This window comes from Eptatretus burgeri, chromosome 5 (genome assembly GCF_056783735.1).
Source record: "Eptatretus burgeri isolate ZD-2024b chromosome 5, Ebu_testis_v1, whole genome shotgun sequence".
Lineage (NCBI taxonomy): Eukaryota > Metazoa > Chordata > Myxini > Myxiniformes > Myxinidae > Eptatretus > Eptatretus burgeri.
The window spans coordinates 90935886-91173385 of NC_140965.1; the positions used below are offsets into that span (position 1 = coordinate 90935886).

The 237500-nt window shown below is 44.0% G+C and overlaps 3 protein-coding genes and 1 long non-coding RNA gene across 7 annotated transcripts; 2 read left to right on the forward strand and 2 right to left on the reverse strand.

Moving 5' to 3' along the window:
- The first annotated feature begins 31716 nt into the window (after window positions 1-31716).
- LOC147026935 (uncharacterized) lies at window positions 31717-51271 on the forward strand. The gene is made up of 3 exons (XR_015057945.1): window positions 31717-31802; window positions 38348-38424; window positions 50861-51271. It is a non-coding gene; the product is annotated as an uncharacterized LOC147026935 (long non-coding RNA).
- A 55883-nt stretch (window positions 51272-107154) lies between these two features.
- On the reverse strand, window positions 107155-134994 carry LOC147026936 (uncharacterized). The gene is made up of 2 exons (XM_085882837.1): window positions 134914-134994; window positions 107155-109828 (listed from the first exon to the last, which is right to left on the reverse strand). Exon 2 carries the CDS (start codon window positions 107917-107919, stop codon window positions 107155-107157), a length of 765 nt encoding a protein of 254 aa, XP_085738963.1. The 5' UTR covers window positions 107920-109828; window positions 134914-134994.
- Window positions 134995-135487: 493 nt separating this feature from the next.
- PUDP (pseudouridine 5'-phosphatase) lies at window positions 135488-151766 on the forward strand. 4 transcript variants are annotated; one of them, XM_085882841.1, is made up of 6 exons: window positions 135488-135698; window positions 145090-145204; window positions 146621-146839; window positions 149788-150017; window positions 150453-150512; window positions 150679-151766. In XM_085882841.1, the coding sequence occupies exons 2-6, from the start codon at window positions 145174-145176 to the stop codon at window positions 150790-150792; spliced, it is 654 nt and encodes a 217-aa protein (XP_085738967.1). In that variant the 5' UTR covers window positions 135488-135698; window positions 145090-145173; the 3' UTR covers window positions 150793-151766. The 4 variants fall into 4 exon arrangements, with proteins under 4 accessions (XP_085738967.1, XP_085738966.1, XP_085738964.1 ...); XM_085882840.1 differs by lacking the exon at window positions 145090-145204; XM_085882838.1 differs by lacking the exons at window positions 135488-135698; window positions 145090-145204 and adding an exon at window positions 135705-135827.
- Window positions 151767-157897: 6131 nt separating this feature from the next.
- On the reverse strand, window positions 157898-228931 carry TM9SF2 (transmembrane 9 superfamily member 2). Its single transcript, XM_085882843.1, has 17 exons — window positions 228643-228931; window positions 221873-221940; window positions 191122-191215; window positions 190072-190205; window positions 189505-189634; window positions 189272-189399; window positions 187908-188019; window positions 184154-184233; window positions 183569-183677; window positions 183134-183266; window positions 177336-177455; window positions 171355-171412; window positions 167089-167248; window positions 162993-163144; window positions 161690-161801; window positions 160250-160421; window positions 157898-160057 (listed from the first exon to the last, which is right to left on the reverse strand). Exons 1-17 carry the CDS (start codon window positions 228766-228768, stop codon window positions 159990-159992), a joined length of 1956 nt encoding a protein of 651 aa, XP_085738969.1. The 5' UTR covers window positions 228769-228931; the 3' UTR covers window positions 157898-159989.
- Window positions 228932-237500: the final 8569 nt, after the last annotated feature.

The following is a 237500-nucleotide window of genomic DNA, read 5'->3' on the forward strand; positions in this document are numbered from 1 at the left end:
CCACATGTCCATACAGCCGCAACTGACGCTCACGGACTATGCAGGTAACAAATCTCATCCGAGTCTCTCTCAGCAACCGCTCGTTGGACACAAAATCCGACCAGCGATAGCCAAGGATTCTCCGAAGACACCTGGTACCAAAGGAATTAAGTCTCCGTCTCAGATCCTTGGTCAGAGTCCAAGTCTCGCACCCATAGAGCAAGACTGGAAGTACCAAGGACCTGAAGACTCGGACTTTCGTCCTCCCTCACAGGTACCGGCAGCGCCACACCCCATGATCCAGTGAATCCATGACTCCCCAGGCCCGACCCAGACGTCTATTGACCTCTGACTCGCAGCCAGCAGAGACATGAATATCACTGCCAAGGTAAGTGAATCTCTCCATGACCTCAACATCCTCACCACAAACAGACACAGACAGGACAGCAGCATCCAAGATGTCACCGAAAGCCTGGATCTTAGTTTTGACCCAAGAAACCCGTAATCCCAGCGGCCCCGACTCCTCATTCAGCACTTCGAGGGCCCCCAAAAGGATGTCTGCATCATCTGCAAAATCAAGGTCCGAGATCTTGACATTCCCAAACGATGCACCGCAACTTGATCTCTCCGACATCCTCCCTAAAATCCAGTCCATACAAGTACTGAAAAGTGTGGGGGCAAGTACACATCCCTGACGAACTCCAGTAACAACTGTAAATAAGTCAGAGGTGGTACCACCACACTTCACAGCACTCTCAGAACCAGAGTAGAGTTCAGACATCAGATCGATCAGTTTTGGTGGCACCCCACGAAGACCAAGAAACCACCAGAGGACTTCCCGATTCACTGAATCGAACGCTTTACAGAGATCAACATAGGCTGCAAGCAGCCCCTGCCGAAACTCTCGTCTGCGTTCGGTGAGGACACGAAGGGCAAGGATACGGTCAATCGTTGACCTCTTTGGTGTAAAGCCTGACTGCTCTGGACGCTGGTGCTCAAGCAGATGGTGGCGAACAGTATCAAGAATTATCCGAGCAAAGACCTTGCCCGGCACTGAGAGCAGCGTCACCCCTCGGTAGTTGTTGCAGTCTTGGCGATCACCCTTCCCTTTCCAGAGAGGGACAACAAGGCCCCTCTTCCAGTCAGTTGGGATGATGCCTGTGTTCCAGGCAGAGCACAAAACTGCATGCAACGACACGAGTGCAGCATTTCCACCAGCCTTGAGAAGTTCGGCATGGATGCCACAAATCCCTGGAGCTTTGCCCCATTTCAACTGGTTCACCGCAGCCCGTGTTTCCACAAGCGAAGGTGGACCACAGTTGATTCGTGGGTCAGCAACAGGGATTATAACACCCTTGACGTCCAACTCGACAGCTGGGGGATCAGCCTGGTACAACCGCTCAAAGTAACCGGCCCAGCGGGCATTCACTTCAGACACCTCGGTCAAGAGCCTACCACTCTCTGCTCGAACTGCAGTGCTCCGAGGGATGGGCTTGGATGAACGTAATGCGCGAATTCCCCTGTAAGCGGGACGAGAATCACCTGTCCACAGGTGATGCTCTACCCCCTCACAGATTCCTCGCACATCGGCCTCCTTGTCCACCCTCAGTGCACGTACAGTTTTACGCCTCAGCTCTCTGAACAGCTCAGCTCTGCCATTCAGCCTGGCCCTGCGACTCTGGTCAATGGTATCCAGTGTCCCTTGAGAGACAAAATTCTTCTTTGCCCTGCGGTGAGTTCCAAGACATCCACCGGCAACATCAAGGACGGTGGTCTTGAAGGCGCTCCACAACTCTTCAGGAACCCCCAAAGCACCCAGACCCCCAAGTGTCCACTCAGCCCGTTCGCAAACTCCTCAGCTACTCTCTCATCCCTGAGCTTGGCAACATCCAGCCTAGGCTGGGATGGTACCATTCTCCAGGATTTAAGGTGCAGCTTTAGAGTTGCTACAACAAGCCTGTGGTCAGTATTGAGGAACTGAGCACTCCGGTAGACCCTGCAGTTCTGGATCATCCTCCAACGACCGTCAATGAGGACATGGTCAATCTCCTTTGCCACACCGCCAACGTTGGAATACCAAGTCCAGCGATGAGCTTGTGGGCGCTGAAACCATGAACCAGCACCCTAAGTCCATGACTTCTTGCAAAGTCAAGGAACTTAGTGCTATTCTGGTTCATAGTTCCTGACCCATGGGGACCAACACACACCTCATAACCATCCCTATCAGTTCCAGTCGATGCATTGAAATCCCTCAAGACTAGAAGTGTATCTCGTCTGGGGCACTGATCAACCACAGACTCGAGTGTAGCGTAGAATGCATCCTTCACGGTGAGATCACTCGCCTCAGTCGGAGCATAAACAGAGACCAGGGAAATAACACCTAAGGAGGGACGAATCATTAATCCTCATAATACGCTCGTTGACCGGTGTTACCTCAATTATCATTGGGGTCAGCTTATTGGACACAGCTACAGCAACTCCTTGGGTATGGTAACCATCAAAGTGACCAGACCAATAGTAGGTGTAACCATCCACCATTATCTCGCCGCAATCCGGTCTCCGAACCTCAGAGAGAGCTGCAATCCCGATGTCCAAACGCTTGAGCTCAGATGATAACAGAGACAGGTGATCATCCTCTCTTAGGGATAGGACATTCCAGGCACCCACCCAAAGGGACCGCCTCAGGTTAACCCAAGGAGACCGCCGTCTGGTGGACGACACCTCAGCACCACTCCGACACACTCTCCCGCAATCTGACCCAGGGATGTTACCCCGTGGTTTCCCTCCTATCAAAGATTGGGGGTCCCGAAGGCTTTGCCCCAATCCCGTCATCCGGTGAGCTGCCCTGCGAAGGGAAGCTGCACAGGAGTTACTCCCACGGAGTGGGTTTTCAGATTTTTTTGCGTTTTTGCGTTTTGCGGAATGAAGGGTTTTACGGTGGCCGGAGTGCAAATCCTGCCACCAACCTCCTAATAAGAAGTAACCCAACTGCAGGAGGACGTCTGCAGACACAGTTGGGCACTAGATATGGATGGCCGTTGGCTCACAAGGAGCTCTTCCACCCTTTGACAGGTTTTGTTTTTAATCCTGCTGGGTGTCCATATCCAAACACCCCCCTCACCAGAAAACCTGGTGGGGGAGATGGTTTAGTCGCCAACAACCCGACCATGGAACAGGTTAGTACAGGTTTACATGGTACCTGACCTGACAAAAGGTGCTCTCCCAAAGGTGGGTGTTTCATTATCTGGAGCTCACTAGATTTTGTTATGGAAGATCATTCAAGATAATGGATGAAGCAAGCATGCCTGCAATGACAGCAGACTTAAATATGTACTGTAAATGAGCATTGTCTCCAGCTAAAGTAATGAACACAATTGGCTTGCATCATATTTTCTTCATAAATTGTTATTAACACGTCTTCCATCAGCGTTTAGGATTCATCAAAATATAAGCACAAAATTGCCGAGCAAAATACAGAACAGTTGACTTGGATATTTGTGGGGGTACTGTGTGCCTTGCTCTCTCTTCTTTAGCGGTTAAAACCACTTCTGACACAATGTGCTATGAAATGCACGACATAATTTTTGTGATTTTTGAAAGAAATTTTATTGATCACAGCATATCATACTCCTTATCATAATTTTGAGAAGCTTCCATTGTATGATGAAGCTAAAGGAATATGATTTGAAATACAAGCTACCACAATAGGTGGCACTATTTCCACTACTGTATATCGACAAGGAAGAGTCCCCAGTGACAGGAAAAGCAAGCAAAAGTATCCGTCCCCAATGACAGGAAAAAGTTCAATTTAATCTGTCAATATTAATTATTTCATGGTCTTTGAAAAGGTTAATTGTATTGCACTCTTGGTTTCCTTCAGAGTAAAAGCTCTAAGCTATTTATACTGCCCACTGCAAAATGGTGGTGCAACATCAGGTGGCCGAGGTTCAATTTGTATAAAAAGAGTGCAAAAGATCCTGCTTGCGAAATAAAATTCGGCATCAACAATATTCAGGCCTATTCTCCCGTCATTTCAAAACTGAATGTTGAGCTTTGCAAAAGCAGCACATGCATAAATGGGAAGTGGTCACAATATATAATATACTAGATGACCCGTGAACCCGTTGGGTTCCCTTTGTGACAGCGGTTGATAAAAAATCATTTCCAAGAAAAAAAAAAAAAACATAGCTCCAGCGAACTATACTGCTGAGGTTGTTTGCATTGATCAAATAATCCCGAAGAGTACTTGACTGAATCGGGATTTTATTTTTAAATAATTTTTTTGTTTCCCGATTTTAACGAAACTTGATACTGCACACCGCAGGAGAATGGTGAGTAAGGTGGCACTAAACATTTTGCACTGTCGTGTACCGTTTTGGGTGTATTTTGGGAACATACATACATACATACATACATACATACATACATACAAGATGAGAGTTTTAGTAATATACGAGCAGGGATACCCGTGCTCCGCACAGAAATCCCGTGGATGACGGCGGGTCTGAAGGAGTATATGTCACAGTTAATTGTAAAATTGTAGAGGTTGTCACACATACACTGACACACACACACACACACACACACACACACACACACACACACACACACACACACACACACACACACACACACACACACACACACACACATGGATACGCACGCACGCACACACACACACACACATACACACACACACACACACACACACTGATGCACACACAAACACACACACACACACACACTTTTAATAGTGTGGATACAATATTCACAACATAGAAATTGAACCCAATCGTGTTTATACACCGCACAGCGTTTATTAATATTCGCAAGATAGAAAAACCCGATCGTGTTTATACACTGCACAGCGTTTAATATTCACAACATAGAAATCAAACCCGATCGTGTTTATACACCGCTCAGCGATAAATATTCGCAACATAGAAATCAAACCCGATCGTGTTTATACACCGCACAGTATTTAATAGCGAATGTAGTGAGCTTCATACTCAACGCGTGTACATGAGAGAATAGTAAACAACACAACACAATACACTGGCAATTTGGAATCCGTGTCGTCGGCTATGACCCTTTTGCTTCCGGTTTTTGTCATGGGGAATTATGCGTCCCTGGAGATAAAGGCATCGTCGGAGACATGAAACACCCAAATATCAGACATGGTGTATATTTCCTCTACTGATTTTAATCAAGATAACTCCCGCATCATCAAAAAATAATTTTTAATCGTGATTTACATTATTTGATCGCTGATCCCGAATCCAGGCCGAAGTGATGTAAAAACGTTATACAGTAACAATAAAAATGGTTTTTATAACCATGGTTATAACAATAATGAACAAAGAAAATGTTAATAAAATATGACTTGCAGATGATTATTATATCATTATATGGTATAATATACATACGGTCATTTTTGCAAGTGTGTTGAATGCATAAGTCATAATTCGGAAACCGGGAAGTCAGAAGTCATTGTCTTCAATTGACTGTAGTATTAATTTCTCATTCTCTAGCAAATTCCGTTGGTCCCATGTCAATCGGCTGAACTTGAAAAATTAACGTTATGCAATCAGGTGATGACGTCATAATTCGGAAACCGGGAAGTCGGAAGTCATTGTCTTCAATTGACTGTAGCATTATTTTTTCATTCTATTGCAAATGGCGTTGGCCCCATGTCAATCGGCTGAACTTGGAAAATTATCTTTACGCAATCAGCTGATGACGTCATAATTCAGAAACCGGGAAGTCGGAAGTCATTGTCTTTAATTGACTGTAGCATTATTTTTTCATTCTATTGCAAATGGTGTTGGCCCCATGTCAATCGGCTGAACTTGAAAAATTAATGTTACGAAATCAGGTGATGACATCATAATTCGGAAACCGCAAGTTGGAAGTACAATTCTTTTACATCGGGACACTCCCGGGTACATGTTCTGTCAGCATGTGAAGTTTGGTGAGGATCAGTCCAGTACTTTTCGCATGCATAGGTCACAGAGAAACACACACACAGACACACAGACAGACACACTTTCAACTTTATATATATATATATATATATATATATATATATATATATATATATATATATATATATATATATATATATATATATATATATATATATATATATATATATATATATATATATATATGTATATATATATATATATATATATATATATATATATATACATATATATATATACACATATATATATACATATATATATATATATACATATATATATATACATATAAGCCTGTTGTTGGCGCAGTGGTTAGGGCAGTGGCTTGGGATCCAAGAGGTCCTGAGTTCAAGCCCCGTTGGGCCACTGAATTAATACACCAGGGGGTTGACTCAGCCTGTCATCCTTCCGAGGTCGGCGAAGTGAGTACCAGTATACTGGGCCGGTGTATACCCCGGTTAAAATAGGTGTACCATATCCCTGTGTCGTAAGAGGCGACCAGGGTTGCGTCAGGAAGGGCATCCGGCGTAAAACATGTGCCAAATCACTATGCGGATCATACGGATGATCCGCTGTGGCGACCCCTAACGGGAGCAGCCGAAAGAGGAAGAAGAAGATATATATATATATATATATATATATATATATAGATAGATGACTTCCTTTCCAAGGAACTTCAACACAGAAATAGTCAATTTGACCCATCAAGCCTCCACAATGGTTGCCAACCTATGAATGGTTTTGGACAGTCAAGGCTCAATGAAGAGACTCCTTCAAATTCACCCTTAGTGTTTGGGTTCTTGAGCAACGGTGGCTGATTCTTTTCAGGGTCTCTGCCGACTTTCTCAAAGATAAGTTTTACAGTCTTTTTTGTCACGTTTTTACTGTTATTTTGTTATCTTCGTGTTTACTGTGTGTTTCTAGTTCGGTTTTGTGTTAAAACTTGTGCTAATTGGTGAGTATACGTCGATATTTTCATATCGGGTTCCCTTGAGGCCTACCCTTCTTCCCTTCTGTATTCACGATCTTGTTTGTTGTATTTTCTCCTTATCACCTACAGTTTTTATTTTCTCCACTATGCCTCCACTTCTTAAATTTTCTCCCAACTATTCCCTCTGCTTCATGTCTTAAATTATAAAATAAATAAATAAATAAAAAGATAAGAATCTTTTCCCTTCTCACATTTCCCTCCTGAAACCACGTGACTTCCTCCACGGACTCTTCCTCTTCCTTATTCGTCTTCCCTTTCCACATTTCAAATTCCACTTTGTGAAGGTATTCAGCAGCTCACCTTCATGACTTTTTTTTCTTCAAACTCTTCCTTTACTCCACCCCCTCTTCCCTAAGCTCAAATAAATAAACGGTCTCTTAAAAAAAAATCACTCTCACTCTCACTCTCACTCTCACTCTCACTCTCACTCTCACTCTCACTCTCACTCTCTCTTTCTTTCTCTCTTTCTCTCTTTCTCTCTTTCTCTCTTTCTCTCTTTCTCTCTTTCTCTCTTTTCTTTCTCTCTAAACTATCTCTCTTTCTCTCTAAACTATCTCTCTCTCTCTAAACTATGTCTCTCTCTCTCTCTAAACTATCTCTCTCTCTCTCTCTAAACTATCTCTCTCTCTCTAAACTATCTCTCTCTCTCTCTCTAAACTATCTCTCTCTCTCTCTAAACTATCTCTATCTCTCTCTCTCTAAACTATCTCTATCTCTCTCTCTCTAAACTATCTCTATCTCTCTCTCTCTAAACTATCTCTATCTCTCTCTCTCTAAACTATCTCTATCTCTCTCTCTCTAAACTATCTCTATCTCTCTCTCTCTCTAAACTATCTCTATCTCTCTCTCTCTCTCTAAACTATCTCTATCTCTCTCTCTCTCTCTCTCTCTCTCTCTCTCTCTCTCTCTCTCTCTCTCTCTCTCTCTCTCTCTCTCTTTCTCTCTCTCTCTCTCTCTCTTTCTCTCTCTCTCCTTCAAAATATTGTATTCAATTCGACCTTCTTTTCATCCCATGTCAAAAACTTCCATCTGTTACAACGCTTCCTTCCTCCATTCTCTAAATTCTTCTGCAGTCCATCAATCTTCCAATGTATTTAACTCTAACATGCTTTCGCTTTCCTCTCATCACATCTCCCCCTCTTCCCACACCCTCAAATCTTATTCCTCCTCCCACCGCGACCACACCACTACCCAGTCTTATCCTTCCCCTCTCCCCACCCCTCCCTTCTCCCTCCTCACCCATGTCCATGCTTGCTCTCATCGTCTCCCCTCCCACTCAAAGCTTCCCTCTCACCCCTCCCTCTCAATTAAACTGCCTCCTCCCTCTTCAAAGCAAACTTCACTCTCTTCTCTCCTCCCCTCCCCCAAGCTTCTGGATAATCTTTCTCAAAAGCTCCCCTAACACCTTTCTCCCTCAATTCTTCCCCCTCACCCTTCTCTCTCAATTCTCCCCCTTGCCCCTCCCTTTCAAATCTCCCCCTCACTCCCCCTTCTCAAAGCTGTCCCCCCTTCACATCCACATATCTGCCTCGTTCACCCACCCACTCTCTCTTCCATCTCATTCCTCCACCTCCTCCAATCTCCCACTTTTCTTTTATCCTCACTTATTACACCCCACTGCTCCTCATCCCTTCAACACCTAGCCTTTTGTCCTCCTCCCAATATGACCCTCTCCCCGAGCTGTTCTGCAATCTCCTACACATTGTCTGCAACTCTCACTACCTCCACCTCTCCTCCCTTGCCCTTCCTTCCCCCTCCCCTCCCCTCTCCTGCACCCAAAGCCTCCTACCCTCCCCCACCCTCTCTGACTGATCTCCTACCCTGACTGATCTCTCCATACAGGTTGCCACTCTCAAACCAGACATAATCTGCTTAACAAAAACTTTCCTCCTTCAAGACGTCTCTGACTCCTTAGTTTCTCTCCCTGGTTACTCACTCCTATGGTATGATGGACCTGATCCTCGTCCTGGCAGCGGAGTTTCTCTCTTCATCAAAGACTATTCCTCACTCTCCATGCACTGCACTCACTCCTCAACACCCCCAAGAATACCTCTGGCTATGGCTTCCCCTCTGCTCCCACCGGTCATTTATGTGTGTGTTCTACCATCCACCAAACAGTGATGACTCAACTTACATCTTGCTCTCCGAAAACACGGACCAACTTCCATCCACTCATCCAAACTCTCTCTTCCTCATATGTGGTGACTTGAGTTGTCATCATGCCAGTTGGCTGGGTGTGGGTACCTCTCTCACCTGCCATGGCACTTCAGCAAAAGACTTATTTGACTCATTGGGACTGACTCAATCTGTCAACTTCCCGACCCGGATCTCAACGAACGGAACTCCATCTCTTCTCGATCTGATTTTGACCAATTTCCCAGAAATATCACCTGTTCTGAACACATGCTTGTTAAAGTAAACATCTCTCTGGCCGTTATTAAAGAACCACCTCAGCACCGTCGAGTTTGGCATTTCACTCAGGTCGATTGGCAGGGTCTTCAAGCAGCCATCAAACTTCAAGACTGGTTTGACGGATCACTGCAATAGAAGTTTCTCAGTCAGAATTAATTGTTATATCAGAAATGTGTTTTTTGCCATATTGCTAATTTTCATCTTAATATGGACACCTGGGACAGTTTATAATCAACCAGATTATTAATACGAGGCCTAATTTTCGATAGAGCACATCAAAGGTCATCGTCAAGTTGCAGTCTTACTCAAAGTTAAGATTTCATCATGAAGAGGGTTACAAATCCGGTCTCACGTCCCCTTCTCGATGTAAACACCATCAGGGCAGAAACAGTCAATATTAAACCACATGATATGGATTCAGCATTTCACACCAAAAGTCTGACAAACTTTTCTGTTGAAAGATATCCCAAGCTGGGGAATCATCCTGGAGATCAATGAGAGATTACTGGGCAGGATCAAGTAGCTCCATCAGGTCATCAAATCGAAAAGGGGTTTCGAACTAGCTTTGCGTTGAATTCCAGAATGTCGGGGAAGTACGACGCAGACTCTTCGGTCAATGAAGTGAGATGTTTTTGAATGAGGATTTTCAAGAACTCTGGAAATTCCTCAGCACCTACACATTCACTAATAACATCAGGCAGACTTTGAACCATTTTTAAATCCTCACGTGCAATCTTCTTGTTCCAGAGGAATTGCCAAGGTGACCACATTGAGCCACATTGAGCTCAATCACAAATCCATAAGAGACTCCATGGAAATATCCTGAATTGTTTTGTTTGTCATGCACCACCGGTTAGGAACTTTTGCCCGATGTAAAGCTGAGCGTTGCTCCGACGTGGCATGGAAGTTATTTTATGTGCTCAGTTTAATATACCAAAAATATTCTGCAATAAAATGTCATGCGTTTTGTAAAACAAAAATGATGAATGATGTGAAAAACAAATCACGATTCGGGTATCGGATTGTGTTTGGATTCTTTGGAGTTTCTCTCCTTTGGATTCCAAAATCTTTATCTTATATTCATTGATCTCGTTACTTATCACACATTTCCAATTTGACATACTTTGGGCTGCATTGAAGCAGCAAAAGTTTCAACTTGCATCCATGGCCTAAGGCCTTGTTTGTTGACAGATGACATGAGGCAAAAAGACTGTTTCTCAAAAACAATGTCGGAATACAAAAGAACAATAGGTGACAGAGCCAGAACCAAAGGATAATTTCATTTATTTTCTGTAAAAAAAATTCTACCTATCTACTAATTACTTGTGTCATGTGGTGGCATGTTGGTGAAGGTAGCAGTATTAAGGATTTGGATTCTAAGCTTCAGAAAGTTGCGTTCATTTCAAAATAACTCCCACCACACAATTGGAATGTTGTTTTAAAATAAAATCCAGCAGGCTCATTCAGGGTGAAATAATCTGCTTGACCCCACCTCATTTGATCTTACATGTTCTGCTCATCGATTGTGGGTGACATTCCCTTGTTACAGGTCATTCGGAATGATTTTTGGTTTGATGCTTCTCCTGTGCATACAACGTCTGACAAAAATTTGCGTAAGCAACTATGGTTGAACTTTTGACAAACTATTCCGCCAACATCATCCACCCCCTTTCCTCCCCCAGTATCCCCCAACCAAAACCCATTGGCTAACCAACCCAAACCGCTCCCCATCCCCTGTGCATTCCTATATTTTCCCAAATATTTATCCCTCCTCTGCCCAATCCTCGAGCACTCTAACACAATCCTTTCTATCTCCCGTCATTCTCTCTTATTTTTTCTTTTCTGAATTTTAATCTTCCGAATTTACCTGTTTATCTCACCTCTGCTACTCATGCACATGTATTAAATACATGACCACTTTGCATTTCTCATTGTCTTGTCCAAGAAAATTTAGACTGCAGGCAATATAGCTACAAAATAATTTAATCAGATGTATTTGATACATACACAACTAGAAGGGCACTTGGTGGAGCACATTACCTATGCCCCGTAATGCCTGATCCACGAGAACATATCCGGACCAATACATTTTTGAAATATCATGCTATTGTTGCGGATCCGGGGTGGCGGGATTCTCACCCGACTCTTGGCGCCACCTTCACCACCGCCGTCTCTGGGGTTTATAACGCCGGCCGGCTCGGCACAGGCCTCGGGTCACGCGTCTTCAATCACGATACCAACATAATCCTTGTACCTTACCAGTTGGGGAAATAGAACCCCGGTTACAGACTAGTTGTGTCAGATGCCGAGCGTTTTCTGCCAGTCTGTAACCATTTTGGTTTTATATGCCAATCGAACGGATCATTCCTCAACGCGACAAAAATTAATCCATAGCGGCAACTTCATACGAACCAACCAGATTTATTGGGGAACATCTGGGAACACGACACAAGCAAAACATTCACGACAATGTTTTTGTTAACAATCTTTAACCCATTCTTAAAGAAGGAACTACGGACTACAGGTTTTGAGGGGGTCCCTACCGAGATATGCCTTAAACAACATGCAAACAAGACAGACAGACAGACAGCATGCATGCAAGACAGGCACTTGGTGATGTCTCATGGACGAGAGGACAGTGTCAAAAGCACGAATGTCGCTCGCAACAAGCGGATGTCCATGGATTCGAGCCCCCAGCTCCAACGCGCCGCGTGGCAAGATGGCGGCGCCATACTCTTTCTTTTCCGCACTGCACGCAGTCTCCGCGCGCTCCGACCCCACGCAAGGCCGATGGTACAAGACTGCCAGATCAACGATGGGCCTCAGCCGATCTCTCCCAAGGTCCAGCACACAAATCCAGGCCTAGCCTGTTCACCAGACAAGGCCCAAATCGATGTGCCGGGCTCCTCTCAATGCACCATAAGGACCGGCAACCTACCAGGATACGGTATTACTCCACATATGACACGTTTCCATCATCGTCCTTCAATGGACTTAACTAGTCTGAATGTCTCAGAAATAAGAGACAAGCGGATCGGCAAACGTGTTGAGCCGTGAGGTGAGCAAGGACCGTAAGAGGCCCCGTCGTTTCCTCTCTTGCCTTCCTGCCTCGAGGCCCGACTTCTCAACTCCGTCCTCTCAGTTTCTTTCTCTGCAGAATCACCTTTTCTTTCCTTCTCTACGCTCGCCTCTCAAAGCCGGCTGCCGTTTTTCTCACTGCAGAATCACCTCCTCATAAGAGTCGATCGCCGACTTGACGTGTAGGCCACCTCTCCCACTGCCCAAAAAGGCAGACTCAACGTGCAGGCAGCCTCTCTTACTGATAAAAGTGCAGAATCGGTGCACTCAGGTTCAGCGTCTCTCCCGGCAGATCCAACACTGTGCCTCCTTCATTCGCTCGTGCCGAAAAAACACGAGCACGCCTCTCTCAGCGAAGCCGACAAACTCCTCCCCTTAGTTTCACTTCCTCTTTTTGGCCACACCTTCTCAGCCGACTGGGCGGAGCCTATCGTCCAGAGAGGGGAGGAAGAAGAGGGAGCCCTTGGCACACCACCACTGTACGAACAATAAAAAACATGCATCCTACACCTCCCGACGCACATGTAACGTCCATTTTACCACACAACCTAGCTAAACATGCATTTAATGGGGGATCTGAGCTGATCCCATATTTAGTAGTCCAATAAGGGCCATTTCCGTGACAATATACAGAACTATATCATTTTTGGCCCAATCTCTCAATCGTGAAGAATCACTTTGAAAATTAAATAACTCTCGTATCCAGATCCCGATTCCGATCTTATCCAAAATCGAATCAATTCGTCCGTTCCATGAACGGTCCGTGAACGTTTCATGGTTACGGACCGTCGTTCCGCGTCGGCGTATGACGTCATCACTCACGGCCCGTGAACGTTTCATGGCTATGGACCTACGTTCCGCGTCGGCGTGTGACGTCATCACTCACGGCCCGTGAACGTTTCATGGTTATGGACCGTCGTTCCGCGTCGGCGTGTGACGTCATCACTCAGGCCCGTGAACGTTTCATGGTTCCGGACCGTCGTTCCGCGTCGGCGTGTGACGTCATCACTCACGGCCCGTGAACGTTTCATGGTTATGGACCGTCGTTCCGCGTCGGCGTGTGACGTCATCACTCACGGCCCGTGAACGTTTCATGGTTATGGACCGTCGTTCCGCGTCGGCGTGTGACGTCATCACTCACGGCCCGTGAACGTTTCATGCTTATGGACCGTCGTTCCGCGTCGGCGTGTGACGTCATCACTCACGGCCCGTGAACGTTTCGAGGTTATGGACCGTCGTTCCGGTCGGCGTGTGACGTCATCACTCAAGGCCCGTGAACGTTTCATGGTTCCGGACCGTCGTTCCGCGTCGGCGTGTGACGTCATCACTCACGGCCCGTGAACGTTTCATGGTTACGGACCGTCGTTCCGCGTCGGCGTGTGACGTCATCACTCACGGCCCGTGAACGTTTCATGGTTACGGACCGTCGTTCCGCGTCGGCGTGTGACGTCATCACTCACGGCCCGTGAACGTTTCATGGTTATGGACCGTCGTTCCGCGTCGGCGTGTGACGTCATCACTCACGGCCCGTGAACGTTTCATGGTTACGGACCGTCGTTCCGCGTCGGCGTGTGACGTCATCACTCACGGCCCGTGAACGTTTCATGGTTACGGACCGTCGTTCCGCGTCGGCGTGTGACGTCATCACTCACGGCCCGTGAACGTTTCATGGTTACGGACCGTCGTTCCGCGTCGGCGTGTGACGTCATCACTCACGGCCCGTGAACGTTTCATGGTTACGGACCGTCGTTCCGCGTCGGCGTGTGACGTCATCACTCTCGGCCCGTGAATGTTTCATGGTTACGGACCGTCGTTCAGCGTCGGCGTGTGACGTCATCACTCACGTGACGCTCCCAACCTGTCCACAATGTTTTGTCCGAATCCGCCCACAACTTTTTGAGATATCCTGTACACAAATGGACAAACAAACAGACAGAAAGGGGTGAAAACATAACCTCCTCCACGTTCGGTGGCGGAGGTAACTAGAGAGTTCGTAGAACACGATACCCTTGTGTGACACAAGGAAACTAGACGGAGGAAGCCATTTGGCCCATCATACCTGCGCCACATCCACACCAGATCGATTTTTTTTTGTAAAAACGACACAATTTCATTGGGAGAACGAGGGGAGGAATTGTGGAGGAGACAATATGGCCAACCTAGGGATATTCAAAGGGTGTCAAAATAAAAATGGGGAAATATATTTATTTTAATCATTTGAATAAAAAAAAATTTAAAATACATTTTTTGTAGATTTTTTTTCGGGAGGGGGGTGAAGGTGGTTCTTGCATGAGAAACACATATCAACCACACACCACCACAGACCTAAAACTACGAGATCCCCACAGACATGACGACACTCCGCACAGATGCACACAATCAGCCATCCAAACTCGAGCCACCTAAAAGTCCTGCCAATATCCCAAAACCCTTCACTCTACGATGCTTCTCGGTATCTATCAAATTCCAATTTAAACTTATCTACTTTTTCTGCTGCCACTACCTTTCCAGAGAGACACTACCTCTCCAGGGATTCCATGCATTAACTACTCTTTGAGTAAAAGACCCCTGCCTTGCTACCATCTTAACTCTCCTTTACTCTCAGGCTCTGGGCTCTCCTGCGCTGAATAATTCATCTGCCCTTATTTTATCTTCAACATATCTGTCGTATCTCCTTGTAACAACCTCCTTTTTAGTGTATAAAGCCCTGTGTCCTTCAGCCGCTTCTCATAGCTGAGTCCAGCTGGTAGCCCTGCACTGAACCCTCTCTATGGCATCTATGTCCTTCCTGAGTTGTGGTGACCAAGACTGCACACAGTATTCTAGATGTGGCCTCACTAAGTATTCAAGTATATACTTCAATTGTAATAAAATAATGACATTAAAAATCATTTGAAAAAAATCTGGAAGTTTAGAGCTACTGAAGCGGTCTAACACATCACCCATATACACTGTCATCAGACCACATTGAGTCACAGTTTCGAAGATGGAGGCTTCATTGATCACCATAGAATGCAGTGTCGATAAGCATCGTACGTAGCAATATTGGCATTCTTCTTCACCCAATACTGTCTTTCTCACATGCCACACCCTCTCATGCTCTACTGTATATCAATATATTGCATCATTCTTGAAAGTATTATGAAGGTGACTTGTTATACAGTGTTCAAGTATATAATTCGATTAAAGTGAAGATTTAAAGAGGTTTAAACGCGTATAATTAAATTAATTCTGAGTTTTACCGCCATTTTCCCGAGTGCCTATTATATCAGCCCATCTAACACGTTACATTAGATCTCCGTTCCTGTTGTTTGTGCCTTTTATGACGTCCTTAAAACAGTAAAGTTTCCTGTTTGGAATAATTTTCAATTTTGTTTGACTGCCAGGTAGGCAGGCAGGCAGGCAGAGTAAAAATGCTATCTCATTCCTTTCTGCGCATGTGCAATCGGGATGAATTCAGAGCCAATATGCGGTAAAACGGCAGAGTCAATAAAAGGGTTGTATTGGGGATCTTTAATAGCAGAGTTGCTATTTATGTTCCACGTCATATTCAAAATATAACTTTCCATTCAAACACGTTGTTCCTTGATCACAAACCGACGATCATAAACTGATATGATGGATGGAGATGAACCAATTGCTTCACCCCACTTTTTGCTTTGCGTGCATATATATATATATATATATATATATATATATATATATATATATATATATATATATATATATATATATATATATATATATATATATATATATATGCATATATATATATATATATGTATATATATATATATATATATATGTATATATATATATGTATATATATATATATATATATATATATATATATATATATATATATATATATATATATATATATCTGTGTGTGTGTGTGTGTGTGTGTGTGTACAAATTGTGACAAAAGTTGATAAAGGAGGCATATATTGCCAGTACTTGTTGGGCATTAGCTCGGAAGGAGGTTTTTATTCTGATCCTTTCAATAACAACAGCTTTAGGACATGTACCATTAACTCAGATTCTTAACCCTGTGGTATTGAAAAGAATAATTAAGATCAGACCTTCAGACTTTCATTCCAAACCTGAATATAAACTGTCAACATTACACATCGTATGCATATGGCACTGCATCAATGACTGTGTGTGGTACGTAAAGAGATATTAACCTGGGGAACCCTTCTGTCAGCAAAAATCCAACATGGTATCTTTTGTAAATAGTAGGCATTTGTCGCGGGCACCCTTACTAAATTCAAATCGTTGCCCCAACAGGCCGTGGGACTCTTGCCAGTCGCCATTGAGTGGTAGCCCTCGAAGCATTCTCAATGCACCATAAGGACCGGCAACGTACCAGGATACGGTATTACTCCACATGACACGTTTCCATCATCGTCCTTCAATGGACTTAACTAGTCTGAATGTCTCAGAAATAAGAGACAAATACAAACAAACACAGACACATGCTAAGATCTGAATACATCTTTACAAAAATCGTATTATAACATCTGATGAGAATCTAATTAGAATTATTTAATTTTATTATTCCTGAAACATGAAACACCCTGAAACCCATGCCTAGAGAAAACAGAATTTTTGGAATGCCAGCCACATTTTCCATCCAATCATGATATAACTTTGTTTTTTTTAATCTACATCGTCGTCCTGCAGCGTCCTGTCCTGCAGGACCTGCAACGTCCTGCAGCAGTCCTGCAGCGGAGTCTGATATTTCACATCAATTGTTCAAATTTGCATAAAAGCACCAAAATTGGTACACATGTAGAATAATGTATTCCGAACAATTCTAGATATGGAGCCACCCGAGATTGTGCCTTGGTCAGCTTCGGCGACCATTTTCCAAAATGGCCGCCATTCTACTTTAGCGAAATTGGCTATATGCTCTAATTTTCTTATTGTATTGGTGGTAGATATAAGGAAAGTGTAAAATTCAGTAAATCTACCATGAAAAGGCATATTCAAATATTATAAGCAAGTATTTTCGGTAAAAAAGCCATTATTTGATTTGTAAATTTCTGCTCTCCTGAAACTTTTAGCTGAAAAGTACCCATTATTGCCTGGAGAATAAGAGTCAAATGATATTCATCACATTCAATGGGTTTGGAATCAAAAAAATTGCATTACAGATTACATACTTTACTCTATTTTGAAAAGGGAACTGATAATCGTGATAATGACAAACTCAGAAAATGTAGTCAAATTATTGCACACTTCACTTTGAAATGGCTACGGTTTACTGTCTACTACCATGCTACCAGGACACATGGTACACACATACATCAGTCCAGTACAATATGAGTTTCTGAGCTCAAGTGTACTGGCTCTGGATCAAGAAGTCAACACTTTTACAAGCAATGCGACTTTGCATTTGCACATTCTAAGTCAGGCCGATATCTAAGTCTGTGTCGACTGCGTCTGTCGACTGGCATTCTCCTTCACAAGCACACAGTCCAGTGCATTGCAGATTCGCCTTCTTGCATTTGCAGCGGTTTCTACAGCCTTTTTTGCAGCTGTATGACACCAGCTCGAAGCAACTTTTTGAAGCCTCAGGGAGTGTGGTCCAGAGTGGTTCGTAGGACCCATCCTCTGTTTGCCACCAGCCCCAGCTTGTTGGTGATGGAAGCAGGGTTGAGGGACCAAGACCTGCCCCCAGACATCGCCACCCTGGAAGACTGATCTCTTCACATGCTGTTCCAAAGCATCGTAGGTAGGTGGGATGCGCTGGACGGAGTTCCTCTTGGTGAAGAGTTTCTTTCTGGCCTCGTTGAAGTCCGTATATGGACTGGTGCGGTCATAGAGGAGCACCACAAACCTTTCAATGCAGTGCATTGTGTCATCCTGGATGTTGACTGGCATGGTGGTTAGGGTCACAAGAGAATCTGTCAGTTCTGGAAACGAGTCCCATGTGGCCCAGGCAGATTTCTTCCCATGCCCCACGAATACTGATACCTTGTCACATCCGGTCATGGCGTGGAAGACATGGAGGGCACGTGCCTTCTGTGGACCGAGGGAGGCAGCTATTTCATGGACAGGCATGTAGCGGTAGTTCTTGCCCGTCCCAAAGGCAATCCAGAGTTCATGCATGCATGGTCGTGCCTGGGCTACCATCACCGCCAAGAAGACGACGTCGGTGTCTACGGTTCGAACTTGAATCCGACGGTGGTCATGTTCTGCAGCATGGGCCACATGTAGCCAATATTACCAATTACAACACCACTTCCACCATTACCACCCCACAACAAAATACTTCTGAACCTATCACTGATGCTGTGTGCGAAAATGGATTTTCCCATAAAAATGACCATTTTTCCCCAATACAATGGTTGGAAATATAATAAATCAACACAAATGACATTTGTATTGTTTTCCTTTATAAATGCACATCACATGGAGTATTTATCACCTCTGAGAAACCTACAAAGAGAATAACAATGACAGATATCCCATGTTGTTAAAGTAGAATGGCAGCCATTTTGGAAAATGGTCGCCGAAGCTGACCAAGGCAAAATCTCGAGTGGCTGCATATCCAGAATTGTTCAGAATACATTAAACATATGTACCAATTTTGGTGCTTTTATGAAAAGTCGAACAATTGCTTTGCTATGCTGCAGTACTATCGGTAGGCACTCCTTTGTTGAAAGTTGTGTTAATTGCTCAAGTGGTTGCGGAGAAAACGAATTTAAAAATTACCCCCAGTTGGGGGTGCTGGTCATCTCTGAAGTTCTGTAGATGTGGATCTCTGATTGGCTTAAAATGACTTTGATGTCGTCTTGTCTTTTGGTTCAACGTACAGACGAAAGCCCGGGAGTAAATAGGATAGAGAACCTCAGAAATCAAACTACATTTCTGAGTTATCTGGGGATAGATTTTGCAAATGGTTGATTTGGAACATTTATGATCAATGTGTCTTCAAAAGGTCGGGCGAAATTTTTTTGACCGTATCACATCGACGATTTTCCAACTTTGAAGACACGTGACTTGATAACCAGGACGAATTAAAAAAAAAAACCGGTATGACCAAATTTAGATATTGTTCCATATTATCAGAATCCGAAGGAATTTCGAAGATCGGATGATAAACAGCGGAGGAAATAGATTTTGAAAATGGACGATTTCGCAACTTTGGAGTGACCTTGACGTTGACCTTGACCTTCAATCAGGTTAAAGGTCACACTGTCGTGCATCCCTCATCGACATCTACTCACATACCAAATATCAAGAAAACCGGAAGAAAAAAATGGGGAAGTACGTACGTACGGACATCGAGACTGGTTTTATTAGGTCATCTCTAACGAGATGACCTAAAAAGTGAATAAAGGTAAAAAGAAAGTGAGGGCCTCAGCCGACGTTCTACAACACGGTCAAGGATGGTTGCGGACATCTCTGACTAATACATAAATTCTGATGAGAAATCGCAAGAGATCATGTTGCATGAACATTTCTGTGAAAAACAAATCATGTTTTTAAATAAAATATAAATCGGCCAAAGAGTGGTTCGAGAAGATTCAGAATTGGACTTTTTCAGGAGGTGCATTTGTGGCATGGTCTCTCCTTTGATTATCTTGATTAACCAAAATAAATGTCAGAAAATATTTTTTTGTAATTCTATATGAATCATTATAATTGTATAAAATGGTGAAGATTATGCCCAAAAAAAGGAGACACTTTTGTTTGATTGATTATTTATTTTTTTGGGATACAAAATCGAGGCTCATGGAAGAGCAAAGTGACACATGGGAAAAAGGGCAACAAACTGACAGTGTAGCCACAAGTGAATACACAAGGAAAGGAAGGAAATAAATGAACAAGAAAAGAGAAGAGAGAGAAGAGAGGAAACACTAACCAAAGGGTTGTTTTCGGGATGGTTCATGTGGCAAGAAAAAAAAACGATGGCAGGAATAGAGGATGACATGAGATGGTGCAGGACGACATGCGACGGTGATGTACCGCAAACCTGAAGCCCTGGAGGGAAGGTTGGGATTAAACGGACTTGGGAATGGTGTTCCACAAAGGAAATGTGGAAATTGGTTAAGGTCAGAGGGCTGTGAAAGCATTGGAAGCAAGATCCCTTTGGGAAGCAATGGCCATCCAGTCCAGAGATGGTGTCTCCTAAAAAAACATCCAAATGGGGGTTGGAAAATTTATTTTTTCTCCTGGCCTAGTTACCCCCTCCTGCATAGTGCTCCTGTGAAGAGGTTTCCATATTTCAGGACAAGGTGAAGGTTTTGACAGTTTTTCCTCTTCATCTTTTTCTCTGTAGCCGCTCACATGTAGTGGCTCTCAGCCTTGTTTAGGGTGAATTAAAATTAAAAAAAAATTTTTTAAGATATAAGTAGAAGCGGTAAAGATAGAGGCCACCGAACTGTCTGCAATGTGACACCAACAGGCCTTGGACTTCTGTTTCATCTTGTGAAATGACAATAATGTTGAAGGCTCTAAATTCCATATAATCCAGGAGAGAACAATGTAATGCAAGGGCACCAACCCATAGAGGAGAGCAGTACTTCATGGAGCTGTGCACGACGGCCTGTTAGGCTGGTTGTGAGTAGTTATGATTTTTTTTTTCAAATAATTACTTTTAATGACAGAAGATGCCCTGTCTGCAGCTGCCTTTGGAAGCCAGTTTTGATATATATATATATATATATATATATATATATATATATATATATATATATATATATATATATATATATTAATTCCAGGAGAGGTCTTGGCTAATGGTGAAGCTGAGAAGTTCAAGTGACTGAACCACTTCCAGTGGCTGACCATAGAAATCGATCAGTGGATTCATTTGTCGATCGTTCCAGAGTCACAATATAAAACTCTGAAGTTTACCAGGTTTGAAAGACTTGCTCTATTTGTCAGATCTGGATCTGATCCATTCCATATCAGCAGAGAGTGATGCAACTGTTGCCTGTCTGTTGATGGGATGGGGGTACTGGACAGCATAATTTGGATTCATCTGGAAACGGGAAGATGGTTTTCCAGGCATCAACAGGTCATTTCTGCATGAAGAATAAGACTGACACAGCCTTAGGCCTCTCCAGTCTCCACTGGGAGAAGAGAGGAAAAAATTCTGTGTAGCAACATGTTGACTGCGTGAGTCAGAAATCCAGGAATGAAGGTAGCCTTGTATGCCACAGGCAGCAAGCTTGGCAAGCGGAGCAATATTTTGTTCATCCATGAGCCTTGATCTCTGTAGAAATAAATTAATAAATATCCTTATCTATTGGAGCCTGAGCTTGGCATGACACAAGAATAAGAAACCATAAAATATTAGGGATTTCAATAATCTTATACCTTATTGGATATCATAAGTAAAGAAGAATGATAGAATATGAAGCCAATCCCTGTTTTAATAGAAAACATTATGCAACTTAGCAAATCTCGTAATATATTATGCACCGTCTCCATATTACATCTGAGAAAATGCAGAGAAAGGGGAAAGGGTTGATGCCAAAAATGCCTCCATTTTGCATACACAATACGTAGAGGATTCCTTACTCGGGCGAGCAAAGACAGATTTGCCTTTCGTAGATTTATGCAAACAAATCCATTTGATTGACAAAACTTTGGTGACGTGACCATTCATTTGGGCTGTGTTGTGCTGTTTAAGAATCACAACCAGGCCTACAACTGTTCTCACTGTCAAAACAATTCCGTTGTTGGACAAGAGCAAACGAAAGACAAACATACCCACTGTCAATGTGAAAATATTGCCGCAAGCCTTCGCTCACATTACAATTCCTAGCCACGATTGAAAGCTGCCTCTGCTGACAGCTCCGTCCAAAACTTTAAGAGGCAATTAATCTTTCCGGCCATCATACATCTCTGCATTTTATCATCAAATTCCTATGGTTAAATGGCACTATTTTTAATACCTTCACACCAGCACAATAATTATGCATATTTAGATTCATCCTAAATAATTACAATATTGTTTTTAACTCAAATAATACATTCCAAGAGGATGCTCAGCAATCCATTTTGTTCAATGGAACTTGATTGTGCTGGTGTAAGCTGGGGGATACATATCTCAATAAAGCCCAATCCAACACCAAGCCCTAAGCTGTCTCATCTTCAGTGGAATGCAATAGCATGTCAGCACGGGGCTTAAGGCATCCAATCGGGATTTATTAAAGCCCTCCATCCTGGTGCCATGGCCGACCTGATACCGCAGCCATGCAACTGTCCTATGCACAAGAATAGCCGGCCTTCCAAGCCATTGCCCTCATGGACAATATTCCGCAAAACATAAAACACACTGTAGCGGAGTACAGGAAAGCAGCAAGTAAAGGGGTTAAGGGTTTGTCTTGGGGGAGGCAACAATGGTTCTCCCGTTTCTCAATGACATATGCCATATGCCATCTGTGGCCTTCAAATTGCCAGTCTATGGCAATCATTTTAAGGAAGACAAGGGGGAAAAAAGGCATCAAAGAGCCACCCAGAGGAACTGAAGGTGGCATTTTTGTCAAAACTAGCAGGGGGATTTGCGGGACAATTTGGATGGTGTCACTGTCGGTGATGATGTCAAGAAGCATGGCTGGAGATGGCTCAGGAAAAAAAAGTATAATTTTCGAAAGAACATAATTTCAACAGCAAAAGCATGATCCGACTGTCAGAGGTAGTGATGCGAACAAACGCTGGTGGATTTTTGGATATGAAACCATCTTCCTTTCTGCCGTGCTAGGTATTGATTTTGTATGACACGAGGCTATGTTGACAGGAAACTAACAGGAAAGACTCAACGAACCCACACCTCATATCCTCACCATCAAATAAATATAGCAAAAGATATTATTACCTATTTAAGACCTCATCATGACAGTTCTGATTAAAGTGACCGATTAACAAACTTCTTTGGTTGTAACATCTTGTGTTTTCGTAATTTTTACGTGCAAGCAACAACATTCATCACCACCTAAACGCCGTCTCTCAATCCGGTGCAGTACCCACATTTTGTGTTTTTCCATTCTCGTTAACCCTCCTACATAGTGCATACACACTTTGACCCTTCAGATCCTGATTGAACCCACAGGCTCCTGATTGGTGGCTTCTTAAGAGAAAACATGCTGCAGCAGTGAGTGTCATGCAAGAGTTCTTCTGTAACACTGACAAGGAAGAATTTTAAAATGAAACTGGAGAGGCAGAATGCAAATATCAAAATAAACACGTTATAAACAAGAATTATATCAAAGAAAGAAAAGGGAAAAGGAAAGAGGAAGATTTTTTTTTTAATCTCACTGCAATTAGAAAAAAAAGCATAAATTATAAAAACTTCCAAATCCAGGAATTTGTGTCTGCACAAAGGACAGAGAAGATTGTCCAAAAGGAAGTAAATAACCAACAGAGAGAGGGAGTGGTACAAGGGGCCGATCAGACGAATGCACAGCATGGCCTGTCTATCAATGTGCCATTTCCTACACTAGAACCGCTCCATAGACAATCCCCAGATACATTGCTTTTAGCAGAGGACAACGTATATCCCAGGTGAAGCAAGAAACACACGGGCTGGCTCACAGTGAGTTGCACTACCACCTGTAGAGTGATGATAATTTTTGATTTGAATTAAAATTCTGCAACTGAAGCACAACCCTTAATCCCACACGAAAAGACAACATGGCAACCATGATCTGACAATGATGGAGCCAACGTGGATGTCACTGAAACTCAAAAATTGACACGTGGAAATAGCACCACCTTCTGTGGTAGCTGGTATTACAAATCAATTTCCGCTGTTTTATGATATGGAATATGATATGTCATGATTCATAAAATTTATTTCTAAAATGACAAAAATTATAAAGTGCTTTTCCAAGACTGCTGCAGCACATTGCCCACAGAAGGTATGCCGGGGAGGGTACTTTGTCCCCAGAGGGCGGGAGTGCCCACGAGTAGAATCAACAGAGCATTGTGTGCTACCCATCAAAAGAAGCAAAGGATTTTTTTTACCTCCGCCACTGAAGGTAGAAGGAGGTTATGTTTTCACCTCCGTCTGTTTGTATGTTTGTGTGCAGGCTATCTCATAACGTTGTCGACGGATTCAGATGAAATTTGGTGGAGAGGTTGGGAACGTGACAAGGACGAACTGATTAGATTTTGGTGAAGATCTGTATCCGGCTACTATAATTTTTTAAGTGATTCTTCACCAATGAGGGATAGGGCCAAAAACGAGAAATAGCACAATATCTCAAAACGTAGACGGATACAGACGAAACTTGGTGGACCGGTTGGGAGTGTGACAAGGAATAATTGATTCAATTTTGGTGATGATCTGAATCAGGATCCGAAATTTTTTGGAAGTGATTCTTCACCATTGATAAATGGAGCTGAACTGAAATGGAGCACGATATCTCAAAAAGTTGTGGACAAATACGGAGGAAACTTAGGGAGCAGATTGGGTGTGTGACAAGGACATGCACACATCCATTGTGACCATACTCTGTACAGAGTCTGTACATACATACTCTCCTTCTCCCCCTCTCCATCTCTCTCTCTCTCCCTCTCTCCCCCCACACATCGTGACCAAATTTTGAAGGCAAAATTAACAATGTCTTAAAAGTCTCCTTACATATTCTAAAAGTACTGTGCTTCAAACCTAAAATCACAGGATTGCTGTATTTCCTGTTCTCTCCATTTTATCTGTTAATCACAGGGTTGTTGTTGTTGTAGTAGTGGTGGTTCTAAGGCCCTCCAATCCTACAAAATGCCATTTCAACCTATGACCGATCCTTGATGGGTGTGTGTGTGTGTGTCTGTGTCTGTGTCTGTGTCTGTGTGTTGTAACAGCGCACGATCTATAACCACCAACACAACAGCCAGGTGGGGAGGGATCGAAAGGATTCCCTGTCCACCCGTAATTTGCACTAAGTCAGTGGTTTAAGAACCAAGTGACGCTGGTGAATCTGCCGACAATGAATAGCCAAGCAGAGCTCTGCCAATGACTCATCTTTCCAATGGCACCTTAAACTTACATGGTAAGTGACCCATATTTAGTGGCTTCGACCCATTTTCTTTCTTTAAACCCATCAACCCGTTTTAGTATGGTTAAAACCCATATTGGATGGAAAGTATGCACAATTTCAAAAATGCAATGTTCAGCTTCCACTCCACTCGCATGGATTCACACAGAGTGATAGATCTGTAGCATTCTCGATCCCATATACAAGGTACCACTCCAGTCTGACTTTATTGGCTGGGTAACATCATAAGCTTTACCCAACCAACCAATTCTTTCAATCCTCATCTGTAGCATCGTCACTTCCTCTCGTCTAGCATTTGTAGTCACCCCCAAATCAATCAGTTGGCCTATTTGCTTTCCCATTCACTCCTCGACTTCTTACTTTGATATGTACCGGTATTTTCGAGTATTTTTAATGGGACGATTCGATTTGGATTGTTTTCATCCGTATTCAGGATGTCCACAAATTACCATTCCAAATGCAGACCGTAATAACAAAATGAATGAAATGCGATACCATGATGCAGTTTGATGCTCGTGAATGAACAAATATTTCTCAAAGTTGTACTGTCAAGATCATCACATTCATCACCATTTATCATCACGTGGTCTCTATAAACCAAGCAACACTGCTCTTTATTGTCGACGCTATTGGCAGTAAATGCGACATCACGTGTCACAGGGGCCAACTGGAAATGAAAAAGTAAATAAAACTTTGAGAAATGCTATATTTGTATGTATGTATGTATGCTAAAATAAAGTATTCAGTGACAGTGAATATTGTAGAGTGCTCGCCAAGTGGCTTATGCACTTAAGGAAGCACTCTAACGAAACAGTTGATGAGGAATGGCTGGCTTGGCAAGCAATGATCCGCCATATTAAACACTTCCCGAAAACGCCCAAGCAATGTCCGAGTTGGACAAATGAACACTTTTTTTAGCAGCTGGAACTACTGCTAAGTTCTATTCTGGTGCTTAAATTTTGTAATTCGGCATAGTTTAAGAGATTATGGAGGTATGGCATGTGCGGAAATTGAAATAAAGCCACGAACGCTATTGTCTCCGGGCGTTTATAAGCAATGGAAGGTATTGAGCGATTCGTCACTATGATGATGAGGAATTCGATAATATGAGTGAGGTAAGTGAAGGAAAAAAAACTTAATTGTTAAAAAATCGTTGAGGCCTGTTTCAAGTCAAGGCATGGTTGAGCAGGCCAAAAAATATGGTGGCTTCAGATCCCAGCGAGGTAACCCAGGATACACCTCAAGCTCCCGGAGAGTGAGGTGGCCGAGGATGCGTCTGATAAAGGACATAATTAAATAAGGCCGTTAATTATCTTCAAAAGGGGTGTTTTAATTAACCCAAACACCAAATTTTCAGTCATGCACTTCCTTGGAGTTTTCAGAGTATGCATACAAAGTTTCATGCTGCTCGGTTTTATAGTTTTGGAGTTCTGGAGTCAGCGTCGTGTCATAGAGTCAGTGTACTTCTTTTGTTGAATTTAATATTCCTGGCTGCAAATGTCCTGAATGGTCAGAGACAACGCGCTCGCATGGCAGGCGACACTTGTTGCTGGCAGGTCGTGCAGCAAGCACTGTGATGGGACTCATTTGGTGCCCTGCCGCCCCGTCAAGTTTGGGGGTTCGATTCAGTTATATTAATGAGCCTAATATGGTCATGAAAAAACAATGACAGTATGTTGTCCTGATGAGCCCACAATCAGGGTGAAATCTAAATCGACATCTCTGCTTTTGTCCATTGGTGACTACAGGCTTTAATCTCAGTCTACAAAAGCTTGAGGACCACACAGATGCCTTCTAAGTTGGAGGTGATGTGTTGGTATAGAAGTATGTGGAAAACTGCTCATCCAACATCTCATTCCAAAATCATGGGCATTAATATGGAGTTGGTTCCCCCCCCCCCTTTTTCCTGCCACAACAGCCTCCACTCTTCTGGGAAGGCTTCCACTAGATATTGGAACATTGCTATGGGGATTTGCTTCCATTCAGCAACAACAGCATTAGTGAGGTCAAGCACTGATGTTCAGCAATTAGGTCTGGCTCACAGTCGGCATTCCAATTCATCCTAAAGGTGTTCGATGGGGTTGAGGTCAAGGCTATGTTCAGGCAGTCAAGTTCTTCCACACTGATCTCGAAAAAACCATCGCTTTGTGCCCGGGGGCATTGTCATGCTGAAACAGAAAGGGCCTTCCCTAAACTGTTGCCACAAAGTTGGAAGCGCAGAATTGTCTCGAATACCATTGTATGCTACAGTGTTAAGATTTCCCTTCACTGCAACGAAGGGGCCCAGCCCGAACCATGAAAAACAGCCCCAGACCATTATTTCTCCTCCACCAAACTTTACAGATAGCACTATGCATTCAGACAGGTAGTGTTCTCCTGGCATCCGCCAAACTCAGATTTGTCTGTCGGACTGCCAGATGGTGAAGCGTGATTCATCACTCCAGACAATGCGTTTCCACTGCTCCAGAGTCCAATGGCGGTGAACTTTACACCACTCCAGCCGATGATTGGCATTGTGCATGGTGACCTTAGGCTTGTGTGCAGCTGCTCGGCCATGGAAACCCATTTCATGAAACTCTCGACAAACAGTGCTTGTACTGACGTTGCTTCCAGAGTCAGTTTGGAATGCGGTAGTGAGTGTTGCAACCGATGACCGATTATTTTTCCATGCTACGCGCTTCAGCACTCGGTGGTCCCGTTCTGTGAGCTTCTGTGGCCTACCACTTTGCGGCTGAGCTGTTGTTGCTCCTAGACGTTTCCAATTCACAATAACAGCAATTACAGTTGACCGGTACAGCTCTAGCAGGGCAGAAATTTGATGAGCTGACTTGTTGGAAAGGTGGCATCCATCCTATGATGGTGCCACGTTGAAAATCACTGAGCTCTTCAGTACGGCCCATTCTACTGCCAATGTTTGTCTATGGAGATTGTATGGCTATGTGCTTGATTTTATACACCTGTTCGCAATGGGTGTGGCTGAAATCGCCAAATCCATTAATTAGAAGGTGTGTCCACATACTTTCAGCCATGTAGTGTATATATGAACTGGAATGGTAACAATGAATCACTGTGCCACACCAGAACTTGTCGCAGGAGTTCTGACCAACAGACATTGCCCGTCTCACAGCGACCCAGTTTAGGTACCAATTACCAGTTAATAAGAACTTCGAGTTGCAGTCGTGAAAATAAACATCAACATCAAATGCGCAAAATGGCTCAGTTTCAGTCTGTGAAAAGCAAGTACCATAACTAATTTTTGGCAAGATTGTCAGCTCACACCCTGGAGAAAGGAAATGATCCATTGATGCATTTCTGACTCCCTGGCCATCATCAGCATGAAGTCGATTCCCCCCAGAAAGTGAACTGGTATGTATACGAGTTCCTGGTCACCATTCTACTTAAGAGTTACTAGAAGTACAGTATATACTCTCTCACGGGACAGCGTGTCAGTTTACTTCCTGGGGGGGGGGGGAAATCGACTCCATGCTGACAAATGTACATTTCACAATGTGGGTAATTGATGGAAATAGCACCTATTGTTGTTGCACCCTCCCTTTCTCCCAAGAGGAGTTAATTGTGATTCTAATCATAATTTTTTTTGCTGGATTGTTGTTTAAACTGTTGTTACATGAAAATTTTACTTTGTAGAAGACATTATCATGCGCAATAAAGCTCAATGCATAAGAGCATAATATCAAGATGAGAGTCATTTGCACTTGTGACAATATACTGTCACGGTCTTCATCCGCCGATCGACAAAAACAATCAGTGGTCTCCGCAGCTGAACAAGAGCTCTTTTGTCGTCTCGAAGCAAACATGCAGAAGAGGGCAAAATTGGCATTAGACCATTGCACAGGAGGAGATGTGAAATGATGGGGAGGGAGATTGGGCTTTCAAGTGGCCAGCTCCACGCCTGGCTGCCTCAGCCCATTACACTAGGACATTGAAAAAGCAGAGGTTTACTGATAATCGTGCTCGGCAATTTAGGAGGAGGCAGCTTTGAAGGCAAAGCCTCATTAAACTTCCCTTTGCCCAGAACGAGGCAAGGAATGGCCATTATCATGAGCCAGTTGTTTCTTTTGGCCCAGCAGCAATGCCACGGCCATATTGTCGAGTCGGCGGCCCATACGTTTGAGCATTAGGATCAACCAACCAGGCGGGAAACAATAATAATATGATACGTGTAACCGGCTTGCAAGGAAAGATGGAGAGAGCTTGTTCATCCAACAACCCAGCTCGGCGAACGATTTCAAACCTGCATTTCAATGAGTTTATTCGGAGTTGAACTACAAAGCTGACCTCGAGCTCGGTTAGACGCAAATAAATTAATAGGACAATCTCTCTTTCATGCCTGTGGGTGCAGAGCATGGAGGGAAGGAGAGGAAACCAGCTACGCGTTAATTAGCGACAGGCCTGACAGCAGGTTTGCACTCCCCAGCGTCTAAGCGACGTTTCCATCTCATTACAGGCTACAGCGATGCACGGTGAGTGAGACCTGCTACAGATTAATCAATAAGCAAAGGCGATGAGATCCCGGATTACCAGGGGTCTGGGTAAAGCTCTCGGTAAAGCCACTCGCTTTGCTCCCTTTGGAAAGTGGGGCAACAGAAGTGGAATCACCTGTTGGTGTTGAATGACACTGAGTGATGAGTCGTTTGGATATCCTGAGGTCTGAGCTCATCTCAAAATTCCCATGATTTACAATTTCTGGCTATTCCATGTGATCAAGGAACGTGGCTCACTGCAACGGACAATGAGGAATTCAAATGGTAAACTCTCCACCTGTCGTGCATCGTTTGATGGATTCATTTGTCTCTTTTAAACTGTTTAACTTATTGCCAAGTGTCAAAATAAACTCAAAAGTATCGCTAAAACTCACGATAACTAAAGTACTACGAGGGAGAGATTTCGTGCCACAAACTTTAACGTATTACGAAATGGTTATCACAACATTTGGACTCATGACTTCCCCAGTTGTGTGCAATTAGAGTGATACCACAGCACGTTCGTGGTCTCTGTCGTTAAAGGTAATGAATAATACGAGCTTCGACATCTTTATTACATCACAATCCCTGGTGGTCAAATCTCTCAGTCTTCTTCCTGGTCTTGCACCCTCTGCTCTTTCCGTGCCTTGCCACCCCCAGGATTTCTGCAGGAAGCAGATAGCTCAACACCTTTATGGTGAAACTACCTAAATCCAAGAACAATGCTCATCTACACTACACTCATTTGTTCCTCTGTTTTTTCCCACCTGCGGAACCAACTTCCACATCCTCTTCAATCTCATTCTTACATCCCAGTCTTCAAGAGATCTGTTCACCACCATCTCAAATCGTCCCCAATCCAAAACCATGATATTTTCTGCCCTCGTTAACCCTCAAACTCTCCTCCTTCCAATTTTTCATTTTTCCCTCCTTGGAGTTTCCTTCTGTATCCATCTTGTCCACCCCATGCATCCTTATTTGTTTGTTTGCACACATTTGATTGACAGCCTCTGAGCGTGCCCCATCTATATGGTGCCCCCCCCCCCCATTCCTTGTGTCATCAGGGAATTGTTATGAAGGAAATGGTTTCAATGATTCTGAGAAAGAAGATATGCGGATGCAGATTGGACTGCAATTCAATTCTGAATTCATTGCGCTGGTTACATCATTACTGAGACACAGCTAAGACACTGATGCAGTCACCCCCCCCCCTCCCTTTGCAATTCATGCAGGAATTTTATTATTTGTTCAGGGTGCTGGCGATACAACTCACCTCCTCTTTGCAAAAGACGCTGTGAGATCATTAATGCCCACCGAGTAATACCAGCTGATAGGATGTCTGCCAACGAAGTCCCTTTGAAGGATGGTACACATGTCGATGTCTCGTCATGGATCGGAAACACCAGGGTGACATTTTATAGCCCAGGCTCGACCTACCTCTGGCCAGCTACAGCATAAAATTGCAAGATTTGTTTCATATTATTACAAACTTAATGGTTTCAAGCAATAGCAATTCTCAGCAGGCAAGGGAAATAATGCACAGATACAAACTCTCCCCCTCCCCCTCCCCCTTTACCAGACTACTGAGTATTCGTGTGCGGCCTCTGAGCCATCTGCTCTTGGCACCATATAGATGGGACACGCTCAGAGTCTGTCAATCAAATATGTGCATAGGGTCACGTGCCTGCGTGCAAACAAACAAAAAAATAAATATAACCAGCAATACGTTTTTCAAACAAACAGAAGAGAGTTGTCGCTCATTATGACGAAACAATGCTCTTGGTGTTTATGCAGAATGGATAACAAGTGCAGTGAGAGGATCACCTGGACCGTTGTTATGATTCCATCCCCAAAGGTAAAACAATGGGATTTGACGCATTTCCTATGAAGGTAAACCGGTTCGTATCCTGGGGGTATCGGGGTTGGTCTTTCGGTGGGCAGACGTACCTTGGAATACCCTGACACTACTCTGCACCACTGGCCACAATTTTCTGCCAAGAAGCCGAATAATTAATCAAACGGTCAGAATTTTTGCACAAGCTCCCCGTCTCCGACCTGTTTACGACTGCCACTGTCGGAGACGGTCAGGGTCTACTACAAACATCTCGGATCTACGACTGTGGCACCACATTTCGTGTTACAGTAGATAGTGCTGCATCTTGAAGGACACCGCCCCTCAAAGGGAGCTTCAAAGTAACCATTCCATCTACAATTCAGGAGAGGTTAACGATCCCACGGTTAAAGGGGTGGTGACATCGCTTCCCCTTGCATCCCCTCCACTCCCCTCAAACACCTTTTGGGAAAATTGTGACATTAGCCCCACTCGCTCTTTAAAAGGCAAAAATACATGGAACTATTTATTTATTTATTATTTTTGCAGCAGCACTCAAAGCCAAACTGTTTGAAGATTTAAAGAAAATGAAGACATCTCTCTCCAGCAAATGCATGTAAGCATTCCCAAGGCAGTCATTTCGCCAATTTGCACAAAAATGCAGGAAACGACATATTTAAACTAGAAGGGCACTCGGTGGAGTGCAAACCTCTACCAATGTGATGTCTGATCCACGAGAACATATCTGGCCCAATATATTTTTGAGATATCGTGCTATATATCGTTTTTGAGCCCTATCTCTCAATGGTGAAGAATCACTTTTAAAAAATTCTAGTAGTCGGATCTGGATCTTCACCAAAATCGAATGGATTCGTCCTTGTCACACACACACAACATGTGCACCAAGTTTCTGCCGAATCCGTCCACGACTTTTTGAGATATCCAGTATACAAACAGAGAGACAGAAAGGAGTGAAAACATAACCTCGTTCACCTTTGGTGGTGGAGGTAACAACAGTGAGGTGCACACATCCATGTTGTGGCACAAAGAAGACATGACAAGCACGAATGACGACTCTGGAATTATCTGAAATGAATTGACAAAGTCGTCTGAATTGAAATGACAATCGTTTGATTTGAATCCACAGTCATTAGAGGTCTTGACAATGTGACACTTTCAAAATGACGCGTGGCCCCCAGCCGAGAATGCTCGATGCGGATACAGAAACTCCAGGAAATGTCATCGTTCGGTCTCATAAAATAGATGGTGTGTTGCAGATAAGTATTGGTCTTTAAAAGGGTTCACAGAGATTCTCAAATCAGCTGAAAATACTTGGTGAATTACCTGAGATAAATGGAGGTGTCTCTGTGTAATGAAAGACTTGGATAACTTTCTCAACTCGACGAATGTGAAACTGCTCGTAATGAAAACTCCGACCATGTGGCCCGGCGCGCGCACAGTGCCATCACTGCTCCATTCACTGTAATCCACATTTATGTCTTCAGGAGGTGGAACAGAGTTTTCTAGTGCTCGAGCGATCCACCTTCATTCTTCGATCCACCTCCATTCTTCGATCCACCTTCATTCTTCGATTCACCTCCATTCTTCGATCCACCTCCATTCTTCGATCCACCTCCATTCTTCAATCCACCTCCATTCTTCGATCCACCTCCATTGTTCAATCCACCTTCAACCCCGACGGATTGCTACCTGTGAATGGATTGCTCATCTGGATTAATTATTTCTGACCGCTGATGGGAAGGACAAATCAGGAGGTTTTGAATGTGCAGGGAAAGATTTAAACTGATGATTTTTACTATTAATCATGTTTGTGTGTGTGTGTGTGTGTGTGTGTGTGTGTGTTTTTTTTTATATATACATTATATTATTTATTTTCACTGCGGCCGCCAATTGTATTAACAGGAAATCAACACCTCTCAATCTCGTCCACGGATAATTCTCATATTCCTACATTTCCGTGAGTCGGATTTTTATTCAGGAACAGAACAGTTATGGTTAACCATTTTGAAATTTCCACTCTTTCGTCTAAGTGCTGAAAATCAGGTTGAAAAGACGATTTGAATCACAGATTTCGCGCGAGTCACAGCTCGGTGAAAAGTCCTCGGCGAGCAGCATCATCACTGTGAACAAGCACACACTTCGCATGCGCAAATGGCCTGGCTTAACATTCACGGTTCATTCAGAAAGTCGTGCATTGCATGCAAGTGATGCAACAACAGCCATGTAACCCACCTTGGATCTGGAAAAATGGTCCTACAAGAATGAAGGTGGATCGCTCGAGCACTGGAAAACTCTGTTCCACCTCCTGAAGACATAAATGTGGATTACAGTCAATGGAGCAGTGATGGTACTGTGCATACGGGAGGGATCACAAGTGACCATACAGTTAGTTACATGTCATTGCACCAAGTGAAATAATTTCCAGGGATCTGTAAATTCTCGATTCCACATTTGAAGAGCATTTCAATGCGGAATGGAGAATTTACAAGAGAGAGCACTTGCCCAAGAAGAGAGTATGGAATGGAACATGAGCTTCCTTGCTCAAAAATAAATTGTCTATAGCTCTAAATTTATGGATCGCTGGTTACAGGCTCGGTTACCTTTCACCTGGAACTCGTTTATTTTGCGGACAACTGGCTTAATCAGCACAAACTTGGATTATAAGCCGCATTCTGGGATGGGTGCCTCAGTCTTGTGGGTAAACACCTCCACAAGTGTTGTGAAATGTAAGAAATACTGGAAAACTGATAAAATTACAAAGCCAAACGACACTTTTATGCAATGCAATCACTTCCTCCATTAGGTTTTTTTTTTTTAATGCATTACTAGCAGTGTACTCGCTCATCTTCGCCTCTAAGTTGTCTAGCGTGGGTTCGAATCCCGACCCAGCTCTAAACTGTCACCCTGGTGTTTCACAGGCAGGGTGATTTATCAATGTGTGTGCCATTCCTCCGATGGACGTTAAATGATGGTGTCCCATCTGCCAGCATTAGTTGATGGATATTAAAGACCCCATGGTGTCCTTCATGAATTGGAGGTGAGCTATCACCGGCACCATGAACAAATTCCAAATTTCTGCCAGAACTACTGCTGAGAAGGCAATGGCATACCACCCAGCATAACCCAATGGTTGTGGGCTCTCAATCTCAAACAAGAGATTAGAACCGTCTCCCTGAATATATCTTGGATATGCGATACAGTTTTGGAATCTGTTTTGCTTGTCAAGCTTTCTGCCTTTGGCATAGAAGGCCACCTCCATTCCTTAATTTCTGACTTCCTCCACTCAGGCAATCAACATGTTGCCATCAATGGAAGCCTCTCCCAACCTCTCCCAGTTGAGGACGAGTTCCCCAAAACAGTGTTTTGGGTCCTGTCTTGTTCCTCATCCACACTTCAGAAAAAACAAAAATTAAATGAAAAAAAATATGTCGGGATGAAATTCCAAAAAAAGCAAACAAACAAGAAGAGGTCGCGCAGAGCATGATACTTGAAATACTATTAAAACAAATTTGACCTCAAAAATAATTGGTGCTTGAATTCAATAACCAAATATGCAACTTGTCTTTAAATCTCAAGTCAATGGGATGAAAATTGAGGATTTTAGAAATACCACCTTCGTTGTTGACCTTGGGCCTATGTTGACCTTTTGGTCAATGTTGACCTCAAAAACAATAGTCGAGTTGAATTCAATGACCTGAAATATAAATCCTCTTCAAATTTCAAGTCAATCAGATAAAAATTAAGGATTTTATAAATCTCACATAGGTTGTTGACCTTTGGCCTATGTTGACCTTTTGACCTTTTGACCTCAAAAACAATGGGCTTCTTCCATATGACAACCTTTACCATGTGGTGAAGTTTCCTGAAGATTGGTTTGAAATTGTGACCTGCAGGCGATAAATCAGACAAACAGACAGAAGACAAATAGACAGAATAAACATAATCACAAAATCGACTCAGGCCGAAGACACATTTGCTCTACGGTTAGGATACGGCGGCTGTACCCCCCCCCGAATTGACAGAAACGTGCGGCGGCCGCAGAGTTTGTGAGGTGGCCTCAGGGTGGCCCTACGCCGTTTGGCTATCTTTTACAGGCCGTAGGGGTCGCCGTGGAATTATAGCGCGGAGTTATAACTTTTTTTCATTTCTATGTTGGCCGTAGCAATTCGACAAGCTAAGCTGTGACATAGATGTGTTCCACGTCGACCGTACGTAGGGCGTACGGTGGGCTTGCGTTATTCGTGCGGCTGCCGTAGGCTCTTATCAATGAAAAATGAATTTTGCCAACCCCGAAAAATTACAGCGGCCAGACTGTTTCTACGGTCGCCGTAGGGTAGTCCCAAGGCGTCCCTGTGTTCAACGTACGGTGGCCTTGCGGTCTGTGTGACTACCTGCGGGCAACGCAGGGTCGACACACGGTTCCCCTACGCCCGCCGTGCATCCTACGTACGGCCTCTGTGGCAGTCTGCGTCGACCGTGCGTCCACCGTGCGCTACCGCAAGAGATCAGAGTATAGGTGTTTGCCTATACTCCGAACTGGTATATTCAGTCATATATATATGTATATATATATATATATATATATATATATATATATATATATATATATATATATATATATATATATATATATATATATATATATATATTATAGTTATCGTATATTCAGTTATGTATACTGGTATATTCCGAACTGTTATATTTTATTTTAGTAAAAAAAAGAACTGGTATATATACCCACTCGTTACCTAGCGTCCGGCTGGCCGCAAGTTCGCCTTAGGGCCCCTGCGGACACCTTGAGGCCACCTTGCGTCTGCTTGAAAATTATTTGGCCGCCACAGGATGCCCTAAGGTCACCGTGCGACATCCAATCAAAGACCGTATGGCACCCCCACGTTTTCGGTCTCCACAATTTCTAAATACCCCGTGTGGCTCCCCGAAAAATAAAAACATATGTGACTGCTACATTGTGTGACCGTGGAAATACTGCGGCCGCCTATAATTGCTAGTGGCTGTAGATTTTGTAGACCCTACGGCCGCCGTGGCATATGTGACTTCGGCCTAACCAATAAGTAAAAATCTTCAATTTTCAAGTAACAAGGTAGGAATGACACAACAATGCGACACAACAATCCTTTCACAGATTGCAATCACATCTTTTGATATTTTCCGTCTCAATCCCACAACAAATAAAATACATAATTACAAAATGTACAACTCGCTCTCACATAGACCTATTCATACAATTACATCATCCCACATTACAAAATGTACAACTCACTCTCACATAGACATCTTCATACAATTACATCATTCCACACGACAAAATGTACAACTCACTCTCACATAGACATCTTCATACAATTACATCATCCCACATTACAAAATGTACAACTCACTCTCACATAGACATCCTCATTCAATTACATCATCCCACACTATAAAATGTACAACTCACTCTCACATAGACATCTTCATACAATTACATCATCCCACATGACAAAATGTACAACTCACTCTCACATAGACATCTTCATACAATTACATCATCCCACATTACAAAATGTACAACTCACTCTCACATAGACATCCTCATTCAATTACATCATCCCACACTATAAAATGTACAAATCACTCTCACGTAGACATCTTCATATACTTGTTACTATTGCCACCCAGTCACCTGTGACAACAATGTCAAAATATGTCATTATGGCTCTCCGTAAAAGGATTGTGGTGTCGTGTTGTGCTGTCATTCCTTCAATGTGGGGTTGGGGTTTTTTTGGAATTCCATCCCGACATGCAAGTGTTTTTTCATTTTTTAAAGTTTTTTTTTGTTTGTTTCTGTTAGGGTTTTTTGGTAGGGGAAGACAATTATGAGTGGTTGTGTTTATTGTGTCATGTGGTAAATTGTGATTCAATTGTAAATTGGAAGGCATGTGTTGAAGTACTTCAGTTTGTCCATGTATTATATTCCAATTAAATTGTGCACGAAATAATATCAGAAACACAACTGACACTGCAAGTCAATGTGGATGCATCTAATATTTTGTTGCATCAACACTAAATTATACGAAACATGTCGGGGTGATATATATATATATATATATATATATATATATATATATATATATATATATATATATATATATATATATATATATATATATATATATATATATATATATATATATATATATATATATATATATATATATATATATATATATATATATATATATATATATATATATATATATAGTGGCGTATGCTTACACATTGAGTAAACAATAACGAGCCATGCCTCCCCATTGTCTCAGGTCGCTCACCTTTATTTGATTTTTCATTTATTCGTATTTTAATTTATGGATGCTTTCCAACAGTTCTGTGATGTTTTTTTTTTCCAGTGTGTTGACTCCAATGTCCGTTGACACACAAAATTACCATGCTTCCCCATTGTCTTGGGTCGCTCACCTGCATTTTTTTCAATTTTTTTCCTTAATTTTTTTCATGTATTTATATTTTCATTCCTGGATGTTTTCTGACAGTTCTGCGATTTCTCCTGGTGTATTGGCTTCGAAGTCCATCGGCTTGCAAAATTTCAGCTTCCATCTTCACCCGGAAGGTACCGATCTTTAATACCAGTCAGTGAGTCAGTCTGGGTCAATGGTTAGAAAGAGCTTTATATATTAGATATGAGAAGTATGTTACAATAAAAACAGTGTTAAACCACATATACTCATGTACACACGCGCGCGCGCGCGCACACACACACACACACACACACACACACACACACACACACACACACACACACACACACACACACACACACACACACACACACACACACGATCATAACAAAATAAATTTGAGCTGATGGCTTTTTTTTCTCTCAATATTAGCATTCAAACTAGCACAGGAGGCTGCATGGGAAGTTAGCCCTCTCTCAGAGTCAGGCCTATATTTGGCACACCAAACAGTGTTCTTTCTTCCTTAGTTTTTAAAATGATTGTTTATTCTGAGTCCTTTTCCTTCATAAATTATGCGTTTTGTAGTTCCCTGCAAACAATGTTGCCTTGAAATCCACATGGTTTGGAATCCATAGCAGGCTTTACGGCACTTTTTTTTTGGCAGAGTGAATTTTACGGCAAAGAGTTTTACAACAGAGATTATTGTGGCAGAGATTATTTCAACAGAGATCATTACGGCAAAGAGTTTTTCAACAGAGATTATTACACCAGAGATTAATATGGCAGAGATTATTACGGCAGAGATTATTACGGCAGAGATTATTACACCAGAGATTATTACACCAGAGTTTATTACGGCAGATGTTTAATACGGCAGAGATTATTACGGCAGATGTTTAATACGGCAGAGATTATTACGGCAGAGATTATTACACCAGAGTTTATTACGGCAGATGTTTAATACGGCAGAGATTATTACGGCAGAGATTATTACACCAGAGTTTATTACGGCAGATGTTTAATACGGCAGAGATTATTACACCAGAGTTTATTACGGCAGATGTTTAATACGGCAGAGATTATTACGGCAGAGATTATTACACCAGAGTTTATTACGGCAGATGTTTAATACGGCAGAGATTATTACACCAGAGTTTATTACGGCAGATGTTTAATACGGCAGAGATTATTACACCAGAGTTTATTACGGCAGATGTTTAATATGGCAGAGATTATTACGGCAGAGATTTTTACACCAGAGTTTATTACGGCAGATGTTTAATACGGCAGAGATTATTACGGCAGAGATTATTACACCAGAGTTTATTACGACAGATGTTTAATATGGCAGAGATTATTAAGGCAGAGATTATTACACCAGAGTTTATTACGACAGATGTTTAATATGGCAGAGATTATTACGGCAGAGATTATTACACCAGAGTTTATTACGACAGATGTTTAATATGGCAGAGATTATTACGGCAGAGATTATTACACCAGAGTTTATTACGACAGATGTTTAATATGGCAGAGATTATTAAGGCAGAGATTATTAAGGCAGAGATTATTACGGCAGAGATTTATACGGCAGAGATTAATACGGCAGAGATTATTACGGCAGAGATTATTACGGCAGAGATTAATACGGCAGAGATTATTACGGCAGAGATTATAACGGCAGAGATTATAACGGCAGAGATTATAACGGCAGAGATTATTACGGCAGAGATTATTACGGCAGAGATTAATATGGCAGAGATTATAACGGCATAGATTATAACGGCAGAGTTTATTACGGCAGAAGTTTAATACGGCAGAGATTAATACGGCAGAGATTAATACGGCAGAGATTAATACAGCAGAGATTATTACGGCAGAGATTATTACGGCAGAGATTATGACGGCAGAGATTATGACGGCAGATGTTTAATACGGCAGAGATTAATACGGCAGAGATTATAACGGCAGAGATTATAACGGCAGAGATTTTTACACCAGAGTTTATTACGGCAGAGATTAATACGGCAGAGATCATTATGGCAGAGATTATTACGGCAGAGATTATGACGGCAGAGATTATGACGGCAGAGATTATTATGGCAGATGTTTAATACGGCAGAGATTAATATGGCAGAGATTAATACGGCAGAGATTATAACGGCAGTAATTAATAAGGCAGAGATTATTATGGCAGAGATTATGACGGCAGAGATTATTACGGCAGAGATTAATACGGCAGAGATTAATACGGCAGAGATTAATACGGCAGAGATTATAACGGCAGTAATTAATAAGGCAGAGATTATTATGGCAGAGATTATTACGGCAGAGATTATGACGGCAGAGATTATTACGGCAGAGATTAATACGGCAGAGATTAATACGGCAGAGATTATTACGGCAGAGATTATTAAGGCAGAGATTATTACGGCAGAGATTATCAAGGCAGAGATTATTACAGCAGAGATTATTACAGCAGATATTATTACGGCAGAGATTATTACACCAGAGTTTATTACGACAGATGTTTAATATGGCAGAGATTATTACGGCAGAGATTATTACACCAGAGTTTATTACGGCAGATGTTTAATACGGCAGAGATTATTACGGCAGAGATTATTACACCAGAGTTTATTACGACAGATGTTTAATATGGCAGAGATTATTACGGCAGAGATTATTACACCAGAGTTTATTACGACAGATGTTTAATATGGCAGAGATTATTAAGGCAGAGATTATTAAGGCAGAGATTATTACGGCAGAGATTTATATGGCAGAGATTAATACGGCAGAGATTATTACGGCAGAGATTAATACGGCAGAGATTAATACGGCAGAGATTATTACGGCAGAGATTATAACGGCAGAGATTAATACGGCAGAGATTAATACGGCAGAGATTAATACGGCAGAGATTATTACGGCAGAGATTATAACGGCAGAGATTATAACGGCAGAGATTATAACGGCAGAGATTATTACGGCAGAGATTATTACGGCAGAGATTAATATGGCAGAGATTATAACGGCAGAGATTATAACGGCAGAGATTTTTACACCAGAGTTTATTACGGCAGAGATTAATACGGCAGAGATTAATACGGCAGAGATTATTACGGCAGAGATTATTACGGCAGAGATTATGACGGCAGAGATCATGACGGCAGATGTTTAATACGGCAGAGATTAATACGGCAGAGATTATAACGGCAGAGATTTTTACACCAGAGTTTATTACGGCAGAGATTAATACGGCAGAGATTATTACGGCAGAGATCATTATGGCAGAGATTATTACGGCAGAGATTATGACGGCAGAGATTATGACGGCAGAGATTATGACGGCAGAGATTATTATGGCAGATGTTTAATACGGCAGAGATTAATATGGCAGAGATTAATACGGCAGAGATTATAACGGCAGTAATTAATAAGGCAGAGATTATTATGGCAGAGATTATTACGGCAGAGATTATGACGGCAGAGATTATTACGGCAGAGATTAATACGGCAGAGATTATTACGGCAGAGATTATTACGGCAGAGATTATTAAGGCAGAGATTATTACGGCAGAGATTATCAAGGCAGAGATTATTACAGCAGAGATTATTACAGCAGATATTATTACGGCAGAGATTATTATGGCAGAGATCATTATGTCAAATATTATGACAGCAGAGATTATTACAACAGAGATTATTACGGCAGAGATTAATATGGCAGAGATTAATACCGCAGAGATTATTATGGCAAATATTATTGCAGCAGAGATTTTTACAGCAAATATTATTATGGCAGATATTATTACGGCTGAGATTATTACAGCAGAGATTATTACGGTGGCAAATATTATTGCAGCAGAGATTATTACAACAGAGATTATTACGGCAGAGATTAATATGGCAGAGATTAATACCGCAGAGATTATTACGGCAAATATTATTGCAGCAGAGATTTTTACAGCAGATATTATTATGGCAGATATTATTACGGCAGAGATTATTACAGCAGAGATTATTACGGCGGCAAATATTATTACAGCAGAGATTTCTCCAGCAGATATCATTACGTCAAATATTATTACAGCAGATATTCTTACAGCAGAGATTATTACGGCAAAGATTATTACGTCAAATATTATTACAGCATATATTATTACGGCAAATATTATTACGTTACAGCAGAGATTATTAGGCAGATAATATTATGTCAGAGACTATTGCGGCAGAGATTATTTTGGCAAATATTATTTACAGTCGATATTATTATGGCAGATATTAAAAACAGAGAGGACGCTCTCTTTTTCTTTCCTGTTCGTTTTTCTCTTTTCTGGTTTCCCCTCATTGTTGCCCCACTACCCCATTGTTAATATAACCTTGATTTTCCATGAGCCTTGCTCTTGTAGAAAAAAAAACAACAAATCTGTTCTCCAAAAGCAGTCACCGACTAGACATTCTCTATGGATCCAAGTTTTTTTATTATAAAATCAGAGCTGCTCATAGTCTGCAAGGCCTTTATCCGTTGCTCAATGGAGGACTGTTCTCCCCTATGGGCTGGCATCCCAACATCACAACTGTCTCTCCTGGATTTTATGGAATCTAAGACTGTGAATATGGTTGGTATCTCCTGTGATGAGGCCGAAAATCAAGGTTTGTTGCTTTCACAAAGATGGCAGGTCGGTGGTCTCTTTTGTTTTTTTTACCACCTCTTCTCCAATATTGCTCGCTCTGCTCCCAAAGTCATCTGACCCTCCACAACAACTCCAGGATGAAAGTGTTCTCTCAGTAACCCTCTCCTAGTTAAACTGTAATCCAGGCTGTCTGCACACCTCACCTTTTTTATTCCTCAATTCTCCCATCTATGAAACCACCTCCAAAGGCTGTTCTGTCTCATTCTTCACTGCAGGGCTTCAAGCAAGCGGTGCACCGCCATGTCTTGTCATCCCCAATGCTGTCCCTTGATTATTAGTATCCCGATCAACATTTCCTAACCCAACCATTTTACTTGCTAGTGTCAGTGCTTTTCCGATTTGTTTGCTCTGGCCTTGATGTTTGTCCCACCCTCAGATCAACATTACTTTTCGATGAGCTTTGCGGTTGTAAATAATTTATTTTTACAATATCACATTATTCCTTCATTTCTGAGTCAATCCTCTTATAATTTTGCACGGAGGTACCTTTGTCCAAAACATCCATATTCCCTTCTTGAGGTCTCATTCCAGTTTTAAGAGGTCCAAGGTTCCCATCGTGTGCTGCCTTTTTGGCTGCTGGTTGCATCATTGGTTAGGGGTGCAGCTATGCCTCTGATGCAGTGCCTCTATTACCAGTATACTGGTGCTCATTTCGCCGACCTCGGAAGGATGACAGGCTAAGTCAACCCTCTGGTGTTAATTCAGTGGCCAACGGAACTCAAATTCAGGACCCTAGGATCCCAAGCCACCACCCGAACCATGGGTCCAAGGTAAGACTCTAAAATTCACATTTTTCCTCGCAATTTTCTTGTATTTGAGTCAATAGAGATGAAAGTTGGCACAAAGGTGTCTTCAAACAGCCTCTGTCAAGAAACCTCAAAAATAATTCAGATTAGGGTCATTTTAAAGATTATACAGAGGTCAAAGTTCAAAATTCTATGCAAAACTGAGGTTTTTAGCTTTAAAAATATCAATATTTCAACCATTTCAGACAAAACTGGAACAAAATATAACGTACAAAAATCCCTCTGTGACAAAACTAAGTAGAGATTGGTCTGGTGTCTTATTTTCTATTTCAGAGGGGTCAAAGGTCAAAAATGTATGCAAGATTATGGTTTCTGGCCAATCAAACATTTTGATTTAAACCACGTAAGACAATAATTGGCATACCCTTCAGAAGAAAGCAGGTAAACATTTATCTGGTGTCTTCCTTGTGATGTTATGGGGTCAAAGTGGATGGATGGAGGGGACATATTTCATTTGCTTACGAATATCTGCAATTCTAGTTTCAGTTGTCATTTTGGTGGGTGTGGTCTTCACAAAATTACGACAAATTAAACTTTTGAGATTACTGTGTACAAGAAGTGGACAATAGGCCAAACAAGTCAAGGCAAATCAATAAACAAACACAACATACTCAAAAGCCTTGTTGCAAAAATGATAATGAAGCCACTCTGCAACGTACATTATTTATATAATATATTACATTTTCAATTTTAAGAGAATGGCATTTTTTGTTTGTGAGACTTTTACAGTGGAGTCTCTGCAGTAATTCATGATTTGACCCAGTTTGCCTTGTCTGTCTTTCCGCCACCATGATAAATTGATAACAGTTGACGGAATGAATGGCAGCAGTTCATCTGACCTTCTTGTGTGGTTGGCAGGAGAAAGTTTTTGGGGCCACGTCTTTCACAAACTGGCTGGCCAGGACTAGTGTATGACTGAAGCTGATTTAGGTAAGTCATTTGTTCAGGATGCCTAAAATACCTCACCTACTATCCGGAAAAGACACCGTGGTATCTTTACCATCTATAACCCAATACTAGCGAACTCGACACCCAGCTTACTGTCCATTTAAATGATGGTGCACTTTGTGGTGACAGTATATAGGTTGGACAGAAATCAAACAGAATACCCTCACACCATCCTATCAGACATTAATGCTTGCTCGTGGAAGATTAAAATAAAATAAACAAACTTTCAAACATCTCACCATGAAGACCGAACTAAAATAATTAATATCTCAATTACGGTGCTCTTGTCTGTGAATTCGTCAAAAGATGGAGACCAATTCACTTTCACATATCCTACAAAACCACTTTCAAACTATATAAAAGCTGCAAAGTTAAACATCACAAAGTACTGTTGAGTTAATGTCGAAATAATGCTTCCTCAGAAGAAGATTTTAAAAATTGCACAGATTCAGGTTCACTTGTCCAACAAGATTTCGGTTGATTAAAAGTATTTCAGCATTTCAAAATTTAAAAACAAACAGGAGGGAGTGTCAGTCGTCACCCATGATTGACATTTCAGCTGCTGTTTTTCCACAGCAACTTTGTGGAAGTGGCCTGAGATTGATTTACAGGCTAACATTGGCTACATCATGTCAGTCTCATGAGCTATGTGGGGAATTAAAAAGCTTTTATGGGCAAATGTGGAGAAAACGATCAGCTCAAGAAAAACTCATCACTGTTCATTTAATCTCAGAAGAGGTTGGTGAGGGCTAAGGAAGCTTTTCAACCATCAGCTTGGGCTGCATGTGCTATGCCCGAACAGAAAAACATTTCTGCTTATGCTAATGAACACGGCCAGAAAATTGGCATCTCTGTGCCAGCGATTGGGAATTCTTCTATAAAAAAAAAACCTGCTCTCTTTTATGCACAGATTCATCCCATCTGGTATACAGCTATCGATAGGACACCAAATCCTTCGGTAAGGTAGTTGCCTTGAAACAACTTGCCTCCTCTTCCTGGAAGGCAATCTCAGATTATTTCACAAAGCCTGCGACAGGTGTATGTCCACTCTCAGGAGTTCCAGAAAATAACATGTGGCCAACCTCAAGGCTGAGCCTTCAAACCTCTCTCCTTCCTCAAAGACCTGGTGGCATCTTCTGAAGTCTATCTCTAAGGTAGGTCCCCCCCCCCTCCATCTCTCCCCTCACTTCAAATGGCACACTGCTCATAATAATGAAGAATATCTCAATATTTTTGCATTTGCTTCCAAGTCTTGTGTCCTCAACCCATCGTTCCCTGTACCCACCCGACCAAATCACACTCAAATGTTCTGGGACTCTGTGACATTCACACCTGAGAAGGTGGAGAAATTTCTAGCAACCCTCGACTCTGACTCTGCAACTGGTCTGGACGGTATCAGCACACGTGTCTTTAAAACCTGTTTTGCTGCTCTTGCACTTCCTCTCTCTGCTGTGTTCACCGTATCATTTGTCCTCGGTTATCTTCCATCTGCTTGGAAGTCAGCCAACATCACTGCATTACATAAAAATGGTACAAAAACAGATCCTCCAAACTACAGACCTATTAGATTACTTCCAATCATCAACACATGGTCATCGAGTCCATCATCGTACTTGAAATCAAATCATTCCTTTTCTCTAATGGCCTGATCTCAAACCATCAGTTCAGATTCAGACGACATCACTTGACTCTGAACATGCTGCTTCTGTTCTCCCAACAAAGGGTTGATGCCCCCAATCTCAGACATGAGTTCAGGGTCATCTCTCTGGACATATCTCGAGCATCTCGAGCATGATCCGGTCTCAAACCCCACCGAGCTCTGCAAACTCTCTGCTTACACCATCCATGGTAACCTGCTCTCATGGCTTATTGAGTTCCTCCACTCTTGTAGCAAATGCGTGGCTCTCAATATGATCCTGTCATTTCCTCTCCTTGTCAAGGATGGAGTTACCCAAGACAGTGTCTTGGGTGCAGTGCTGTTCCTAATCTCCATGAAGGATCTTTCTGACTCTCTTGAAAATCCTCTTTATCTCTTTGCTGATTACTCCACCCTCAAGCTTTTGCGACTCAACATCAGCCATGATCTTACTTGGGCCAACCAGCGATGTCTAGGTTGGCTTCCATAACCAGCCGAAAACTGGGCATCCTCCGCTGTGCAGTTTTCCTTGGCATAGCATAACCTTTATCACCTTACATGATCTTCATCCACAGATCGATGGTGTACTGCTCTCCCATTTGGGCTGGCACCCCTGCCTCACACCATGCTCAGCTTGATGCTACAAAAACCAAAGCCTTCCAAATAATTAGTAACTCTTGCGATGAAGCTGAGTCTCTGAGCCTATTACTTTCACATCACAGACAGGTTGGTTGTCTCTTTGTCTTCCACGGGCTCATTTTCTGGTCTTGCACCCTCTGCTCCTTCCATGCTTTGCACATTTTACTTGCTTATGTTTCTACAGGGTGCACACGGTCTGCCAGTATCCCTCCTCTGGTATAATTCTCAAACTGCAGCTTCACTCGACATCTCCACTTATTCATCCCGCTCTTTTTCCCCACCAGTGGAACCAACTTCTTCAGTCTGTTCAATGTCATTATTCCATCCAGGGGTTCAAGACAGCTGTTAACCACCATCTCAGGTCAACCCCATCCTCACCCATGATATTTTCTACCCTCATTGACCCTCTTCCTCTCCAAGCCCTCCTCATTCCAGGTTACCAGGTTTTTTTTCCTGCTCCCTCACCATCCTCATAAAAAAAATTCCAGCTCTGCTTCTTCCACAGTTTTTCCTTCCACATCCGTGATTGGGAGCTCACACCTGTACACCGCTCGTTCGCCCACTCCATCCTCCGCTTGCTCTCATTCCCCCCGATATCCTTTATTCCTCCAAGTTTTCCTCAAGCTATTTTGTCTCTCGACCCTGCTATTGGTGTGTCCCCTCCCCCTCCTTTCCACCGTTTTTTTTTTTTTGTTCTTCCGTTATATCCTGGTCCATGGGAATGTGTTTTACCTCCTCCATGAGCCTCGACTCTGTATACAAAAAAAATGATCACCGGAACACAAGTTAGATCCAATTTTGTGTGGAATCAAATGGAATCGGCACCTCGGTAGCAAAAGTGCTTCCACTAGCTTCGTTCCTCAGCCATTGGAAATCCAACATTTCAAGTGTTTCTTGTTGTCATATTGGGTGGTCGCTGCTAGACTACCCTTATTCTCAGTTTTTCCGTTTGTACGTATGTTGTATGTTGGGTGGTCGCTAGAGTATTGGGTGGTCGCTAGAGTATTGGGTGGTCGCTAGACTACCCTTATTCTCAGGTTTTCCGTTTGTACGTATGTTTGTATGTTGGGTGGTCGCTAGAGTATTGGGTGGTCGCTAGATAACCCTTATTCTCAGGTTTTCCGTATGTCTGTTGGGTGGTCGCGAGAGTATTGGGTGGTCGCTAGAGTATTGGGTGGTCGCTAGAGTATTGGGTGGTCGCTAGAGTACCCTTATTCTCAGTTTTTCCTTATGTCTATTGCGTGGTCGCTAGAGTATTGGGTGGTCGCTAGAGTATTGGGTGGTCGCTAGAGTACTGGGTGGTCGCTAGAGTAACCTTATCCTCAGTTTTTCCGTTTGTACGTATGTTTGTATGTTGGGTGGTCGCTAGAGTATTGGGTGGTCGCTAGAGTATTGGGTGGTCGCTAGAGTACCCTTATTCTCAGGTTTTCCGTTTGTACGTATGTTTGTATGTTGGGTGGTCGCTAGAGTATTGGGTGGTCGCTAGATAACCCTTATTCTCAGGTTTTCCGTATGTCTGTTGGGTGGTCGCGAGAGTATTGGGTGGTCGCTAGAGTATTGGGTGGTCGCTAGAGTATTGGGTGGTCGCTAGAGTACCCTTATTCTCAGTTTTTCCTTATGTCTATTGCGTGGTCGCTAGAGTATTGGGTGGTCGCTAGAGTATTGGGTGGTCGCTAGAGTACTGGGTGGTCGCTAGAGTAACCTTATCCTCAGTTTTTCCGTTTGTACGTATGTTTGTATGTTGGGTGGTCGCTAGAGTATTGGGTGGTCGCTAGAGTATTGGGTGGTCGCTAGAGTACCCTTATTCTCAGTTTTTCCGTATGCCTGTTGGGTGGTCGCTAGAGTACCCTTATTCTCAGTTTTTCCGTATGTCTGTTGGGTGGTCGCGAGAGTATTGGGTGGTCGCTAGAGTATTGGGTGGTCGCTAGAGTACCCTTATTCTCAGTTTTTCCGTATGTCTGTTGGGTGGTCGCGAGAGTATTGGGTGGTCGCTAGAGTATTGGGTGGTCGCTAGAGTACTGGGTGGTCGCTAGAGTACCCTTATCCTCAGTTTTTCCGTTTGTATGTATGTTTGTATGTTGGGTGGTCGCTAGAGTATTGGGTGGTCACTAGAGTATTGGGTGGTCGCTAGAGTACTGAGTGGTCGCTAGAGTACCCTTATTCTCAGTTTTTCCGTATGTCTGTTGGGTGGTCGCTAGAGTATTGGGTGGTCGCTAGAGTATTGGGTGGTCGCTAGAGTACTGGGTGGTCACTAGAGTAACCTTATCCTCAGTTTTTCCGTTTGTACGTATGTTTGTATGTTGGGTGGTCGCTAGAGTATTGGGTGGTCACTAGAGTATTGGGTGGTCGCTAGAGTACTGAGTGGTCGCTAGAGTACCCTTATTTTCAGTTTTTCCATCTGTCTGTATGTTTGTATGTAATGGACAGCTCTGGAGGCCAGAGGAGTCAACCGATTTTGATGAAACTTGACAGGTAGGTTCATACCAGGATCGAGTTGTACGCTTTTGAGCACCGTTGCTATGGACGCTACCGTTGCCGAGCAATGGGACTTTGAAATTTTTGAAAAATCCTAAAAAAGGTTATTTTTTCGAAAATCAAAAATCGGTTTCCAGGCTTTTATGCGCACTATAATCAACCTCTTTGTCAAAAAATTTCAGCCCAATCCGTCAAAAACTGTATGACTAGTATGCAATTATGTAGCGACCACCCATGTCGCCTACCGGCTTGTTATTTTCCTACCTTATTGTGAATCGATATCGTCAAGGGAGAGCTAAAACCAAGCCATGTTGAGCAGAGATTATCAAAGTAAGGATATGTTTTTAAAAACATTAAATCTTTATCCTGAAGTACAACACAAAGGTTTAAATTGGCACCCTATTGCAAAGTCTTCCGTCGTCCAATTTTAATGATTTACTATGGGACCAACGGACCATATACCCTAAAAGAAGCTGAGCCTAGTGGGCCTGACACGAGGTAAAAAAAAACAAAAAAACATTTCACTTATCATTAAAACCACACATGACTGATTTGCCATCCGTGTAAGATCGGTTCAACCTTGCGTGCCATTTCCCAAACACGAGTGCCTTTGGCTGTGAGGCAAATTGGCAGGGCCGAAACAAATCTACCTGGTTCACATAATATAAACCTGAACGGCTTTAAGGTGCAAGTCTGACGAAGAGTAATCCATATATTTCTGCAACTTGTCCGAGACCGAGTGCCCGATGGAAGCCGGTTGGGTAAGTGACCTGAGAATAATGAGATAAACGACCAGTAGAGCTCAATTGACAGAGAACTCTCCAACACAATTTTGCATCTTCCAGCCAAAGCTCAAACCATTAACCTTTTAAACTCGTCTTCACTTGTTGCCATATTTCATTGGCTTCCTGCCCTGTGGTGGCCTGATCTGGGTCACTTTGCCTGGAAGAGATTGCCAGGTGACCGCGTCACAATACAGCGGACACAGTACAGCTGATGCAGTATCCATCGTGAAGACAAACATTTCAGTGTACTCCTGAATTGAACAAATTACAAATGTGGTGCATGATATACGAGTCCAGCTCCTCTACCAAAAATGTAATTACAGCACTTTGGTGCTTGTTTCAAGTATTATTTATATGCTTCTTTCAGAAATCTGTTTATGTGATTTCTCTTTGAAAAAATGGAATTCATTTCATGTAAAAGTGCACTTCCTATTTGCCGAGAAAGGACTGTAGGTAGGACTGTTGTCACAATGCGATTGTGTTCTTGCATAAATTCAAAAGAAACTGCATGTTTATTTAATGGATCGCTTGTCTTTTCATCCAACATCAGCCTTTCGTAATGCACAAAGCTGACAAGTGTAGGCCCGTTTGATTACCAGGCCGAGTCTGGCTGCGGCGTTGGGGAACACAGCGAGATTCCAACCAGAAGCCACGTGTAAATGCCATCCGGACGCGAAACAGCTTACACTGGGCGATAGCATGGAGCGTCAATGGAGCATGGATGCCACTTGCTTGCCGCCTCTCAGAGCCTGATGAAGGTGACACTTCGCATCATTTGCGGAGGGCAGCCAGCCTAATGGGCTTTTGCCAGCAGCTGTGTTTGTGCATTTAACAAGAGTAACACTGATGCATTATTTATTTAATTTGGTGTTGTTACAGGTGCAATATTTACTGTATAATTGCCATGATAGGGGTGAACAGCCCGTTTCTATCTATATGTTTTGCATTTTGACGCATGTACTCAGGGTGTTCATTTCATTGTAAGAAATAAAATTATTTTGTTGGTCGAATTTCTCTGGTTGTAATCACCCGGGCAAAAATATTCCTTTAGTAATTCTCTGCAGACGACTGCAGTAGGACCTGTTACCAACTATAGGAGATGAGAGTGCTACTCTCACATACTACAGTTATAACTGTAGCAATTTTTTTTGCCTGCGAGCAGCTACAATGGTTCCTCACTGAAAAGTTTTGCGTAATGCTGTCGCCATAACCACGGAAATGTTCTTCTTGCAAAATGTGCAGAATATGTTGTAAAATTATCACTTAATTTCCGTTCGAGTGTCGGCTGATTATCTCATGGACATGCAATCGAGCTGATGTCGAAAATTAAAATCCGAGCGCAAGTCGTTCACTATACGTCTTGCGCAGATGCGAAGCATGCAACATTGCTCAAACTCCAAGTAAACATATTTCGTAACAAAGAGCAAACATGCTCTGAATGTGGTTTCGTCAATTTGGCTTTGAGACACGGTGGTGACAAATATTGCGTGCAATGAGTAATAAGAAGTGCTTTGTCATGATTTTGTAACAGCCCTTCATGGAACACTATTGCCACCGAATGTCTCGTTGCAGAACTACAAGCTGCTTCATCATTGAAGTGATACCAGTTTTCTTGAGTGGTGTTGAGAAACAGCAGAACTGTCTCGTTGCGCAATTATTTTCTTGCGAATGGAAAGCAACAGATATCAGAGTTTCAAATGCTATTCTGCAGAAATTACAGCAACCATACATTCATAATGTGCAAGAAAATTAGAACGTAAATAGTTTGAATCAATTTTTAAACTAGAATGCCACTGAGTGGAGCGCATACCTCTGCCAGGTTAAGCAGTTCACGTTTTGTATTCCACTGCGAGGCCAGATCTGAATCCGGACCTGAAACGAAATCGAATCAGCTTGTTGTTGTGACCAAACCAACTCATCCACCAAGTTTTCTCATAATCCGTCCACAACTTTTTGAGACATTGTCCTATACATCATTTTTTTGCCCCTGAAGAATCACTTTTAAAATTCTGGTATCCGATTCCAGATGGAGATCTTCACCAAATTCTCATCAATTAGTCCTTGTCACACACCCAACCTCTTCAACCAAGCTTCGTCTGAATCCGTCCATAACTTTTTGAAATACTTGCTCACAAACAGACAAACAAACAGGGATGAATACATAACACATACGAGCCTCGACAATGTATACAAAATAAATAAATAAGTAAAATCCGTCCACCTTCCTTGGCACAGTTAGAAATCCTCCTGAATATGCAAGGCTTGTTTTGTCACTTTGTGCACCAAATTCAATGCTACACTTATGAACGAATCCATTCAAGACTGACGTGATTAAATATCTTGCAACTCAAATTGTGCTAAATGTATCAGAGCAAGCTGGAAGCAAGCGGTGTTGCATGCCCTTCCCCGCTGGTGTTAATGGCTGCACACAATGATAAAACAGGCACTACGCGGTGAATTGGAACACCCCGTTCCAAGAAGCTCTCCTCTCGCAAGCATCCACCAATAAACAAAAAGAGTTTGTTGGATCAGTGTGAAAAAAAAAAAATCACATTTGCAAGAATATCTAACAGAAGGGCTGCAAGCGAGCAGCATTCACTGCAAAGTCACCTTGCACAAGAGCTCAAGATGGGGCGACGTCAGGTGGAGGGGTGGCAGTGAGACGGGGGTCAGGCTTTGACGGATGGCGTGTGGCCCGGAAAGGGGTCGAACCCACTCTAGAGTGGATTGAAAAGCATTCATCATCCACGACTCTTTAACCCTTTGCCTGCCACGCATGGTCAGCACCTGGGCAGAAAAGGTCTGTAAAAATGCGATTTCGTTGGACTATCCATGTGGCTTGGCGAAATAGGGATTACAAGGGTAAAACATAAAAGTGACTGTAATTCCAGTTACTTCACAAGGGCATGAGAAGCTATTATTGCAGTGAATGACTCAATGAAGGGATTTGACTTTTTTTGAACTTAAAAGCATCACTTTTGTTTCAACCAGTTGGATCAACATAAAATGGAATACAAAAAGATAGCATTTTATCAGATTTGGCAACATAATGTTGGCAGTAGCCATATTGTTAATATTAAGGAGACAAATTGAAATGAAATTCGCCAGCGTGATACATTCTCAAGTGTTTGTTGCACAAGTGTAGTTCAAACACTATGAGGGCCCACTAGGTTATTTACCCATTTTGGTAACAGATCACATCATTAGCAACAGAGGCTATTTAGAAACTTCATGTTAACGTGGATTCCATTTCATCTCAAATAACTGTAGGACTGTTGTCACAATGTAAAAAAAATAATTGTCAAATTATATTGAACTACCCTTTAAAGCAAAGTACATTATTTTGTACAATGAAGAGGATTATCACATATTGTAATACACATCCATCATCAGAAAAACAATTCTACTCCATCATTCCTCATTACACTACACTCCATCATCCTCTCTTCATATATATATATATATATATATATATATATATATATATATATATATATATATATATATATATATATATATATATATATATATATATATATATATAGATATATATATATATATATATATATATATATATATATATATATATATATATATATATATATATATATCTCAAGAGAGAAAGATAAAGGGAGAAGTGAAGAGAGAAAAAAGACATCACATTGCGAAGTGTAGTACGGCATTGTCTTACAACATCGAAGAGAATAAGGTACTAACAAAATGTACGCCACTGCGGAGTCTTTAGTCTGTTATGAGTGTGGCCAATACATCCATATTCAGAACTCTTCTCCCCCCCCCCCCCAAAAAAAAACTAAAATAAATTAAAAAAAAAAAAACTTACCGGATAGGTTGTCCGAGACGCTGCTCAACAACAGGTTTGTCACTGCTGTCAATAATGCAAAGCTACAAGGAGATGATGAGGGCTCTACAGCAACAAAACACAGATGTCAGAAAATAACTCTCTCACCCTATATCAAGACTCCAATCAAATCATGCAGATGACAAATTACAGCTCACAGATCTACGTCTAAGTTGGACAGGCAAGTCACAGCACCATCTCTTATGACTTGTGAAAACTGTTGGACTGTTATCACATTATAAATAAAAACTACGTGGATTGCCCTAAATCCTTTACCAAATTGCCGTAGGTGATGCTCATTACCTCCATCAACGATGGTGGACGGAGGTTATGTTTTCACCACCATCTGGCAGTGTTTTCAGGACAGTGTCCAAGTGTTTTGTGTAGCTGCTCTCTGCCCAAACAGGAGAACAGTATTCCCCTGCAGAGTACACAAGAGCAAGGCTAACAGTATGAAAAGTGCATGCACTTGATTCCTAGCTGGTGCCCACTAGTTTCGGGATGATGTTTACTCTGGTCTTGATCATTTCTGTGACCTGTTTTAGGTGTCAGCGGAACGCGAGGCTGCGATCAAGGGACACTCCAAGGTACTTGGGGAACGGTTCGTTCTTGACAAGTTTGCTGCAAAAGGAAACCTGGAGTTTGCTGTTAGCCAGTCAGTTTCTGAGATGGAAAGCGGTAACTGTAGTCTTAGCTGGGTTTGGGTAGAGGGGCCAGTGGATGAAGTATTGCTCCATTACCGTTAAGTCCTGTGATAGGGTACTGCTGAGATCTTCAAGATTGATTGCTTGGGTAGGATGGGCAAGATCATCTGCATAGGCAAACTTTCTGGAGGCAATACCAAGGCATGCCGCTCCCATATCTGGCAGCACTGATGAGAAAGAAGACAAGGTCTTAGTTGGTCCACCTTCCTTGACTCAGGTAGTCACTGATGGTGGAATCAAAACAAAACCTCTCTCCCTCAGTGTTCACTGGTAGGAGAGGTTTCTAAACCTCCTCTATTTTCAAAGGTGTAGGATAGGCATGCAGTTAGCATTGAAGGTCCCTGTGCTGTGCTGTGCTGTATTCATTGGAGTTCTGCGTATGCTTATAAAATGGAACTTCATGTTCGTTACAATCTTGAGTGCATCATAAAGGTGATGTAATTCCTCTCCCAAGAAAACAAGTAAAAAAAAGACATAACATGTCACAGCCCCCGTTGTTTTCGTAATTTTGCTGTACGGAATTAAAGGGCGAGCCCATATTTATGCACAATTAAAATGGCCACGAGTCGACCAGTTTTCCATCTTTGATCAGATCACAAAATAAAGTGAAGGACAAGTGTATGCCATCATGTACTGTGTTTGAGCAAAGTTTGAACAGAATCGGACCAGGCATGTATGAGAAATGGTTGGGGACACATTTAAGTAACAAAATGGCTGCCAGTCGGCCAACTTGGGTCTAATCTCGAAATAGAATGACATCCTTATGCACGCCATCATTCTTTATCTGTGTGCCAAGTTTGAACAAGATCGGTAAATGTATGTCCGAGAAATGTTGTAAGATGTGTACGTTTGACACCGGTTTTTAACAACTAAAATGGCCGCCAGTTGGCCATCTTTGATCGCATCATGAAACAAAAGGACGTGCATATGTATTCCATCATTTCTTGTCTTTGTGCCAAAGATGAATAAAATTGGTCCGTACATGTCCGAGATATGGTTGTGGGCGCACGCACGGACATGAAAATCGAGACCAAATCCAAAAGCCCCAATTTCGGATGAAGTCCAATGGAAGCTAATAAACTATTTTGCTCAAGGTCGTCTTCCATCTGCTTGAAAATTAGCAAGCATTACCGCTCTGCATAAAAAGGTGCAAATACAGATCCCTGCAACTACAGACCAATCAGCCTTCTAATCAGCCAATCAGCCCAATCATCAGCAAGGTTATGGAATCCATCATCACTTCAGACATGAAATCCTTCCTCTTCTCCAATGGCTTGATTTCTGATCATCAATTTGGTTTCAGACAAGGTCACTATTCCCCGATATATGCTGTTACTACTCTCCCAACAATGGATGGAGGTCCTCAATGCCAGAAATGAAATCAGAGCCATAGCCCGAGACACATAGCATGCTTTTGACATGGCCTGTCACCCTGCCCTGCTCACCAAACTCTCTTCCCATGGTACCCAAGGCCATTTCCACTCATGGATCGCAGACTTCCTCTCCTGTCACAGTCAACGTGTGGCCCGAAATGGAGTTCTTTCATCTCCTCTTCCTGTCCAGGCTGGAGTTCCTCAAGGCAGCATTCTGGGTCCTGTTTTTTTCTGGTTTTCACCAATGATCTCTCTGACTCTTTGGAAAATCCTCTTTATCTCTTTGCTGATGACTCCGCCCTCCGTCGTACCATCTGTCGTCCCTCAAACCGGCAAGCAGCAGCTTCTTCGCTCACTGCAGATCTGGATAAAATCACAAACTGGTCCAAAACATGGAACATGTCTTTCAATCCGGACAAATCTCACACTCTCACTATATCTCTCCAAAAGGACCGTTTGGAAAACACCCCCATCTACTTCCTGAAAAATCCGCTGGAAGAAGTCCTTTAATTCAAGCTTCTGGGTCTCACTATCTGCCATGATCTTTCCTGGGAAAGCCACATTTCCAACCTGGCCTCCAAAGCCAGTTGCCAACTGGGAATCTTCCGTGGTGCAAAGTCCTTCCTCAGCCCACCTGAGCGCCTGACCACTTACAAAGCTTTCGTCTGCAGCCCGACGGAGTACTGCTCTCCCCTCTGGGCTGGTGCTCCTGCCTTTCACGTTTCTTGGCTTCACGTTGTGGAAAACCAAGGCATTGAGGATCATTGGTATCTCCCGCAAGGAGGCTGAGTCTTTGGGCCTCTCACTCTCTCATCACAGGCAGGTCAGTGGTCTTGCTGTCTTCTACTATATCCTCTCTGGTCCCTCTGTGTGCAATATGTCCCCCCCCCATATTTCCGCTGGGTGCTCAAGGACTACCAGCAACCCACTTCTGGTAAAACTACCAAAATAACGAATCACTGCTCACCTTCACTCTTTCATTCCTATTTCCCCCCCCCCCCCCTTTGGAATAACCTCCCTCACTATGTTCAATCCCATTCTTCCCTCCAGGCCTTCAAAACAGCTGTTCACCACCACCTCTTATCATCTCCCATCCAAAACCACAATGTTTTTACCCCCGTTAATCCACCACAAACACACCACCTTCAAATTACCTGCTTTCCTTCCTGAAAGTCCCTGTAGTGTCCATCTTGTTTATCCCATGTTCCTCGCCACATCCCTCTCCCTTCCACAGATCTCCTCATGTCTCTGTTCCCCAATGTTTTTTCCTTCCCTCTCCCACCCCTCTTCTCTCCTGCCCCTCCCCCCTTGTTGTGCGTTGTGTGTGAGCTCCCATACGAGCCTCGACAATGTATACAAACATAAATAAATAAATAAACCAGAATGGCACTCGGAGGAGCACATACCTCTGCCCACCGAAACAGTTTATGTTTTGTATTCCACTGAGAGGCCGGATCTGCATCCGGACCTGAACTAAAATCCAATTGGGGGTTCTTTTCATCTCCCCAAATCATCCATCAAGTTTTCACATAATCCGTCCACAACTTTTTCAAATATCATGATATACATCGCTTTTAGCCCCATCTCTCAATGGTGAAAAATCACTTTGGAAGTGAAAAGAAAATTCTCGTATCCGGAAACAGATCTGGATCTTCACTAAAATCGAAGCAATTCGTCTTTATCACAAACACAACCTGTCCACCAAATTTCATCGAAATCTGTCTACAACTTTTTGACATATCCTGCTCACAGACAGACAGACACCCTTACCGACAGACGGGTGTGAAAGCATAACCTCATCCACCTTTGGTGGTGGAGGTAAAAATGGAATGAACAAGCTCGAATGAGCGAAGATCCTCGTCCTCTTAATGATGACGTCATAAAAACGAATATGACGTCATTGTGATGTATCAGGTTTGCGATAAATTATCTGTGCTAATGCCCGGCTTGATTCCCGCAAACAAAATTCAAACAGCTTCCCTAGTTTCAGAGATAATGGTGTCGGCGATTTCCATTAGCGGCGATATTATGACGTCAACTTTTTTTCGAGGAAGAATTTCCAAAATCGGAGATGGTTACTGCCTGCGCGTCGGCTTTCTGCATATACATGGCAAGTTTCACGAAGATCCGATGAAAACTCTGGGTTGTGAAACAAAAAATGTCAAAAAATAGGAATGACATCATAAAAATTGATATGATGTCATAGTGATGTATCATATGTGCGGTAATTCATCTCTGCTAATGCCCTGTTCGATTCTCGCAAAACGGAATTCAAAAAGCTTGCCTTGTTTCGGAGATAATTTTTTTGGCGATTTCCATTAGCGGAGATATTTTGACGTCATAACTTATTTTCTCGGAGGAATTTTCAAAATCGGAGATGGTTACTGTCTGCGCAGGGTATTTTTACATATACATGCCAAGTTTCAGGAAGTTTCGATGAAAACTGTTGGCTGTGAAACAAAAAAAGTCCACAAGAACAACAACGTGAGTAAGACTTAGAGATCCTCCACGAGGATCTAAAAATTACCTTGTTCAATCAAACAAAGGGCGAGTTGAATTTGAAGATGGTTTGCGATTCACCTTATTCTCTTATCCCACACGATTATAAACCTAGTAGCCTAAATATTAATGGTGGGTACAGTTCTTTGCACAAATCTCAGACTCTGCAGTTAGTTGGCTTAATGAAAAAAAATTATATCCTCCCCAGATGTATACAGACCTCGTTTGCCACCCGAGAGTGCATGGCAGATTGGCAACAGCTGAAGGGCACTTATTGTTTTGTTTTTTTTGTAACAGTTTTTGTAAGCGTTGGTAATTTGTATTGGTGCACGCATGTGTTTCCTCCCGTGGTTTTTAAGAATTTGTTGTTGGATGTCTAGCTTCTGTGAGGTTGGTGTATACACACATTGTTGCATACAGTTATGGTTAAGGGGGACGTCTTTATTGAATCCTTTCATTTTCTGTAACAACTAGCTAGCTTCAGACATGCTGCCAATGGTGATTTTAAGTCCAAATTTTGACATAAATAGTGCAGAACCACATCCAGTCACACACAAGTCTTTCATCCGCAACTTGATGTGGTACTGCTCTCCCCTCTGGGCTGGCTCCCCTGCTTCACATCTTGCTCAGCTTGACATCACGGAAACGAAGATCTTCAAGGTTATTTGATTCTCCAGCGATGAAGCTGAGTCGACGGGCTTATCACCTCGCCATAGCAGACAGGTCAGTGGTCTCTTTGTATTCTACCGCCTCCTTTCTGGTCTTGCACCCTCTGCTCTTTCTGCGTTTTGTTTCAGGGCACAGATGGTCCACCATCAACCCCCTTCTGGGGAAACTCCCGAAATCTAGGATCACTGCTCACCTCCACTCATTTGTTCCTTTTTGGTTCTGCCTGTGGAACCAACTTCCACATCCTCCACAATCTCATTGTTCCCTCCAGGTGTTCAAGACAATTCACCACCATCTCAGATCGTCCCCAAACCAGAACCATGATCTTCTCTGCCCTTGTTAACCCCCCCCCCCAACCCAATCCCCCCTCCTTACACACTTCCAGTGTTTCCTCCTGACTGTATCAATCTTATCCTGCCCCCCAGGTCAGGTATGGAGCATGCGCCGAAGCCCCCCCCTCTCCCCCGACCGATTCCTTCCCACACCCATTGTTTGTCCACATCTGCCTCTATCTTAGACTTCAGCTCTGTAGTTGGTGTTTGCCCCCTCTCTCTCCACGGTTCCTTTTGGCCTGTTACATCTTGATCCGTTCAGTGTACTCGCACTAGCTCTTCCACGAGCCTCGACTGTGTACACTCAAAAAAAAATCCTCAGGTAGACCACTCTCTACTCTCAGGAATGTACAACGGCTACAGCATTCAATACTTTAACACTTTACCTTGTGTGAAGTTTTATTAAAACACCCGTCACTTGCTGAGCTCAATAAATTTTATATTGGCAATTCCTTTCTAGAACTCGTAACACATGGTGTTGTCGATGCCTCCGTTATTTCTGATTATCATTTTGCAAAAACTTCGATTTTTGTTTCCTCATTTCAAGCGGCACCTTTCAAAATGTCCCCTCTGAATGATAGATTCTCCAAATCAACCTTTCAGACTTTTTGAGTTCAAATTGAACAAGTACAGCGAAACTCGTCGAATCTTTCTCAGTGATGCGACTGTGCCAAAGCTTGAGGTCTGTATTTTCTATCAGCAATATGAAGTGAAGGATTGCAGTCAGAAACAAATAGGAACAGAAACTTTGAAGCAAGAGGTTCTCTGTCTACATGGAGGTGTTCATGTGTTTGGTGCACACAAACAGTGTCCATTTGCTGTATGACAAATGGGCTGTGCCTCGAGGAATTGATTAAAGAAAATGGCTTAGAGCATTAGTTGAGCTTCCAGTTATTGGCCTGGTATCTTGAGAAACTTACTGTAGAGATGTTCTTTTTAGTTTGAGGAAGATGGCTAAAGTGGTTCAGTGGAAGCTCAACCTTCATTCGAGTGACGGTCATATTATTGAAGAGAACATGGGAATGAAACACTTTGATTATAACTTATTACCTCCACCTACCGAAGTGGGACGGAGGTTACATTTTCACCCCTGTTTATCTGCCTGTCTGTTTTGTTTGTGTGCAAGACATCTCAAAAAGTTGTGGACACATTCTGACGAACTTGGTGGATGAGTTGGTTTAGGTAACAAGAACAAGCTGATTAAATTTTAGTGCAGGACCGAATCCAGATCCAGCCCATCAGTGGGATACAAAACTTAAACTGATCAGTCTGGCAGGAGTATGCGCTCTACCGAGTGCCCTTCTAGTTTTAGGAATGTGTTCACAGTTACGGTTAAGTCACATGAGATGTTTGCAATGCATGGTATCACCACTATATTTTATTACCCCAGCCGAGTGAGCTTCAATGACACTACCTGTATGAGAACATTATCCTCAATTAACCTGAAACTACCTCTTCATGACATTGATGATCTGCAATGTACTCAATAGACAGGGACGAAGGCTCTGAGGTGGGAACAACAGCTTTAATCTGGACACGGGCACAACACAGCACAGGACAGCATTGGAACATGGGCGGGTCACATGGCTCTCCTTAGGTCTCGGTCACATTTTCCACGGCGGCCGTGGGGTCTCCAAACTCTGCGGCCACTCGCAATTATACGGTGGCTGCAGTATTTCCACGGTCACACAATGTAGCAGTCACATATGTTTTTATTTTTCGGGTAGCCGCACAGCGTATTTAGAAATCGTGGAGACCGAAAACGTGGGGGTGCCGTACGGTCTTTGATTTGATGTCGCACAGTAACCTTAGGGCGTTCCTGCGGCGGCCATAGAATTTTGAAGGCAGACGCAAGGTGCCCGCAAGGCGACCGCAGGGGGACCCTAAGCCGAACGTGCGGCCAGACGGACGGTAACGAGTGGGTATATATACCAGTTCTTTTTTTTACTGAAATAAAAATATACCAGTATATATAACTGAATATACTGTAACTATAACATACCGTGGTGCCCCCAGAATCCGAATGCCCCATTGTTTGAACAAATTGGAATCCGAACAATTTTTTTGAGAAAATTTTGCCCTAAAAACCTAATACATTTTTTAAAAAACCGAACACAACGTGGCGTTCATGTTTGTTCACGTGTCTCCCCCACCTGTTCGAGCCGCATCTTCGAGCTTTGTTCATTCAGTTCGTCGGTGGAAGTCCTCGTGAAAGCATCTCTCATGTGTCGATCAATACTTTAGGCCTCAGTCACATTTGCTCTATGGTGAGGATACGGTGGCCATACGTCCTCTGAATTGACAGAAACGTGCGACGGCCGCAGAGAAACTGAGGTGGCCTCAGGGTGGCCCTACGCCATATGGCTATATTTTACAGGCCGTGAGGTCGCCGTGGAATTAGAACGCAGAGTTATAACTTTTTTCATTTCTACGTTCGCCATAGAAATTAGAAAAGCCGAAACAAAAGAACTGGTAAAAAAAATAAAAAATAAAATTACCCCATTCGTTCGTCTGTCTGGCCGCACGTTCGGCTTAGGGTCCCCCTGCGGTCGCCCTGCGGTCACCTTGCGTCTGCCTTCAAAATTCTATGGCCGCCACAGGAACGCCCTAAGGTCACCATGCGACATCAAATCAAAGACCGTACGGCACCCCCACGTTTTCGGTCTCCACAATTTATAAATACCCCGTGCGTCTACCCGAAAAATAACAAGGACAAATGTGTCCAAGAGTAGCGTCCAAAACCTAAAAGTTTTTGTTGTAGTAATCAACAATAGACCTTTTCGATCGGCTTTATTCTCACAAAACCCATACGCATATCTACAACAACATAAATATACATAGGGTAAGAATAACTAAATACAACAACTAGTATGCATAATACTGAAGGCAAATACCACATACACATCACATAATAATGAAGTTAAACTCCATACTCTAATACCAATTACATTCCTCAGAGTACATTATTCTTAATATAGTATAGAACATACCATTACTGTTCCAGCATGACTTTCCATGGGGTACGTGGTATACGTGTCAACACCAGCCATTGACCTTCATATACAGTGCTGCCACATCCGCCCAATTACCGTGCCGCCAATTTCAGTATGGCACTTTATTATCACAACAGTTTTGTTGGCTAAAAAAAAAAAAACAACAACTTCCGATATTTCGTCACGTGTCTTCATTAAGCCAATAGCGAAACCCGTCATAATGTATTTACGTATTTACGATATATCGTGTATTTACGAAATTACAATACGATAAATGGAATAATCTTTAAATAGTAACGTCAACTTTTCGAAACTTTAAAGCAAATGTAGGAATATATTTAAAAGTTCATGATAGACACTCTCAAAAGGCACCGTCTATGTGAGGATGTGTACATGTGCTCAGTATTTAAGGAGATCCGGATATTGTATATACAAGAGCCGAGTCTGAGAGAAGAAAAAGAAGAAAAAGAAGAAAAAGAAGAAAAAGAAGAAAAAGAAGAAAAAGAAGAAAAAGAAGAAAAAGAAGAAAAAGAAGAAAAAGAAGAAGAAGAAGAAGAAGAAGAAGAAGAACAACAACAACGCCGAGCTGCTCTATGAGCAGCGTTCGCTACGCGAGACGCTGCTAAAACATATGTGACTGCTCCATTGTGTGACCGTGGAAATACTGCGGCCGCATTACAATTGCTCGTGCCCATACATTTTGTAGACCCTCCAGCCGCCGAGCCAAATGTGACTGAGGCCTTACCTCGTGTTTTCACCTTCATTTGTGATGTTTGATGTTTGTTTTAATCTTGTGTTTTAATTAATAACAAAAAAAGCAATCCAATCACGTGGTGTGACGGACTGTCGGGCAAGGATTGAATTTCACATAAAAACCAGTTGTAATTTGGAATATCCATGATTACGTCAGCCCGATGCATTTGATGAAAGTGATTGTGGTTCTGCGGGCATCATGTTTGATGAGCTGCCCTGGGGGCAGCGCTCTCGCAGAGTGCACAAGCGATCGAAACCCAGGCTGGAGCAAGAGCCTGTGTGGGACCTTTGGATGTGGTGATTGTACCAGTTTACATACAATACACCGCCACCGAAGGTCATTTACTCATCTTATTTTACCTTAAACATGGGGAATTTCAGTTTAAAGTGTCTTGAAAGTGGGTTTTCTTTGGGTCCATGAACGGATCAATTCACTCCATTATTTCTTATTGGGAAAATATTTTTTGAATCCGAACTTTTGGCAATCCGAACAGCCTCCTGCAATGAATTAAATTCGGATTCTGGGGGCACCACTGTGTATAGGCAAACACCTATACTCCGATCTCTAGCGGTAGCGCACGGTGGACGCATGGTCGACGCAGACTGCCACGGAGGCCGTACGTAGGTGCATGGCGGGCGTAGGGGAACCGTGCGTCAAACCTTCATTGCCTGCAGGTAGTCACACAGACCGCAAGGCCACCGTGCGGCGACCGTGGAAATAGTGCGGCCGCCGTAATTTTTTGGGGGTTGGGAAAATTCATTTTTCATTGAGAAGAACTTACGGCAGCTGCACGAATAACGCAAGTCCACCGTACGCCCTACGTAGGTCGACGTGGAACACATCTACGTCATAGCTTGGCTTGTCGAATTGCTACGGCGAACATAGAAATGAAAATAAGTTATAACTCCGCGCTATAATTCCACGGCGACCCATACGGCCTGTAAAATATAGCCAAATGGCGTAGCGCCTCCCTGAGGCCACCTCAGTTTCTCTGCGGCCGCCGCACATTTCTGTCAATTCATAGGGCGTACGGCCGCCGTATCCTCACCGTAGAGCAAATGTGACCTTGGCCTTAACCATTCCCCGGTGCACCCATGTATGCATGGTGCATGCATTAGCATAAACAACAGTACTGATACATCACATCTCCCCCCCTCCCCCCACCTTTATTTATTTATTTTAAAGACAAATCAAGATCTTAGGAGGCTTACAGATAAGACCTGATCTTCTAAGAGCTAGTGGAGGGCTGTCCTTGCTTGCAACTGCTGTGGGCTTCTCAATAAGGGGGTACAGGTTCGGGAAGGAGTTCAGGTACATTGATGGGTGAAAACCTTTCATGAGGAAACACCTCAGGTTCAAACGCAGATAGTGTTGACACGGGAGTGTGTGACAAAGGCACTTGAGCCAGTTCTATGTTTGGCTCCACATGACCTAACCTGAGATGGTGAACATGTTTACGCATGCATCTACCATCACACAACTTCACAAGAAATATGATTTTCACCAATGTCATTAATAATGATTCCAGATAACCACTTGGTTCCACATCCGAAGTTCAACACATATACAGGATCATTGATCTGGAAGTTGCGGTATACAGACGCTTGGTCGTGATTATGTTTCTGTTGATACTTGTTATTCTCGACCTGGACGATTACGTCCGGGTGCACGAATGATAACCATGTTGTTAATTCATGACCCATCAGAAGCTTGGCAGGTGAGCCACCGGTAGGTTGATGTGGTCTGGTGCGGTAGTTGAGCAACACACAAGCTAGATGAGATTGAATGGAGCCTTCCTTGACGCGGCTTCCACCATTCTTGATGATCTGAACAGCACGTTCAGCTTCACCATTACTGGCAGGTTTGTAGGGGACAGATGTGTCGTGCTTAATGCCATTCATTTTACAAAAGTTCCGAAACTCCGAACTCATAAATGACAATCCATTATTGGATACAATGGAGTTCAGAATACCATGTTGCATGAGCATGGGACATAGCGCTTCAATTGTTACAGCAGAGGATGAGGATGGCAACACGAGAGCTTCAATCCATTTGGAATGGGCATCAAGCATGGGCGTTGATTGCTTTTGAAAAGTGGGGGGGACATTGCATGTCCAGACCACGCAGCCACTTCGTGCCGGCATGGACACAGCAAGTCTACCATTGCAAATTCTTGATTTTATACGCTCGTTGACATGCTGCCTTCTGATCACACAAATCCCTTAAATTAATCTGACCATCTATCGACCATCTTTTTATCAAATGTAAGCAGATGGAGCGAAATTAATTAAACATTAATCATACACATTTCAAAGTTTCAACTGTCATCAAAGAAATACATATGTATGTGTGTGTATATATATATATATATATATATATATATATATATATATATATATATATATATATATATATATATATATATATATATAGAATTGTTGATCAAGCCTCCTTCTCATGACCCTTGAACTAATTCACTAAACATAAACTGAAAACTAGACTGACATACAAATTGATATTACATGAGTACGGTCAACTTACCTTAAAACTTGCCAAAAATATGAACCCTCTTGTCTGCCGATCCAGTTAAAAACTTTGGAGCAATGTCTTGGGGGTCAAGTGCAGTCAGACGATCTCGGTGAACATGACAGATCATGAGATGGTTGAGGCGTTGTTGGGTCATTGTGGAACGTAACCAAGTCTTCATACGTCTGATTGTGCTGAATGACCGTTCAGCTTCGCATGAACTTGCTGGGGAAACCAATAGAAGCCTAAGCAAACGTTCTACCTGTGGGAACATTCAACGAACTTCCGGCACAATGTCTACAAATATCTTACGGTAATCCTCAACAGATGAACCACTGAACTGGTTACGAAAGAAGCCAAGTTCTTGCTCTCGGGAATCCGACAGTTCGGGATATTTGCGGACCATTTGTGGTTTGAATGACCCAGACAGGAGCATTTCACCCAAGTCCCTATACGCCATGAGGTCGGTTGATGTGAAGTACTCGTTCAAGTTCTCGGATGCGCTGTCGATGACTGAAAAATTCAACTCTGTATACCTCCTCTGCAGAATTGGCAGTGTATTCCTGCGTGCCTCCATCAAGTCTCTTTGGAAGCTTGCGCTTACGAGGGATTGTCACTGGATCTAGTTGGCACTGCTGGAGCTTCTGTTGTGCTGCTTCGAAAACCTCCTTAAACGTCTGGTCGGTACAGAGACATTGGAGATTCTGTGCAGTTACCTTTTCAGCAGTAAGCATACCAGAGACAGTAACTTGTGAACCCTGAAGTTCCTCATTGAGGTATTGAAGGGATTGGAGAACGGGCAATGATGCAAACAGACCGAGAACACACTTTCCTGATGAAAGACAGCTTCGAATACCGTTGGCTGGCGATGCCGTGTTCGTACCAAAGTCATCACTTGCTTGTTGAAGGGCATCTAGTACCGCTTCCAAGTTATCCAATATCGATTTCACGGCAGGAGAACGAGTTAATCAACGCGTCGGGCAAATTGGCCTCAGGCGTGTAGGGGCAAGAAGTGTCAGCATCGTCAGCGTGGATATTCAAGTACAGATGCTTGAATTTCCAGAGTTATTGTAGATGTTGCTGATTACTTGGACATAATCAAGGGCGTCTCTTATGAACGGTGCAGTTTGTAGGGCTTTGGATGTAATGAGTTGGGTGACATGAGCTCCACAGTGAACATAATTGACCAGCGGTTGGAGTGTTTTTAGCTGTGCTTGACAGCCCTTGTACTTTCCGGACATGTTGCTTGCCCCATCGTAAGTCTGTGCTCTAAGTCGTTCAATAGGGAGTTGACACCGAATTAGGACATCCTGAAGCATCTTACAAATTGATACTCCTGTTGTTGACGATACTTGGTAGAGGCTGATGAGATCTTCTTGAACATCAAAGGAAACCGTCACATAGCGCACACACACCGACTCCTGATCATTACCCTGAATATCTTGCGTTCCATCAGTTACGAGTCCGAACTGAGTGGACATTTCATTCACGTTACTGCAGATATTTCTGAGGATGGCATGACTCATCAACTGTAGAATTTCGTTCTGAATTTCTCCACTTGTGAACGTTGTCTTCCTTGACAGCCATGTCTTGAGGTTGACATCATCCTCGGCCCGCAACTGTAAGAGCATTTTGAAATTCCCTTCAGAGGCATCTTTCCCACGAATTGCAAAACCTTGTCGGGCTAAATATTGCAGTGAGGTGATAATCTTCAGAAGTGCTGACCGTGCAGATTTTTGCTCTTCTAGCAGTTTGCTGCTCAGCTGCACATGGACACCAGGTTGACTTCTGCGACATTTCAGATTTTCAGAGGCAAGCCTATATGTGTTTGATCGTTCGTGTTGTCTGAATTTTTCTGTAGCCTTTTCCAGTTCTGAAAGTCCTTCGAGACAAATGCGTCTTCTGCACAGCGGGCAAGTTCGGGAAGTTTTTCACGAAAAGCGTCCGTACAGGTGTGACAGAGTACACCGTCGATGCACTGATCAAAATGAAGCCACGGAAAATCTTTGAATTTTTCGGTTTGGTTTGGCAGTATTTGGACTGGGATACAACTGACATCATGAGGTTGAAAAGGATGATCTGGGAAATTAGGCCGAGTACTCGCACATGCACCCTTTTCTGCTATCTTCTCCTTTGAATCGTCCACCTCTTTCTGGGAACTTGATTGCTCCAGGAGAGTGGTCGGGGATGTGCTTCTTGATGCTGTCGCGAAAAACTTTCTGATATCCATATCCTCTATGAAACGAGAAGGGAATTACATTTCAGTTGAATAAATTTTGACATGTGAATTATAAGGGTTATTTTTGCGTAACAGGGCATTTTTAAGGTCAACATACTTTTGGCTGGGTCACTTTACCTCCAGGCACAATGTCAACATGTGATAAGCTTTGCGTAGCACATGTATTATGAAAAGAGCGCCGATACGAGTTCAGTTCTTAATTTAGCATCTGAGCTCCCAATTTAGCATTCCATTACTCGCTTATTACTTTTATTACTTTTGGTTATGGTCAGATACCATGGTATTATTAATATTCATCATTTTATTTAATCTGCATTTAATTAACCAATGAGCTAAAGTTGAGTGAGATGATTATGATATTATTGGTTCATAGTTAGCGTCGTCGTTAAAGATTGTTTTCTTGATTTGCATGCCATCAAAAGGGTTCACCAAAGGAATGAGCTAAAATCAGTTGTAATGTGAACATTTATGTAATTCTTTACCTCTCACAAACCACGAGACCAGGAGACGAGGGATTAAGATCTGTTGCCGTCTGGATGTGCACTCTCTTGTTTCCAATTATTGTACATAGTTTGTTGATTTGTAAATACGTTCATCATTTCCACTAGTGCATGCCGTACCTGCGTGCCCGTACGTGCAAAAAAAAAAACAACAAAAAAAACACAACAACTTTGAAACCGCGTGCCTTTGTTTAAGTATAGTGTGTGCCCGTATGTTTTGTTTAAGTATAGTGCGTGCTTCCAAAGGCCACAGCGTTTTGAAAATTGGAAACAAAAAAATGTTGTGCACTTTTTTTGATAAATTATTTTTGGAACAATTTTTCTTCAATAAATAAATAATAATAAAAATCGTCTCCATGTACATTGTACACACCTTTATCTCGTTAGCACCTCTTCATAAGCAACATCGCTGAGGAAACGGCGCTTCTTCTTTGTTTCCTCGTCCAGGGCAAGAATACGGAGGCTGCTGGATCTGCCAAAGTTTTGATAAATCATTAGTTTTAACCAATTATTCGATTAGCGCCAACGTATTTTGCCTTTTCGCAAGGAAAAACACGAAGAGAAGAGAAGAGAAGAGAAGAGAAGAGAAAAGAAGAGAAGAGAAGAGAAGAGAAAAAACCCGTAATGGCGAACGCGGCTGAGTTTCTCTTCCCCATCGACCACGGCTACGCAGCAACGCTTTCTGTCATTGGTTGATAAAAAAAAAATGGCCGTGGCTTCGCAGCAACGCTTCCTGTCATTGGTTGATAAAAAATGGCCACAGCAGCGGTTCCTGTCATTGGTTGGTAAATAAATGGCCATAACTTGTGAAGCACTTGTCCAATTAATATTAAACCTTGAAAAGGCACATCCTCAGGTCCCCAGCAATATACCTGGCAAGTTTCAATTAGATCGGATCAGCGGTTGTCGAGAAACAGCGGTCAGAGACACAGACACAGACACAGACACAGACACAGACACAGACACACACACACACACACACACACACACACACACAGACACACACACACACACACACACACACACAGACACAGACACACAGACACACAGACACACAGACACACACACACACACACACACACACACACTGCTGGAATTATAGATAGATAGTGCGTGTCCGTACGTTTTGTTTAAGTATAATGCGTGCCCGTACGTTTTGTTTAAGTATAGTGCGTGCCCATATGTTTTGTTTAAGTATAGTGCGTGCCCGTATGTTTTGTTTAAGTATAGTGCATGCCCGTACGTTTTGTTTAAGTATAGTGCATGCCCGTACGTTTTGTTTAAGTATAGTGCATGCCCATACGTTTTGTTTAAGTATGATGCGTGCCTGTACGTTTTGTTTAAGTATAGTGCGTGCCCGTACGTTTTGTTTAAGTATAATGCGTGCCCGTACGTTTTGTTTAAGTATAATGCGTGCCCGTGCCTTTGTTTAAGTATAGTGCATGCCTGTATATTTTGTTTAAGTATAGTGCGTGCCCGTACGTTTTGTTTAAGTAGAGTGCGTGCCCGTACATTTTGTTTAAGTATAGTGCATGCCCGTACGTTTTGTTTAAGTATAGTGCATGCCCGTACGTTTTGTTTAAGTATAGTGCGTGCCCGTACATTTTGTTTAAGTATAGTGCATGCCTGTATGTTTTGTTTAAGTATAGTGCATGCCCGTACGTTTTGTTGAAGTATAGTGAGTGCCCGTACATTTTGTTTAAGTAGAGTGCGTGCCCGTGCCTTTGTTTAAGTATAGTGCATGCCTGTATGTTTTGTTTAAGTATAATGCGTGCCCGTACGTTTTGTTGAAGTATAGTGTGTGCCCGTACATTTTGTTTAAGTATAGTGCGTGCCCGTGCCTTTGTTTAAGTATAGTGCATGCCTGTATGTTTTGTTTAAGTATAATGCGTGCCCGTACGTTTTGTTGAAGTATAGTGTGTGCCCGTACATTTTGTTTAAGTATAGTGCGTGCCCGTACGTTTTATTTAAGTAGAGTGCGTGCCCGTACGTTTTGTTTAAGTATAGTGCATGCCCGTACGTTTTGTTTAAGTATAGTGCGTGCCCGTACATTTTGTTTAAGTATAGTGCGTGCCCGTGCCTTTGTTTAAGTATAGTGCATGCCTGTATGTTTTGTTTAAGTATAGTGCGTGCCCGTACGTTTTGTTGAAGTATAGTGCGTGCCCGTACATTTTGTTTAAGTATAGTGCGTGCCCGTACATTTTGTTTAAGTATAGTGCGTGCCCGTACGTTTTGTTTAAGTAGAGTGCGTGCCCGTACGTTTTGTTTAAGTATAGTGCATGCCCGTACGTTTTGTTTAAGTATAGTGCGTGCCCGTACATTTTGTTTCAGTATAGTGCGTGCCCGTACCTTTGTTTAAGTATAGTGCATGCCTGTATGTTTTGTTTAAGTATAGTGCGTGCCCGTACGTTTTGTTGAAGTATAGTGCGTGCCCGTACATTTTGTTGAAGTATAGTGCGTGCCCGTACGTTTTGTTTAAGTAGAGTGCGTGCCCGTACGTTTTGTTTAAGTATAGTGCGTGCCCGTACGTTTTGTTTAAGTATAGTGCGTGCCCGTACATTTTGTTTAAGTATAGTGCGTGCCTGTATGTTTTGTTTAAGTATAGTGCGTGCCCGTACGTTTTGTTGAAGTATAGTGCGTGCCCGTACATTTTGTTTAAGTATAGTGCGTGCCCGTACATTTTGTTTAAGTAGAGTGCGTGCCCGTGCCTTTGTTCAAGTATAGTGCATGCCTGTATGTTTTGTTTAAGTATAATGCGTGCCCGTACGTTTTGTTGAAGTATAGTGTGTGCCCGTACATTTTGTTTAAGTATAGTGCGTGCCCGTACGTTTTATTTAAGTAGAGTGCGTGCCCGTACGTTTTGTTTAAGTATAGTGCATGCCCGTACGTTTTGTTTAAGTATAGTGCATGCCCGTACGTTTTGTTTAAGTATAGTGCGTGCCCGTACATTTTGTTTAAGTATAGTGCGTGCCCGTGCCTTTGTTTAAGTATAGTGCATGCCTGTATGTTTTGTTTAAGTATAGTGCGTGCCCGTACGTTTTGTTGAAGTATAGTGCGTGCCCGTACGTTTTGTTTAAGTAGAGTGCGTGCCCGTACGTTTTGTTTAAGTATAGTGCATGCCCGTACGTTTTGTTTAAGTATAGTGCGTGCCCGTACATTTTGTTTAAGTATAGTGCGTGCCCGTACGTTTTGTTTAAGTATAGTGCATGCCCATACGTTTTGTTTAAGTATAATGCATGCCCGTACGTTTTGTTTAAGTATAATGCGTGCCCGTACGTTTTGTTTAAGTATAGTGCGTGCCTGTACGTTTTGTTTAAGGATAGTGCGTGCCCGTACGTTTTGTTTAAGTAAAGTGCGTGCCCGTACGTTTTGCTTATGTACAGTGCGTGCCCGTACGTTTTCTTTAAGTATAATGCGTGCCTGTACGTTTTGTTGAAGTATAGTGCGTGCCCGTACATTTTGTTTAAGTATAATGTGTGCCCGTACGTTTTGTTTAAGTATAGTGCATGCTCGTACGTTTTGTTGAAGTATAGTGCGTGCCTGTACGTTTTGTTGAAGTATAGTGCGTGCCCATACGTTTTGTTTAAGTATAGTGCGTGCCCCTACGTTTTGTTTCAGTATAGTGTCTGCCCGTACGTTTTAAGTACTAGTGCATGCCCGTAAGTTTTCTGTAAGTACTAGTGCATGCCCCTAGATGTGTGGCCGTACGTGCAAACCCTCCCCCCACCCCGCAAAAAAACTCAAACCGCGTGCCAGAAACAACAACCACACAAGCTGTTCCTTCGCTTTCACGTGTCCGTACGTGCGTGGCTGTACGTGCAAAAAAAAATATATATATATATATCCTTTAAAACCGCTTGCCAGAAACAAATACACAGGCCGTTCCTCCACTCTCGCGTGGCCGTACGTGCGTGTCCGTATGTGCGTGTCCGTACATGCGTGTCCGTACATGCGTGTCCGTACATGCGTGCCCATACGTGCGTGGCCGTACATACAAAAAAAAAAAAAAACTTTCAAACCGCGTACCAGAAACAACAACCACACAGGCCGTTCCTTCACTCTCGCGTGCCCATATGTGCGTGGCCGTACATGCAAAGAAAAAAAAACTTTCAAACAACTATACAGGCCATTCCTTTGCTCTCATAAATGACGACTGGATTGGGGCATTGTGTTTATCTATAAATGCGGATAAGAAATCGAGAAATTATTTGAATATAGTAAGTCATCAAAATCCAAAAGTAGTGCGTGTCCGTACGGAATGTTCACATCATTCCACGAATTATCGCTTGCATTGAAGTAACAACTGCTGTGATACTTACACACAGAGTTAATTAAAATCAAGTTTACCTCCCTTTCTTTGCTTGCCATGACATTCACTGCCATTTACCATTGGCACTCCGACCCCACGGTAACTAAGGCACCGATCGATCCCCATCGTAACCAGCACGGCACGTGACGTCATCGTCGGCCGGCCGTGTACCGGCCTACGCAGCCACGCCCACGCAGCAACCTGTCCTGTGATTGGTTGGTAAATAAATGACCATAACTTGGGAATCACTTGTCCGATAAATATCAAATCTTGAAAAGGCACATACTCAGGTCCCCAGCAATATAGCTGGCAAGTTTCAATTAGATCGGACCAGTGGTTGTCGGGAAACAGCGGTCACAGACACACAGACACACAGACACACAGACACACAGACACACAGACACACAGACACACAGACACACAGACACACAGACACACAGACACACAGACACACAGACACATTGCTGGAATCTGTATTAATATTTCGGCACGCCCCTTTCTTTGTTCCACCATCAGATTTTTGTTACTGCATGAAATGAAACGAGATTTGGCACATATACTCGTGATATTATTGTCTTCCTTAAGAGGCCCCTCAAAATTCGTTTTGATGCATTTTCACAAACTCCAACGGATTCCATTCAAATTCGGTACGATTATGGCTTTTGGTCCAGCTTAGGTCATTGGCTATAAATTTTTTCCATAACACTTCCGATATTCGAAAAAAAATCGATAAATCGATATCCCTTATGGGATTTTTCCATTCAAATCCACTCAAGTTTAAGGCCTACGGGGGACGCAAATTTCCACTTTGCCCCAGGCGCTGTTTACCTCCGCAACGCCAAGCTGTTAGGGTTAGGGTTTGGGTTAGGGTTAGGGTTTGGGTTAGGGTTAGGGTTAGGGTTAGCTACCCTAACACTAACCCTAACCCTAACCCGAACCCTAACAGCTAACCCTAACCCTAACTGCAACCCCAACCCTAACCGCTAACCACTAACAGCTATTCAGGAAATTTGCAAGAAAGCCTGGGCAACACCGGACTTTATTGATAGCCCGAGCAACGCCGGGCATTACTACTAGTTATAGATAGATGAAATGAGGTCAATGAGATGACAAATGAAGGGGTTGAATGCAGACTGCAGAGCAATGAGTAAGGAAACCCGTCGTTGTGAATCGTTTTCCCACCAAACTGAGATGTATTTCGTTGGCAAGCATGTTGAGTAGAGCTGAATTCCTTAACACTTCCAAAGGCCACAGCGTTTTGAAAATTGGAAACAAAAAAATGTTGTGCACTTTTTTTGATAAATTATTTTTGGAACAATTTTTCTTCAATAAATAAATAATAATAAAAATCGTCTCCATGTACATTGTACACACCTTTATCTCGTTAGCACCTCTTCATAAGCAACATCGCTGAGGAAACGGCGCTTCTTCTTTGTTTCCTCGTCCAGGGCAAGAATACGGAGGCTGCTGGATCTGCCAAAGTTTTGATAAATCATTAGTTTTAACCAATTATTCGATTAGCGCCAACGTATTTTGCCTTTTCGCAAGGAAAAACACGAAGAGAAGAGAAGAGAAGAGAAGAGAAGAGAAGAGAAAAGAAGAGAAGAGAAGAGAAGAGAAGAGAAAAAACCCGTAATGGCGAACGCGGCTGAGTTTCTCTTCCCCATCGACCACGGCTACGCAGCAACGCTTCCTGTCATTGGTTGATAAAAAAAAAAATGGCCGTGGCTTCGCAGCAACGCTTCCTGTCATTGGTTGATAAAAAATGGCCACAGCAGCGGTTCCTGTCATTGGTTGGTAAATAAATGGCCATAACTTGTGAAGCACTTGTCCAATTAATATTAAACCTTGAAAAGGCACATCCTCAGGTCCCCAGCAATATACCTGGCAAGTTCCAATTAGATCGGATCAGCGGTTGTCGAGAAACAGCGGTCAGAGACACAGACACAGACACAGACACAGACACAGACACACACACACACACACAGACACACACAGACACACACACACAGACACACAGACACACAGACACACACACACACACAGACACACACACAGACACACACACAGACACACACACACACACACTGCTGGAATTATAGATAGATAGTGCGTGCCCGTACGTTTTGTTTAAGTATAGTGTGATATAAGTTAGAAAGGTGAAATTAACCATTTTGGTCGCTAAAGGGCCCAGAACCGTTGCGGGGTCGACATGGTGGAGAAGAAGCTGACAATCCTTTATTTTATTTTCAATGCTGCATTTAAAATCTCTAATTTAATCATTCTAAATCACACAGTTTAATGAGACACCTTATTCTGTCGGTCTATCCTTCGTCTTTGTCCTCGTGCAAACGGAAAATTATTCGGATGATGGCGGAAGATAAATTCCTTCCGGAACGTTATTTTTCCGAGTAAAAATTGCAAACCACAGCTAAGCTACTAAGCCTAAGCCTTTTTTAATCGGATTTTCGAGGTAATCTCATTACTACCCTATAGATGCTATATAATCTGAGAACAGAATTCAAAAATAATTTTCCGTTCGTTTGTCCGAACCGCTTCAGTGAATTTTTCATATTTTTCAACAGCAACCTTTTAAAATGTATAATTTAATCCTCATAAGCCGCCGACCGAATGATACCTCTCGTTTTGTAGGTCTATACCTCCCCTAAGTCCAAGTACTGATGAAAAAAATATTTACATTAACCGCCGCAAAAGCGAGAGTGAATCAGCGCATTTTATTTTATGTTTCCCAAGTATTCAAAGCTAATTTAGTCGCCAAAATACCCACTTTCCTTCGATTTTCACCCGGTTTTCAATGTTGGGATTTAGGCCACTATTATCGACTGCGAAATATGAAAACAGAATTACAAAATATCTTTCCGTTCATTCGTGCGAGCCGGTAGAGTGAAACCGCTTCATCCTGCTCAACCTCCACCATCTCAATATACAAGGCCGCGAAATCTTTTATTGCCTTATAACTCGACGGTGCAAAGTCACAAAAATTAAACACACACATCATCGGGCAGGTAATAACATCAGGCATCCGGCGATATAAGTTAGAAAGGTGAAATAAACTATTTTGGTTGCGAAAGGGGCCCCGAGCCGTTGCGGCCTAACACTATCCGAGGCGTGGCGCTCCGGGCCATGAAGCCGCAATTTCTTTAAACACTCATAAAATGACGATACAAAGTCCGAAAACGTCCCAACATACCTCAAAATGTCCAGGTCACGTTCCCTCTTAGTGGGTGAACAATCCAATGCTTGGCGAATTCTGCTTTGCAATGATAGGAAGAGCCGACATCGAAGGATCAAAAAGCGACGTCACTATGGACGCTTGGCCGGTGGGAGACCATGGCTTGGGAAGCACGGATTCTCAATGTTGAATTGTTAACCTATCATCTTTAACAGAACTATAATAGACCAATAAAACTTTAATAGAGATTAAAAAATTTATTCTTGTATTTGAGGAGCATCTCGGCCTGGTTGTACTTGAGCAGCTCGTTTTGTGTTACGTAACTTACGTTCAATGAAAAAAGTGGGGGGTCAATCGATATGTTGTCCCCCCCTTTGATAAAAAGTGGGGGGGTACATGTCCCCCCCCGTCCCCCACCAATCGACGCCCATAGCATCAATGAGAATAAGGAAAAGCTTCCCTTGAAATGGACCTGCATGGTCGATGTGTACTCTCGACCATGGCTTTGATGGCCACGACCACATGGCCAATGGAGACTGTGGCAGTGTCTTCGCATGGGTTTTACAAGTGTAACAATGACGTGCACTGGACTCAATGTCACTATCCACACCATGTCACTGTCACTGTCAGATAGGGGCTGTGATGCATACACAACAGGCTGGAGATTACCGGTTCCATTTTTTTACAACGCACACCCAATGCCATATGAAGAGCTATCACAACTGAGAATATGTTCCTTGGATTGGTCGTAATGGACAAGTAACGGCGAGGAGGACAGCATGGTTTTAGCAGCCTTAAACGCTCTTGTTTGGACAGCCTCCCATTCCCAGACAATGCCTTTCCTGAGGAGAAGATGCAGAGGCCCGACGGTTCTGCTTCGTTGAGGCAGGAAATTACCAAAGTAGGTCAACATACTCAGGAATGCACGAAGTTCTGAAATGTTTTGTGGCATTGGTGTATTTGCAATTCCTTCAATTTTGCTCGGAGAGGTAAAAATGCCTTGGAGGGAGATTTGATGACCCAGGTATTCCATTTGACGTGCCATAAAGGTACACTTCTCATGCCTTAGGCATAACCCAGCTTGTGACAGCCGATTGAGGACATTGTTTTGGTTCTCAAGGTGTTCATGTTGTGACCTGCCAGTCACTAGTATGTCGTCCTGGAATATGACTGTCTTTGGTGCAGTTTTCAATAATGTCTCCATCTTGCATTGAAAGGTTGGTGCAGCAGAGCGCATGCCAAATGGGCATCTGTTGTACATGTAGAGTCCTCACTGATTGTTGATGCAAGTAATGGGATTGGAATCATCATCCAGTTCCATTTGAGCATAGGCATTGGTCAAGTCAAGCTTGGTGAATGTCTGGCCACCCATGAGAGTGGTGAACAGATCCTCTGCTTTGGGCAAAGTGCAGCCATCCAGCTTTGAATAGCAGTTGATTGTCGTTTTGTAGTCCCCACAAATGGCACTGTTCCATGTGGTTTGAGTATTGGAACGATAGGTGCTGCCCAGTCGGAGTGCTCGACTGGTGAGATGATGACCTCACTCTGCAGGTGGTCAAGCTCACATTCGATCATTGATTGCATCATGTTGGGCACAGGTCTAGCATTATGGAACAATGGCTGAGCATCTGCAGAAACATGAATCCTCACTTTGGGCCTTCTAAAGGTGCCAACACCATTGCTGAACAGACCAGGGTACTTGTTGAGCACGGTATCGTATCCAGCATTAGAGTTGGAGACTCTGTTTACGTCACTCCAATTAAGTCTGATTATTTGAAACCAATCTCGGCCTAAGAGAGTTGATCCTTCTCCATGCACTATCAGTAGTGGTAGGACATGAGTGCTGTTTCCGTATCCTACAGTTATATTAGCTGAGCCAACTACAGGAACCACCTCCTTGGTGTATATTCTCAAGTCAGTAGATCCAGGCTGGAGTGCAGGAGCCTTTCTCAGATGGTAGATGAAGGGGAACTTGCTCTCGCTCATAATTGATCTGGAAACGTTCCTCACTATTATTTTCTTTCAACAGGAAATTATTTTTCTTTTCAGAAAATTTTTCCAACAGAAAAAAAAACTCATGAAGTTCCTCACTTGACTCTCGGCTGCAGGCTGTGCTCTGTGACCTATCGTCCGCTGCATCAGGGTTCATCCCAATATGATAAGCAGGAGACAAGTTTTTCGACTTGGATCGAGAACAACGACACTTCAAGTGTCCCTGCTAACGGCAGCTGTCACAGGTATCATTCCTGTACTGACGTTAGAAAGCTTGATGATAACCATCACAACGCCAACAAGTTACCCCAACCGTCCGGGTAGATTCAGAAATGTCAGAAGGTGGAGATGAGTTTAGTCGCTTGCAAAAGCACTTTTGCCTGTAGCCAAAGGTTACCTTGTCAACCGATGGGTCCTGCTGAATAACTTTAGACATGTTAGAGATCACACGCAGGCTCTCGCCAGTTTGCATACATGCATTGGCCATTTCCATGACTTCAGCCAAATTGGGGTCGTAGTTTTCAACTTCACATGTAAGTTGACTTTAGCCGAATCAGTAAGGAGTTTCCGCAGATTTGAGTCGTCATTGATGCCTATTATAAAGAAATCACGTAACATCTCTTCGAGTTTATCTGCAAACTCACAATGTTCGGCGAGTCGGCGTTAATGAACCACGAAATCGGATGTTGACATCATGCTCGGAAATGCAAAGCAGGAGTTTAAAAAGACCCTTGCTATGTCCCTTGTATCAAGATTGCAAAAGGTAAGATGTTCTATGAACTCTCTCCTTTCTTCCACGACCCAAGGTGGATGGAGGTTATGTTTCCATCCCTGTTTGTATGTGTGCAGGTCTGCAGAATATATCAAAAAAAGTTGTGGACAGATTTCGATCAAACTTGGTGGACAGGTTGGGTGTGCAACAAGGACGAATTGATTCGATTTTGGTGTCATGCTATACAGTGCTATATCCTTCTAGTTACAAATGACAAAACTAATAGTGTATGAGTTGGTTAGATGTCAAGAACAATCCGATTACATTTTGTTTCAAGCCTGTCAGTGGGACACAAAACGTAAACTGTTCAGCCTGACAGAGGGATGCGCTCCACCGAGTGCCCTTCGACTTACCTCCACCACTGAAGGTGGAAGGAGGTTATGCTTTCACCCCTGTCTGTTTGTCTGTCTCTGTTTGTTACTTGCAAAATCGAAGATTTTTCAAGCATATTGGTCAGTCGATTTTGTTGGGTGGTCGCGAGACTTCCCTTAGTTTCAGGTTTTCTGCCTGTCTGTATGTCTGTCTGTTTGTTTGTATGTAATCGACAGCTCTGGAGGCCAGAGGAGTCAACCGATTTTGATGAAACTTGACTGGTAGTTTCATACCAGGATCTAGTTTTATGCTTTTGAGCATCGTTGCTATGGACGCCACCGTTTCCGAGCAACGAAACTTTGAAATTTTGGAATAAATCCGAAAAAAAAAATTGGAAAATCATAAATCAGCTTCCGCGCTTTTATGCGCACTATAATCAACCTCTTTTTCAAAATTTTTCAGCCCGATCCGTCAAAAACTGTATGACTAGTATGCAATTATATTACTATATGCTTTCACCCCAATGTTATCATTGGGATTCCCTAACGTAGGGTTAGGGAATCGAACACAAATGATGAATGGACAGCTGCTCGTCATGTTCCTATATGGAACAACTAACGGCAAAATGCCATCTGATGTGTTCTCTTATCTACATATTTCAAGTTCGCCTTAGTCTAGCGACCACCCATGTCGCCTACCGGCTTGTTATTCTGTTTGTCTGTATGTTTCTCGCCTACAGGTCAAAATTCTAAACCGATCGTCAATCAAACTTTACTAAGTTGTAGAGGTAGTCCCAACTGAAACGCCTATTGATTTTGAGGTCAAAGGTCAAAGGTCATCTTTCGGTCAAATTTATAAAATCGTCATTTTTTCATCCGATTGACTTTAAAGTTGAACAGGATTTGCAGAGCCCATCACTGAATTGGGAAAGCAACTATTTTGAGGTCAAAAGTTCAAAAGTCAACTCAAGGTAAACTTCTAAAATCATCTATTTCAATCTCAAAAATAATGAATTTTCATCGGATTGACCTGAGCTTTGATTGAGATTGTCAATTTTTATTTCAATGAAATGGACAATTTGATGTATCCATGGCAACCTTTGGAGATGGGGATGGATTTTGTGAGTATCATGCACTGCACGACGTCTTTTTTTTTTTTTCTCTCTCTCTCTCTCTCTCTCTCTCTCTCTCTCTCTCTCTCTCTCTCTCTCTCTCTCTCTCTCTCTCTCTCTCTCTCTCTCTCTCTGGGATATTTCAAAAAGTTATGGACAGATCCGGATGAAATGGGGTGAGCAGGTTGGGTGTGTGACAAAGATAACCTGATTAGATTTTGGTGAAGATCTGGATTCGGTTTCGACTACTAGAATTTTAAAAGTGATTCTTTACCATTGAGAGATTAGGCCAAAAATGATATGTAGCACAATAACTCAAAAAGTTGTGAACGGATTCGGACAAACTTGGTGGACACGTTGGATGTGTGCCAAGGAAGAATTGATTCGATTTTGGTGAATATCCAAATCCAGATCCGAGAATTTAAGTGATTTCACCATTGATAGATGGGGCTAAACTAATATATAGCACCATATCTCAAAAAGTTGTGGACGGATTCGGACAAACTCGGTGAACACGTTGAATGTGTGACCACGATGAATTGTTTCGATTTTGGTGAAGATCCAGATCTGGATATGAGAATTATTTAATTTTTAAAGTGTTTTAAAGTGTATTTCATTCCCATTTTTAATACAACAGGCTGCCAAGTTCTATGCTGTGACAGCTCACACTCCACATTCACTGTGCTGTTAGTACCTTGGACCCCCTTCTGCCCACCCTCCCCCCCATCCCCCCACACACTCCTTCAACCCTAAACCAAGGGTCTGGATCTGCCCCTGGTGCCCCTGATTGTGTGGTTAAAAATTATGATGGCATGATGTACAAAATTAAAAAATAAACTATGTCAATGCAGCACTCTGTCCTTCAGAGGTCGTGCCATGATAAGTAACAATTTGATAGTCTATTTGCTGTGGCACATGATGAATGCCTTGTGTCCTCTGCAGTACTGCTGCCTATAATTTTTAAAATGTCTGCTCGATTTCTTCTGCGGAGCGGGGTAAACACTGGCTTGGAAGGGTAGTTGTTCACCTTTCAATTGCAAGAAGCCATGGACTTATCAACAGTACATGTCGAGTGATGGCATTTCGCAACACACTGACCCTGATTCCCATTTCCCATTCATTGAGGTCTTGCCCTGAAGATATACTGCAAGCTGCTTATTTGAAGCAAGATGGCATGTTCGGCTACAACGGAGAGCTTTTCTTCATGGAGCTGCAGCTGCAACTTGTGGGCATGTCCTTACTCTCTGACTTTTATCTGAATGTTGTGCATGCCTGGAACTACACACCGATGAGCAGGGAGATGAACAACAACAACAACAACAAACAAAGTTTTCTCTGTGAGCACATATTCTTTAACGCTCTCTTTCTGGAGAGACGCCACTCACGTGCCTTCGTGCTATGTTTTTGTGAGTACTGTACCGGTGTGCACATAACAGCAACATGAACAGATAGTTCTCAGCAGAAGATATTACAGCAAAGACTGTCCTCGGATCTTGGAGAACTTTTTAACCCAGGTTCTACAGAAAATTACGCATGTCTTTAGATGATCAGGACTCGTGACTCACACCATGTGACGAAGGTCAATCATTCCATGCCAGGGTCAAAACAAGCCACGACGGAAAGGAGATATCATGGTCCCCACTAGAAGAAAGCTGATGGCAACAGTGTTTTCTGGCCTGATTCACTGGATTTGTTGAACATGGTAAAACCATCAATGCACAGATCTTCAGTGACTGGTTACGCAATGAAGTGAGACAGCAAATACACAGCCAGCCGACAGCCAAGTGTGATGTAGAAGGAGACGACTGCACAATAATGCTTGCTTTCATAAAACAAATGTGACCATAACAGAAACGCAGGTTGAAATCATCCTTCATAGAGTCGACACGTCATTTTGTAATTTTCAGTGATTAACACAGTTACTCGATACTTGTTTTAGAAAGAGGACGGAGCATCTAGTAACTTTATGAGTGGTGATTCGAAGAGCCACAATGATTTGTTTTCTTATTAGTACCAAAGTGTCAGAAGAAAGTAGTTAATGTGAAAGTCATTCCTGGGGAGAAGTGTCTGACTCAACAGAGATTTGTTGTCACGAACTTGAAAATGATGACCCAACGCAAGTGTAAGAAGAAGAAACATAATCCACAAATATAAGTTTGTAAACTTCAGGGCCAAAAGTTTCGGGAGAAGTTTCAAGGAAATTTGACAAAATAAAAAGATATAGTATATTCAAGTAGAATTGGTAAAATATGAAAGCGAGGCATGGAACAGTGTTACAAGCAAAATACCACACGTGGAGTTAGTACGGGTAAACGGCAACATGAAAGTGAGACATGGTGGTGAAGTTACACTGCACAAGAAGTCATAACAAAGAAAAGGTAAGCATAATTTTACGGGGCGGAGTTCAAGAATGGACGAGGTCCACGGGGTGGTCGCCGGACCCGACACTCGCCCTCTAACCCTGAGGCCGTCGGCCACGAATAACCACAGCCCTATGGGTTGTCAAGCAACCTCGGATGACGGCTGAAAAATTAAATCAGAACAGGGTCCTCACATACAATTTACCTTGTTACCTCATTTTATTAATTTAATTATTTCAGCTGGAGACCATGCCCTCAGCGCACACTCATATTCCTGCTGAGCGGTACAGAGAGGGCAGCGCTGCCTAACCTGTGGAGCCAATCAGTGGGACAAAAACTTCCGATCTATCGATTATCAACACACTACGTCGGATCAATGAAAGAAAGGGCAAACAAGCATGTCTGGAAATGTAACAACTGTTACACACACACACACACACACACACACACACACACACACACACACACACACACACACACACACACACACGCAAAACAATCATCAAACACGCATTTACAAACAAGCAACAGCCATCTCTATTTACACAGGCAGGCAATCAAACAGCAATCAAAGACGAAAGGCAAAAGACACAAATAAATGACTTACCCCGAATACGTATTTCCCTCTTATAGAGACTTACTTAGACAACGAACACAACACCGTCATTCATTCCAGGAAGAAAGATACAAAAAGAAATTAGGAGAAAGAAGCAGAGTTGAAGGGGGCGTTCGCAACCACATGGGTTTGCGTCGGGCCAAATATTGTGAGAGGGAGATTAGTGGGGATGAGGGGTTAGATGGTGGAACGTCGGTGTTACGCCAGAAGCGTTTGGTGTGAGCGTATATTAACCTGCGTGATACCCCAGGGATTTCACCACGCCCGTTGGCTCATGGGCCACTTGCCTCTGGCTCTGACATGACTCACTCCTGCGCCTCGTATCCCAGTGCAGCTGGGTCCAGCACGACCCGCACAGCACGACCCGCAGACAATCTCCCAAACAGGCAGTCTGAGATGTACTCGCGCATCTGGTGCATCGACAAACAGACCCAAATCGAGTCCTGGCCATTTATAAGAGCCACGCCAAGCGTGGCTTCGAGGGAGCAAACTTCCATGGGAGCATCTTTCCCCTTGATTCGCGTCTGACAAGGACAGGTGCAGTGATGGGGGCTGTGGAAAATCTCCGCACCATTATGCCTGATGGCCACGGGCATCTCCGCCCCTATTCTTATGGCACGGGTGCAGCGAAGGACTGCTCCGGCTCCCTCCCTCACTTGAAATGTTTCTCTGTACTGTGTGTGTGCTTGAGAAGCATTGTACCTCATGACGAATGAAGGAGTGCAAGGAAGGAAATTCAGTCGGTGCAGAGGATTGATTGTCCGTGGTGAGGGACTGATGAACAGACGGTTGATTGTGAATAATAAAAGAATGAGTGGATCGAGTGGTGAGGGAGATAAATACAGACGGACTGAAGGACAAAAATAAACCGACTGCGGGGTTGAAGGAAAGACCGATGGGATGAAGGAGGGGGTGTTGAATTGAGGTTTGGTGAAGTGGATAGTTGGTGGATTGAGGAGATTAAAAGTTGGGAGAGAAGTGGAAGACCACACCGGGGATGCACAGACTGTCCTCTCAACGCATTTCACCTCTCAAACCTCTGGGCACAGGGCAACGACCTCCTGTATCTACCACATAAACTAATGAAATAACTCATTCTGGGGAACCCTACGTGTACATGGATGCTTCCCCCCCACCCCCACCCCCATCCTATCCCCCCTCCCCTCCCCGGTGCATTTCCAAAACCATAACAATATAAAAAGTCGAAAAAGATTGAATGTCAAGAGGATGGAGCAAAATATAATTGCACAATGAAGGACACCAAGACATAATTACCTCGATCACCGAAGGTAGACGGAGATTTTGTTTTCACCTGTCTGTCTGTCTGTCTGTCTGTTTGGCTGTGAGCAGGATATCTCAAATTGTTATGGACTGATTCAGACAAAACTTGGAAAGTTTGGCTGTGTGACAACGGACAAGCCATAATGGATAGGAGACATTTTGGTCTCCACGAGAAGAAAGTGATCCAATCCATCCATCAGGACCACACTCTATACAGAGCATTGGTGCTGCATAAGCAGTCTCCTGGGATATTGGGCACAATCGTGGACGGGTCACTGCTCCAACACAGGATAATCAAATGCCTCAATCATCCCAGCAAGCTGGTACTCATTCTGCCAACCTCAGAAGGATGACAGGCTGAATCAACCCCACCTGATATTAATTCAACAGGAAAGCAGGATTTGAACTTAGGAGCCGAGGATCCCAAGCCTGCCACCCTAACCATTCAGCCAACACTAAGCATAGAAGAAAGCAATGGAGAGGAAACATCGCGGTCCACGCGAGAAGAAAACAATGGATAGGAGACATCTTGGTCCCCATGAGAAGAAAGCGATGGAAAGGAGTTATGTTGGTCCCCACGAGAAGAAAGTGAGGAAAAGGAGACATCTTGTTCCCCATGAGAAGAAAGTGATGGATAGGAGAAATCTTGGTCCCCATGAGAAGAAAGCGATGGAAAGGAGTTATCTTGTTCTCCACGAGAAGAAAGTGATGGATAGGAGACATCTTGGTCCGCACTGGAAGAAAGCGATGGATATGAGACATATTGGTCCGCACTGGAAGAAAGTGATGGAAAGGAGACATCTTGGTCCGCACTGGAAGAAAGCGATGGAAAGGAGACATGTTGGTCCGCACTGGAAGAAACGATGGATATGAGACATCTTGGTCCGCACTGGAAGAAAGTGATGGAAAGGAGACATCTTGGTCCACACTGGAAGAAAGCGATGGATATGAGACATCTTGGTCCGCACTGGAAAAAAGTGATGGATAGGAGACATCGTGGTCCACACTGGAAGAAAGCAATGGAAAGAAGACATCTTGGTCCGCACTGGAAAAAAGTGATGGATATGAGACATCGTGGTCCGCACTGGAAGAAAGCGATGGAAAGAAGACATCTTGGTCTGCACTGGAAGAAAGTGATGGAAAGGAGACATCTTGGTCCGCACTGGAGAAAGCGATGGATATGAGACATCTTGGTCCGCACTGGAAGAAAGTGATGGAAAGGAGACATCTTGGTCCGCACTGGAAGAAAGCGATGGAAAGGAGACATCTTAGTCCGCACTGGAAGAAACGATGGATATGAGACATCTTGGTCCGCACTGGAAGAAAGTGATGGAAAGGAGACATCTTGGTCCACACTGGAAGAAAGCGATAGATATGAGACATCTTGGTCCGCACTGGAAAAAAGTGATGGATAGGAGACATCGTGGTCTACACTGGAAGAAAGCGATGGAAAGAAGACATCTTGGTCCGCACTGGAAAAAAGTGATGGATATGAGACATCGTGGTCCGCACTGGAAGAAAGCGATGGAAAGGAGACATCTTGGTCTGCACTGGAAGAAAGTGATGGAAAGGAGACATCTTGGTCCGCACTGGAAGAAAGTGATGGATAGGAGACATCTTGGTCCGCACTGGAAAAAAGTGATGGATAGGAGACATCGTGGTCCACACTGGAAGAAAGCGATGGAAAGAAGACATCTTGGTCCGCACTGGAAAAAAGTGATGGATATGAGACATCGTGGTCCGCACTGGAAGAAAGCGATGGAAAGGAGACATCTTGGTCCGCACTGGAAGAAAGTGATGGATAGGAGACATCTTGGTCCGCACTGGAAAAAAGTGATGGATAGGAGACATCGTGGTCCACACTGGAAGAAAGCGATGGAAAGAAGACATCTTGGTCCGCACTGGAAAAAAGTGATGGATATGAGACATCGTGGTCCGCACTGGAAGAAAGCGATGGAAAGGAGACATCTTGGTCTGCACTGGAAGAAAGTGATGGAAAGGAGACATCTTGTCCCCACTGGAAGAAACGATGGATATGAGATATCTTGGTCTGCACTGGAAAAAAGTGATGGATATGAGACATCGTGGTCCGCACTGGAAGAAAGCGATGGAAAGGAGACATCTTGGTCCGCACTGGAAGAAAGCGATGGAAAGGAGACATCTTGGTCCGCACTGGAAGAAAGCGATGGATATGAGACATCTTGGTTCTCACGGGATTCGATTTTGGTTGAAGATCCAGATCTGGATAGGAGAATTTTTCTTAGTGATTCGTCACCGTTGAGAGACGAGGCCAAAAATGATGTATAGCATGGCATTTCAAACAGATTCGGAGGAAACTTGCTGGACAGGTTGGTCGTGTGACAAGAACAAGTTTTGTTTATTTTGGTTGAAGTCGGGATGCAGATCCGGCCTATCAAGTGGGACACAAAACAGAAACTGTTCAGCCTGGCAGAGGTACGTGCTCTACCAAGTGCCATCCTCGTTTTGTTATTATTAAAATAGCACTACAGTGACCTGTCACAGAGAGAAGATCAAATGCCCCTCTCAGAATCCATAAAAACCCAAAATTTAAATAATCTCTGCCAAACAATTCAGAGTAACGAATGATGCCTAATTGTAAGTTTTGTAGAAGTAAATCAAGCTGATCATCCTTTCCTCCAACAGAAGTTAGCAATCCGCTTTTTAGCCATGACACCGGTGCAAGTTCTGACATCACTTCAACAGGCTTTGAATCTTCAATCTCATGGGCGTCCATTTGCACTTTTTTTCTTTCTTTGGATCTCCCTGTGATAAGCCAGATGGTTCGCCATCTGGGCGTCCATTTACTCATCATCACCACGGTGAAGTTCACCTGTGCTCTTTGAACCATCATCAACCTCTTGGCTCCAAGCTCTCTTCTGCTCAGGGGGTTCCCTATGGTTCTGAGGAAGAACAGTCTGCTTCAGATTTGACAAAACCATACCTGTTTCACCATTAGAGGATGCTTGTAGTCAAACAACGCACATAATAATGTTCAGGTTATTCGAAGGATTCATTAATCTATGTGTCTGCATCACCTGGCTGTTGGTTTGCATTAAGGTGAAATGGCAGTGTTTGATCATGCCTCCCTGGTGATCAGAGCAGGGATTCTGAATTTATTACTAGCAAATGAGATGAGTTGAATATCCTCTCTCTCTCAGAAGGACAGCACAACACGTTGCTTGCAACTTCTAAGGAAAACAGTTCATAGTTGGGCTTGGAATAGAATGCAGACGAAACGAGAACGGCACTCGGTAGAGCGCATACCTGTGATATGCATTGTCTGATCCAGTAGAGCATATCGGGTCCACAATTTTTTGAGATATCCTGCACACAAACAAACGGACAGAAAGTGGTGAAAACAACCTCCTTCACCTTCGGTGGTGGTGGTGGTAAAAAATATAACTGGAGCTGCACTTGGTAGAGCACGTACCTCCTCCAGGCTCAACAATTTACATTTTATATCCACTGCGAGATGGAATCTGGATTCGGACCGAAACCGAAACCAAATCTGCTTGTTCTTGTCACCGAACCAACTCACCCACCGAGTTTTGTAATAACTCGTCCACAACTTTTTGAAATATAATGTTATATATCATTTGTTAGCCATCTTAATCAATGGTGAAGAATCACTTAAAAATTATCAGATCCGGAACTGGATTCAGATCTTCACCAAAAATGAATCAATTCTTCCTTGTCACACACCCAACGTGTCCACCAAGTTTCGTCTGAATCCGTTCGCAACTTATTGAGATATCCTGTCCACAAATACACCGAAAGCGGTGACAACATAACCTCCTTCACCTTCGGTGGTGGAGATAACAATCAGCACCTGGACAACAACCAGCCCAGAATTGCACCAAGTAAGCAAACGAACCTACGTTCTCAATCACTTTGAACATCCCTTTCCTTCAATTCTCCATCTCCCCTTTGATTCTGCTCCGACACCATCGTCTACTTTGGCTTGGAAATACTGACCTTCAAACCAATTTTTTCACTTTCATCACCACATGAACCAATTGCATGATAGGACATTAAACAAGCTGGAAGAGGAGAGAGAGAGAGAGAGAGAGAGAGAGAGAGAGAGAGAGAGAGAGAGAGAGAGAGAGAGAGAGAGAGAGAGAGAGAGAGAGAGGAAAGGAGAACAGAGAGAGAGAGAGAGAGAGAGAGAGAGGAGAACAGAGAGAGGAGAACAGAGAGAGAGAGAGAGAGGAGAACAGAGAGAGAGGAGAACTGAGAGAGAGAGAGAGAGAGAGAGAGAGAGAGAGAGAGAGAGAGAGAGAGAGAGAGAGAGAGAACAGAGAGAGGAGAACAGAGAGAGAGAGAGAGAGAGAGAGAGAGAGAGAGAGAGAGAGAGGAGAACAGAGAGAGAGGAGAACTGAGAGAGAGAGAGAGAGAGAGAGAGAGAGAGAGAGAGAGAGAGAGAGAGAGAGACAGAGAGAGACAGAGAGAGAGGAGAACAGAGAGAGAGAGAGAGAGAGAGAGAGAGAGAGACAGACACAGACAGAGAGAGAGAGAGAGAGAGAGAGAGAGAGAGAGAGACACAGAGAGAGAGAGAGAGAGAGAGAGAGAGAGAGAGAGAGAGACACAGAGAGAGAGAGAGAGAGAGAGAGAGAGAGAGAGAGAGAGAGAGAGAGAGAGAGAGAGAGAGAGAGAGAGAGACACAGAGAGAGAGAGAGAGAGAGAGAGAGAGAGAGAGAGAGAGAGAGAGAGGAGAACAGAGAGAGAGGAGAACTGAGAGAGAGAGAGAGAGAGAGAGAGAGAGAGAGAGAGAGAGAGAGAGAGAGAGAGAGAGAGAGAGAGAGAGAGAGAGAGAGAGAGAGAGAGAGAGAGAGAGAGAGAGAGAGAACAGAGAGAGGAGAACAGAGAGAGGAGAACAGAGAGAGGAGAACAGAGAGAGAGAGAGGAGAACAGAGAGAGAGAGAGAGAGAGAGAGAGGAGAACAGAGAGGAGAACTGAGAGAGAGAGAGGGCGAGAGAGAGAGAGAGAGAGAGAGAGAGAGAGAGAGAGAGAGAGAGAGAGAGAGAGAGAGAGAGAGAGAGAGAGGATGCATTCTCCCCTCACTCCAGTCTTTATCTTCAACAATTCTGAAGTTTCTCCCCAAATTCTCACACGGACCTCGGTATCCTCGTCCAAGCTTCTGATGATCCTGATCACTTAATCTGTCGAAATGCCATATTTCTCCAGAACCTTCAAAATCCACCCTCCATACAGAATAATATGCACCTTTCAAAACCTTCAAAGCACACATATATATATATATATATATATATATATATATATATATATATATATATATATATATATATATATATATATATATATATATATATATATATATATATATATATATCCTTCGCCATCTTGTAGTTCTTCTCGATCGATTGTCAGAACGTGATAATATGATCCTCATTGGATCCTCATCACAATCTAAACTCGCACAGATTATCAGCAGTGCCACCATCAGGGCTTTAGTGATTCTGTTCAACAACACCCTGATGAAAATCTTCTCTGGCACACTTAATAGACTCATCCCTCGTGTATTATTATAGTCCTGCAGACATCCCTTCTCGAGGAATGGAACCGAGTCACGGTACCATCACAGAAGCTTGGAGAGATCGAAGCTTGAAGAGAGCTCACCAAGTGGGTTAAGCACTCAAGCAAGCACTTCAACGAAACGGTTGAAGAAACTTTAAAAGACATGTACCGTCCTTAACAGCCCCATCCCACATACACATTCCTCCAACCTCAACCTCATCCCACATTCACGTTCCTCCAATTTCAGATTTAACTCCAGATTTCGACGGTTATTTAGTCCATGTGATCCAATCCTCCAAACTCAAATAATATTTCGATGACATACTTTAATTATATTCGTCATTGAGAGCAGATCGTGGAAAATCGTCTCATATAATGCATGAAATCGCTCCAAGCTCATAATTTGAAATCTACAGCACTTACAAAAGCGACGTCTACAGTGATTTGTGGGTATGTCGATGATCAAGGCATTCGATGATATGAATGAGGAAAGTGAAAAACAATTTGAGCGCTTTATTGTTGAGAAACCATTGCGGCCTGTTCCAAGTCAAGGCATGGTTGAGCAGGCCAAAAACAATGTCAAATTGTTTGTCTGTTGGAAGCGAGGGACAGCGAGGTGGCCGAGGATGTGCCTGGTGAGGGATATAATTAAATAAGGCCATTAATTATCTTCAAAATGGTGTTTTAATTAACCCAAGCACCCAATTTTCACTCTTGCACTTCCTTGGAATTCCCTTAGTGTGCAAGCAAAGTTTCAGGTTGATAGGTTTCCTGATTTTGGAGTTATGGAGGAAACTGTCAGATGGACTGATTGGCGGACAGACACACAGTGACACGCATAAGTAGAGATGGATGGATTTTAACTCGTTCTGTAATCTTTAACGGCCTCTGTTATAAAATAGGGGTGAATCATTGCGGAGTGTACATTGTGTTTTCCTGCAGCTAAATTTTGGAGTAAGTCTATATGTTGATTAACTCCACCAAACTAAGATGGACAGAGGCCAAGTTTTCATCCCTGTTTGTCTGTTTGCCTGTGATCAGGATATCTCAAAAACTATGGACGGATTCGGACGAAAATTGGTAGGCCAGTTTCTATTTTGGTGGGCCGATGTGACAAAGACCAATTGATTCTATTTTGGTGAAGATCTCGATCCAGATCCAGACATGAGAATTTTTAAGTGATTCCTCAGCATTGAGAGTTATTGCCAAAAACGACATACATACAGGAAAGCCTCCAATATTGTGGGGGTTAGGTTCCTGGAAAATGCGACGATAGTTGAAACCATGATCGTGGAAACCAAGGGCCAATGGGAAGAGAGATATCGAGAATTCTGGGCCGAGATTTCTTAGAGAGAGTCCCTGGGCTTCGAGAAGATATCGAGGAAGATTGACAGTAGCTAGAAATAAACACATTACTCTTGAAATAAACATGTAAATAGATATAAAATATGCTAACATTGAAATAAACATGTAAATACAATAAATATGATGAAGACTAAACAAAACCTCAAGAGTTTTACTTTTTATGTTTATTATAACACATCGAGCGAGATGGGTGATGGTAAACATATTATGTACTCGCACTGTACTCTGCCGTAAATAATAAAACACAAGACTTAGCTCGGGATGATGCTGTTAGAAGAGGGGGGGTTGGAGTGGAGCAGGGAAGGAGTTAGCGGGGAAGGGATTAACAGGGAAGGGGTGAGCGGGGAAGGGGTGATCAGAGAAGGTGATTCTGCGAACAGAAAAGCAACATTAGCTTCGCGATGTAGGTGTCTGCAGCATTGTTGCAACCCACAATGGAGAAGGGTAACATGATCCTTAAATCACCTTACCTTGAACTATGATCTTCCCTGCTTGTGGAGAAGGTAAAAGATGATATCGTCTTCCATCTCATTGGTGTTAAAAACCTGTTCTGTTATAAATCCCTTTGCCTCGATTTGTTCAATGAGCTGTGCATGAGAATGTGTTTGAGAGCAGGGGTTTGAATCCAGGAGTCAGTAATTAAGTGTTTTGGCAATAATGTTCGAATACAGAGTTGTAAAATGAATGTTTGGAAATTAGGTTTGAAGGCTAATGAAGGTTTATGAATGAGGAAGCGTACAATGGGATGGATTCTCCCAACAGTCATTGACCTTGTAGTGGCAGCCCGTTCAGATGCTGCATTTTCTCCTCGAGCCAAACGATGTAACAAGTCGATATGTTTGTCCGTCATAACCTTTCTCTGCCTTTTGGTACAACTAACTTTGTCCATCACTTTACATTTAAGCTCATTAAAAACAGTGTGCGAGAAACACCACAAGGCTCAGAATGAGAGGTAATCAATCATGCACTGAATGCAAACAATGACTCATCTTGGCTCAAAAACCGCAACTGGTCGAATTGGTAGAAACCCATGATAGTGCAACCCGCTATGTCGGAGGGTTTCCTGTATAGCACGATATCTCAAAAAGTTGTGGATGGATTTGGACAAAACTTAGTGGATGAGTTAAGTTCGATAGGTGACAAGAACAAGCCAAATCCGGTTTTGGTTCAGGTCCAGATGCAGATCCTGCCTATCAGTGGGATACAAAACATAAACTGTTCAGCCTGGCGGAGGTATGCGCTCGAACCAAGTGCCATTGTAGTTATTCCTGTGCTCACATAGCTGAAACATTTGCTACTCTATCTTTGAGTACTCCTCTATGGAATTTCAGGAAATTACATGACAAGTAATTATCATTTGATGTTGGCATTTGAATTATCAACTACGATGATGTCATCATTTGATGCAATGAGCTTTTGTATAAACTATTTCTCAATGGCAAATGACCTAAACAAACATTGTGAAAAATTTCTGCTCTCTAGCAATTGATTAAATAAAAAGGTTTTTTTTTAAAAGTGGATGAGGGTACCGCTCAGAGTGTGTGCCTTGGCTATCCTTTAAGCTATTCAAATTTGAAACTGTTGTCACATATGGATAATACAGCTCTTAACGCAAACCACCACTGCAATGTCCATCAGGTGGCATCAGTTTCGACCTTGACCTTGGGACTTGAGACAGGCAAAACTTTCATTAAAAATGTCTCACTCAATTATTACATCTTTTTCATGCCATCCCAGCATCAAATTAAATTACATTTCCTTCATTCAACAGAAGAGCATAGCCTGGTGTTGGCTTTACAGTTAGGGTGGTGACTTGGGATCCACGGGTCCTGAGTTTCATCCACATTGTCCACTGAATTAACACCAGGGGATTGACTCAGCATGTCATCTTTCCGACGTAGGCGAAATGAGCACCAGTATCCTAGTAATCGGAGCACTCCATTCGCAGCATAGCTGTGTCCCGAACCAATGATGCAACCAGCACCCAAAGAAGCAGCACACGATGGGAACAGAAGAGCACTTGTGGATAAAGTTTAGAATTTTTCAGCTCTGTACCCAGATGAATAACGAGATATCTGCGATCACAAAGCTATTGCTTAGGGTAAGCCTGCCCCGGCACACATGATCCAATAATGGACATATTATTTTTGGACTGCCATTTGACCTTGATCTTTAACCCGGAGGCGTATGATGTAAATTAATTGTAAATGCGGTTTGATCGTGCCTATCTAGAAAGGGCAGATTTGTTCCAATTGGACAAACCTTATTACAACACATCGAGCGAGGTGGGTGATGGTAAACATATTATGTGCTCACACTGTACTCTGCCGTAAAGAATAAAACACAAGACTTAGCTCAGGATGATGCTGTTAGAAGAGGAGGGGGGTTGGAGTGGAACGGGGAAGGAGTTAGCAGGGAAGGGATTAACAGGGAAGGGGTGAGCGGGGAAGGGGTGATCAGAGAAGGTGATTCTGCAAACAGAAAATCAGCATTAGCTTCGCGATCAAGGTGCCGGCAGCATTGCTACAACATTTTAAAGTGAAAAATGTTAAAACGTCTACAACTGGCTCATGACCCCAAAAATTATGTCAAAGTCAAAATATTATGTCAACCCCGCATACTTTATGTTCTAATCATTGATGCAAAATTTAATTCCAAAAGTCCCAGGCGGCTCCGAGATACAGCTCGGAAATGTTGGAAATTATGAGTGCAGGAAGAATTGTTTTCTAAATGGTGGTTTAGTACTCCTCAGGGTCTAAGAAACTCCATGGTACCATTAAAAATTGGAACCACTAATTGTAGAAACAAACCCTACAACAGGTACAAGCCTTCCTCTATCCTATAGGAAGAGGCTGAGCTCAATATATGCGATCACAAAGCGATCGCTGAAGGTTAGACTCCCATGACCCCATTGACGGTTTCCTGCAACTTACCCTTGGCCAATAATCCAATGATGGCGATACTTATTTCGGACCACCATATGATCTTGACCTTCCACATTTTGCGATAGAGTGTAAATTAAGAAAATGTGTCCCCTTCTTCATTCCATCCATAAAACTCAACGTCATGAAAATCGGAGGAAAATTAATCAAGTTGTCATCAAAAAGGTGTTTTTTGTTAATTATTTCACAATCAGAAAAAGTAGGTCAAGAACAGCAATCAAATATCAGGTGCACAAACTCAGTGCAGGTACACTATTTATGATGCAAGAACATCGTGGAAGGCAATTTCCTTAACCTACTGTTTTTGGGGCTGTTACTTTGAGAGGGCAATTTAGCTCTGGTTGGACAAACCTTGGTCGAGTTTTGGTGAAATGTGTTAAATTGTCTATAATTAGGTCATGACCATGAAAATTAGTTCAAGATCAAAATAATTATGTCAACCCCGCATACTTTATATTCACATTATTGATGAAAAATTTCATTCTGAAAGTCTCAAATTCCCAGTCGGCTCCGAGATACATTGGCAGAAAAAAAAATAGTAAGGAAAAAAAAACCCCTACATGGTGGTTTAGTACTTATAATGGGGTCTAAGAAACTCTGCGGTACCATTAAAAATCGGGGGAACTCATTGTATAAACAAGTATACCGCTATCCTATAGACATACCGGGCTTAATGAAAATATCCAAAGTACAGTATACCACTACCCCTAAGTTTGTAATCAGTTTCTGGAAAGGGAGAGGGGTCAGAGAGTGTGGTATTACTACCCTTAAGATACCGATCTGCAGCTGTTATCACATTTGTTTAACATTGACATGCAGTACATGTAGATTTTTAAAACATTATTGAATTTGCCACCTCATGTGGTAGCCGGTTGGTGCTCTGGTCCATGCACCATATGGGCGAAACATCCTTGTGCGGAAATTAATTTAATGCAAAGCCATTCATCTTCGGTGCCACAAGCGATTCTCTTTATGATTAACCGTAGACCTACTGACCTTTCCTTCGCTCACTTTCTATCTCCTTGTTCCCCTTTTCATCGGTTTCCTCGAAAGGATGCTCATACATGTTCAGATTCCTTCATCCTCAAAACAAACTGTGGCCTGGCTTTAGCATGTGCCATCATGCTCTTTGACACCTCATTGACCCTCATGTGACCTTTTCTCATCCCACAATTCTTTTAGTCACTGATGGCAAAGGCCTGTAAAAGAAATGAAGAGTGAGTGTCAAGCATTCACTGCATCTGAGGGGGTAACAGCTATGCCTGGTGATTAGCACATACGCCACTCAGCTCACCTGTGATTTTGCTCTTGAGTGAAGCCTAATAATACAAAGTCACAGGAATTTGACAGCTACAAATGGCTACAAATGGAATTCCATTGCTTAGTTGAAAAAAAATAATTAAAGTACAACATGTGAAGTGCTCTCTCGCCAGAGGAGAGGGTATTGGCATTTGGGTCTGGTTGTGTGTTTGTCTGTTTGTTACTTGTGAAATCGACGATTTTTCAAGTACATTGGTCAGTCGATTTTGTTATTCTGTCTGTTTGTTTGTCACCGACAGGTCACAATTTTAAACTGATCTTCACAAAACTTCACAACATGGTAGAGTTTGTCACATGGAAGAAGCCTATTGTTTTGAGGTCAAAAGGTCAACATCGGCCAAAGGTCAACAACTTAGATGGGATTTCTAAAATCCTCAATTTTCATCCGATTGACTTGAAATTTGAAGAGGATATATATATATATATATATATATATATATATATATATATATATATATATATATATATATATATATATATATATATATATATATATTTTTTTTTTAGGTCACTGAATTCAACTAGGTAATTATTTTTGAGATCAATATGGACCAAAAGGTCATCATAGGCCCAAGATCAACAACTAAGATGGTATTTATAAAATCCTCAATTTTCATCTGATTCACTTGAAATTTGAAGAGGATTTATATTTCAGGTCACTGAATTCAAACACCAATTATTTTTGAGGTCCACATCGGCCAAAACGTCAACATCGGCCGAATTTCTAAAATTGTCAGTTTTCATCCGATTCACTTGAAATTTGAAGAATATTTGCACATTTGGTCATTGAATTCAACCACCAATTATTTTTAGGTAAAATTTGTTTTATGGATTTTGCAAGTATCGTGCTCTGCACGTCTTCCTGTTTTTCTGTCTGTTTGTCTGTGTGTCTGTCTGTTTATCACCTACAGGTCACAATTTCAAACTGATATTCACGAAGCATCACCACATGGTAGAGTTTGTCATAAGGAAGCAGCCTATTGTTTTTGAGGTCGAAAGGTCAAAAGATAAACATAGGCCAAAGGTCAACAACTTCGGTGAGATTTCTAAAATCCTCAATTTTCATCCGATTGACTTGAAATTTGAAGTGGATTTATATGCCAAGTTACTGAATTCAACTCGGTAATTATTTTTGAGGTCAACCTTGACCAAAAGGTCAACATTGGCCAAATCTCTAAAATTGTCAAGTTTCATCCCATTGACTTAAAATTTTAAGAGGAGTTGCATATTTGGTCATTCAAGTCTACCACCAATTATTTTTGAGGTCAAATATGTTTTAGGCATTTTGCAAGTTTCATGCTCTGCACAACGTCTTCTTCTTTCTTTGTTTGTCTATTTGTCTGTCTGTTTGTTTGTCCACACAGAACTTTGATGCTTTCCTCCCAACTGCTTGTCAGATTGAGATGAAATTTTCACCATGGGTGCGACTCATAATGAAAAAAGTTTTCATGATAATTATGACGTCATAGGTCACGTGGTGTGGCAGCCATGTTGGAAAAATGGGGAAAAAAAACTTGGACCTCTTTTCTCTGAAACTGCACCAAGGAAAAAATTGAAACTTGGCACACAGCAAGGACTCCTCATGGGGAATGAGCATCATTTTTATGCTCATAGGTGCCTCCATTATGACGTCATAATTGCATTGTAGAATGTTACATCTGATCAGTATGAAAATGTTTGAGTCATTTTGGGATAAAACGCTCCACAGGAAAAAAATTGATGACGTCATCTGTCACGTGATGCGGCAGCCATATTGTTTGTTGTTGTTTTTTTTTACCTTCAAAAATATTCTTCTCTGAAGTGGCTGAACAGATCGAGGTGTAACGTTACACATATGACCGCCTATAAATGAGGAACAAAAGGTTCACACATATGACGTCATAGGACACATGGTTTGGCAGATATATTGGATTTACCATTAAACCCATAAAAATGTTCTTCTCAAAAACGTTTGGACAGATTGAGGGGAAACTTTAAACTATTGTTCCCCAAGTTATGGGTGTCCAACATTGTTAAGGAATAATTGATAGGTCACATGGTTTGGCAGTGATATTGGAGTGAAGAAAAATATTAAATAATATTTTCTCTGGAACCACTTGATCAATCGAAGTGACACTTCAAAATTATGATCTAATACTGATGAGGAATACACGCTTTAAATTTCAACTTGATTGGACGCATGGTCTGACAGCCAGAATTATTACTTACGAAATCTTTAGATTTCATAAGTATATTGATGACTTGCGTCGTGTGTGTGTGTGTGTGTGTGTGTGTGTGTGTGTGTGTGTGTGTGTGTGTGTGTGTGTGTGTGTGTGTGTGTGTGTGTGTGTGTGTGTGTGTGTGTGTGTGTGTGTGTGTGTGTTACTTACGAAATCTAAAGATTTCGTAAGTATATTGATGACTTCCTTCCTCTGTTTGGGTGTTTGTTTGTTTGTGTGTTTGTTTGTTTGTGTGTTTGTTTGTTTGTGTGTTTGTTTGTTTGTGTGTTTGTTTGTAGGCACGATAACTCGAGAACGGAAGAAGCTACCAATTTCAAATTACAGCACGTGATTCAGGAGGGTGATGGCTCGCGCTGATTAGATTTTGGTCAAAATCGGTCAAAGGTCAAGGTCACAGTGAGGTCAAACATAATTCCGTAACTTAATGTGGAGAAATGGAGTATTTTTGCTTTGCTCGACGTTCGAGTTCGTTTTAACTTCGATTTTAATTTTGTCTTCAGTTTTTGCGATCGCTAAGGACGCTTAAAACTCGGTTGTCGAAATTCTGGTAAAAATCGGATGTTTTGGAGACGTTTTAAGATTGTATAAAAAATATTTCACTCGACGCGTCACGGTTCGTCACGTGATGCAGTGCGCTTGAGCAGATGCGTCATTGAGTCACGTAAAGTTTGTCCGTGTGCGCGCTGACGGTGTTTTCGATAAAGATGGTGTTCAAAAGTCATTTTTTATCCCAATAAAGGTCATCGTCGCATGCCTGACTCGCTAAGCCGTCGGATTATGTAAAGATTGTTGGTGGATGGCCGAATATTACGGTTTTGTGACTTTGATAAAATAATTGCGTGGAGAAATGGAGATTTTTGCTTCGGTCGACGTTACGATTTTTGATGGTTTGGTACAGAATCATCGTAGAAACTTCTGGTTTGCGTCGCTACCTTCTCTAGAGACAGCTTTTATTAGACAAGGTCAGAGGTCAAGTTGATGATTTCGTAAGTACCAGTCGATGACTGCTTGTTTGTGTGTTTGCTTGTTTGTTTGTAGGAACGATAACTCGAGAACAGAAGAAGCTACCAATGTCAAATTACACCACGTGATTCAGGAGGGTGATGGCTAGTGCTGATTAGATTTTGGTCAAAATCGGTCAAAGGTCAAGGTCACTGTGAGGTCAAACATTCGATTTTTGATGGTTTGGTACAGAATCATCGTAGAAGATTCTGGTTTGCGCCGCTACCTTCTCGAGAGACAACTTTTATTAGACAAGGTCAGAGGTCAAATTGATGATTTCGTAAGTACCAGTCTATGACTGCTTGTTTAATTTTTGATCTGGGTTCTTAGTGATTTTGAAAAAAAAAATTGTTATTTTTTTGGAATAAGGCTCCTTTGGCTGTGCCTGGATGGGTTTGAGGGTAGATGAGTAGCAGCTGAAATGTGAATCCTATCCAGGTTCCTCCTGATGACTTCATCTTTGCTTTTTGCTTGTTCATATTCCTTCTGATTACTCCAATGCAGAACTGCACCAATTTGGTCTTCCATTTGATCTGAATTGAATTTATTTTAATCCTATTCTAAATTCGATTGAATAATAATAATAATAATATAAACGTCATGGGTCAGGGTCAGGTGTCCAATGAAGGTGGTTCCATCAAAGCGGGACGTCTTGGTAGTCGGTCATCATTGCCAGCAGTTATAAAGTGGTAGTTCTAATTATGTCATTTACTAATTACATAACACACTAGTACACAAGCACCACACAAAACAAGTTCTGGCAAGGGCCTGCAATCTATGCTTGCTCTTTTTCTTGTTTGCATATTGTGGTGTTGTGGCAGTTTCGAAATTATGTACATGTTTCACACAAAATTGCACTGCTCCATTTGAACCCAAACAAAGTTAAAGCCCATATCAGACAAACTCCATATGAAGCACATTTTCAAAACAAATCCCTAGTCACTGCCCAACACAAAGTCACCCTAGGCTGCTAAACATTTCTGAATCAATGTTGGTCTCTTGTACCCATGTGTTTTTGCTGAGCTCAACTGGATATTGTACTTTCAGCCCAGTAATTAAGCCGGGTGTTGCTTTAATGGTTAAGTTGGTTGGCTTAAGATCTCAGGATCCTGAGATTGAGCCGCTGTCGTGCAAGCAGATAACACGCGGTGAGTTGACTCAGCCTGTCATCCTTCCAAGGTCGGAAAAATGAGTATCAGATTACTGGGAACAGGGGGCACTGCATCAGCGGCACTCCCAGCAATGATGCTCAAGCCATTGTCCTGAAACAACTTGCGTTTGCCTCATGGAAAGCAAACTCAACTGAGGGTAATCTTATTTCCTTCCATAAAGTTCGGAACAAGTTTGTGTCTACCCTCAGGAGAGCCAGAAAACAGCATCTTTTCCTTCCTTCCACTTCCTTCCACTTCCTTCCACTTCTCCTTCCAGAAAACAGTTCCTTCCACTTCTCCAATGGCTTGATTTCCGATCATCAATTTTCTTTCAGACCAGGTCACTCGACCCTGGATATGCTGCTTCTGCTCTCCCAACAATGGATGGAGGTCCTCAATGCCAGACATGAAATCAGAGCCATATCCCTGGACATATCGAGTACTTTTGACATGGTCTGGCACCTTGACCTGCTCACCAAACTCTCTTCCTATGGTATCCAAGGCCATCTCCACTTATGGCTCACAGACTTACTCTCCTGCTGCAGTCCTACATGGAGTTCTCTCATCCCCTCTTCCTGCCCAGGCTGGAGTTCCTCAAGTTAGCGTTCTGGGCCCTGTTCTTTTTCTGGTTTTCATCAATGATCTCTCCGACTCTCTGGAAAATCCTCTTTATGACTTTGCTGATGACTCCACCCTCTGTCGTACAATCTGTCATCCCTCAGACCGGCAAGCAGCAGCTTCTTCGCTCTCTGCAGATCTGGATAAAATCACAAACTGGTCCAACACGTGGAACATGTCTTTTCAATCCAGACAAATCTCACACTCTCACTATGTCTCTCCAAAAGGACCGTTTAGAAACCCCCCCCCCCATCCACTTTCTCAACAATCCTCTGGAAGAAGTCCTTTCATTCAAGCTTCTGGGTCTCACTATCAACCATGATCTTTCCTGGGAGAGCCATATTTCCAACCTGGCTTCCAAAGCCAGTCGTCGACTGGGAATCCTCTATCGTGCAAAGTCCTTCCTCAGCCCACCTGAGCTCCTGACCACATACAAAGCTTTTGTCCACAGCCTGATGGAGTACTGCTCTCCACTCTGGGCTGGTGCTCCTGCCTCCCACCTTTCTTGGCTTCATGCTGTAGAAACCAAGGCATTTAGGATCATGGATATCTCCCACGATGAGTCTGAGTCTTTTGGTCTCTCGCTCACTCACCGCAGGTAGGTCGGTGGTCTCTCCGTCTTCTGCCATCTCCTCTCTGGTTGCCATTTCTGCCATCCCCACCATATTTCCGCAGGTTGCTCAAGGTTTGCCAACAACCCCATTCTGTTAAAACTACCAAAATCACGAATCACTGCTCACCTTCACTCTTTCATTCGTCTTTTTCCCCGCCTTTGGAATAAACTCCCACAATGTATGCCTGGTGTTGACTTAACGGTTATGGTGGCGGGCTTTGGATTGTCAGGTCCTGAGTTTAAATCTAGCTCAGCTGTTGAATTAATACCAGGTGGGGTTAACTCAGCCTGCCATCCTTCTGAGGTCGGCAAAATGAGTGCCAGCATGCTGGTGTACTGTGTCGGAGTGGCGACCCATCCAGGATTGTGCCCAATAGCCAAGGAGACTGCTTAAGCAGCACCAACGCTCTGCACAGTGTATGGTCCCAATCTCTTCCTCCTCCCTCTCTCTCTTCAATCCCATTCTTCCCTCCAGGCCTTCACAACAGCTGTTCACCACCACCTCTTATCTTCCTCCATCAAAAACCATGATTTTTTTCTACCCCTGTCAATCCATCCCCAAACCCACCGCCTTCAAATTCCCTGCCTTCCTTCCCGAAAGTTCCCTGTCGTGTAAGGTCCTGAAAGTTCCTGTAGTGTCCATCTTGTATACCCCGTGTTCCCCACCACATCCCTCTCCCTTCCACAGACCTCATGTTTCTGTTCCCCACTGTTTTGAACCTTCCCCCTCCCAGCCCTCTTGTCTCATGCCCCCCTTGCTGTGCGTAGTGTGTTAGCTCTCACACGAGCCTCGACAATGTATACAAAAAAAAAACACAGGTTGCATACCAATACATGTGATCAATTGTGTTCAAACTCATAGTGTTATGGTTCCTGGTAATTGTCATTCCTTAACGAGAATATAAACCTCCTGAACATTCCAAAGACTGCTAGTTTGTGTTGTTACTCACTGCGGTACATTAACTTGGTGTAACCATAGCTTGGAAGTCATTGGATTTGCTCAGCATTCCTTGCGAGTTAAATTTTCAGGCCATTTATCAATTCTTCCTCTTTTATTTAATGATTAGTTTGTTTGTTTTTTGAAAAAAAAGGAGACTTATCACATTTATTACTGTCCATCGGGTTTCAGCTATTACACCAACATTCGTAAGTACAGAACTTTACTATCATATTTCATTCCTTTGCACTCACACTTTACCAAACCCAGGAGGTCAAAAGTTGAGAATTACTCCTCCTGCTTTCTTGAAGCTGAGCTCACAAACACTCAATAATTGTCTTGGTTTTTACCCAATTAGTGTAAACCGAGCCATGTGTATCACGATGAAGAACACAATAAGTGCAGCCTTGCAAAGTTCCCACAAAAGGAAAAATTATTTCACTATTAAAAGCAAACATCATTTGTTGAACATTAAACCAATTTTCAGGTTGGTGGGGTGTTACGCTTAATGAGAAACTCCAAGGTTTCTTTTTGTTTTTCATTTTACAATTATACATAATGAGTCAGGAAAATGAATTGTAATTGTATACATTTGCATTTTTGAGGTTGCTCTTTCTTGGACAATCACCAGTTTCTCCTTCTGAGAACGTTTTGAACGCCCCGCACAATTGAGTATTATCTAGGAAGTCTCTTTTCACACAAGGTTATCATATGATAAATGATTCCTTAGAAGTTGCTTAGTGATAAAATAAGATGCTAAGTGTTGATAAGGTTCTGCAATGATCTCATCTCAGATCTCCAATTTGGATTCAGATCAGCTCACTCAACATTGGACGTGCTGCTTCCACTCTTCCAACAATGGATGAAGACCCTCAACGTCAGACATGAGATCAGGGCCGTGTCTTTGGACATATCTAGAGACTTCAATACAGTCTGGCATCCTGCCTTGCTCTCCAAATTGTCTGCCTATGGAATCCCAGGCCAACCCCACTCTTGTATTACTGTCTGCCACCGCTCTCGGAGATAACGTGTGGCTTTCAACGGAATCCTTTCATCTCTTCTCCCTGCCAGGACTCGAGTGCACCAAGGCAGTGTTCTACACCCAATCCTATTCCTAATCCTGGGCTGATAGGATGGCTTAGAGGTATGCACACTCATCTCAAGGCTGTCTAACCTGGGTTTGAATCCCGACCAACATATAAACTGTCATCCTGGTGTTTCGTCTGTGTGTGCCGTCCCTCGGATGGACGTTAAACAGGAATCTGCCAGCATTTGTTGGTGAATATTAAATACCACGTGATGTCCTTTATGCCTGGTGTTGGCTTAATGGTTTGGCTGGTGGGCTTGAGATCCTAGGATCCTGAGTTCAAATCCCACTCGGCTGTTGAATTAATACCAGGTGGGGTTGACTCTGCCTGTCATCCTTCCGAGGTCGGCAAAATGAGTGCCATCATGCTGGTATACTGTGTCGGAGTGGTGACCCGTCCAGGATTGTGTTCAATAGCCAAGGAGACTGCTTGGGCAGCACCAATGCTCTGCACAGAGTATGGTCCCAATGGATGTGTGGATGGATGGATGTCCTTTGCAAAGAGTAGGTGAGCTATCACTGCCACCATGGCCAAACTCCTTTCCTAACCTGCAGAGGGCATTGCATCAGTGGCACGCATAGCCTCACCCTCAGCCAATGATGCTACCCTGTAGCCTTGTGCTGCAAATGAATGAAGAAGATTCTTAATATTCATCAATGATCTCACTGACTCTGTAAAATTCTCCCTATCTCTTTGCTGATGACTCTACCCTTTACCATGACATCCCTCATCCTTCAGACAGACAGGCTGCAGCCTCATCCCTCTCTTCAGACTTCAACAAAATCACAAACTGGTCAAACACTTGGAATATGACTTTTTGATCCTGACAAGTCTCACTCTCCCTCTCTTCCTCTCCTGTCTGCCCTCTCTCTCCTTTCTCCTCTTCTCTCTCTCTCTCCTCCTCTCTCTCTTTTTCCCCTCTCTTCTCCTCTTCTCTCTCTCTCTCCTCCTCTCTAATTAAATATATATATATATATATATATATATATATATATATATATATATATATATATATATATATCTTGTATGGCAAACCCTCACATCGACTTTCTCAAGAATCCTCTCAAAGTAGTTCAGTCATTCAAACTCTTGGGTCTCACTCTCAGCCATGATCTTTCTTCTTTCATTTTCATGATCTTTCTTTTCCAAACTACATTTCAAAGTTGGCCTCCAAAGTCAGCGCCAACTGGGCATCCTCCTTTGTGCAAGGTCCTTCCTTGGTACACCTGAACTCATATCCACCTACAAGGCCTTCTTCCGCAGCTTACGGTGTACTGCCCTCCCCTTCGGTCTGGCTCCCCTGCCTCACATCTTGTTTGGCTTGATGGCATCGAAACCAAGGCCCTCAAGATCATTGGCATCTCCCGTGATGAAGCTGAGTCTATGGGTTTATCACTTGCCATCGCAGACAGATCGGTGGTCTCTTTCTTCTACTGTCTCCCTTCTGGTCTTGCACCCTCTACTCTTTCCTTGCTGCTTTGTCCCCCCCCCCCCAGGTTTCTGCAGAGCTCACACAGCCCACCATCAACCCCCTTCTCATGAAACTACCTAAATCTAGCATCACTGCTCACCTCCACTCATTTTTTCCTCCCCCCCCCAGCCAGTGTAATCAACTTCCACATCCTCTTCAATCTCATTGCTCACTCCAAGGCTTCAAAACATCTGTTCACCGCAATTTCAGATCGTCCCCATTCCTAAACCATGATCTTTTCTGCCCTCCTTAACCCCACCCAAATCCCTCCTCCTTCCAATTTTCCAGTTTCCCCTCCTTGGAGTTTCCTTCTGCGTCCATTTTGTCCACCCCATGCATTTATGTTTTGCATCCTGCTTTTGTCCGTTACTTCCTGATCCTTTCACTGTACAAACTCTTCCAAGAGCCTCGACCATGTAAACAAAACAAAAAATCATGACGCAGGACTTCGTGGACAATTTCACTCTCTTTATTTTACAAAAGACAGAAGGATGCAATGTGTATTTGGGATTTGACAGATACCATGATTTTAGCATCAAGAGCGGAACAAGATTAGCCGGAGCTGGACAACATGCCAGTAGATGCTGTGAGCTGAATCTGCAAACTCTGCTGCCACCTTGACTGACAGAGAAGAAGGTTCAACTGATAGAAATTATTTGTAACATTTGATTGAGGTGGGACAGCAGGGAAAGCCAAAACAAGCACAAGCTCATCGTTACAGGTCAGGCATCTTCCCCCATGAAAATCTACCAGGGAGTGAAAAAGAATCTGGATGATCTGAAACAGACATCAACATCACAAGACAATTCTGGGTTCCAAATTGATCCCTTTACCAACCATTGAGTCACTCTCACCCACTCCCATACCAATTACCCATGTCCTCATTTCCAGCAAAACTGAACCCTTGGGACAGGAAGAATCGAGGCACCTTACCCTTCGTGCAAGTCATCGTAGGTTCGTCGGGTCCAAGAGTGTCATCCACCCCTTCTAGTTCTGTTCGCATCCTTCCAATCTACCCCTGTGGATTCATTGCTTTTAATCCCCCTGAATTCCATACAACCTTTTTCTTCCTAAATTTGCTTATTATTCCAAAATATTGGAGACCAAAGTGGCTAATGTTTGGGTGCACTTGTAGCCTTCAAACACACCCTCCATGAGGAGATGTCACAGAAACTCCCCCCCCCCCCTTCCAGGATCTGGGAGACCTAGATTTCTCTCATCTACTCCCAGAAGCCTGCATCCTCCTCAAGGCTCTGGTAGACCGAGAGTTATCACATCCTGTGTCTTGTCAGCTAAGAGTTTTTTGCAATAGCCAGAGTTCTTCTACACTCTGCTGTGATTGTTCATCAAGTTGCAACTTTCTTCCCGCCGACGTCTTTTCAAACTCCGTCACTCTCTGGGCTTCGCGCTTCAATGACTGCAGTTCAGTGTTCAATGCCCTGTTCTCCTGGCAAGTGTCCACCTCAGACGGGAACTCCTGACAAAGCTCATCTTGCTCATTCAAACTCATTCTTGCCTCCAATCCAACAATCATCATCCGATGGTTCATTCCCCACGACACATTCCTCAACTTCAAACTCCCTCTCAATTTCAATTTCTCAAGTGGCACAATTTCTCGAGTATTCTTCTCAACCACTGAATCGAAAGAAGACTGATAAAGTCCCTCACAAAGTTCAGCACGCGTCTCATTGCCAACAAGTCCAGTATTTGGCAAATTCACCTTTGCCACGCAGTTTCCATCCACCTGTTTCTCCTCAATATCCCTTGCTGAAAAATCTTTCGGTCTGACATCTGGAAGGGATTCCTGGGGTACATCAGCTACTGCAAGTTCATCCAATGGAAAATGCTGAACATCATCTTCATCACCAGAATCCTCAACATTCACACCAAGTGGAGGCATTTTCTCTTCAAAGCCTGCACTTGACTCACTTTGGTTCGTTTCAAGATGAGCATCGTGCTCAACTAATGGAAAGTTACAGCTGCTGCAACTCTCCTCCTCACCATGTCCTTTTTGGAATTGCTCCAACCCTGGCTCAACAAAACAAACTTCATGACTTTCCTTCTTGTGAGTGCCAAGTTCGGGAAGAAGTGCTTCAGGAAGATCACTTTCCTCAAAAAGCACCTTTGCAAATGCAATGGCATTTTCCTTCACAGTATCCAATGTGTCACTCCCTATCGTACAATCATCAAAAAATATTTCTGTAGATCCACTCTCAACTACAGCTGTACCATGTCCGCTGCAACGGCGAGAAGCACCAGACTTGTCATAACCCTCTGCCTCAGCATGACTTCCACAAGTTTCAAAAACAGGGAGTAATTGACCTTCACAACTATCATCGAAATCTGAACTCTGAGAATGGTTCTGCAAATTAATTTTAAAACTTCACTTTCGCACTGGTTCACCTGACAAGCATTCGGCTCTTCCTCCTTTGGTCCATCTGCGCCTCTTAAAGCACGTTCCACTTTTTCAAATTGGGCAATTCTCTCTCCAGAGTCCACATAAGCAAGCTCACCCTCAATCGTCCCGAGATCAACCACCTGTTTGGTACTTGGCATGTCAATATCACTGTCACTCTCCTCTACTTCATGTCCTGTAAATGGTTCAAACATTGGCTCCGCCAAATCTGCTCGACTCTGTTCTGCAACATCTCCAATGTCAAAGTGCAGCAAGTCCAGTTTAACTTCACCATTGGCTTTGTACGAGTCAGTCAGTCGAAGCATGGTCTCAAAAGAGCCATCAACGTCACCTTTGAGATTAACAGAAACTTTTGGTTCTACCGCCTCTCCCTTGATGGTATTGTCCCAAGTGTTCAGCCGCTCCTGGAACATCTCATCCATCCTTTCCCCAGTCAATTGTGGCTCCCACAAGCCTTTATCAACTAACATCCGCTTTTGTTCTGTCACATGGGTTTCCAACCCTTGCACCAAACCGTTGACCTGGTGTTTACAAAATTCCAATTCCTCCTTCCGCCGTTGCACCATGGTGTCCACCTAAGCGAGATAGCCCTCCAGGCCCTTGCCCACTTCGTCAACTGTCTGCTTTGTTGACACAATTTCATCTTTCAACTTTTCTCCCATTCCTTTAGCAGTTTTCGTCATTTCTTCGTGTCTCACCTTACATTCCTCCTTTGCAGTTCCCAATTCCCCTTTGTTTCCTTCCTGTCCTTTGTTTTATTCCTTCATTCCCTGTCCGAGTCTATCTACTTATCATCTAACCGCTGTTATTTTGTTTGTCACTTCCTCCTGACTCATCTCCATCATGGTCCAAACACCTTCCACATTCTCTTTCACCCCGTTCATTTCCTCTCGTACCATCTTGATCTCCTCTGCCATCCTATAGTCCATCCTTTGCATATCACCCTTTACCTCCACCAGCCCGATGTCCAGGCTTTGCTGCCCCCACCTTTACCTTTTCCAGCTCTGCCTTCAGGTCCCCTTGACCCGCCTTCATTTCCTCCCCGATTCCCTTGCCCATCACTCGTATATCACTCCTCAGTGTTTGTATATGCTCAGCCAGTTTTTGCATATTCCCATCCATTTTTCCTTGTAAATTCCCGTCCATTTTTTACATATACTCGTTCATATCACCCCTCAGTTGGTCCATCATCACTTTCATCGTTTCCAACATCCGATTCATCTCAAATGGGTTTGGCGAGACCAATCTGCTACTATTGTGTGTGCATCCCAGGGGAATCGCTATGTCCTCCAGGAGAGGAATTTTGTAGTCGGAGCTCCCGCTCAGGACGGGGGAAACTCTTACCCTATGCTTATCAACCAGCTCCACCCTCGGCTCGCTTGCTTTGTCCTTATTACCTTCCCACCGAAACGCCACCTTGTGCACGTACACCATTTCCCACGCACGTTCAATAGCCTCAGAAAAAAATATATTTCCCTTAAATTTCCAAGCATTCTTTTCTCCCAACACCAATTAACAAAACAATTTGTCCCTCGGTCCAACAACCCCCTCTCCCTCGATGGTAGAGAGGTGATCGTTTAAAAATTTAGATTCCCATTTTTTTTAAGCTCAGCTCGCTCCGACACCAAATGTCGTGGTCCCGATGGATTCAGAAATCCCACCCTTGATCAACAAATGTCGATCAGGGTTCGAATTGCACTACCTGACATCAATTATCATGATCAACAATTTTGTGTCCCCTGTGAAATGTTTGTTCAGAGTTCGAATCCTGCACCTCTGAGAGAGTCAAGGGGGTTCATATCCCTCTCCTGATCAACAATTGTCACAGCCATGGCGGTTAGTTAATCCCCCCCCCCCCGACCCAATTGTCATGGACGGGCGGTTAACACCGACCAGGCCGGATCGCCGAGCAGTTTTCCTTAGAAGCGAACACGTGATCCTCGGAGATTATGGTGCGCGGGGAGGGGAATGAGTGGCAAATATACATACACGACGGAAGCACAGCACAATGTGTTTATACTCTAACCCACGACAAATGGACAACACAAGCAACTTAAAATAAACATGGGGGTTTAATAAAAAAATAAATCAAATATTTACAATGGCAATAATTCAAAGTGTAATAATAAAACGTGAGGTAAATTAAAGCCTAAAGTCGAGGCACCTCTACACACAGACTTCAATGCAGACAAGGGGAAAACAAAATAAAAGAAAATCCTCCCTTTATTCTGGCACTTAGCTTTGTCCAGAGATGATTTTTTATGAACTTGGTGATTGAACCGCGGCACCCTGGATGGGAAATCGCACCCAAAATGGCACCAAGCCGCTCTCTGCGGTCACATACATGAGGTAACGTGTGAGGCAGTATTCAATGCCAGGGCTCACCAACCGCCGTGCAGCTTCTTCTCATGAACGAATATGCCGAATGTTCCTCTCTTACACCAGGTCTGCTCACAACAGCCGCCCACCTTCCTCCTTGAACACACAACGGGATAACGCTGAGTTCGCGGAGAGGCACGCTACTCTTCCTCTCTTTCTCAAAATCGTACAACTTCGCGACTCAGCCAAACAGGAATGGTTAGCGCCTGGCCCAGCACACTGCAAATTTACCAGCAAAAACACGAGAATTGCACAGCCATTTTGGCGTGCCGAGAAGAGAGCAAAAAAGAGATTCTCTTTGTCGATCGTGTCCTCCCACACTGTCCTACCACAACTGTCCTCCTCGTTCTCCTGCTCCAAACCTCACCTTCCTTCTACCGGCTCTCTGTCTGACGTCATGCCAATTAATCATTCACTCCAGGGGCATGGTTTCGCCAGCCGTCGCCCCTGGAGGCAGGGCATTCTGCCTGCTTGGACGTGCAGCTCGGTTGTCATTGTTTTAAGAACACAATTATTTTATTGCTGGCAGGTAAATGCAAAAAAGTAGGAAAATGTCACATGGGGCAATTACATACTGGGAGAAATTGGCCGAAATCCCTATCTAATTAACACAGCACCCCCCCCCCCCCCCATGTGATGACAAGTAACACTTAAGCTCAGTTTCTCTACTTAACTTACATCGAGATGTCTCCTACACGGCCACGGACCAAGAAACTCAATACAATCCTAACTTTGCTTTGAAATTCCTCCATCTAGCCCCACAACCGTAACAATATATTGAAACGAAGAAAGGAAAATGAAAGAAGAAAGTGGATAGGATTGTGTAGAAGAAATAGAAATACGATACCCAGGAATTCACCCAGGGCTAAAGGTAAAGCAAGACACTCATTCTATCTGAGCAAGGGCTTACAAAAGTCTGGTTAAGACTTAAGAACAATACGAAACAAATAGCACAAAACAACCAACTCATTTACGTGAACTATTGCACTGGATAAAATAGCAACACATTGACGAATGCCACATACATACACACACACACACACACACACACACACACACACACACACACACACACACACACACACACACACCAGGACGAATCCTGTTCGGAAAACTCCACAGTTGGTGTGGTGGGACGGAGGAGCTCAACTTCCACCGTGCACACGCTGAGAGCCCGAATCTCTCAAGGATGTTGCCAACATGGGCACAAGAAGCCAATGCCTATAAGGTGGTGACTGCATGTGGTATCTTCGGCCAAGCAATTCAATCTAATCAATCTGCCTTTTTACAGGACAGCCATTAAATGAAACCATCCTGAGCAAGCAGGATTAGCCAGAGACCAAGTCAGGTTTATACATGTGTTGGAAAATAAAATGGAATGTATATACAGAGAGCACAAATACCCAAATTACCCTGAAACGACACTCGTGCCCATGGAACGGATCATGTATGTGCGGTCAAACTCAGCGAGATAACTGGTACCCGCATTCGGTTGACAGGGATGGAGAAACAAGATGCCCTCACACTCCCTGACCTGGTGCGACCTGCAAGAAGGACGCACCAGATTCTGGACAGACTGGTGCATCCTTCTTGCAGGTTATACTAGTGGAAGGCCCACGGCTCCTGGAGGGTGTGGAGTTCCTCCCGGGACCGTGGTGGATGGTCTCCTGGGGCACCTCTATTCTTTATTCTTGATGCTTAGTCACCAGATACCAACCATTGCTCTTTTTCTTGTTGTGTAAGTTGTGATGCTGCAATTTGCTTGATAAATATGTCACCACAAGCTTACGACAAAATGAGCGGAGAAGGTATGTGCAATTTATGGTCTGCAGTGCCCTCTTGCGTTAAACATTGGGCATAACAAGTGTACGGAAGAATTTTAAAACGGATTTGGGGAGAATAAATGGTTCAAACAGATTCCTACAAAATGTCGAAGGAAAAAATATATACATACGAGGATCATCCCAAAAGTTGTCACACCATCTCCACAGTACACGTCATACCAGAAACAAATTTTTTACCAGAGACAACAAAATAAGGTTAGGGACTTCAACTTTAAAAAATTTTCAAAACCGTACCCTGAACATGTTTGTGCATTGTGTTTTTTGCTATTTACTTTCATGAATAACAGAGTTATTGAGAACATAAAGTATCTTCCTGTATTAATATATTGAATATATTGAATACTAATATTGAGTTACGTATTAAGATCATGAAACTTACCTTTAATAATAATGATGATATACTTGATCCAATAATATGATGGCAATGTTGATGATGGTGGCAATAAAGATGAGATGATGATGATGATGATGATGATGATGATGATGGTGGCAATAAAGATGAGATGATGATGATGGTGGCAATAAAGATGATGATGATGATGATGATGATGATGATGATGATGATGGTGGCAATAAAGATGAGATGATGATGATGGTGCCAATAAAGATGATGATGATGATGATGATGATGATGATGATGATGATGATGGTGGCAATAAAGATGAGATGATGATGATGGTGGCAATAAAGATGATGATGATGATGATGATGATGATGATGGTGGCAATAAAGATGATGATGATGATGATGATGATGATGGTGGCAATAAAGATGATGATGATGATTATGATGGTGATGATTATGATGATGGCGATGATGATGGCGATGATGATGATGATGGCAATAAAGATGATGATGATGCTGATGGTGGCAATAAAGATGATGATGATGATGGTGGCAATAAAGATGATGATGATGATGATGATGATGGTGGCAATAAAGATGATGATGATGATGGTGGCAATAAAGATGATGATGATGATGGCGATGATGATGATGATGATGATGGTGATGATGATGATGCTGATGATGATGATGGCGATGCTGATGATGATGATGGCGATGATGATGGTGATGATGATAATGATGATGGTGATGATGATGATGATGGCGATGATGATGATGGCGATGATGATGATGGCAATGATGATGGCGATGATGATGATGATGGCGATGATGATGATGATGATGATGATGATGATGATGATGATGATTGCGATGATGATGATGATGATGATGATGATGATGATGATGATGATGATGATGGTGATGATGATGATGATGATGATGATGATGGCGATGATGATGATGGCGATGATGATGATCTTCGAGGGTTTCAGGGTGTTATTCTGTTGATGGTCCATATTAATTAGGTGAATAAATTTGTGGAAAATAGTTCATCAACCTGCGATTATTCGAGCGCATTGACCACAATCCACCATTCTTGCCTCAATAAATTCATCACAATGGAGTGAATCCATGAAGGGTCTTGGTAAAAATGGCCGCCGTAGTCAGATCCATGAATGGCAAAGCCCTCCTGCACTTCAATTTTAATATAATAATGATTTTCAAGACAGCTTTAAGTCACTTATACACTGTAATAAGAAAACGTTGAGTCGCAATTTAGGAGTTGGAGGCTTTATTGATCAGAACATAGCTATTATGGCAGCCTCTTCTTCACCATGTGACACGTGCCGCAGCATCTAATCCTATATATCGATATATTGCATGGTTCCTGGAAGCATTATGAAGACGATTTGTGTTCTCATCTTCAAGTATATAATTCAATTAAAATCGAGGTTTAAAGAAGTTTAGAGGCGCATAAATAAATAAATTCAAGGTTTTACCACCATTTTCCCCAATGTCTACCATACCGCCCATTCTAATGCATTACATTATTTATTCATGCCTGTTGTTTGTGTCATTTATAATGTCCTTAAAAACAGTAAGTTTCCAGTTTGGAATGATTTTCAATTTTGTTTCACTGACAGGGAGATAGATAGAGTAAAAAATTATCTCCCTCCTCTCTGCACATGTGCAATCGGGACAAATTCTGAGCCGAGGTATGGCAAAATGACAGACGTCTTCCAATTCATGTTCCGATTCATGTTCAAAATATAACATGAAATTTAAATCAGTTTTTCCTCAATCATAAACTGACAATCATAAACTGATAAGACAGACGGGCGGACGGACGGACATGAACCAATTGCTTTACCCAGCTTTTCAGTTCGCGCGCATGGGGTAATAAATTTGCTTGGGCAAGTTGTCAAAAGAGGATCAAGTAAAACTGAAAAAGACGGCCCAGACAGCATTTGCTTGACTACCACGATAACATTGTTTAAATGGAAACCGCCATGTTGTTAAGCGCTGCTGAGCTCTCCTTCCATTGGAGTACTTCCGTGAGCGCTTTTAGTCAAACAAGTCACTTTGCAAGTGATAGCATGATGTCGCTTACTAACGGAACACACCCCTGATCCATTGCTGGCAACAGAACACACCCCTGTTTTAAGACCCTTTGGATCCTTTGGAACCCAAGGACCCCTTAAGACCCTCAAGAACCTTAAGACCCTGAAGACCCTTTCAAATCCTAAAACCCTTTAAAACCTCCAAGGCCCTGAAGACCCTTTCGAGCCATAAGACCCCTAAGACTGCCCAGACCCTTTAGTTGCAAGTCATTGCCCCATCTCCGCATAGGGTGTGGGAGTGGAGGGGGTTGCCCATAACCTGACCCTTGGTACTGCCAACACAAATGCAAAATTTTGTGGACATCAGACCAGCCGGTGTTTTTTCGATGATTTTCAGATGTACATACATACATACATACATACATACACACAAACATACACACACATACATACATACATTCAAACATACATACATACACACATACATACATCTACTATACTAAAAAAATAGAATATGTTTGTATGTTTGTGTGTTTGTTTGTTTGTTTTTTTTGTTCGTCCTTTATAGGCGGCTGAACTGTTGGATGGAATGAGATGAAACTTGGCATGAGTGATCCTTGGGAGATGAGAACGGACATGGGGGGATCAAGTTCAAGGTCAAAGGTCACGGAGTCAAGGGGTCAATCAAGGTCACCGGGTGACTTCAATTTCTCAATTCCCATCCGATCGAGCCGGAACCAACGCCATTCGACAGATAATCAAAATTAAATGACACAGTTGATTGACAACATTCACTTCCGACTTCCGGTTTTCGAGTTATGACATCATAAATTGACTAAAACGTCAATTTTTCATGTTTGTTTGTCCTTTATAGATGGCCAAACCGTTGGATAGAATGAGATGAAACTTGGCATATGTGATCCTTGGGAACGGACATAAGGGGATCAAGGTCAAGGTCAAGGTCACAGGTCAAGGTCAAGGTCACCGGATAACGTCAATTTCTCAATTTCATCCGATCGAGACGGGACCAACGCCATTCAACAGAAAACTGTACCCGCCCATGGGCGGGTACTTTGTTAGTACATACTGTACATACATACATACATGCTCACATACTGTACATACATACATTCACACATACATACATACACATTCTGTACAGACATACATACACACACACACACACATACATACATACATACATACATACATACATACATACATACACACATACTGTTCATACATACATACACACATACACACATACATACTGTACATACATACATACATAGATACATACACATACATACATACACACATACTGTACATGCATACACACATGTGGAGAGATTGTATATTTCCCAAGCTGAGAATAGCCATTTGTTATCAGAATTACTTTTTAAAAATCAAAAGTAACTGAAAGAGCCAAAAGCATTTATCATAGAATACTCTTAACAGCTGCAGTTCTTGGCTGTGTTAAAGCCAAAGCATGTAGTCTCTTTCTTTTTGACACGGCTGAGCATCTGGCTTTTTATTGCCCTTGTAAAAACCTTGAGCCAAGAGAAGCCCGATCATAAATAAACCTTGAGCCAAAGGAAACTCGGTCATAAACAAGCCTTGAGCCGAAGGAAGCCCGATCGTAAATCAGTGCCATTTGACACAGCAGAACAGCTGCTTCCACTTTCAAAAGAGTAAAATAAGGAAAGGAATGTAAAGGCTCTTAAGAAGTAAGCCGTCTTCCTGACGCCCTGGCCGGATAATGACCAAACCAGATGGCTTTTAGAGCCCAAAGGGAGGAAACTAGCACCAAGCTTTTTCACCTTGGAGGAAATTGATCTTTGGGAAACAAAGTCTCAATAGAAAACAGTGATGGGAGCTGGGCCAATCAGGAAACCAGATGGTCCCACAAGGGGCAGGGCAAATTGTATATAAGGCAAGCCACAGTGCCAAGCTAGCAGAGTTAGATTGAGCTGGACCACTGTGGGTATTCTGTGTCTCTCTATATCTCTCCATGTATACATGTTTGGTGTGAATTTAAGCTCTTCTCTACCAAGACCATACGTGTGGACAGCGCTCGATCTCATTCAGCACGGACACCGTGGTCTCAACATTTGGCATAGTCGGCAGGATAAGACGGACCAAGGAGGAAAGCGAGACTGCCCTGGTGAGACAAAGGAGGACAGAAGCCAGCCGGCTTAAAGATAAGGTAAGAAGAACTGCCTCTTTTCTCGCACCAGGGCATGAAAGTTCGCTGCTCTTTGTGATCTGTCCTTATCTTAAAAGAACAAGGGGGAGAAGGAGCTTTTTTACACATCAAAAGGGGGTATCCCCGGGAAGGTTAAGGGTCCATTGTGAGGTTGAGGGAAACCCAGGAAGGGGCAACCCAAGAACACCTCGGGGACAGGGTCCAAACGGGAGATTCCGTTGGCAGATTGAGGGTGCAGGAGGTGTGCCAGGGAGTGTGAGGGTCCGTGGAAAGGTGTGAAAGACGCCTGACCCAGCCAGAGATCACCCCCAGGCGGGAAATACTGTCCCGACCGAAGAAATACTCTAGGAAGGACCAAGGGAAATGGGGAATAAGTTTGTGAAACCAAAGTCGGATAAAAATGCACCTCCCACGAATACCTTGGCGGGAATGATGTATGAAAAATATGGAGTTAAGTCATGTACTCAATTGGCATTGTGGTATAAGTGGACAAAACAGGACACTTACACATTCCCGAGATGGGGTTCCTTAAGAGCAGAAATTATAGATAACTTGTCATGCCGATTAGAACAACGGACAAGTGATAAGTTATAACCAGAGCCAGACCTTGAAGCTTGCAAATTATGGGAGGAAGAGGTCCTCCAAGTCAGTGAAGTGGCTAGAAATTTGGTAAAACGGAAACTGTTGGAATTAGAAACACAGGTTAAAGGATTGCCACAGCAAGGGATTGAGATTACTCCCGCCCCTGTAACTGCCTCTGAAATGGTGGTACAAGGGCGGGAAGCTCAGGGAAGTAATGCAAGTGATCCATCTGCATATGTTAATAACACACCAAGTTTGTATCCGAACCTGGAAGGTACAGGGCTGATGGCCACAGCCTCTGCCTTCCCGGTTCAAGAAGTAATTCCGGAGGTGCCAGGATTACTGCCAGCTCAGTCAGTGTACCGACCGTTTAAATAAATCGAATTAAGATCAATGAAGGAAAGAGTGTTAGATCTGGGAAGAAATGCAGGAGCAATAAAGGAATTAATAATGCAGTGGGTTGAGGCACACCGCTGCACGCATAACGACATTGGGGTGTTATGTCAAGCCGTGTTGTCTCCATATGTGTGGAAGAAAGCTGGGGAAGGTGCTGAATGGACAGCGGATGAACCAGCAGGATGCACCGACGCAGATCGGCAAAATAAGCGACGGCGCCTGTATGATGAGATTGAAACAGCATTGCGACCGCTAGCACTAGATTGGGATAAGATTTATGAAACAAAGCAATGTCAAGGGGAACGGGCATCAGAATTCATGGATAGATTAATGCAGACACTCTTACAATTTAGGGGTTTTCAAGTTGAGGGATACATGCCGCAGCAAACACTGACAAACTTCATAATGGAAGGGCTCAGGCCTCAAATTAGGAAGCAATTAAAGTATGTACTGTTAGGTTGGCAGGGCAAAGGAGCAAGTGAGATTTGTATCGCGGCTGATAAATGTTTGGACCGAGAGGAAGAAAGGGAGAACGCAAAGACAAAAATTAAAGACGAAGTGTTGCAGATGGTGTTGTTAGACAAAGCAGCAGAGAAAAGAAATGATAAGGATTGGAGAAAGTGGGAATTGGAGGAAGATGACACAGACTCGGAAGAGGATGTGGTCAGACAATGGGGACGACTAAGGAGAGTTCTGCAAAGACCCCCACCAGCAGCACAGGATGAACGGCCCAAGAAAGGGACTAGAAGAAACAAAAGTTGGACACAAGCGCCACCACAGACCCGCTCAAGAACTGCAGCAGGCCAAAGGCAGGTACAACCAACAGCGCCGCAAGGATGTTTCCAGTGCGGACAACCAGGACATTGGAAAAGGGATTGCCCCCAAAGAAGACGATCGCAGTTCCAGCAGGAAGGAGGATCAAACCAACCGCAGGATGTTAGGTCATATTGACAGACCGCGGGTGGCTTTGTGGTGCAAGGAGCGATGCTGACATTAACATCAACAGAAGAGCCGACCTACATTCTGGATGTCTCAGGTAAGAAACTTTCATTTTTAGTTGACACGGGAGCCACTCACTCTACTATTGCAGCCAAAGAGCTGCCAGGGGTTGAAAAATCCAATGCTAATGTACAAGTAGTAGGGTTAGGGGGTAAGATATAGACATTAAGTGTAACAACACAATTACCAGTAAGATGTGGACCTTTGCAGGAAAAACACGCTTTCCTTCTCACAACCACAACACCGGTGAATCTGTTAGGCAGAGACTTATTGTGTAAGTTGGGATGTACGATAGCATGCACAAACAAAGGGGTTTTTGTTGATATTCCCCAGGATAAAACACATTCAGCAATGATGATTTTGATGACACCGCACCCAGTTGTCTGTTGGTGGAGGCTGCCAAGACAGCCGATTAGTGATGTTTTGATATGTTTAAATGCAATCTTAGCCGAAAGTGGGGAAATGCAAATGTGGCTAGACAATGCACAAGTAATGACACACACCTACTATGATCCCCCACATTGTACAATCTATTATGATGCAAATGGAAATGATGTTGAATTTGCAGAGAAAATTGCTCCGTGTCTGGAAACACACAATGATTTACTGATTTGCCGTTTAATTATTCGTAAGGAAGGTGTTGCAATGGAGGTTAAGCTCATGGGAGAACAAAGGCAATTGGCAAAATACCCGCCGGGAGTGACCTCGCATGTGACAATAACTACGGCAAGGGGGTATCACCCGAAGGATTTGGGTTTTATGGTTTATCGCCTGCAGGGGGCAGTTGTGACCTGCACAACAACAGTGTTGCATTGGCAAGTGCATAAGCTAGCGAATGATGAAGGGTGGATTTGTGATTTTAAGGAACAGATGTTACAAGGATTGGTGGAGGAGGTTAACCTACCACCTAAGCGCGAGATCATGATGGAAATGGCAAATTAAACAGGAAACAGAAAGTTTGATAGAAAGAATCCCACAAGAACTGTGGACCCGACATGACAATGATGTGGGCCGTATCATTGGGGCAACGCCCCTCATGGTTAAACTCAAATATGGAATGCCTTGGCCGAATGTGCGTAAATACCCTCTCCGAAAAGAGGCTGAGGCCGGGATAGCACCAGTAATTGAATCTTTGAAGGAACAAGGTATAATTGTAGAAGTTTCAAGCCCATGTAACACGCCTATACTGCGAGTGAAAAAGCCACAGAAGAATAAGTGGAGATTTGTCCAGGACTTATGGGAAGTAAATGAGGTGATTCAAAGTATCCACCCCATGGTACCCAGTGCAGAGGGGTTGATAACGTCTATACCTGCAAGCTCCACCCATTTTACTGTCATTGATTTATGTTCTGCGTTTTTCTCCGTACAAATTGATAAGGAATCACAGTTTTTATTTGCCTTCACATACAAGGGCCGTCAATACACATGGACGGTGTTGCCACAGTGGTTCGCTGATAGTCCCACATTGTTTTCACGTGCTTTGCATAAAGATTTAGAAGATATCGTCCTCGAGGGTAAATCAGTGCTGCTACAATATGTGGATGACTTGCTAATTTGCTCCCCAAACAAAGCAGCGTGTGAAACAGATATGTTGCAGCTGCTCCAGGCATTGGCCAGGAAAGGCCACAAGGTAAATAAAGACAAGCTGCAATTAGTGCAGGAAAGGGTTAAGTATCTGGGACACCACATTTCACACGGAAAGAGGGAATTGGACAAGGGGAGGATAACTTCAATTGCGGAAGTGCTCCGCCCTCGCACAAAGAAAGAGATGATGCGATTCCTCGGTATGGCAACCTACTGTAGACAGTGGGTCGTCGATTATGCAATCCTGACTAAGGAACTGTATGTTGTCGTGGGCAAAAACCAGCCCAATGTAATCGAGTGGACTGAGAAGATGGGGGAATGTTTTACCCAACTAAAAACAGCACTCTCGACGGCACCAGCCTTGGGCCTACCAGACTATGAGAAACCATTTTTTCTTTATTCTCACGAAACTAAAGGATTTGCGCAGGCTGTGCTGACACAATCCCACGGCGACAGCCAGCGACCAATTGCATATTTCAGCTGAAGGCTGGACCCAGTCGAACGCGGCCTACCCCTTTGTTTGCAAGCAGTGGCCACAGCCAGCTACGCAGTTAAGCGCACGACAGAGATCGTAATGGGCCACCCTCTTACTCTAAAGGTACCTCACTGTGTTGCGGCTTTATTAACCCAAAAGCAAACACAACATTTAACCAACACGCGCCTGATGCAGTAGGAGACGACTCTCCTACACCAGCCGAACCTGCAGGTTGAGAGATGCAATGTTCTTAATCCTGCTTCTTTGTTGCCAACGGAAGAAGACGGCGATCCTCATGATTGCACAGAGACAATACAAGAAGTATCCACCATGCGCCCAGATCTAAAGGATCAACCCTTAGAACACCCGGACCTCACCTTGTTTGTCGATGGTTCGGCCTATCGAGGCCAAGATGGCTCGGGGCATGCAGGATACGCCGTGTGCACCGACAGTGAAGTTATTGAAGCGATACGCCTGCCTTCACATTTTTCTGCCCAGCAGGCAGAGTTGTGTGCCCTTATAAGGGCATGTGAATTATCTGCCGATATCTCGGTAAATATATGCACTGACTCTAATTATGCTTTTGGTGTAGTACATGACAAAGGTGCGATATGGAAAATGCGAGGGTTTCTCACCTCTGCTGGAACACCCATAAAAAATTGTGAGTTCGTTTCTGAGCTGTTAAAAAGTATTTCGGCGCCAGCGGAAGTTGCGGTTATTAAATGCCGCGCACACCAGAAACTGACTACGGATATAGACAAAGGAAATGACAAGGCGGATAAAGCTGCAAAGGAGGCGGCTGGCCTGCCTATCCCTTCAGTAATGCCAGCGCGACTACCAACGGAACAAATTAAGCTGCATCAGTATAGCTTGTCAGATATTATTGCAATTCAAACTGCAGCATCGCTAAATGATCGTAACAAATGGCAAGTTGCAGGAGGAACAGCAGGTGAAGACGGACTATGGTCAAACAAAGGGAAGGTCATAGCGTCTACTGAGATCCTACCATGGCTTGCACGCATGGCCCATCTGAATGGACATGTGTGCAAGAGAGGGACTGTGAGACAGGTACAAGAATCCTGGTATGCACCAGGGATTGGGAAAATACCAGAAGGGGTTTGTAAAAGCTGCCAGGTATGTCAACAGCATAACCAACAGAAAGATGGAAAAACAAGAGTGCTGGGAGCCCATCCAGCCCCTTGGGGACCGTTTGTGCACCTACAAATAGATTTCATAAAAATGCCTCCATCATGCGGGTTCAACAATGTTTTGGTAGTGGTAGACATGTTCACCAAGTGGGTAGAGGCATACCCATGTGCAAAGGCTAATGCCACTACCGTGGTAAAGCACCTGCTAAAAAAACCTTTTCTGCCGATTTGGCATCCCTTATAAGGTGTCCCACGATCAGGGGGGACACTTTACGGGGGAAGTGACACAGGCAGCATGCAAAGCACTGGGAATTAAACAAGCATTTCATTGTGTTTACCACCCACAGTCAGCAGGTGCTGTAGAACGGCAGAACGGAATCTTAAAGAACAAATTGGCAAAAATAATAACGGAAACGGGGTTAAAATGGTCAGATGCATTACCCTTGGCACTAATGAGCATGCAATCAACAGTAAACCGGAAAACAGGGTTATCCCCTCATGAAATACTAATGGGAAGGCCAATGCGGCTGCCCGTGACTGCCCCCACAAACATGGATAAGCTAAATATTACAATGATGGATGAGAACTTGCTGACATTTTGTAAACAGCTCTGCAGGATCGCAAGGGCGATACACACAAGGGTAAAAGAGGCCCTACCCGAACCAGTGGAAGAGCCGTACCACACCTTCCAGCCAGGAGACTACGTACTGATAAAACACTTCACAAGGAAAACAGCCTTGGAGCCTCGGTGGAAAGGACCATTTCAGGTACTGCTGACCACTCCGACTGCGGTAAAGTGCGAAAGTAAGACAGCCTGGATACACGCCACACACTGTAAGCTTGCAATACCACCAGAGACAGGGACAACATGAACAACACCTATCTTACCACAAATCTTTGTGCACTAGTTTGCATATGGGTAATTCGCAATGCCGACTGTAAACGTGATGACAAAGGAATCACTAATAATGTAAGAACTACAATAATGGGAAAAGGGAGTAAGGGATTAGATCAGGGAGACGTAAGGGGTGGTGAAAGAAAGAGACGAGAAATAACCCTACATAAATAATTGACCAACCATCCACTTAACACCTACTTGGCACTATCCCTACAGTACGCTAGGACAATGAACAAAAGGGAATGTTGGGTATGCTCCCACCTCCCACACTCCTCAAAACACGGATTACCCTTGTATGCAGTTCCACTCCAGGGGGAGGACATGTGTGGGTACTTAGTCCGTAGGCAAGATAGGCCAATTTTAACTAAAGTAGAGAAGACACCAGCATCAGTGAAAGAAAGAATAGCGTAAATAAAGAGTAACTGGGAAGAGGGGGGATACAATTGTACGAGCTTTGAGCATTGGTATTACCCTAAGTACAGAACTATTGAGCGGAAAGTCGTGATACAGGGCCGGGTGAGAGCAATAAAAATAACAAACCTTGACGGATTGAAGAAGGGGGAAGGATTAGAAAAATACCCTCCACACTTTCAACTCATGCACAAACAAATTGGACTAATTTGCCTCGTTAGAAGACAGGGCAGCGGACCCTACTTAGGAGAATCAACACGTCAACATTATGCTAGACATGGTAATGAGGCGGTCACCATTGAAGGACGAATAAATGGGACAACCATACCTGTAAATATGGAAGAAAATAACCTCGTTGAACCACAGGCACCCCTGAATGGTACATATTTTGTGTGTGGATATAAGGCGTACTCATGGTTACTGGTGGGATGGACAGGGTCGTGCTATTTGGGATTTGTACTACCCCGGATTCGGATCACTGACCAATCGCCATTTATGCCACAGGCCAGATCGAAAAGAGCCATTTAAGAAGTGGAAGTTTTTCATGATTGCATTCCCCTTTTATGGAGCTGTCAAAAGTGCAAGGGAAATTATCAATTTGGCAGAATCATTGGAGAAACTAGCTAACACCACTAGCGAAGGATTCAACAAAACAAGTGCCGAGCTGGTAGCTATACGGACAACCGTTATGCAAAACCGTATCGCCCTGGATATGCTACTGGCAGAAAAGGGAGGGACTTGTTCGGTCATAGGGGCAGAGTGCTGCACATACATCCCAGATAATTCAGAAGAAATCGACAATTTGGCGAACAAAATAAAGGCCGAAGGTGAAAAATATCATAACTTTAACAAGGGATGGTCAATGGGATCTTGGTTGATGGGAATATTTGGCAGTTGGGGAGCCTGGATAATCCATTGGTTGTTCATCGGGCTCATGATCTTCATAGCTGTGATCGTTGTCATCGGTTGTATTAAAAGTCTAATCAGGGAGTGCATGAGACGATGTTCCTCTGCAGCAAAGAAGACAACAAAAACGAAGACGGACCTGGGAAGGCCTGCTGTGATTGCCGTGGTCGAGCCGCTGCCAGCACCACCACCGTCTCTACCCTCCCCGATAATTCGCTTCTCTCTCTCTCCCCAACCCATAGAACCTGAAATATACTGTGAACTTGATGGGACTGTTCACCCACTGCTCAATCTCACATTGGATGAGTGTCTCGAATTGCTTGCGCCAATGGAGGGCATGGGAAGAAATACTATATAACCACTGCCTTGTTGGCAAATATTGGGATTTTGTACTTTCTTATTTTACTCTGGAATTTTGTACTTTCTTATTTTACTCTGGGATTTTGTACTTTCTTATTTTACTCTGGGATTTTGTACTTTCTTATTTTACTCTGGGATTCTGTACTTTCTTATTTTACTCTGGGATTTTGTACTCTGGCTTGCAGTTAGCCAAATATATTCTTACTTGTCGTTCATAAAGAACAATAGCTAGCCAAAAATATTCTTACTTGTTGTTCGTAACAAACCCTTGTTAGTTATATATGTACATATATATATATATATATATATATATATATATATATATATATATATATATATATATATATATATATCCTTTTGTGCATAAAGTAACTTTGTGAGAGCCGCTTTTGGAAAGTAACTTTGCTTCCTCAGGACCTATGCCTCAGTCATAATCGTTGAAATGTATCCACTATTCTACAGAGGGGTGGGGTGTTAGTGGGACGGTTCGGGGGGTAGAGAGGGGGCTTTTCTATAAGGTTAGAAGGTGCAGAAGGAGCCTCCGTGATGTCCTGGGCCACTTGGAGCTGACCATAAGAGTGGACCACCTGTAGAAAACAATCCTGCCTGCCGTCCTACCAATCCATGGATGCTCCATCTCTCAAATTTATTATGTAACTGTTTGTTTCTTTTATACAAATGTTCCAAAGTAACAAGAGGAGCGATTGTGGAGAGATTGTATATCTCCCAAGCTTCGAATAGCCATTTGTTACAGAATTACTTTTTAAAAATCAAAAGTAAAAGAAAGAGCCAAAAGCATTCATCATCGAGTACTCTTAACAGCTGCAGTTCTTGGCTGTGTTAAAAGCCAAAGCATGTAGTCTCTTTCTTTGTGACATGGCTGAGCATCTGGCTTTTTATTGCCCTTGTAAAAACCTTGAGCCAAGAGAAACCCAATCGTAAATAAGCCTGTAAACCTTGAGCGCAGAGAAGCCCGATCGTAAATAAACCTTGAGCCAAGGGAAACTCGGTCATAAACAAGCCTTGAGCCGAAGGAAGCCCGATCGTAAATCAGTGCTATTTGACACAGCACAACAGCTGCTTCCACTTTCCAAAGAGTAGAATAAGGAAAGGAATGTAAAGGCTCTTAAGAAGTAAGCCGTCTTCCTGACGCCCTGGCCGGATAATGACCAAACCAGATGGCTTTTAGAGCCCAAAGGGAGGAAACCAGCACCAGGCTTTTTTACCTTGGAGGAAATTGATCTTTGGGAAACAAAGTCTCAATAGAAAACAGTGATCAGGATGACAGGCTGGGCCAATCAGGAAACCAGATGGTCCCACAAGGAGCAGGGCAAATTGTATATAATGCAAGCAAGAGTGCCAAGCTAGCAGAGTTAGATTGAGCTGGACTACTGTGGGTATTCTGTGTCTCTCTATATCTCTCCATGTATACATGTTCGGTGTGAATTAAAGCTCTTCTCTACCAAGACCATACGTGCGGACAGCGCTCGATCTCAATCAGCACGGACACTGTGGTCACAACACAAACATATACACATACACACATACATACACACATACATACACACATACATACATACATACATACATACATACATACATACACACCGAGTCTTCTCGGCACCCTAACCGAGTCATCCACCAAGGTTTGTCCAAACTCGTCGACAAATACACATTTGAGATATACATACATACACACACACATACATACACCAGCGAGGTGCCTGTGCTATGCTGAATGCCTGGTGTTGGCTTCATGATTAGGGTGGTGGGCTTGGGATCTGAGGGCCCTGAGTTCAAATCCCGCTCAGCTGTTGAATAAATACCATGTGGGGTTAACTCGACCTGTAATCATTCTTAGGTCAGCAAAATGAGTGCCAGCTTGCTGGTACATTGTGTTGGAGTGGCCACCTGTCCAGGGTTGTGCCCAATAGCAAAGGAGACTGCTTAGACAGCACCAACGCTCTGCACAGAGTATGGTCCAACTGGTATGGATGGATGGATGTGTTATGCTACATTTGTAAAAAAAACATTCGCACCAATAAATTCCACATTCCCGTGACACCTTCGATTGAACGTCAGACATGGACAACCGGTTTGTGGAGGACTTGGGCAAAAACTTGCTTTAAACTCAATTAGAGAATATTGTACTTTACGGTACTTCTACATATCGACGGTCTCCTGTGCCAGTGCGCATGCGCAGCCTGAGCTGGAGCCAGGGATGTTGTGGGTGTTTCAACCTGTTCAATACTTGTTTGATTATTGTCGTTCCACGCTAATAAAGTGGTCGAACAAATTGAACTCTGTTCTTATTTATAATCAAGCAACTTGATGCAGTCGAGTAAAGATCGTCAGTGCTGAGGAGGACACGACTGGGTGAAAACGGACCACGAGAACGTCGACAGTGAGTTTGGATTTCTCAGGTACTGTACCCAATCTTCGCCCCCAGGACACTGTACACACGTGTACATCACCGAAAGTAGAACGTTTACTCCAGAATAACTGTTCCTATGGCGCCGGTGGAAGCAGAGTGCCCGATCGAGGGTTGTGACTATATGGCTACACACGCAGAGGCGGCAGTGGTGGCCGCCATGTTGAGTATACACGCCACTGTGCACGTCGCCGCCCCCAGGGCGGCGAGCTCGAATGCCAAGATGGAGAAACTCAAGTGTCCCTCCATAGCACTGGCCGGAACGGGCGAGGCCTGGTCGTACTTCATAACCCGCTGGGGCGAATACAAAACAGGTACTAAGCTTGTCGGACCTGACATAGCCACGCAGCTACTGGATTGCTGTGAGGAGGAGCTGAGAAAGGACCTCACTCGCGCGGCGGGTAGGAGCCTCGTGGGCAGCGATGAAGAAGACGTCCTCACCGCCATGAAGGTGCTCGCCGTCCGGACGGAGAACACGATGGTAGCTCAAGTCGCCCTGTCTAACATGCGGCAGGGACACGAGGAGCCCGTCCGGTCGTTCCACGCCCGCATCAAGGGGCAAGCGGACACGTGCAAGTATGAAATGAAGTGCACCAAGGCGGGGTGCGGTCAGGTCAACGACTTCACGGAAGAGATATTGCGCAACGTGGTTGCCCGTGGCATCGCGGACCAAGCAATACAACTTGACCTACTCGGTGAGAAGAACCAGGACATACCATTAAAGGACATGATAGAGTATATCGAGGCCAAAGAGTCTGGAAAACGCTCGGCATCGCGCCTGCTTGACACTCAGATCACGGACACGATCAGTAGTTCGTATCAGCGGGGAAAGCGACAGGACGTCCGCGCCAGAGTAGGAGCCAGGCCGGAAAAACGTAAGGCCAAGCCCGAAGGAGTATGCATCTACTGCGGCGAGGTGGGCCACGGCAAAACGCCCCAATGGCGCGCCAGACGCGCCGAGTGCCCCGGATACGGTAAAAAGTGCCGGAAGTGTGACCGCCAGAATCACCTCGACAAGGCGTGCCTGGGCGGCCGATCGGCAAGACCCCCATCTAAGGAGACCGACGGGATGTACGACGAGCAGGCGGCAGCCTTCGTCGAGCTATGCACGGTCACCATGGCCAGCACAGAGGACGAAATGCGCGCGCTTCCCCTCGCTCACCACCTGTACGATGATATGTGCGATAAGTGGATGAAACGCATATCCGACCCGCAGCCATACGTCAACCTCACTCTCACCAACAAGCGCGAGGATTACAAAGCGCTGGGTTTTAACCTCCTGAAACACACCCGCGCGGTAACCCTACCCGCTATGGCAGACACGGGGTGCCAGAGCTGCCTGATCAGCATTAAAGTCGTCCAACAAATGGGCCTGAGTACCGAGGACCTCATACCTGTATCCATGACCATGAAGGCCGCAAACAACAAAGGAATTCGTATCCTCGGAGCCGTGGTAGTCAGATTCGCCGGTAACAGTGACGACGCTCGGAGATTGGAGACGCGCCAATCGCGTACGTGACGGACTCTTCAGACCGCATATTCCTCTCCCGCGCGGCCTGCATGGACCTGGGAATGATCTCGGACAGATTCCCGACACTCGGAGAGGTGAATCTGACGACCTCGGAATTGTGCGACTGCCCGCGACGCGCGGAGCCGCCGACCAAGCCGACCGCACCCCCCATGCCAGCGACCGAGGCCAACAGAGAGGCACTACAGTCACATTTACTCAGGATGTATGCTCAGAGCACATTAAACACGTGCCCACACCAGCAACTACCGAGAATGACCGGCCCGCCACTACGTCTTATGCTCAGTGAGAACGCGACACCGGTTGCCCATCACACTCCCATCTCCGTGGCCATACATTGGCAAGATGAGGTAAAAGCAGGCCTCGACCAGGACGTTCGGCTCGGCGTGTTGGAGGAAGTACCCGTCGGCACGCCGGTGACATGGTGTCACCGCATGGTAATTTGCGCGAAAAAGAATGGCAAGCCGCGACGCACCGTTGACTTTCAGGCCTTGAACAAGCATGCGTTCCGCGAGACCCACCACACCCAATCCCCGTTCCACCAGGCGAGACGCGTACCTAACGGGAAGCGCAAGACAGTATTCGACGCATGGAACGGTTACCATAGCGTCCGCCTACACGAGGACGACCGCCACAAGACGACCTTCATCACTCCATGGGGGCGCTACCGGTACCTATCTGCCCCACAAGGGTATATGGCATCGGGGGACGGTTACTCACGACGATACGATGAGATCGTCGCGGACATTGGTAACAAGACCAAGTGCGTAGATGACACGCTACTATGGTCAGACACGATTGAGGGGAGCTACTTCCAGGCGGTCCAATGGCTGGATATATGCGGCCGGAATGGAATCATCCTCAACCTGGAGAAGTTTGTCTTCAGCGCACCCACGGTGGACTTCGCGGGCTTCACCATCACCATGACCGACGTGCGACCGTGCAGCCGCTACCTGAAAGCAATCCACGATTTCCCACAACCGCGTAACATCACCGACGTCAGATCGTGGTTCGGGCTTGTCAACTAGGTGGCATACGCCTTTAGTATGGCCGAACGAATGCAGCCATTCCGGAAGCTCCTGAAAAGTGGAGAACGCTTCCAGTGGTCCATGGAGTTAGAGGACATATTCCGCGAGTCGAAAGACGTGATCGTACAAGAAATCGAACACGGTGTCCGCATATTTGACAAAACTAAGCCAACATGCATCGCCACGGACTGGTCGAAGGAGGGAATCGGATTCTGGTTGCTTCAAAAGCACTGCCGATGCGTGCCAGTTAGACCATTCTGCTGCACTGATGGATGGAAAATAACCCTGGTCGGCAGCAGATTTACACACACACGGCAGAATCCAGATACGCGCCCATAGAGGGCGAGGCTCTCACAGTCGCGGACGCCTTGGACAAGGCGCGCTACTTCGTACTGGGCTGCGAGAAGCTGATCGTTGCGGTAGACCACAAACCACTGCTGAAACTCCTTTCGGACAGAGCACTTGACGACATACCCAACCCCCGCCTCAGGAACCTCAAGGAGAAGACCCTGCGTTATCGCTTCCGCATCATACATATCCCGGGCATGAAGAACAAGGCGGCAGATGCCATGTCGCGCAGGCCGGTTGGCACCACGCGACCTCCACTCATGAACCTTCCAGATGACAATGCCACCATAGCGACCCACCTCCAACCAAGCACGCACACCGACGTCCTGTCCCTCCTATGCCAAACTGAGCCGGAGTATGACGACGACGTCGAGGAGGACAACCTGGCATGGTGTGCCGCGGGCCTCGAATCATTGCGATCAGTAACATGGGATCGCGTCAGGGAAGCCACCAGCAGCGATGGCGATATGCACATATTGGAGGGAATGACAATGAACGGCATCCCCGACTCAAAAATCGAGATGCCAGAGACAATTCGCGACTATCACCAGTACCGCGAGAACATTACATCGACAGATGGAGTGATCCTATACAAGGACCGAGTAGTCATACCACCCTCACTCCGCGGCGATGTGCTGAGCGCTCTACACGCTGCCCACCAGGGCGTATCAATGATGACCGCCCGCGCAGAATCCTCTGTATTCTGGCCAGGCATGTCGGCCGACTTCAGCGCCACTCGGAAAAACTGCGAACACTGCCACCGGATGGCACCATCACAGCCTGGAGCGCCACCAACTCCACCTATTCCGGTCGTTTACCCCTTTCAGGCAGTGTGCTCGGACTTCTTTGTACACAGGGGTGCACACTACCTTGTGACGGTGGACAGATACTCGAACTGGCCGATCATCTCAAAGTCGACGGGTGGCGCCGCCGGACTCATAAACCACTTACGTCGCGCCTTCGTGACGTACGGGACACCAGAAGAGCTCGCGTCGGATGGGGGACCGGAGTTCACCTCCACCGAGACCAGGTCATTCCTGCACAGATGGGGCATACACCACCGCTTGTCATCGGTGGCCTTCCCTCACGGCAACTGTCGCGCGGAGATTGGAGTTAAGACAATGAAACGACTTCTCACGGATAACACCAGCCCGCAGGGAGAACTTGACACTGACGCTGTGCAGAGAGCGATACTACAATATCGTAACACGCCTGACCCTGACACGAAGATCTCCCCGGCAATGTGTGTCTTCGGCCGCCCGATACGCGATTTCATCCCAATTATCCCCGGGAAGTACAGACCGCATGACACTTGGCATGAGACCCTGAAAGCGAGGGAGGAGGCCCTCCGCAAACGTCATATCCGCACAGCCGACACCTGGGCAGAACACACCAAACGCCTTCCGCCACTTGCTGTAGGGGACCTAGTCCGCGTACAGAACCAGACAGGATTCCACCCAAAAAAATGGGACAAGACAGGCAGTATCGTGGAGGTACGCCAACACGACCAATACGTGATCAAGATCGATGGCTCGGGCAGAGTCACACTTCGGAACAGGAAATTCCTGCGCAAGTTTAGCCCAGTTCGCAATGACCAGCTGCCACCCCGGTCTATCTATGATGATCTAGCAACCCGCATCACTGTACCTGCACCCGTTGTAACACCGCAACTGCCTGACCTCGACAGCGAACCCGTGACATCTGCGACGCCAACGGGGCCCACGCCGGCACTGAGGTCAGTATGCACACCCCGGCGCAAGACGACACCCGTTTCAGACACGCCAGCAGCACCAGGACGAGGCACACCGAGGCGCGCGATCCTTCAGACGCCACCATTGGCCCCTGAAACCCCGAGAGCCCCATCCCCACTGGGGCCCGATGTGACACCACCAGCACCAGCAATAGGTCAACGCCGATCCACCAGAGCGACCAGCGTGCCTGCCTGGCACAAGGACTACTCCATGGAATAGTCACACGATGGGCAATATAAACTTTTGTTCATTCATTAAACTTAATATTTTCTCAGCCTTTATCGATTAACATAATAAAGACTCGGAGGGAGATAGAGAACATTGTACTTTACGGTACTTCTACATATCGACGGTCCCCTGTGCCAGTGCGCATGCGCAGCCTGAGCCGGAGCCAGGGATGTTGTGGGTGTTTCAACCTGTTCAATACTTGTTTGATTATTGTCGTTCCACGCTAATAAAGTGGTCGAACAAATTGAACTCTGTTCTTATTTATCAATCTCCCTCTATTATTATTCCAAACAGTATCATTCCAATCACAAATTAATCCTGTACCATTAATATAACAAAATACAAACGTTTGTGAGGTCAATGAATATGGACGCCGTTCTCACGTGACACCCAATATAGATGGATGGATCTGCCACCAAGAAAGGGAGGGCACAAAACACTTCATATGAATCAAAAATTAAAATCATAATTACATTGAGACGTTTATTTTTTTTTTAAAAACCCCCACCAAACTTAGAATGGATCAAGGTGGGGGGGGTCATTCGGGTGGAAACTCAAAATCACAAATATTGAGATATTATCAAACCAACGAATAATTCTGCCAAACCCATGATTGTGTTTACTTCCGGATCCGGAGCAGCTTTGTATGGGTCGACAGTCCAAATCATAATTGTATTGAGGTACTTATGAAACCTCTCACTCACCGTAGGACATCCTATGGGACCCCAAATCGTTCCCCAGAAGGTTTGGTGGGACGAGCCCTAAAACTGACGGAGTAGATCAGGGACAGACACACGGACAGACACTCCTGCTTTCTAATGTACATACATACAATTGCCTTATTTAATATAGCAGGATGGGATGAATCAAAATCGCATGTCACGGTGTCCCATCGTGTGTCGTACACAAAACGGAACAACACCCAGTGGAGGACATTCCTCCACCAGGCTGAACAGTTTACATTTTGTATCCCACTGATAGACGGATCTGGATCCAGACCGACAACAAAATCGAATCGGCTTCTTCTCGTCACCCTAACCGAGTCATCCACTGAGGTTTGTCCAAACTCGTCCACAACTTTTTGAGATATTTAATAATCTCACATCACTCACCATGAGGTTTTCTACCAAGTACAGAGTGTTAATACTCGTCAGCACACTCAGCGTGGGATTGTCAATCCAAAAATCTGAAACAAGATTCTTATGGTGGTGGTGGTCGTGGTGGTGGTGGTCGTGGTGGTGGTGGTCATATGGCAGCTTAGCTGCAGGGGTAGCTATCATTTCTTGAAGCGCGACTGTGTCGCTGATGCAGTGCCCTTCTGCCAGTACACACACTGGAACTGGTACTCATTTCGCCAACCTCGGAAGGATGACAGGCTGAGTCAACCCCCTGGTGTATTCATTCAGCGGCTGATGGGGCTTGAACTCAGAACCCTGGGATCCCAAGCCACCACCCTAACTACTTCAGGACCCTAGGATCCCAAGCCACCACCCTAACCACTTCAGGACCCTAGGATCCCAAGCAACCACTCTAACCACTTCAGGACCCTAGGATCCCAAGCCACCAGCCTAACCACTTCAGGACCCGAGGATCCCAAACCACCACCTCTCTCCCCTCTCTGAGATATTATCAGATTCCATGAGATCCACCGAATGTCACAGGATATTGATCCGTGTGGCCACTGAGCCAACACCAGGCTACAAAATGCTTATAATGATGCTTTTCTCGCCCAAACGCATCCAATTTCACCTCATAACGATGTTCAGCATCGTTACTAAGATTTACCAAATTATTATTATTATTCTTTCGTTTGGAGCCTGCGACTGATTATCTGTTTCGTTGGAATGCTTGCATGAGTGCTTAAGCCGCTTGGCGAGCGCTCTACAAGCTGATTGGTAATGCAAACACACCCCTGGTGTTATTTAACTGCGTGACAAGGGCTTCAACTCAAGACTCCATCTTCTATCATCTATCTATAATTCCAGCAATGTGTGTGTGTGTGTGTGTGTGTGTGTGTGTGTGTGTGTGTGTGTGTGTGTGTGTGTGTGTGTGTGTGTGTGTGTGTGTGTGTGTGTCTGCAACCGCCGTTTCTCGACAACCGCTGGTCCGATCTGATTGAAACCTGCCAGGAATATTGCTGGGGACCCGCGGATGTGTCTTTTCAAGGTTTGATATCAATCGGACAAGTGGTTCCAAAGTTACGGCCATTTATCTGTCAACCAATGACAAGACACGGTGCTATGACATCACGAATGACGTCACAATTAATGTTTTTTTTTTTTGCACGGTTTACGTCACAATTATTCTTCTTCTTTGTTTGGTATGACGTCACAATCGACGCTGGGGACCTGAGTGTGTGCCTTTTCAAGGTTTGATATCGTTCTTCATCCATTTCAGCTGTTTCCCAAGTGTTTCCCAAGGTTTGAAAGCTGTTTTTTTCCAAGGTTTGAATTGTTCAAATTATTAATTAATCCCAAGGTTTGAATTTTCCCAAGGGAAACAGCTGTTTCCCAAGGGTCTGAAAGCTGTTTTTTCCCAAGGTTTGAATTAATTGTTGTGCTTGGTCGACATTTGTGAATACATTTACAGAGAGAGGGCGAGAGAGGAGGGGCGAGAGAGGGGCGAGAGAGGGGGCGAGAGAGGGGGGCGAGAGAGGGGGCGAGAGAGGGGCGAGAGAGGGGTGAGAGAGAGAGGGGCGAGAGAGAGGGGCGAGAGAAGGGGGCGAGAGAGGGGGGCGAGAGAGGGGGGCGAGAGAAGGGGGCGAGAGAAGGGGGCGAGAGAAGGGGGCGAGAGAAGGGGGCGAGAGAAGGGGGCGAGAGAAGGGGGGCGAGAGAAGGGGGGTCGAGAGAGGGAGGGCGAGAGAGGAGGGCGAGAGAGGGCGAGAGAGAGCGAGAGAGGAGGGGTGAGAGAGAGGGGGCGTCACACTTCAAGAGAGGGGAGAGAGGAGGAGGCGAGAGAGGGGGCGAGAGAGAGGGGCGAGAGAGAGGGGGCGAGAGAGAGGGGGCGAGAGAGAGGGGCGAGAGAGAGGGGGCGAGAGAGGGGGCGAGAGAGAGGGGCGAGAGAGAGGGGGCGAGAGAGAGGGGGCGAGAGAGAGGGGCGAGAGAGAGAGGGGCGAGAGAGAGAGGGGCGAGAGAGAGAGAGGGGCGAGAGAGAGAGGGGCGAGAGAGAGAGAGGGGCGAGAGAGAGAGAGAGGGGCGAGAGAGAGAGGGGCGAGAGAGAGGGGCGAGAGAGAGGAGGCGTCAGAATTCAAGAGAGGGGAGAGGGAGAGGTGAGAGAGGAGGGGCGAGAGAGGATGGGCGAGACTAGGGGGGAGAGAGAGGAGCGAGAGAGAGGGGTGGCACAATTCTTCTTCTTCTTCGTTTGATATGACGTCACAATTGACCCAAGTTATGGCCATTTATGATACGGTTGGTCCGATCTAATTGAAAAAATGCCCCAATCCAGTCATCGTTTACGAGAGCGAAGGAGCAAAGCTGCACATACTGGCCCGCACCTACGGGCCCGCACTAGTATCTTAAACCAGCCATCGTTCTAACCATGAAAATTAAGACTCGAATATCTGAACCAGCCACGTTAACCGTTAGTCGAACACCAGACTTGTTTTCTCGGGAATTTAACGACATTTGGGCGGATTAAACAACAAAAATTACCAACGGAATCACAGCCAGCAGTGGCGTTCCTTTTGTTGCTGAGGTGTTGTTTTCACCTCGCGAAGATGGCGGCGGCCGTCGCTAACCGGAAGTAACCTAAAGTTGCGTCTCCCCATATCACTGAGATATCGAACAGATGATTGATAAATGTGACTTCGATCGACCCGATGATGATGATGTTAAAGAAAAACTTCTCCAAATGTCCTCGTTTGATGAAATAAAAGAAAAGGAACGCATTGAAAAATCGCGTCATCGCGTCACGCTTCACGCGACATCCCGTCCTCGCGTCATAGCGTCATAGCGTCATAGCGTCATAGCGTCATAGCGTCATAGCGTCATAGCGTCATAGCGTCATAGCGTCATATCGTCATATCGTCATATCGTCATAACGTCATAACGTCATAACGTCATAACGTCATAACGTCAATCGTCATATCGTCATATCGTCATAACGTCATAACGTCATAACATCATAACGTCATAACGTCATAACCGCACATGAGATAATTTATATTTAATTGCACACGGAAAATAAATTAAGAATGACGTGTTTGGACGAGCCATGCGCTGCTGAACCAATTGGAGAGAGTCCACCGAAGAACGGGAGGAAGTGCTGGAATTCAAATGCCAGAATAAAACACAGAGGGAAGAAAGAACAATACGCCAATACTGATGAATGAATGATTGAATGAATGCGGGAGTGTTCATGTGAAGATACAAAAATCGAATCTCTATGTTTCAACCGGTGACGCATGTTATCTTCGATGTGGACGGTCTGTTACTAGGTAGGCCTTCACTCCATTACAGTAACGTATTCGTGTGATTAATGTTAACTTGGTTAGTGATGTACCGGAAAGTGGTGGGGTCGGGTCGGAGAAGTTCTTTCCACACCCCTCTATCCCCCTCGTCACGTGGTAATTAATATACATTTTTCCAAAGTTACACATTGTGTGATTTTAAAAATGTTTTTGGATGTTTCTCTTGTTCGGATAATACTGTCTCTCCCCACCGAGTTAACACCTCTGAGGACCCTCACGTTCCTTTGAAACGAGTGGTTCGGTCCTTGAGTGACGTCATAAAGGAACAGAAGGCAATCAATTCCATGCAATAAATTGGTCTCATGTCTCTCAAAGGTTTCATCGACGCGGCACAAGTCACAAACAACGTCTCCGTGATCTCTCCACCCTTTCCTATCTTAGAATAGATATTGTCCTTCCACAGTGACTCCGTGCGTCCACAGTGACTCCGTGCGTCCACAGTGATCCCGTGCGACCACAATGATTCCGTGCGTCCACAGTGACTCCGTGCGTCCACAGTGACTCCGTGCGTCCACAATGATTCCGTGCTTCCACAGTGACTCCGTGCGTCCACAGTGACTCCGTGCGTCCACAATGATTCCGTGCGTCCACAGTGACTCCGTGCGTCCACAGTGATCCCGTGCGTCCACAGTGACTCCGTGCGTCCACAGTGACTCCGTGCGTCCACAGTGACTCCGTGCTTCCACAGTGACTCCGTGCGTCCACAGTGACTCCGTGCGTCCACAGTGACTCCGTGCGTCCACAGTGACTCCGTGCTTCCACAGTGACTCCGTGCTTCCACAGTGACGCCGTGCGTCCACAGTGACTCCGTGCGTCCACAGTGACTCCGTGCTTCCACAGTGATTCCGTGCGTCCACAGTGACTCCGTGCTTCCACAGTGACTCCGTGCGTCCACAGTGATTCCGTGCGTCCACAGTGACTCCGTGCTTCCACAGTGATTCCGTGCGTCCACAGTGACTCCGTGCGTCCACAGTGATCCCGTGCGTCCACAGTGACTCCGTGCGTCCACAGTGACTCCGTGCTTCCACAGTGACTCCGTGCGTCCACAGTGACTCCGTGCGTCCACAGTGACTCCGTGCTTCCACAGTGATTCCGTGCGTCCACAGTGACTCCGTGCTTCCACAGTGACTCCGTGCGTCCACAGTGACTCCGTGCGTCCACAGTGACTCCGTGCTTCCACAGTGATTCCGTGCGTCCACAGTGACTCCGTGCTTCCACAATGATTCCGTGCGTCCACAGTGATCCCGTGCGTCCACAGTGATCCCGTGCGTCCACAGTGACTCCGTGCTTCCACAGTGACTCCGTGCGTCCACAGTGATCCCGTGCGTCCACAGTGACTCCGTGCTTCCACAGTGACTCCGTGCGTCCACAGTGACTCCGTGCGTCCACAGTGATCCCGTGCTTCCACAGTGATTCCGTGCATCCACAGTGACTCCGTGCGTCCACAGTGACTCCGTGCGTCCACAGTGATTCCGTGCGTCCACAGTGATTCCGTGCGTCCACAGTGATTCCGTGCGTCCACAGTGATTCCGTGCGTCCACAGTGATCCCGTGCGTCCACAGTGATCCCGTGCGTCCACAGTGATTCCGTGCGTCCACAGTGATTCCGTGCGTCCACAGTGATTCCGTGCGTCCACAGTGATTCCGTGCGTCCACAGTGATCCCGTGATTTCACAGTGATTCCGTGCGTCCACAGTGACTCCGTGCATCCACAGTGATTCCGTGCGTCCACAGTGATTCCGTGATTCCACAGTGATCCCGTGCGTCCACAGTGATTCCGTGCGTCCACAGTGATTCCGTGCGTCCACAGTGATCCCGTGCGTCCACAGTGACTCCGTGCGTCCACAGTGATTCCGTGCGTCCACAGTGATTCCGTGATTCCACAGTGATTCCGTGCGTCCACAGTGATTCCGTGCGTCCACAGTGACTCCGTGCGTCCACAGTGATTCCGTGCGTCCACAGTGATTCCGTGCGTCCACAGTGATTCCGTGCTTCCACAGTGACTCCGTGCTTCCACAGTGATCCCGTGCTTCCACAGTGATCCCGTGCTTCCACAATGATTCCGTGCGTCCACAGTGACTCCGTGCGTCCACAGTGACTCCGTGCGTCCACAATGATTCCGTGCTTCCACAGTGACTCCGTGCGTCCACAGTGACTCCGTGCGTCCACAATGATTCCGTGCGTCCACAGTGACTCCGTGCGTCCACAGTGATCCCGTGCGTCCACAGTGACTCCGTGCGTCCACAGTGACTCCATGCGTCCACAGTGACTCCGTGCTTCCACAGTGACTCCGTGCTTCCACAGTGACGCCGTGCGTCCACAGTGACTCCGTGCGTCCACAGTGACTCCGTGCTTCCACAGTGATTCCGTGCGTCCACAGTGACTCCGTGCTTCCACAGTGACTCCGTGCGTCCACAGTGACTCCGTGCGTCCACAGTGACTCCGTGCTTCCACAGTGATTCCGTGCGTCCACAGTGACTCCGTGCGTCCACAGTGATCCCGTGCGTCCACAGTGACTCCGTGCGTCCACAGTGACTCCGTGCTTCCACAGTGACTCCGTGCGTCCACAGTGACTCCGTGCGTCCACAGTGACTCCGTGCTTCCACAGTGATTCCGTGCGTCCACAGTGACTCCGTGCTTCCACAGTGACTCCGTGCGTCCACAGTGACTCCGTGCGTCCACAGTGACTCCGTGCTTCCACAGTGATTCCGTGCGTCCACAGTGACTCCGTGCTTCCACAATGATTCCGTGCTTCCACAATGATTCCGTGCGTCCACAGTGATCCCGTGCGTCCACAGTGACTCCGTGCTTCCACAGTGACTCCGTGCGTCCACAGTGATCCCGTGCGTCCACAGTGACTCCGTGCTTCCACAGTGACTCCGTGCGTCCACAGTGACTCCGTGCGTCCACAGTGATCCCGTGCTTCCACAGTGATTCCGTGCGTCCACAGTGACTCCGTGCGTCCACAGTGACTCCGTGCGTCCACAGTGATTCCGTGCGTCCACAGTGATTCCGTGCGTCCACAGTGATTCCGTGCGTCCACAGTGATTCCGTGCGTCCACAGTGATCCCGTGCGTCCACAGTGATCCCGTGCGTCCACAGTGATTCCGTGCGTCCACAGTGATTCCGTGCGTCCACAGTGATTCCGTGCGTCCACAGTGATTCCGTGCGTCCACAGTGATCCCGTGATTTCACAGTGATTCCGTGCGTCCACAGTGACTCCGTGCTTCCACAGTGATTCCGTGCGTCCACAGTGACTCCGTGCTTCCACAGTGATTCCGTGCGTCCACAGTGACTCCGTGCGTCCACAGTGACTCCGTGCTTCCACAGTGATTCCGTGCGTCCACAGTGACTCCGTGCGTCCACAGTGATCCCGTGCGTCCACAGTGACTCCGTGCGTCCACAGTGACTCCGTGCTTCCACAGTGACTCCGTGCGTCCACAGTGACTCCGTGCGTCCACAGTGACTCCGTGCTTCCACAGTGATTCCGTGCGTCCACAGTGACTCCGTGCTTCCACAGTGACTCCGTGCGTCCACAGTGACTCCGTGCGTCCACAGTGACTCCGTGCTTCCACAGTGATTCCGTGCGTCCACAGTGACTCCGTGCTTCCACAATGATTCCGTGCGTCCACAGTGATCCCGTGCGTCCACAGTGACTCCGTGCTTCCACAGTGACTCCGTGCGTCCACAGTGATCCCGTGCGTCCACAGTGACTCCGTGCTTCCACAGTGACTCCGTGCGTCCACAGTGACTCCGTGCGTCCACAGTGATCCCGTGCTTCCACAGTGATTCCGTGCGTCCACAGTGACTCCGTGCGTCCACAGTGACTCCGTGCGTCCACAGTGATTCCGTGCGTCCACAGTGATTCCGTGCGTCCACAGTGATTCCGTGCGTCCACAGTGATTCCGTGCGTCCACAGTGATCCCGTGCGTCCACAGTGATCCCATGCGTCCACAGTGATTCCGTGCGTCCACAGTGATTCCGTGCGTCCACAGTGATTCCGTGCGTCCACAGTGATTCCGTGCGTCCACAGTGATCCCGTGATTTCACAGTGATTCCGTGCGTCCACAGTGACTCCGTGCATCCACAGTGATTCCGTGCGTCCACAGTGATTCCGTGATTCCACAGTGATCCCGTGCGTCCACAGTGATCCCGTGCGTCCACAGTGATTCCGTGCGTCCACAGTGATCCCGTGCGTCCACAGTGACTCCGTGCGTCCACAGTGATTCCGTGCGTCCACAGTGATTCCGTGATTCCACAGTGATTCCGTGCGTCCACAGTGATTCCGTGCGTCCACAGTGACTCCGTGCGTCCACAGTGATTCCGTGCGTCCACAGTGATTCCGTGCGTCCACAGTGATTCCGTGCTTCCACAGTGACTCCGTGCTTCCACAGTGATCCCGTGCTTCCACAGTGATCCCGTGCTTCCACAATGATTCCGTGCGTCCACAGTGATCCCGTGCGTCCACAGTGACTCCGTGCGTCCACAGTGATTCCGTGCTTCCACAGTGACTCCGTGCTTCCACAGTGACTCCGTGCGTCCACAGTGACTCCGTGCTTCCACAGTGACGCCGTGCGTCCACAGTGACTCCGTGCGTCCACAGTGACTCCGTGCTTCCACAGTGATTCCGTGCGTCCACAGTGACTCCGTGCTTCCACAGTGACTCCGTGCGTCCACATTGACTCCGTGCGTCCACAGTGACTCCGTGCTTCCACAGTGATTCCGTGCGTCCACAGTGACTCCGTGCTTCCACAATGATTCCGTGCGTCCACAGTGACTCCGTGCTTCCACAGTGACTCCGTGCTTCCACAGTGACTCCGTGCGTCCACAGTGACTCCGTGCGTCCACAGTGATCCCGTGCTTCCACAGTGATTCCGTGCGTCCACAGTGACTCCGTGCGTCCACAGTGACTCCGTGCGTCCACAGTGATTCCGTGCGTCCACAGTGATTCCGTGCGTCCACAGTGATTCCGTGCGTCCACAGTGATCCCGTGCTTCCACAGTGATTCCGTGCGTCCACAGTGACTCCGTGCGTCCACAGTGACTCCGTGCGTCCACAGTGATTCCGTGCGTCCACAGTGATTCCGTGCGTCCACAGTGATTCCGTGCGTCCACAGTGATTCCGTGCGTCCACAGTGATCCCGTGCGTCCACAGTGATCCCGTGCGTCCACAGTGATTCCGTGCGTCCACAGTGATTCCGTGCGTCCACAGTGATTCCGTGCGTCCACAGTGATTCCGTGCGTCCACAGTGATCCCGTGATTTCACAGTGATTCCGTGCGTCCACAGTGACTCCGTGCATCCACAGTGATTCCGTGCGTCCACAGTGATTCCGTGATTCCACAGTGATCCCGTGCGTCCACAGTGATTCCGTGCGTCCACAGTGATTCCGTGCGTCCACAGTGATCCCGTGCGTCCACAGTGACTCCGTGCGTCCACAGTGATTCCGTGCGTCCACAGTGATTCCGTGATTCCACAGTGATTCCGTGCGTCCACAGTGATTCCGTGCGTCCACAGTGACTCCGTGCGTCCACAGTGATTCCGTGCGTCCACAGTGATTCCGTGCGTCCACAGTGATTCCGTGCTTCCACAGTGACTCCGTGCTTCCACAGTGATCCCGTGCTTCCACAGTGATCCCGTGCTTCCACAATGATTCCGTGCGTCCACAGTGACTCCGTGCGTCCACAGTGACTCCGTGCGTCCACAATGATTCCGTGCTTCCACAGTGACTCCGTGCGTCCACAGTGACTCCGTGCGTCCACAATGATTCCGTGCGTCCACAGTGACTCCGTGCGTCCACAGTGATCCCGTGCGTCCACAGTGACTCCGTGCGTCCACAGTGACTCCGTGCGTCCACAGTGACTCCGTGCTTCCACAGTGACTCCGTGCTTCCACAGTGACGCCGTGCGTCCACAGTGACTCCGTGCGTCCACAGTGACTCCGTGCTTCCACAGTGATTCCGTGCGTCCACAGTGACTCCGTGCTTCCACAGTGACTCCGTGCGTCCACAGTGACTCCGTGCGTCCACAGTGACTCCGTGCTTCCACAGTGATTCCGTGCGTCCACAGTGACTCCGTGCGTCCACAGTGATCCCGTGCGTCCACAGTGACTCCGTGCGTCCACAGTGACTCCGTGCTTCCACAGTGACTCCGTGCGTCCACAGTGACTCCGTGCGTCCACAGTGACTCCGTGCTTCCACAGTGATTCCGTGCGTCCACAGTGACTCCGTGCTTCCACAGTGACTCCGTGCGTCCACAGTGACTCCGTGCGTCCACAGTGACTCCGTGCTTCCACAGTGATTCCGTGCGTCCACAGTGACTCCGTGCTTCCACAATGATTCCGTGCGTCCACAGTGATCCCGTGCGTCCACAGTGACTCCGTGCTTCCACAGTGACTCCGTGCGTCCACAGTGATCCCGTGCGTCCACAGTGACTCCGTGCTTCCACAGTGACTCCGTGCGTCCACAGTGACTCCGTGCGTCCACAGTGATCCCGTGCTTCCACAGTGATTCCGTGCGTCCACAGTGACTCCGTGCGTCCACAGTGACTCCGTGCGTCCACAGTGATTCCGTGCGTCCACAGTGATTCCGTGCGTCCACAGTGATTCCGTGCGTCCACAGTGATTCCGTGCGTCCACAGTGATCCCGTGCGTCCACAGTGATCCCGTGCGTCCACAGTGATTCCGTGCGTCCACAGTGATTCCGTGCGTCCACAGTGATTCCGTGCGTCCACAGTGATTCCGTGCGTCCACAGTGATCCCGTGATTTCACAGTGATTCCGTGCGTCCACAGTGACTCCGTGCTTCCACAGTGATTCCGTGCGTCCACAGTGACTCCGTGCTTCCACAGTGATTCCGTGCGTCCACAGTGACTCCGTGCGTCCACAGTGACTCCGTGCTTCCACAGTGATTCCGTGCGTCCACAGTGACTCCGTGCGTCCACAGTGATCCCGTGCGTCCACAGTGACTCCGTGCGTCCACAGTGACTCCGTGCTTCCACAGTGACTCCGTGCGTCCACAGTGACTCCGTGCGTCCACAGTGACTCCGTGCTTCCACAGTGATTCCGTGCGTCCACAGTGACTCCGTGCTTCCACAGTGACTCCGTGCGTCCACAGTGACTCCGTGCGTCCACAGTGACTCCGTGCTTCCACAGTGATTCCGTGCGTCCACAGTGACTCCGTGCTTCCACAATGATTCCGTGCGTCCACAGTGATCCCGTGCGTCCACAGTGACTCCGTGCTTCCACAGTGACTCCGTGCGTCCACAGTGATCCCGTGCGTCCACAGTGACTCCGTGCTTCCACAGTGACTCCGTGCGTCCACAGTGACTCCGTGCGTCCACAGTGATCCCGTGCTTCCACAGTGATTCCGTGCGTCCACAGTGACTCCGTGCGTCCACAGTGACTCCGTGCGTCCACAGTGATTCCGTGCGTCCACAGTGATTCCGTGCGTCCACAGTGATTCCGTGCGTCCACAGTGATTCCGTGCGTCCACAGTGATCCCGTGCGTCCACAGTGATCCCGTGCGTCCACAGTGATTCCGTGCGTCCACAGTGATTCCGTGCGTCCACAGTGATTCCGTGCGTCCACAGTGATTCCGTGCGTCCACAGTGATCCCGTGATTTCACAGTGATTCCGTGCGTCCACAGTGACTCCGTGCATCCACAGTGATTCCGTGCGTCCACAGTGATTCCGTGATTCCACAGTGATCCCGTGCGTCCACAGTGATCCCGTGCGTCCACAGTGATTCCGTGCGTCCACAGTGATCCCGTGCGTCCACAGTGACTCCGTGCGTCCACAGTGATTCCGTGCGTCCACAGTGATTCCGTGATTCCACAGTGATTCCGTGCGTCCACAGTGATTCCGTGCGTCCACAGTGACTCCGTGCGTCCACAGTGATTCCGTGCGTCCACAGTGATTCTGTGCGTCCACAGTGATTCCGTGCTTCCACAGTGACTCCGTGCTTCCACAGTGATCCCGTGCTTCCACAGTGATCCCGTGCTTCCACAATGATTCCGTGCGTCCACAGTGATCCCGTGCGTCCACAGTGACTCCGTGCGTCCACAGTGATTCCGTGCTTCCACAGTGACTCCGTGCTTCCACAGTGACTCCGTGCGTCCACAGTGACTCCGTGCTTCCACAGTGACGCCGTGCGTCCACAGTGACTCCGTGCGTCCACAGTGACTCCGTGCTTCCACAGTGATTCCGTGCGTCCACAGTGACTCCGTGCTTCCACAGTGACTCCGTGCGTCCACAGTGACTCCGTGCGTCCACAGTGACTCCGTGCTTCCACAGTGATTCCGTGCGTCCACAGTGACTCCGTGCTTCCACAATGATTCCGTGCGTCCACAGTGACTCCGTGCTTCCACAGTGACTCCGTGCTTCCACAGTGACTCCGTGCGTCCACAGTGACTCCGTGCGTCCACAGTGATCCCGTGCTTCCACAGTGATTCCGTGCGTCCACAGTGACTCCGTGCGTCCACAGTGACTCCGTGCGTCCACAGTGATTCCGTGCGTCCACAGTGATTCCGTGCGTCCACAGTGATTCCGTGCGTCCACAGTGATCCCGTGCGTCCACAGTGATCCCGTGCGTCCACAGTGATTCCGTGCGTCCACAGTGATTCCGTGCGTCCACAGTGATTCCGTGCGTCCACAGTGATTCCGTGCGTCCACAGTGATCCCGTGATTTCACAGTGATTCCGTGCGTCCACAGTGACTCCGTGCGTCCACAGTGATTCCGTGATTCCACAGTGATCCCGTGCGTCCACAGTGATTCCGTGCGTCCACAGTGATTCCGTGCGTCCACAGTGATCCCGTGCGTCCACAGTGACTCCGTGCGTCCACAGTGATTCCGTGCGTCCACAGTGATTCCGTGATTCCACAGTGATTCCGTGCGTCCACAGTGATTCCGTGCGTCCACAGTGATCCCGTGCGTCCACAGTGATTCCATGAGATCCTTTTCCACTGTTTGCTTCCATCTTTATCTTGGTCTACCCTGGCCTTCGAAATTCTACTGCTCATCCTTCTTTGGTACATTTATAATATTATCACTTGTCTTTCCTCCTCCATTCTTTCAATGCGTCCAAATCATTTCAGTCCACAGTGGATTTATGTATTTTGCATTCCCTACAAGTTCAAGTCTTTCTCTGACGTCTTTATTACCTCTGCCACCGAATGAGTGCAGTGATTATGTTTTCATTCCTTTCTGTCTGTCTGTCTGTCTGTCTGTCTGTCTGAGCAGGATATATCAAAAAGTTCTGAACGGATTCGGGCAAAAATTGGTGGACAGTTTGGGTGTGTGACAAGGACGAATTGATTCGATTTTGGTGAATATCCGCTAATTTTTTATTTTTTTTTTATTTCAGTGATTCTTCACCATTGAGAGATCGGGCCAAAATGATAGATGGCATTCATCCATCCATCGGGACCATACTCTGTGCAGAGCGTTGATGCTGCCTAAGCAGTCTCCTTGGCTATTGGGTAAAATCCTGGATGGGTCACCACTCCAACACAGGATACCAACAAGCTCACACTCATTTTGCATACGTCAGAAGGATGACAGGCAGAGTCAACCCCACCTGGTATTAATTCGACGGCCGAGGAGGATTGGAACTCAAGTTCTCAAGCACACCACCCAAACCATTACGCCAACACCAGGCATATATAGCATGAAATCTCAAAAACTTGGTGGATGAGTTGGATAGGTGACGAGAACAAGCTGATTGGATTTTGGTTCAGGTCCGAATCCAGATTCGACCTATCAGTGGGATACAAACATGTAAACTGTTCAGCCTGGCGGAGGTACGCGCTCTACCGAGTGCTGCTCTAGTTTATTATTAAATCATCCCATTTATGTTTAGCATATTTGTCAAAAAGAGCAAGCCCATTCAAAGGATTAGAGTTCATCTTCTTCTTTCGGCTGCTCCCTTTCAGGGTCGCCACAGCGAATCATCCGTATGATCTGCAAAGTGATTTGGCACATGTTTTATGCCGGATTCCCTTCCTGACGCAACCCTGGTCGCCTCTTACGACACAGGGATATGGTACACCTATTTTAACCGGGGTATACACCAGCCCAGTACACTGGTACTCACTTCGCCGACCTCGGAAGGATGACAGGCTGAGTCAACCCCCTGGTGTATTAATTCAGTGGCCCAACGGGGCTTGAACTCAGGACCTTTTGGATCCTAAGCCGCTGCCCTAACCACTGCTCCAACACCAGGCTCACAAAGGATTAGAGTATATATATATATATAATCCCTGTGTCGTAAGAGGCGACCAGGGTTGCGTCAGGAAGGGCATCCGGCATAAAACATGTGCCAAATCACTATGCGGATCATACGGATGATCCGCTGTGGCGACCCCTAACGGGAGCAGCTGAAAGAAGAAGAAGAACATATATATATATATATATATATATATATATATATATATATATATATATATATATATATATATATATATATATATATATATATATATATATATATATATATATATATATATATATATATATATATATATATATATATATATATATATATATATATATATATATATATATATATATATATATATATATATATATATATATATATATATATATTCCTCTTGTTTTTTTTTTAAGGGGATCCATTCGGTCATGTGGATGATGTTAGTATCCAAATCGGTGTAACTATTGCATTGAATATCTATGTTCTTAACTTTTCATAAAAGTACCTTCCTTTCCTCAAAAGTAACTTTTGTTGTTTTCTTCTTCCATCAGGTGTTGTAATGAACCCAAGATATTTAAACCAATTTACTGTACTCCTTTTAAATTATGCCTTGTTAATTTGGCATGGACTCTCTCAAAAGTGCTTCGGCAATCTTTGGCAAACTGTCTGTGACTCGTTGCAGACACGGAGAGGATCTACACCGAGGTATTTCAGAGCATATGTGGTGAATACGGAAAGGAGTACACGTGGGCGCTGAAAGCGAGGGTCATGGGTCGCCCAGCCAGAGAGGCCGCGGCCATCATCTGTCAGAGTGTTGGTCTGCCATTGGAGCCGGAGGAGCTGCTGGTTGAGAGCTCTCGGCGTCTCCATGAGCGCTTCCCTTCTGCCCAATTGATGCCGGGTAACCATCATCAGTCGCTGTAATAATCTACCACCTACCACGTTCACTGTGGAATCATATACACATAAAGGTGGTTGGACAGATTGGGTTGGTTGAACTTTTTAAGAATAGGATTGTTTCTGAATGATTCATTTCACCTCTTTATGTGAGTTCTCGATTATACTGAGGTTTGTATTCCCGGTGGAGTGGTAGAGATCAATGGACAAGGAGATGGTGGTGGCCTTAATGTTGCAGACAGGATATTGATTGGTGTATATTTACTGGCAGGCCTGTTCAAGGGGTTCATGTTGCTACCACTGTCATGGAGACTGAAGAGAGGGACGAGATGGCAGACATCTTACCGTGCACTATCAGATTATTTGTAAAATCCCAGCTGGTACATGTAAAGATCTTCAGAGAGTGGGTATTCTGCCTGTTCCATGTGGCCTGGTCTACATGTGCTGTGAGCCCATACTATGGTTGGCTCATAGTTACTGGGGAATGGAGGGGAATGCTGTTTATAAAAAGACAATACTATCCGCACTTTTATCCAAAAATAATTTTTTTATAACTTGAAAAATAATTCAACGTGAGAAAGTAAGTTGGCTTATTTTGGTGGAATGTGATCTTATTATCCTCCTCTTCCCTTTATTAGGGGTGTGAGGTCCAATGACGCCAAGCTTCTGCCCTGCCTCGACCACGATACTCCTCCACTTCCCGCTGACCTCAGACAACTGTCACCACTCTCCAACCACCCCCACCTTATTGATATCCATTTCTCACACAATCTTCCCATCTCAGCTGCGGTCTACCTCTTTTCCTCCTGCCTTGCTCCCTCAACTTATCCACTCTCTTTGCCATTCTCTCTTCCTCCATCCGCACCAAGTGTGATCCAGCCCACTTCGGCCGGCTTTTTACCAATCTCCCCGTCAAGCTCATCTGCACACCAATCTCCTTCCTCAGTTCATCCATCCTCCTTTGATCTACCCTCTTGACTCCCGCAATCCTCCTGACCCAGTTGTTCTCGCATACTTGCAGCCTCGATGGTTGTCTCTCTGTCAGTGCCACCATTTAGAGACCATAAATGTAGGTCGGTGTTACACACGACATTAGAACCTTCCCCTTCAATTTCCTTGATATATTTCGGTCTGCCATTTCTCCCTCCTTGGTACTCAAAACTATTTCCCTGGCTGATCTCCTTCCCCTCTAAGCTGATTTTAACTTCCTTTCTCTGCTGCCCGACCCACATCACCTGTCTTCTCCATACTCATCCTCAGTCAATGCTTCCCAGATGCCTCCTACTCCCCAGTGCCTCTTTCTCTCCACCACAACAGCCAGATGGTCCACATACAGCATCTTCCCCAGAATACCTTTAGTATCCGACGAACCAGCTCCATCACCATGATAAGAATGAGAGAGCTTCCCTTCCTCAAATCAAGTTTCATACTAAACTCCTCAGATATCCCACGACAAACCAAAACTCTTCCCTTCATTCTCTTGTATATCCCTTTCACCAACCTAACTTCTGCTTCCGGTACTCCCATCTATTTCAGGGTCACCATCTCCATCTGTCAGGACAGTGTTGTTGGCCTCTCCAAGTCCACAAATCCCAATGCCATTTCACCATGCACCTCCAACCTCTTCTCCACCAGCTGTCTCAACATGAACATACCCTCTGTCATCCCCCTGCCCTTTCTGAACCCCTGTTGCTCTTCACCAATCTCAATCTCCACCCTCTCCCTTATCCTCTCTTCCAGAATCCTCTCCAGCACCTTCATGGCATGACTTGGTGGCATAATGCCTCTGTACTTCCCCAGGTCTTGAACGTCACCCTTCCTTTTTCATATCGGCACAATTAGACCTGTCCTCCAATCCTCTGGAATTGAACCCTCTCTCATACATACATACAACAGTTTCTTCGTCCAACCAACTCTGACTTCTCCCGCAGCAACTAGCATCTCTGGACACACCTCATCAATGCCTTCCATTCTTCATCCCCTTTAATGTTTTCAACACCTCATCCTCTGTGATGTCCACTAACCCCTTTCCCCTCTCCATAACACGGAAGCTCTAGCTCGCAGTTCCTTCCTCCCTGGTTCAACAGCTCCTTGACATATCTTTCCCATACCTTCAACACTGCCCCCTCTGTTACTAGCCTCCTGCCACCATCCTTAATCACCACCCCCTTCATGTCCTTACTATCCTCATCCTTGTCACGAGCCAATTTGTAGATCTTCCCACCATCCTCTTCCATCTTATTGTGCACTTCCTCTTGCATACCATTCCTCGCCTTATCCACGCTCTCCTTGCTGCTTTCTTCTTTTGTCCATACAGATGCAGCAACCCTGCACCCTGCTGTCCCCCTCTATCCTTGATGTTCCCTATCCTCTTCCAAACTTCATTATCACCAACTGCCTTCGCCACTTCCTCCGTCCACCATACCTAATTTCTTCCCAAAATTGACGATGGACCCTTTCCTGATGTCCTTCCACACAAAACTTCTGCAATTCCCTGAAATTCCTCTCTGTACTTTTTCCACTCCTCCAAACCTTCGACTTGTACTCCATGAGGTCTTTGCTAAACTCCTCATATCTGGCCCTCATCCTCTCCTTGTACTCCATGAGGTCATTGTCCGTGCACTCCCCCCACGTAATCATCTTCCGACCCCCTGCTCTTCACTTTCCCCCTCTTCTTCAGGCGTAGAACAAACACCACCGCCTTATAATGGGTGGTGACATGCTCTCCCACCACTGCCTCACAATCCTTGATCCTCCACAACTGTCACTTACTCACTCTCAACAAATACAGTTCCGTTCTTGCACATACAGTATCTGGATGTAATTTGTGTCCATTATGATTCCGGCTGTTCGTATTTTTTTGAAATGGGGATTTAAAATGAGCGCCTTTCACTTGAATCTTGTACTTCTAACATTTCCTATTTAGGTTGGTCTAATGCTGCATTTGTGCAGGTGTGGAGCGGTTGGTCACGCATCTATCTGCACACGGAGTGCCTTTGGCGGTGGCGACTGGTTCATCTCGGGAAACTCTTCAGCGCAAGACTGAGCAACATGGACGTCTTTTCAACCACATGCAGGTGGTTGTGACGAGCGATGAACTGGCTGCAGGCCACGGCAAGCCTGCACCAGACATATTCCTCAAGGCAGCATCACGTTTCATCCCACCAGCCCAGCCAGCGAAGGTGAGGTTTCCAGAGCATTACCACGGACACGTGATATTTCATTGCCAAGGATGAGGAATTTTGTGTCTCAACCGAAAAAAGGTGCAGTGTGCAGTGGGTCACGAGGATGTTTTTTAAGTATTATATATGTATATGTGTTTGTTTGTTCCTGATGAGTTTCCAAGCGCCTGCGCCAATTTTCCTGAAATGCGCTGCAACACATTCTTTTCGCGCTCTGAAGTCCCACCAATTCCATCTTGAAAGCCCCTTACCATTCAGTTTACAGAGCAAAATGGCCCTGATCGATAAGAGGTCATCCAGAGAAATGTGTATGAACTGTCTTGGCCCAGGTCAGTTTTGGACCTTGTTTGGAAGGGGAGGGGGTGGGGGAAGATGTCTATTTCACGTTAAATGAAGGAAAGAGAGGACAATGAAGTATTTTTATTCATTTCACAGTGCCTGGTGTTTGAAGATGCACCAAATGGTGTAGGAGGAGCTAAGGCAGCTGGAATGCAGGTATACAAATATTAACCAAGTTACTCATCTTTGAGCCTCTTGGATCTTTGTAAGAATAATAATAATAATAATAATAATAATAATAACAATCAACAGATAGAGGTGCCATGCGATGGTATGTCCACTGTTCATAATTGTTCATATACTCCCTTCCATCTTGATACAGGTAGTGATGGTTCCAGATTCCCAACTGGATCATAACCTTCAAAACGGAGCCACTCAAGTGCTCACCTCGTTGACTGAATTCATTCCAGAAACCTTTGGTCTGCCATCTTATTAAAAGTCACCATGTGGTTTATAATCGTGTCCAAACGAGGTGAATACTTGGGCCAATAATTTTAATTTGTATGTCTATACAAACAAAAGGGTGTGTCATTGATTTGTATTTACATATTCGGGTTTCAGAATGTGGAATCGAGTCCTCCCAGGGTGGGCTCAAAGTATCCACCTTCATTTCAGTAAGGGGTCACGATTCATGGACCAAGCTGTGAACTTTTCTGTTCTCAAAGTTTAGTGCCGAGGGCTCTCTTCACGATCGTCACCAAGCCCTTGGCCGATGTCCGAACTGTAGTTCGTTTGTAATAATATTCCCAGAGATGGTTTTTAGCTCACCTGTAAAGTCGTTCTGAGGAGCTTATGGGAAAGCGTGTCGTCCTTCCGTCCTTCCGTCCGTCCACAAATACTTTTAACTTCTTCTCAGAAACTACACATATTTCAATGAAATTTGACCACAACCTTCATGACCCATGATGGCATAAAAAAAACAGGGTCTGTGGAATATGGAATCACACATGGAAATGAGGCCATGGTGCACCAGAATTCTGACATGGACCTTTATTTCAAAGCCAAAATGGATTTGAAGCATTTTCGTGGACGTCACACCACATCGGTTGGCATTGCGAGTCGGTCTTTCGGCAACTGAGCATGCCTTCAGTGTCCTTTGTGTGCAATGGTGAGAATTTTCTTGGATATCACAGAAAGGCTGTCAATCTTGTTAGTGGCCACCATTGGAGGTCGTCAGGACTTGGCAACAATCCTGGGTGTATGATGTAAGTCTGTCACCTTTTCAACCCTGTTATGGCTCACACTGGATTTGAAAACCCTCGCTGCACCACTCGAAGTGTTAACGCAGTCGAGTGAGATTTTAATTTTGTCACGCCACGTTTAAGCTTACAACTACATCCTTGGATGGATCGTAAAATATTTTGTCTTGATACTGGTTTATGAATCGATTGGATAAAAAAACAAACAAAAGTTAGGTAGGGTGATGGACTTGTACCTCCTTTAATGTTGAAACAGCATGGCGAGGGCATGTTGTGGTTTGTTTGTAATCATGGGAAACTCGTCCCTTTTTCCTGGATTCAGGAACCATGGTACTTGGCTCAAAAACCCACTCAACTTTGAGAACATTTATCACTGGAGTTGTTGGAAGGCTGACTGCAACTCATTATTAATACTAGTGCCTGGCCGTACGTGGAAAAAAAAAATTCAAACCACGTGCCAGAAACAAACACACAGGCCGTTCCTTTCTTCTCGCGTGCCCATACGTGCATGGCCGTACGTGCAAAAAAAAAAACTTTCAAACAACCACACATCCTTCGCTCTCTTAAACAACGACTGGATTGGGGCATTGTGTTTATCTATAAATGCGCATAAGAAATCAATAAATTATTAGAATACAGTAAGTCATCACTATCCGGAAGTCCGTACGTTGTAGCCCATAATGGGGAACACAGCTGAGGATCTCTTCCCCATCGGCCACGCCTACGCAGCAGCGTGTCCTGTCATTGGTTTGGTAAATACATGGCCATAACTGGGGAACCACTTGTCCAATTAATATCAAACCTTGAAAAGGCAAATACTCAGGTCCCCAGCAATATACCTGGCAAGTTTCAATTAGATCTGACCAGTGGTTGTCGAGAAACAGCGGTCACACACACACACACACACATTGCTGGAATTATAGATTGATAGTCTGCACTTCCATGAAACTGCTGTTGGCTAGCTCAAGGACAGCAGACAGCATATTGTGAGACGTGTCTCCAGCTCAACTACCTGGTGCAATCGTTAATTTGTGATTTTGAATCCAATGAAAGCTGCAGTAGGATGTTTCACGTCAAAGAGCACCCATTTGCAGCGGAGGAGGGGGTCGAAGCCAGCTGTCCAGTGTGCATTTAGATTGAGGTTGAAGATCCGAAGGTACGTTTCCTAGTACCCTACCGAGAGGCTGTCGGAAAAGGGATGTGGATTTTTTTTTTCTTTTTCTGAGTAAAAAGTCACAGCCATGGAAGAGCAAATTGACAGATGATTCGGAGGGTCTTTCGATTGACACAAAAGGGCAACTCAAGATTCACTGGATATAGATGTGACCTGGTAGAAAAGGTGGATTTTGGCAAGAGTAGAAATAACCAGAGAGTTGGTGTCAAAGCCACCCAATGCTCGCCTGTTTATACATTTATCGTTTTTAAAAGACTAGTCTAATAATAATTTTTTATAAAGCATTGCAGTGAAGTCTGATGCAAATAATTTTAAAGCAATATATGTATTTGTATATTGTAATCAGTAAAAAATAGTGTGGTAGATAAAAACATTAGAAAGGAAATAACTTGCACCAAAAACTTTAACATTTTCACGCTCACGCTGATGCCGGGGGTATCGCTATAGCTCTGTTCTTCGAACAGGCGAGCTAAAAATTTAAGATGCTAACAAATTTGAAGCAGTGGAAGGAGAGATTTGACTTGAGGCATAGGAAGGTGAGTCCATAGAGGGACAAAGAAACCTCGACTTTGAAAGGTTGACAAGGAGGGTTTACAGATAGTTGGCAATGACGTCACGTCACTCCGAGATACGAAGCCCATCAGCCATGACAGGAGACAAATAAATGTGATGGCAAAGCCACCCTCAGACACAATTAATTTTCCAAGTACTTTGATGACTTACCCCAGGATGCAAAACACAGATACTGTAAGAAAAGATCTCTGGTATTGATCCGTATTACTTGAAGAAACCAGAGCTGGAAGACAATGTGAAGTTGTGGCCCAGGATTGAGTATCCAGATATCGTGAACTATCTGCTTCTGACAACAAGCTCCGTGACAAAGCAACAGATGAAAGTTTTCACATCTATGGAGTCCTACGACTACTTTATAAGTGGATGGGTGGAGGAAGTCACTGTGATCATATATAAACATAACACGATATCTCAAAAGGTTGTAGATGGGTTCAGACGAAACTTGGTGAATGAGTTTCTTCAATGACGGGAACAAGCGGATTAGATTTTGGTTCAGGTCCGGATGTAGATCCGGCCGAAGAGTGGGATACAAACGTAACTTGTTCAGCCTGGCAGAGGTTTGCACTCTACTGAGTGCCATTCCAGTTGTTTCTGACTCGAATCATGACTGCTTTCTGATATATCTTGACCAGAACATAAAATGAATCGGTACAAATTAACGGGGGAAAAAAAGAGGAAATGAAATCAGATGAATTGTTGCACAGACTATGGTCCATGTAGTAATGAGTAACCTGCACACTCGCTTTCAAAACAAATGGATGTTTCTCTCGTAGCAAAGTGCAGATAAACACCAAAATACATCGAGTCACACTGAATGTAGCACCTGGAAATCCATAACACTGATGAAATGGTCACTCCACACAAATTTCCTTCGTGCCGTTGTCAATGAGGTCAGCACCTGAAATGTTGAGCCACTTTCAGGTCAGGTATGGAAGCATGTGCCAGAACAGCGCGTCGCTGCGTCCACTTTCCGCCGGTACTCCAGGGGCCTCCGTCTGGCCATCCCCCAGGCAGATGCCAGGCCCATCCCCATCTCTTTGAGATGGTCAATCTGCTGCAACCACGAGGCACGTGGTCGGCCCACTGGCCTCCTCCGCTCATGAGACTCCCTCGCTGAGAGAATCTGGTAAGCAGGATCAGCATCAGGAAAACGAGCCACATGTCCATACAGCCGCAACTGACGCTCACGGACTATGCAGGTAACAAATCTCATTTGAGTTTCTCTCAGCAACCGCTCGTTGGACACAAAGTCTGACCAGTGATAGCCAAGGATTCTCCAAAGAGACTTGGTACCAAAGGAATTCAGTCTCTGTCTCAGATCCCTGGTCAGATTCCAAGTCTCACATCCACAGAGCAAGATTGGAAGCACCAAAGACCTGAAGACTCGGACTTTCGTCCTCCCGCACAGGTACCGGCAGCGCCACACCCCATGATCCAGTGAATCCATGACTCCCCAGGCCCGACCCAGACGTCTATTGAGCCACTTTGCCCGCCATTTTCTTGACAATTCCTCAATTCATTACAATTCCCAGGACATGATAAAACAATCTATTCTCGTCTCTCTTAGCATGATTAGAGCACCCGAAGATGGCACAAAAGCACGGCATTTTCACTTCGAAATCGTTCCAGCTCACAAATGCTTCTTCATTGTAAACAACTCACTGTGTACTATAATGGTGGCAAGCATTATGCAGCCTCGTCCTCACAGCGGAAGTGTCAATTGCACACGTCCTTTTACCTGGAGCAGAAAGAGAGCGGGTGGTTAAAATGGAAGGGGACGAATAAGAATGGGCAGACAGCAGATCCAAAGGCTTCCAAACTAGTCTACAGTGAAGAAAAGTATTTGGCCTGTGAGTCATTATCCTGATGATGATTTCCATGACTAGCAGTTGGGATGCAGGTGTGCCAATCCATCCATGCATTGGGACCATACTCTGTACAGAGCATCAGGGCTGCCGAAGCAGTGTCCTGGGCTATAAGCCATAAGTTGTGCCAAACCGAGGAAAGGTACCTGACACGGAATTGATAGTCTTTGGTAATGATTAAACCGCCACCCAATTTTGTTTTAGTTCTTAAATTGGTACCGTTTCTAAATCCTACGGTCAGAAACGAAATCTGTTTGCTGACAAGTTTGATGAAATAAAGTACTTTTCACCCTACCCAGGAACTCCCCACTTTCAACACCCATAAGTACAACGGAATCTCGGTCGGAAATGGCTTTGAGTGAATCGTTTGATGACTGCAGCAGCATCGCTTCAATGCATATTGAGGACAATAACCAAGTGAATGATTGATTCCATTAGAATGATTTATACAGACATTGATACAGATTGATGGTAAATCGACAACTTTTACTCACATGCAAACTATCTTTTAGCGTTCTTTTATTTGGGGATGAACACTGTGCTGGTGGCTTTCTGCATCACCTATCAACGCAGACAAGAATGTAGCAACAAGTGGTCTATTCCTTCCTAAATGGTGCTTTTACCCTGGGTGCTGCTGGTCAAAAAATAAACTGGAAGGGCAGTCGGTAGAGCGCATAGCTCCGCCACACAATACCTGAACCGACAGAACACATCAGGCACAATAAATTTTTGAAATATCATGCTATATAGCGTTTTTAGCCCCATCTCTCAATGGTGAAGAATTACTTGATTAATTAAATAATTCTCGTATCCAGATTCAGATCTTCACCAAAATCGAATCAATTCGTCCGTGTCACACACCCAACCTATCCACCAAGTTTCATATGAATCCGTCCACAAATTTTTGAGATATCGTGCTACACACCAGGACCCCGACATTCGTGGGGGATACGTTCCGGGAAAACCCCACGAATGCTAAAACCGTGAATGTGGGGGCATTGTTTCAATGGGAAATGGGGGGATAGGTTCCAGGGATTTGAAAAATCCACAAATGTGGGAAAAAAAAATCACAAAAATGCTGTGGAAATAGACGAAAATCCGCGAGTGATTTGTCATTGTTACAATGGAGACAAGGGGGATAAGCATTGTCGGTTCACAGTGGTTCCTGGTTCTTAGGGGAAGTTTTCATTTATTTATTTTTTTAACTTTAAAATGTTTTTGACCACAAATGCACAATTACAGTTTCATTAAAGATGCTTAAAAACAAACAAAATGACAACGCCAGGTACCGTTTCCAATTTACTGAAGAATGCACTTTAAAGTCCCCTAACCATACCGTACCATAGAAATAGACGAAAAAAGGAAAAAAAAAAAACATCCTGATGTAGCGTTTCAATTTTTCATTAAACAAACGCAGCACACGTAACTTTGCAAAATGATGATGATGAAAAAGAAAAATTAAAAGTCATGGAATGGCTCATCTTGAAACGACCCAAATGAAAGTGCCGTTGAGTCGTCGTGTGAGGCAGTAGAGGCAGGTCAAGTGAGACGTCCCGCGAGAATATTGTTTATTCAGTGAAACTACAATGCATGTACAGGGAAGCAGGCATGTTTGTGGCTCGTGGAAAATTTGTTTTTTTGTGGACATACCGTATTGTATTGTATTGTACGTACATCCTGCTGCTTTGTGCGTGGCTCGTGGAAGATATGTTTTCGAAGTGTTATGCTCGCGGCTCGTGGAAAAAAATAGAAATAAAAGCACCGAGAATACGTGGGGAAATTTCCCGTAAATGTAGGAGCATGTCGCAAGTCATCAACCGCGAATACGCAGAACCCGCGAATGTCGGGGTCCAGGTGTATATCGTTTTTAGCCCCATCTTTCAATGGTGAAGAATCACTGAAAATATTCTAGTAACTGGATCCGGATCCAGATCTTCACCAAAATCTAATCAGTCCGTCTGTCACATACCCAACCTGCCCACCAAATATCATCCGAATCTGTCCACAACTTTTTAAGATATCCTACACACAGACACAGACAGATGGGTGAAAACATTACCTCCTTACACCTTCGGTGACAGAGCTGATTAGTAAACGGTAACAAAAACAGTGCACCCTTCTCGGTGACCTGCACGGTAAGCCTCAGCCCAACATAATCCTCCTTTTGATTTGCAATTGGTCACGAGCTTTGACCCTCATCCAACTTTTTATTACGGACCCTCGGCATCAAAAAGCTTCAAATAATCAAACCAAGTTTCAAATGGAGCACCTCGCCACCATTCGAGCATTTAAATCGCATCGGATGTAGCAATAAATGTGAATCGTTTCTGCCAGCTTGCCGGCTCAATGACAGAAGACACCATTTGCATTTTTGCCGACTCCATCCCTACACCGTTTAAAATCCCATGCGGGTGCAGGCAACTTGCTATTCACTCTCAACTGAGGATGTTACCCTGCTGATAAAGCCTATGGTCCACTTCTATGATTACACGATCATCCAAGCTGAAGCCCAAGTTTTTGTACGACAATTTAGGTGCAAGATCGCGATGACAGGAATGTTGGCTGGAGTATCGTGTTGAAGCGAGCCAATTGTGCCCGAAAAAAAAATAATAATAATAAAAATAAAAACACACAAGCTTGCTCCTCTGTCCTCCCCTTTCATAATCCCACCCAAATTTACACAACTCAGAGATGGATTACAAAGAAAATCATGGATAAATATACCTCGCATTCATTTGTATTATTTATTGAGCCCATTGTGAACACAAAGTAACGGCAAAGGTGAATTTCAAATATTCGGCAAATGAAAGTTACACATCAAAATAAAAAAAGCAATGTATGAATTTTCTTGAAAAGCAAGAGGGACACATATAATGCCTCCTTCGTTCACATCCCCCACCCGCATAAATCCGACATACAGTTACTAAGACTGAGCCTAAATAAAAATAAAAATAAAACAAAGCAGTTTTTAATGAAAGTACAACAAAGAAAAGTCAAACAAAACAGAATATGGTGAGCATGCTGGATGATTACTAAAGGTCTCGTGCCGAAGACGTCGTTTGTTCAACAAGTCAGTAAAAACAATGTTTAGTTCTTCAATGATACAACTGCAACTATGGCCAAATGATGCTGCTTGGTTAACAAACAAACACGGATTATAAATTCACAACTCAGCAACGCACCATGCCACCCCAACCCCATCCCCTCCCCAGAAAAAAAAACCCCCAATAAGATCACTTCTACAGAGATAAAGGACAAAAAGCGATTTTGGAAACCAATAAAAAACAAGGTTACAACATGCCACCCCTAAAGATGATAAACATAAACGATTCGGCATTTTACCCTCCCCTCCCACCTCGTCCTCCTCCTCTCCACCCTCATCCTCCTCCTCCTCCTCCTCCTCCTCCTCACCCCACCATCCCAAACCTGATCCATTACGAAGCAAAGTACACTCAAATGGGTTTGGAAATTACCAAAAGACGCTCATTTTATGTATACTGAACGCTCATGAGCCGTTCAGATCCGAAATCAAGAGCATTCAAAGCAGAGAGGACAAAAAGGACGCACAAGATGTCAGAAATTCATCTGGAGGAGAAGAAGTGAAAGATTTGGGACTGGAATCTAAATACATCTTGCTGAAAGTACTGACCACAAGGGTAAAGGTTCTGTAAGGTCCAAACGGTAATCCAATCCACATTACAAACAACAAAATGTTAACACTTGCATTTGCAAACCTTTCATGAAGATTTCCGCTACGACGTCATCACCTGCTGTGCCGATTCGGCCTGCTTGCAGATCATCCTGAAAAATCGCTTGGACAGCAACCGCAACACACGAACAACAACCACACAATGACACCATGAGCTATTTAAATTCCATCACGGTTCTTGTGATGCAATTCATGCTTTTGATGGCACGTGCTCGACTGCAGGTCGTACGAACCATTTGAATCCTGGGCCGTCTCAGCATACGTGTACCCAAATGGCAATCACATGGTTACGAGATAGCTTCATCATTCAGCACAATTAGAATAATTTCTTTTCAACCTTGGGTCAGGCACGATGTGAATTACGCGAAGGTTAGAAATTTACGCAGGCTTGTAAAAGGTTTGACTTCGTGTTGTAGCTTCACCACCTGAAAATTGATGTGGTTTCGGCAAAATGTTGAACCAAAAAAGAACTGAGTGTCCAAATTCCCGCGGCGACACTCTGACGTTACCAATGATACGTGGTGCCTGCATCAAAAGGTCTTTTTTTTTTTTTTCTTTCCTCCTCCCCCCCCCCCCCCCCCGCAAGGAAGGTGACTACTTAAGGCAGCTTTTCACACAATCGAGAAGGCGCAGCCAAACGCTTTCGGCAATCCACCCCTTTTACCAAAAGAAAAAAAAAGATAAAATAGATAATCGAAAAACAAAAATATATTAAATCGACACTAAATGTATGCCTAGGGCTCTGTGATCGCAAAAGGCAGTCAGCCGTGCCGACAGTGCGAGAAACGTATCGCATTCCTCAATGCATATCTATCGATGAAGGAACCGATGTTTCCAAAAAAAAAAAATATCAAAATCAAAACACAAATTTGAGTGTGGCAAAGATCATATATAAATATTCATATTTTCTCCATAAATCTGAAGTTGGCTGTCCGTTTACGGGGCGTACGTGATAAAATGGCTCAACCATGGGGTGGGAAGGAAAAACCAATTATATAACAACCTGGAATCCATACAAAATAAAGTTCACATCCAATTTGGTTTTATAAACAGCTTGATTGCTTTTTGTTTTATTTTGTCGTTTGTGTCCTTCATCACATTGTCTTGCAACGGTCAATCAACTTTGACGACAGCATAAATCTTCCTCACAAACCAGAAGCAGGCAAAGAATCCGATGGTTCCTGAAGCAAAATACGATTGTAGGGTGGCCGTGGGAGGGGGGGGGGAGAGATGGGTAAAGTGACAACAAAGTGCAATAAATTCGATTTGGGGGAGGGAGGTGGGTTCAACTCTGGCAACAACAACAAAAAATTGTAATAAAATCCGACACATTTCTCGTGACCGAGACACGTGGCCAAGCATGAAGTACGTACCGGTAAAGAGGAAGAAGATCAAAACCATGATGAGTGTGTAGCCAAAGTAGAGAATCGTGCTCGCTAAGCCTGTGATGAGTAGCTTGGACATGAAGTAATGAACAGCATAACAGAAAAGGTAGACCGCTGTGAATGAGCTAGTCATGAACGCCCTCCACCACCACCTGTAATCCTGACAACATTATCACGTGGATTACTCTTGGTTAATGGAAGTAATATTAAAACGACGTGTTGTTTCATATCGACTTGGATCCGGCGTTTATGCCCGTACGTGTGCATACACAAACTTAAGCACAAAATATGGTTTTATGGTGGAAGGAAGTGCGGAAACAACGTGAACAATGAAAGTTGTTAATTTATGGTGCTGTGAGTGCCGCAAAATTATCACTCCACAGATGTCATCGTTTAACATCTCAACTTTTCATTTGGTCATGGAGCGACGAATGAATGGTGTGCAGAGGTTTCTATTCCACACAGATCTGGGCACCACACATTAGTTTGACATTTTCTGAGAGGTCTGGGTAATATGGAAGTCCCCGACACCAAATTATGTCCATTTTGCATTCCGCCACTTTTGGAGATTTATTTATTTGTTTGTTTTTGTGCCAGGTCCTCTCTCGTATCCATTTTCTTGCAAAATTTTAGGATTTTTTTTTTCTTTCCAATCAGGAATGTTAGTCTGCAAAGCAACACGAGGCTTTTGGCAACTGGGATTGCACAAATTAAAATCAATATATTGGTCTGCGTCGTTTTTCCTGTACAGACGTCCTCAATGAGCCATCTGGTTCTGGGTGAACCTCCACATCCAAGAAGAACGATTTTTCTTTTCTCAATTCCTTTGTTAATTTTACGCTGGGAAAGACCTGACCCAATGGACAATGACGAACGTGTCTGTTCCAAAAACGCAGCAGCCAATCAAAGTCAGAAGAATCTTGCACTCTGATTCCTTCATTATGAAGTTAGCCACCACAGAGAGCCTGACGCCGCACCAAAAATATGTTGATGGTGTGTTCCGTCATTCATAAAGGTTGCACGATCCACACATCCCCAGTAGACTGGAGAAATCATTGTGTCAATGAGCTGCCTTGGCAAAACAATTTCCAAATCGGACAGTTTTATCCGATTACTCGTGATTTTATCACCCAAAACCAACTGGGGCATTCGTAAAGAGCTGAACCTTCTCCCCTCCACCTTTCTATGTACAAATCTAAATTGTAAAGTGTACGTGCAGATTGATACATTTCCTTCCCTATTCTCTCTTGTGTTCAGTCATCCCCTTGTTGTCCCACTGCCTCTGTCACCTCACTCTTCCATGAGCATAGACTTCATGGACAAAAAAAATAAATAAACTATGACCAAAAGGAACTCAAAACAAGAGAGAGCAAACCAAGCTTGTTCACAGGATGGAAAATCCTGATCACATCAAAATGCACTCCTCACCTCAGCACACAAGTGGAAGTAGCACAACAGAATAGTCGTCTCCGAACACGTGACGACGAGGATGGTGAACACCAAAAATAAGAAACCAAACATGTAATACATCTGGTGGGACCTGGAAAGGCAGGAAATGCTTGTTTGTGTCGTTTACTCATTACATCGGCAATCTGCTTCATTTTACCGACCGAGTCATCATATCGCAGACCTGCCCACTCCCACACAAGGACAATCAGTAATACTAATAATTTCAGTGCCCCCTTCAGTAATTTACCGATAGAGTGCAATAAATGTTCATGTGAACGTTTTCTCACCATGGTTGCACTTCAAATTCCTGAATCGACCTCCACCGGTGCAGTTTTTACTTATCACGTTAACACTAGTTCAACGGCCAGTTGTTCAACCACCTATTCAGGAATTCGTAACAAGTTAAATTTTTTTAACCACAGAAATACCAAAAGTTCTGCATTTTTCTCCCTGAAGGTTTATTTTAAACAAAGAGAATATAAAATAATCACCAATGTCTAGAAATGACCTCCACACAGGCACAGTTACACTTCCCACAGCATCACGGGGATGGCTAGTTTCCCAGTCCCAGCCGGTCGAGACACAGCTCAAACATTGGCAGAAAAAAAAGAAGAAAAAAAATCTAAAACGGTGGTTTAGTATCCCTCGGGGGGGGTCTAAGAAGCTCTGTGTGGTACCATTAAAAATTGGGGGCACCAGTTGTAAAAACAAACCCGACAACAGGTCCAAGCCTCTGGGAGGCTTAATAACTTGCCCATACCTCCATTTCAGTGTAATTTCTTTCAAAGTTATGGAAAATCTCAAAAAGTAGGTCTGTCTGAAATCGTGAATCATGAAAGAGTAATAACATCAAAAACTTGAAGTGCACTCGGTAGAGTGTATACCTCCGCCCCGCAATTCCTGATCCACGAGAACATATCGGGCCCAATACATTTCTTAAAATATTGTGCGATACAGAACTATATCGTTTTTGGCCCTATCTCTCAATGGTGAAGAATCACTAAAAAAAATTGCAGAAGACGGATCTGGATCCGGATCTTCACCAAAATCCAATCAGTTTGTCCTTGTCACACACCCAACCTTCCCACCAAATTTCATTCAGATCCGTCCAGAACTTTTAGAGATATCCTGCACACAAGCATACAGACAGACAGACAGACAGACAGACAGACAGACAGACAAGGTTAAAAACGTAATCTCCTTCACCTTCGGTGGCGGAGGTAAAAATAAAATAAGGAAGTCAACTGCACAAAATATACACAAGGGTTACAGCAGAGCTCACCAAATGCTGTTCAGAATGAAGAAAAGTTGGATGAAGATGCAGCCAAAGGGAAGGATTCCACCCATTATTATACCAGGGATTGGACGTGTATAGAATGTCTGGGTGGGAATCTCACGAGGAATCTGGTTCGTACGAACTGGAAATTCGATTGGCTGCAAATAAATAAGAACATTCTCATAAATATGGGAGGCGAAGGAACAACTCCAGGTCGTGAGAGGATATCAGATAATGGGTGTTTTGGTGGAAGGGAGGGTAGGAGAGGGGGGGGGCAGAGTAACTCCTACTAGTGGTGTGTGTGTGTGTGTGTGTGTGTGTGTGTGTGTGTGTGTGTGTGTGTGTGTGTGTGTGTGTGTGTGTGTGTGTGTGTGTGTGTGTGTGTGTGTGTGTGTGTGTGTGTGTGTGTGTGCGTGCTAGCCCACAAGTGGATGGGAAACCGAGGCTGGAATTCAATTGTAAAGATATGTGTGCACACAAGATAATTTAATTTTAAACTGATTAAATAATGCAACTATCACAGAACAAGGTTATATGTATGACCTGTTCGAGAAGAACAGGGCTTACGTGTCTGGCATACACTGGTCCTTCAGCTCGGTTAATCGATACGATAAGAGGGCCGTTTGTCTGTCACCATTTTTGTCAGAGATGGCTGAATGGATCTGCATTAAACTTTCAGAGGTATATACTTGAGCCCTGAGGAGCGTTTTAGGCAAAAAATCTATTAAATTTAGAAGGGGGGAAAAAAACAAGTTCTTTTTTTTAAATCACTCTATCATGCCGAAGCCTTTGTAGCTGCTGCCGTGGCCCATAATATTGGCACCCTTGAACTTTTTTCAAATAATGCACCATTTCTTCCAGAAAATTGTTGAAATTAAAAAATATTTTGGTATCCACATGTGCATTTCTTGGGTTTGCAGTGGAGCAAAACAAAGAAGAAAAAAATCACTAAATCTTAGCTTATTCCACATAATATCCTAAAATGGCCCAGAAAATATCATTGGCACCTTTTAGAAGTTGTTAGAAATAATTTGATTTCAAGCAGGTGTTTCTCCTTTACTTTTGAATTGAACATACCTGTGGTGAGTTGCAGGTGCCGACAGTATAAAAATCACTCATTTAAGCAGTTTGAATCGAGAAAAGGAGTCATTCTGCTGTTTTGTGTCACTGTATGTACCACAATGAGCATGGAGAAAAGAAAGAAAACCAGAGAATTGTCTGAGGAGGTCAGACACAACATTGTCGCCAAGCATGGACAATCTCAAGGCTAAAACTCCATCTCCAGAGATCTTGCTGTTCCTGTGTCTACCGTACACAATGTTATCAGGTAGTTTAAGGCCCATGACACTGTAAGCCAACCTCCCTGGACGTGGCTGGAAGAGAAAACTTGATCGAAGATTGCAGCGAAGGATTGTTCGAATGGTGGAGAAAGCACCTCGATAAACTACCAAACAGATTCACGCTGACCCTCAGACACAAGGTACGACAGTTTCAACTCGCACCATCCGTCACCCACTCAATGAAAGGGGGTTCTATGGTAGGAGACCCAGGAGGACCCCACTGCTGAGAGACACACATAAGAAATCCCGAATGGAGTTTGCCAAAACACACCTGAACAAGCCAAAATCCTTCTGGGAGAATGTCCTGTGGACAGATGAGACTGAATTAGAGCTTTTTGGAAAAGCACATAATCTCTACGTTTCCAGAAAACAAAATGAAGCCTTCAAAGAAAAGAACACCTTCCCTACAGTCAAACATGGAGGAGGCTCAGTGATGTTTTGAATTTGCTGTGCTGCCTTGAATGTGTGCATGGCATCATGAAATCAGGAGATTACCCAGCCATTTTGGGCGCAATGTTCAACCCAGGGTCAGAAAGCTGGGTCTCCATCGAAGGCACTGGGTGCCTTGGATGTGTGCATGGTATCATGAAATCAGGAGATTACCAAGCCATTTTGGGTGCCATGTTCAACACAGGATCAGAAAACTGGGTCTCCGAAGGTCATGGGTCTTGCTTGCAGCAGGCCAATGACCCCAAACACACTTCAAAAAGCACTCAGGAATGGTTCAAGACAAAACACTGAACTGTTCTGAAGTGACCAGCAAAGAGTCCAGATCTAAATCCCATTGAACACCTGTGGGGAGATCTGAAAACAGCAGTTGGGAGAAGGCACCCTTCAAATTTGGGAGAACTGGAGCAGTTTGCACAAGAGTGGGTCAAACTGCCAGTAGAGAGGAGTGGGAAACTCATTCATGGCTATTGGAAGCGCTTGACTGCAGTTATTTTGTCCAAAGGCTGTGATACAAAATAATTTTGTCAATGACATTTCTTTGTATTTTCTGATTTTAAAGGATATATTAAGTTTTAAATCAAAAACAAAGGTTCTGTAATATTAACAGTGAAATAAAGAATTATTGAGACCAAATACTTTTGTCAATTTCAACTTATTTTTAGAGAAAACTTAGTAATTTGAAAAAAGTGCAAGGGTGCCAATATTTTTGGCCACGACGGTATGTGAAAGATGACATTAGATGATCCCCGACCACATTCCTTAATAGTTGTAAGGAAGTATTTTAGGCCCCCACAAAAAGACCAGGAAATACTGGGTACTCCTGCTAGTATCTAATAAATATATGTCATTTTTCTGTCTGTCTGTGTGTAACACCAATCATGCCAAATCTACTGGGCCAACTGCCACCAAAGTTGGCACATGAACAAAGTTCTGTGATGAGCATGGGCTACTCGGTTTCATCTGTTGTCACGGGGCTTCGGAAGCGAAGGTTGATAAAAATTCTCCATGTAAATGTGTATTGTGTAGCACCACCCAGTGGTGCTGGCAGAGGGTATTACAAGTCGGCTGTGGAGATAACTTGCATTTTTGCACTGTACACGTCCCCAGAGAGCGGGAAGCCCCAAAGCCAACTTCCACTAATCAGGGGAAGCATGGGGAGGAGGTGTAGGAATCCGGAGGGAGCAGAATGGGTGGGAATCCGGGAGGGAGGGGGGAGGGTTGAAGAGGGAAAGGGTAGGGTTTGAGTCCGGAGGGAGGTGGTGGGTGAGAGGAGGGAGGTGGTGGGTGAGAGGAGGGAGGTGGTGGGTGGAGGGAGACAGGGGGTGGGATGAGGGAGCAGAAGGGACGACAGGAGGGACCTGATAGGCACCCCTGCTCGCAATTGGATAAAATTTGTAAATGATGTGAAAGTTAAGATCTCAAAAATAGCATGTTGTTGGAAAGTCCTGCAGGCATTTGCAAACAGTACCCCCTTTATCCTCAAGATGAATGCCACAAAATGATTATCATAAAGTTAAATGGCCAGTCATCAAATTCAAGGTCCAGTAAACTTTGAGCATGGTAATCAAGGTCTTTGATCTCAAGTCACATTTCAATCCATTTGCATATTACCAAAGAATACTCTGATTACACTTTTCAGCGTCTATTGCTAGGCGTTTCTCTCAGACTGCCAAATGAATAGAAAAGTAATGGCTCACAAAGAAGAGCCATTGTCCCTTGTCCCTTATCCCAAAGAAGAGTCCCCAGGAGCAAGAGACTTGTATATCATTCACACTCCATTCCATGCCTTGCAGAAAGTCTTTACTACTTGGCTAGTGAACTACTACATAAACAGTGGAGAGCAATCACATGAGGGTGATTCTTCTTCTTGGATATAGCAGCTTGGCTGCCACGTAGCAACTATGCCACCGATGCTGTGCCGCATATCAGTACACCGGTACTCATTTTGCCAACCTCGGAAGGATGACAGGCTTAGTCAACCCCACTGAGTATTAATTCAACGGGAAAAGAAGGATTTTAACTCAAGACTCGAGGATCCCAAGCTCACCAGCCTTACCATTAAGCCAACACCAGGCGATATCAGAGTGATAAATCACACAGACATTATCAAAGTATCATTACATGTCTAATGCATGAGAAATCACCATTGGAATATTTGATTCAAACTTTGTAAAGTTCAGTGCAACTTACTCGGCCGTAGACCGAGAAATTGATGAGCAACAAATGCACAGTATTCATGGTGCACTGGGATCTATGTCAATCTCTGGAAAATAATCCACACAGCAATAGAATCTTCAAAACAATTCACCGACCTCCTTACGAAACCCGACAAAGGCCCCGAGGAAGGTCAGTGGAACTGACACTCCGAACCAAAGGGCAAGGATAGCAACGAGTGTGCTGAAGGGGATGGCGGCAGAAGAACCTTCACCCCACAGGATCAAATTCATGATGAAGAAGTCAGAGAACACGAGGCTACAGACAATAAGAAACAACAATTTACATTACTATTAAATAAACAAATCAATTTACATTTTAACAGAATTTACATGAGCCACTCACACAACCCAACTCCACTGATTGTGCAAATTGTCAGAAAATTTCCAACAATGGCTGAAAAAAATACCACACACACACACACACACACACACACACACACACACACACACACACACACACACACACACACACACACACACACACACACACACACACACACACACACACACACACACACACACACACACACACACACACACACACACACACACACTTCAATTCTACAACACAAAGTGCCACACATTATGCTGAGTGCTGGCACTTAAACAAGTCTAAAAACTTCAGCAAATAACAAACATATGATAGAGTGAAAGAAAAGTTTATTTTAACTTTGCTCTTTCGCATTAATGATGTCTTTGGACAAATATTTGAAGAAGCTTTTAACTCAGAAATTGATACCAAACTTTACTCAGGCGACTGGCAACTGATTACAACTTCGAATGAGTCCACTTTCTGCCAGTACTCCAGGGGCCTCCGTCTGGCCATCTCCCAAGCAGATGCCTGGCCCATCCCCATCTCCTTGAGATGTCGATCAATCTGCTGCAACCACGAGGAACGTGCTCGGCCCATTGGCCTCCTCCACTCATGAGACTCCCTCGCTGGGAGAATCTGGTGAGCAGGATCAGCGTCAGGACAACGAGCCACATGTTCATCCAGCCGCAGCTGACGCTCATGGACTATACAGGTAACAAATCTCATTTGAGTCTCTCTCAGCAACTGCTCGTTGGACACAGTCCGCCCAGTGATAGCCAAGGATTCTCCGAAGAGACCTGGTACCGAAGGAGTTAAGTCTCTGACTCAGATCCCTAGTCAGAGTCAAAGTCTCACATCCATAGAGCAAGACTGGAAGCACCATGGACCTGAACATTCGGACATTCATCATCCTGCACAGGTACCGGCAGCACCACACCCATGATCCAGTGTATCCATGACTCCCCAGGCCCACCCCAGACATCTATTGACCTCTGGCTCACAGCCAGCAGAGACATGAATATCACTGCCAAGGTAAGTGAATCTCTGCGCGACCTCAACATCCTCACCACAAACAGGTACAGACAAGATAGCAGCATCCAATATGTCATTGAAAGCCTGGATCTTCGTTTTGACCTAGCAAACCTGTAATCGCAACGGCTCATACTCCTCATTCAGCACCTCGAGGGCCCCCAAAAGGATATCCTGAGTCTCCACAACGATGACTGCATAATCTGCAGAATCAAGGTCAGAGATCTTGACATTCTCAAACGATGCACTGCAGCTTGACCACTTCAACATCCTCCCCAGAGTCCAGTCCATACAAGCGCTCAAAAGTGTGGGGGCCAGTACACACCCCTGACGACCTCCAGTAACAACTGGAAATAAGTCAGAGATGGTACCACCACATCTCACAGCACTCTCAGTACCAGAGTAGAGTTCAGACATCAGATCGATCAGTTTTGGTGGCACCCCACGAAGACCAAGAATCCTCCAGAGGGCATCCCGATTCACTGAATCGAATCGGACCCGAAGAGCAAGGATACCGTCAATCATTGATCTCCTTGGTGTAAAGCCTGACTGCTCTGGACGCTGGTGCTCAAGCAGATGGTGGCGAACCCTATCAATAATTAACCGGGCAAAGACCTTGCCCAGCACTGAGAGCAGCGTCACCCCTCGGTAAATGTTGCAGTCTTGGTGATCAGCCTTCCATTTCCAGAGAGGGACAACAAGGCCCCTCTTCCCGTCAGTTGGGATGATGCCTGTATGCAACGACAGGAGTACGGCATTTCCACCAGCCTTGAAAAGTTTAGCATGGTTCCCATTTCAACCAGTTAACTGCAGCCTGTGTTTCCACACATGAAGGTGCATCACAGTGATTTGAGGGTCAGCAATAGGAATAGTAACACCCCCTGACATCCAACTCAACAGTTGGTGGGTCAGCCTGGTACAGCCACACAAAGTAACAAGCCGTGCAGACTTCACTTCAGACTCCTCTGTCAAGAACCCGCCACCCTCCACTCTAACTGTTGTACACCGAGGGACTAGCTTGGAGGAACGCAATGCACAAATTCCCCTGTAAGCAGAACGAGAATCACTTGACCACAGGTAATGCTCTCGCCCCCCCCCCCCCACAGAGTCCTCGTATATAGGCCTCCTTGTCCACCCTTAGCACACGTACAGTTTTACGCCTCAACTTCTTGGTGGAGGAGGAATAATGTTCTGGGGTTGTTTTTCATGGTTTGGCCTCGGCCCCTTAGTTCCAGTGAAGGGAAATCTTAACCCTACAGCATACAATGACATTCTGGATGATTCTGTGCTTCCAACTTTGTGGCAACAGTTTGGGGAAGGCCCCTTTCCTGTTTCAGCGTGACAAAGCCCCCATGCACAAAGCGAGGTCCATACAGAAATTTGTCAAGATCAGTGTGGAAGAACTTGACTGGCCTGCACAAAGCTCTGACCTCAACCCCATCGAACACCTTTGGGATGAATTGGAACGCCGACTGTGAGCCAGACCTAATCGCCAAACGCTGGCGTACGCTGAACTTCACTAATTTGCTCTTGTGGCTGAATGGATGCAAATCCCCGCAGCAATGTTCCAACATCTCGTGGAAAGCCTTCCCAGAAGAATGGAGGCTGTTATCGCAGCAAAGGGGGGGACCAACTCCATATTAATTCCCATGATTTTGGAATGAGATGTTGGACGAGCAGGTGTCCACATACTTTTGGCCATGAAGTGTATAAATCGGCTTTACGATGAAATCTCCTGCTGCGATGAAGCTGATAAAATGTAAAAGCAATTCAATTTCCTTTGTAAACTGTCAATATGTTTCTTTTACAAATCGTTCCGCAATTTTGTGACCCAGCAAATAAATAAAATAAAAAGAATCGCTTTTGTCTATCATTTTACACTTCGGCATCATTCCATTATTAATGGTGAGATATTAATATTTGAACCTACCGTATTTAAAGGGTTTACTGTGTGCAGAAGAGAAATAAAGCCAAATCCCCGAAAGACACAGATTACCAGACTTTCACACAAAACAATGGGATAGATGAGGGCTTGAGGCAGGCAAAAAGCATGAAGGAGGAGCAACGATGGTTGTGGCTGTAGTGCAGCTCAGGGTGTAAAAGTGATGCAGGGTGATGTCCTCCCAACTCTCCTCACAGTCCTGCATGGCCAGTGACAGAAGAGAGAGCGCATGCATCTGCGCAACACTTTTTATTGCATCCTGGGATCGCCTATGGCTGGTCCCCTTTGCCCCTTTCCCAGGACGGGGGTGGCGCTCCAGAACAGAGTTTGGACCACCCACAGCTTGTCGCTATTGGCCACTCCACTGGATGGGGGGGGGGGTGGAGGGGGCGCTTTCCCACACCATCCTTCCAAACTTCCTACACCGCCCATCCAGGACCTCTCAGCAGGACACAAAGCCACCCATCCATCCTTTGCGAGCCCACTGCAGAACTGCCCTGCCTGTCCATGGCACTTTGAAAGTGTCCTTACTGCTTGTAAAGCACATTTTGTAATGCCGTTTCCATGCCTTTGTAAAATGGCCAAGTCCTCTACCTGGCATTGCCTTGTTTTTAATCGGAGGTTTTTATTACACATAAACCTTACTCTATCTGATTTCAAGCAAACACTCATTGCCTCCTCAGTGCACGTTTTGCAAGAAGACTTACTCTGACATTTTCCGTCAGTTTTCCCTGTTGACCTACATCCTACACGGACACATGGACCATACTCTTCTTCATACAATCAAACTACGGATCTCCTCACCCCTGCTCCCCCTTATGATCCTTCACTCTTGATTGTTAATTCAGCCCCTTCAAACAATATACGGTACAGATAAACCCCTCACCATACTCACATCCCTCTTTTGCTTCGACGAAGGGCTAATACCCAAAACAGCAGCTTCACTTTGCTTCCTGCAGTGATTAGCTTACCTTCGTCAACTTTCAGTTGATAAGACGTAAGTTTAAAATTGTCGACCAATGCAGATGAACACGACCTTTAACAATGTCAAGCATTACTCTGTCTACAACTTCCTCACCTTTGGCAGAGAAAGGCTGTAAGAATCACGTTGGTCTTCCATCGCTCCCCACCAAATGCTGCACGCAAAGAAAAAATGTCACCATAAGGTGGGGGAAAAAAAAAAAACAACCTCAAGATTCCAGAAGATCCTTATGTTAGAGTAGTAAAATCAACTTTTAAATTGTGCTCCAATCACTTTTTACATTCTAAACATCGATTCTTTTAATGTCAAAATAACGCTGATAACCTCTGAAGCCAACGACAAATCGGTTTATGCCTACATTTCTGACCAAATCACACTTGACACCACTGCAAAAGGCTGGGGTCGAACGACGAGAATCTCCTGGAAGTTCCTTGCACGAGGATGGACACTTTTGACAATGAAACGTTCTTCCGATATCTCTCTCAATTGTGGAGCTCGGCTGCATTTTACAATTAACCCAGCCTAATCATTTTGGGTTTTTTTAATCTTTCACCTTTCAGTTGCTTTTTCCTCAATTACAACTTCCCTTACCTCTTCTTTCTTTTTAAAGTGCTTTGAGAGTTGAATTTAAAAAAAAAATAAAATAAAATAAAAAAAGCACTTTCTCAGAAATCGATGGATTCATTGAGTGAAAGTAACCATCTTTTCCACATCCATGCTTGGATGAAGATGTGCACATTGACTAGGCAAGCCAGTAAAGCAAACAACAGCCCTTCTACTGAAAATAAAATAAAATAAAATCCTGCAACAGGAAAGGAGCACCTTGCTGCAGGGTTCGGGTCAGACCTTCACAAATGAAGAATGAACAAAAGACAAAAGAATTTCATTGCCACACCCTTCCAAAATAATGCTCAACCCTGAAAGTCGAGTTCTCCAGGTTTCTGGAAAAAAAAACAATGCACCAACTACGCCCACCAAACGAATTGAGCTCAAGTAATACATTCGCAAAGCCTTCTTTTTGTTCATTTTGTGATTTATTTTATTATAAATAGCAAAGAACCCATCCATACAGATGGGAGGAAGAGGAAGTAGGACTTGGGATACATGTTTACTCTCGCGCCACTGTAAACGCACAAACAAATATCTTCCCTCTCAGGCATAGTGTGGGGTAATTGGTTAGAGGTTAAAAAGATCTTCACCAAAATCGAATCATTTCTTCCTTGTCACACACCCAACATGTCCACAAAGTTTCATCCGAATCCGTGCACAACTTTTTGAAACATCGTGCTACACATCATTCTTGGCCCAATTTCTCAATAGTGAAGAATCACTGAAAAAATTCTCTCGTCAGATTCGGATCCGGATCTTCAGCAAAATCTAATCAGTTCGTCCATGTCACACACCCAACCTGTCCACAAAATTTCATCCAGATCCGTCCACAACTTTCTGAGATATCCTGCACACAGACAAACGGACAAACAGACAGAAAGGGGTGAAAACATAACCTCCTTCACCTTCGCTGGTGGAGGTAATAATTTAATTATTTCTGAGAACTTTGAAGAAGAAAAAAAAAACACTTCCACTAAGTTATATGATTGGTATAATTTTCGGTATTGCGACCAATTAAAATAATCTTACCACAAATGGGCGCTATCACTTTTTGGGACCTATTTCCGTTCCTCCTTTAAATGAATAATTGATCACATGACCTGCCTGCCCAGGTGCTATAAGGTTAATTACCATCTTTTCCGGTGTATTTACTGCACCCATGTTTTTCACCCTCAAAGGAAATTAATATATTGATCATTTTATTTTCTGATCGAGATCAAAATAAGTTTGTACATTAACTTTGTACGGAACAAAGTGACGGAGGTGTCAACATGCCGACTCCCGTGTTCGCTTAAGTTTGTCTAACAGTCGTATTCTCATTTTCAAGAAGTTGAAGAGAGACAGGAGAGGGTACCGAGAAGTTTTTATTTTTATTTCCTATTTTTTAATATGATAGAGGATTTTTTTTGTGACCAGAAAAAGGAAGAAAAGGGATTCATACCTGCATCATACTTTTTTTTTGTGGATTTGTGCCTCTGAAAAGGACCGTTTGGGTTTAATGAAGCTTTTCAGCTGAACCCGAGGAAATCCACGTCAATGATTTCCTCGTGGAAGATGGCACGTAACTCCTTGTCCAAATCAGGGTAGAGCAAGTTCCCGTCGCTGTCACCATCATTTGCAGCCACCTCCTCTCAAACGCTGTCATCCTCCATGCCATCCATGTTGTTTGAGATGCAGAATTTCAGAAATGAGCGCTTGATGATGTCCGACGGTATCTCCATCCCACACTTTGACGATCCAGCTACAATTCATCGGAAGGTCGACCTTTCTCATCCTCCCGCTCTTGGTGTAGGGTCTTCTCCGCACTCATTATCGAGTCAGACCAGCGGCGATGTAGCCCATCCTTGAACAGCTTGTTGATGGACACATCAAGGGGCTGCAGGAGCGATGTCATCCCGCCTGGGATGACGACGAGATCGGTGTTGGTCCGACGGCGCAGCGCTTTGGTGTTGTCGGTCTTGTGACAACCGAATGCATCCAGGACAAACATGTAGGCCGGATGGCAGTCTCTCGTCGGGAGTGACTGCCATCCGGCCTACTACTCAAGACCGTGTGCACCCAGTCCCTCATCTATCCACCCCTTCTGCTGCGCACGAACAATGACGCCTGCTTGAAACTTGCCTTTGGGCATTGTCTTCCCCTTCAACACAAAATACGTGGGAAGCTTGCCACCGTCTGCGGTGCAGGCGAGCATGACAGTGAATCAGTCCTTCTCATGACCAGTAGTGTTCATCGTCACATATTTGAGGTGGGTGCTCAGTTATTAGACTCCATTGTGAATAATTTATTTTGATGTGAACCCAGGTGTTCTTCTTCTTCTTTTGTGTTCAATGGCATTGTCAAAGCCATGAGGCTCTATATACGTCATGCACCTACACTCCGGGTGTCTCCGTATGTTTCCGAGCGTGGCTTTATTTCATTTCCGCAAACGGTTAATAAAACGTAACACAAACTCTTCACCTGAACCGATTTTCAAAATTTAAATGGTGGAATTGAGCTTAACAGCAGTTCCGACTGCTAAAAACAATAGTATTCATTTGGAATGTAATTGAAATTCAGCATTGATCCTTTTTAAGACTGATTATTTTTCTCGACCCGTAAATTAACTGCAAGCCCAAATGTTACCTTTTTTACCGATAAAAAAGTGCGGTTTATACACTGGAAAATATGGTACTCTCATTTTTTGTACCTATGTTGCATACTTCTCACTTTCCATTAATGTTTAAAGGGGAGTAACACCACAAGAAACCAGACTCGGTGTATTGGTTGGAGCATCTGCTCCAAGTCTGGGAGGGTGAAGGGAAGGGGAGGAAGGGAGGGTGGGTCGGTGGTTCAAACCCCTGCTGAGTCATACCAAAGACTTTGAAAATAGTAAGTGCTGCTTCCTTGCTTGACGTTCAGTATTTAAAAGGTTAAGAGCACGGACAATCCTCATAACTTGGCATCCAAGGGGAAGAGGAAATTCCTCCTTCGAATATGCCCCACTGAGTGTGGTGAGAAAGGCAGCGTCATTGTCGTGACTGCGCTGGTACTCAGAGTACCCCGTGGAGTGACAACACTTACCTGAAGCTCAGTGGCTGCATTTGTCTCGTATCACGTATTTTGTCAATGTCCGTGTGTGTGTGTGTGTGTGTGTGTGTGTGTGTGTGTGTGTGTGTGTGTGTGTGTGTGTGTGTGTGTGTGTGGGTGTGTGTGTGTGTGTGTGTGTGTGTGTGTGTGTGTGTGTGTGTGTGTGTGTGTGTGTGTGTGTGTGTGTGTGTGTGTAGCAGCACCACTGGGAAATTTAGATCATGAAAATCAATAAATAATTTTCTTAAAAACAACAACCCAAACTTTTGCGCAGTACTGTATACGGTGCCTTCAGAAAGTATTCATGCAGCCCAACTTTTGGCACATTTTGTTACAGCCTGAATTTAAAATGGATTAAATTTCAATTTTTTTTGTCACCGATCTACACAAAATACCCCATAATAAAAAGTGAAAACATATTTTTAGAAACTTTTGCAAATTCATTAAAAACGAAAAGCTGAAACGTCTTGCATCAATAAGTATTCAACCCAAACCATCATCAACCAGGACATTCCAAATTGAGCTCAGGTGCATTCAATTTCTTTTGATCATCCTTGAGATGTATCTACAGCTTGATTGGAGTCCACCTGTGGCAAATTCAATTAATCAAGCATTATGTAGAAAGAAAAACACCTTTCTATACAAGGTCTCACAGTTGACGGTGCAGGTCAGAGCAGAAACTCCACCATGAGTTCCAAGGAACTCTCCGTAGAACTCCGAGATAGAATAATGAGGAGGCATAGATCTGGGGAAGGGTGTAAAACAATTTCTAGAGTGCTGCGAGTTCCCAAGAGTACAGTGAGCTCCATCATTAGGAAATGGAAAGAATATGGAACTACCCAGACTCTTCCTGGAGCTGGCCATCCGACCAAACTGAGCAACTGAGCAAGAAGGACCTTAGTCAGGGAGGTGACCAAGAACCCAATGACCACTCACTCTGACAGAACTACAGAGTTCCTTGGCTGAGATGGGAGAACCTGGCAGAAGGACAGCAGTCCTTGCAGCACTTCACAAATCTAGGCATTATGGGAGAGTGGTCAGACAGAAGCCACTCCTGAGAAAAAGACACGTGACTGCACAGCTGGAGTTTACAAAAAAAGCACGCGAAAGAATCCGAGAGCACGAGGCAAAAGATTCTGTGGTCGGATGAGACGAAAAATGAACTCTTTTGCCCGAATGCAAAGTGCTACGTCTGGCAGAAACCGAGCACAGTTCATCACCCATCTAACATCATCCTTACCATGAAGTATGGTGGTGGCAGCATCGTGCTGTGGGGCTGCTTTTCAGCAGCAGCGACTGGGAGACTTATAAGGATAGAGGGAACAATAATGGAGCCAAATATAGGCAAATCCTTGAGAAAAAAACCTGCTTCAGAGTGCAAAAGAACAAAGAACAAAGACTGTGGTGAATATTTACATTCCAACAGGACAATGACCCCATGCATACAGCCAAAGCAAAAAGGAAATGGCTTCAGAACAAGAATGTGAAAGTTCTTCATTGGCCCAGCCAAAGCCCAGACCTGAATCCCATTGAGAATCTGTGGAAATACTTGAAGATTTCTGTTCACTGTCGCTCCCCTTTCAACTTGACAGAGCTTGAGCAAATCTACAAGGAACACTGGGTAAAAATCCCAAAATCCAGATGTGCAAAGCTGATACAGACGTACCCAAGAAGACTCGAAGCTGTAATCGCTGCCAAAGGTGCTTCTACAAAGTACTGACCGAGGGGTTGAATACTTATTGACACAAGACATTTCAGTTTTTTATATTTAATTGATTTGTAAACATTTCTAAAAACATGTTTTCAATTTGTCATTGTGGGGTTTATTGTGTAGATCGGTGACAAAAAATTTAAATTTAATCCATTTTAAATTCAGTCTAACAAAACAAAATGTGAAAAAAAGTTAAGGGATGTGAATACTTTCTCAAGGTACTCTATATGGAGATAGAGATGAGAAACAATTCTGGACTCCTTGCAAAACTCTTCATTTTCAGAATACAACTTGTGTTTTCTGCTTCTTTCCCCTCAAAATTAATCTGAACTTTGGTACAACCTTAACCCCTGAGATGCAGTTTGTCTGCAGCAGAAACCACACATGCAAATCCATTCCAAACTTGGCCACATAACCACCAAACAGCCACAAATTTCCCCTTTACCCCGACCCATTCTTCACAAAGTAAGGACATTTAATTGGAAAGAACTCTGAACAAGTATAAAACTGGACTACACTGTTAAAAGTTATTAATCATGAAATGAGAAGGCAACCCCCCCCCCCACCAAAAAAACAAAACCCATCATCAAAACCACTTTGCAAGGTATCACATTTTTCTCTCAGGTTAAAGATATATGCAGGTAATGAAACATTCAGTGAGGTCAAATGTGTCACCAGTGCAACTCACTCTTGTACATGCGTGCAGAGATGTAGCCTGCAGGAGTGCCCAACAAAACCCACAGCACCACTGCACATGTCATGAGTGCGCCACGGTTTGCCGGAGATAGGAAGCCCAGGCAGGCAAAGACTGCGGGTATGAAAATAGAACAGCATTAAAAATATTAATAATTTAAAAATCGAAAAAAACAAGACTGAAAACAATTAAAATATTGAAAAATTGATATCAAAAATTGTAATTATAAGAAATATTAAATTGCAATGACAAATAATTATGAATAATTCATGATATAAAAATAAGAATTCAAAAATAAATAAAGGTGAATAACAAATGTGAGCAATTATTCAAATAAAATGTCCTCTCAACAACAACAAAAAAAGATTTACTCCAAATTTAATTAACCCCTTAATGTGCATTTAAAAATAAATTAATTACAAAAATACCCAGAACAGCACTTGGTAGAGCGCATACCTCCACCAGGCCGAACAGTTTACATTTTGCATCACAAAGATCGGCCGGATCTGCAAACGGAGTTAAACCAAATCTAATCAGCATGTTCTTGTCACCTACCCAATTTAAAGCAAGTATAATCAACTAAGTTTTGTCACAGTCCGTCCACAACCTTTTAAACACCACGCTTTATATCATTTTTGGTCCTATCAATGGTGACCTTCACCTTCACCAAAATGTTCTACATTATATATATATATATATATATATATATATATATATATATATATATATATATATATATACCTACATACATACAAATACATACAAAGGTACGTATATATACATATATACATATACACAAATACAAATATACAGCTCTGGAAAAAATTGACACCACTGCAAAATTATCAGTTTTTCTGGTTTTACTATTAATAGGTATGTGTTTGAGTAAAATGAACATTTTTATTTTACTCTATAAACTACTGACAACATTTCTCCCAAATTCCGAATAAAAATATTGTCATTTAGAGCATTTATTTGCAGAAAATGACAACTGGTCAAAATAACAACAAAGATTCAGTGTTTTCAGACCTCAAATCATACAAACAAAACAAGTTCATATTCATTTTTAAACAACACAATAGTAATTTATTAACTTAAGGCCCTGTCACACCTTGACGATTTAGCCAGCGTATGCCTGACGTATGCAAAATTTGGCTAAAACGCTGGCACATGTCGAATACGTTATGGGTAAGTTTGTATACTTTAAGAGCACGCTGGCATACGTCGTAGTACGCTGGCAAACGTCTTTATATGCCGAGGTGTTAGACAAATTTTCCTTGCTTGAAATTTTTCGACGTATACCAGCGTATGACTCACATGTTCCGCATAATGCTGGCCATAAGTTGTAGGCACGTTACGCGATCGTTGACACACGTCGACACCCGTTACTTGTAAGTTAGTCATTAGTCGAAACACGTCGAGGTAATGTTTAGCGTACCCGAAACTTATTTCTAACTTATGAGTAACGTGTTGTAGGCACGTTACGCGATCGTTGACACACGTTACTCTAAGTCAAAACACGTCAAGGTAATGGTTAGCGTCAGTGTTCCAGACTCCCTGGTTTTTATTTTTTTTTGGTTTTTTTTTCTTTGGCATGATGGTGATGTTGACACTTCGATTTCTAGTGCCGTTATAATATAATATAATTAATAGGCTGCCGCTCAATGATTTAAATCATAACCGCACTAGAAATCGAAGTGTCAACGTCACACCGAAAAAAAAAATTTCAAAAAAAAACAGGGAGTCTGGAACACCGACGTGTTTCGACTTATGAGTAACGAACAAGTAACGTGTGTCGACGTGTGTCAACGATCGCGTAACGTGCCTACAACTTATGCCAGCGTATGCGGAACATGTGTCATACGTCGATAAATTTTCAACATGCTGAAAATTTCTTGACGTACTCGTCGTATGACAACGTATGCCAGCGTGCTCTTAACGTATACAAAACTTACCCATAACGTATTCGACGTGTGCCAGCTTGATTCGGCAAATTTTTCATACGTCGACATCCGCTGACTAAAACGTCAAGCTGTGACAGTGGCTTCACACTTCGATGTCTAGTGCGGTTATGATTTGAATTGTCAAGCCGCAGCCTATGAATAGCCTACAACACGTGATCGTCGGCAATACGCTGCCGCGCTATGCATAAGTTAGACTATCATTGGGCAGAGGTTGTGAACTCCGACAACACGCTCAGCATTCGTTGGTATAAGTTATCTATATGTGATTAAAACGTTCTGTGTATGTTACTAATACGTTATGCATACGTCCAACACTTAAAAAAAACATCAATAGTTCAGCGTACGCCAGCATTTTACATACATTTTGAGACCTTGCCATACGCTGGCTAAAACGTCAAGGTGTGACAGCCCCTTTAGGAAGAGTTCAGAAATCAATATTTTGTGGAATAACCTTGATTTTCAATCACAGCTTTCATGTGTCTTGGCATGCTCTCCACCAATCTTTCACATTGCTGTTGGGTGACTTTATGCCACTCCTGGTGCAAAAATTCAAGCAGCTCGGCTTTGTTTGATGGCTTGTGACCATCCATCTTCCTCTTGATCACATTCCAGAGGTTTGCAATGGGGTTCAGGTCTGGAGATTGGGCTGGCCATGACAGGGTCTTGATCTGATGGTCCTCCATCCACACCTTGATTGACCTGGCTGTGTGGCATGGAGCATTGCCCTGCTGGAAAAAAACAATCCTCAGAGTTGGGGAACATTGTCAGAGCAGAAGGAAGCAAGTGTTCTTCCAGGACAACCTCGTACGTGGCTTGATTCACGAGTCCTTCACAAAGACAAATCTGCCCGATTCCAGCCTTGCTGAAGCACCCCCAGATCATCACCGATCCTCCACCAAATTTCACAGTGGGTGCGAGACACTGTGGCTTGTAGGCCTCTCCAGGTCTCCGTCTAACCATTAGACGACCAGGTGTTGGGCAAAGCTGAAAATTGGACTCATCATAGAAGATGACCTTACTCCAGTCCTCTACGGTCCAATCTTTATGATCTTTTGCAAACCTCAGCCTGGCTCTTCTTTGCTTCTATTTGACGAAGGGCTTTTTTCTAGCTTTGCACGATTTCAGCCCTGCCCGAGGTGCCCGTTTCGAACCGTCCTCACCGTGCACTTCACCCCAGCTGCCGTTTGCCATTCTTTTTGTAGGTCACTTGATGTCATCCTACGGTTGTTGAGTGACATTCGAATGAGTTGGCAATCATCCCGGTCAGTGGAAAGTCGTTTTCGCCCTCTGCCAGTCTGTAGCTTTGTTGTCCCCAATATCTGCTGCTTGACCTTGTTCTTATGAACCGCCGTCTTTGAAATTCAAGGATGGAAGCAACGTGACGCTCACTGTATCCCTCTGCCAGTAAAGCCAGAATTGAACCCTTCTTTTCCTCACTCAAAACTTTTCTTTTCAACTCTTTTGGCATGGTCAATAGTTTTTTTTTTATTCCAATTACTTTTGAGGTACTACGAGGACTGTTTTTGCCATCCAGCTGGTCCTATTGCAAGAGGATAGTGATGACCACAGCAGTGTTTTTTATACTTTTCCTTGTTAAATAAGATTCGGTTCAGGTGATCACCTAATCAGTACCTCACAAAGTAGAATGAGGTGTGCCTGTGTTGGAATTCAACAGACACCGGAATGGAATTGGCTGCCATACATGTAGAGATGCTGATTTAATTTTTTTTGGAGTGGTCTCTTATTTTTTTTTCCAGAACTCTATATATAGGGTGTCCCAAAAAAATATACAACTTTTAAAATGCTTCGTTTGATCCTAAAAAAAATGCAGTAATTTCGTCACTAATGCTTCATTTCTTGTTGCAGAGACCCTGAAGTTTATTTTGATACCAAGCAAGCGCCAAAAAAATGCCAAGGCTGACCGTACAACAACGGACAAAAATTGTTGAACTTTGGCACCAGACGAAAAGTATCATATAGGTGCAACGTCACTCGAGACATTTCGGTATCCACTTGTGCCATGCACCAAATTTTTGGACAATAAAGTGCACCATCGCAAAGTTTACCAATGTGGGAACCATTTGTGACCTTCACAAGGGTCACAGTGGTCGGAAGAGGACAGGTCGTAGTGAAGAAAATGTGGAAATGGTGAGACAGGCGGTCATTCAGAGTCCAAAAAAATCGATTCGACGACTTTCTGCCGAGACAAACATTCATAAGAGCACCGTTCAGAGGATCCTTCGCCAAGACATTCATGCCTTTCCATACAAAATTCAAACAGAAACGGTGCTTACTGATCAACAGAAACGCAAACGACTAGACTTTGCAAATTGGTTCTCAGGAAAGTTGGAGGAAGATGCAGACTTCCTTAAAAAACTTCACATGACGGACGAATGCCATGCTCACTTGTCCGGGGAGGTAAACAAGAAAAACTTTCGGTACTGCGGAACTGAAAATCCTGGTAATGCATCAACTGAACTGGTGTCTCGATCTGTTCTTAAAGTCACCATGTGGGTGGCGGTTGGTTGTTATGAGATAATTGGTCCATACTTCTTTGAAGATGACCAGGGACGCACTTGCACGGTAAACCAGAGGAACTATCACGAAATGATTCAGGAATTCTATCTGCCTGAGCTACGTACTCAGGCCCGTAGGAGAAACAACCTGATCCAGATGAGAACCCAGTGGTTCCAGCAGGATGGGGCACCGCCCCATACAGCCAGGGAAACAAGGCGTTTTCTCAACAAACATTTTGAGGGCCGCTTTATCTCCCTCTACGAAGACGTTGAGTGGCCACCGTATTCCCCCGACCTTACTCCTCTAGACTTCTTCTTGTGGGGGTATCTCAAGGACAGGATCTATGGAAACCCTAGGCTTCAGACTCTTGATCAGCTGAAGGAAAACATCCACCGAGAAATCCACAACATTCCTCAGGAAACGTTTCCAAAGTGATGGAGAACATGACAACGCATTTGCAGGCAGTGATCAGACAACGTGGAGCTGACGTCAAGCATGTGGTCTAAAAGAAAACGACGATTTTATAGCAAAATTTAAATTTTGGTGACAATTTTGACATTGGTACAATAAATTCAACCTTTCAGCTTTATATCCAGCCATATATCTTTGAAAAAAATATATGTTATGACCATCCTCTTTGCAGATAAAAAGTTGTATATTTTTTGGGACACTGTAATATATATATATATATATATATATATATATATATATATATATATATATATATATATATATATATATATATATATATATATATATATATATATATATATATATATATATATATATATATATATACACATACATGGAATCAATTCGTCCTTGTCACACACCCAACCTGTCAACAAAGTTTTGGCCAAATCCATCCACAACATTTTGAGATATCTTGCTGACAGACAGACAGAGAGAAACAGACAAACAGGGGTGACATCACCACCTCCGTCCACCTTCAGTGGTAGAGGTAATAATAAACAGTACTTTAATAAAGAATGACGAACTAGTCTTGATCATGAAGGTAAGTGCTGTTACCGTACATGCTGAACATGAAGGTAAAGCAACGGAACGTCCATCGAAGTACATGCTGACCACTGGTGGAAGCAAGGTGAAGCTGACGTTTTGGCCATTAACCCTTCGTCGTAGCCAAATAGATAAGAACCTCTGATGAAGGGTCAGTTACTCCTCCTCTTCAAGATAAATTATTTTCTACTCAACAGTCTGTATACTTTGCGACGCCACATGACATGAAGGTTACTCGGAAGTAGAAGAGAGGGGGAGGGAAGGAGCAAATGCAATGATAAGTAGAATGCTCACACAGAGTAATGAAAGTCATGATGAATATCTGCATTCCAGAGCCAAGGAACACTGACAATAACATTCCAGCACGTGGTGGCCTAAACACATCACCATGCACCAGCTTCCAGCCATACTCTTCCTGGGCTTCTTCCTAAAACATTCAAAGAATGCAACATCAGCCAACTTCCGAGTAATGTGACATAGCCAAAGATCGCCCCCACCCCCCACCTCCAAACAATAAGCCAAACATTGTACACCAAATTACTCACTTTCTCAAAAACAAATTTTCCATGCCTACAAACTTCCTTCAATTGATCCACAACACCACTGTTTGATAAACACTGAGCATCCTTCAATGTGGATACAGGATACAAGATAAGATAAGATGTCAAAGAAACAACAAGATAAATGTTCAGACACCATCACGTCCCATATTTTGATGTGACCACTTACCGCTGTCTCAGCCTGGTTGTACCGAGTAATGTCGCGGTGGAGCGTCCGCAGCATTATCATCGCCACCATTCCAGAGAGGAAAAGTACAATCACAAGAGAGTTCATGATGCTGAAAGAAATGAAGTATTGAAAATAAATAAATAGATTTTTTAAAAGGCGAAAAGATTGTTCACATCAAAAGTACTGAAACTTCATCACGAGACATTCACTTCATAATGGAGATGTGTTTGGAAAAAATAAAATAAATAAATAAAAAAGCAGTGAATTTAAGTGAACAGGATGCCATTAAGTGCAATTCATAGATCCAACACGCTCAGCAATTACCAATGAAATATGCACACAAGGTCATGTGCCTGGCATAGAAAAATATAAATTAAATCGGGAGGAGGAGGAGGAGGGGCTCATATTCCTATTCAGCACCCGGCACATTCAGTTGCAACCATCTGGCAACAAACTTCACTAAATTATTTTGCACATGTCTCCATTTAACCAGTCTGTGTCCACCACTGTAGATGGGTGGGTCTTGATTTACAACTTGCAGGAGCATTCCAAACCCAATCCGATTCAAGAAGCAGGGAATCTTACCTGAACCACTGAATATTTGTGTGATGCATCGACTCCAGGATGTAGTCCCAACGAGATGCCCAACTGATCGTATCATTTTTCTGAAAGATCAGACACATACCTTTGTAATGACTTCAAAATGCAAATTCAAAGCCAAAGCATGCAGAGATAGCATAGCAGCATTCTAGTGAACAATCTCAAAACAGCTTCCAGGAACTAACATTTCCTTTGATTCGTGTTTCAAAGCTGTCATTAGGCTTGTTTACACCATGCCTCTATGGCCATTTGAGAACAGGCAGGGTGTCATGATGTTCCAACAACACCTGGGATGACAGAGTGGGAGGGCATGGAGTGGGGGGCAACCCCCCGCCCTGCCTTTTGTCAGGAGGGGCAAGGGTGTACAGAAAGTGCCTCATCATGTGGCCACCCAAAAAAGTGTCTAACCACAGTGAACTGCCTGCCCAGGTGATATAGGGTTAATTACTCCCATAAAGCATCATGTATGAACCGATTGATAATTTCTGTAAGAATGATCAGGCCTGTGAGTGTTTTACAAAAAAGTATTAAGACTTTTGTAGAAAGTGTCAGATTTGTAAATTATGTACATCTGAGTTTACTGTTGAAAGAGAACAATGCTAATTTTCCCAAGGTTGATGCTCGGGCTACGAGTTTTAATTTCTCAGTCTTATTTAAACCCTTCTCCATGATTTTTTCACCTCAAATAAAGTCTGCCCCCCCCCCCTTTGCCCTTCAACTGTCAATGGTTCACACCTACTCCAATTGGTCAACAACAGATCGTTGAGTGGCTAGAACAACCCGCTCGAATACCCAGGGCCAATCACAAATGGCCGATCTGCGTCGTCATGGTGACGTCATCACACGAGTTAATTTGGAGGGGAAGCATCATCACACGGGAGGGTAAATGCACCGATAGCAGTCCATCGTGAGTGCAACGAGGGGGTGACAGCACATGGTTTTTATTTTGTTTTCCGGCAAATATATTTGCACAGTTTGTTACTTTTCAATAAAAGTAAGAAAAAGATGGAAGTTGTGTTATAAACTCTGCTTGAATCAAGTACAGCAAGACCCGGACATTCGTGGGGGATATGTTCCAGGAAAATGCCGTGAATGTCGGGGCATTGGTTCAATCGCGAAAAGGGGGATTTTTATTACTTTTGTCATTTCGTTTGTTTTGTTTTTTAAACATGGTCTCGGCTCGTGGAAGAGCTGTGACATAGAACAAATCAGCACACAACATAACAAAGGGAACAGCAGGACAGAGGGGAAACACCAACAGCAGGGTGGAGGGAGAAAGTAGATGAAGACAGACAAACAAAGGATGCAGGTAATGATGAGGGGTAGGGGAGAACGCAAGGGGTGGACAAGATGGATGCATAAGTAAAATTTTGGGAGGGTGGGAGGTGGTTTAATGGATGAAGAAAAGATCATGGTTTTGGATGGGGGATGCCTTGAGATGGTAGTGAACAGCTTTCTTGAAGACCTGGAGGGAAGAATGAGATTGAAGAGAGAATGGGGAAGGTAGTTCCACAAGTGGGGGGGAGGGGGGGAAGAGGAATAAATGATTGGAGGTGAGCAGTGATTCTGGATTTAGGTAGTTTCACGAGCAGGGGTTGCTGGTGGACCGCGTGCATCTTGCAGACACCTGATGGGGACAAAGCATGGAGAGGGCAGAGAGTACAAGTCCAGAAATGACATGGAAGAAGACAGAGCACCGACTTATCGGCGATAATGAAGTGATAAGCCCAGACAATCAGCTTCATCACGAGAGACTCAAATGATCTTGAAAGCCTTTGTTTCCATGGTGTCAAGCTGAGCAAGATGTGAGGCAGGGGAGCCAGCCCAGAGGCAAGAGCAGTACTCCATCAAGCTGTGGATGAAAGCCTTGTCGGTCGATGGGAACTCAGGTGTGCAAAGGAAGGACTTTGCATAACAGAGGATGCCGAGTCGGCATCTGGCTTTGGAGGCCAACTTTGAAATGTGGCTTGCTCAAGAGAGATCACGGCAGAGAGTGAGACCCAAGAGTGTGAGTGATTGAACCTCTGAGAGAGTTGGTGAGAAAGTAGATGGGAGTATTTGTGGTACGGTCCTTTCAGAGAGAGAGAGACCGAGTGTGTGGGATTTCTCAGGATTGAAAGACCTATTCCAAGTGTTTGACCAGTTTGTGATTTTTGTCAAGGTCTGAAGAGAAGGAAGAGGCTGCTGCCTGTGTGTCAGAAGGATGAGAGATGTCAAGGCAGAGTGTGGAGTCATCAGCAAAGAGATAAAGAGGATTTTCCAGAGTCAGTGAGATCATTGATGAATATGAGGAATAGGATGGGGCCGAGAACACTGCCTTCTTGTACTCCAGCCATGACAGGGAGAGGAGATGAAAGGATTCTGTTGAGAGCCACATGTTGTTTACAAGAGTGGAAGAAGTCAGCAATCCAAGAGTGGAGTTAGCCTTGGATTCCATAAGCAGACAGTTTGGAGAGCAAGGCAGGATACCAGACTGTTGCAAAAGCTTGAGATACAGTATGTCCAGAGACAGCCCTGATCTCATGTCTGATGTTGAGGACCTCCATCCATTGTTTGGAGAGTAGAAGCAGTCTAAGGTAGAATGACCAGGTCTGAATCTGAATTGATGATCTGAGATGAGGCTGTTGGAGAAAAGGAATGATTTTATGTTAACTGTGATGATGGATTCCATGACCTTGCTGATAATTGGAAGTAAGCCAATTGGTCTGTAGTTAAGAGGATCCGATTTTGCACCTTTTTACATAATGCTGTGATGTTGGCTGATTTTCAAGCAGATGGAAGATGACCGATGGTAAATGACAGGGTGAAAAGGGCAGAGAGAGGAAGCGCAAGAGCAGCAGAGCAGGTTTTTAGGACACGTGAGCGGATGCCGTCTGGTCGAGTTGCAGAGTCAGAGTCGAGGGTTGGCAAAAACTTTTCCACCTTTCCAGGTGCAAAAGACAGAATTCAGGAGCAGTTGGGTATGACTGGGAAGGATGGGAACAGAGATGGAGGGATGAGGGGACCAGGATTTTGAAACAAACACGGAACAAGAAAAGTCGGCTGTGGTGCCATTTGAAGTGAGGGAAGGGATGGAAGGGGAGCAGAGACCAGAGACCGACTTGACAAGGTGCCACCAGGTTTTAGAGGAGGGAGACAAGTTTGAAAGCTCATTCTTTAGATTGGACAGATGTTGTTTTCTGGCTCTCCTGAGCAGGAGGAGAATGCAAGTTGTTTTAAAGCAACTGCCTCACCACAGGATTCAGTGTGTACCAAGAGTGGGAGGATGGGTAAGATAATTGAAGACTAGGTGGGATGAATCTGTGCATAAGACAGAGCAGGTTACCGTGAAAGAATTCCCAGGCTGAATTAATATCAGTGGACATAGGAGACCAATCCTGAAGTGTTTAAAAAATAAAATAAAACCCGAACTACACAAGGCAGGGCCGTAAAAGTAGAAGGTCACATTTTATAAACTGCGAATACGCAGGGCCCACAAATGTCGAATTCACAAATGCTGTGGTTCCACGGTACTGTTGATTAAAAATGAAATCAATGGACACCAATTGTGGCTTTAGTTTACCAGCAATATTTCCCAATACCTTTCGCAATATATTCTCTGTCCCTTAACCTACCGAACCTTACCTTTTGCCTTACAAAAGATGAAAACTACTTATAAATGTCTGGGTTCCAAATGTTATGATAGCACATGATGGGGTAAATGTGAAGGAATTACTGGAAAAAAAAATACATTACTCACCTGGAAATGGATGCTGTAAGTGTAGAGAATGCGCACTTCATTGTTAAGGTCTCCAGAGATGTCCATCGGAGGTCCTTTGCATGTGGGATTATTTTCATCCGCGTGCTTTATGCTGTAGTGTCACATACCATACCCTAAATGCCCAGCAACAGAAAAGGTCTGCACCCATTGCGGCAAGTGCAGAGCGTTCAGCAACACAACAAAACACAAAGCCCTCCACACTCTGAAAGGTAAATCAAATTGAGAAAGCAATGCCCTTCTCAAGTTACAGCACTGAGCGACTCTCATCACATCTCTGTTCACAATGGACATCAGAAAGTGATCGTCAAGAGAAAACAAACAGTTTACAGCCGAAGGCTAAATTTACATTTGACAATCCGAGATGGCTTTTTGAGCCAATGAAAAATTTGTAAGCGAATAAAAAGGGCTTGGCGGAAGAATTAGGCCTTAAAAGGGGAGGTCGGTAATTTTGCAGCCCAAAAAAAAAACAAAAAAAAAACAACTATTAAAATAAATATAGTTCAACTAATTTGAGTCAATTATTGAACAGACAAAATTCATAAAGCATATGGGAACTCAAACGGCACTCGGTAGGAGCACATATCTCCACCAGGCAGAACAGTTTACGTTTTGTCGTCCACCGATAGGCCAAATATGCATCTGGACCTTAACCAAAATCTAAATCATTTACACCTACCCAACTCGCCCAATAAGTTTTGTCACAACTCGTCAACAACTTTTTGAAATATCATTCCATGTTTTGTTTTTGGCCCTATTTCTCAATAGTGAAGAATCACTTAAAGAATTCTTGTATCCAGATTCAGGTCTTAATTACGGAACACACCAGTACACAAACACCACACAAAACAAGTGCTGGCAAGGGTTTACAATCTCCGATTGCTCTTTTTCTTGTTTCACTTATATTTATGGTGTGCAGCATTTTCAGATGGCGAAGAAAAGAAAACATCACTTCCTCTTTTTTTTTTCCCTCCCACCCGAGATAATTACAAACTTAAGTACCTAGTTAAGAGAGTAGTAAAATTAGACTATCGTTTGAACTCATCATCATGCATAATTCTCCTATATAGATTCCATAAAGTAAGGTAACTAATTCTACTATATAAAATAAGGCAATTCTCTCTGTGGATGTGTGTATTACGTCTAGAAATCATTTTTTTTTTAAACAAATAAAAAACAGCGAGGCCAAAATCCACCAAATTTTACATACGTGCTGGCTTCCTAGAGGGAACGAGTATTACAAGTGTGAGAAATACTTTACAGGGGATTGTGATGAGATATGCATGTGGCATAAGAAGAGACGATGTCCAGTCAGAGTTTGCATTTACAAGGTTCAAACCACCCACCTTTTAGGCTCCAACTTGGCAGATACTAAACGGCCCCCATCCCAGGCCTCATTTTCCCCACTGTGGTAGGTGATGTGTATGTCAACATGGTTGAAGATGTAATACGTATTCTTTGCGTTGAACTCTGACTGCAAAGGATAAACGCAAACAAACAAAAAACAACATCAACAACAGCCGTCTCTCAGCCTCAGCGTACACGGGGAAGTAGACTGTCTTGGCAATCAATCACCTACGTTGACAACGCAGGCATCACGAGCTTTGCCGTCAACAGTCACGTAGCAGCCGATAGGGAAGCCGGGATTGCAATACTTACTTCCATCCTCAACCGTGTAACACCACGTAACTGGAATATTGTCAATTATCCTGGGGGGGGGGGGGGAGGAACCAACAATTTATTTATTTTAAACACTTGTCCATCATCATCTTACTACAGGTTAGGTTTAATAGAATGAGAGAAGGTACACAAGATGAGATGGAAAAATGAGAGTGAAACAAGAGGGGAAAGAAAAGGAATGCTCTTAAGGACCGATCAATAGGAGGAAATGGGGGAGATGGGGGATGGTGTTATCACTATCGCATTAAATGAGAACCATTTGAAATCCTAAACCTCAAGGAAAAAGCAGATCAATCTTATCATTTGACACATTAAGCAACAAACCTTTTCACACAACAACAAAAATGTTTATTCATTTCATTGATATTGTGAGTGGAGAAGGAAAGAACAATAATAATAATAATAATAATAATAATAATAATAATAATAATAATAATAATAATAATAATAATAAAAAACAACTAACCAGTGGTTTTGATAATTCAGTTGCATGGCTTTGGTCAAGAACCCTAGTTTCTTCTTATCTTCCTCATTCTTTTTTGGATCGTACACCTTTACACCACACACTTTTTGACATTCCACATTCTCCTTGAATTTCAGCTGAGAAGCAAACACACAGAAGACATTGTTGACACGATTTTCACAGTGGACATCAATGAGGTTCCAAGACATTTCACTTAAACTGTGCAAAGCTACACAGATTTCATGTTCCCAGGATTGTACTCTTATTTGCCCAGCATTATATCGAGTTTTCAATTTATATACATTACAAATATATATATATATATATATAAATAATGTTTTCAATATATATATATATATATATATATATATATATATATATATATATATATATATATATATATATATATATATATATATATATATATATATATATACATTATATACTGGCTTTGGAATAAAGCCCATGTGATTTAATTTTACTGAACTCTAAGCTGTCCAGCCTGGCTTTGAAACACGACCCAGCTAAAAAAGTGTCATCTCAGCATTCCACAGGCAGTGCGATTCATTAATTGGTGTGCCATCCATCAGATGGATGTTACAACTGGTATCCCATCTACCGGTATTAGTTGGTGGACATCAAAGATCCCACAATGACCCTCGCAAAGAGCAAGTGAGCTATCACAGGAACCATGAACAAATTACAAATTTCTACCATAACTACTGCTGGGAGAGGGATGGAAAGCCATCTTGCATGAACCTTAGCCAAGAAACCGCTTCGGTAGAACCAAGCTCTTTAACACCAAATATGGTATAATCGGATCAGATCAAATTATTAAATAACTTCATGCAAAACTATTCCGGGACCTTTATTTGTGTACAGACCTGTCAAATTTAGTATCAGGACAAAACATTAATTAAAGCATTATTATCTATCCCCCCAAAAAAGCACAAATCCATGAATTTCTACTGATCTTTATGGCAGGAAGAAATAGCTCCCTCTCCCAACAAGCTCCCAATTCCAAATCATAACAAGCACAAAAAGGGAGCTCACAGTGTAGGGTGAAGGTTCAATACGTTCCCCAAACAAAACCTGTCCGAGATTCTCTGAAGGTCGGCGCTTGCCTTCTGCTTGGCAGAAATCAAACCTGTGCAAAGTAAAGCAGTAGAATTGAAGAAGAAAAAACAAAAGAAAAAGGACCTATTGAACACATCCACATATTGACAAAACACCCCAACCCACTCTTGTACCTCCTCCCCACACCCCTGCACACCCCCCCCCCCTCTTAGAAAGAGAAATAAAAATTGAGAAGTGAAAAGGGAAAGAGGAAGGGAATTATGGAAGAGAGAAGGGAGGGTAAGGGAGTATGGCAGGAAATGAAGAAAGAAAGAAAGAAAGAAAGGGAGGGTGGTTTTGGAAGAGATAAGAGTAAGATGAATGACAAAACTTGGTGGGTGAGTTTGGTAGGTGAGAAAAACAAGCAGATTACATTTTGGTTTAGGTCCGGATGCAGATCCGGCCTACCATTGGGCTACAAAACATAAATTGTTCAGCCTGGCAGAGGTATGCGCGCTACCGAGTGCCGTTCATGTTCCAACTGCTTCCAATCATTACGCATCTTCGAAGTGCCGATCAAACACAGATGCCTCCACCGAATTTACTGGGAAATTCAAGGTACACCTTTGCTTTTGTGACGTCGTCCGACAGGACAGTGCAGAGGTGGTGCACTTGCATTTGAGCTATCTCGTGTGGGTTCAAATTCTGACTCGACTACAAAAACTGTCCGATTGAGGTTTCGCAGCCAGGAAGTCGCATCACAAAGTGCACCATCCCTGGAATCGTGCCGTCCATCTGCTAGCATTAGCTGGTGGATGTGAAAGATCCATCGGTGTCTTTCACGAAGAGCGGGCACGTTATCGCCGGCAGCCTGAACAAATTACAAATTATTGCTCCATCACTGTGAAGGCAAAAGAAAACCACCTCGTATAATCCTTGACATGAGACTGCATTGGCAGCGCTGAACCTACCCTTCAAGCGGAGCATGAGAGACAGGTACATTTTATATGAACAAAAAAAAATTCTACAAAGAAAAATTTTGACAATAATCAGATCGAGTAATAATGGACGAAATCAACAGCAAGTTGATCGAGGTACGCTTCAGATCTCTTTTGCTCTGACAGAGTTAACGCCCGGAATGTCAGCTTCTTGCATCCCACGGTGGTTGGCATACCTCATTCAACTGTCCGTCAAATGAATCCATTGTTCTCCCTGTCCGCTGGCGTAGACTGACATTTGCCTTCATAAGTAAGACTAGTTGTTCAATGTAGATCTAGTAATACAGTACTCAGCTTTGACGCTCGACTTTTATACCACTTAATGTCAGTCATCACACGTGGTGTTTCTTCAAGTGAACTTGACAATAAAAACAAATGAGCTGTCAATGTAGCGTACAAGCCATTTCATTCAAAACTTACTTCATTCCTCGGCTTAAAAAGAGAATATAATTCAAATTCGGAGCAAAATGGTTAATGGTAACAACAATTGCATATTCACAATCAATAAGTAATATGAAGGAGAGAAATTAAGCTTTGCCCAGATAAATTTATTCATCAAGTGTGCATGGGATACAGGAAAGAAGGGGTTAGAAAGAGAAATAAAAATTGAGAAGTGAAAAGGGAAAGAGGAAGGGAAAAGGGAGGGTAAGGAAGTATGGCAGGAAATAAAGAAAGAAAGAAAGAAAGAAAGAAAGGGAGGGTGGTTTTGAAGGAGATAAGAGTAAGTTGATGCACGGGGGATTGGAAGGAGTTAGGCTTTAGTGGAACACCTCAAATACATCAATTGTGTAAGAAAAGTTGCAAAATCTTTGCGAACACACCATTCCCTGACCTTAAAGCAAATGTCACACTTTTTAAAAACAGCATCAAAAAAATAAATAATAACTAGAACTGCCACTTTATAACTGCTGGCAGTGATGACCGGGTACCCAGTCCGTCCGCCTTTGACACAACTGACACAACGTGAGACTTAAATCATAGTCGCAAAGTTTCGCATTTATCGGATAAGCGGTGCCAGAGAAAACATTATTTAATGGTGATACAAACACAGGCCTGCTTCGAGACGGCGCGGAACAGACGAGTTACGAACCGGGCAGCACAAAGCGTTCAATTTCCTTATTACTGGCGACCAGATTCAAATAATTAAATAATTCTGGCTGCCAAACCGTGTGACCGATCATGTTGAAATTTTAAACTTTTGTTTTGCATGTCGGCTAAATTACAAATGTGAAGTTTCGTATATATAGAAGCAGCGGTTCGAGAGTAAATATTAATTAATATTTATCCTTCAATCCAAGATCGCGGCCAAACCATGTGACTTATGACGTCATAATTTTCAGCACATTGGCAAACCCGAACATAGACGATAAGCGCAAATTTTCGCTTCGCTCGGTTAAGCAGTTCCAGAGAAAACATTATTTAATATTTTTCTTAAAACCAACATGGCTGCCAAACCCTGGGCCCGATCCCGTTGAAATTTCAAACCCTCATTCCGCATGAGCGTTCCACCATAAACTTGATGTTTCACATTTATTGGTGCAGTAGTTCCAGAGTAAACATTAATTAATATTTTTCCTTCAATCCAATATGGCTGCCAAACGTTGCATCGTACCTCAAAAGGGGGTGAGAACTTTTTATTCGTCATGGAGAGGCGGTCATAGTGGTGGAGTTTCGCCTGGATCTGTTTAGCCGTTTCAGAGAAAAAGACGTTTGAAGATATTGTTTTTCAATCCAAGATGGCTGACGAACCATGTGACCTATGACATCAGAAATTTACATTCTGCTTCCAACTGGGTATTGGAACGCGTTTGTAAAGTTTCGTGTTAATCGGTAAAGGTGCGTTTTTCTATCCAAGATGGCCGCCAAACCATGTGACATGTGACGTCATAATTTTTACCATGCGTGCATACTGCCCTCTCGACGATAATTACAAATTTTCGATTCGTTTGGTTAAGCGGTTCCAGAGAAAACATTATTTAATATTTTTCTTAAATCCAAGATGGCGGCCAAACCATGTGACTTATCAATACGAAATTAACAAACTTATATCGCCTTCCTGTCCCGAATACAGTTCTGAAATCTCCCCTTCATTGGGCCAACGCTTCTGGAGAAGAAGATGTTTGAAGGTTTTCGGGTTTTTTCAAGATGGCCGCCAAACCATGTGACCGATCAAGAACAAATTAACAAACTTGAGAAAGGACCTCATGGGGAATATATTTGTGAAGTTTCGTCTTAATCTATCTTGCCCTTCTGGAGAAGAAGATTTTTAAAATTTATTCATTTTCAATCCAAGATGGCTGCCGAACCTTGCGACCTATGATATCATAAATTTAAATTCTGCTTTCCATCGTCGACCCGAACAAGTGTCTGAAGTTTCGTGTAAATCGGATAAGGTCTATTTTTCTATCCAAGATGGCCACCAAACCATGTGACTTCTGAGGTAAAAAATTTTTACCATGTATGCAGACTTGAGGGAGAAAGGCACTTGCAAATTTTGGCTTCGATGGCTTATGAAATTCCAGAGAAAACATTATTTAATATTTTTCTTAAATCCAACATGGCGGCCAAACCATGTGACCTATCACTTCGAAATTAACAAACTTGCATCGCATACATGTCACGAATATAGTTCTGAAATCTCGCCTTCATTGGACCAGCGCTTCTGGAGAAGAAGATGTTTGAAGGTTTTAGGGTTTTTTCAAGATGGCCACCAAACCATGTGACGTATCAACAACAAATTAACAAACTTGAAAGAGGACCTCAGGGGGAATGTACCTGTAAAGTTTCGCCTTAATCTGTCCAGCCCTTCTGGAGAAGAAGATTTTTTTTTAAAAACACTAAAAAACAAGATGGCGGCCAAATTACGTCATCGATGACGTAAAAAAAACATTTTTGACGATGAATTTTGGTGTAGATGATGCTCAGAATTTTTCAGATTTTTCCTATATGGCGTTCTACTTGACGAATTTTCACCGGTGTATCGCTTCACTTCTGACGTCAAGAAAAATCACACGTGTTCCCCATCGGGAGCTTAATAAAATTCATGAAGCGAAAACATTTTTACCCTAGAAAGTTTCAGAGATACAGAGGTCCAAAGTTTTTCGGTTTTTTCAAGATGGCGCCCGCACCACGTGACCAATGACGTCATAATTATAATGCGATTGTGCTATCAAAAAAGATACATACTATGGTGAAAATTTCGTGTCGATCGGACTTAGCGTCCCAGAGAAAATGATTTTTAAAGCGAAAAAGGGTGCAAAATGCCGGCGGAATAATAATAATAACTAGAACTGCCACTTTATAACTGCTGGCAGTGATGACCGGGTACCCAGTCCGCGTCCGCCTTTGACTCAACGTGAGACTTAAATCATAGTCGCAATTTTCGCATTGAAAGGATAAGCGTTGCCAGAGAAAACATTATTTAATAGTGATACAAACACAGGCCTGCTTCGAGAGGGAGCGGAACAGACGAGTTACGAACCGGGCAGTACAAAGCATTACCATTTCGTTATTACTGGCTTCCAGATTCAAATAATTAAATAATTCTGGCTGCCAAACCGTGTGACCGATCAGGTTGAAATTTTAAACTTTTGTTTCACATGTAGCCTAAATTATAAATATGAAGTTTCGCATATATAGAAGTAGTGGTTCCAGAGTAAACATGAATTAATATTTATCCTTCAATCTAAGATGGCGGCCAAACCATGTGACTTGTGACCTCATAATTTTTACCATGTATGCAGATATCATGGAGGATGACAGACGCAAATTTTCGCTTCGATAGGTTAAGCAGTTCCAGAGAAAACATTATTTAATATTTTTCTTAAATTCAACATGGCTGCCAAACCATGTGACCTATCAATTAGAAATTAACAAACTTGTATTCCCTACTCATGTGCAATAGGGGTGTGAAGTTTCCCCTTGATCAGATCAGGTGTTCTGGAGAAGAAGATGTTTGAAGGTTTTAAGGTAAATTCAAGATGGCCACCAAACCATGTGACCAATCAAGAACAAATTAACAAACTTGAGAAAGGACCTCATGGGGAATATATGTGTGAAGTTTCGGCTTAATCTGTCTTGCCTTTCTGGAGAAGAAGATTTTTAAAATTTATTCATTTTCAATCCAAGATGGCTGACGAACCATGTGACCTACGACATCAGAAATTTATATTCTGCTTCCAACTGGGTATTGGAACACGTTTGTAAAGTTTCGTGTTAATCGGTAAAGGTGCGTTTTTCTATCCAAGATGGCCGCCAAACCATGTGACGTGTGATGTCATAATTTTTACCATGCGTGCATACACGATGGTAGATGATAATTAGAAATTTGATTCGTTTGGTTCAGCGGTTCCAGAGAAAACATTATTTAATATTTTTCTTAAATCCAAGATGGCGGCCAAACCGTCTAACGTATCAATTCGAAATTAACAAACTTATATCGCCTACGTGTCCCGAATATAGTTCTGAAATCTCCCCTTCATCCGACCAGCGCTTCTGGAGAAGAAGATGTTTGAAGGTTTTAGGGTTTTTTCAAGATGGCCGCCGAACCATGTGACCGATCAAGAACAAATTAACAAACTTGAGAAAGGACCTCATGGGGAATATATGTGTGAAGTTTCGTCTTCATCTGTCTTGCCCTTCTGGAGAAGAAGATTTTTAAAATTTATTCATTTTCAATCCAAGATGGCTGCCGAACCTTGTGACCTATGATATCATAAATTTAAATTCTGCTTTCCATCGTCGACCCGAACAAGTGTGTGAAGTTTCGTGTAAATCGGATAAAGTCTATTTTTCTATCCAAGATGGCCGCCAAACCATGTGACTTCTGAGGTAAAAAATTTTTTACCATGTATGCAGACTTGAGGGAGGAAGGCACTTGCAAATTTTCGCTTTGATGGCTTATGAAATACCAGAGAAAACATTATTTAATATTTTTCTTAAATCCAACATGGCGGCCAAACCATGTGACCTATCACTTCGAAATTAACAAACTTGCATCGCATATATGTCACGAATGTAGTTCTGAAATCTCGCCTTCATTGGACCAGCGCTTCTGGAGAAGAAGATGTTTGAAGGTTTTAGGGTTTATTCAAGATGGCCGCCAAACCATGTGACGTATCAACAACAAATTAACAAACTTGAAAGAGGACATCAGGGGGAATGTGCCTGTAAAGTTTCCCCTCAATCTGCACAGCCGTTCTGGAGAAGAAGATTTTTTTTAAAAAAACACTAAAAAACAAGATGGCGGCCGAATTACGTCATCGATGACGTCAAAAATAACATTTTTGACGATGAATTTTGTCCTAGATGACGCTCAAAATTTTTCAGATTTTTCCTATATGGCGTTCTACTTGACGAATTTTCACCGGTATATCGCTTCACCTATGACGTCACGAAAAATCACACGTATTCCCCACAGTGAGTTTAGTAAAATGTATTAAACGAAAAATTTTTCCATTGCACGGTTTCCGAGATACAGAGGTCCAAAGTTTATCGTTTTTTTCAAGATGGCGCCCGCACCACGTGACCAATGACGTCATAATTATAACGTGATTGTGCTATCAAAAAAGATACATACTACGGTGAAAATTTCGTGTCGATCGGACTTTGCGTTCCTGAGAAAATGATTTTTAAAGCGAAAACAGGCCGCAAAATGCCGGCGGAAAAATAATAATAATAAATAAACATAAGAAAAACAATAGAGTACCCTGTACTGACAGGGTACCCTAATAATAACAAATAAACTTAAGAAAAACAATAGGGTACCCTGTACTCACAGGGTACCCTAATAAGCTTTAAAACCAGCTATACAGGTCAAACAGGCCATCTTTCATTCCTGATATTGATGAACAAAACATGTGTCCTGGCACATTGCTTCTGGAAAGGAACGCATGACTTTCAAGTCACCGGCGAACGTGCAATGTGCCTTTGATGGGAATAGATGGTGAACCAAAACCAGAAAACCACTTCCAGCAAAACCTGTTTCCCGGATTAGTGTGGCATTACCATGACCAACAATGCACAGGTTGAGCCTCCCATTACAGTTAAAAACTAGAGGGGGAGCACTCAGTAGAGTGCAAAACCTCCGCAGCAAATACTGCTGGGTCACTTAAGTGAACCTCATATCCTATTCATTGTAGATCAAAACGGATCAGACTCAACTGAACCACGATTGAATAAACTAAACTAGATCGACGCGCATGTAGAAATGCCCAAAAAAAAAAAAAAAAATCGAAATTTTTTGGAAAAAAAAAAAGGTGCAAAATTTGTTTGTTTTTTTCTCTAACAATTTTTTTTGGGGGGGTGGAAATCACTTAAAACATGTAGAAATGCAAAAAAAAAAAATTCAAATATTATTCAAATAAAATCGAAATTTTTTTGAAAAAAAAGTTGCAAAATTTTGTTTTTTTTTTCTCTAACAAATTTTTTTTTTTGGTTGGAAATCACTTAAAACATGTGGAAATGCAAAAACAAAAATTCAAGCAATTTTTCAAAATGGCCGCTATGGTGGCCATATTGGACTTTGGACCAAGTCCAAAATCTAATGGCATGATCCTTGGACCATACCTCATCCCCCCACCAAGTTTCGTCGAAATCTGTCCGGAGTTTTTCCGTAATACTGTTCACAAACAAACAAACAAACAAACAAACAGACAGGGGTGAAAACAGTAACCTCCATCTTCGATGGCGGAGGTTAACAAGTGGTGTCAGGCACAACAAATCCCACCCATTTAAGGCATAAAGTTATTTTGGGGATCAAATTTAAATTTTATACATCCTTAACCTGAATGTTGATTATAAGGAATAGAATAAGGAATATTTTCGTCTTAGTTTGAAGTCAATTAAACCATTTTTGACGAAGTTATGACCGTAAAATGATTTTGACCTTTCAAGGCCACGTAAGGTCAAAGGTCATGGTGTCAAATGAAAGCCAATAAAGGACTTGATATATGTCTTTCATAGTAAACACGCATATCCCCAACCTTTTTTGATTTATAATGGAAAATTTGTAATTTTGACCGATGACATTGACCCCCAAAACTTCGGACCCGACCGATCTTCACAAATATGCATTTTTCACTGCAGGAATGGGTAGGATTATAAGTGACAAATAGAATAAGGTTCACGATAAGCTTAGTTTGAAGTAAATCAGATCATTTTTGACGAAGTTATGAGTGAGAAACGATTTTGATCTTTTCGTGACCTTCACCTTGACCTTTGATCCAATTGAACCCAAAAGTTAATGGGGTCGTCCAAGGTTCATTTCCCACCTGTGGATTAAATTTGATAGTGTTTGCTAAAGCCGTTTTGCATTAAAGTTGCTAACAGACAGACAAACAAACAAACAGACACATAAACCAATGTCACCCGAGGGTAACCCGTATCTTGCCAAAAGGTGACCACGTGTGACTTCTTTAAGGTCACACTGAGGTGAACAGAGCTGCTATCCACCAGGAGCGACTCCTTGAGGAATATCTGCCGACGAGAGATTCCGATGAGAATCGTTCTACAGAGTAACCATGAAAAATATGCTTTTGCCTCATAATGTCACCAAATGACATCATAATGTCTCAAGTTTGACATATCTAGAAAGCACTCATCGGGGTGTTCAATTTGAGGTACTACACGATATGGTTCCTAAAACTTGAAAATTTGACCTTGGGGTCAAATATGTTTGACCTGAGGTGCTAACCATGAAGGTCAAGGCCAATCGCCACCAAAAATTAATCAGCTGAGCGCCAGACCATGAACTATATTCCCATGAAGTTTGAAGACGATCCGATCAAAATTACTCAAAAAATAAGGGTTTCGTCGACTCCCCTGATTTGCGACAAAGTGACCTCGACTTTTGATCTTGACCTTCAAAATTTTATGCGCTGAAAGGGACCTCTATAGGCCTCCGATATGCGAAGTTACAAAAATTTCCAATGATAACTGTGCTCTGCAGAGTGATTTATACGTGATTACAGACCAAAATAAAAAATAAAATAAAAAAACATATGAAGGTCAAGGCCAATCGCCACCAAAAATTAATCAGCTGAGCGCCAGACCATGAACTATATTCCCATGAAGTTTGAAGACAATCCGATCAAAATTACTAAAAAAATAATGGTTTCGTCGACTCTGATTTGCGCCAAAGTGACCTTGACCTTTGACCTTGACCTTCAAAATTTTGTGCAATGAAAGGGACCTCTATAGGCCTCTGATATGCGAAGTTACAAAAATTTCCGATGATAACTGTGCTCTGCAGAATTTTTTATACGTGATTACAGACAAACAAACAAACAAACAAAAAAACATACAAGCTGACTAACATATCTTGCAAAAACTTCGTTTTGGCCAGATAACAAACCGGACGATTACAATATCCCGCTCCCTCCTCCGGGGGACGGGATAAAAAACGTCATGGTCAGAAAAGCAACAGCCTCTGGTATTTAGAGGCACAGCTAATCAGAAAGTTGCTGGACTTGCTATTCATACAACCATTGGGTCCATACTCTGTGCAAAGCGTTGATGCTGCCAAAGCAGTCTCCTTGGCCATTGGACACAATCCTGGACGGGTCGCCACTCCGACACAGGATACCAGCAAGCTGGCACTCATTTTGCTGACCTCAGAAGGACGACAGGCAGTCAACCGCACCTGGTATTAATTCAACAGCCAAGTGGGATGATGAACTCAGGATCCCAAGCCCACCACCCTAACCATTAAGCCAACATCAGGCATACTTGCTATCCACAAGTTTAATACAAGACAAATCCCCCCCCTCCCCAAAAAGACAAAAAAAAGTCTACCAAGATACAAGCCTACGAACAATCTGTGGAAGATTTCACATCCAGCTTTACTCATTAAACTTTTGGACGACATTGCTGAACTACAAAAACGACCGACTCAAAATATCCGTTTTGTAATTCTTATTATTCTTTTCAGACAGCCAAGTTGGTGAAAGCTCAGGACTTGGTTTAAATAGTGTTTAAAGCAGTTGAACAGATGTTGTTTTTTTTTAAGCAGGTCATCTTTCATTCCTGAAGTTTATGAACAAAATATGTTCCTGGCACATTGCTTCTGGAAATGAACAAGTGACCTTGAAGTACTGCATTTTATGTCACATTTGAAGTGGTTTTGCCTTCAAGCACCTTCGAGGTGATTTTGGAGGATACAAGAGTAAGGTGGTGGCAGAGGGAGGAAGAGTGAGATCTCTTCGGGAGAGGTTAGGGTTAGGTTTCCATGGAATACCTCAAATACAATTGTCTGAAAAGTTGCAAAATATTTCCTGACGCACCATTTCCTCGCCTTCAATGCAAATGTCATCAATAAATTTAAATCAGCCATACAGGATTTGTTTTCTTTATTGTTATTTAATTTAAAACATGTCTTCTTTCATTCCTGGCATGCATGAACAAAATATTACGACGTTTGTGAGCCCGGCGAGGACGTCATGCACCCTCCGGAGAATAAAGGCACATACACGGAGGATTAGAGTCAGTTATATCGGAGTATTCTGTTTCGCATTCAAGTTATCTCGTGTGCATGGGAATAGGTTGTGTGCGTTGCAAGTCTGAGTCAGCATAAGTATGTGTTTCTTTCACGCTCTCAGGATTCTCCAACCTCTACATCTCGCAAAAAACGTACGATAACTCACTTACAGATCCCCACATGCCTCTTTCTTTTAACGGAGAAATTAGAGCAAGGATAACTGCGTCGCAGAGTCAGTGGTAGCACGCTAGGATACACTGGTACGGAAGACAGCCATCAAATCTGACAGGTGTGTCTAGGGCTTCCAGCCCCCTCCTAATTCCTGGGAAGGGCCGCAGTAGAGATCCACCAATCAGGCACTGTTGGTGGGTCGGGAGGGAAGACAGAACAATCACCATCTCAGAGCTTTGTCTGCCTCCTGCAAGCCCTGAACCTATGGGAAGCCTCAAGGATCACCAAGGTGGAGAAGGAGGAAGGAATAAGAAGAGGAGTACACATACAGCACAGGCAGTTCAAGTGTGTCTTTTCAGAAGTTTAGAAAGTCCGAGGTACCCCTTGGAAATTCAGATCCTTTTACCATTCAACTCTCATCCAAGCCACTTCGCCTTTTGCTTTCTCTCTCCACATCATTTCTGCATGGGCATGCATATTTCTTCTTCGTCTTCTTCTTCAGACTTTCTTTCTCAATGATCTTCACACCTTTGATTTATTTTCATTGCTTATTTCTGGACGGTCCGCGGCTTTCACACACACAACATACACTGCCCCGGAGCACTGTTCATGCTCCCCAGTTACCAGCAAGCTGCCCAAGTCACGACCTCCACTTGCACCTTGGCACGAGACACCGCAGCAATGCAGATCATCACATTCAACAAGAATATGAGTGATCCCATACGATTGGGCGCCATTGGAACGGAGGGTGGTGTATGTGAGGCGAGCGTTAATTGCAGCCTCAACTGGGGTTGCAAAAGGTGCATTAAAAACCCCAAACCATCTCTTTCACACTTCTATTCTTGACCCCTCTTCACAAACTCTGTTTTATTTTCCTTCGGGTGTCTGGATCAATTTCTGTGTAAAGGTGATGTCATTGTAATAAGGCATCAGAGGGTGGGAATTACTGTGTAGGGGACAAGGACAATGTATGATTACTGTAAATCGAGAATAATAAATGTCGTGTGTATCAGTCAGTCAGCCAGTCTATTTCCTCCATACCTCCAAAAGCATTTCCTTTCCCCCCTCCCCCACTTTCCTCACTCATCATCAAATGCCTCATTTTCATACCGACAAATTGCTGGATCCTTCACAGTGCTAATTAATGCCCCGAGACCGCAATGTTCTTGCCGTTATTTCATTTCAGCACATGCTATAAGCTCTCTCATATCTTAGCCTGAACCAAATTTCAAAATTTAAACAGCGGACTTGACCTGAGCAGTTCTGATAACTAAAAGAAAAAAAGACAAAAAGTGTTCATTTGTCCAATTCGCACATTCTTTGACACTCCGGGCGGTGTTTAATATGACCGGCCGGCAATCGTTAATCACTTGCCAAGCCTGTCGTTCCTTATCAACTGTTTTGTTGGAGTGCTTGCTTGAGTACTTAAGCCACTTGGCTAGCGCTCTACAAGCTGCTTGGATGTTCGTTTGGAAGCCAAGGCAATACATGGCAAAAGTACTCACAATGTCCCTGCTAAACACAATAAAATTAAAATACAAAGACATCGATCGACATCCGAAGGTCGGGTCCCACCTGCCTGTGTTGTGCCCCATGGTATCATGTGGCGTCAAGCCTGCCGTTCCTGATCAACTGATGGATGGATGGAAGGATAGAAAGGAAGGATGAACCAAACCAATGTTTGCAAGCCAATAGCAAGACAGAAGATGGTGGTGTAAACTGTAAATGACTTCTTTTTTTTATCATAGCAGTTGTCGATTTTGAAAATAAAATTACAAATTGACATTCAAGACAATATTAAGTGATAATGTAAATTAAGTACATATATCAACATGTGTTCCATTGTCTTAGTTAAATCTGATAAAAGTTTAAAATGTAGCCTTCACCTCGGAGCGGTCATGCTGAGCACCGCCCGGAAACGCACACACACCCTGGTGGAGTAGTTTAGAAGTTATTTCCTCTGCCACCGAAGATGAAGGTGGTTATGTTTTCACCCCTCTCTGTCTGTCTGTCTGTTTGTTTGTTTGTGTGCAGGATATCTCAAAAAGTTGTGGACGGTTCCAGGTAAAATATTGTGGGCAGGTTCGGTGTGTGTGACAAGGAAGAATTTATTTGATTTTGGTGAAGATCCGATTTTTTTGAAGATTTTGAAGATTTTGATTGAAGATTTTGGTGGGCATCCGGCCATAAAACATTGCCTCAAGAAAAAGCCCAACCCCTGCACAGCAGGGAAAAATGGCTGTAAAAACGGTCATATATTGGTGAAGATCCGGATCCGGATCCGATAATTGTTTAAGGGATCCTTCACCATTGAGAGATAGGGCTAAACTAATATATAGCACGATATCTCAGAAAGTTGTGTCCGGATTCGGATGAAACTTTGTGGACAGGTTAGGTGTGCGGCAAGGACATATTGCTTCCATTTTGGTGAAGATCCAAATCCAGATCTGGATAGGATAATTATTTAATTTTCAAAGTGATTCTTCACCATTGAGAGGTAGGGTTAAAAATGATATATAGCACGATATTTCACAAATGTATTGAGCCCCATATGTTTTCATGGATCAGGCATTACGTGGCGGAGGTATGCGCTATACCGAGTGCCCTTCTTGTTAGGGGAGAGTTGTTTCCAAAACCAAGCTCATTGTATACTGAAATGAAAAAGAAACTTCCCACTTCCCACATAAACCAATGTCCCACAGAAACTTCCCACTTCCCACTTCCCACTCCCACTCCCAAGCCAATAAAGGACTTGATATATGTCTTTCATAGTAAACACGCATATCCCCAACCTTTTTTGATTTATAATGGAAAATTTGTAATTTTGACCGATGACATTGACCCCCAAAACTTCGGACCCGACCGATCTTCACAAATATGCATTTTTCACTGCAGGAATGGGTAGGATTATAAGTGACAAATAGAATAAGGTTCACGATAAGCTTAGTTTGAAGTAAATCAGATCATTTTTGACGAAGTTATGAGTGAGAAACGATTTTGATCTTTTCGTGACCTTCACCTTGACCTTTGATCCAATTGAACCCAAAAGTTAATGGGGTCGTCCAAGGTTCATTTCCCACCTGTGGATTAAATTTGATAGTGTTTGCTAAAGCCGTTTTGCATTAAAGTTGCTAACAGACAGACAAACAAACAAACAGACACATAAACCAATGTCACCCGAGGGTAACCCGTATCTTGCCAAAAGGTGACCACGTGTGACTTCTTTAAGGTCACACTGAGGTGAACAGAGCTGCTATCCACCAGGAGCGACTCCTTGAGGAATATCTGCCGACGAGAGATTCCGATGAGAATCGTTCTACAGAGTAACCATGAAAAATATGCTTTTGCCTCATAATGTCACCAAATGACATCATAATGTCTCAAGTTTGACATATCTAGAAAGCACTCATCGGGGTGTTCAATTTGAGGTACTACACGATATGGTTCCTAAAACTTGAAAATTTGACCTTGGGGTCAAATATGTTTGACCTGAGGTGCTAACCATGAAGGTCAAGGCCAATCGCCACCAAAAATTAATCAGCTGAGCGCCAGACCATGAACTATATTCCCATGAAGTTTGAAGACGATCCGATCAAAATTACTCAAAAAATAAGGGTTTCGTCGACTCCCCTGATTTGCGACAAAGTGACCTCGACTTTTGATCTTGACCTTCAAAATTTTATGCGCTGAAAGGGACCTCTATAGGCCTCCGATATGCGAAGTTACAAAAATTTCCAATGATAACTGTGCTCTGCAGAGTGATTTATACGTGATTACAGACCAAAAAAATAAAATAAAATAAAATAAAAAAACATATGAAGGTCAAGGCCAATCGCCACCAAAAATTAATCAGCTGAGCGCCAGACCATGAACTATATTCCCATGAAGTTTGAAGACAATCCGATCAAAATTACTAAAAAAATAATGGTTTCGTCGACTCTGATTTGCGCCAAAGTGACCTTGACCTTTGACCTTGACCTTCAAAATTTTGTGCAATGAAAGGGACCTCTATAGGCCTCTGATATGCGAAGTTACAAAAATTTCCGATGATAACTGTGCTCTGCAGAATTTTTTATACGTGATTACAGACAAACAAACAAACAAACAAAAAAACATACAAGCTGACTAACATATCTTGCAAAAACTTCGTTTTGGCCAGATAACAAACCGGACGATTACAATATCCCGCTCCCTCCCTCCGGGGGACGGGATAAAAAACGTCATGGTCAGAAAAGCAACAGCCTCTGGTATTTAGAGGCACAGCTAATCAGAAAGTTGCTGGACTTGCTATTCATACAACCATTGGGTCCATACTCTGTGCAAAGCGTTGATGCTGCCAAAGCAGTCTCCTTGGCCATTGGACACAATCCTGGACGGGTCGCCACTCCGACACAGGATACCAGCAAGCTGGCACTCATTTTGCTGACCTCAGAAGGACGACAGGCAGTCAACCGCACCTGGTATTAATTCAACAGCCAAGTGGGATGATGAACTCAGGATCCCAAGCCCACCACCCTAACCATTAAGCCAACATCAGGCATACTTGCTATCCACAAGTTTAATACAAGACAAATCCCCCCCCTCCCCAAAAAGACAAAAAAAAGTCTACCAAGATACAAGCCTACGAACAATCTGTGGAAGATTTCACATCCAGCTTTACTCATTAAACTTTTGGACGACATTGCTGAACTACAAAAACGACCGACTCAAAATATCCGTTTTGTAATTCTTATTATTCTTTTCAGACAGCCAAGTTGGTGAAAGCTCAGGACTTGGTTTAAATAGTGTTTAAAGCAGTTGAACAGATGTTGTTTTTTTTAAGCAGGTCATCTTTCATTCCTGAAGTTTATGAACAAAATATGTTCCTGGCACATTGCTTCTGGAAATGAACAAGTGACCTTGAAGTACTGCATTTTATGTCACATTTGAAGTGGTTTTGCCTTCAAGCACCTTCGAGGTGATTTTGGAGGATACAAGAGTAAGGTGGTGGCAGAGGGAGGAAGAGTGAGATCTCTTCGGGAGAGGTTAGGGTTAGGTTTCCATGGAATACCTCAAATACAATTGTCTGAAAAGTTGCAAAATATTTCCTGACGCACCATTTCCTCGCCTTCAATGCAAATGTCATCAATAAATTTAAATCAGCCATACAGGATTTGTTTTCTTTATTGTTATTTAATTTAAAACATGTCTTCTTTCATTCCTGGCATGCATGAACAAAATATTACGACGTTTGTGAGCCCGGCGAGGACGTCATGCACCCTCCGGAGAATAAAGGCACATACACGGAGGATTAGAGTCAGTTATATCGGAGTATTCTGTTTCGCATTCAAGTTATCTCGTGTGCATGGGAATAGGTTGTGTGCGTTGCAAGTCTGAGTCAGCATAAGTATGTGTTTCTTTCACGCTCTCAGGATTCTCCAACCTCTACATCTCGCAAAAAACGTACGATAACTCACTTACAGATCCCCACATGCCTCTTTCTTTTAACGGAGAAATTAGAGCAAGGATAACTGCGTCGCAGAGTCAGTGGTAGCACGCTAGGATACACTGGTACGGAAGACAGCCATCAAATCTGACAGGTGTGTCTAGGGCTTCCAGCCCCCTCCTAATTCCTGGGAAGGGCCGCAGTAGAGATCCACCAATCAGGCACTGTTGGTGGGTCGGGAGGGAAGACAGAACAATCACCATCTCAGAGCTTTGTCTGCCTCCTGCAAGCCCTGAACCTATGGGAAGCCTCAAGGATCACCAAGGTGGAGAAGGAGGAAGGAATAAGAAGAGGAGTACACATACAGCACAGGCAGTTCAAGTGTGTCTTTTCAGAAGTTTAGAAAGTCCGAGGTACCCCTTGGAAATTCAGATCCTTTTACCATTCAACTCTCATCCAAGCCACTTCGCCTTTTGCTTTCTCTCTCCACATCATTTCTGCATGGGCATGCATATTTCTTCTTCGTCTTCTTCTTCAGACTTTCTTTCTCAATGATCTTCACACCTTTGATTTATTTTCATTGCTTATTTCTGGACGGTCCGCGGCTTTCACACACACAACATACACTGCCCCGGAGCACTGTTCATGCTCCCCAGTTACCAGCAAGCTGCCCAAGTCACGACCTCCACTTGCACCTTGGCACGAGACACCGCAGCAATGCAGATCATCACATTCAACAAGAATATGAGTGATCCCATACGATTGGGCGCCATTGGAACGGAGGGTGGTGTATGTGAGGCGAGCGTTAATTGCAGCCTCAACTGGGGTTGCAAAAGGTGCATTAAAAACCCCAAACCATCTCTTTCACACTTCTATTCTTGACCCCTCTTCACAAACTCTGTTTTATTTTCCTTCGGGTGTCTGGATCAATTTCTGTGTAAAGGTGATGTCATTGTAATAAGGCATCAGAGGGTGGGAATTACTGTGTAGGGGACAAGGACAATGTATGATTACTGTAAATCGAGAATAATAAATGTCGTGTGTATCAGTCAGTCAGCCAGTCTATTTCCTCCATACCTCCAAAAGCATTTCCTTTCCCCCCTCCCCCACTTTCCTCACTCATCATCAAATGCCTCATTTTCATACCGACAAATTGCTGGATCCTTCACAGTGCTAATTAATGCCCCGAGACCGCAATGTTCTTGCCGTTATTTCATTTCAGCACATGCTATAAGCTCTCTCATATCTTAGCCTGAACCAAATTTCAAAATTTAAACAGCGGACTTGACCTGAGCAGTTCTGATAACTAAAAGAAAAAAAGACAAAAAGTGTTCATTTGTCCAATTCGCACATTCTTTGACACTCCGGGCGGTGTTTAATATGACCGGCCGGCAATCGTTAATCACTTGCCAAGCCTGTCGTTCCTTATCAACTGTTTTGTTGGAGTGCTTGCTTGAGTACTTAAGCCACTTGGCTAGCGCTCTACAAGCTGCTTGGATGTTCGTTTGGAAGCCAAGGCAATACATGGCAAAAGTACTCACAATGTCCCTGCTAAACACAATAAAATTAAAATACAAAGACATCGATCGACATCCGAAGGTCGGGTCCCACCTGCCTGTGTTGTGCCCCATGGTATCATGTGGCGTCAAGCCTGCCGTTCCTGATCAACTGATGGATGGATGGAAGGATAGAAAGGAAGGATGAACCAAACCAATGTTTGCAAGCCAATAGCAAGACAGAAGATGGTGGTGTAAACTGTAAATGACTTCTTTTTTTATCATAGCAGTTGTCGATTTTGAAAATAAAATTACAAATTGACATTCAAGACAATATTAAGTGATAATGTAAATTAAGTACATATATCAACATGTGTTCCATTGTCTTAGTTAAATCTGATAAAAGTTTAAAATGTAGCCTTCACCTCGGAGCGGTCATGCTGAGCACCGCCCGGAAACGCACACACACCCTGGTGGAGTAGTTTAGAAGTTATTTCCTCTGCCACCGAAGATGAAGGTGGTTATGTTTTCACCCCTCTCTGTCTGTCTGTCTGTTTGTTTGTTTGTGTGCAGGATATCTCAAAAAGTTGTGGACGGTTCCAGGTAAAATATTGTGGGCAGGTTCGGTGTGTGTGACAAGGAAGAATTTATTTGATTTTGGTGAAGATCCGATTTTTTTGAAGATTTTGAAGATTTTGATTGAAGATTTTGGTGGGCATCCGGCCATAAAACATTGCCTCAAGAAAAAGCCCAACCCCTGCACAGCAGGGAAAAATGGCTGTAAAAACGGTCATATATTGGTGAAGATCCGGATCCGGATCCGATAATTGTTTAAGGGATCCTTCACCATTGAGAGATAGGGCTAAACTAATATATAGCACGATATCTCAGAAAGTTGTGTCCGGATTCGGATGAAACTTTGTGGACAGGTTAGGTGTGCGGCAAGGACATATTGCTTCCATTTTGGTGAAGATCCAAATCCAGATCTGGATAGGATAATTATTTAATTTTCAAAGTGATTCTTCACCATTGAGAGGTAGGGTTAAAAATGATATATAGCACGATATTTCACAAATGTATTGAGCCCCATATGTTTTCATGGATCAGGCATTACGTGGCGGAGGTATGCGCTATACCGAGTGCCCTTCTTGTTAGGGGAGAGTTGTTTCCAAAACCAAGCTCATTGTATACTGAAATGAAAAAGAAACTTCCCACTTGTTTGAAATGTAATAAAATTGTAACAGTTCAAAATAAAACAAACCAACAATTGCGAATTGAAACATTGGCATTTTATTCAATGACATGTCAAGTTTTTGACCAAGATATACCATCTCATAAGTTTGTTCTCCAGTACAGAACAGCACAGGGTGCAATGTCAGTCCCTTTTCAATAGCGTGTGTGGCCACCATTGTTTTGGGTACAGGCAGTGCATCGTCGGCGCATACTGCCTACCAGTCTTTGGATGGATTGCTGCTGGATTCTGTCCCACTCAGTCCTCAATGTCTGAAGCCATCTGACTTAGGACCATCTGCCTGTCCTGCCTTGCAGTGGTGACTATTGGCCTCCCTGATCGAGGTCTGTCATCTACAAAGTTGTGGAGGGTGTCTCTGTCCACCAGGGCCGATATCGTCTGGTGTGAACAGCCAAGGCGACGTGCCACCTCACGGTAGCTCAATCCGTCTTGCAGTATGCCGTTGATCCCTTGACAATCGTGGCATGTTGATTGAAATGCCCATTTTGCACTGGCCTTTTTAAAGCCAATATCAAGACATCACGTGCAGCTCATGAAAATCATCCCGTACCCCTTGGCTAATCACTGACAATCAAAAAGGCTGTTCAACAGCTGTGTTATGAAGTGACCATCTGTGACCGTTTTGTCTGACAGTGAGGACACTATGTCCACAAATAAGTTCACACATTTACTACATGCAGTGTTATTGTTGATATTTGAAGGTTTAAAAGGTGGTAAGTTTCTTTTGCATTTCAGTATAGATGCTGCAGGAAATTTAATGGCAGATGAAGGAACAGCAGGTGGGAACTCATTCATTCATCATTCATTCCTTACACCTCATGTTCACTGATATTGGAGTATCGTGTGTTCATGAACCACGATGGAACTTGCTGTAAATCCACTTTTCACCCCATCCATTGATCCATTCCCTCCCACCCATCCTTCAATCTCTCCCCCCCCCAACCCCCCCCCCAATCTCTTTGTTTGTCCTCAGTCCTCCACCCTCCTTTCTCTCTCTCTCACACCAATCTTCCAACTTTCATGAAGTGATAAACGATTGGGTTGGTTGTGATAAGTTCCCACAGTTGGTTGTGCTGTGGTGTTTATGTTGCTTTTTGAGCCCAGAGTGTTGTGGAGTGTTTGTGTTGGGTGGATGGGCACTTTTTTTGGCGGTCAGGGCTGCTGCTGGGTTCGATTTTGGGGATTTGGCTCGGGTTGACAGATTCTGGGACTCATCGCATTTTGGTTGTAAAACGTGTGCTGAAATTAAATATAACCACAAAACACTGGTGTCTCCAGACTTTTATAAGCATTGCAGCTGTGGTGCGATAGGCTCGAGGGTCTCTTGGCCCGAGCCGGGTTTTGGGGTTTGGACTGCGGGGTTGAGCTTGGCAGCAGGTCCAGCTGCTGGAGGGGTGTGAGTTTGTCCAGTTTGCGAGTTCTTTGCACTCTGTGTGTCTCTGACTCCTCAGAGAGATCCAGTTCCAGAGCGAGTAAACAGGGTGGCAGCCGCAATTTGAGGCGCAAACCTCAAGGGAAGCGCATGTTATAATCTCTCTAAAAATGGTAGGTACTGTTTGAAAGTGAAGGGTGGTTTCGCTATCCTTCAAGTCTGACCACCAAACTCAAGTCCAAAACACCCCCTTCCTCCTCCTTGCTCCACCTCTGTCTCTTTCTATCCCCCCTCCTCCTCCCCCACCCCCCTTTTCTTTCAGTATTCCTGTCAGCTAAGTGATGGGTGGTATCTGCTGGGCTAAACAAATAAATGTGTCTGTGTGTCTAACTTTTTTTAACCATTTGAGCTTTTATCATCAAATTTTCAACATAGCTTCATGATGAGAATATGGAGAAAACAAATAAATAATTTGGTCAAAAGGTCAAAGGTCAAGGTTGCATAAAATCAATTTTCATCCGCTTGACCTTTAATTTTAAGAATTAGCACATTGGGTCACTAAATTGGTTCACGAATAAAACACGAGAAGCTGATCGTCTTGAGGTGAAAAGGTCAAGGTAATAAAATCATTAATATCCATCTGATTGACTTTAAATTTGAGCAGGGTTTGCATATTCAGTCAATGAAGCTGTTGGCTTTTTAGATGAAAAGGTCAAGGTCACCGAAAATCGTAAAAAATAAAAAAATAAAAAGTAAAAATTCGCTGTTTTCATGGAAAAACAAGAAAAAGAAGAGCATGAACAAGAAGAACACTGAATACAAAGCAGGCACGGACAGGCTTTGCTTTTTCAAATGCTTTCTCATTATTTACTGAAGTTACTTCGCTGCTTACCGAATGCAACCAATATCCACTTCATGAAATACAGGATATAAAGATATTTCACAATCCACCTCATCTAATATATAAAGCTTAAATATTTATTACGCATACATGTAGGATGCACCAGAGTAGTTGCTTGCAGTATGCAAGCATGCCCGACTGGTATATAATTATACAGTACTGTATCTAAAACCAAAAAAAACACGGTGAAGCCTCAGTCGACCCATGTGAGTACGTCTCGTAAATACGTCCCGTTTGAATGCGACGACTGTACTGTACTTCTCTCAACTTTTTTATTACATCGTATTGGACCATGAGTACGTCTAAACCTTTCAATTTGACCTTTCAGACCATTAAACCTTTATTAGGGGGGTCATACTGACAGTGCAGTATGCTTGATAACATGGATGTGGAACAAGTCAAAAAATGTAAGTTTTCAGTTTTCAAGCACAAATTATACACTGCACCAGAGACAAACAAATCAACTCTCTTGTTAAAGTCTCACAACCATCATAATAACTGCCTGCTTGCTATTCATCAATACGAGAATATAAGATCACTTCATATGTGTGTGTGTGTATATATATATATATATATATGAGACATATGTGTCTCATATACGAGAAAAATCACTTCACTGACGGAAATACCAATCTTTGCTGCGACAGCTAATCAACAGGGCAAGAAGAAAAAGGATTCCTGGGAGTGCGGGGATAACTAGCGTCGCAAGTTGAGGTTTGCAGTTTCACCACGTGTACCCATAAAAATAATAATAATAATAATTTTTTTTTAATATTGTCGCGAATTCGCGCCCGACGGCGTGCGAGCGGCCACGTAACTCGAATCGCGGCACGTCGCCCACCGGACGGACAATTCTGTCGTAACCCTCTCGGACTAACGCCGGGAACTAGTCACGGGTGGGCCTTTCGGCCTCACTACGATCGTGCCAATCGCCCCCCCGCGTGGGATAGGGTTGTTCGCCAAATTCGACCTACCTAAGTACCCACACGGAGGGTAAACCGGGAGATCGCACCTCGCCGCAAGTCCACTCTGGACACGGGCCACTTTAAGCGACCCGTTCCGTACTATCGGGATAACCGAGCGGTGTTATCGTCAACCTCGAAGGTTCCGATTAATTATAATTAATCGGAACCGTCGAGGTTGACGATAATCGTTAATTTATTTTTAGCGTATTTAGCCCACTATTTTTAGCGTATTTAGCCCACTACCAACCCTTTACGTGAAGTAAGATGGAGATTCAATTAAAGAAAAGACGAAGCGAAACGGGAAAAACAGTTCAACATGAGGCACATTTATTCCGCGGCACACGGAAAGCACACATATACAATTACAACAATTATGCACCAAAAGCAATTGCAACAAAAGAAACACAACAATGCAGAGATACTACCGACTACGCGAGCACACGGCAACACTTACACAGTTTTACTTTACAGACGGCGCCGACAACACATATACTCAAAAGCAAAAGAAAAAGGGCCACCCTCAAATACAAGGGGGCAGACGGGCCTGTAGGCACGAGACCGGGTGGAGCCTACCCATCTTGTGATGAGCCGCAAATGCCGTGGCGGTGCCCCGACTCCGCGGGTTTCGTTGGCACTGCTTGGAATGGGGTGGGAACGGGGCCCCCTTTCCGCACTATCTCAGCGCGGGGGGGGGAAAAAAAGGGGGGAATTGTTGATGCTCTGGGGAAAGAGGATAGCTGGCTTGCTTGGGTCCCGCGACGAGCGACTCCACTGCGACCTCGACCGCGCTCCCGGCTTCCCCTCTCTGCAGCTCCCCGACAGACTCCGAACCCCGACAGACTGACTCTCCTCCAGACCCGTCTTGACTGCTGCTGCCACACTCCGCCGCCACCACACCTCTCCAACTCGCCCGAGCCCAAAACTGACTGAATTCGCCCCGCGCTTTATAGTACGGCAGGAGATCTCGGGGGCGGAGCCACGCTCGCCCATTGGACGGAGGAAAAGTGGGCGTGAACCTCCCCTGATCCTCGAATTTGCATATATCGATTCTACTCCGACGCGCCTGGAGGCGGGGCCAAATCGCCCCGCGCTTGTGATAGGACGGATCAGAAGTGGGCGTGTATCATTCCTGATCCAAACTTCTCCTTGGAAAGGCCGCTTTTTGCACCCGCTGCTCGGCGCGCGCCCTGTACGAGTCCAGAACAGCCTGACACTCGGTGCCCACAAGCGGTGCGGGAATGGCCGCAGAAGGAGAGGCGAAGGTGGTGGAGGGTCTAAAGTGGCGGTCCCTGGCCACGGTGACGCTTGGAATGGCGGTGATGCGATGGTTGTGGGATGGTGTGCTGTGAAGGTAAAGGTCGTGGCTGTTGGCGTTGTTGTTGTGGTGAAGCGGCGTTGCGGTTGGTGGTTGTTGTGTGATGGCGGTTGAGACGTGGTTGGTTCAAAATAAAGATAGAACAGAAAAACGGCTATCTTAAAGGGTCGCAGCCCGAATGAATCACATTTATTCCCTCTAAACAACGGGTTTGGGGCTAACTACACATGTACTTACACAGATATCTCACCTACGGGACCTGAATGGTGGTTTGCGAATTTCCTCAACCACAACAATATATATTTTTTTATTTTTTCATCATGAACCTCCCCAGGAGTTCCCTGAATCCATCAGAGTTGGATTTATTGAAATCCATTCATTTGTTCTCAAGTTATAACATGACAGACAGACACACAGTTCCCTTTATAAAATATAGATTGGCCATAATGGAACCAACCAGTTTGCTAGCTCAGTGTGTACTGTAGTGTGCAAAAGTTTGGGTTATTTGGACTTTTGTGGTGCTATTCCCCATTAATCATTGGTGGGAAGTTCGAAATGTGCAATGTAGGAAAGTAATAATTCAAATTTCCGTGAAAGTCAATTTAATATCACACTTAACTTTATGAAGTACAGGTAGGCCTATCTATACGAATAAAAGGGATGCATGTGTCAGTGTGTCTCCTCCATAACCCCAACAAGGACAAATGTGTCCAAGAGCCATGTCAGAAAGGTTTTGTCTTCACCAGAAAAAGAACAAGAACAATAACAAGAAGAACAATGCAGAGCTCTCTGAGAGCCAGCGTTCGCAACGCGACGCGGATAAAAACATAAAACTTAGCAGCCTGGAACTTTGCATGCAAACTAAGAAAACTCCAAGGAAATGCAGGAGTGAAAATTGAGTGTTTAGGTTAATTCAAACACCCCTTTTGAAAATAATTACTGGCCTTGTTAAATTATATCCTTCAGCAGGCGATCCTCAGCCACCTCGCTGTCTGGGGTCTTAAGGCGTTTCCACGGTAACCTCGCTGGGGTCTGAAGCCACCATGTTTTTAAGCTTGCTCATCCATGCTTTGACTTGGAACAGGCCGCAACGCTTTCTTAACGATAGAAATTATTTTTCCACTTTCCTCACTCATACGATCGAATACCCGTTCATCGCAGCTACAGATCGCCAGGTACGTTGCAATGCTTATAAACGCCCGGAGACGTCAGCATTCTTTGCTTCATTTCATTTCCGAACATCTTTTAAAGTAATAAGAATTACAAAATTTAAGCTCCAGAATCGAACTTACAAGCAGTTTTAACTCCTAGGAAAGTGTTCATTTGACCCATTCGGACATATTTGACATTTCGGGCGTCTCCGGGAGGTGTATGCTTAATGTGTTGCTAATCGCGTGCCAAACAAGCCGATTCTTCACAACTGTTTCGTTGGAGTGCTTGTTTGAGTGCTTAAGCCACTTGGCGAGCATTAACCAAGCTCCTTGGTTGTTCGTTTCAGAAAAAGTGTCCATGCTTTCAAGGGAACATCGATTAGACAGACGTACGTTTCCACCTGGATTGGGCCCTGCGGTGCCGTGCGGTTGATGCCTCGGGGAAGTGTCTCGTCCGCTGAAAATGTGCAATTTTATCTTTACAGGACATCGCTTTGTTTAACCTTTTATGCGATCTGCTCAAATAATCCACCCCTCACTTTGACATCGATACATATATAAAATCAATAAGGTCCATCCGACCATGTGTTTGCCATGATCGAGCTGTGAAGGCAGAGAGCATAGATCGACATTTTGTGTTCTGTGCCTTGATATATTTTTCAATTGAATTTTGCTAATTTCCTACTTGAATTCCTCTTTCAAAGAACTCTTAGTCCTGGGGCTGATTCTCAGAAGGGGCCTAAAATGAAAGTTTACTGCACCCCCCCCCCCCGCCAACATAGGTTTTATGTGTTTTTCTTGTTTATTGATCTATAAGGTGATGATTTTAAAACATTACCCCTTCTAAAAAGTGTCCATTCGAAGTTTTTGGGGGCATTTTTGATACCGGGTGTGCTTTACCTCTAAAATAGGTTTTTTGTGCTTGGGATGGGTGGGCATATTACATTGCAGTTAGGTTTGCCCAGAGTGCACATAGACACATTAAATACAAATCCAAGTGTTTGATTTTGTTTTAGGAGATATTTTCGCTACAAATTGTGTGAAAATAATGTAAAGATTGTGTGAAAATGATAAAAAAGTGTGAAAATGGGAAAAGAAATTGTGCGAAAATTATCAAAATTTTGTTAAAATTATGACAAAATACGATGTTTTGTCACTAACATCATAAACTATTATAGAAATTCGCATTCTAGTATATTTCTTGATGATGACTGTTGCAAATAGTGTCTGGTGCTTATTCAGTGTGAATTGCATTTGGTGCAGAGTATCACGGCATGTATTGAGAACTGGATAAACCCTTTCCAATCTGACGAGCAGCTGTGACATTTGGCTTCTGGACACGTGGCAACCGAAGATGTAAAGCGAGACCTTTTGGATGCTCGTCAAAGAGGCGTAGGATCACAAAGGACATTTGCAGCAGACAGATTTGGGAAATATGGAACCAAAGACTTCTACGCTACTCTACCACAACTGCAGCTGAAGACGTTCGCATCCATGAAGAAGAAGAGACTGGGGCATGACACATCGCACGCCAGCGTCCTGAAGTCAACAAGAGACATGTTTGGCCGTCTCCTTGTGAATGGTCAAAGCCGTGAACTAGCTATGGAGAAGCTTCTGAGTTACCAAATTGGACCGCTCCCACTCTCAATCGCCACGCCAGATGGAAGTCCAGTGAAGACAGTCAAGGCTATATTGCTCAGAGCACGAGAAGACAATGTGCAACCGCTGACAAGTATCCCCCTGGATGCTACCTGGGTGCTTGACGCAATGGCCATCATCCATTAAGCAAAAACGGCACCAAACATGACATACTCACAACTGGCCTCTTCACTCTTCAACACCATCACATCTGGTTATCCAGCTGGTGCGCACAAAGACTGGGTAGTTGACACATACCCTGATATATCCATTAAGATCACGGAGCACAACCTGAGAAGCGATGCTGGTATGGAGAGCCTTGAAACCAAGATCCGCACAGGAACACAGAAGATTGACCAGCAGCTGAACAAGTCTCTGATGAGTGGATCCTTCAAATGTGCCCTGACAGAATTCCTCCTGAATGAGTGGTCCAAGCCAGAGTATGCTGCGCAGCTGGGCCAACAAGCACTGTTCGTGACAGTTGGAGAGAGATGCTTCAGGTTGAAGGCCAATGACCAACTAACAGAAGTCCTGAAGGCAGAAGTGGCTGAACTGAGATGCACACACGAAGAGGCAGACACCAGGCTTTTGCTCACGCAGCCCATGCAGCTGATCACGGTGCTCCTGCTGTGATCAAGTCCCCAGACAGTGATGTTGCAGTCATTGCCCTTTCAGTCTGCCATTGTATTAGCTCGCAGCTCATCTTTCGCACCGGCACACAACAGCGGACCCACTACCTTGATCTTACAGCTATGGCACATACCCTGGGACACGATATATGCTCTGCTCTCCCAGGTTACCATGCCTTCAGTGGCTGTGACTCGACCAGTGCCTTCACTGAGCGCGGAAAGCTGTCAGGACTCAAACTTCTAAAGATCGAAAATGAATTTAGAGCCATTATGAACAGCATTGGGCAGTCCTTCAGTCTGTCAGTAGCAGAACTCGCCAGAGGAGAAGAGGCCATCTGCACCCTGTATGGGAAGAAGCAGCACAGTAGAGTCAACGAATTGAGGCATGAGATGTTTGGCGCGCATACCACAGACCCATGCAGACTTCCGCCCTGTCAAAATGCAGCAGAGTTCCACCTACGTCGTGCCAATTACCAGGCTGCCATTTGGAGAAGATGTCTCGAGAACTGCCCACATGTACCCACTCCACATGGTCATGGCTGGGATGTAGCCAGGAACAAGACCACCATCAAATGGTTAGATGTTTCTCCTGCCCCGACGTCTGTCATGGAATGCGTTAGCTGCCGGTGTCTGCGTTGTGCTGACCGGAGGTGCTCCTGTAGACAGAATCAACTAAGTTGCACCAGAGCATGCAGATGCAAGCCTGACCGGTGCGGAAATTCCAAAGAAACTATCGTTGATCCACTGGAATCCGACGATGAGACAGATGACGAATAGGACATTGAACAATTCATATGAATCCAGTTTTTCTTATCAGGTAAGTAAGATTTTGCTTAGTCTATAGGTCTTTTAACCTTATTTTACACGGGGTCTGAAATGACATGGGAACGTGCAAGAAACCTGAAACTTGGCCAGTTGCTACTGCCACATGCTTATTTTATAAAAATGAACTCATTTTAATTTTGCCTCAACAATGAGCTAATTCTGACGTCAAGAATAATTAATTTTGGTGAAATTCCGTGTTTTTAGTAGGTAGGTTTTAGAGTAAGAACCCCCCCCCCCTTAGACAAATTGCTCCCAAATTTGGTACACGTTTTTAGAAATGACAAAGGATAAACGTCACCAAGTTTCAAAGTCATACCTCTAACCGTCGCGACGGTAAAGGCAGAAAACAAATATGCCCCCCCCCCCCCGTGTAAAATAGGGTTAATATGTGTATTATTCAGTAATAAATATGTTTTTCAGGGTTTCGATAAACGTCCATGCAGGTTTAGTAAAGTTACAATGCCTCAGCACAATACAAAATGCTTCCTGAAGCCAACAATATTGTCCTATACGAATGCTACAATACTCAATACCGCAAAAAATGTCAGGTTTTGCTAAAACGTATCACTATATGAAATGGCTTGCAATGGGTTATTTGGACACTTTTTGAAAGGGGTAATGTTTTGAAATCAGATGTCTATAGACGATATAACATGAAAAAAACCATCAAACCTATGTTGGCAGGGGGGTGCAGCAAAACTCAAAATTTTGGAATCAGCCCCAGGACTATCTGTTTGAAGGTAAATATTTGTGTTTGTCGTTTGTTTGTATTTCATGTGTGTATGTATATAAACTGTGTTGCCAGAACAAGTGTGTGTGTGTGTGTGTGTGTGTGTGTGTGTGTGTGTGTGTGTGTGTGTGTGTGTGTGTGTGTGTGTGTGTGTGTGTGTGTGTGTGTGTGTGTGTGTGTGTGTGTGTGTGTGTGTGTGTCCTCTCAGGGTGCGCTCAAAATATCCACCTTCATTTTGGTAAGGGGTCACGATTGTCGAAGATTTCCTCTTGAAGCATTTGTAATTAGTGTTGCCAGCCCAAAGTGTAAATGAATAATAGACATTGTTCCTTTGTCATAAATTATTATTTGAACTTTGGTAAAATGCTGCAGTTGAGAGGATTCCCTTGTGAACATGATTATCCATGTATTCTGTAAAACATACATCTGCCTTCAAGTTAATATCGATTTGTCATTTTTGGGGGATTAAAACTATGCAACAACCTGGAAAATGTTGCACAAGTTCCAGGAAGACTTAAGTATATTAATTGATGCATGATCAAACACAACTTTAGATATTTCTTATTTAGTTCACATATTTAAACAATACAATGCATGGCTTTTAGTGTAGACTCATTGTAAATATCTGCCGAGGTTCAGTGAGCAGCGCTGATCAATGTCATGTTGTTCTTTATCAAACGCTGAGAATGTGCCGAAATAACGATTCACTCCCTTGATCTGTGTAACTGTCTGTACCTCCAAACCCTGGGAACCTCGAAGGGGCTGTTGTGCTCTGTTCTGATTGGCTGTACTTGAGTCTTGCCGACATTTTTATAATGTTCTCACTCCTTTCGCAGAAGCAGAAAGCAGTTATTTTGATTTTGAACTGTGGGAATAGTTACTCTTTTGCAGATGAAAAGAGTTTTCTCTTTTATCCTGCTTGTTCAATAATTCCCCCCACTCGTCCCCGTTTCATATATAAGGCTTGCATTAGTGTGGTTTTTTTTTTTGAGAATTTCATCGTTATATTTTTTCCCCATATGTGCATGTACGTATTCATATTAAAGATTCTCTTTTGTATGCTGAACCATTGTGGAATTTGAGTTATTTTCAACCACATGATTCACGGACCAAGTTGACATTTTTTTGTATTTGTGGGTTTCAGAAGGTGGAACAGATCCATCCCAGGTCTCAATGTAACCACCAGTGTGTGTGTGTGTGTGTGTGTGTGTGTGTGTGTGTGTGTGTGTGTGTGTGTGTGTGTGTGTGTGTGTGTGTGTGTGTGTGTGTGTGTGTGTGTGTGTGTGTGTGTGTGTGTGTGTGTGTGTGTGTCTCCATACATGGGTTTCAGAAAGTGGAATGGAGTCCTTCCCCAAGTGTGTGTTATTTTTTTAACTGTTTAATATTTCACTGGTCAAATTCGTACATGGAAACAATCAACATACACCATCATTGCAAATGGATACAGGGGTGGACAGGGAACAACCATTATTCAAAGAAAGATTTGAGGGATGGTTCCACATGATAATTTATTGAGACCATTCCTACCTTGTTTACATACCTTTTGGCACACCATCCTTCCATCTTTTAAAATGTTTTATACAGGGTGGGGCAGAGAAACGAGATATTTTACAAACCGATCTTCGCTATGCCAACATGATCGCAACTTTTTTTGTGACCAACCAGCGACAAGGTTTCCTCAAGTTAATGAGGCCAGTTGGTTTCAACAAGATGTCGCGATGGCTCATACCGCCACTGTGTCAATGGCTGCCGTAGGACTACATTTTCCATAACCACATCATCATCTGCAGGAATGGTGACAGTACTTGGCCTCCAAGGTCCCCAGAACCTGTCAGCATGTGACCATTTTTTATGGGGGCACTTAAAAAGGAAAGTGTATGCTCATCGTCCTCACAATATCGAAGAGCTGAAAGAAAGACTGTCAAAAAAATTGCGGAATCTCTTTGGAGATGCTATGCCGAGTCATGGGAAACATGCGTGGAAGACTATAGGAATGCCGGTGCAGAGACAGACGTCACCTCGAGGATGTGATCTTCATGAAATAAATGGCATGCTATGTACTTCAAGGTGAAAAGGTTTATTTAATTACTGGTGGGGGGGTTGGTTTTTTTTTTAATCGCCCTTTTCTCTGCCCCACCCTCGATTACGTGCAGACTTTGAACGCCAAATAAACCACAATGATAGGCGAGTAACCTCGTGTAATCTTTTCAGGAAAAACTAAAAAAAGAAAAAGAAAAGAAAAGAAGACAGAAATCTCCCTCAAATGTTAATGTTATACATTTTATGAACAATCACATGAGACGGACCGAGCAATTAAAATTGAAGAAAAATTATAAGCAACACATTTTGTAAAGATTTTCAAGAATTGTTGCCACAAAAACTTTTGCAAGGAGGAATCTACTCACACGTTGTATTCGTAGGGCAGCACGGATTCCACCGAGTCGAGCCTGTTCACAAACAACTTGATGATGCTCTGCAATGGATGTGCAAGAAAAGTTGTATTTTAAATGAAGAATAAAACACCAACCCAACTGCTTCTGGATTGACACAATTCACAGGCAGGTTGCCAAAATCAAATACACAAACAAGCATTGTTGTTTTTAAAATTATATATATATATACATATATGGATTATAATTGATCATCGTAAAAATCACAATTATCACCAGAATGCTTTGCCAAGCTGAACAGTCTCAGTTTTGTATTCCAATGACAGGCCGGATTTGCATCCAGACATCCAAAATCGAATCGGCTGGTTCTTGTCACCCACCAAACTCATCCACATCCATCCACAAAGTTTTGAGATATCGTGCTGCAATATCAATTGTGGCACTACCCCTCAATGTCAATGTTGAATAATCACTTAAAATTCGAGTGTCTGGATCCAGATCCAAATCTTCACAAAAATCGAATCAATTCGTCCTTGTCACACACCCAACCTGTCCACCAAGTTTCGTACAAACCCCTCCATAACCTTTTGAAATATTCTGCTCACAGACAAACAAACAAGGTTAAAAACATAACCTTTGTCCACCTTCGGTGGTGGAAGTAATGAATGCTCATTCATTTGTACACAGCAAAATGGGCATCACGAGTATGAGCTCGAAACAAAATGCCAAGTTGGATGGCAAGCTAATGCAAAGAATAATAAAACAAGGACAAATGTGTCCAAGAGCCACGTCCTAAAGGTTTCGTCTTCACCAGAAGAACAACAACGCGGAGCTCTCTTAGAGCTCGCGTTCGCAATGCGACGCGGCTAAAAAAAAAACAACAAGAAGAAGAACAACGTGGAGCTCTCTTAGAGCCAGCGTTCGCAACGCGACACGGCTAAAAATTCAGCATTTTGATCACAACAACAATAACAACAACTTCCGATATTTCATCACGTGCCTTGATGGAGCCAATAGAGAGACCCGTCATGGAGGCTCCTCCTTCATGACGAGAAAATAATGTATTTACGAAATTACAACACATTAAATAGTAACGTGAACTTTTCGAAACTTTAAAGCAAATGTCCGAATATATTTAAAAGTTCATGATAGACGCTCTCAAAAGGAACCCTCAATGTGAAGATGTGTACAGGTGTTTAATATTTAAGGAGATCCGGATCCTGTATATAAAAGAGCTGTTAGGGTTAGGGTTAGGGTTAGGTGTTAGGTAGGGTTAGGTGTTAGGGTTAGGTTGACCCTAACCCTAACACGTCCTAAAGGTTTTGGCTTCACCAGAAGAATAACAACAAGAACAAGAAGAAGAAGAACAACGCGGGGCTCTCTCAGAGCCAGCGTTCGCAACACGACGCGGCTAAAAAAAACAACAAGAAGAACAACAACGCAGAGCTCTCTTAGAGCCAGCGTTCGCAACGTGACACGGCCAAAAATGTTGGAGAGAAAAAGTGATGCAGCCACATCGTGGTAAGAATAAAAGGAAGAACAACAACAATCAAATAATACTTGGGGTTTGCAAATGTGAGGAGGCAATGAGCAGAAATCTGGAAAACCTCGATAAAAGAATGAGACTGGATCAAAACTGTGCAAATATGTACAACTAGAAGGGCACTCGAGAGAGCACGTACCTCCGCCAGGCTGATTCGTTTACGTTTTGTATCCCGCTGATAGGCCAGATCTGGATTCTGACCCAAACTAAAATTTAATTGGCTTGTTCTCGTCATCAAAACAACTCATCCACCAAGTTTCGTCTGAATCCATCAACAACTTTTTCAGATATTTTGCTCACAAACAAACAGAGACAGACAGACGAGTGAAAACTTAACCTCCATCCACCTTCGGTGGCGGAGGTAATGACAAACTCGGAAAAGTGCGGACACAGTTCAGAACTCCTATCACATGAGGTGAGATCTCCAGAGTGGATAACCTTGGAACACCATCTACAAGGGACAGTGTGCAAAAGTCATATGGACATTCAGTTCCAAGCGATCCTGGACAGGGCTGTTTCTGTTGATGGGAGCAGCACGGTGGTTAAGACACTGGACGCAAACCCAAAATGAAGGCAGAAGTAGAAAAGATTTCGAGTCAACTTTGCCAAAATGAACCAGATGCAGCAGGACTACCATGTTACGAACAGATTATGAATAAAACCCAGAGGGCTCATCAATGACCTTCGGGGAGGGGGTATTATCTGCCCTGCTCACCCGGTCTGCTCCACAGAAAGCACCAGTCCACACTTTAGGCTTTTATGGTGGGCACAACACAACCTATGAAATGGCAGTTCCACCCACAGATCCACCAACAACATTTATGTAGAGGGTGGGGGGGGTGTAGTGAGGTGTAGGAGGAGATGGATAAATGAATGCAACCAACCTGTGGTTCAAATCTTGATACACCCAATTTTGAGCTGTCACCCTGGTGTTTTCACACACACAGGGCCAGGGAGGGATCAATGTGTGCGCAGTTAAACTGGGTGTCCTGTCTGCTCGCATTACGTGGTGTACATTAAGGATCCCAAGATGTGCTTTGCAAAAAGTAGACGAGTTATCACCGGCACCCTGAACAAATTACAAATTCCTGCTCAATATCACCTTCATTCAAATGTCAGGACGAACCAACTGGTTCATGAAAGAATGTCAAAAAGAAAAGAAAAAAAAAAGTTCCCCGGCCAACCCCACAAGAAGGTAGGAATAATTGTGCTGTTGAAAGTGGTAGTTGTTGGTGGTGGTGGTGGTAGTAGGATGTCTGGGGTACATGAGTGGGAGATTGGTTTTATTTATCAAAACCAGAATGAGTTGGGTGGAAAGACACTACTATTGAGGATTTGTTGTAGGTCACGAGAGAAAATGGTACAATGACCGGCTGTTTGCATGAGCACTGCAACGATCTTCACCAAAAGGGCAAGGTGCCATTTCTCAGACTCATGAGAGATGTCGAAAGACACAGCCATGATTTTAAAAGTATGCTTGTAATCCAAAACATCAAAACAGATTTATTGGAGCCCATTTATTTTTAAAGGTGTGGAAAGAAAAGGTAAGCCCTCACCCCATTTTCCTCCCCACAACCAGCAGAGGTTTGTATGAATGCCCTCACTGTTATGCGTTCGACTCCCATGACCGCTTGGGATGGAAACTTCTGCACCCTGCAACAAAGTGGCGACTTGTCCGGAATCAGTTCGGAGCCACCGAAACGGCCACGACTCGTTGTGATCACCCTGATGGTCTGTCAAGAGGACACACCTCCAGCATGCACACCCACCCCACATGTGGGTAGTTTATGAACAAATGGCCTCTTCTGTTAACAATTAAAGCAGAATGTCAAATGGCAGCTGGATCAATTGTCAGTGATAAGTGTTTGGCAACAGACGAGTCTTGGGATCCGACAACTCTAATACCTTTGTTCATGCTGGCCATCTCACCGAGAAGATCGGTGGTCCAATGTATCAGCGCAGATACGAATGGGAACAAGTTGCCATGGCGAGAATCATGGTGAGAAGCGGACGTTTCGGAGAAAGCAGACTTGCTTCCCACGGCAGTTGGCATACTCTGACCACATTCTGGCGATGCCATCTGTTGTAGTACATATTTAAGGAGACAGGTTGACACCCTACACCAGCAAGACTTATTCTTCATTTAGGTTAGGATCAGTGACCCATCATCAGAACCCTTTGCAAGGAGTATGGAAATGAAGCTCAGATGATTACTTGAGAAGTTGTAGTCTCTCCTGAGCTGTCGTTGGCAGTCGAGTAAAAAAAAAAATGCCGTCCTGGTGCAGCATTAACAGTGAACAGTACATGCCGTCCTTAAGATGGGGAAGCAAAGCCGGCTGTCCGATCTGCATATACGTTAAAGGATCCTCCGGTGGCTCAAAACCATTATGTACCTGCTGTCCCCTGACTACATAACCTGCTCAGAGATGAAACGGGATTGAAAAGTTGAAATGACAAAATTAGATGCTTGTAATCCGAAACAAGTGGCCACTTTGTTGCAGGGTGTTGCAGTTCCCATCGTGTACAGCCTTTTTGGCTGCTGGTTGCATCATTGGTTTTGGGGCACGACTATGTCGCTGATGCAGTGCCCCAGCTTATGCAGTTGTAACCAGTACACTGGTGCTCATTTTGCCGACCTTGGAAGAATGACAGGCTGAGTCAACCCCCTGGTGTTAATTCAGCGGTAAAAAAAGGGCTCGAACTCAGGACCCCAGGATCCCAAGCCACGACCCTAACCGTTAAGCCAACAACAGGCTTATGGGTGATGGAGGAAATCACAAAAATAAGACCACTGGACCTTGTAACTTATTTGGGCCCTGGCCTCATGTTGCAACACAAATTTGGCAACATTCTGACCGGTAGGCCTGGAGAAGAAGATTTCTAAAGGAATTTACACAATTTCCCCCCAAAAAATTAATAAGGCTGTCATTTTGACACACTTCCGGTCACGTGGTTGGCGTAACCCCTCACAATTTTACATCAGGATCCCGGCCTAACCTTGTAACCAAAATTTGGTAACATTCTGACTGGTGGGTCTGGAGAAGAAGATTTCTGAAGGAATTTACACAATTTCCCCAAAAAAATTTAATAAGGCTGTCATTTTGACACACTTCGGTCACATGGTTGGCGTAACCCCTCACAATTTTACATCAGCATCCCGGCCTAACCTTGTAACCAAAATTTGGTAACATTCTGACCGGTGGGTCTAGAGAAGAAGATTTCTGAAGAAATTTACTCAGTTCACAATTTTAACCAACTTAAAAAAAAAAAAAAATCACGTGACCGGAACAAGCTTTGCAATCCTCATGACCAATCAGGAGAGGAACGTTGCTGCCAAATTTCGCCGGATCGACCCAGCGGTTTGGCCGGAGAAGTTGAAATAGGAGACGGACGGTCGGTCGGTGCCCGATGTCAATACTCGATATGGAATTCCAATTCCAGACAAGATAAAAAGTGGGCTTCATGCAAAAAATAATTATAATAATCTATCTATAATTCCAGCAATCTCTGTGTGTCTGTCTGTCTGTCTATCAGTCTATCAGTCTGCGACCGCCGCTTTTCGACGACCGCCGGTCCAATCTCATTGAAACTTGCCAGGAATATTGCCGGGGACCCGCGAATGTGCCTTTTCGAGGTTTGATATCAATCGAACAAGCGGTTCCCAAGTTATGGCCACTTATCTGTCGACCAATGACAGGACACGTTGTTATGACTCACGAATGACGTCACAATTAATGCTTATTTATTATTTATTATATTTTATTTTGCACGATTGACGGTCCGATCTGATTGAAACTTGCCAGGAATATTGCTGGGGACCCGTGGATGTGCCTTTTCAAGGTTTGATATTAATTGGATAAGCAGTTCCCAAGTTACAGCCATTTATCTGTTGACCAATGACAAGACACGGTGCTCTGACATCACGAATGACATCACAATTAATGTTTATTTATGTATTTATTATTATTATTTTGCACGAGTGACGGTCCGATCTGATTGAAACTTGCCAGGAATATTGCTGGGGACCCGCGGATGTGCCTTTTCGAGGTTTGATATTAATCGGACGAGCGGTTTCCAAGTTACGGCCAATTATCTGTCGACCAATATCTGTGAGAGAGGGGGACGGGAGAGGAGGGGGAGAGAGGAAGGGCGAGACTAGGGGGGAGAGAGGGGGAGAGAGAGGGGGTGGGAGTGGGGACGAGAGAGAGAGCGAGAGAGGGGGATGGGAGAGGAGGTGCGAGAGGGGGGTGGGAGTGGGGGCGAGAGAAAGGGGCGAGGGAGAAGGGCGAGAGAGAGGAGGGGGAGAGAGAGGAGGGGGAGAGAGAGGAGGGGGAGAGAGAGGAGGGAGGAGAGAGAGAGGGGGAGAGAGAGGAGGGGGAGAGAGAGGAGGGGGAGAGAGAGGAGGGGAGAGAGAGGAGGGGGAGAGAGAGGAGGGGGAGAGAGAGGAGGGGGAGAGAGAGGAGGGGGAGAGAGAGGAGGGGGAGAGAGAGGAGGGGGAGAGAGAGGAGGGGGAGAGGGGGAAAGAGGGGGAGAGAGGGGGAGGAGAGAGGGGAGAGAGAGGGGGGAAGAGAAGGGGTGAGAGAGGGGAGGGAGAGAGAGGGTGAGAGAGAGAGGCGTCACAATTCAAGAGGGGGTGAGAGTGGGGGCGAGAGAGAGGGGCGAGAGAGAGGGGCGAGAGAGAGGGGCGAGAGAGAGGGGCGAGAGAGAGGGGCGAGAGAGGAGGGGGAGAGAGGAGAGGCGAGAGAGAGTGGGGGCGTCACAATTCTTCATTTGATATGACGTCACAATTGACGCTGGAGACCTGAATGTGTTTCCCAAGTGTTTCCCAAGTTATGGCCATTTATGATACGGTTGGTCCGATCTAATTGAAATAATGCCCCAATCCAGTCATCGTTTACGCACCTACGGGCCCGTACTGGTAATAATAATAATAATAATGATAATAATAATAATACTAAATAAGTAAACTGATAAACTACAACACAGGCATGCCTGGCCGAATGACCACCTCCTAAAAAGGATGTTACATATTTGAGATCTCGACCCAAACAGTGGTGGTAGTCGCAGAAGATCCACACAACTCATAAATACCGTTTAACAATCTACAACCAGCGACGTTTATCAAAGAGCGATGGGAGAAGGACACAAGTAAAGGACAAGGCCGAGGCTGAGGCCGATGCCGCAACGATTGGAACGTACTGTTCGTGAGGCCTAAAAACACGGGCCGCGACTCGTTCCCTACCGAGCATCCGTTCTTCTCTTTACCCGGCTCGCAGAACGTGACGGGCGCTAATCCGGGCAAATAGAAGGCTTCGCAGAACGTCAGCAGGAGGAACACATTGGAGAGATGAAAAACCTGGTTCATCATGACGAAGAAACACGGCGAACCAGCACAGGGGCTCCTTGAGTCATCAAAACCTCCACGTCCGCAACAGTACGTCACGTAAACTGGTTCGGTGCCTTCCAGGTATTTCTTCCCTTTCTTTTCCTCGTCCTAATCTTTCACTTCTTCCTCTTCTTCTTCACTCTATTTCGTCACCTCCATCCTTCTTGATATTTACTTAAAAAAAATTTTTTAGTTTTTATTCTTCTCTTTTCCTCAATTTATTTTTAATCGGCAAAGTACATGAGGAAAACTTGCAGAGTTCAACATCGCAGTGCTCATCACAGATATTTTTTGACGTTGTTTTGGCGCCATCTTACTACGCCAGTTAGAGCACAATGGGTGAGGCTTCCAGTTCGTACGAATATGAATATAGTTTCTTCTTCTTCTTCTTTCAACGTTGACACGACCCCAAATAAGAGACACGGATTCTATTTAATTATTTTTTTCTGTATAAAAAAATCGAGATTAGAAATCCACCAAAGAAAATACATTTCAAACTAAGACTTGTTTTTTGACAACTGACAAACACAATGTTGACGATAGAATGGATGTCCTCAAATTTGGGTTGCTTCCGCTTAGCGACGGCCGCCGCCATTTTAGCGCGGTGATAACAACTCCCAAGCAACGAATTGATCGCCATTGCTTTACGTGATACTGTTTCTAATTTTTTTTTTGTGTAGCTCACCCACATGTCGTTCATTCACCCGAAAAATCTTATTAACGATGCGAAACATCGTTATTATGAGGTGAAATTCGATGCGATTGGGATAGAAAGGGTCCTTACATAAGTATCTTGATGAACACTGGAATGTTCAGGGATTGGCATCACCGAGGGGTGGAGCGTTCGCTTGCTGAGTAAAGCACTTTGGTTATGGTTTCCATTCATCTGAGTCGTGTGGATCTTTCCTCAGCTGAGAATACTGAAATACTGGGCATATTTGCTTATCCGGGATACAGCACATCTACAAGCGTATAATATATATATATATATATATATATATATATATATATATATATATATATATATATATATATATATATATATATATATATATATATATATATATATATTGTATACCTTGTCGAGGCTCGTATAAAAACGAACACACAACGCACAGCAAGGGGGGCATAAGACAAGAGGGTGGGAGAGGGGAGGACAAAACAGTGGGGAACAGAGACATTAGATCTGTGGAACGGAGAGGGATGGGATGGGGAACATGGGGAATAGAAGATGGACATTGCAGGGACTTTCAGGAAGGAAAGCAGGGAATTTGAAGGAGGTGGGTTTGGGTGGATTATCGGGGGTAGAAAAGATCGAGGATTTGGATGGGGGATGATAAGAGGTGGTGGTGAACAGCTGTTTTGAAGGCCTGGAGGGAAGAAGGAATGAATAGAGTGAGGGAGTTTATTCCCAAGGCGGGGAAAAAGAGGAATGAAAGAGTGAAGATGAGCAGTGATTCGTGATTTTGGTAGTTTTACCAGAAGGGGGTTCTTGGCGGACCTTGAGCGCCCTGCGGAAATCTGGTGGGGACAAATCACAGAGAGAGCGGGGGGGGGGGAGGCTGGAGAGGAGATGGTAGAAGATAGAGAGACCACCGACCAACCTGCGGTGATTGAATGAGAGGCGCAAAGACTCAGCTTCATCGCAGGAGATGCCGATGATCTGAAATGACTTGGTTTCTACAGCGTGAAGCCGAGAAAGGTGGGAGGCAGGAGCATCAGCCCAGAGGGGAGAGCAGTACTCCATCAGGCTGCGGACAAAAGCTTTGTAAGTGGTCAGGAGCTCAGGTGGGCTGAGGAAGGACTTTGCATGACGGAGGATTCCCAGTTGGCAACTGGTTTTGGAGGTGAGGTTTGAAATGTGACTTTCCCAGGAAAGATCATGGCAGATAGTGAGACCCAGAAGCTTGAAAGAAAGGACTTCTTCCAGATGATTGTTGAGAAAGTGGATGGGGGGGAGGGGGTTTCTAAACGGTCTTTTCAGAGAGACATCGAGTGTGAGATTTGTCCGGATTGAAAGACATGTTCCACGTGTTGGACCAGTTTGTGATTTTACCCAGATCTGCAGTGAGCGAAGAAGCTGCTGCTTGCCGGTCTGAGGGATGACAAATGGTACGGCAGAGGGTGGAGTCATCAGCAAAGAGATATAGAGGATTTTCCAGAGAGTCGGAGAGATCATTGATGAAAACCAGAAAAAAAAAACAGGGCCCAGAACACTACCTTGAGGAACTCCAGCCTGCACAGGAAGGGGGGGGTAAAAGAACTCCATTTAGGGCCACACGTTGATTACGACAGGAGAGGAAGTCTGCGAGCCATGAGTGGAGATGGCCATGGATACCACAGGAAGAGAGTTTGGTGAGTAGGGCAGGGTGCCAGACTGTGTCAAAAGCACGTGATATGTCCAGGGATACGGCTCGGATTTCATGTCCGGCATTGAGTACCTCCATCCATTGTTGGGAGAGCAGAACCAGCATATCCAGAGTAGAGTGACCTGGTCTGAAACCAAATTGATGAACGGAAATCAAGCCTTGGAGAAGAGCAAGGATTTCATGTCTGAAGCGATGATGGATTCCATAACCTTGCTGATGATTGGCAGAAGGCTGATTAGTCTGTAGTTGCAGGGATCTGTTTTGCACCTTTTTTGTGCAGGGCAGTAATGTTTGCTGATTTCCAAGCAGATAGCAGATGACCTTGAGCAAATGAGAGGGTGAATAGAACAGAAAGAGTGTGAGCAACAGCAGAAGAGCAGGTTTTTAGGACACGTGGGCTGATGCCGTCTGGACCGGTTGCAGAATCTGAGTCGAGGTTTGACAGCAAGCTCTCCACCTTGTCAGGAGAAAAGGACACAGAGTCCAGGGACAGTTGGGTGCGACTGGGTAAGGTTGGTGGAGAAAGTGATGGGTTTTGGGCACAAGATTTAGTTGCAAACACCGAGTTTAGGCATTCAGCCTTTTCACATGCGGAATCAGCAGTGCGGCCATTTGAGGTAAGGGAGGGGATAGAGGGGGAACATACACCAGAAACAGATTTGATTAGATGCCACCAGGATTTTGAGAAGGGAGAGAGGTTTGAGAGTTCATACTTGAGATGAGAAAGATGTTGTTTTCTGGCTCTCCTGAGGGAAGATTCATACTTGTTCTGAGCTTTATGGAAGGAACTGAAATTACCCTCAGTTTGGTTTGCTTTCCATGAGGTAAACCCAAGTTGTTTCAAGACAACTGCCTCACCACAAGCTTCAGTGAACCAAGGGCGGGAGGAAGCGTAGGACAACTGAAGACGAGAGGGGATAAATCTGTGCATGAGGGAGAGCAAGTTTCTTTGAAAGAATTCCCAGGATGAGTTGATGTTGGAGAAAGTAGCGATAGGAGACCAGTTTATAAGTTTGATAGCTGCTCGGAGACCCTGCTGGTCGGCTTGAGTGAAATGCCAGACTCGACGGCGGTGAGGTGGTTCACTGATAACAGCCAGAGAGATGTCCACTTTGACAAGGACGTGGTCAGAAGAACCAATTGGAGCGAAGGAAGAGGAGCAGATATTGTCAGGGAAATTTGTCAAAATCAGATCCAGAAGAGATGGAGTACCATTGGTTGAGATCCGGTTTGGGAAGTTGACCGATTGAGTCAGTCCATAATTATTACTGATCAACCTCATACAACCGTAATTATTACTGATCAACCTCATACAACCGTAATTATTACTGATCAACCTTATAAAACCATAGTTATTACTGATCAACCTTATAAAACCATAATTATTACTGATCACCTTATATTATTGATACATCTGTTGTTTCAGCCAGTCGCCTGGTCTAAATCTCGACGAAGCGGTTGTGGTCACGACGGCCGACTGAATCCTTCATTCTGAGCTGGATCATTCAACTGTCTGCCACGATACCGATCTCCAATACAACGACTGAGCCAGTCTTTGTGTCATGCTGATCAGTGTCACATGCCCACTACTCTAATGGCGACTGAGAGGAATCACCAGCCGCAGGCACAGTTCCACACCTGTCCACCACCCATAATTGATCACCAAGACCATCTCGTCCGTGGATGGTTCACGGTCTACTGCGCCCCTTTCCCCAGATCCATTTGGCCCTTTGGGCCCCATTTGTCTCACCACAGTCAGCAGAAGTTGAACCCCCTTTAGTGGTTGCCCCTCACTGCTTGCCAGTGGACCGCAGTGTCAGCTGCCTCACACACAGCGGCCGGTCGCTATACACATGGTGGCCAACAGCTTGGGCCCCAGCTCTGAGTCCGGCATGGCCTGCATCAATATGTCCAGAACTACACTCTCCTGGGCAGGAGTGGCCATGTTGGCAAGCACGATTCTAACGGTGTGGCAAATGTCGTGCACCGACTCGTCAGGTCTCTTCCTTCTCGTCGCGAGCTGAGCTTAAACAAGCTCTGCTGCTCTATGCCAAATATTTAACAAGGTCTGCTGCTCTGTGACAAATCAACCTTTTATGGCTGGAATTAGTGAGGCTGAGCCATCTGGCATGATGGTTAAGACCTCTGCCACCTCCCCGTGCAATGCCGCCGCATAGTGCATTCCACTTTTGTCCAGACTCCAGCCATTCCCTCACGCTACACAATAAAATTGCACCAAAAAAAGCACCGCGGGTTGCTATTGCCATCACACAAAGCCAGAGGAACCGCATGAAATCCCTGAGGCTAAGTGCCAAACACTGGTACTAGTGAGACCTTCAAGGGTTCCAGTCCTCCTCGACCCTCTGCTCTCCCGACCGACTGTGGCTTGCACCCGTTGATCCCGCTATCTATCCCCCATCCGCATCTGCGTCCAACCCATCTCCTCCTGCATGGAGCGCATTTGTTGAGTTCCCTAACCCCCACACGTTCCATTCACTCCCTTTCACACTCACTCGGCCATGGGAGATCGGAGCCCTCATCTGGTAGCAGTGTTGTACCTCCTCATTCACATCATCGACACGGTTCTCCACAAACCTTATCACCTCCTGCGTCACAGATATGTCATTGCGCACTTTGAGGACTTTAAGCCTCCCATCCTGCCCCTGTAAACACATCATCACATCACCCCTCAACTTCCACGCATCCTGTAACCTCCTCTTTTGTTTTCTCTACCATCTTTGCTTTCACCGCTGCCACTTTTTCTCCAGCTCACTCTTTTACTATCTCTCCCTTCCCTTTTCTACCTGCTTATCTATCGGCTGCCTATTTGCTTCCGTACTCTGCTCCATCTCCTCTATCTTCTTTGCTACCTCATCGTTTCTCTTCTTACACACTTTCTTTATTGATATTATTTCCCCTTTTACTCCTTTCTGAGCCTGTTCTAATTTATTTTGCCCTCACCTTTGCTCCTCTATCTTCCCCACATTCCCTTTCATGTCTTTACTCAACCCCTTTTGCTCCTGTTTCAATCCTTCTACTTCCCTTGAAAACCCATCTACCTTCCATCTTAGCCCATTCACCCCCCCCCCCTAGAAGTCCTGAGTGGCCACAATTTCCCACTACGTGTCTCGCATGTCCACTATTGATGTTGCCAGGCGGTCATGGCTTGAATGGGATGGGGAACATGGGGAATACAAGACGGACATTACAGGGACTTTCAGGAAGGAAAGCAGGGAATTTGAAGGAGGTGGGCTTGGGTGGATTATCGGGGGTAGAAAAGATTGAGGATTTCGATGGGGGATGATAAGAGGTGGTGGTGAACTGGTGTTTCGAAGGCCTGGAGGGAAGAATGGGATTGAACAGAGTGAATATGGGGAAGAATGCTTGTCTCCATTTTGGCCCTCATCTCCGCATGGCCAGCCCCGTCTCTCTCCGTCCTCAGCCCCGTCTCTCGGCCTGGCCTGCCTCCATCGTAGCCACCAGCCTGTCACCATCAGCCCTCATCTTGGCTTAGTTTGCCTCCATCTTATCCATCATCTCTGCCTGACCAGTTTCCGTATTAGCCATCATCCGTGTCAGGATAGCCATCATCTTGGGACTATCTCACCGCTGTTGTGACATTGCCGGCCAAGTGCCTCCTGGTGCTGGTTGAGGTGGGAGAGGGAGGGGGATAACTCCACAGCACCCTCCAATGGACCTTTTGTTTCCATTTGTAATTGCGTCACAGTGGTGTCGGTCCAATGTATCCCCCATTCGAGTTGCCTTGATCGCTCATTATAGTTAAACTAATGAGATCCGCATCGCGCTCTCAAGCAAGCCAGTTGCCCGGTCCGAATCCCGATGAACCACATCAAAGCAGTCATGGCGGCCAACTGATTTGATCGTTCCGAACCGAGTCACCGGTCTCTCTGCAATGCCACCGAATGTTTGGATCTGCATCCGGACGTGTACCAAGATCTGACCGGATTGCTCTTGTGACCAAACAAACTCATTCACATAGTTTTCTGATAACTCGTCCAAAACTTTTTGAAACATCATGATATTAAGGTGTATCGTTTTTTTTTTTTGCCCCCAATCTCTCAATGGTGAAAAATGACTTGCAAAATAAATAAAAAAAATTGTCGTATCTGGACACATATTCGGATCTTCAGCAAAATCCAAACAACTTGTCCTCGTCACATATCCACCTGGTCCACCAAGTTTCGTCCAAATCCATCCATAACTTTTTGAGATATCGTGCCATAGATGGTTTTGAGCCCCCATCACTCACTGGTGAAGATTTAGATTAAAAAAATTTTAGATCTGGATCACAATGTTCACCAAAATTTCATCAACTCTTCCTTGTCATCCACCCAACTTCGCCCTGATCACCAGTACATGTTCATGTATGATGTGTGTGTGAAACAAAGCATCTGATTGGCCAGGAGTTATGACGCGTCATTCAGGGGGCGTGAGAAACGTGCAGTTATTGGACGAAGTGCGGAGGAAAATCTCGTTTTTTAAATTTAATTAATGTGCACTTTCGGTGATTGACGAGTTATCAATATGATATTGAAATATATTTTTAAACAATTTCGAGCACAAATTAAGGAGTTACTAAAGAAGGAGAGGGGGGGGGCGCACAAAAGTAATGAATTTCATCGCTTGCCCCCGGCAAACCATCCTTTACATTGACGTCACAAAGGTGAGTGACGTCACAGAGCGATGGAAATCCTTTATTAGCGTTATCCCGGCACTATTGTCCCATTTGAAACACTTAAAACCGAGATGGAGAGAACTCGTGTTTTCCTCGTCGCTTTACTCTCGTGGTTTCTAATGACCTATTACTTGGGTTACCTGCCACCCGTTGAGCAGGTGAGTTTTAAACAGGTACGAACATTTACGTGTACGTTTTGAACGAATCGTGACGGAAGAGTGTCGCTCCAGCAGAGAATCGGCCTCAAGGGTTGGGGTCCGAGTATCTGATCCGAGACGTCGGGACAACAATACGCAGTGGTAAACAGATATCAACAACGTTGTATGATCATAAGGTCTGTTCTTCCTTCCTCGAGGCTCTCGGACCCTCATTGGTTCGGAGACCTCGAGGGCGGACTGACTCCCAACGGAGCCCGATTGGGGGGACGGAGTCTTCTTGGTAGATTTTCTGTAAAGGGGGAAGGGTGAGAATTGTTGTTTACATACCTGTCACTTTACAATTGATGGCTTCCTTTTGGGGGAATCAACACCTGGTTACCTGCTCCCCCCTCCCCTTCAAGCCGATTGCACCAAATTATGTTGGTGTTCATTGGTTCGAGGTCAGAATGTAGAAAAGAGAACGATATGAAAGTACTTAAGCTATCTATCATTCGCAACACATATGTGTCCACATGAATACGATACGTGTTAAAGGATAAACAGAATACTAGATCATCACGAGATGTAATCAATGTGGATTCACTTTGTGCTCCCAGTCCCAGGGGTTCACAACCTTCACATGATTGTTCGTTCACGAGCGCCAGCCAGAGTGACCACTATATTCGTTATGTCTGTGTGTGTCTGTCTGTCTGTCTGTCTGTGTGTCTGTCTGTCTCTGTGTCTGTCTGTCTGTGTATCTGTCTGTCTGTCTGTCTGTGTGTCTGTCTGTCTGTGTGTGTCTGTCTATGCATCTGTCTGTCTGTGTATCTGTCTGTCTGTCTGTCTGTGTGTGTCTGTCTGTGTGTGTCTGTCTGTGCATCTGTCTGTCTGTTGGGTGGTCGCTAGACTACAGTTATTCTCAGGTTTTCCGTCTGTCTGTATGTATGTATGTAATGGACAGCTCTGGAGGCCAGAGGAGTCAACCAATTTTGATGAAACTTGACTGGTAGGTTCATACCAGGATCGAGTTGAATGCTTTTGAGCACCGTTGCTATGGACTCCACCGTTGCCTAGCAACGGGACTTTGAAATTTTTGAAAAAATCCGAAAAAAATTTTTGTTTTTGTTTTTCCGAAAATCAAAAATCGGCTTCCGCGCTTTTATGTGTACTATAATCAACCTCTTTGTCAAAAAATTTCAGCCCGATCCGTCAAAAATTGTATAACTAGTAGGCAATTATATAGCGACCACCCATGTCCGCCTACCGGCTTGTCTGTCTGTCTGTCCAGGGCATAACTCCGTGCACTTTGATCCGATCTTGATGAAACTTGGTTATGTGTTCGATATCAATGTCTAGTTGTGTTTTCCTTGATGAGGGCGTGCTACGCCCATTGTGGGCGGAGCCACGCCCAAAAATAGCCATTTTTAGGGGTGAAGTTGGATTAAAAATCTATCCTTTTGGTGCTACGCCCATTGTGGGTGGAGCCACGCCCAAAAAATAGCCATTTTTAGG

Excerpts from the sequence above, each read along its gene's own strand:
- PUDP (XM_085882838.1), top strand. The coding sequence starts at position 135,740 with ATGTTAACTTGGTTAGTGATGTACCGGAAAGTGGTGGGGTCGGGTCGG. Across the intron at positions 135,828-146,620 it reads TCTATCCCCCTCGTCACGTG|ACACGGAGAGGATCTACACC; the intron begins GTAATTAATATA and ends GACTCGTTGCAG. Across the intron at positions 150,018-150,452 it reads CACCAGCCCAGCCAGCGAAG|TGCCTGGTGTTTGAAGATGC; the intron begins GTGAGGTTTCCA and ends TTCATTTCACAG.
- LOC147026936 (XM_085882837.1), bottom strand. The coding sequence starts at position 107,919 with ATGGTGCAACGGCGGAAGGAGGAATTGGAATTTTGTAAACACCAGGTC.
- TM9SF2 (XM_085882843.1), bottom strand. The coding sequence starts at position 228,768 with ATGATGAACCAGGTTTTTCATCTCTCCAATGTGTTCCTCCTGCTGACG. Across the intron at positions 191,216-221,872 it reads CTGCCCTACGAATACAACGT|GTTTGATTTCTGCCAAGCAG; the intron begins GTGAGTAGATTC and ends TACTTTGCACAG. Across the intron at positions 188,020-189,271 it reads GCCAAGTTGGAGCCTAAAAG|CATAAAGCACGCGGATGAAA; the intron begins GTGGGTGGTTTG and ends GTGACACTACAG.